Source organism: Oncorhynchus keta, chromosome 4 (genome assembly GCF_023373465.1).
Source record: "Oncorhynchus keta strain PuntledgeMale-10-30-2019 chromosome 4, Oket_V2, whole genome shotgun sequence".
Classification (NCBI taxonomy): Eukaryota; Metazoa; Chordata; class Actinopteri; order Salmoniformes; family Salmonidae; genus Oncorhynchus; species Oncorhynchus keta.
Window position 1 is genome coordinate 40,209,354 of NC_068424.1, and position 253,487 is coordinate 40,462,840.

Genomic DNA, 253,487 nt, shown 5'->3' on the forward strand with positions numbered 1-253,487 from the left:
TCAGTCAGTCAGGACCAATCAGACAAGGGCTGTATGAAGGGCCAGCGGCTTAGCGAGGGACCACTGGGAATCCACTGGATGCACATGATCCCGGACCCCAAGCCAGCTGGAGCTAACCCCTGCCTCTCTCTTTCTCTTTCTGGAGCTTACTGCTCTCTCCCCCCGTCTCCCTTCCCCGTCTCCCTCTCGCTCTCTCTATCCGTCTCTCAGACAGCTATCCCTGAAACTTGCCAAAATAATTATATCAGGTGTTTTGACCCATCTCTCTGTTCTCATCTCTCATTAAGTGACCTGGCAAAACACCCACATCTGAGCAATAGTTTCCATCGAAAATACTAAGCGATATTCCAACATGTTTTCTTTTTTATTTTGTGTCCCAAATGGCACCCTATTCCCTATGTAGTACACTACTTTTGACCAGGGCAAATGGGGCTGTATTCAAAATTAGTGCACTGTGTAGGGAATAGGGTTTCATTTGGGACAAAGGTTTGTGTATGTCTGGTGGGCTTGAAGTTGAAGACACACATTTGCTGAAAGATTTGAAAAGCGGTGCGGAACTAAGAGCTGTTATCTCAGAGCGGGAGATGGACAAGTGGAGATGCTCGCTTGGCGGACGACTTGACAGATTCCAGATCACCTTGTTTTTACCCCGGACAGAACAGGAATTCAACTCAGATACCGTAAGAGGAAAATCACACAGGTTTGAATCCAAGAACCAAATAAATTATTCCTGAAAATCCATGAAATTAAAAAAAGAGTAAAGTATTTCCTATTTTTTTGATGAGGAAATCTAACCTCTTCACCATACTGAAGTAATTAGTTACCTTGCAGAGGAGAGGATGCTCCAACAGTACGTTCATTAAAGTAGTGCAGTAATAATGAATAGGGTGCATTTAGGATACATACCACTCAGTACGCTTGGAGAAAAATATAAACAGAAAAATACATTCAGCTTGTAATTCATAAATACCTCAACTAATTTATTGATTACAAATGTGTCTGGCTTTGCAATCAGTGGTAGTAGGGTAGTCTAGTGGTTAGAGCGTTGGACTAGTAACCGAAAGGTTGCAAGTTCAAATCCCTGAGCTGACAAGGAACAAATCTGTCGTTCTGCCCCTGAACAGGCAGTTAACCCACTGTTCCTAGGCTGTCATTGAAAATAAGAATTTGTTCTTAACTGACTTGCCTAGTTAAATAAAGGTAAAAAATAAATAAAAAATCATCTCAGTAATATGTCTTGCAGTTTTTTTCACGTGTCTTTTTAATACATCATATAATTTGAGGAGGCTTTTACATCATACAAAGGTGGAGGCTTTCAAAGCCACTTGAATAATGCTGTAGGAGTCTCAACTCTCATGATAAGGAGTGTCGACAAGACACACAGGGGTCAAAAAGTGGCAACAGTTCAAATAAAAACATTGGTTTTTATTATTATTTCAACTCATAGGATTCATACAATACATTTATAGATATATATATTTTTTAATCACCCCTTACTGGCAATCTGATGTCATAAGGTGAATGCACCAATTTGTAAGTCGCTCTGGATAAGAGCGTCTGCTAAATGACTTAAATGTAAATGTAAATGTGAGAGCTCCATAAGTACAATTTCTTTAAATTTGAGCAGCCATTGTTGCAATGGTAACTGATGAGGTTGAATCCACCTTTGTACAATCATTATCTTAGCGGTTGTGGTTCCTGCCAACCACACTATCTGTTGGCGTTCTGACGAGTGCAAATCAGAGTCATCAAAAAGCAGCATCCCTATTGGATCTAACAGCAGTATTTTATCTATAAGGACAGAAATTATGTTGTTGGCTTTCCCCCAGAAAAGGCATTTACACAACACATTCTGAAAAGTACCAGTGTGGTGCAGAACTCACATAATGGCGATGTATTTTGAGGTGTTTGATAGGTTCTATGGCAACTGTTTTAATTAATGAATTTGGTGATTGTTTTTACAAAAATTGGTGATTGTTTTTTTAGATGATCGAGATATATTTTTCTATACCATCTCCCAATCCATTTGTCTGTCAGCAAGTGTAAAATCCTTTTCCCCACACAGTGGATAGAGTTCATGTTTTTTGTGCTGCGAGAATTAATTGACGATAGACATCAGAAACAAGTCCTTTTGAGGGGCGTCTTTCCATCAAAAGTTTGACCAATGGGTGTACTGCTAGTTCTGCTCCCCAGGGGACCCCATAGACTCTCATGGATAGGCGGAGTTGAAGGTAAAGACAAAATGATGAACCTGGGACATTAAAACACTGGCGGATTTCCTGGAAACTGAGGAGGAGTCCATTCAAATTGAAAATGTCTTCGAAAATATAAATACACTTCTTAGACCAAGAATCTGATGTGTGTCTTACACACTAAGAATTCTTTATTACATCATATAGGATAGTATGAAAGCCATTTAAGATTAGATCTCATATGCTTCTCTGTAGCTATCCACACATCTACTGAACATGCTATAATGGGTCCAAACAATAACGGCATTTTTTTTAGGAGTCAACCCAGAAAATAATACATCTTGTAATCTAATTGGTGAAACTATTCACTTTTCTACAGCACGCCAAGGAACAGAAGCCTCTGGGTATAACCAGGTCTTCAGGAAATTCATTTGGAATGATATGTGAAACAATTTTAGATTTGGAACTGCAAGGCCACTGAATACTTTTGTTCTCTGTGGTGTTACATATTTAATTAGTGCTCTCCCCCAAAATGAACTTCTTTATGACAGAGTCATAAAGCAATAGTCTATAGGAGGAGTCAGTGGTAACACGGAACCCATAAAATTGATATGAGAGAGGACATTCATTTTAATTATTGCGATTCTAACATGCAAAGAAGTGGACATAGCGGACCATCTTTGTATATCGTCTGAATGGTTTCTAAATAGTTCTTCCTGCAGGAGGATACAGTAATGCATAAGTTGGTGATTTGTTTCTTCACTGGAATCATGGGTGGTAGATGCATGCTTCCCATAGCTGAGTTAAGATGTAGTAGTGCTGATTTAGACCAGTTGATCTTGGTGTGAAAATAGAAGTGGTGGAAAAAGTACCCAATTGTCATACTTGAGTAAAAGTAAAGATACCTCAAATGGAAAATGACTCAAGTAAATGATGTAAAATATATCACTAGCCACTTTAAACAATGCTACCTAATATAATGTTTACATACCCTACATTATTCATCTCATATGCATACGTATATACTGTACTCTATATCATCTACTGCATCCTTATGTAATACATGTATCACTAGCCACTTTAAACTATGCCACTTTGTTTACATACTCATGTCATATGTATATACTGTACTCTATATCATCTACTGCATCTTTATGCAATACATGTATCACTAGCCACTTTAACTATGCCACTTTGTTTACATACTCATCTCATATGTATATACTGTACTCGATACCATCTACTGTAGAGCCTATGCTGCTCTGTACCATCACTCATTCATATATCTTTATGTACATATTCTTTATCCCCTTACACTGTGTATAAGACAGTAGTTTTGGTTTGTTAGTTAGATTACTTGTTGGTTATTACTGCATTGTCGGAACTAGAAGCACAAGCATTTCGCAACACTCGCATTAACATCTGCTAACCATGTGTATGTGACACATAAAATTTGATTTGATTTGAAGTAAAAGTGAGTCACCCAGAATAATTCTACTTGAGTAAAAGTTTACAGGTAATTGGTTTTAAGTATACTTAAGTATCAAAAGTAAAAGTATGATTCATTGAATAAATGTCCTTATATTAAGCAAACCATACGACACCATTTTCTTGTTCTTTTAATTTATGGATAGCCAATGGCACACTACAGCACTCAGACATAATTTACAAACAAAGAATTTGTGTTAAATGAGTCTGCCAGATCAGAGGCAATAGGGATGACCAGAGATGCTCTCTTCGATTGGTATCGCAGAGGTTCAACGCCGTGGCGTGACTGAAATTGAAAGCAATGTTCCCACATACCCCAGTGGACACCTTGAGAAGATCATTATAAAATTGCATCCAAAATGCAAAACAAATCTGTCATGCACAGCCATATGTAGTGGGATTCCTTGAGTGTTTATTTCAGGATAATTCCTGTGAATTTTCTCCCCTGTATCCCAGGTCTTAGTCCAGCCAGGAGTCACACATAGCCTGCAGCTATAGCAGAAGTGTAAAAAACACACACACACACACACACGCACACAGACAGAGCAAGAAAAAGCCAGGTTCAGCTGCGTGTCCCCTCAGCTTTTTCCTAACCTTCATAATCCTCTCTTCATAATTGACCTGTTGTTGTTCTCCTGAGACGGACCTGGTGAAACAGCTGCTACAAACAATGTCAAGCTTTTACGTGCATGCAAGCACGCACACTCACACATACGCACACACACACTTTGCCAAAACGAGGTAAAGAGAACCAGATTACCAGTAGATACAAGTAGCTGATGGCCAAATCCACATTATTGATAGTTTGACTTGAAACAGCCTGTAGATCCCTACTGAGAGAAAATATAAGACTTACCAACATGACTTGGCTGCTCTTACAGTATCTCCTTTCATAAACCATCATCACTTAGACCCAGTTATTGTCTTCACCTCACCATTTATTTCTTATTTAACTAGGCAAGTCCGTTAAGAACAAATTCTTACTTACAATGACAGCCTACCGGGGCCCAGGTTAACTGCCTTGTTCGGGGCAGAACGACAGATTTTTACCTTGTCAGCTCAGGGATTTGATCCAGAAAACCTTTTGGTTACTGGCCCAACACTCTAACTAGGCTACCTGCCACCTCATGCTGGCCCAAGGTCCTAAGAGCATGTTTAAAAACAGCTATAACCAGGTATAACTCAGTTTCTGAATGTCATCATCTAAGGAATAATATAACCTATGTCGTCAGCAAGACCCATGATTTAGTTCAGTGTACTTTCCTCATTCTCCCAATTTCCCTTGGATTAAGTATTCTCTATTCTGTCTATTCTTCAGGATTAAATATTCTCTGTACGTTATTCTGGATTTGGTATTCTCTGTGTAGTCCTCTTAAACAGTTGTGTTACCATGGTAACGAGGAAGTCACTCAAATATTTCTCTACTCAAGTTTAAAAAAATATTTGCCATTCCATGTCCAATGACAGTGAAGGTTGGGTTAAGTCAGAAATGTCCCACATGCACCAGTTTAGCAGAAGAAGTAACATTGGGCATGCCTCAGAACAGGCGCCATAACCACTCATAATATAATGACAGCTGGGGGATCAAGAATAAGGAAGAGAAGAGGAAAAACGTTTGGTTCTATGTTTCTGTTCTGTGTGTAGTATTTGTTAAAGGGATACTTCGGATTTTGGCAATGAGGCCCTTTATCTACTTCCCCAGAGTCAGAAGAACTCAGGGATAACGTCTCTGCATCCAGTATAAAGGAAGTCAGAGTTAGCTTCGCGAGCCAATGCTAACTAGTATTAGCACTGGAAGGAGTCAATAGACTTCCAGCAGTATACCACCCTGCATCACACTGTTGGCTTGCCTCTGAAGCTAAACATGGTTGGTCCTGTTCGGTCCCTGGATGGGAGATGCTGCTGGAAGTTTTGTTGGAGGGCCAGTAAGAGCCACTCTTTCCTATGGTCTAAAAAATGTCCCAATACCCATGGGCAGTGATCACCGGCAAGAAGGAGACAGCCTATAGAGAGGAGGTTAGAGACCTGGCAGTGTGGTGCCCGGAAAACAACCTCTCTCTCAATGTGAGCAAGACAAAGGAGCTGAACGTGGACTGTAGGAAAAGAAGGGCTGTACAGGCCCCCATTAACATCGACGGGTGTGAAGTGGAGCGGGTCGAGAGTTTCAAGTTCCTTGGTGTCCACATCATCAACAAAGTATTATGGTCCAAACACACCAAGACAGTTGTGAAGAGGTCACGACAACACCTTTCCCCCCTCAGGAGACTGAAAAGATTTGGCATGGGTCCCCAGATCCCCAAAAAGTTCTAACGCTGCACCATCGAGAGCATCCTGATCGGTTGCATTAACGCTTGGAATGGCAACTGCTCGGCATCTGACTGGAAGGCGCAACAGAGGGTAGTGCGTACGGCCCAGTACATCACTGGGGCCAAGCTTCCTGACATCCCGGACCTATATACTAGGCGGTGTCAGATGAAGGCCCAAAATATTGTCTAAGACTCCAGTCACCCAAGTCATAGACTGTTCTCTCAGCTACTGCACGGCAAGCAGTACCTGAGCAGCAAGTCTAGGACCAACAGTATCCTTAACAGTATCCTTATCCTTTGACACTCATACCATCATGGTCACCTAAACATCCTCAGCTTTCAATTACCTCAATTAGCTCCTCTCCTCTCCCCTGTACCTATTCCACAGGTAATTTCTGTAAATTCAAATGTGGACTCAGTCAACTTACCTGTTAAAAACTAACGCTAGTTAGAAACTGCGCTTACGCCAGTTAGCAACTTTCTTCAAACTGCACACAGAGATGTAAAAATGGTATCCATGAGTTCATCTGAATCTGTGTAGGTAGATAAAGGGCTTCATTGCTAAAATCCTGAAGTGTCCCTTTAAAAGTTAAGTCAATTCCTACTACAGTCAAGTTAAACCACGTCAATGCAGCAGATGTAAAAAATGGCAGCTGCTGAAGGAATGTGGCTTGGCAGGGACGAGGATGGTTGGGGAGACTGTGGCCCTGTCCCAAATGACAACTTATTCCCTACATAGTGAAATCCTTTCGACAAGAGTCCTGTTGGCCCTGGTCTAAAGTAATGCACTATATAGGGAATAGGGTGCCACTTGTGACAGGCCTGTAAGGCCCCCTCACGTTTACACTGTGTTTAGAAACACAAAGATACATTGTTGATGGACAGAGTTTGCCTCTCCCTGTTTGAATCGCCTGTCTGCATGTACAGGGTATCATATCTCATTGACTGGTGCATGGAACAAATTATACACAAAGGCTTCCATGTGTCCAGATCATACTCCCAGGATAGTTTTCTATAAAATAATATTAGAAATATTGAGAATGAGTAGATCTACTATTATGGCATGCACGCACGCGCACGCACACGCACACACACACACACACACACACACACACACACACACACACACACACACACACACACACACACACACACACACACACACACACACACACACACGTGTTGATTGAATTGCATAGAAACATGCTTAGGACTTATATAGAGAAAGGTACTCTCCTCTGGTGATCTGTCTGGGGAGCTAGAGAGAGAGAGACCGATAAAGGGAAACTAAACCTGGCAGGCAGCATGGCATCAGTGCGCACCCAGTTCTCAGGGCCAGCAAATAAATACGACTCACAACGCTCCAGCTTGGACAAGCCGCCAAAACTGTAATGTTACCATGAATATGGAATCAAATGGCTATATGGAATCATGTAGTAACCAAAAAAAGTGGTAAACAAATCTAAATAGATTTCAGATTTTAGATTCTTCAAAGTAGCCACCCTTTGCCTTGATGACAGCTTTGCACACTCTTGGCATTCTCTCAACCAGCTTCACATGGAATGCTTTTCCAACTGTCTTGAAGGAGTTCCCCACATATGCTGAGCAAACAGCCCTGACACAGCCTGGTTGGTGTGTTGGGTCATTGTCCTGTTGAAATACAAATGATAGTCCCACTAAGCGCAAACCAGATGGGATGGTGTATCGCTGCAGAATGCTATGGTAGCCATGCTGGTAGCCAAGTGTGCTTTCAATTCTAAATAAATCACTGACAGTGTCACCAGCAAGGCGCACCTACACCATCACACCTCCTCATCCATGCTTCACGGTGGAAACCACACATGCGGAGATCATCCATTCTACTACTCTGCATCTCACAAAGACACGACGGTTGGAAAGAAAAATCCCAAATTTGACCAAAGGACAGATTTCAAATAAAATAAAATAAAATGTTATTAGTCACATGCTCCGAATACAACAGGTGTAGACCTGACAGTGAAATACTTACTTACGAGCCCCCAACCAACAATGCCGTTTATAAAATAAAAAATAAATAAAAGTAACAAGTAATTAAAGAGCAGCAGTGAGACTATATACAAGGGGGTACCGGTACAAGGTCAATGTGCGGGAACACCGGTTAGTCGAGGTAATTAAGGTAATATGAATATGTAGGTAAAGTTAAAGAGATAACAACAGAGAGTAGCAGCAGAATAAAAAAAGGGGGGGGCAGCAATTTAGTTTGGGCAGCCATTTTAATTAGATGTTCAGGAGTCTTAGGGCTTGGGGGTAGAAGCTGTTTAGAAGCCTCTTGGATCTAGACATAGCGCTCCGGTACCGCTTGTGTGGTAGCATAGAGAACAGTCTATAACTAGGGTGGCTGAAGTCTTTGACAATTTGTAGGGCCTTCCTCTGACAAAGCCTTGTATGGAGGTCCTGGATGGAAAGGAAGCTTTTCCCCAGTGATGTACTGGGCCATACCCATTACCCTCTGTAGTGCCTTGCGGTCAGAGGCCGAGCAGTTACCATACCAGGCAGTGATGCAACCAGTGCTCTCGATGGTGTAGCTGTCAAACCTTTTGTGGATCTGAGGATCCTTGCCAAATATTTTCAGTCTCCTGAGAAGGAATTGATTTTCTCGTGCCCTCTTCACGAATGTCTCGGTGTGCTTGGACCATGTTAGTTTGTTGGTGATGTGGACACCAAGGAACTTGAAGATCTCAACCTGCTCCACTACAACCCCGCCGATGAGAATGGGGGCGTGCTCGGTCTTCTTTTTTCTGTAGTCCACAATCATCTCCTTTGTCTTGATCATGTTGAGGGAGAGATTGTTTGCCTGCCACCACATGGCCAGGTCTCTGACCTCCTCCCTATAGGCGGTCTCATCGTTGATCAGGCTTACCACTGTTGTGTCATCGGCAAACTTAACGATGGTGTTGGAGTCGTACCTGGCCATGCAGTCATGAGTGAACAGGGAGGCACGCACCCCTCAGGGGCCCACGTGTTGAGGAGCAGCGTGGCGCATGTGTTGTTACCAACCCTTAACACCTGGGGGCGACCATCAGGAAGTCCAGGATCCAGTTGCAGAGGGAGGTGTTTAGTCCCAGAATCCTTAGCTTAGTGATGAGCTTTGAGGGAACTATGGTGTTGAACGCTGAGCCTTAGTCAATGAATAGCATTCTCAGATAGGTGTTCCTTTTGTCCAGGTGGGAAAGGGCAGCGCGGAGTGCAGTAGAGATCGCATCATCTGTGAATCTGTTAGGGCGGTATGCAAATTGGAGTGGGTCTAGGGTTTCTGGGATAATTGTGTTGATGTGAGCCATGACCAGCCTTTCAAAGCACTTCATGGCTACAAGGCGTGAGTGCTACGGGTCGGTAGTCATTTAGGCAGGTTACCTTACTGTTCTTGGGCAAAGGGACTATGGTGGTCTGCTTAAAACATGTTGGTATTACAGACTCGGACATATATATATATACATATATATATATATATTTATTTAATTTACCTTTATTTAACTATTATTATTATTTAACTATTATTATTATTATTTAACTAGGCAAGTCAGTTAAGAACAAATGCTTATTTTTTAGAAATGTCCTTGAAATGTTGTTGAAAGAAAAGCAACATTGTTAATGTTGTAAATGACTATTGTAGCTGGAAACGGCTGATTTATAATGGAATATCTACATAGGCGTACAGAGGCCCATTATCAGCAACCATCACTCCTGTGTTCCAATGGCACAATGCGTTAGCTAATCCAAGTTAATAATTTTAAAAGGCTAATTGATCATTAGAAAACCCTTTTGCAATTATGTTAGCACAGCTGAAAACTGTAGTGCTGATTAAAAAAGCAATAAAACTGGCCTTCTTTAGACTATAGTTGAGTATCTGGAGCATCAGCATTTGTGGGTTCAATTACGGGCTCAAAATGGCCAGAAACAAATAACTTTCATCTGAAACTTGTCCGTCTATTCTTGTTCAGAGAAATGAAGGCTATTCCATGTGAGAAATTGCCAAGAAACTGAAGATCTCGTACAATGCTGTGTACTACTCCCTTCACAGAACAGCTCAAACTGGCTCTAACCAGAATAGAAAGAGGTGTGGGAGGCCCCGGTGCACAACTGAGCAAGAGGACAAGTATATTAGAGTGTCTAGTTTGAGAAACAGACACCTCACAAGCCCTCAACTGGCAGCATCATGAAATAGTACTCACAAAACACCAGTTGAAAGGTCAACAGTGAAGAGGCGACTCCTGGATGCTGGCCTTCTAGGCGGAGTTTCTCTGTCCAGTGTTTGTGTTCTTTTGCCCATCTTAACCTTTTCTTTTTATTGGCCAGTCTGGGATATGTCTTTTTCTTTGCAACTCTGCCTAGAAGGCCAGGGAAATTTCTAAGTGACCCCAAACTTTTGAACGGTAGTGTATGATACATATGAAGAGTGTGTGTATCTTTGTGTGTGTGTGTGTCTGTGTGTATATGATGAGCTGTATAGTCTGTACTGTATGTCTATATGTACAGCGTACAGTATATGTGGAATGTTAGTGTGTATGTTTGTCTATGTGTGTACACAACATATGTAAAATGTCATGGCAGAGATGTCTGGATTTATGGTCTCACTGTTGTAGATTCACAGTTGAATGAAGCTGGAATTATGATGCACTCTGCACAGCCATTCTACTTCATGTATCATCCAGCCAGCGATATATTACATATTACCCAACTGAGGAGTGTGTTCACAGGGAGCTTGCCTATCAAGACGCATAGCTCATCATCCACCTTATATAAAGTGGCTGTTCCACTGGATGTCATAAGGTGAATGCACCAATTTGTAAGTCGCTCTGGATAAGAGCGTCTGCTAAATGACTTAAATGTTAAATGTAATGTAAATATAAGCTCATTCAATAATCGTGGTCAGGTTGGGTACTGTGACTACAGAAGATAAAGAATAGCCGTGCAAACACTGAAGCAAGAATTGCATTGAGTAAGCTAGACATAACTAGAGGGCTTTGATTGTATTATAGAGTGTGAGTGAATATTCCGCTTTTTTGAATCAACATCAAATTTATCTCTATACAGATTTTCCTTGTATTCCAGTGGCTTCTGCCTAACATAATTTGCATCCCAAATGGCAGTCAATTCTTTTTATAGTTGTCACGCCTTGGTCTTAGGATTTTGTGTTTTCTTTATATCAGGCCAGGGTGTGACATGGGTTATTGTGGTGTGATTTTTGTCTTGGGGTTTTGTGGGGCGTCGACGTAGTCTATGGCTGACTGAGGCGGTTCTCGATCAGAGTCAGGTGATTCTCGTTGTCTCTGATTGGGAGCCATATTTAGGCAGCCATATTCTGTGAGTGTTTTCGTGGGTGATTGTTCCTGTCTCTGTGTTAGTGTTCACCAGATAGGCTGTAATAGGTTTCGCGTTTCGTTTGTTGTTTTTTGTATATTATAGTTATTTCATGTATCGTCGATTCTTTATTAAAGAACATGAGTAACCACCACGCTGCCTTTTGGTCCGCTTCTCCTTCAACTGACGAACGCCGTTACAATAGTGCACTACTTTTGACCAGGGCCCATCGTGGTTCACTATATGGAATAGGGTATTTGGGACGCCTCATCCTCATGTATATAATTTTGCGTTGATGCCTCCCATTTAAAGGACTGCTATTGAATCATACACAGAGTCCTCACTTATAGAAAGAAAGAGCTACTGTAGTGTACAAAACATTAGGAACACCTTCCTAATAATATGATTGAGTTGCACCCCCTTTGCCCTCCGGGGCATGAACTACAAGGTGTTGAATGCGTTGAACAGTTGTGTCAATGGATGTCCTTTGGGTGGTGGACCATTCTTCATACACACAGGAAACTGTTGAGTGAGAAAAACCCAGCAGTGTTGCTGTTCTTGACACTTAAACCGGTGCACCTGGCACCTACTACCATACCTTGTTCAAAGGCACATCAATCTTTTGTTTTGCCCATTCACCCTCTGAATGGCACATACACAATCCATGTCTCAATTGTCTCAAAGCTTAAAAATCCTTCTTTAACCTCTTGCTCCTACCTGACACGCAGGCGTCCCATCTAGACATCTGGAAATGCAAATGCGCTACGCTAAATGCTAATAGTACTAGTTAAAACTCAAACGTTCATTAAAATACACATGCAGGGTATTGAATTAAAGCTACACTCGTTGTGAATCCAGGCAACAAGTCCGATTTTTAAAATGCTTATCGGCGAAAGCATGAGAAGCTATTATCTGATAGCATGTAACACCCCAAAAGACCCGCAGGGGACGTCAACAAAATAATTAGCATAGTCGTCGCTACACAAACCGCACAAATAAAATATAAAACATTCATTACCTTTGACCATCTTCTTTGTTGGCACTCCTAGATGTCCCATAATCACTATTGGGTCTTTTTTTTTATTAAATCGGTCCATATATAGCCTAGATATCGATCTATGAAGACTGTGTGATAAACGAAAAAAAAATAGGGTCTTATAACGTAACGTCATTTTTTTAAATTAAAAAAGTCGACGATAAACTTTCACAAAACACTTCGAAATACTTTTGTAATGCAACTTTAGGTATTAGTACACGTTAATAAGCAATCAAATTGATCACGAGGCGATTAATATTCTTTAGCTGTCCGTCTGGAAATAATGTCCAGGTAAATCTCAACCAAAATATCCGGTCGGAGACCTGAAGAAATGGCTTGTCTCTTCTTCGTTTGACCAAGAAACAAAGCCTAGGCAAATGACAAGACTGTTGACATCGTGTGGAAGCTGTAGGTATTGCAACCTCAGCCCCATTTATTGTGGTTCGCCTTTATCAATGGGTTGAAGTGGCGGATGGATATATATTTCCATTTTCAGTGATCAGATTTTCCTGCGCTTTTCGATGAAACGCACGTTCTGTTATAGTCACAGCCGTGATTTAACCAGTTTTATAAACGTCTGAGTGTTTTCTATCCACACATACTAATCATATGCATATACTATATTTCTGGCATGAGCAGCAGGGCGCTGAAATGTTGCGCGATTTTTAACAGAATGTTCGAAAAAGTAGGGGGTAGGAGTAACAAGTTAAACTGTCTCCTCCCCTTCATTCACACTGATTGAAGTGAATCAAGGAGAAAACAGGGGGAGACCACTGAAGTGGTCCAAAACAGAATCTAGATGAAAATAAACCACCTCAAAAGTGCATTTGAAGCTGGGAAAGACAGACAGAGGAGGAAGGGAATGGGGACAACATCCATAACGGTCGACGGTGTGAGTGTGTGTGTGCGCGACTGATTCTTCTGTGTCAGGGAGACTACTATGAGCTACCAGAGGTGTGGACTCGAGTCACATGACTTGGACACGAGTCATGCTCGAGTCACAAATATGATGACTTACAACTCGACTTTAAGTTTAACACCAATGACTCGTGACTTAACTTGGACTTGAGCCTTTTGACTCGACCTGACTTGATACCCTCTCCAAGCCCAGATATTGAAAATGATGCTATTGAAAAAGTGTGCAGCGCATCAACTCTTCATTTAACAGAATACAGTTTGAATCGGACAGCAGCCAATCAAGTTGTGCCAGCCGACAAAAAGGTTGTTCGTGGCAGTGAGGAGGAACGTCAGCGGGTAAATTCAGATGGAGCCCTTGGAAAGATGATACGCTGTATCAACAAAAAACGGATTGCAAAATGCAAATCACGCGGGAAGAAGATTACAGACGGAGGCGCAACAACTTCCAACTTTGTTCAACATTTGAAGCAGCACAAAGAACGGTAAGTCGTGGCTAATATAGCTGACAGCTATATCATTTATATCTTTGCTAGTGTAGCATGTAGGCTAACGGAAGGTTATATCAATGAGCCTCCACACAGTCAGTCAGTGCGGGAACGTGAACATTGCACTCAAGATTGAGCTACAACTGGCTAGGCAGTTGGTAGCCTAAATCCTGTTCCTAAAACCATTGACATACGTTAACCTACTGTAACCACACACAGAGGGTATGTGTGTGTCTGTGTGTGTTAAGGTTGGGCGACTGTGTACAAGCCTACATCGCCCATAGCGATCCTTGATAGTCGATCACTATGGGGGGGGGATCTTTTTCATGGCTACCCATGTATTTCCATAGAAATATAAATATAAAGTTAATTTGGAAATTAATAAATATACACTGCTCAAAAAAATAAAAGGAACGCTTAAACAACACAATGTAACTCCAAGTCAATCACACTTCTGTGAAAACATACTGTCCACTTAGGAAGCAACACTGATTGACAATAAATTTCACATGCTGTTGTGCAAATGGAATAGACAACAGGTGGAAATTATTGGCAATTAGCAAGACACCCCCAATAAAGGAGTGGTTCTGCAGGTGGGGACCACAGACCACTTCTCAGTTCCTATGCTTCCTGGCTGATGTTTTGGTCACTATTGAATGCTGGCGGCGCTTTCACTCTAGTGGTAGCATGAAACGGAGTCTACAACCCACACAAGTGTTTCAGGTAGTGCAGCTCATCCAGGATGGCACATCAATGCGAGCTGTGGCAAGAAGGTTTGCTGTGTCTGTCAGCATAGTGTCCAGACCATGGAGGAGCCACCAGGAGACAGGCCAGTGCATCAGGAGACGTGGAGGAGGCCGTAGGAGGGCAACAACCCAGCAGCAGGACCGCTACCTCCGCCTTTGTGCAAGGAGGAGCAGGAGGCGTACTGCCAGAGCCTTGCAAACAGCAGGCCACAAATGTGCATGTGTCTGCTCAAACGGTCAGAAACAGACTCCATGAGGGTGGTATGAGGGCCCAACTTCCACAGGTGGGGGTTGTGCGTTCAGCCCAACACAGTGCCGGATGTTTGGCAATTGCCAGAGAACACCAAGATTGGCAAATTCGCCACTAGCGCCCTGTGATCTTCACAGATGAAAGCAGGTTCACACTGAGCACGTGACAGATCTGACAGTCTGGAGACGCCGTGGAGAATATTCTGCTGCCTTCAACATCCTCCAGCATGACCGGTTTGGCGGTGGGTCAGTCATGGTGTGGGGTGGCATTTCTTTGGGGGGCCGCACAGCCCTCCATGTACTCGCCAGAGGTAGCCTGACTGCCATTAGGTACCGAGATGAGATTCTCAGACCCCTTGTGAGACCATATGCTGGTGCGGTTGGCCCTGGGTTCCTCCTAATGCAAGACAATGCTAGACCTCATGTGGCTGGAGTGTGTCAGCAGTTCCTGCAAGAGGAAGGCATTGATGCTATGGACTGGCCCGCCCGTTCCCCAGACCTGAATCCAATTGAGCACATCTGGGACATCATGTCTCGCTCCATCCACCAACGCCACATTGCACAACAGACTGTCCAGTAGTTAGCGGATGCTTTAGTCCAGGTCTGGGAGGAGATCCCTCAGGAGACCATTCACCACCTCATCAGGAGCATGCCCAGGCGTTGTAGGGAGGTCATACAGGCATGTGGAGGCCACACACACTACTGAGCCTCATTTTGACTTGTTTTAAGGACATTACATCAAAGTTGGATCAGCCTGTAGTGTAGTTTTCCACTTTAATTTTGAGTGTGACTCCAAATTCAGACCTCCATGGGTTGATAAATTTGATTTCCATAGATCATTTGTGTGATTTTGTTGTCAGCACATTCAACTATGTAAAGAAAAAAGTATTTAATGAGAATATTTCATTCATTCAGATCTAAGATGTGTTATTTTATTGTTCCATTTTTTTTTTGAGCAGTGTATATATTTTTTAAAAGCATTCATGATTTGCGTAAATGTAATATATTAACTATTACTCTTGTTAAAAAATATGAAATCGTATTACATTTGGTGAAGAGCATGTTATGACTTGTTTAGGACTCGAAACTCAAAGTTTAGGACTTGATACTTGTCGGTCTTGACTTGGGACTTGACTTGGGACTTGAGTGCTAAGACTTGAGGACTTACTTGTGACTTGTAAAACAATGACTTGGTCCCACCTCTGTGAGCTACAGTACAGTACTGGATCCCTTAAGCTTTGAGCTGGGAGTGGGACACTGATGACCTAACTGAACTATATGCGCTACTGTCTGCTGCTTGATTGGACAAATGTAAATATTTGAACTCTTGGAAATGTGTCTGCTGTGATCGAGGCCAAAGTATCCAACACCATAAATGAGTTCAGAGCCACACACGCACGCACGCACACACACACACACACACACACACACACACAGCCTGTCTCACAGCTAATGTGAGGTGTCATTTTTCCAGCTTCTACATCTGCCACTAACTAACATAACCTTTTTCCCAAATGGCACTCTATTCCCTTTATAGTGCACTATAAAGGGAAGGATGTGTGTGTCACAGTGCATGGGCACCGAGGAATGTTAGTATGGTGCTATTCTGAACATATTGTTTGTGAAAGCTGATGTAATGTTAGACGTGGAGAGTGTTTTGGAGCCGGTGCCACTCTGTGTTAAGCCAGGCTCAGGCCCAGCAGGTTACTAATGTCCTCCACATTACGGCCAGAGGTGGGTGAGGTGTAGACAAAACAGCTAAGCCCAAACACCCCCGGCAATGAACGCACACAAACAGACTCGCACACACAAATACATGCGCGCACACACACACAAATACATACGTGTACACACACACACACACACACACACACACACACACACACACACACACACACACACACACACACACACACACACACACACACACACACACACACACACACACACACACACACACACACACACACACACACACGCACACAGCTTGTCTGGTTAGCAAGCACCAGCTAATGTGATGTGTCAGCTACATCTGTCACTAACATAATCTGCATCCCATATGGCACTATATTCCCTTTAAAGTGCACTACTTTTGATCCATAGGGCTCTTGTCAAAAGTGCTGCATTATATATGGAATAGGGTGACATTTGGGATGCAAACATATAGTATGCCTTCTCCAGTACTACAGTAAACTTGACATTGTATATTATTCCACTGTATTAATAAAACTACTCAAAATCCCAAATATATTGATTTCAGATATTGTACCAATATATCATATGAGTATAGCAATATCTATCATATGTACTTTTTGGACCTAAACCTGCCACACCCTGATCTGTTTCACCGATCTTTGTGATTGTCTCCACCCCCCTACTACAGGTGTCGCCCATCTTCCCCATTATCACCTGTGTATATATACCTGCGTTCTCTGTTTGTCTGTTGCCAGTTCGTCTTGTTTGTCAAGCCAACCAGCGTTTTTGTGTCAGCGCCTGCTTTTTCCCAGTGTCTGTTTTCTCGTCCTCCTGGTTTTTGACCCTTGCCTGTCCTGACCCTGTACCCACCCGTCTGACCACTCTGCCTGCCCCTGATCCTGAGCTTGCCTGCCGTCCTGTACCTTTGCCCCTGTTGCTGTAAAACACATTGTTACTTCGACACGGTCTGCATCTGGGTCTTACCTTGATACCTGATAAAACCTATAGCATTGTATTCAATATTAGTCAAAAAAAGTAAAAGAAAATTGGAATGAAAACATTTTCCAATCTTAAAAAAAAAAACTATTGTCATAAATCTTTTAGGTCTTCGAGATATAGTGATATTTTTCAAAATATTAAATATGTGATGACATGTAAAATATTATGATTTTAGGAACAAATAAACTAAACAAAATTAAGATTATTGTATTTGAAATGATGCCCAAAGTTGCATACATTTTGGACAATGTCACGAGTTCGACCGAGGGTGGCTCCCCTTCCCGTTCAGGTGGCACTCCGCGGTCGTCGTTGCCGGCCTATTAGCTGCCACTGATTTTCTTTTTCCTCCCACTCCTTGTATGTTTATTGTTAGCACCTGTATGTTAGTAATTAGTTGGGCTTAATTAGACAGCCGGCCCACATGTTTCTTTGTGCGGGAATAATTATTGTAACCTTCGTGTATGAAGTGGACGAACGTGTTTGTTCCTGGTCGTGTATTCTGCAGTACTGTTTTCGTCCCCCGTGTTTGGGGCATTTGTTTTTGAGCACCCAGTGTTTCGTGAGTGCATTAAATAGCACAGTAGTGAACTCTGTTTCCTGCGTCTGACTCCACACCCACGACACCCGGAGCTTTACAGACAATAGCTCCTTATGACAATCTCTGGATTGCAGATTGATTTCAGACGCCCAACAGGGCTCTCATCCCCATCATTCGCAGGAGGTAAAGACGGAGATATCGTGGATGACGGTCCTGGTTTTGTAAGGATCCGTCACGAGAGGGTAATCTACATTTACCATCGGTCCTATTAGCCAACGTACAATCAATCAATAATAAAATAGACAAACTACGAGCACGTATATCCTACCAAAGGGACATTTAAAATTTCTAATATCTTATGTTTCACCGAGTCGTGGCTGAACGTAGATACGATTAACATACAGGGGTTTAAGCTTTTTCGGCAGGATAGAATACCAGCCTCTGGTAAGACAAGGGGCAGCGGCCTATGTGTGTTTGTAAACAACAGCTGGGGCACGAAATCTTAGGAAGTCTCAAGGTTTTGCTCGCTTGAGGTAGAGTATCTCATGATAAGCTGTAGACCACACTATTTACCAAGGGTAAATCAATATTTTTCATAGCTGTCTATACACCACCACAGACCGATGCTGGCACAAAGACCACACTCAATGAGCTGTATTCCACAATAAGCAAACAGGAAAACGCTCCTCCAGAGGTGGCGCTCCTAGTGGCCGGGGACTTTAATACAGGGAAACTTAAGTTAGTTAATTTCTATCAGCATGTTAAATGTGCAAAAAAAAAATAGACCACCTTTACTCCACACACAGAGACACGTACAAATCTCTCCCTCGACCTCCATTTGGCAAATCTGACCATATTTCTATCCTCCTGATTCCTGCTTACAAGCAGAAATTTAAGCAGGAAGCACCAGTGACTCGGTCAACAAAAAAGTGGTAAGATGAAGCAGATGCTAAACTACAGGACTGTTTTGCTAGCACAGACTGGAATATGTTCCGGAATTCTACCGACGGCATTGAGGAGTACACCACATCAGTCACTGGCTTCATCAATAAGTGCATCGATGATGTCGTCCCCACTGTGACTGTACGTACATACCCCAACCAGCAGCCATGGATTACAGGCAGCATCCGCACTGAGCTAAAGGGTAGAACTGCAGCTTTCAAGGAGCAGGACTCTAACCAGGAAGCTTATAAGAAATCCTGATATGCCCTCTGACAAACCATCAAACAGGCAAAGCATCAATACAGGACTAAGATCGAATCGTACTACTCAGGCTCCGACGCTTGTCGGATGTGGCAGGGCTTGCAAACTATTACAGGCTACAAAGGGAAGCACAGCGGAGAGCTGCCCAGTGACACGAACCTACCAGACGAGCAAAATTACTTCTATGCTCGCTTCGAATCAGGTAACACTGAAACATGAATGAGAGCACCAGCTGTTCCGGATGACTGTGTGATCCTGCTCTTCGTAGCCGATGTAAATGAGACCTTTAAACAGGTCAACATTCACAAGGCCACAGGGCCAGATGGATTACCAGGACGTGTACTCTGAGCATGCTCTGACCAACTGGCAAGTGTCTTCACTGACATTTTCAAACTCTCTCTGACAGTCTGTAATACCAACATGTTCAAATCAAATCAAATTTTATTTGTCACATACACATGGTTAGCAGATGTTAATGCGAGTGTAGAGAAATGCTAGTGAAAAACAAAATACTGCATAGTTTCCTAGAAACGCGAAGCGAGGTGGCCAAGCCATAACCCCTAGCCATAAGACTCCCGAATACCTAATCAAAGGGCTATCCAGACACCTCTTTTACGCCGCTGCTACTCTCTGTTTATAATCTACGCATAGTCACTTTAACTCTACCTACATGTACATATTATCTCAATTACCTCGACTAATCGGTGCCCCCGCACATTTACTCTGTACCGGTACCCCCTGTGTATAGCCTTGCTTGTTATTTTACTGCTGCTGTCTAAAGCTAGCTAGCTTACAAAGAATAACAACAAAAAATATCTAGTTAACAGAAGAAAGGAAGACAAAATAAGGACAAAAGAAGGACAGAAGAAAAAGGAAAAGAAAGAGGACAACAAAGTGAAACAGTCAGCACTTCTATTGCAACTTCGTATTTCGTCGTCCTAACATAGTCTACACTGCTATCTGCCCAGCAGCTAGCCAGCTAGCAAACGTCCACCGTCTACCGAATAGCAGCACTGTAGAAACTATTACACTCAACTGAACGACTTGATTAGTGTAGTGTTAGCTAGCTACATAGTTGTCTTTGCTGTCTTCGTATCCAAGATAATTGTGTAGTTTAGAGCGTGTAGTCTTAGAGTGATTATCTTAATTTACCGAGGTTAGCTAGCCAGCTATTTGTCGTCCTTAACATAGGACAGCCAACAGCTAGCCAACGTCTACTGAATAGAACTTCCGCACTCAACAACCCGGTCGCATTCCGCTTCGCTCCACAGGTAGTATCACATTTTCATTTCATTTCATTACAGCACAACGGTTTGATTTGTTTGATCGTAGCTAGCTACATAGCCGTCTGTGTATCAAAGATAATTGTGTAGTCTAGAGCGATTTTCTAGGTTAGCTAGCCAGCTATTGTCGTTCTTTTAACGCAACGTAACGTAATCAACACTGCTAGCTAGCTAGCTAGCCCCCGAATAGCAGCACTGTAGAAACTATTACACTCAACGGAACGACTTGATTAGTGTAGTGTCAACAACGCAGCCACTGCCAGCTAGCCTACTTCAGCAGTACTGTATCATTTTAATCATTTTAGTCAATAAGATTCTTGCTACGTAAGCTTAACTTTCTGAACATTCGAGACGTGTAGTCCACTTGTCATTCCAATCTCCTTGCATTAGCGTAGCCTCTTCTGTAGCCTGTCAACTATGTGTCTGTCTATCCCTGTTATCTCCTCTCTGCACAGACCATACAAACGCTCCACACCGCGTGGCCGCGGCCACCCTAATCTGGTGGTCCCAGCGCGCACGACCCACGTGGAGTTCCAGGTCTCCGGTAGCCTCTGGAACTGCCGATCTGCGGCCAACAAGGCAGAGTTTATCTCAGCCTATGCCTCCCTCCAGTCCCTCGACTTCTTGGCACTGACGGAAACATGGATCACCACAGATAACACTGCTACTCCTACTGCTCTCTCTTCGTCCGCCCACGTGTTCTCGCACACCCCGAGAGCTTCTGGTCAGCGGGGTGGTGGCACCGGGATCCTCATCTCTCCCAAGTGGTCATTCTCTCTTTCTCCCCTTACCCATCTGTCTATCGCCTCCTTTGAATTTCATGCTGTCACAGTTACCAGCCCTTTCAAGCTTAACATCCTTATCATTTATCGCCCTCCAGGTCCCCTCGGAGAGTTCATCAATGAGCTTGATGTCTTGATAAGCTCCTTTCCTGAGGACGGCTCACCTCTCACAGTTCTGGGCGACTTTAACCTCCCCACGTCTACCTTTGACTCATTCCTCTCTGCCTCCTTCTTTCCACTCCTTTCCTCTTTTGACCTCACCCTCTCACCTTCCCCCTACTCACAAGGCAGGCAATACGCTCGACCTCATCTTTACTAGATGCTGTTCTTCCACTAACCTCATTGCAACTCCCCTCCAAGTCTCCGACCACTACCTTGTATCCTTTTCCCTCTCGCTCTCATCTAACACTTCCCACACTGCCCCTACTGGATGGTATCGCGCCGTCCCAACCTTCGCTCTCTCTCCCCCGCTACTCTCTCCTCTTCCATCCTATCATCTCTTCCCTCTGCTCAAACCTTCTCCAACCTATCTCCTGATTCTGCCTCCTCAACCCTCCTCTCCTCCCTTTCTGGATCCTTTGACTCTCTATGTCCCCTATCTTCCAGGCCGGCTCGGTCCTCCCCTCCCGCTCCGTGGCTCGACGACTCATTGCAAGCTCACAGAACAGGGCTCTGGGCAGCCAAGCGGAAATGGAGGAAAACTCGCCTCCCTGCGGACCTGGCATCCTTTCGCTCCCTCCTCTCTACATTTTCCTCCTCTGTCTCTGCTGCTAAAGCCACTTTCTACCACTCTAAATTCCAAGCATCTGCCTCTAACCCTAGGAAGCTCTTTGCCACCTTCTCCTCCCTCCTGAATCCTCCTCCCCCTCCCCCCCTCCTCCCTCTCTGCAGATGACTTCGTCAACCATTTTGAAAAGAAGGTCGACGACATCCGATCCTCAAACGACACCGCTGGTTCTGCTCACACTGCCCTACCCGGTGCTCTGACCTCTTTCTCCCCTCTCTCTCCAGATGAAATCTCGCGTCTTGTGACGGCCGGCCGCCCAACAACCTGCCCGCTCGACCCTATCCCCTCCTCTCTTCTCCAGACCATTTCCGGAGACCTTCTCCCTTACCTCACCTCGCTCATCAACTCATCCCTGACCGCTGGCTACGTCCCTTCCGTCTTCAAGAGAGCGAGAGTTGCACCCCTTCTGAAAAAACCTACACTCGATCCCTCCGATGTCAACAACTACAGACCAGTATCCCTTCTTTCTTTTCTCTCCAAAACTCTTGAACGTGCCGTCCTTGACCAGCTCTCCCGCTATCTCTCTCAGAATGACCTTCTTGATCCAAATCAGTCAGGTTTCAAGACTAGTCATTCAACTGAGACTGCTCTTCTCTGTATCACGGAGGCGCTCCGCACCGCTAAAGCTAACTCTCTCTCCTCTGCTCTCATCCTTCTAGACCTATCGGCTGCCTTCGATACTGTGAACCATCAGATCCTCCTCTCCACCCTCTCCGAGTTGGGCATCTCCGGCGCGGCCCACGCTTGGATTGCGTCCTACCTGACAGGTCGCTCCTACCAGGTGGCGTGGCGAGAATCTGTCTCCTCACCACGCGCTCTCACCACTGGTGTCCCCCAGGGCTCTGTTCTAGGCCCTCTCCTATTCTCGCTATACACCAAGTCACTTGGCTCTGTCATAACCTCACATGGTCTCTCCTATCATTGCTATGCAGACGACACACAATTAATCTTCTCCTTTCCTCCTTCTGATGACCAGGTGGTGAATCGCATCTCTGCATGTCTGGCAGACATATCAGTGTGGATGACGGATCACCACCTCAAGCTGAACCTCGGCAAGACGGAGCTGCTCTTCCTCCCGGGGAAGGACTGCCCGTTCCATGATCTCGCCATCACGGTTGACAACTCCATTGTGTCCTCCTCCCAGAGCGCTAAGAACCTTGGCGTGATCCTGGACAACACCCTGTCGTTCTCAACTAACATCAAGGCGGTAGCCCGTTCCTGTAGGTTCATGCTCTACAACATCCGCAGAGTACGACCCTGCCTCACACAGGAAGCGGCGCAGGTCCTAATCCAGGCACTTGTCATCTCCCGTCTGGATTACTGCAACTCGCTGTTGGCTGGGATCCCTGCCTGTGCCATTAAACCCCTACAACTCATCCAGAACGCCGCAGCCCGTCTGGTGTTCAACCTTCCCAAGTTCTCTCACGTCACCCCGCTCCTCCGCTCTCTCCACTGGCTTCCAGTTGAAGCTCGCATCCGCTACAAGACCATGGTGCTTGCCTACGGAGCTGTGAGGGGAACGGCACCTCAGTACCTCCAGGCTCTGATCAGTCCCTACACCCAAACAAGGGCACTGCGTTCATCCACCTCTGGCCTGCTCGCCTCCCTACCACTGAGGAAGTACAGTTCCCGCTCAGCCCAGTCAAAACTGTTCGCTGCTCTGGCTCCCCAATGGTGGAACACACACCCTCACGACGCCAGGACAGCGGAGTCAATCACCACCTTCCGGAGACACCTGAAACCCCACCTCTTTAAGGAATACCTAGGATAGGATAAAGTAATCCTTCTCACCCCCCTTAAAAGATTTAGATGCACTATTGTAAAGTGGCTGTTCCACTGGATGTCATAAGGTGAATGCACCAATTTGTAAGTCGCTCTGGATAAGAGCGTCTGCTAAATGACTTAAATGTAATGTAATGTAATGTAATTATTTGTTACTTTTTCATTTTTTCCTTATCTATTTTTTACATAACACTTTTTTATTTTCTTAAAACGTCTTAAAGCATTATTGGTTGAGGGCTAGTAAGTAAGCATTTCTCTGTAAGGTCTGTTGTATTTGGCGCATGTGACAAATACAATTTGATTTAATCTGATTTGAATCTTTTCAGCAGCAGAGACTGACTCAGTGGTAGCATGGCCTAAACTAAATTAAACACGCTAACAGTAAACATCCCAAGAATGTCCTAAAATTGTCATTGGAACAAACCGGGAACTAGACAAAGCCTCCAGGGGACCATGATACAATGTCCCAGAACATCCTAAAAATGTCCTCGGGGACGTTCCAGGGACCAACCGGGAACTAGATAAATCATCCAGGGGACCCTGAAACAACGTCCCTAGAACATCCTAAAAACGTCCACAAGACAAACCAGGAACTAGACAAAACCTCCAGGGCACCATGACACAACGTTCCCAAACTGGGAACTATAAAAAAAAAGTCCCCCAAATGACTAGTCAAATGAAAGTTCTGAGAGTGTCCTAAACATGTCCTGACATGGTCCTCAGTGATAACCTGGTAACTCCCAGTGAGCTCGTCAGTGGGATAACGTCATGCTGAAACGCTTAAGGGACATAATGGGAACGTCGCCGAATGTCGTCTGTTTGCTGGGTAGTCTCTCCTAGTCAGACAGACTATAGTTTTCCTTTTGAATCTGTTTGAGATAAATTCCCAAAATGAAGTGGATATGAGATACATTAAAAACTCAAATACAAAACTCAAATACAGTACATTACTTTTGATGTGCCTTTCTATGTGAAACCATCTATAGTTTCTTTATAGAGCAAGAGCTGTATTCTATCTAGGGGGAGAGAGAGAGTGAGGGAGGAAGAGGGGGATAGAGAGAGAGATTGTATTTAGCCAGTGGGAGGGTGGTAGTCTAGAAAGCGATAGAGGTTGAGGTCAGGGCCTGTCTGGGTTTTCAAATTAAATTGTCCATCTTACATCTTAAAGAACCTGAGCTTCCTGTGGTTCAGGATAATAAAAGTAACATCAAGTTACATCCTGAGCACAATAGACCACTTGAAACAGACATGTTGGAAAAACATACCGTGATTAAGAAAGAGGTAAGCTGCAACGCAGGGTACTGTGCTGTGCAAACACCCTGCATAAACCAAAAGTGGAAAATGATCAACAGACAAAAACGGCAAAGCTACCAACTAAAAGTCACTACCATTTCACAACTTAAGTCCAGGGCGGCACGCCTATCCAACATTTGAATGATGGAGATCGTTTCAGTTCTGGAGATTTTCATGAAGTAAGTAACTCTGTATATTTCCCACCCAGACAGACTTACACGCCTCATCAAATCCAGAAAATAAGCAACCGACAAAAATGTCAAAGCAACTGACAAGAGTGGCAGAGCTACCAACTAAAAGTGGCAAAGCTACCAACTAAAAGTCAAGTGGCAAAGGTTTACTACCACTTAACAACTTAAGTCCAGGGCGGCACGCCTATCCAAAGTTTGAATGATGGAGAGCGTTTCAGTTCTTGAGGAGATTTTCATGAAGTAACTAACTCTGTATATTTCCCACCCAGACAGACTTACACGCCTCATCAAATCCAGACAAACTACAGGGACTTCTGGTCTTTGTGGGTTGTGATGAATTCACTGGTATAGCCCCAAAAACCAGATCAGCCTGGCAAAAGAAAATAAACAGGGCAGGATTATTTATCCAAAATAATTAATTTGTTTCTATACATGCCAATCATGTCGCCCAAAGAGGGTTTAATAATATAAAAACAATTTCAAGACAAAGACGGGTGGAGATGGAAGTGTGGCAGTAAAACATGCTGCTTTTCCATTGATGGAAATGTGTTTCAGGCATGTGGAAAGCTTACACCCAACCCATGTTGATACAATGTGATTAGTTTATTATAGAATCCAATAAGCTTGGATATTTGCTTCCATGTTGTAGTAGCACGAGTCCAGATCCGACCAGAGGGCTTTTTGTGAGATGCGGTGTGGGTGAATGACAGCACAGCCAAAGTATTCCAGGGAGAGCCAGAATGGTCAGAAATATGCCACACGGTAGTGGATTGGCGAGCGCAATAAAAAGAGGAATTATGGGTAGATGAATGATGGTACTCATCCTTCCATTTTGTTTCCATAGGATGGTGGTGTGTGTGTGTGCGCGCGTGCCTGTCACAGAATGTGTGTGTGTGTGCCCCTCGTCTGTCTTTCTCTGAGCCCTGTGCTTATTAACACAGTAACCCGAGGCCAGGATGAAAGACTCTCCCGTAGAGAAAGGAGCTTCCGCTGTATGGGTGACTTGTCACTGGACTCCCTCTCCCTTGCTTTCTTTAGAGGCCTTTACATAGAAGTCGATGTTTCCAAAATAACAAGTATAGGTTACAATACAATCATTTAGGTATAAATTAGATTGACATAGTTTCAAATCCTGAGGAAAATCAATTACAACTGAATTACAAGTCAAATGGACATAGGCTAAAGGTTTGCACCAAACATGTGTAGAGGTTTCCTACTCACCCAAGGTCAGGGATAATTAACTAATGGGCTGCACCAGTCTGATTGAAAGGTGATCTTATAGACCTAGTACCGCAGAGGATGTGGCCACATCTCTCAGTTGAGGACAGACTCTAATTTCAGTGGACCCTACTCTACTCTAACCCTGTAAGTCATACCATTGTGCCAACAAAATCTCTATTCATAAAAATACTTCAGTCTTACAGTTAGGGCTGTGACGGTCATGGAATTTTGGATGACGGTTATTAGTCAGCAAAATGACCGCGGTCACTGTAATAACCGTTAAAATAGCAACAATAACAAAAAAAGCACAAAAATGAGGGCCGTACATCTCAGACAGAGGGACCAGTCAAATAGTGAAACAAGAAGCTTCTGATGAAATACCAGGAGACAGAGTGTAAAGCGACTACAAGAATCTAAACAGGAGATTTAACATAATTAGTGTGTTTCCACCTGCATTGACAGTCTCATAAGTTCTGGGGCTGTTGGTTGTATTACCTCAGAGGCTTCTGGTACAGAGTGGTTGCGTCCCAAATGGCACCCTATTTCCTTTATAGTGCACTTATTTTGACCATGACCCACAGGGCTCTGGTCAAAAGAAGTGCACTATATAAGACATAGGTTGCCGTTTGGGACTTAACCAGGGTAACCTAAGAGAGGAGAGTGCCGGGCAACTTTTCTGAAGCTCGAGCTTGAACTTACTGACTTCAGAGGATAGAGGAACCTGGATGGAAGGTCATTTTCCTCTACCTCACTTCAGAATGTAAACACTTGATCAGTCTGCAGACGCACAGGTGCCTTATAGCCTACCCTTTTCACACTACTGAGCTGAGCCCAGCCGAGCCGTACTGCTCTGGCCTGCGTACGCATCCAACATACCTGCTGGAATTGTGCTGAAAAGGACAATGTGAATCAGGGAATCAGATCCAGCACAGTACGGTTTGATTCAAGTCGGCACAATAGTATTAGAAAGCGTAGCTTATTAGTGAAGACCCAATACAGTGCCGATACCCAAGTGCTCCCTTATCACTTTCACACACAACACTCTGTTCCTTCTCTTGGTTAACCCATTAGCCCAAATGATGAGGGAGTGACTCTGAACTTACAATGGCTAGCCCCAAGTCATATTTATTTTATTGTGCTTTATGTAATTTGCCTCATGACTCCTGCATGCTTTGTTGACTATGAACTTGCTTGTTTACCAAACCGTGGGACAGACTGTTTCTTCCCACACTCGGGACTACAGGGCCTCTCATCCAATTCTAACCATCTCTCGCCGGCTTTATATTCATGTTACCTGATGAAATTACTGTACAATATGATCTTGTTGACATCTAATACACATTCAAATGTCATAAATCAACATTGCAGAGCTCTCCCTGTCCTCTGTCGTGGCCTGCTTGTATTACTACTGATGATATCTGGAAATGTGCATGTACATCCTGGCCCATCTACTGTTGCTAGAGCCAATTCTGATGTGCTCTGATATCTGCTCTTGTAAAAGCCTGGGTTTTCTGCATGTTAACACTAGAAGCTTTTTACCTAAAATTGTTCAATTGAAAGTGTGGGTTCACAGCTCCAAGCCAGATCCGTTGGTCATTACTGAGAAGAGGTTAAGAAAGAGTGTTTTGAACACTGATGTTAACCTTTCGGGTTATAATCTTTTTCGGCAAGACAGATCTTCCAAAGGTGGTGGAGGGGAAATCTTTACCAAGGAACACCTTCAATGCTTGGTTGTCTCCACCAAGTCTGTCCCCAAACAATTAGATTTTCTAGTTTTAATCATTAAACTTTCAAATAGTTCTTTGTTGACTGTTACTGGGTGTTATTGTCTACCATCAGCACCGACCTGTACCCTATAAATGCCCTAAGCTCTCTCCTGGCCCCTTACACCAAGTCTGAATTTGTCCTGCTAGGTGACCTAAACTGTGAAATGCTTAAATCACCTGAAAAAGTCCTAAAGCAATGGAACTCCCTAAATCTTTCTCAGATTATTACCAATCCCACAAGGTATGACTCCAAAACACCCCAAAAAGCCAACTCTCCTTGATGTTATCTTCACAAATAATCCCGATAGGTATCAGTCTGATGTTTTAGTTAATGACCTTAGTGATCACTGTTTTACAGCCTGTGTTCATAATGGCTGCTCAGTGAAATGACCTGTCCTGATTTGCCATAGACGCTTGCTAAAACAATTTAATGAGCAAGCCTTCCTTCGTGACCTGGCCTCTGTAAATTGGTATAGAATCAGCTTGATCCCCTCTGTTGAAGATGCTTGAACCTTGTTTTTTGATATTTTCAGAGGTATTGTTAACAAACACAACCCCATAAAGAAAATGAGAATTAAAAACAGGTTCAGCTGCTGGTTCGACTGTGATCTGGCAGAGATACTCCACCTCAACAATTCCATTTGGCGAAAGGCTCGGCACACGCATACTCAGGCTGACTAGCTCTACTTCAGGCAAAAGAGAAATAAGTGCACTCAGGCTATCCGGGAAGGCCAACGTTAGTTACTTTAAGGAGCAGTTCTACCTCTGTGGGTCTAACACCAAGAAGTTCTGGAAAACGGTAAAAGACCTGGAGAATAAACACTCATGTCTCTTAATGTTGATGTAGTTGTTACTAAGAAGTAGCACATGGCTGAGCTTTTTAAATCAGTACTTCATTAGGTCAGGATTCCTATTTGACTCAGCCATGTCTCCTTGCCCATCCAACATCTCAACTCCCACCCCTTCTAATGCGACTAGCCCAGACGCTCCTCCCTCCTTTTCCCCTGCCCGCTACAAAGTTTCTCCCTGCAGGCGGTCACTGAGTCCAAGGTGCTAAAGGAGCTCCTTAAACTTGACCCCCCCAAAATATCTGGGTCAGATGGTTTAGACCCTTTCTTCTTTAATAGTGCTCAAATATGTTTTATTTCGTTTTTTAAATACTTTGCGCAATTGATTGAGTTCTACTATTTGAACTCAGGTCTGGGTTTTGAGGTTGGTGGTGGGTGAGCACCCTCTGGGACAAATGTGCCTTCTATTTGGAAGTTAGCAGTGCCTGCCTTGGCAACCTCTATTCTGTGGAATAAAGCAGATATTTAGGTTGAGAATAAGATGAATGCTACATTATGTACGGGCTAGGTCTCTGTTGATGCTACAGACATTCCGTTATGTCGTAGGTCTGTGTTGGTGTTTGACTGAGACATATTTTGAGACTAACTGCCTTTGCTGAGCGGTGAGGAGAACGGAGGTTAGCGGGTAGCGGTCAGCTCTGCCAGCCCTTTCATAATCACACAGGAATGATGCACATCCCAGTCAAACCCACCGCACCAGGGTAAAAGAGTTATTGCCGTAGTGCCGTTTCTTGAACCTCTGCCCAAAAGATGATTTAGATACATCACAGGCCTGGGAGCCAACGGAAGAGTCATTGGACTGTTTTTAAAACAAACACACGTCTACGTATCTACGTCTCCATTCCGTATCTATAAAACTGAGGAATTCAATTTCTGAAAAAATGAAACGAGTAAAAAAAATAAAAAAAACTTCCTCTCACCAAATTATGACATTTCCAAGTCCAACATGGTAAGTAGTCTAGGTCGTTTTCCACGAAGACTTCTTGGATGAGGTAAAGTACAATTACTGTGTGAAGATTTATATTAAGTTAATAGGATCTGGCGCTTTGTTTTACAATAGGCAAAGGCTTCTTAGCTCGGGCAGGAATAAGCATTAACTTCAGAATCCTTTAAAAAGCATTTTATTCACATAATACAGTGTGGTTTTATAATTGTAATATGGATACATTAAAAATTGTACAATCCATACAGGAATTATTTTTGATAGAATTCCTAAGTACACACATTCATTTACAATGTGTTTATATGCTGTCACATAAGCAAAAAAACAAAACAGAGTTCAAGAGTTAGTCTGATTCAATCATAAAGCAGACATTAGTTCAGGACAAATAGATTATATAATATCCCAATGTAGTATACTCTATAAACCTGTTTGGAAGGTTCTGGATGCAGGTAAATCTAACTAGTGTTGTGTAAGTGTGGTTCATACAGTCCACGATTGTGTCCGAAATAGGAGTGACCAGCTTGGTCAAAAGTAATGCACTATACAGGCAATAGGGAGCCATTTGGGACACAAACCAAATGTCTCTGCAAGTCATTCCCAGACTAAACATGAATAAAACAAGAATTTTCATGCAATTAAGGATGAGAAATAATGATATTCTGATTAGATACACTGTAAAGGCATCTGTGTCACTCCTGCCACAAATATAGGTGATAGGTATGGCCACCCAAAACTACATTTCCCAAACACATTCTGGCCCTCAACCAGGGCTGGGCGGTATACCGTATTTGACTTAATACCGGTATTGATGCACTTACCAGTTTGAGTTACCTTCTATAATGGTATTTCTATGTTTGGTTTGTTAACTCCGGGTCACAATTTTTTATAGTTTACTCTATTTTTTACTTGAGTTGTCTCTCCATCTGCTGCATGCCGCTAACCACACTAAGCCAAGCCCCATCACTTAAGAGAGCAGTTGCTTGACATGCTGCTTTCCACAAGCGTTCTATACAGTATTAGTTTGTGTATCTTACTGTCTGCAAACTACTACCTACTAGTTTGTCTTTTCTTAGCAAGGTGTTGCTAAAATAATTTGTGTAAGTTGCTAACGGTATCTTATCAGAGAAGAATAGGCGAAGCATGAATATGTTGGCTAGCTAGCTATATTAAGTTAGAAAACATGTAATGTAACATTTAATCAGGGTCACCTGGAAACACTGACCAACACTTGGGTTCCTAGCCTGTTAATAATTCCTATGATTTATTCATTCGTCATGTCAAACAATGTATTCAAGGTGCTGCCCACTATATTTCAATTATAGAATTAGAATAATCATTACATTTCCATCACTCCAACAGTTCACCAATTAACTGGGCCTATATCTTCCCCCCATATCATCCTGCGTGGCACAATGGGGAAATTATAATAAAAGTGCAGGAAATATAGAAATGAATCAAAATGCTGAAAAATGTATTTTGTTTGGAGTTGGATTGAACCGTATAAATGGAGAAAGAGAACTCTGCAAAAAAACATTTGTACAGGGTTTAAGCCTCTTTAATTTCAGATTTCAATGGAAACACCCATATGACTCATTGTATTCTTTAATATAAAACACTTTTCCTTTTGTATTTTTTCCCACTCCACATAGGGATGAATTATGAAAAGCTGAAGCTAGGCTATAGCATTGATATTACTAATATCATCTGTGTGAGTGGCAGATGGGCTGTGACCAAATAGGCTATTAGACCAACTAGAAACAAAACAGCAGCGTTCGTTCGTTTAGTTCCTTTTTCATTACACACACAATGGAAAGCCACCCCCTGGTGCCTGCCAATATGTTTGATTTATAAACACGCTGAAAGTTTTATGTCCAAGTCAATAAAAGTAGTAAAACTTCATTCCAGAAACTTCATAACTATTACTTTTGAACAAAATAGGTTTGTGGACAAAAGAGAGACTCATTATGTGAGACTGAGTGGTGAAAGGGAATACAAGACGACTTGGGCTGATAAGACTATAAAACACAGAGCTGTTAGAAGAGTGAGCACTGGAGGATGACAAAGGTTTCATGATCACACAGGGCAGATACACCAGAGAATCAGCTCTGCAGCCAACCCACTCTGGTTGTGCTTGCCTTGCTAAGTGGAACAAAGTGCTAAGGGAGAGAAAATAGGGGGAATCTACAAAGAGGGGAGGGCAAAGAACATTTGTAAAACAAAAACATGAAATAGAACAGGTGATAATTTAAAAAAAATCCTTGCTAAATAAACATAATACCCCCATGTGCTATTGATGGTATTGTGTTTTTTTCCTCACTATTCATTACCAAGTCATACACTCATTAATTTTCTCAATTCCGGTCAGTGGACAAAGACAGACAGAAAGACAGGGAAGACGACTTATAAAAAGCATTATAGCCATGATACCAGGAAGTGTGCAAACAGCAATGTCCCTATGAATGATCACAGCCAGGAAGCTTAGGGTGCTGGTCAGGAGCAGCCCTGCTTCACACCACTCCTCAGGGGCTGATGGGGGAAGTAGTCCGAATACCACAGCCTTCATAGTCCTCTTCAAAGTACATCAGCCATTAGTGTTTGGTAGGGCGTCTTTCAAGTGTGTGTGTATGTGATTTTTGTATATGCATGCGAGTATGTGTTGTCTACACCAAGGAGCAGTAGCCCCCACAGCTACCCCCTGCAGTCTGGTCCTGCCTGCCCAGCTGGACTCCTCGGCCCTGTGTCTCGCTCTCCCACAGTCCCGGCGTCTGGATGATCTTCTCAACCAGCTCCTCAAACGCACACTGCACCCCATCTCGCGTCTTCGCACTGGCCTCTGGCCCACACGAGACAGAGATAGAAAAATAGTAGTGTGAGAGAGGAGGAAGAAAGGACACCGACTGGCTGCAGCCAGGAACTGGCTGCTTCTTCATCTCCTCTAGCTACTGAACTCCACAGCTGCAATGCAAGAAGCTGAAAATATACTGAAACCAGAATGTGTCATTTTCTTGAAGATTCTTTGTGTGCCTCCCCTGTGCATAGGGCCCAACAACTCCATTTACCCGTGACTATATTCATGACAGAGCACAGAGTCTTATTGCTTAATTAGAATGTGCTCCCCTGTGCCATCATTGGATAATTTCAACATTAGGAAGTTATTTTAGCTAAAATAAAATATTTTAACATTGCGGTTACTCAAATAGCCATAAACTCTTGATTGGTAGAAGTTCTCTGTTCTGATTCATTATTTATTCCAATGTTGGTCTCACTGCTCTATAACACATAGCGTGTGTGGTTATCATATGAAAATGATCTAAAATATGTAATACTAAATCTAGGCAAAAGCATGGTAAATGTACACTAATTTCAAAAGTAATTACATTGATTTAGTCTAATAAATCCTGAAAATTTAACGACAAGAGTGGAGGGTTTGGCCATGAATCAATGTGAAAAAATGTTAGACAGAGGACAAAGAAAAACAAAAAAAAAAGAGCTAAAAATAGAACTAGGCAAACATTTCAATCCAAGTATGAGAGATATCCAAAAAGCAGATTCCCCTGCATAACGGTCTACGATAACTCATGCCCCGGGTCAGTTCGAGAGGGGAATCTTCTCAGCTCCTGGCTTACCTATAAACAGCATGGAATGTTTTCTTGCAAACTTCAGGCCTTCGTTCCTGTCTAGTTCGCGGTTTTCCTAAAACAAAGAATAGTCATCTTTTATGAGGTCTGTCTGGCATACCTGTCAGCTATGGGGAATATGACTGGGCTGGAAATACAGGAAACATAGTAGTCCAGTCAGTCCCACAGACAAAGGCTAGTACTACACAGTACTGTAAATTATGTCTACTCAAGTTATTACTACAGGGTCAACAACAACAACAACCAAGGACATATAATGGTGGAAGATGAGCATGACATGAATACAACAGAGGCAGCAGCATACATTTCAATGTAATTATATGTTTAAAAGAACACAAACTTATGGAACTAAACCCAGAGAGAACATGTGAACATTTTTAAAAACACTGCTGTGGGCCACATGGGCTCGGGCTGTGTTAAAATATGATGAGGACATACACACTCTTCTCTCAGTTCAGTTTAATGGGACACAACTGGATGGGGGAGGTAATATTACTAACAATACATTCCAGCTCAAATTGGTAACATACCCATGTAGTATTAGTGATGCACCGATATGACATTTTTGGAGAAAAAAAACCATACCAATATAAATGTTTTTTTTGCGGCCTTCTAAGCATTCTAGCACAGTTAAATAGTTAACACACACGGATGCAGCAGTCTAAGACACTGCATCTCAGTGCAAGAGGCATCACTACAGTCCCTGGTTTGAATCCAGGCTGTATCACATCCGTATCGTGATTGGGAGTCCCATAGGGCGACGCACAATTCGCCCAGTGTCATTTGGGCTGTCATTGTAAATAAGAATTTGTTCTTAACGGACTTACCTAGTTAAATAAAGGTGAAATAAATTCAACAATGGTACATTTGTTTTTCATATGGCACAACGATTCATCGATACATATGCTATAATGCTGGTAAAGTTGCACCAACAGTGCTGGTCATAAAAATATATATATTTTTCAGTAGCATTAGTAAAAATAAAAATAAAAACTCCACTATTGGGCCTAATCCTTGTGGCTAGCTTCACAACACATAAACCAGTCCGGTCAAGCCTCACTAGCCAGATGAAGCTAGCTGGCTGTTTATAACCTTAGCTTTGGGCTAAGTAGCTGGCTAGCTATTTATTTTCATGAACTGAAGTTCAATTTCAATAGAACAACAACAAGTGGCAACCTAGCTAATACTTAGGTCACAAGGATTCCTAAATCATTGCTAAGAATAATGAAAATGACTGCAGTTTCTACTGGTCATTGTTTTCAGGCTGGTTGTATTGGTGCTAGCTACGTACTAAGCTAAAGCTAGCTGCCCAAGAAGTTGCGGTCAAACAAATGATGCTTTATTACCAACGCGGTATTGTAAACACATCGTTTCTGGCCGGTGTTTGCAGACTTTTTTTGTACAGCTTTGACAGTGCTACTGTATCTTTTTTGACACGCAAAGACCCAAACGGTGTTCCATAGTATGTATGTCGTGAAGCTTATAGCAGTGACGCTATTACTCTGTAACTCCGGTAGGGCAACATCTGAAAAATAGCACACATGGTAGTGTACTGGTGCTTGACCAGTCAGCGGAAGCCAACATTACCCACGACAGATAACAGTTGATTGTCAAGGGCAAGGAATTCCATTATCTTGGCTTTAATGGATTTCATCTATGAGTGGTCTCGCTGAAATGTTCTTAATGTGTCAAATGACTGCTCGATCCACACAGCAGACATTCTGGTGCTAGGTTAAGAATATTGTGTTGCACGTGTAGCACAAAATTTTACGTGGCGTCATTACGCCACCAACGTTATATAGGTATGCACGGTAGCATTGACATCGGCTTTTAACATCGGGCTGATACCGATTGACATTTTTAGCTAATATTGGCCGATTCCGATAAGTTCACCGATATATTGTGCATCCCTAGTTGTTATTGTAGTATTTACTGGATTACTACATAGGTATAAAATAAAAACTTAATGTAAAGTGTTACCCTCATACGTAAATAGAAAGCATTCCACAAATTGTATAATGTATGCAATAAAGTATGTGTTGTCATTCTCAGGACGGAATCCCTTGTTACCTGTAAATTCTAAACTAACACATTTCTCCCTGATTCCAGACCACTCTGATCTGACAAACTCTATACTTAACAAAAATATAAAATGCATGTAATGTGTTGTTACTATTTTTCATGAGCTGAAATAAAAGCTTCCAGAAATGTTCCATATGCACAAAAAGCTTATTTCGCTCAAATTCTGTAGACAGATTCATTTACATCCCTGTTAGTGAGCTTTTCTCCTTTGCCAAGATAATCAAAATGGATTAAACAGCATGATCACAACACAGGTGCACCTTGTGCTGGGGACAACAAAAGGCCACTAAAATGTGCAGTTTTGCCACACAACAAAATGGCACAGATGTCTCAAGTTGAGGGAGTGTGCAATTGGCATGCTGACTGCAGTAATGTCCAACAGAGGTACGGCCAGAGAATATAATGTTAATTTCTCTACCATAAACCAAATCCAATGTAGTTTTAGAAAATTGTACGTGTATCCGAGCCCGGGGTGTTGAGGAATATTTCTGTCTGTAATAAAGCCCTTTTGTGTGGAAAACCTCATTTTGATTGGCTCGGCCTGGCTCCCCAGTGAGTGGGCCTATGCCCTCGCAGGCCGACCCACGGCCTGCCCAGTCATGTGAAATCCATAGATGAGGGCCTAATTTATGTATTTAAATTGACTGATTTCCTTCTATGAAGTGTAAATCCACACACACACACGAAAGTATTCACCCCCCTTGGCATTTGTCCTATTTTGTTGCCTTTACAACCTGGAATTAAAATTGGGGTTTGGATTATTTGATTTACACAACATGCCTACCACTTTGAAGATGCTAAATATTTTTTCGTGAAACAAACAAGAAATAAGGAAAACTTGAGCGTGCATAACTATTCACCCCCATAGACAATACTTTGTAGAGCCACTTTTTGCAGCAATTACAGCTGCAAATCTCTTGGGATACGTCTCTATAAACTTGGCACATCTAGCCGCTGGGATTTTTGCCCATTCTTCAAGGCAAAACTGTTCCAGCTCCTTCAAGTTGGATGGTGTACAGCAATCTTTAAGTCATACCACATATTCTCAATTGAGGGCTGGGCTTTGACTAGGCCATTCCAAGACATTTAAATGTTTCCTCTTAAACCACTCGAGTGTTGCTTGAGCTGTATGCTTAGGGTCATTGTCCTGCTGGAAGGTGAACCTCCGTCCCAGTCTCAAATCTCTGGAACACAAACAGTTTTCCCTCAAGAATCTCCCTGTATTTAGCGCCATCCATCATTCCTTCAATTCTGACCAGTTTCCCAGTCCCTGCCAATGAAAAACATCCCCACAGCATGATGCTGCCACCACCATGCTTCACTGTGGTGATGTTGTTCTCGGGGTGATGAGAGGTGTGGGTGTTGGGATTGTGCCAGACAGTGTTTTCCTTGATGGCCAAAAAGCTAAATTTGAGTCTCATCTGACCAGAGTACCTTCTTCCATATGTTTGGGGAGTCTCCCACATGCCTTTTGGTGAACACCGAACATGTTTCCTTATTTTCTTCTTTAAGCAATGGCTTTTTTTCTAGCCACTCTTCCGTAAAGCCCAGCTCTGTGGAGTGTACGGCTTAAAGTGGTCCTATGGGGAGATACTCCGATGTGGAGCTTTGCAGTTCCTTCAGGGTTTTCTTTGGTCTTATTTAATGCCTCTCTGATTAATGCCCTCCTTGCCCAGTCTGTGAGTTTGTGGGCGTCCCTATCTTGGCAGGTTTGTTGTGGTGCTACATTCTTAAATTTTTTAAATAACGGATTTAATGGTGTTCCGTGGGATGTTCAAAGTTTTGGATATTTTTTAAATAATCCAACCCTGATCTGTACTTCTCCACAACTTTGTCCCTGACCTGTTTGGAGAGCTCCTTGATCTTCATGGTGCCGCATGCTTGGTGGTGCCCCTTGCCAAGTGTGGTTGCAGACTCTAGTGCCTTTCAGAACAGGTATATATATATATATATATATATATATATATATACACTGAGATCATGTGACAGATCATGTGACACTTAGATTGCACACAGGTGAACTTTATTTAATACATTATGCGACTTCTGAAGGTAATTGTACCAGATCTTATTTAGGGGCTTCATTGCAAGGGGGTGACTACATATGCAAGAACCATTTAAAAAAAATATATATATATATATTTCACCAATTTGAACTCTTTTTTTATGTCCATTACATGGAATCCAAATTTGTTGTAATGCAACAAAATAGGAAAAACGCCAAGGGGGGTGAATACTTTGGCAAGGCACTGTATTTATATACACACACACACACAAACAGACTCACCTTATCAATTTTGTTCCCGACCAGCATCTTGACGAGGTCATTCCTTGTACAGTACGTCTCCAGCTCATTGAGCCAGTTGTCCAGCTTGGTGAAAGTATCCCGTCGTGTTACGTCATACACTGAGGGAGAGATAAGAGACAAGATGCTCGGTCAGAAACATCACCAGAAGGCTGCAGGACATATGGTCACTGAGGGGGGCCACTTGACCTTTCAAACTGTTCCACAATAACCCGACATAAAAACACCAGAATCTGTATGTTTTACATAATTGAATAGGCCTAAGCTTAGGGCTGGCACCGCCATAACTGTTGGGGAACGAACAGCTGACTGAAGACAGGCTGGCCAATTACTGTCTTCCAATTACCATTCCCCATAATTTCATGACCGTAACAGCCCTACCTGACCTGTGTATCAACATAGTGAGTTACAACACTGGTCCTGGTCTTAATAGGTACTAAAATTATGAGGTAGGGTTGCAAAATCCCAGTAACTTTACCCAAATTCCAGTTTTTCAGAAAGCCTAGTTGGAGGATTCCTAGATTTCCTGCTAACTTGCCCTCCTGATACAGGGAATTTTCAAACATGATTTCTGGAAAACCTGGGAATTGTGCAACTCCAGGATGAGGAAAAAGATACCTACTTTCATTTCGAATGGGAGCTCTACTTCACCCGTGGTGTTAACCACTAAGTCATAGCCTCCACACATTGTGTGCTTCGGAGGATGTCTGCTTTAGCGTTAAGAGTAGTAAAGTCTGTTCCAGAGAGCAAGGAAGAGGACAGGATGAAAATCCATCACTGTCTTTATGGCGGCTGTCCGGACCAACAGTGGCTGACTGCGTCTAAAGCGTCTGAATTATGAAGGTGTTTGCTCACCCAGGATGACTCCCTGAGCGCCCCGGTAGTAACTAGGCGTCAGGGTTCGGAAACGCTCCTGGCCAGCTGTGTCCTGCAAAAGACAACCATTACAGCTATGGAGTCTGGACCATAACAGCTCTGGGCACATCAAAACACAACCCTCTCAGCTATCATGCTCTGGACACATGGGGAGGAAGATATGGTGGTGTGACTAGGACAGAAGCATAACAAGTGATGCAGGACCAGGACTAAAGCATAAAGACACATTTGACTGCCATTTATCATTGATGGTTGGTGCTCAGAATGCTGTACATGATCGCTATCTTGTGGACATTTAGTGAACAACATTTTAAGCGGAAGGAATGGGAATTCAGCAATGTGATAATTTTTTAAACTAAACCTTAAAAAACACACACCAAGGAGGTAGAACTGTCAACAACAATACAATTGAATGTGCATCCCAAAACAGCTCCTTATCAGTCTGAATTTCTAAGTTCAGAAGAATACATACCCATATTGCCAACTTTGCCTTGTTCCCATCCACTGAAATGGTCTTCACTTTGAAATCAACGCCTGCATGAACACACACAACATTTCACAGATGATTCATCACACAAGTCATATACGCCAAGAATGTGAATCAAGAAGAAGTATGATGATATTATGTGATTCATTTAAAATGGTCAAAAACATTCATAGGCCTACATACCACACAATGTGTGAACTCAAACTAACCCTTCCACTAGTCAAGACAGGGTTTCAGCCTTGTGCACTTAAATTATGATGCGAGTCCTGATTTAAAACTACACAGGGAATATGTGGTTTAATATGCAAAGATCAAACAAATACAGCAGCTTTCAATACAACAAAAAAACTCCACGTGACATTGCTCAGAAGTGTAATGATTCATTCTTGAAAATCCCCTCCGTTCGGCACGAGAAATACATTTACATAAAATAACAGCGCTGTGCTCGTCACACTCGATGAGTAAATCTCTTCTATGGCTTCTTTCAGCGCACATGGCATGAAGCGTTTGGCTGGAGGTATTGCCCATAGTTTTAGCACACACTGAAAGATTTATCAAGAAAAACATATCACCGGGATGGAGTTGTTTCTGTCTGGACCAGGCCCCAGACAAGATCCAAAACAGAGGGGGTTAAGGACATCAGCCTCCCATTTTCCTACATCCCACGACCCAGGAGGTTGTCAATCATGGCCATTCGTTCTTCTGAGCCCAGCAGGGTCGCTCCACTTCTGTCGCCAGTCGCGTAGCAATTGACAATTTACACTAAACAGTCCTGCCGGCCTACAGGCCGTGATGTTTAGCACACACTACAACAGTTCACCAAGTGCCATGATGCAGTATTTGATTGATATATCATCAACCCAACAATTGACTCACCATACTATATACATTTTACTCACACAGCATATTGTAAAATATACTGTGTTCGTAAAATGTATGTAGTGTATAAGCTGGAAGTAGATGCCTAAGTGTTGTTGTCCATTAGTTTACTCCAATTAGGGGAGGTTTAAAATAATAAAAGGATATATATATTTTAATACACACACACACACACACACACTTAGAAATGTACTTGTTTTTGAAGAAAAGCACATTTTTGTCCATTAAAATAACATCAAATGTATCAGATATATAGATAGTTTAGACATTGTTAATGTTCTAAATAACCATTTTAGCTGGAAACTGATTTTTTTATGGAAGATCTACATAGGCCCATTATCAAGAAACCATCTCTCCTATGTTCCAATGGCACGTTGTGTTAGCTAATCCAAGTCTATAATTTTAAAAAGGCTAATTGATCATTAGAAAACCCTTTCGCAATTATGTTAGCACAGCTGAAAACTGTTGTTCTGATTAAAGAAGCAATAAAACGGTCCCTCTTTAGACTAGTTGAGTATCTGGAGCATCAGAATTTGTGGGTTCGATTACAGGCTCAAATGGCCAGAAACAGGGAACTTTCTTCTGAAACTCGTCAGTCTATTCTTGTTCTGAGAAATGCGAGAAATTGCCAAGAAACTGAAGATCTCGTACAACGCTGTGTACTACTCCCTTCACAGAACATCGCAAACTGGCTCTAACCAGAACAGAAAGAGGAGTGGGAGGCCCTGGTGCACAACTGAGCAAGAGGACAAGTACTTTAGAATGGCTAGTTTGAGAAACAGAGGCCTCACAAGTCCTCAACTGGCAGCTTCATTATATAGTACCCGCAAAACACCAGTCTCAGCGTCAACAGTAAAGAGGAAACTCCGGGATGCGACAATGTTTCTGTAGCGATCATGTAATTGGTTTGAAAAACAAATGCAAATAATCATATCATCATTCTGACAGGTAGGCATTGGCTACTTTGAAGTTTACATTCCAATTGAGAAGGTTAATGGGAAAGCCTTTCCATCTCTACCAGAAGGATATCATTAGCACCGCACACATACACAGGCATTCCTGTGCAGTTTCACAGGAATTGCCGCAGTCACTGATGTATTTTGTTCTTGTCTAATGATTAACTTGACAAATGAATGCATTTCTAATAATTCTAATATATTTAGTTGATTTAAGTAAGTCCAATACATTTTTTATATGGTTGAATTCCATTTTAATGTCTGGATTGTGTCCGCAATGCAGATTTTAATAGGGCCCTAAACAGTGAACAGCCGCCAAAGGCACCAAGTCAGTAGCAGTGCCAAGTATTTTCCCCAGGTTAATAGATTACAGATAAACAGTGTCTGAGGTTCTGCTTTTAGGCTCTTTATGAGATATTCATCTGAATTTCTCATCACCATAGTAGTTGTTGAATAATAAGGAGGTAGTTGTATTTGGTTGGCTCTATTTAATGTCAAATGGGCAATACAAATCATGTGTTCCAATACAGATTTATTTAACACGCTGCCACAAAATTAGAGCAACTGTCAAATAAGATGTCTACAGAGACCTCGGAATGTTTATGCCAATATGACAAGTTTATAGTGATCTCTGATTGTTCTGAAATTGTTTATTTTGTTAGATAAGATTAGCATTCCTGCAACATTATTTTGATCTGAGAAATTAAGCTAATTAATTGCACTCAAATTGTCCATTTTAATTGATAGAATTCATATATGTTCCGGGGGGCCGGAACATAATTACAAATCCTTTATAGACTGCAATTTCACAGCAAGAATCACAAAGATATAATAATAATTGACAAAAACATGATCATTTCAAACCTTACATTTGTATATGATCACGCGTCTCTCTATTATTCGACAGAATACTTGGGAACAGATTTCCAAAATTAAAATAACTGGTGTTTTTACATAATAATTGGTGTTTTTATTTTATATACACTGCCCAAAAAAATAATGGGAACACTTAAACAACATAATGTAACTCCAAGTCAATCACACTTCTGTGAAATCAAACTGTCCACTTAGGAAGAAACACTGATTGACAATACATTTCACATGCTGTTGTGCAAATGGAATAGACAACAGGTGGAAATTATTGGCAATTAGCAAGACACCCCCAATAGAGTAGCAGTTCGGCAGGTGGTGACCACAGACCACTTCTCAGTTCCTATGCTTCCTGGCTGATGTTTTGGGCACTTTTGAATGCTGGCGGTGCTTTCACTCTAGTGGTAGCATGAGACGGAGTCTACAACCCACACAAGTGGCTCAGGTAGTGGAGCTCATCCAGGATGGCACATCAATGCGAGCTGTGGCAAGAAGGTTTGCGGTGTCTGCCAGCGTAGTGTCCAGAGCATGGAGACGCTACCAGGAGACAGGCCAGTACATAAGGAGACGTGGAGGAGGCCGTAGGAGGGCAACAACCCAGCAGCAGGACCACTACCTCCGCCTTTGTGCAAGGAGGAGCAGGAGGAGCACTGCCAGAGCCCTGCAAAATGACCTCCAGCAGGCCACAAATGTGCATGTGTCTGCTCAAACGGTCAGAAACAGACTCCATGAGGGTGGTATGAGGGCCCGACGTCCACAGGTGGGGGTTGTGCTTACAGCCCAACACCGTGCAAGACGGTTGGCATTTGCCAGAGAACACCAAGATTGGCAAATCCGCCACTGGCGCCCTGTGCTCTTCACAGATGTGCTCAGTGTGAACCTGCTTTCCTGCTTTCATGTGACAGATGTGAGTCTGGAGACGCCGTGGAGAACGTTCTGCTGCCTGCAACATCCTCCAGCATGACCGGTTTGGTGGTGGGTCAGTCAATGTGTGGGGTGGCATTTCTTTGGGGGGGCCGCACAGCACTCCACGTGCTCGCCAGAGGTAGCCTGACTGCCATTAGGTACCGAGATGAGATCCTCAGACCCCTTGTGAGACAATATGCTGGTGCGGTTGGCCCTGGGTTCCTCCTAATGCAAGACAATGCTAGACCTCATGTGGCTGGAGTGTGTCAGCAGTTCCTGCAAGAGGAAGGCATTGATGCTATGGACTGGCCCGCCCGTTCCCCAGACCTGAATCCAATTGAGCCCATCTGGGACATCACGTCTCGCTCCATCCACCAACGCCACGTTGCACCACAGACTGTCCAGGAGTTGGCAGATGCTTTAGTCCAGGTCTGGGAGGAGATTCCGCAGGAGACCATCCGCCACCTCATTAGGAGCATGCCCAGGCATTGTAGGGAGGTCATAGTAGGGAGGCACGTGGAGGCCACACACACTACTCATTTTGACTTGTTTTAAGTACATTACATCAAAGTTGGATCAGCCTGTAGTGTGGTTTTCCACTTTAATTTTGAGTGTGACTCCAAATCCAGACCTCCATGGGTTGATAAATTTGATTTTTCCATTGATCATTTTTGCGTGTGATTTTGTTGTCAGCACATTCAACTATGTAAAGAAAAAAGTATTTAATAAGAATATTTCATTCTAGGATGTGTTATTTTAGTGTTTCCTTCATTTTTTTGAGCAGTGTATTTTTTCTCTCAAAAACTTGGGGGGCAAATTAAACCACCTGATTTTTAATTTTTTTTTTAGATACATTTTTATATAGTTTGGGATGATTTGCATTTGAAACAGCGTAAAACAAAACCAAAGCATGGATTACTGTCATACCTTGCTTACAGAAACCAATGTCCTTTTTTTATTTGGATGAACTATCCCTTTAACGTTGGGAGGGTTGTTAAAAAAAATCATCCCGGAACAGCACCATCTAGTGGTCAGAAACTGGTAATGCCATAGGCTGAGAGAAAAACCTGTCATCTTCAATGACTCATTTCTCTGAACAGGGGAAAAAAACATCACCAAATTCACTGGTTATACATTACATAGGAGGAAGCAACAATACTGTGAGCCGAAGCGCCATACTACTTGTCAGACATAGAGAACTGATACCATATACTTGTTGTTGGGGTGGGATTGGTGTGGGGAGATCATTGGTGGCTTTTGACAATTTATTTGGATTCCTCATGTCTAACTCTTGGTCCAAATCAGATGTTAGGTAGTATATTTATTGGATATTATATGAATCCTCTTTAAAAATTGCCAATTTGGGTGCAATCAATTAGCTACATTTCTCAGAGATCAAATTATAGTTCATCAAAGTAATGTTGCAGGAATGCTAAACTTATCTAAACTACAGAAGTGATTTCAGAACAATCAGATGGTAGGTGTCATGCTTGATGAAATGACATGGAATAACCCCGTTGCTTTATACCACAGCTGTCAAACTCATACTACGGACAGCAGTGTCTCTGCGGGTTTTCACTCCTCCCTTGTACTTGATTGATGAATTAGCAAGGAGCTCCCCATATACCTGGTTGTCTAGGGCTTAATTGAAAGGAAAAAACAAAAACCTACAGACACTAGGCTCTCCATGAAATTAGTTTGACACCCCTGCTTTATAAAAAGAGAGGAAGGAATAAGCAGGAATTGAGTGGTTTTCAGCAACAAATCACAAGGGACTTGTGTCAATGTGGGGAGTTCCGTAGCTAGACTTCTATGGGGACATCTGTTTGGCAAATATATCAAGTTGGCCAAGTAAAATAGGAGTGAGGCATGCTTACCTCTCTGGGAATCCACAGGCATGTATGGTTGTTTCAACAAAGACTACATTGTGCAGTCAGAATAACTTCAGAGAAATCACATTATAGTTAAAAAAAAGCTTAAAAAAACAACGTTGGTTTTCATGTCACCCCATCCCAGTAGTAATCAATAGCGCTATGAATTTTTTGCCTGCCTTGCACTTCTTCCATTAAGTCACTCCTGGCTGTTAACTGTCTCAAGGCTACCTGAAAATAATAATCGGGGTGTCTTTGAAGAGTCTAATTGTTTGCTATTCTGATATCATTTCCAGATACGTGAAGGAAAGAAAGAATTATCCTTTTCCCAAACCATGTATTTCACCATCAGATGAATTACTCATTCACTGTAGACCGGGTCGTATCAAATACATTTTATTGAATTTAGAGATTATTAAATTTCAAATAGTTGTGATATTATCTATGTTTTTGATTCAGAATACTAGTTAGTGAGTACAAGTTATACATTTTTTCTTTAACTTTTAGGCAACCCAACTTATTTTTTCTTCATACAGTAAGAAATGACTTACCTATTGTTGCTGCTAATTCCGGGTCAAATGTGTCATCTGTGAATCTCAAGAGAAGACTGCAAAAAAAGAAACAAAAGACATTAACAGGGAACTTGATGAAACCGTACCATGTCACTTCTATGGCCGATAAGTAGAAAACATTTAATTTAATATGTGAGTCAACCCTTATATAGAGTTTTTAGAGTAGGCCTACATAACACATTTGAAATTAGGGCAAACTCCACAAAGTCAAATAGCCAACAGAACTTTTACTGGTATTGTACAGAGTCTGTGTTTGGTTTCCAATTTGCCTAGATATCGCTAAATGAAAATCAGCCCTGCCCTGGGGAGCTTCTTGGAGTCCCCCCCCCCCAGGTCTATTTATTGCAAAATGATTGGACATGAGAACAAAGGTCTACATATTCAACACAACAATAACCAGACATCAGATGACATCATTACTTGCTGCATGGTCAGAGGGTCAGTGTTCAGTTGTGAGTCACTAATCAAGTGCTAGGAACTGAATCACAGTGCTTATGATGTAGCTAATCCTTCTTATTTCCAGTCAACCCAAACACAGATAATAGCCTAATGCTCAAATATTCTTATTCAACCATACTCTAACTTCCTTCATCCATATTCATAACAAATTGCTTCATCAGGTAGAATGTCAGAGCAATGACTGATCATTGTTTTATGTCTCAGTAGCAATGCGGTTAGCCTAAATAATAGCACAATAGCAGTGCAACATGCCAATTTGTCTGGTAGAATGAAACCTCTTCTCTGCTAGGGATATTTCTAATGATTTGAAGACCTAGGCAGAGTTGGGAAAATATAGAATGAGATTTATTAATTTAATATATATATATATATATATATATACACACACACATAATGGCAGATATGAGCATGGAGTCTATTAAATTCAAACAAGTTAAAAATACAAGTTTGAGGAAGAACAGACAGTTGAAACACTAGCCTTGGCCTACATTGCTCATACCAATAGTTAGACTTACTGTATCCTCAATCAAGAGATGGCATTGATTTTTTAAGAGTCTATACTTAAATAAACATTATTTTACAAAAAAGAAGAGGACTGTTTACTGAAATCATAGAATTTAATTGTCTGATAGGCAGTAAATCCTCCCTCACCAGTCAGGTGGAAGGAATATTTAGTTTCAATCTACCATTAGGTCATTTCTTTAATTAAACTCATTTACTTGATTATTTCAAGAAAATTAAGGCTGTCTGGTCTGGAACAAAGGCATTGAATGAAAATGGCATCTGACTACTGTGTGCAGTAGTCCCCATGCTGTAGTAATAAAGCATAGGACACGTGCCATCTCCGCATTGGTTTTTAGGAGCATATACCCATGTGGGTGATTGAAAAATGAACTGAGGTCCACACCCCAGTCCAGTTGGTAGTGCACCTTAAAATGGGTTGCCAACCTCCATATAAAGTCCAAAGAAGAAGCCTGAAGGAGGAGGGATTACTAGAAACTAACTCAGTTTATCCTTTTATCTGTGGATTAATTGTCGGAGTAGAGGACCTTGTGCATTTCAGGTAAAATAGCAACCCAATGTTTATATCCCTGGACAAAATAGCTAGCAACAACAATATAGCTAGCTAAATTGCCATACATGTTTCATGCTTTTCGACCTGTCCCCAAATAAATATATTTGGTTCAGAGTTTGTTTTGATATTTCAACCTGCGTGTCCTGATCTCATCTGGTGTGGGTGGACAAAATCAACATGCGAGTGCGGTCTGGTGAGCATGTTAGATGTTAGAGTTTTGTTAAGACCCTCATGTTTCATTCTAGCAAGATGAAAAGGGGTTACACACCATTTTGGTCCCACATGGCCATATCTCCATGTTACAGTGCTTGTTTATGGAAAATAGACGAAAGACGAGGAGACCACCTCTGCTAATTAGCTATCTTGCATGCTCTTAACACCTGTGTGTGAAGTGTAGTTTCAGTGGATGGAGGCACCCGGAGATGTATGTATCTGTGCAAAACCGCTACAGTAAGTGTATCTTTTTAATTTTTAAGGATTCTTTCTCGCTGAGCCATATTGCAAGCTATGATTGAGGGTTCTAAACATAAAAAAAACAATATCGGGATTGTAGTTCACACGAGGCAGTCGTGGGCGAGCTGTAGGGAGAGTTTAAGAACTAACAATACTCGGACATAACAATTATTTCTAGCAGTCTAAGAGCCAGAGATATACACAGCTTGGTACATGTTGGCACCAACCATTGCATAATAACAACATTCTACGAAAAAAAATTATTGGAACATATGTTGCCAACATAGCATCCATTAAAATTATATTATCTGTTGAGTATATTATCACTCTCACTCAGGACACATAACTATAGTTAAACTCTGCTGTCATATGAGGCAGGGTTTATCACTTCGGACACTTTTCCTAATAAGTGAAATTACTTACTGATGTATTGATCTACCTTCAGTAGTCACATTTGCTTTGTCAAACTGTGTGAAAATGTAATTACAGCCACCCTAGTTGTTCTCCACTTAAACACAAACGTTCCACGCAGCCATGCTAGCAAACGTTGTTAGCTAACTGATGTGGGATTGCAAACAAGTGTGTTACATTAGCCTGTTCGCTGTGGTCCCCTAATATACATTCGTTTTTGCTTTGTTGATAACCTCTGCTTAACTGACAAAATATTGACGTTTAATTATTGGGCATATTTTTAAACGAGACAACAATAGCTCCTAGCTAATCGTCCCGACTAACAGTTAGCTCTACAACAACTTCACTGAGCTAACGTCAGTTGGTTACTGTAGCCTTCTTACCTGGACTTCCCAACGCCACTTTCTCCAATTATTAATATTTTCAGTGTTGTCAAAACGTCGTCTTCCATCTTCCTATCCTATGTATAGTTTCAATTCAACGGGTAGCTGTAAAATACAACCCAGAAGTGTTGTCAGCCGGGGAGCTGAATGATAAGACAACCAACACTTCTCGTACTTCCGGTTTCCCTTGGTAGATTTCCGGTATAATGTTGAGCGAGTTCTTCTTTTCAAAGTTACACATCTAACTTTGCTTAAGTATCAAACTGATTTTCATAACAATATAGTTGATTAACAGGCAAAATGTGATGTATTTGTTTAAAATAAAACCACAGAGAGGAAGGAGCGAGTCACAAGTATCTTTGATCAAACCATGCCTCCTCTTTCTAGAACCAATGTAGCAAAGCTAAAATAAAATAAGCATTCCATGTAATTTAGGTACTTTTTAATAAATACATTCAGAAACAGCATTGGGAAAAGTGAACATAATATTGAAATAAAAGGCACTTTAAAAACAAGATATGGTATTGAGGAGTTGTTGTATTTTAAAACAATTCCAAGAGGCCTTTCACTTAATACTGATTTTACACAAGCACTGCAGATGAGGGGTTACCCCAGCCCAATGATTTCAAAAGGGGGAAACAACAGATTAAAACAAGCTAACTTGTATCAATCAGTATGTCTTCAGAACAAAGTTTACAATTTGTTTAACATTGATCAACATGAAACACATGGAATAAGGCTTTGCAAAGAAGGCAGATATTTGGCTTTGCTAGTAATGAGGACAGAAAAGGACCTGAGGTTGAATACTGAAATCTTATAGAATAAAACTAAATTATACAAAAAATAAATGAAACTTCTAATTTTGTCACAAATGCATGTCAATTGATTATGTAATTAAGTGATTTACATTTATTTATCGCATTAACACAAGTGGTTTTCAATCCCTTTAAAATAGGTTGTTTATGACAGATTTTTTTCAGTCATTTTGCAAGGCAAAACCTGTTCTCATCAATAGTGCAATAACCTTTGACATCTAAACATTAATGCTTTCCATGTATTAGTTCTTAGCACATATTCACACATTACATGTAATGCGTCCCAAACATAGCACCTTGTTCCCCATGTAGTGCACTACTTTTGACCAGGAAGCCTATAGGGTGTTGGTCAAAAGTAGCACGCTATAAACGGAATTGGGTGCCATTTGGGATGCACATGTTACCTGATGACTATGTTAGAATTTATGTGATCTTTAAAAACTACCCCTAATGATGAATCCAGATTCTTGCAATCATGCTTGATGGATGTCTCTTTTATCCACAAATGAATAAGGATATAGTCCTGTCTGAGCCAGAACGGCCCATATGACAGGAGCCCATCTCCTGTTTCTGTAGTGTGAGGCAGGTTGATATACAAGTACACACCCTGAACAGGATGCTAGTCTATCGCAAGGCAAAATCAATGTTTACTACCCTATGGTTGAAAAAATACTTCACAGCCACAATGCAAAATATTGGTATGCTTTAGTCTCAGGTGCTGTTTGACACTCAATGGCACAATAATAACAAGTCCATGAACAGAAAGAGAGTACTCTCTGTGCCCATATGGGTATGGTCTCTGAAAGGCACAACCCGTGGCCCATACCAGTCCTGTGGCAAAAACCTTATTTCTAACCAATTCTTCAAGAGAAAAAAAGCACCTTAAAGTATATACACTTAACAACTAACTGTACATTTTAAAATACAATGATTGCATAAACTGTTAGTAAGAAGACCAAATGTAGTGGCCAAATGTAACGTTATAATACCGAAGCGACAAGAAGAAGAAATTACCAAAGACGGTATACCGCTCATGCCCTAGGACTATATTTGCATACAGTGTTGTTCTGGGAGACCTGAAACTCCATCATTTGCCTTCATATTTGGGGTTGACCACCGTCGTAACAGCACTCTTGTAGATGGGATTTTCTCCCTGGAAGGCACAAGAGAAACAAGAAGAAAATGTTAGAATTGTAATTTACAGTCATTATATACAGTGGGGCAAAAAAGTATTTAGTCAGCCACCAATTGTGCAAGTTCTCCCATTTAAAAAGATGAGAGAGGCCTGTAATTTTCATCATGGGTACACTTCAACTATGAAGGACAAAATGAGAAAAAAAATCCAGAAAATCACATTGTAGGAATTTTAATGAATTTATTTGCAAATTATGGTGGAAAATAAGTATTTGGTCATTAACAAAAGTTTCTCAATACTTTGTTATATACCATTTGTTGGCAATGACAGAGGTCAAACATTTTCTGTAAGTCTTCACAAGGTTTTCACACACTGTTGCTGGTATTTTGGCCCATTCCTCCATGCAGATCTCCTCTAGAGCAGTGATGTTTTGGGGCTGTTGCTGGGCAACACAGACTTTCAACTCCTTCCAAAGAGTTTCTATGGGGTTGAGTTCTGGAAACTGGCTAGGCCAGTCCAGGACCTTGAAATGCTTCTTACGAAGCCACTCCTTCATTGCCCGGGTGGTGTGTTTGGGATCATTGTCATGCTGAAAGACCCAGCCACATTTCATCTTCAATGCCCTTGCTGATGGAAGGAGGTTTTCACTCAAAATCTCACGGTACATGGCCCCATTCATTATTTCCTTTACACGGAGCAGTCGTCCTGGTCCCTTTGCAGAAAAACAGCCCCAAAGCATGATGTTTCCACCCCCATGCTTCACAGTAGGTATGGTGTTCTTTGGATGCATCTCAGCATTCTTTGTCCTCCAAACACGACGAGTTGAGTTTTTACCAAAAAGTTATATTTTGGTTTCATCTGACCATATGACATTCTCCCAATCTTCTTCTGGATCATCCAAATGCTCTCTAGCAAACCTCAGACGGGCCTGGACATGTACTGGCTTAAGCAGGGGTCACGTCTGGCACTGCAGGATTTGAGTCCCTGGCGAAGTAGTGTGTTACTGATGGTAGGCTTTGTTACTTTGGTCCCAGCTCTCTGCAGGTCATTCACTAGGTCCCCCCGTGTGGTTCTGGGATTTTTGCTCACCGTTCTTGTGATCATTTTGACCCCACGGGGTGAGATCTTGCGTGGAGCCCCAGATCGAGGAAGATTATCAGTGGTGTTGCATGTCTTCCATTTCCTAATAACTGCTCCCACAGTTGATGTCTTCAAACCAAGCTGCTTACCTATTGCAGATTCAGTCTTCCCAGCCTGGTGCAGGTCTACAATTTTGTTTCTGGTGTCGTTTGACAGCTCTTTGGTCTTGACCATAGTGGAGTTTAGAGTGTGACTGTTTGAGGTTGTGGACAGGTGTCTTTTATACTGATAACAAGTTCAAACAGGAGCCAGTAATATAGGTAATGAGTGGAGGACAGAGGATCCTCTTAAAGAAGAAGTTACAGGTCTGTGAGAGCCAGAAATCTTGCTTGTTTGTAGGTGACCAAATACTTATTTTCCACCATAATTTGCAAATAAATTCATAAAAAATCATACAATGTGATTTTCTGGATTTATTTTTCTAATTTTGTCTGTCATAGTTGAAGTGTACCTATGATGAAATTTACAGGCCTCTCTCATCTTTTTAAGTGGGAGAACGTGCACAATTGGTGGCTGACTAAATACTTTTTTGCCCCACTGTATGTAACATGTCAGTCATAACACAAAAGTTGCAATTTATGAGGAAAAAAAACCCACAACAAAATCCGACCCCATTTAGAATATCAAATCATTATCAAGCATTCTTTGGAAAGATCATGCCATCATATGGATGGATATCTTGGTGTCATTTTGAGTGAGGATTCGTGTGTTGTCATCCAGGTAACACTGTTAGAAGAAATATCAACAAACGTCTCAAACACATCATGCCATTTCAATCATAGCTTCAAATATGACACAACGTACATACTGCGGTTAAACTGAAGTGTAATAGGCTTATGTGATGACCTGTTACAGTACTTACCTCTAGTCAAACTGTTAACAGAGGGGACAGTTTACAGTATATGGGTTTATTGTTGGTTTTAATATACCATCATGTGGATCTGTCTGTACAATTTCCTCAACTGACTTACTTGGCCCAAAGAGTGACCAAAGGAAAGCCAGAAATATTGAGATTGATAAAATAGTGACAGTTTACAGTACGTTGACAAACACAAAGAAACACACAAATAAAACAAACAGGAAACCCATGCATGAAAACAGACGAGAGAGAAAGTAAATACAAACTTATAGAACCGCAGCTTTACGTCCATAGATAGGATTCTGGAACTTATTAATAGGGCTCTTGTATATAGGATTGTCTTGCTATGGGTAGAGAGAGTGGGACAGACATTTCAGAACAGGAAAAAAACAACAGAAGAGAAACAGAGACAGAATGAAATGAAATCATGGGTAAAGACAAATTAGAAGGACTTGAAACAATGATATATGGAAAAGAGGTTAAAAAAAAGGAAGTATTTTTACATCGGGATCAGAGGCTCAGAAGTTGAGAATCATCTAAGAGTGCTGGGAAGATTCCCTTTCTACAGTTGAAGTTGGAAGTTTACATACACTTAGCTTGGAGTCATTAAAACTTGTTTTTCAACCACTCTACAAATTCCTTGTTAACAAACTATAGTTTTGGCAAGTAGTTAGGACATCTACTTTGTGCATGACAGAAGTCATTTTTCCAAAAATTGTTTACAGACAGATTATTTCACTGTATCACAATCCCAGTGGGTCAGAAGTTTACATACACTAAGTTGACTGTGCCTTTAAACAGCTTGGAAAATTCCCCAAAATGATGTAATGGCTATAGAAACTTCTGATAGGCTAATTGACATAATTTGAGTCAATTGGAGGTGTACCTGTGGATGTATTTCAAGGACTACCTTCAAACTTAGTGCCTCTTTGCTTCACATCATTGGAAAATCAAAAGAAATCAGCCAAGATGTCAGAAAAAAAATTGTAGACCTCCACAAGTCTGGTTCATCCGTGGGAGCAACATCAAAACACCTGAAGGTACAACGTTCATCTGTACAAACAATAGTACGCAAGTATAAACACCATGGGACAACGCAGCAGTCATACCGCTCAGAAAGGAGACGCGTTCTGTCTCCTAGAGATGAACGTACTTTGGTGCGAAAAGTGCAAATCAATCCCAGAACAACCGCAAAGGACATTGTGAAGATGCTGGAGGAAACCGGTACAAAAGTATCTATATCCACAGTAAAACGAGTCCTAATCTCCAACATAACCTGAAAGGCCGCTCAGCAAGGAAGAAGCCACTGCTCCAAAGCCGCCATAAAAAAGCCAGACTACGGTTTGCAACTGCACACAGGGACAAAGATCAGAGAAACGTCCTCTGGTCTGATGAAACAAAAATAGAACTGTTTGGCCATAATGACCATCAGTTATGTTTGGAGGAAAAAGAGGGAGGCTTGCAAGCCGAAGAACACCATCCCAACCATGAAGCACTAGGGCGGCAGCATCATGTTGTGGGGGTGCTTTGCTGCAGGAGGGACTGGTGCACTTCACAAAATAGATGGCATCATGAGGTGGAAAATTATGTGGATATATTGAAGCAACATCTCAAGACATGAGTCAGGAAGTTAAAGCTTGGTTGCAATTGGGTATTCCAAATGGACAATGACCCCACGCATACTTCCAAAATTGTGGCAAAATGGCTTAAGGACAACAAAGTCAAGGTATTGGAGTGGCCATCACAAAGCCCTGACCTCAATCCTATAGAATATTTGTGGGCAGAACTGAAAAAGCATGTGCGAGCAGGAAGGCCTACAAACCTGACTCAGTTACACCAGCTCTGTCAGGAGGAATGGGCCAAAATTCACCCAACTTATTGTGGGAAGCTCGTGGAAGGCTACGTGAAAAGTTTGACCAAGTTAAACAATTTTAAAGGCAATACTACCAAATACTAATTTAGTGTATGTAAACTTCTGGCCCACTGGGAATGGGATGAAAGAAATAAAAGCTGAAATAAATAATTCTCTACTATTATTCTATTATTTCACATTCTTAAAATAAAGTGGTGTTCTTAACTGACCTAAGACAACAACTTTTTTACAAGGATTAAATGTCAGTAATTGTGAAAAACTGATTTTAAATGTATTTGGCTAAGGTGTATGTAAACTTCCGACTTCAACTGTATTTGTATACAAGTCAGGTCAGACTGCTCTCTCATACAGTCATTGATGTCTGAGGTCTTCTCGATGTACCATAATGAGAGAAGAAGCCTCAGTGCCCTGCCCATTTCACCAGAGAAGCTCTCACATGTGGCTGGTCTGAAAGAGTAATTAGGATGTGCTGAATCATCAAGCATCGTAGCAAAATGCTTTGCAATGGAAAAGTAATATGAATGTTTCTTACACACAATTCCATGTAGTACTCTGTCTGTTTTCTTACATTCGGTGCTATTAGGTTTTAATTCTCAGAGTAAATAACTCAACGGACACTATGAAAGCTTAACCAAATTTAATTATTCCCAGAGGATCAATACAGCTGCATTAGACAAAACATGTTTCCACCACCACAACTATATACAGTGGGGCAAAAAAGTATTTAGTCAGCCACCAATTGTGCAAATTCTCCCACTTAAAAAGATGAGAGGCCTGTAATTTTCATCATAGATACACTTCAACTATGACAGACAAAATTAGATTTTTCCCAGAAAATCACATTGTATGATTTTTAATGAATTTATTTGAAAATTATGGTGGAAAATAAGTATTTGGTCACCTACAAACAAGCAAGATTTCTGGCTCTCACAGACCTGTGACTCCTTCTTTAAGAGTCTCCTCTGTCCTCCACTCGTTACCTGTATTAATGGCACCTGTTTGAACTTGTTATCAGTATAAAAGACACCTGTCCACAACCTCAAACAGTCACACTCCAAACTCCACTATGGCCAAGACCAAAGAGCTGTCAAAGGACACCAGAAACAAAATTGTAGACCTGCACCAGGCTGGGAAGACTGAATCTGCAATAGGTAAGCAGCTTGGTTTGAAGAAATCAACTGTGGGAGCAAATGGAAGACATACAAGACTACTGATAATCTCCCTCGATCTGGGGCTCCACACAAGATCTCACCCCGCGGGGTCAAAATGATCACAAGAACGGTGAGCAAAAATCCCAGAACCACACGGGGGGACCTAGTGAATGACCTGCAGAGAGCTGGGACCAAAGTAACAAAGCCTACCATCAGTAACACACTACACCGCCAGGGACTCAAATCCTGCAGTGCCAGACATGTCCCCCTGCTTAAGCCAGTACATGTCCAGGCCCGTCTGAAGTTTGCTAGAGAGCATTTGGATGATCCAGAAGAAGATTGGGAGAATGTCATGTGGTCTGATGAAACCAAAATATAACTTTTTGGTAAAAACTCAACTCGTCGTGTTTGGAGGACAAAGAATGCTGAATTGTATCCAAAGAACACCATACCTACTGTGAAGCATGGTGGTGGAAACATCATGCTTTGGGGCTGTTTTTCTGCAAAGGGACCAGGACGACTGATCCGTGTAAAGGAAAGAATGAATGGGGCCATGTATCATGAGATTTTGAGTGAAAACCTCCTTCCATCAGCAAGGGCATTGAAGATGAAACGTGGCTGGGTCTTCATGCATGACAATGATCCCAAACACACCGCCCGGGCAACAAATGAGTGGCTTCGTAAGAAGCATTTCAAGGTCCTGGAGTGGCCTAGCCAGTCTCCAGATCTCAACCCATAGAAAATCTTTGGAGGGAGTTGAAAGTCTGTGTTGCCCAGCAACGGCCCCAAAACATCACTGCTCTAGAGGAGATCTGCATGGAGGAATGGGCCAAAATACCAGCAATAGTGTGTGAAAATCTTGTGATGACTTACAGAAAATGTTTGACCTCTGTCATTGCCAACAAATGGTATATAACAAAGTATTGAGATAAACTTTTGTTATTGACCAAATACTTATTTTCCACCACCTTCTGTAGCTCAGTTGGTAGAGCATGGCGCTTGTAACGCCAGGGTAGTGGGTTCGATCCCCGGGACCACCCATACGTAGAATGTATGCACACATGACTGTAAGTCGCTTTGGATAAAAGCGTCTGATAAATGGCATATATTATTATTATTATTATAACTTTCAAATAAATTCATAAAAAAATCCTACAATGTGATTTTCTGGATTTTTGAAGTTGAAGTGTACCTATGATGAAAATTACAGGCCTCTCTCATCTTGAGATACCTTGTACAATTGGTGGCTGACTAAATACTTTTTTGCCCAACTGTATACACTCCAATTTTAGGCACTCCTCCTTTTCTCCAATCCTTACATTTATTATGGTTCGACAGGAAGACGAAGTAATAGGGTAATAAACCATAATTTCTCCCTTAAGGGGATCTGACCTGACCTCAACCCCTCATGTGCCTAATCCACAGATGTCCATCCGTATCCCCTATAGCAATCCTGTGACTTCCTCACGTCCATCGAACACATTCCAAAGCCATCTGGCTCCTACAGATAACCATTAACTTCTGATGTAAAAACCAGTCTCTTTCCCTCGTCAGATACTATATTTTTGAGTACAACAATGTTCCAAGTTTATCCCAGAATCTAACAGTGCCTAATGAATACCACCCTGCTGTCCGGAATTTAACCTCTGCCTGCTGTGTGGTTAACACGACACTAGATGGCAGCAGAACTCCACCAACCAAACTAGGCTTCTGTAGCAACTCCCAGGAAAAGACAGATATACATTACCAGTCAAAAGTTTGAACATACCTACTCATTGAAAGGTTTCTTTATTTTGACTATTTTCTACGTAGTAGAATAATAGTGAAGAACTCATAAATACAATAAAATAACACATATGGAAATGTGTAGTAACCACAAAAGTGTTAAACAAATCAAAACATGAGATTTTTCAAAGTTGCCACCCTTTGCCTTAATGACAGCTCTGCTTACTCTTGGCATTCTCTCAACCAGCTTCATGATGTAGTCACCTGGAATGCATTTAAATTAAAAGTTCATTTGTGGAATTTATTTCCTTCTTAATGCGTTTGGGCCAATCAATTGTGTTGTGACAAGGTAGGGGTGGTATACAGAAGATAGCCCTATTTGGTAAAATACCAAGTCCATATTATGGCAAGAAGAGCTCAAATAAGGAAAGAGAAATGAGTCCATCATTACTGTAAGACATGCAGGGCAGTCATTTTGGACCAATTCAAGAACTTTGAAAGTTTCTTCAAGCGCTATGATGAAACTGGCTCTCATGGAGGACCGCCACAGCAAAGGAAGACCCAGAGTTACCTCTGCTGCAGAGGATAAGTTCATTAGTTAACTGCACCTCAGATTACAGCTTAAATGCTTAATAGAGTTCAAGTAACAGACATCTCAACATCAACTGTTCAGAAGAGACTACGTGAATCGGGCCTACATGGACTATTTGCTGCAAAGAAACCACTACTAAAGGACCCCAATAAGAAGAAGAGATTTGCTTGTGCCAAGAAACATGAGCAATGGACATTAGACCGGTGGAAATGTGTCCTTTGGTCTGACGAGTCCAAATTTGAGATTTTTGGTTCCAACCGCCGTGTCTTTGTGAGATGCAGAGTAGGTAAATGGATGATCTCTGCATGTGTGGATCCCACTGTGAAGCATGGAGGAGGTGGCGTGATGGTGCTTTGCTGGTGACACTGTCAGTGATTTATTTAGAATTCAAGGTACAATTAACCAGCATGGCTACCACAGCATTCTGCAATGATACGCCATCTGGTTTGCACTTACTGGGAATATCATTTGTTTTTCAACAGGTTAATGACCCAAAAACACCTCCAGGCTGTGTAAGGGTTATTTGACCAATAAGGAGAGTGATGAGTACTGCATCATGTGACCTGGCCCCCACAATCATCCGACCTCAACCCAAATTAGATGATTTGGGAGGAGTTGGACCGCAGAGTGAAGGAAAAGCAGCCAATAAGTGCTCTGCATGTATCGGAACTCTTTCAAGACTGTTGGAAAAACATTCCTCATGAAGCTGGGTGAGAGATGCCAACAGTATGCAAAGCTGTCATCAAGGCAAAGGGTGGCTACTTGGAATAATATCATAACTAATATATTTTCATTTTTTAACACTTGTTTACTTACTACATGACTCCATATGTGTTATTTTATTGTATTTATGAGTTCTTCACAATTATTCTACAATGTAGAAAATAGTAAAAAATAAAGAAAAACCCTTGAATGAGTAGGTGTGTCCAAAATTGACTGGTACTGTATGTGTATTCAGGGACCGTCACATTCCAAAAAGGCTTCTGTTTTTTGGATTCTCTATTTTGCACAGAGATGACTAAGATATTTACTTTGAAGTTGAAATTGAGTAGGACTGTCTGTGCGTCTTATAAAATCCTCATCATCAACAGGTCTGTTACAGTCATCAAAGGCTGAGAGAGAGTACAACACTGTTTCCAACTCTATATTCCTCTAAGAGTCCATTCTCTGTTTAAGAGATTCAGATGGTTGTCATATCTATAACACCTGTTTTCCATGTCTCAATCAACCTACTGAAATTAGCCAGGGAGAATATAAACTAAGACCGGCAAAAATACATAATCGCCCTTACAAACTTCTCAAAGATGGCTGCCAGGTACGGTCTATTATCCACTCTTACCGTGTCCCATTTAGCATTCATCTTCTCCTTTTCAAACTTGGCGAACTCCCTCCTGTCGTGGATGATCATGAGCAGCTTCCAAATGAGCAGCAAAGCCAGGCCGATCAGCACAATGCCCGCCACAACGCCAGCCACGATGGGGATGATGTCCGGGCCCGCAGGGCAGTCTGGAACACAGACAGGGAAACACATAGCAAGAAAAGGAAGTTAGCCCAATATTTTTGAGGGTATTTAACCAGGCAAGTGAGCTGATGTAAAATCAAATTCATATACACAATTACATCCTGATTTGCATTACACTGCATCTTGGACAAGGAACTTCTGGTCAGTTCTTCACGGTCAGGCCAAGAACTCCGAGCTCTAATGACAACACTACTCAATGGATAAAACAAATAAACCTATTTTTCACCTTGTTATATCCTCAGTCACAATGCCATGCCAGAGACTACATATTCTCTCACCGAGTGTTTCCACCACATGGACCTCCTTCTCTGTGTTGTTGTTGACAGCGTAGGTGTAGTAGAACCAGCAGTCGTTGGCATCCCTCTCCTTACAGTGCATCAGGGGGAAGGCCTGTCCTGGCTGGGGCAGCTTGTCTCGGTCTTTCACCTTGATCAGGTTGAAGTAGCTACAGTCCCTCTCACACGTCTCCTTCTTCTCCCCCGTCCCAAAGGCCCTGCACTGAACACACTCCCTGTGGAAGACAGGACATTGACATTAAACTCTGTACAGATTTTTTATTTTTTTACCTTTATTTTACTAGGCAAGTCAGTTAAGAACAAATGTTATTCTCAATGACGGCCTAGGAACAGTGGGTTAACTGCCTGTTCAGGGGCAGAACGACAGATTTGTACCTTGTCAACTTGGGGTTACTAGTCCAACGCTCTAACCACTAGGCTACCCCGCCGCCGACTACCTGCATGGAGTAACACATGCAGGTAGTCTCACATTGGGATTCCTACACTTGCAACATATTCACTTGTCTATTGAAATGTAAGAAAGCTAAATATTGAGGTTTATGCAAGCGTCTGTAGTGGGCAATGCTGTACCCTACACTCTTAGCATATTTTTTCGATCTAGAACCTAAAAGGGTTCTTCAGCTGTCCCCATAGGAGGACCCTTTGAAGAACCCTGTTTGATTCCAGGTAGAATCAAAAAGGGTTATTCTACGGGGACAGCTGAAGAACCCTTTTATCTAAGAGTGCAACTAGCACCACTGGTTTTAGATCTCACAGTCTAAACGGTCCATTGTTCCCTTTTTTTGGAATGATTGGAAGAAAGGAAACAAGAGGTCACAAAAATAATGCAGGTTCAGTCGGATAAATGAAGAAGGCTAGATGCCTATTTAAAAAAGGTTGAGGCAAACGTAATGCTGAAGAAAGACTTCTGTAGCTCAGTTGGTAGAGCATGGCGCTTGTAACGCCAGGGTAGTGGGTTCGATCCCCGGGACCACCCATACGTAGAATGTATGCACACATGACTGTAAGTCGCTTTGGATAAAAGCGTCTGCTAAATGGCATATATTATTATTATTATTATAAAGAGAGAAGGGATCGGCCCCTTACAAAAAAAAGAACGGGGGGGGGCTGAATTATTTTCAACCATTACAATAAACCTTTATGTAATCCACATATAACATTCCCACAAGGAAATACAGCAAATATTTGTTTTTTTGCGTTGTTAAAACAATATAATGATCAAATAGAATGAATGAATTCCTTTATTCAACTCACTTGTGTTCTGCGCAGACTCCTGGACAGGTGGGGCAGATCTCACAGGTAGGCCCCTGGAACTTGGGGTCAGTGCACTTACAGGTTCCACACTCACAGGTGCCCCGGCCATTACAGATCTGCTTGTTAGAGGCCAGGCAGGTTGTTGTGTCCAGAGAACAGTCACAGGCACTGCCCGTCCAGTTGGCATCACAGATACACACCCTGCACTCACAACGACCGTGTCCTGCCACAACACAACACACACAGGGTCAGAGATGAGAGATTACCCTGCAAAGATCAAATACAATCACAGATAAAAAAGGCTGACATTAACGAGGGTAAATCTAATTTCATAACGGGCAATGATCTGTAATTTCATTGGAAATGGGCTCATTATAACCACAAACGATCACGAGGTCACTCATTTGTGTGCAGAGCAGGATGTCACACTTGTCTTCAGATGGTAGAGCTTGGCCATCATTTCACAGTAAGCAAAATCTGTAATTATATAATTTAACACATTTATCTGCTTCGACGCATGCCTATTGCACACCACAGCAGCTCAACTGATGACTTACCTCCACAGAGTTTGTTGTTGGAGCGGTCACAGTTAAAGTTGTCACAATCGCAGAACTTTCCACTGTAGCGTTCCTCTGGGTTCTCCCTCTTCTTACACTCACAGGTTCCACACACACAGTCTCCATTGTTGCTGCAGATGTCTGTACCATTGTCTTTACGACAGTTCTTATCCAGGTCTTCGCTGGTCACTTCGTTGGTGCTGCACTCACAATGTCTACCTATACGGCCCTCGTTGCACCTGAGCGACAATAAAGAAAATCAAATGTAATCCTTTTTTACAACAACATGCCAATATTGTAGAATATTCAGAAAAACGAATGCAATACACCGGAAATCAGTTACATATCAATGGACTATAGAAATAGATTTACAATGCATTATACATTCAGTATCAAACATCATACTGTACACTTTCTCTATGCCATGGACAATATTACAATATGAAAGGTAAATAAGGGTTAAGATCTTCTGCCTGTGAAACACAAGTGCCTTACCTGCAGGCTCCACATTCATATGTCCCGTTGCCTTTGTGGCAGATTTCACTCTTCTCAGTGCCGTTTTTGTGACAGTCACATTCACAGATGAAGTTCAGAGTGATCTCCACCTCCTCTGTGAACCCTAGGGGTTTGATCTTGATGGTCTCTGGTTTGCCCATCTTAGGACACTGCTTAGCTGTGATGCTTATGGTGAAAGACACCTACAGATAAGTGATGAAGGAACGCATTCACACTAAGGGCATACTATTTACATTTCATAATAAAAACAACGATGCATTTGACTCGTCGGACATCTAATAACGGACCAATCCAATGCACTTGATCAGAAAACTGAAATAACTGAACCTGAAAGATGAAAAAAAAAAGATCTATATTTAGAATAGAAAACGACGGAGGATGTTTTGGTTACCCACCTCGTCTCCGATGGAGATGTTGGAGCATTTTCTTCCCATCTCTCCCTCACCAGTCACTCCGTTCTTGCAGCGTGACTGGTACGCGATGGTCACTCCCTCTGCTAGCTTACTGTTCTCCAGAATCACCTCTGAGGAAAGAGACTACCACACAAAGAACAAGAGTTAGCCCACTGCAAATTGAAAATATACTCTATTCAGTAATCTACAGTTTTTAAAATGCATATTTGAAAAATGTCCCATGCAAAGAACAGTTCAGACAGGGACGTGATGACTTTAAAATAAGAGCAGCACGGTTTTTGCCAACTATTTTGAGGCTGAAAGTGAGATTGTGTGCAGTGCATATTGTCTAGTAACCAATTTAATTTATACTTACATTGTAGGCATCAATAATGAGGTTGATAACGTTGCTGGAGTTTGCAGAGAGTGTCCCAACTGCAGACTTAGGAATGAGATTCTTCAACTCCTGAGAAGAGAGAGAACACCGTAGAGTAAATTATCTAGTATGTCAATATGAATCATGTACAATCGTGGCCAAAAGTTTTGAGAATGACACAAATATTAACTTCCACAAAGTTTGCTGCTTTAGTGTCTTTAGATATTTTTGTCAGATGTTACTATGGAATACTTAAGTATAATTACACGCATTTCATAAGTGTCAAAGGCTTTTATTGACAATTACATGAAGTTGATGCAAAGAGTCTATATTTGCAGTGTTGACCCTTCTTTTTCAAGAACTCTGCAATCCGCCCCTGGCATGCTGTCAATTAATTTCTGGGCCACATCCTGACTTATGGCAGCCCATTCTTGCATAATCAATGCTTGGAGTTTGTCAGAATTTGTTTTTTGTTTGTTTGTCCACCCGCCTCTTGATCACAAGTTCTCAATGGGATTAAGGTCTGGGGAGTTTCCTGGCCATGGACCCAAAATATCGATATATTGTTCCCCGAGCCACTTAGTTACCACTTTTGCCTTATGGCAAGGTGCTCCATCATGCCGGAAAAGGCATTGTTCGTCACCAAACTGTTCCTGGATGGTTGGGAGAAGTTGCTTAAGGAGGATGTGTTGGTACCATTCTTTATTCATGGCTGTGTTCTTAGGCAAAATTGTGAGTGAGCCCACTCCCTTGGCTGAGAAGCAACCCCACACATGAATGGTCTCAGGATGCTTTACTGTTGGCATGACACAGGACTGATGGTAGCGCTCACCTTGTCTTCTCCAGACAAGCTTTTTTCCAGATGCCCCAAACAATCAGAAAGGGGATTCATCAGAGAAAATGACTTTACCCCAGTCCTCAGCAGTCCAATCCCTGTACCTTTTGCAGAATATCAGTCTGTTCCTGATATTTTCCCTGGAGAGAAGTGGCTTCTTTGCTGCCCTTCTTGACACCAGGCCATCCTCCAAAAGTCTTTGCTTCACTGTGCATGCAGATGCACTCACACCTGCCTGCTGCCATTCCCGAGCAAGCTCTGTACTGGTGGTGCCCCAATCCTGCAGCTGAATCAACATTAGGAGACGTCCTGGCGCTTGCTGGACTTTCTTGGGCACCCTGAAGCCTTCTTCACAACAATTGAACCACTGTCCTTGAAGTTCTTGATGATCCGATAAATTGTTGATTTAGGTGCAATCTTACTGGCAGCAATATCCTTGCCTGTAAAGCCCTTTTTTTGTGCAAAGCAATGGTGAGGGCACGTGTTTCCTTGCAGGTAACTATGGTTGACCGAGGAAGAACAATGATTCCAAGCACCACCCTCCTTTTGAAGCTTCCAGTCTGTTAATGGCAAAGAGGGACTTTGCAATTAATTGCAATTCATCTGATCACTCTTCACAACATTCTGGAGTATTTGCAAATTGTCATCATACAAACTGAGGCAGCAGACTTCGTGAAAATTAATATTTGTGTTATTCTCAAAACTTTTGGCCATGACTGTAGATCTCTAAATAATCAATGCACCAGAAAAGTTGCTCAGAGCAAAGCTGTTATGTTTTGCCTGCCCATTTTAGATTGGAGAGCAGTTTGATTGTGGTCTGCAAACACATAGTTGTAAGGTCTGAATCTAAAGTTATAACTATTTAGTGTTGTGACATTCTACATTTTGACAAAGATCCAAGTCAAAGTCTATATCAAAATGGCACCATATTCCTTAAACAATTTAGTGCACTATATACATTGCCTTCGGAAAGTATTCAGACTCCTTGACTTTTTCCACATTTTGTTACGTTACAGCCTTACTCTAAAATGGATAAAATATATATCCTCAGCAATTAACACAAAATACCCCATAATGACAAAGCCAAAACAGGTTTAGACATTTTTGAAAATGTATTAAAAATAAACAAAAACCTTATTTACATAAGTTCAGACCCTTTGCTATGAGACTCACAATTTAGCTCAGTTGCATCCTGATAATTCTACAACTTGATTGGAGTCCACTTGTGGTAAATTCAATTGATTGGACATAGTTTGGAAAGGCACACACCTGTCTATATACGGTCCTACAGTTGACAGTGCATGTCAAAAAACCAAGACCTGAGGTCAAATGAATTGTCTGTAAAGCTCCGAAACAGGACTGTGTCGAGGCACAGATCTTGGGAAGGGTACCAAAAAATACTCTTCCTAGAGCTGGCCGCACGAGAGAAAGGCCTTAGTCAGGGAGGTGACCAAGAACCCGATGGTCACTCAACCTCAAGATTCTCTGGTCTGATGAAACCAAGATTGAACTCTTTGGCCTGAATGCCAACCGTCACGTCTGGAGGAAATCTGGCACCATCCCTATGGTGAAGCATGGTGGTGGCAGCATCAAGCTGTTGGGTTGTTCTTCAGCCGCAGGGACTGGGAAACTAGTCAGGATTGAGGCAAATATGAGCGGAGCAAAGTACAGAGGGATCTAACAGGACAACGACCCTAAGCACACAACCAAGACAATGCAGGAGTGGCTTTGGGATAAGTCTCTAAATGTCCTTGAGTGGCCGAGCCAGAGTTTGGACTTGAACTCGATCAAACGTCTCTGGAGAGACCTGAAAATAGCAGTGCAGCAATGCTCCGCATCCAACCTGACAGAGCTTGAGAGGATCTGCAGAGAAGAACAGGAGAAACTCCCCAAATACGGGTCCGCCAGGCTTGTAGCGTCATACCCAATAAGACTCAAGGCTGTAATTGCTGCCAAAGGTGCTTCAACATATGTCTAAACCTGTTTTTGCTTTGTCATTATGGGGTATTGCATATAGATTGATGAAGAGAATACGGCTGTAACCTAACAAAATGTGGAAAAAGTCTAAGGGTCTGAATACTTTCCGAAGGCACTGTACATCATAGGGTGCCATTTGGGATGTAACCCAAGTCTAACAGTGGAATCAAATAATCAAAGACTTTCTCCCGAGGTTGACAAACACTGTCCAAGCATTGGAACTGATGTGGATATGATAAAGAAATATTGTCGAACTCCAGGCAGACATCTAAATGGCTTGAAAAGGGCAAAAGGGAACATTCAGAGGCTTGTGTCCCAAATGGCACCCTATTCCTTATAAAGTGCACTACAAAAGTAGTGCAATATATAGGGAAATTGTTGCCAGTTGGGACACAAGCAGATGTCCAAAGATATGTTACCAGTAAAGGTAAAGGTAAATGCTTCACTACTCTTCAAAGGGTTGGGCTTCCTCCAACAGAGAAGCACAGAAACTTGAAAATTCCACACACAGGAACAACTGACTGACCTTGTAAACAGGCTGGAACTCCTCTGTGATGGCAAAGATTGTCTGGATGTTGTTGTCACTTAGTTTCTGAACCAGATGGGCGATGGAGGGGTAGTCCTGTTACAGGGAGACAATTAGTAAGTACAGGTACTAGGTTAGCCCTTTGATAACATCACTAAGGCAAGAAGCCCATAACCTTCAAATCTTGTCATATTCAAAATACAAACCACACAGAAGAGAAAAAAGCCACAATACATACAGTAAATAGCAGTGTATTAATTAATAAATAATGCCTAAGAACCCGGGCATTACAGTGTGACAACTCCCGACAAGGGCTGTTCTAAGGCCCAGGGTGAAGCCATAATTCCTGGGTTCCAGGGCATTATTGTTTTAGTTATTTCCTCATCATTTGACCCAGTCTTAATCCTATTCATTCAACATTGCTATGCTAAACAAATCATTGGCATTTTTGAAGTTGAAGTCAGAAGTTTACATACACCTTAGCCAAATATATTTAAAATCAGTTTTTCACAATTACTGACATTTAATCCTAGTAAAAAAGTCCTTGTCTTAGGATCACCACTATTTTAAGAATGTGAAATGTCAGAATAATAGTACAGAATTATTTCAGCTTTGATTTATTTTGTTCACATTCCCAGTGGGTCAGAAATGTACATACACTCAACTAGTATTTGGTAGCATTGCCTTTCAATTGTTTAACTTGGGTCAAATGTTTCGGGAAACCTTCCACAAGCTTCCCACAATAAGTTGGGTGAATGTTGGCCCATTCCTCCTGACAGAGCTGGTGTAACTGAGTCAGGTTTGTAGACCTCCTTGCTCGCACATGCTTTTTCTGTTCTGCCCACAAATCTTATATTGGATTGAGGTCAGGGCTTTGATGGCCACTCCAATACCTTGACTTTGTTGTCCTTAACCTCTTAAAGATCGGGTGCTTTTTTTCAACTTTTTGTTAAAAATCGTGCAAATGCCAGGAATATACTATATGCATATGATTAGTATGTGTGGATAGGAAACACTCTGAAGTTTATAAAACTGGTTAAATCATGTCTGTGACTATAACAGAACGCGTGTAGCAGGCAAAACCCCAAGGAAAAACTGTTCACAAAAAAAAAAAAAAATCCCTCCGCGAGGTCCCCTTGTATTGTCTATGGCAAGGGAAAATAGATAGCGCCCAGTTTACAGTTCCTACAGCTTCCACACGCCATTTTGCCACAATTTTGGAAGTATGCTTGGGGTCATTGTCCATTTGGAAGACCCAATTGCAACCAAGCATTAACTTCCTGACTTATGTCTTGAGATGTTGCTTCAATATATCCACATCATTTTCCAGCCTCATGATGCCATCTATTTTGTGAAGTACACCAGTCCCTCCTGCAGCAAAGCACCCCTACAACATGATGCTACCACCCCAGTGCTTCATGGTTGGGATGGTGTTCTTCAGCTTGCAAGCCTCCCCCTTTTCCTCCAAACATAGCAATGGTCATTATGGCCAAACAGTTCTATTTTTGTTTCATCAGACCAGAGGACGTTTCTCCAAAAAGTATGATCTTTGTCCACATGTGCAGTTGCACCGTAGTCCGTAGTCTGGCTTTTTTATGGCGGCTTTGGAGCAGTGGCTTCTTCCTTGCTGAGCAGCCTTTCAGGTTATGTTGATATAGGACTTGTTTTACTGTGCATATAGATACTTTTGTACCGGTTTCCTCCAGCATCTTCACAATGTCCTTTGCGGTTGTTCTGGGATTGATTTGCACTTTTTTCGCATCAAAGTACGTTCATCTATAGGAGACCGAAGGAGTCTCTTTCCTGAGCGGTATGACAGCTGCGTGGTTCAATGGTGTTTATACTTGAGTGCTATTTTTTGACGTTGAACATGGTACCTTCCGGCGTTTGGAAATTGATCCCAAGGATGAACCAGACTTGTGGAGGTCTACAATTGTTTTTCTGAAGTCTTGGCTGATTTCTTTTGATTTTCCCATGATGTCAAGCAAAGAGGCACTGAGTTTGAAGGTAGGCCTTGAAATACATGCACAGGTACACAGGATAACTGACATCATTTGAGTTAATCAGAAGCTTCTAAAGCCATGACATTTTCTGGAATTTCCCAAGCTGTTTAAAGGCACAGTCAACTTAGTGTATGTAAACTTCTGACCTACTGGAATTGTGATACAGTGAATTATAAGTGAAATAATCTGTCTGTAACCAATTGTTGGAAGAAAATACTTGTCATGCACAAAGTAGATGTCCTAACCGGCTTGCCAAAACTATAGTTTGTTAACAAGAAATATGTGGAGTGGTTGAAAAACGAGTTTTGATAACTCCAACCAAAGTGCATGTAAACTTCCGACTTCAACTGTAGCTGGGTAGCATAGATTCAATGATGATAAGACAAGTTCAATACTTCAATAAATAATAAATAATGACTTAATACTGTAAACATCCAATAGGCCTACATAGGCAAGCACTATTATGGTTGGCGAGTCCGAGCTAACCAAGCTGGTGATGTTAATAGTGATGTTTCCGTTGATGGCACATGAGTGGAAGAACTGTCCATGCTCCTGGCGCACGTGCGTCATCGTGCATACATTTATTTTTGTCCCCCCACACCAAACGCGATCACGACAAACATTTTAAAATATCAAAACAAACTCTGAACCAATTATATTCATTTGGGGACTGGTCAAAAAGCATTAAACATTTATGGCAATTTAGATAGCTTGCACTTTCTAGCTAATTTGTCCTGGGATATAAAATTGAGTTGTTATTTTACCTGAAATGCACAAGGTCCTCTACTCCGACAATTAATCCACACATAAAATGGTCAACCGAATCATTTCCAGTCATCTCTCCTCCTTCTAGGCCTTTTCTTCTCTTGACTTTATATTGCGATTGTCTACTTTCATTAATTAGGTGCATTACCGCTTCTGACCTCGTTCATCTTTCAATCACCCACGTGGGTATAACCAATGAGGAGATGGCACGTGGGTACCTGCTTCTATAAACCAATGAGGAGATGGGAGAGGCAGGACTTGTAGCGCGATCTGCGTCAAAAATAGAACTGACATCTATTTTAGCCCTTCGCAACGCAGACTCAATAATTGAATAATATAGATATAATATAAAGCAGTTTTAACCCATCAGCATTCAGGATTAGAATCACCCGTTGTATTATTATACATACGTAGTAGTGGCTCATGGTGTACATATTGTTCTCCAGGTGACATTTCCCATCGTTGGGCAGAACAATCCCTCCCAGTTTCCCATCTCCAGCAAAGTGGAAGCCAGCATCAGTGGAAAACACCAGCAGACGTGTGACGTTCCTCCAGCCAATGTGCTCCTGGGAGGAGGGAGAGAGAGAGGCCCATACAAACTCAATGTAAAATAAAACAACATACAGAAAAAGGACACAGCTTACAGAAATACCAGAGAACAAAATTACAAGACCTAGGAAAGATTCAGGAAATATATTTTAAAAACTAGGAACAGCTATGTAAGAAGTTAAAACTTCTTAGGGCTAGGCGTCCCGCTAGTGGGACAAATTCCGGTGAACCTGGAGGGCGCGCAATTCAAATAAATAATCATACAAATTATGGATATTAAACATTTAGCTTAAATTCTTGTTATCTTCCTCTGATTTGTCATCCAAAGGGACCCAGCTATAACAGGTAGTGTCATTTTGTTAGATAAAATCCTTCTTTATATCCCAAAAAGTCTGTTTAGTTGACGCCATCGATTTGAGTAATCCACTCGTTCAACATGCAGAGAAAGGAATCCGAAAATCTACCCCTAAACTTTGTTTCAACAAATCAAAATAGGTTTCTATCTACTCCTCAGATACCCTAAAATGTAATCAAACTCTAATATTTATTACGGAAAAAAGTATGTTCAATAAGAAACCGATTTTAGCAGGTGCGTCTTGTCTTCCCAAACACGAATTTCCAAGACTGTGTCCCTGAACTAAAACGGTTTCTTATTAGTTTTTGAAGTTACAAGCCTGAAACCTTGAACATAGACTGCTGACACCCTGTGAAAGCCACAGGAATTGCATCCTGGGAGCTAGAATTCAGTATGCCCCTATACTTTTCATTGTAAGAGCATGGTCTCTCAAAAACATAATAATTCCGGTTGGTTTTTCTTTGGATTTTCTCCTCCCATATCTCTTGTGTTATAGTCTCTTGCATAATTTTAACCTTTCTACAAACGTCAGTGTTTTATTTCCAATGGTACCAATTATATGCATATCCTGGCTTCAGGACCTGAGCAACCGGCAGTTTACTTTGGGCACGTCAGTCAGGCGGAAATGGAGAAAAAAGGGGCCAAGTTAAGTACTGCAGTGCATGTCCTCCTCATGGACTGCACCAGATTTGCCAGTTCTTGCTGTGAGATGTTACCCCACTCTTCCACCAAGGCACCTGCAAGTTCCCAGACATTTCTTGGAGGAATGGCCCTAGCCCTCAACCTCCGATCCAACAGGTCCCAGATGTGTTCAATGTGATTGAGATCCGGGCTCTTCGCTGGCCATGGCAGAGCACTGACATTCCTGTCTTGCAAGAAATCAGGCAAGGAACGAGCAGTATGGCTGGTGGCATTATTGTCATGCTGGAGGGTCATGTCAGGATGAGCCTGCAGGAAGGGTACCACATGAGGGAGGAGGATGTCTTCCATGTAACGCACAGTGTTGAGATTGCCTGCAATGACAACAAGCTCAGTCCGATGATGCTGTGACACACCGCCCCAGACCATGAGGGACCCCCACCTCCAAATCGATCCCGCTCCAGAGTACAGGCCTCGGTGTAACGCTCATTCCTTCGACGATAAACTCGAATGACCATCACCCCTGGTGAGACAAAACAGCGACTCATCAGTGAAGAGCACTTTTTGCCAGTCCTGTCTGGTCCAGCGACGGTGGGTTTGTGCCCATAGGCGACGTCGTTGCCAGTGATGTCTGGTGAGGACCTGCCTTACAAACAGGCCTACAAGCCCTCAGTCCAGCCTCTCTCAGCCTATTGTGGACAGTCTGAGCACTGATGGAGGGATTGTGCGTTCCTGGTGTAACTCGGGCAGTTGTTGCTATCCTGTACCTGTCCCGCAGGTGTGATGTTCGGATGTATCAATTCTGTGCAGGTGTTGTTACACATGGTCTGCCACTGCAAGGACGATCAGCTGACCGTCATGTCTCCCTGTAGCGCTGTCTTAACCGTCTCGCAGTACGGACATTGTAATTTATTTCCCTGGCCACATCTGCAGTCCTCAAGCCTCCTTGCAGCATGCCTAAGGCACGTTCACACAGATGAGCAGGGACCCTGGGCATCTTTCTTTTGGTGTTTTTTCAGAGTCAGTAGAAAGGCCTCTTTAGTGTCCTAAGTTTTCATAACTGTGACCTTAATTGCCTATCGTCTGTTAGCTGTTAGTGTCTTAACGACCGTTCCACAGGTGCATGTTCATTAATTGTTTATGGTTCATTGAACAAGCATGGGAAACATGTTTAAACCCTTTACAATGAAGATTTTAATTTATTTAGATTTTTAGAATTATCTTTGAAAGACAGGGTCCTGAAAAAGGAAAGTATATTTTTTTTGCTGAGTTTATATTGACTCAAGACAAAGAGGAGTAAGTAAGTATGTTTATACTTATACTAGATCTCGTGGTACCAGACCTTAACACCCTATTCTCATTTGAGAATGGCTGGAGTGGAGGCTAACTGGAAGCTAAGAGAAGGCTGTTTTATAAAACCTTAATGTTTGAGAGTTCATTCACTCTAGGGTCCTAAACGGCTATTTCAAAGGGCTAATGCAGCTGGTGGCCACACCAGATACCGACTGTTACTTTTGATTTTAACCCCCCCCCCTTGTTCAAGGACACATTATTCCATTTCTGTTAGTCACCTGTCTGTGGAACTTGTTCAGTTTATGTCTCAGTTTTTGAATCTTATGTTCATACAAATATTTACACATGTTAAGTTTGCTGAAAATAAACGCAGTTGACAGTGAGAGGGCGTTTCTATATTTGCTGAGTTTAAAACCCTGATAAAATGATTTGAATAATTTACAGTATACCTACTCATTCAAGGGTTTTTCTTTATATGTACTATTTTCTCAATTTAAAAATAATAGTGAAGACATCAAAACTATGAAGTAACACATATGGAATCATGTAGTAACCCAAAAATTGTTTAACAAATATATTTTAGATTCTTCAAAGTAGCCACCCTTTTCCTTGATGACAGCTTTGCACACTCTTGGGATTCTCTCTACCAGCTTCACCTGGAATACTTTTCCAGCCTTGAAGGAGTTTCCACATATGCTGAGCACTTGTTGGCTGCATTTCCTTCACTCCGTGGTCCAATTCATCCCAAAACATCTCAATTGGGTTGAGGTCGGATGATTGTGGGGGCCAGGTCATCTGAAGCAGCACTCATTTTCTCTCCTTCTTGTTCAAATAGCCCTTACACGGCCTGAAGATGTGTTGGGTCATTGTCCTGTTGAAAAACAAATGATAGTCCCACTAAGAGCAAACCAGATGGGATGGCGTAACGGTGCAGAATGCTGTGGTAGCCATGCTAGTTAAGTGTGTCTTGAATTCTAAATAAATCACTGACAGTGTCACCAGCAAAGCACCCCCACACAATCACACCTCTTCCTCTATGCTTCATGGTGGGAACCACACATGCGGAGATCATCCGTTCACCTACTCTGCGTCTCACGAAGACACAGAGTTTGGAGTGGTCGAATGTCCATTGCTCGTGTTTCTTGACCCAGGCAAGTCTCTTCTTCTTATTGGTGTCTTTTAGTAGTGGATTCTTTGCAGCAATTTGACCACGAAGGCCTGATTCACACAGTCTCGTCTGAACAGTTGATGTTGAGATTTGTCGGTTACTTGAAATCTGTGAAGCATTTATTTGGGCTACAATCTGAGGTGCAGCTAACTCTAATGAACTTATCCTCTGCAACAGAGATAACTCCGGGTCTTCCTTTCCTGTGGCGGTCCTCATGAGAGCCAGTTTCATCATAGCGCTTGATGGTTTTTGCGACTGCACTCAAAGTTCTTGAAATTTTCCTGATTGACTGACCTTCATATCTTAAAGTTGTTAGGTTGTAATTATCAGAGTAAGAACTCAACTGACACTATGAAAGCTCAAATCAAGTTTATTCTTCCCAAAGGATCGAACAGCTGAACAGACAACAACATTTCACACAAGCGCTGATATTTAACCCTTTCTCCTATGCTGTCTCCTCCAGATCTGAACAGCCAATGCATCGCTGTTGCTAGACAGAACCGTAGTGATATCTGTTCTTGCTCACTTCATCTGACCTGACCTGTGCCCCAATGTGCTCACTCCTCCCCAACTCACGTCTGTCATGGTGCCTGGTACCAGACTGAGTCTCTTCTCCACCCAGAGGATCCCTGATGGCTAATAACATATCCTAACAAAATGTAAACGTTATACATTACCCTCTCTCCCTTAGTGACACGAATAAGTATATTTCATATTCTCAGAACCCGACAAAGTAATGATGGATTGTCATTTCTCTTTGCTTATTTGAGCTGTTATATACAACCCCTACCTTGTCACAACACAACTGATTGTTTCAATGCCAAGAGTGTCATCAAGGCTACTTTGAAGAATCTCATCTAAAATATATTTTGATTAGTTTGACACTTTTTAAAAATTCAATATGTGGTTATGTCTTAGTTTTGATGTCTTCACTATTATTCTACCATGTAGAAAATAGTGAAAATAAAGAAAACCCCTGAAATTAGTAGGTGTGTCCAAACTTTGACTGGTACTGTATATTATAATAAAAGCATAATACTTACACCACAGACAGCCACTTGCATGATGGCATCAAAGCCTCCCTCTGGTGAGTCCAGGTTTCCAGAGATCTGCTGTCGTCCCACCAGGGTGTTGAACTCCTGTCCATTGCTGGTCAGCTTCAGGACGTTCTTATAGCTGAATGGACTGGTGCAGTTCTGGTCCCCAGTACAGGGGTTCAGCAGCTTGGCTGGGGTGGTGCTTATGTAAGGCATCACAGTCTTCTCAACGAAGGAACCAAAACCTGACAGAAAATAAGAAATCCAGCTCACATATACACTGTATTGGTAAGGAGACAGGACACCAATTTGTTAGCTTCAGAACATCTTTACTAAGATAAAACTGGATATGTTACACATAACATTATGGGTATTGTAGAAAATGTATAATTATGCAATATGCACCCAAACAGCACTGAAAGCAGAAGATATCAAGTTGTTGTGGAGAAAAAGTTAAGAAATATGGACATCCCCATTCCTCATACCGGGGCGGATTCATAATCTTACCGATTCTGAAATCAGATGTGATCTTTGACATCTCCAGCATCAGCTGTGTTCCCAGGTTCTTTACATTTTCCAGATCATCCTTCATTGAGTAGGAGAGGTCCATCAGGTAGTAGAGGTCGATGGGGTAATCCTCAGCTCGTTTGAACTTCAGATTAAAAGACTGGGGTTCACCTACAATATACAAACAGATAGGCAAGGTGAAACCAGGGACTGTGGTTGAAAATTTGCACTTTTGCCAACTCTGGCACATTTACATTGATGTTAACACTGAAATGTTGATTAAGGTGAATTGTCCCTATCAAATAAGCCTCTGGCATGGAAGAGTACAAGGAGCACTCCTTCCTTCCACATAATAACAGCTGTCCAGTTGATAGCTTAAACTCTCAAAGAAAATAGAGGATACTGTAACTAATCAACAGTGAAAGACCACAGAAAATATCAGGAAAATTGCTTCAGCAATGATCAAAACGGGAAGTTATGGCTGAAACAAAGTTAACTAAGACTACATCCCAAATGGCACCCTATCCCCAATATAAGGCACTACTTTTGACCAGAGCGAAAAGTAGTAGAACTAAATAGGGAAAAGGTTGCCATTTGGGATGCACCCTTATCAAAGTTCCCACCAGATCTGAGGCTAAGGGTGAGTTTCTGGGGCTGGATCTGTGTGATATCCTCTGGTCTGAGTTTCTTTGCTCCCTTGTTGCGGGTGGTCACAGTCTTGTTCTTCGGGGCCTGTTGGCTGCCTCGGGGGTTCTCTACCTTGGCGCCACTGCAACCTCTCTTCCGCAGGGACTCTAGCTCGTCACAGCGGGTCGACGTGGCCTCACCCTGCTTAAGAAACTCCTGGGGGAGAGGGAGGAGGTTAATCAGTATCATGACAAATTGCATTATGTAAGGTCCTTATTTTCTGAAAATATATTTCCTACACTCCAAAGCAGGTTATAAACAATATTGCCTGACAGACTAGTGTTGTAATTCCAAGGGACAGTTTAGATGACATACTTCTCTCCTTGATTGCATACAAGTTCTAATGCTAAGTCAGTTATAGTAACAATGCAGTAACAAAGTTATTGACAAATTCAAATCCACATACTGGGTCTGTGCACCATCCACATTTCGCTCCCACTTGAATACACTCCCCACAGGACTTGGCATTGGCCTTGATGCACTCGTTCCCTTCTGAAGGTTGAAGAGAAGCAAACTCATTATATACTCCTAAAGACTAAGCAGGCAAAACGCCCCAGTGTTTACACATTGTTTAATTTAAAATTAGGAAAACTGTGTGGCTCAGAGAGAACAGTAATTGGAGCCAGAACGTAATATTCCGCTGTTCCATAGTTCTATGATGCCCAAACTACTAAGCTCCAAAAAGCCTAGGTGGAGCTGCTTCTTCTTCTGACAAATAACATCATTACATTACAGCAGCATGCTCGCTTTGCTTCGACTCACCCATGGAAAATCAGGCTATTAGTCACCATTCTGTATTGTATGTAGGCCAACATCGTTTATGACATAATATGATTAGATGATGTACTGTGTTGTCAGTGTACAGAAACAGAACACTGATGTTGCTGTTGAGGATTGATTTTGTCTAACAAGGTGGAAGTAAGTAGGACAGAAACTTGAGATATGAGAGAGAATAACTTTACCTTGCTGAGCACTGCTGTAACAAATGACTGCTAACAATGTTGATATCAGAGGTAGTTTCAGGTTCATCTGAAAAATAAAACAGATACAACATCACAAGGTTAGTGTGAGGATACAGTAAAAGCTAGCAGTGGATACTGTGTTTTTGTTTACATTTGTAGTACAAATAGAAGACATTAGGCTGGATACAAGTTAATTGATATAGCCTCAGGGCCCAGAGCTATTGATGGTCAGGTGGTCACATGATCTGGAGCCCTATATGGTGCCTTCAGAAACTATTCAAACCCTTTTCCTTTTTCCACATTTTGTCATGTTACAGACTGGATTTAAAATGGATTAAATTGAGATTTTTAGTCACAGGCCTACACACAATACCCCATAATGTCAAAGTGGAATTATGTTTTTAGAAATGTCTACAAATTAATAAAAAATGAAAAGTTGAAATGTCTTGAGCCAATAATTATTCAACCCCTTTGTTATGGCAAGCCTAAACAAGTTCAAGAGTCAACATTTGCTTAACAAGTCACATAACAATTTGTACGGACTCACTCTGTGTGCAAAAATAGTGTTTAACATGATTTTTGAATGATTACCTCATCTCTGTACCCCCAAACAGACGCCTCACAAGTCCTCAAATGGTAGTTTCATTAAATAGTACCCGCAAAACACCAGTCTCAACGTCAACAGTGAAGAGGCGACTCCGGGATGCTGGCCTTCTAGGCAGAGTTGCAAAGAAAAAGACATATCTCAGACTGGCCAATAAAAGAAAAGATTAAGATGGGCAAAAGAACACAGACAAAGGACAGAGGAACTCTGCCTAGAAGGCCAGCATGCCGGAGTCACGTTGAGACTGGTGTTTTGCGGGTACTATAAAATGAAGCTTCCAGTTGAGGACTTGTGAGGCATCTGTTTCTAAAACTAGGCATTCTAAAGTGCTTGTCCTCTTGCTCAGTTGTGCACCCGGGGCCTCTCACTCCTCTTTCTATTCTGGTTAGAGCCAGTTTGCGCTGTTCTGTGAAGGGAGTAGTACACAGCATAGTGCGAGATATTCAGTTTCTTGGCAATTTCACGCATGGAATAGCCTTCATTTCTCAAAACTAGAATAAACTGATGAGTTTCAGAAGAAGGTTATTTGTTTCTGGCCATTTTGAGCCTGTAATCGAAGCAAGAAACGCTGATGCTCCAGATACTCAACTAGTCTAAAGAAGGACAGTTTTATTGCTTCTTTAATGAGAACGACAGTTTTCAGCTGTGCTAACATAATTGCAGAAGGGTTTTCTAATGATCAATTAGCCTTTTAAAACTATAATCTTCGATTAACTAACACAATGTGCCATTGGAACACAGGAGTGATGGTTGCTGATAATGGGCCTCTGTACGCCTATGTAAATATTCAATTTAAAATGTGCAGTTTCCAGCTACAATAGTCATTTACAACATTAACAATGTCTACACTGTATTTCTGATCAATTTTATGTTATTTTAATGGACAAAATAAATGCTTTTCTTTCAAAAACAAGAACATTTCTAAGTGACCCCAAACCTTTGAAAGGTAGTGTATGTAATTCATTTTCCAAAAATTTGCAACAATTTATAACATTTTGAATTTAGGCTGTAACATCTCAAAGTGGAATAAGTATTCAGACCCCTTGACTTTTTCTTTGTTATGTTACAGCCTTATATTAAAATGGATTCAATATTTTTTCCAGCAATCTACACACAATACCTTACTGTAACAAAGCGAACAGGTTTAGACATTTTTGCAAATGTATTGAAATTTAAAAAACAAACACCTTATTTACATAAGTATTAAGACCCATTCTTATGAGACTCGGAATTGAGCTCAAGTGCATCGAGTTTCCATTAATCATCCTTGAGATGTTTCTACAAATTGATTGGACATGATTTGGAAAGGCACACACCTGTCTATATAAGGTCCCACAGTTGACAGTGCATGTCAGAGCAAAAACCAAGTAATGAGGTTGAAGGAATTGTCTGTAGAGCTCTGAGATAGGATTGTGTCGAGGGGAAGGGTACCAAAACATGTCTGCTGCATAGTAGGTCCACAAGAACACAGTGCCGTCAATCATTCTTAAATGGAAGGAGTTTGGAACCACCAAGAGTCTTCCTAGAGCTGGCCGCCCAGCCAAACTGAGCAATTGGGGGAGAAGGGCCTTGGTCAGGTAGGTGACCAAGAACCAGATGGTCACTCTGACTGAGCTCCAGAGTTCCTCTGTGGAGATGATAAAGCCTTCCAGAAGGACAACCAACTCTGCAGCACTCTACCAAATCAGGCCTTTATGGAATCAGACGGAAGCCACTCCTCAGTAAAAGGCACATGACAGCCCGCTTGGAGTTTGCCAAAAGGCACTTAAAGGATTCTCAGACCATGAGACCAAGATTAAACTCTTTGGCCTGAATGCCAAGTGTCACGTTTGGAAGAAATCTGGCACCGTCCCTCCGGTGAAGCACGGTGGTGGCAGCATTATGCTGTGGGGATGATTTTCAGGGCAGGGACTGGGAGACTAGTCAGGATCGAGGCAAAGATGAACAGAGCAAAGTACAGCGTAATCCTTGATGAAAACCTGCTCCAGAGCGCTCAGGGCCTCAGATTCACCTTCCAACAGAACAACAACCCTAAGCACACAGCTAAAACAACGCAGGAGTGGTTTCGGGACAAGTCTCTGAATGTTCTTGAGTGGCCAGCCAAAGCCCAGACTTGAACCTGATATAACATCTCTGGAGAGACCTGAAAATAGCTGTGCAGCGACGCTCCCCATCAAACCTGACAGAGCTTGAGAGGATCTGCAGAGAAGACTGGGAGAAACTCCCCAAATACAGGTGTGCCAAGCTTGTAGCGCCATACCAATCAAACTCGAGGCTGTGATAGCTGCCAAAGGTGCTTCAACAAAGTACTGAGTAAGTGTCAGAATACTTATGTAAATGTGATATTAGTATTTGATCAAAATTACAAGTTTGCTAAAATGTCTAAACCTGTTTTTGCTTTGTCATTATGGGTTATTGTGTGTTGACTGAGGGGGGGGAAAACGATTTAATCCATTTTAGAATAAGGCTGTAACGTAACAAATTGTGGAAAAAGTCAAGGGGTCTGAATGCCTCCCGAATGCACTGTAGATGTATATGAGATGGGATGTATAGACATTATGGACAGTATGTGGATAGAATATTTAGTATTTCTGTAGGAAATAGGATACGAAGGATATATATATATATATACTATTCTATACACTGCAAAAGGTGAATAGGATGGCATTGACTAGAATACAATACATACATATGAAGTGAGCAAAACAGTATGTACTTGTAAGGGGTGCGTAACTGGTGGCAGGGAAGTCAAACGCAGGAGAGCAAACTTGGTGAATATCCGGAGCAGTTTAATAAATAAACTAACGGCATACAAAACAACAAACCCATGGGTACAACAATTCCCGACAAGGACATGGGGGAAACAGAGGGAAAATATACAACATGTAATTAGGGTTTTGAAACCAGATGTGTGTGAAAACAAGACAAAACAAATGGAACATGAAAAATGGCTCGCCGATGGCTAGAAGACCGGTGACGTCGACCGCTGATAAATTGGTCATAAAATTTGATTTGATCTTCATCAAGGTCACAACAATAGACAACACACAGTCTGCTTAAACTAATAACACATAAACAATTATAAGTTTATGTCTTTATTGAACACACCGTGTTAACATTCACAGTGCAGGGTGGAAAAAGTATGTGAAACCTTGGATTTAATAACTGGTAGACCCTCCTTTGGCAACAATAACCTCAACCAAACATTCTCTGTAGTTGTGAATCAGACCTGCACAACGGTCAGGGTGAATTTTGGACCATTGCTCTACAAAAATGTTTTTCAGTTCAGCAGTATTCTTGGGATGTCTGGTGTGAACTGCTCTCTTGGGGTCATGCCACAGCATCTCAAATCAGGTTGAGGTCAGGTCTCTGACTAGGCCACTCTAGAAGGAGTATTATCCTCTGTTGAAGCCATTCTGTTGTTGATTTACTTCTATGTTTTTGGGTCGTTGTCCTGGATCACCAAACTTCTGTTGAGCTTCAATTGGTGGACAGATAGCCTAACATTCTCTTGCAAAATGTTTTTTTTTGGACAGCAGTGGCTTCCATGAACACCATTCTTCTTTAGTGTTTTACGTATGGTGCTCATCTGGTGCTGTAGGTGTCCTGGAGTGCAGGCAGTGTGCCACCGGTGATACGTTGGGCAGACCACACCACCCTTTGGAGAACTCTGCGGTTGCGGGCGAAGCAGTTCCTGTACCAGACGGTGATACAGCCTTACAGGATGCTCTCAATGGTGCATCTGTAAAGTTTGTGAGGATTTTACGGTCCAAGATAAAAAATGTCATCATCCTGTGGTTAAAGAGGCGCTGTTGCACATTTTTCACCACACTGTCTGTGTTAGTGGACCACTTCAGGCTGTCAGAAGTATACGCAGAGGAACTTGTACATTAAACCTCCACTGTGGCCCCGTCGATGTGAACGTTCTCCCTCTGCTGTCTCCTGAAGTCCACAATCAGCTCCATCATTTTGTTGATGTTGAGGGAGAGGTTATTTTCCCGGCACCACTTCACAAGTGCCTTCACCTCCTCCCTGTAGGCTCTCGTCATTGTTGGTAAGCAGGCCTACTGCTGTTGTGTCATCTGCAAACTTGAGGATTGAGTTGTAGGCGTACGTGGCCACGCAGTCATGGGTGAACATGGAGTACAGAGGGGGCTGAGCCCCTATGTTGAGGATCAGCGAAGTGAAGGTGTTGTTTCCTACCTTCACCACCTTGGGGTGGCCTGTCAGGAAGTCCAGGAACCAGTTGCACAGGGCGGGGTTCAGACCCAGAGCTTAATGATGAGCTTGGAGGGTACTATGGTGTTGAAGGCTGAGCTGAAGTCAATGAACAGCATTCTTATATGTATTCCTCTTGCCCAGATGGGATAAGGCAGTGTGCAGTGTGATGGCGATTGCATAGACTGTGGATCTATTAGGGTGGTATGTCAATTGGAGTGACATTGAAAACGGGCGAAGAAGGATTTTTGCTTGTCCGGGAGCAAGACGTCGGTGTCCGCAACGTGGCTGGTTTTCCCTTTGTAATCTGTGATTATCTGGAGTCCCTGCCACGTACATCTCGTGTCTGAGCCTGTTATGGCTCTCGTTTGTGGAATGACCGGACCAAGGTGCAGCGTGGTAGGCGTACATCGTGCTTTTTATTGATGACATCAAAAGCAAAATAACAACGACAAAACGAAAGCGCACAGTTCTGCAAGGCAAAATCAACTATACAGAAAACCCAAAAGGAAAATGACAACTTATATATGATACCCAGTCAGAGACAACGATAGACAGCTGCCTCTGATTGGGAACCATACTCAGCCAAAAACACAAAGAAATAGAAAACAGATTTTCCCACCCGGGTCACACCCTGACCTAACCAAACATAGAGAATAATAAGGATCTGTAAGGTGACAGAGCCGTGACAGAGCCGTTGAATTGCGACTCCACTTTGTCGCTGTACTGATGTTTTGCCTGTTTGATTGCCTTATAACTGCACTGTTTGTATTCAACCATATTACCAGTCACTTTGCCATGGTTAATGTGGTAGTTGGCGCTTTCAGTTTTGCTCGAATGCCGCCATCTATCCTCGGTTTTTGGTTTGGGTAGGTTTTAATAGTTACAGTGAGAACAACATGCCCTATACATGTCCTGATGAACTCAGTCACTGTGTCAGTGTATACGTCAATGTTATTCTCAGAGGGAACCCAGGAACATATTGCAGTCTGTTTGATCAAAACAATATAGAAACTTGGATTCCGAATGGTCAGACCAGCGTTGAATAGACCTTAGCACAGGTACTTCCTGTTTCAGTTTCTGCCTATAGGAAGGGAGAAGCAGGATGGAGTCGTGATCTGATTTGCAGAAGGGAGGGCGGGGGAGGGCCTTGTAGCAATCTGGGAGGGGAAAGTAACAATGGTCTTGAGTTTTTGAAGTGCAAGTACTACAGGCAAAGTGTTGATAGAACTTCGGTAGTGTTTTCCTCACATTTTCTTTGTTTAAGTCCCCGGCTACAATAAATGCAGCCTCAGGATATATGGTTTCCAGTTTGCACAAAGTCCAGTATAGTTCCTTGAGGGCCGTCGTGGTATCGGCTTGAGGGGGAATATAGGGGGAATATACACGGCTGTGACTATAACCGAAGAGATTTTTCTTGGGAGGTCATATGGTCAACATTTGATAATGACGTATTCTAGGTCAGGTGAACAAAAGGACTTGAGTTCCTGTACGTTATCACAATCACACCATGAGTTAATCATGAAACATACACATCTGCCTTTCTTCTTCCCAGAGAGTTCTTTATTCCTGTCTGCGTGATGTACTGAGAACCCAGCTGGCTGTATGGACGGAGACAGGAATATATGATTCTGTGAAACAGAGTATGTTAAAGTCCCTGATGTGAGAACCTCACCCTGAGTGTGTCTACTTAATTGTAGACGAGCTCGTGTACTTAGGAGCTAGATAAAGAGCTGCCATGTCTATCAACGCCACATTCTGTAATAGTACTAGGCTATGATACTGTGATGTAATATGAGAGGAAGATTTGATTAGCTAACGTTGCCTCTGTACACAGGTTTGATCCCTGCTAGCTAACATTAGCAAGCTAGTTAGCTCATAATCAAGCAAACCTGACAACATGTTTGATGCATGTTGCCAGCTTGCTTTCAATAATGTTTCAACTCGAACTAGATAGCTACTGCCCTTGTTTGTTGTAATTATTGGGCAAAGAAACACCCACATTAAACCACACCTCCAAGACAACTCTTGTTTAACTTCAGTCATGGCCCCTAGCATTTCTTAATGAACATTAAAGAATAACAAGGCCAAATCAGGAAGTGCAGTCGCCCTTTAACAGTTTGAAGAATCTGCTAAGTGGGCAATGCTACGGGAAAACGGATAAGCACAGCATACATCACAGAATCCCCTAGGGTGGAAGAGGGGGTTGAGAGTGGAAGAGGGGGTTGAGAAAGCACTGGGTGGAAGAGGGGGTTGAGAAAGCACTGGGTGGAAGAGGGGGTTGAGAGTGCACCAATATGGAGAATTTAGAAGAATTTATGTCCAACTTCCTGTCTCAGTTCAACACACCAACCCTAGGGATTAGACCTCAGGACAATCCTCTACAAATGCCTATATACTGAGGACATCTGTCCAACATAGAACTGATAATCATCAGCATGCTGAACTTGTGTACAGTAATGCACATGGTTTACAATAACGCTGGTACGACCAGCCGGGCCAGAGATAAAGAAGCTAGTTATGAATTCGGATTCCTCCCCATTTTACACACCATTGAAATGTGTGGTAGGGACCTGTCTTAGGACCAAAATATACAGTTGACCCCTGACTTGTCAATGACACCAATCGCTAGGCAGAGTTACTGCATTAAGAGTGCTGCTGTATTTTCAGTGCTTTACATGGGGAGGGGGAGTTCTGGCAGTCAGTACTGTATGGTGTTGAGTGACGCATTCCTTAGCGCCTCTGTGTGTGTATATGCGTGTGTGTGTACTCCATCATGTTCTATACAGAGCCTAGCTGCACAGACAGCCTGTCTGCGACCCCAAGATTAGACTGAATAGCTGACTTACTGACAGACTGACTGATAGACTGACTGGCTGGCTAACTGGCTGACTGACTGAATTTAGAAGAGCTGAGAGCCACAATTAGTTCTTCTGCCATGGCATTACCCAACTTCTGTGTTGCAGAAATGCAACTGACCAAAGGCCAACAGCCCATGGCTCCAAACTCTAAAGGAATGTATCCTAGACCTAATAAATCTAAGCTAATAATCTATAATGTGATTCAGTTGTTGAGAAGTCTTTATGTTAGAGACTAAATGTTGTAAATGTCTTCAGCAAAAGTTGAAGTTCACACAACACCGATTTGAGCCCAAAATGTCTTGCACCTACTTTGTACCAGCTCAAATAATCAACTGAGATCTCTGGACAGTGTAAATGAAGATAATTTATATGTTTTTGGTCAGAACCAAAACCACAGCCCCTGTTATTTTCTCCAACATTCCTGTTGGTTTGACTTTTAGTCCAGTACAGAGTTCCAAGGAAACGTTCGAATGAGAAAATATGCCTGTAAAATGCCAGCGAGGTGTCAAGTGAGAAAAACAACAAGGCTACTTCTATTCTATGAAGCTTAGCAGCTGGAGGCAGGAATGTTCTTCAAGTCTTCAGAGGGACTAGGGACATGGCAGCAAAACATAAGATAACATTTAGACCAACACAAGGGTTATCGAAGATGATAACCCTACACAATACTGCTTTTGAGAGGTTGCATCTTTTTATTTTTAACTTTTTTATTTATCCGTTATTTTACCAGGTAAGTTGACTGAGAACACGTTCTCATTTACAGAAACAACCTGGGGAATAGTTACAGGTGAGAGGAGGGGTTGAATGAGCCAATTGTAAACCGGGGATTATTAGGTGACTGTGATGGTTTGCGGGCCATATTGGGGATTTAGCCAGGACACCGGGGTTAACACCCATACTCTTACAATAAGTGCCATGGAATCTTTTAATGACCTCAGAGAGTCAGGACACCCGTTTAACGTCCCATCCGAAAGACAGCACCCTACACTAATCACTGCCCTGGGGCATTGGGATATTTTTTAGACCAGAGGAAAGAGTGCCTCCTACTGGCCCTCCAACACCACTTCCAGCAGCATCTGGTCTTCCATCCAGGGACTGACCAGGACCAACCCTGCTTAGCTTCAGAAGCAAGCCAGCAGTGGTATGCAGCTCATGAGGGTAACTTAACTTAAGAATCAGTACCTCCTGGAAAGATCTTTCACTGGGCAGATATACAACACAGGGGCCAACAGCGTGGAGGGGGGGATTGAGACTATTATGGGAACTTGACTTAACAACCAAATTGCTGAAAGTATTTGCCTCCTCTGGGAGTGGAACAAAAACAGACAGATCTCCAGTTAAACTCAACCATGTCCAAAACCAGACATAGATCACTGGTGCTTAGACAGCGTGGTAGTGGGGCAGCTCCCTCAAACACCATCATCCAGGTGGTACACGTACACACACACACACAAACATACACACACACACAATACTTTCAGCAGTCAGACCAGGATAGTAGCTGCCTGCCTGGTGCCTGCACTTCATTGGGGAAACCAGAGCACTCACAGCCATGTTCCTGAGCCGAGTAGAGCTTCCATATTTGGACAGGCACCAGTTGTCATGCCCATCTCTCCTACAACGTTCCAACGTTCCCTCTGCCTGGTATTTTCCCCATGATAACCACCCTTTTCCTTCGAAAAACATACAGCCCACTCGGAGCACTTTCCATGTTTTTTATTTAGCTGGCCTCTCGGCCAGGTCTCTCTTGTAAAAAAGGTTTTCTAGGACCTCAATGGAGCTTCCTGGATAAATAAAGACACATAAAAAAACAAAAAAAAACAAAGCTGACCAATCGTGTATAAAGCTGGATGGGAGAGGGTTAAAACAATCTCTGCATGTCTAGATTGTTGAAAGCTGTGTGACTCTAAGCATCAGATTGAGTCGCTCGCAGGCCTTAGCCACGACAGGCTTTATTTGTCAGCTCCTCTGCTTTAGAAATATCTACACGTCAGCAAATGCTTCCTAGCAGCAGCAGCAATAATAGTAGTCACAAATCCCAAGCTAGCTGCTTTTCTGGGTAAAGCAGAGAGAGAACTTGGCAGTACTCCACTGTGACAATGCTCCAGAGAGAGCTTGCATTGGGATTTCTCCTTCTCTAGCCATGAAAAGAAGGAATGGAAAAACAGGAAAATAAGGTTTTGTAACAGGGAAAGGGCTGCCTTAAACCCAGAGAAAATAACTTTTACAGTGACTGCGCCACTCTGGTCCCTCCCTCCTTCTCCCTCCTCTTTATGCTCCTCCCCCATCTCAACAGACCCTCTTATGACAGACAAAAGCAATTTATTTTAATTTAAATTTAATTTTACTAGGCAAGTCAGTTAAGAACAAAGTCTTATTTTCAATGATGGCCTAGGAACAATGGGTTAACTGCCTGTTCAGGGGCAGAACGACAGATTTGTACCTTGTCAATTCGGTGATTTGAACTTGCAACCTTTCGGTTACTAGTCCAACGCTCTAACCACTACAATGGGAGAATCTCATATGCATTTCCTTGATTTCTCACGTCCTCTGTCCTCGCCTCCTTCTCAACCCATCGGAAGAGAAGGTCAGAGGGGAAGGGACCTATTCCCGGAGTAGGAGAGGCTGAGCCGAGACGATCCTGATAATGTCTTCACTGTCCCAAATTGCCAGCATGCTTTGAGAGCTAGTGTAGATCCTACTAATGAGAGCTCTTCAGTCACAGAATAGAATAAAGAATGGAATAGAAATCCGCCATGTTAAAATATATAGCCTACACGAACACAATTCCACTGGAATATCCCCAGAAAGGTCACTCAATGTTTGAAAGCTGATTCCAGTTGCAATAACAACAGATGTTTTAAAAATAAAACTTTGTGAAGAATATTGACTGGAAGGTACTTCAGCTCCCTGCAGTCCTTCAAAAAAAATCTATAGCACTTTCGCTTTTCTAGTGCGTTTTCAATTAAGCCTATTTTTGTCTCCCCTCCCCTTCAAAAATACATCTGCTTCTAGTCTTGCAAAACTAATAATTCTCCTAATAATACAATTCCCCAGTTGAAATTGTCATTAGGCCTATAACAAGGACTACTAGGCCAAATAAAAAGAAGGACCCAAAATATCTGGAGCATGGCCAAGTTCACACTACTCCCGTCAGTCCTGACTATTTCTGACTCGCCCATATGGTTTTCACCCTCCGATAATAATCAACCATCTCACAGACTAGGCCTATGAGCATGATGCTTAGTGTAAGAAGCATACATCCTCAAAAAGTATCCATTTGCCATACCATCTCAAATGATGAATCCATAAAATCATTCAGGCAAGGGGAAATATACAGACATTTGATTTCATCTGAATCTTAGCTAACGGATAGCAATCACTTCCATACACAATCCATTTCTGTGCTACTCATAGTACTTGAGTTTCTTTCCTGTCGCACATACCCATGGCCCGAACGAACAGCTGAGCTATGATAATGAGTCCACCCGTACAGAGATAAAATAAGGGAGATGAATACTATGAGCCTGGGGGCTTGCTCTCTGGGCTGGAGTTCAGACCAGCAGCAGTTGTAGTCAGACGTGGGTTCAAATACTATTTGAAATCAATTAAATACTTTGAACCTTTGATCTCGAATGCCTGGAGTGTAAGGTGGGTGGTGTTTGCCGTTTACAGTCTATACTATTGGTCCATTAAACCAGGCAAGCTCAATCAAGCATATTTGACATTATTTCAAAATAGTATATGAACCCAGGTCTGACAGGAGTACAGTGAGACATCTCTCTCTTGCATTGGTTTGCTGAATTGGCCCTTCCTTTGCTGGAACACAGGAAGCTCATCTCAATCACACAGGAAGATAGCCGACATGCTGCCTGGCAATAGGCCACATCTTTAAATCTATCCATCCACAATGATTTAAGTTCTGGAAAACACAGCAACACAGCACAGCAACAAGACCATTCACTGCTACCGCAACCACCCAGAGCTTATCTTTAATGGATAATAGTGGCAGAAATTATTGTCAGAGAAGGTCTCGCAAAAATAATAAATTCATTTGACAAATAAGGATGTTTGGGTAGCTATTCGAAGCGTCATGGCAGAAGACAGATGACCATTAAAGAGGTCAATATTTACTGTGAGAAGTGATTGATCAGTTTCTCAAAGCCTTGATGTTGGAGCAGGATCAACACAGATGCTCATATGGGGGATTAGTAAAGTCCCTCAGCCTGCCGTAGAAAATCCTGCTAGCTGCCTGCTACTGTGTTCCCAGTTGAGCTAAGGACTAATTTACTAAAGTTGTTAAAGATGTTAATAATAAGCCACTAATAATAGACGTTGAATAATAAAGAGAAAACAATACCTTAAATAATCCATTAAAAATGGATCATTCTTGTGCAATTTATATTGATAGAAAAACCTCAGTGTAGCCTATCATTATTTTAGGCTATCTGGCATTAGCGCGGAAGCTTTGGGGCCTAACTGTATGCTTGCCAAATAGCCTATACGCCAATCAGAGAATGCTTTTGAGAACGGGCAGAACAAGTTAACTTCGATCCACGGAGGCAAAAAGGACAATGGTGGAGTTCAATAATTCAATAAGAAAAAAAGCTTTGAAATGAAGAGTTCAAAATAAAGAGAAGGAAGGGCAAGAAAAGTCATGTTTGGGAAAGATTTAGTGAAGTGGTAAAAGAGGAGGATGGCAGTGTCTGCCGATACCATAACTCCGCCTCACCTCATGGGGCACACTGTTCACGACGTTAACGTCAGCCAACCGCTCGCCCACATGACCCCATACACGCCTGCCAGGTACTGTTGAAACCAGGATTCATGGGGAGGATGTCAAGCACACAGATGAGCTTCCCCCGAGACGGTTTCTGACAGTTTGTGCAGAAATCCTTCAGTTGTGCAAGCCCACAGTTTCATCAGCTGTTCGGGTGACTGGTCTCAGACTGGTCTGCAGTTAAAGAAGCTGGATGTGGAGGTCCTGGGCTGGAGTGGTTACATGTGGTCTGCGCTTGTGAGTCCCAGTGGGCGTACTGCCAAATTTAAAATTACGTTGGAGGTGGCTTATAGAGAAATGAACATGAACAACAGTCCATGCCAATTGCACGCTCCCTCAAAACTTGAGACATCTGTGGCATTGTGTTGTGTGACAAAACAGTCCAATTTTAGAGTGGCCTTTTATTGTCCCCAGCACAAGGTGCACCTGTGTACTGATCATGTTGTTTAATCAGCTTCTTGATATGCCACACCCGTCAGGATTATCTTGGCAAAGGAGAAACGCTCACTAACAGGGATGTAAACAAATTTGATTGACAGAAGCTTATGAGTATGGGAAAATTCTGGGATCAGCTTATGAAACATGGGTCCAACACTTCAAATGTTGCGTTTATATTTGTTTCAGTGTATTTATGACATTCTGGTGAGCAAGGGTTTATTTAGTCTTATAGGGCAACATGTAATGACAGAAGAGAAGCTGCATGTATCCAATTAGACAATATAGACAACTATAGATTATAGACAACTATAGACAGTGAAAACTCACTGTATTAGACTAGGAATTAAATCTCTGCAGGCCTAGAACAGTAAGCACTCACTACTTCCTCCTGGAATCGTTGGGGGAAAAAAGGTAAACTTTCATTGCAAGGCAATATGTAATTTTTTTCAGAAGCTGCAATTGAATATTGTGTTGGGTTTTGCATTCTTCTACTCACCTGAAATGGCACAAAGCATTGATTATTCATCCATGTTATGTCTTAGTAAAGCAAATTAAAAGCTAGCATTTGTAACAAGGGGAAAAGCCATTTTGAACAGAACTGCATTGAATCCTACAGCCTACAAACCTTTACATTTCTGGGCTATAGGCTAAAAGAAAATATGCAACTAAGTGACCATGCATGACCCTTGAGGTCTCAGAATTCTGTAGGAACAGAAGCTTCTAGGCGAGGACCATGCAGAGTCCCTTCAATGTCCCTTAAAGATCAACATTTAACAAATATCATTCATGTAGCTTGAACACAGGCACTTTGTTCATTCCGGTACGCGAGTGCATAGAGTATAGATTTGAATACCATGGCAATGACGGTCTGGTAAATGTTAGGTAATCCATTATCTTAAACAAAGATATACTGTATGGTGTAACTTTTAATTAAAACAAATTTAAACTCATCCAAAATAGAACGTTCACATTGCAAAGCACTGTAAAAAAATAAAAATAAAAGTGCAAGTCCTCAATTCTACTTAAAGCCCTCCAATGTTCAAACTGTCATAACAATAAACACCATCTGACTATACACCGGCTGAGATAATATGGCTGCACAGAGCCTGAGATCATCCCACTCTATTATTTACTAACAATACAAGGAGTTTGGCCCACTTTCAACACAGACCTCCTGTAGCCTTGCCAGGTTGACTAAACCAAGGCTCTGTCCCAAATGGCATCCCCTATGGAGGCACCCCTGCATTCCACGATGGACCCCGGTCAACAGCAGTGCACTACATAGGGAATAGTGTTCCACTTGCACAACCTTAACCACACCCTTTCTCGGAGTGGTTTTGATGCCGTTTTTAGACCTGGACGTGGAAATCACAAAATGGCTCCGTCAGAGGGGACTGGCAGGGCCTTAGGGCCACACTCTATGTAAACTACCGAGGAGGTCAAACCTAAACTCAAAGCCCTAACCTGCAATTTCCACACACAAAATGACAATTATAACCCAGACAGCACACATACTTTTATAAGAGTGGAAATCAATCCGATATAGGCTTGACCATAGAAATCCTATAACTCACGGTTCTATATGTAATCCAATGGCTAAAACACAGTAAATCATGCCTATTCTTATACCTTTATACACTGCAATAGAGCACAGTTTATTTCTAACATCAGCATGAGATGATTTCATAATTAGACTGAAGTCGGACTAAAAATCAAGTTGAGAACTTATTATGAATTCTAAATTTGCCCACTCTCCCACGGTTAAAGTCCTTAGGTGATTCCAGGATGTGCTATAGTTAGAGCAGACAGTGATTTACTGACAAACAAAACATGATAACCACATTGTTATCATATGTTTGTTGTAGTCAGACGACTCCTTGTTGTGTGTTATGGGTGTAACAGGCAGGCCTTGTACAACTTGTTTTCTAAACAAATCTCCCCTTTCAGCACAAATCATGTGTTGGAGTAGCAGCAGATGTAGTGCACATTCATCACTTCCATCTCAGAGGGACAGGAGGTCTATGTCTCACACACACAAAACATTACATGACTCCCAGAACGGCAGGGCGGGGTCTTCTGTCAGTGAATCTGTAAATCAGATGAAAAGCCAGCCCTCCAGCAGCTGTTATCTGGGGTTGGAGGTCACATCCATTCAGCTGGTAGATCCCCAGCCTAGCATCTCCTACAGTACCTACTGTCTCCACCCTCCATCTCTCCTAACACACACACACACACACACACCACGCACACACAATGTCCCACGTGTAAACACACACACCCATTCTCTCTTCTTCTCCCTCAATTAGCCCTAATCCTTCTCCTCCTCCCTTCCTCTACTTTCCTTCCTCCCTCATTCCACCACTCCATTCCCTTAATTAAAAACTCTAGCCACACTGAGAAGTCAGCTCGCCTCGGCCAGCTGTATTTACAAGGTTAAAGAAAACCACACAAACACAACAGACATCATACCTGAGATTAAATGGGGGCCTTTTTCTGCTTGATCCAATTAATGTGACAGCCTGCACAGTGCACAACATCTCACTCCTCCTTCCAAAAATAAAACAATTTTTGCATACACATATTTAGCAATGTTATTAGGGGTGTAGCAAATGGCTTGTGTTACTAGCTCCAACAGCGGAGTAGTATCTAACAATTCACAACAGTACACACAAATCTAAATGTAAAAAATGGAATTACGAAATATATAAATATTAGGACGATCAATGTCGGAGTGGCATTGACTAGAATACAGTAGATTAAATAATATACATATGATATGAGTAAAACAGTATGTAAACATTATTAAATTGACTAGTGTTCCATTATTAAAGTGTCCAGCGATTCCATGTCTATGTACATAGGGCAGCAGCCTCTAAGGTGCAGGGTTGAGTAACCGTGTGGGAGCTGGCTAGTGACCGTGACTAAGTTCAGGGCAGGATACTGGGTAGAGGCCTGCTAGTGATGGCTATTTAACAGTCCGATGGCCTTGAGATAGAAGCTGTTCTTCAGTCTCTCGGTCCCAGCTTTGATCCACCTGTACTGACCTCGCCTTCTGGATGATAGTGGGGTGAACAGGCTGTGGCTCGGGTGGTTGATGTCCTTGATTATCTTTTTGGCCTTCCTGTGACATCTGGTGCTGTAGGTGTCCTGGAGGGCAGGCAGTTTGCCCCCGGTGATGCATTGGGCAGACCGCACCACCCTCTGGAGAGCCCTGTGTTTGCGGGAGGTCCAGTTGCCATACTAGGCAACTGGACAGTCCGACAGTCCGACAGGATGCATCTGTAAATGTTTGTGAGAGTCTTAGGGGCCAAGACAAATTTCTTCAGACTCCTGAGGTTGAAGAGGCGCTGTTGCACCTTCTTCATTACACTATCTGTGTTGGTGGACTATTTCACCTTATCCACTGTGGTCCTGCCGATGTGGATAGGGGCGAGCTCCCTCTGCTGTCTCCTGAAGTCCACAATCAACTCCTTCCTTTTGTTGACGTTGAGTTATTTTCCTGGAACCCCTCTGCCAGGGCCCTCACCTCCTCCCTGTAGGATGTCTCATCATTGTTGGTACTCACACCTACTACTGTTGTGTCATCTGCATACTTGATGATTGAGTTGGAGGCGTGCATGGCCACGCAGTCATGGGTGAACAGGGAGCACAGGAGGGGGCTGAGCATGCACCCTTGTGGGGCCCCTATGTTAAGGATCAGTGTGGTGGAGTTTTTTTCCCTAACTTCACCACCTGGGGGTGGCCTGTCAGGATGTCCAGGACCCAGTTGCACAGGGCGGGGTTTAAACCCAGGGCCCTAAGCTTAATGATGAGCTTGGAGGGTACTATGGTGTCGAAGGCTGAGCTGTAGTTAATAAACAGCATTCTTACATAGGTATTCCTCTTGTCCAGATGGGATAGGGCAGTGTGTTGGCAATCCCAATAGATCTGTGTATCTATTCGGGCAGTATGCAAATTGAAGTGGGTGTAGGGTAAGGTGGACATGATATGATCCTTACTTATCATCTTACATTATAAAGGGCAACTGAATGTCGGAAGCTGTTGATTTTGTAAGCTGATTGGTGGTGGATCAAAGAAAATGACATTGACTGTATCAGGAGAGAAAGATGTCGCTCTATAAGACTAAAAGGAGGCTGAGTGTGTAGACTTGTTTGTTTTGAAGTCATAACCACTGGCTGTGTTCTTCTTTGGGACACCCCTAGCCCTGATGTTATCTACGTGTCATGACCCGAACACACATCTCAACACACACACACACACGCAGTGGCCTTCTCAGTATACACAAACCGATCTCTCAAGCATCAACACCACAGTTAATGTGATGATGACCATCAACAGAAGCAGCTTTGTGGCCTTAGTCTATAAGATTATTTATTGTTAATTTGACACAGACCTACTTGTATGAGACACGGATCATACTTGTATGAGACACGGATCATATGTGATCACAAGGAGCTAACTTCTTCATCCCTTAACTGTGACAAATTTTTGTGTATAATTAAACAATATTGGCCATTATAAACTGGGTGGGTCGAGCCCTGAATGTTGATTGGCTGACAGCCATGGTAGATCAGGGGTATGACAAAACATGTATTTTTACTGCTCTAATTATTTTGGCAACCAGTTTATAATAGCAATAAGGCACCTAGGGGGTTTGTGATATATGGCCAATATACCACGGCTAAGGGCTGTGTCCAGGCACTCTGCATTGCATCGTTCTTAAGAACAGCCCTTAGCCGTGGTATATTGGCCATATACCACACCTTCTCCGGCCTTATTGCTTAAATATACCACGCCTAAGGGCTTTTCTTAGTAGACACAATGCAGAGATCCTCGAAGCAGCCCTTTGCAGTGGCATATTAGTCATATACTACAAACCTCAGAGGTTCCTTATTGTTATTATAAACCGGTTACCAACATAAATATAACAGTACAAATATACCACAGATTTCAGCCAATCAGCATCCAAGAGCCAAACAACCCGGTTTATTATCTATTATAGACCTGTGGCCCCCAATGTAGGACAGGCATCAAGCACAATAGCCTATCCAACTCGCCTACAAACACGGCAAGATTATCAAGAGTATGACATTCGTTGTTGAATGAAAAAAAAACATGGAAGGCAAAATTGTCAAATGAAATGTTGTTCGAAACACTACTTAAAAACAATATACTGTCCAAAATATATTTCTCTTTACCAGATCATGTGAAGATTTTTACCTCAACTACAAAAAATAAAGACAGATTGAGATCCATCTGGAACAAATATTCTCTCTCCACCCAAAATATTTATTTTGGTCCAAATTGGAAGACTGCCAAGATCCTACTGTCTGCCTGTAAAAAAAACTTGAATTCTAGATAGTATATCCATCATCCAAGTCCTTCATCCATGTGGAAAAAGAATAGACTTTGGTTGGAGAGTAATCAACGAACGGATAAAAACAGGGTTCATACAATTATCAAATTATAACATTTACCTTCTCCTCGTGATTTATTGCCGAGGCAACATACGTAAATGTATCTATCCTTTTCAAAATATCCGTAGTGATCCGCTACCCAGCGTAGACACAGCAACAATTGCCTTGTTGGCAAAGGGAGCTACTTTCTCCTCCTGCAAAAAGTCACGGTCGATTTACTCCCCCACGGGTCATTCCTTAAACAGTTACTCCATTGCGAAAGGGAAAAATATGATCTACTATTTGGTTGTATAAAAGTGTACTTATTAGATATATTTAGTATTTTCCAGTAGCCGCGAACCTCTTTTTCTTCGCAAAATTAGATGAAGAGACAAATCCGCAGTGCACTCATCTGAACGAAGCCCCAATTTCACAGGAAAAACCGGGTGACGTCATGAATTTAAGACACGCCCATATTCTATTACAGGCTATTATCCGTTATTATGGATATGGCTACTGGTGACATGTATGAGCATAATGAAAGTTCTCCCAAAACTAACCCTGGTATAGCCCTCTCTTGACAAATCAATTTCTTGAATGTTGTGTATGGATGGGTTTTTGTTATGTAACCTATTACGTAGCCTGTTCAGTCTCTCTCTTTTATAAGGTACCTACTTTTAATGGATATTGTATGTTTAAAAAAAAATATATATATATATATATATACACACTTTGCAACAGGTTCTTGGGGGAATTGTTGACATCTACGACTACTATAACAGTCATTACTGAGTAGACTGACTGAGGGTGTGACAACAGTTTCCTTGTGTCTGTTAGGGACTGGTCTGGTAAAGGGTGTACACATACAGGCTCCCTTGAAGCTGGGCCTGTCTGAATGGGACACAGCGACACTGTTTGGGCGATACAGAAAACTTCATTTAGTAAAGAATCAAAGGGGCATTCATTCTTTCTCATATTTGGACTTCTCACTTCCACTCAACAACTTAATACACTACCTGTTATTTTATTATTTTATTGTGTGCTTTAGCGACCTCCTGTGTTGGACTAGACCCAGAGTATGACACAAATCTGGCAAATCCTATGACAGGCCAGGGCATTTATCACTGCAGGATGTAATCACAGTTTGTCCTGTATTATGTAAAACGAAACTGCTTTTGTTTGTGAACGATATCTTACAGTTTGATTGGTACTACAAATATAATCACATTAAATGGATATTCCACTTTCCGACAAATGTTTGTCTATATTCTAATAAACGGAGAGTAGCCTACGTCAATCTTCAACCAGATGACAAGTACTGTTTCAAATCATTTTCTCCATTTCTTTTCATGATTGTCGTTATTATCCCATGATTGTTTAGTGTTGACCTGTAACCAGTAGCTATGAATATTTATACTGTGTAATTGAATATGTGTGCATTTTGTTTTGCACTCTGGTTTGTTGTTTTGTAACCTTTATTTTCCAAGGTAGAGTACATGATCCGTGAATATATTAAATGTATAGGCTACAATGTGGGGATCTCATGCATGGTAATAACTACATGTATATACAACTTTCATCCTTGGCACAAAATAATAATAACGTCTTCTCAATCCATAGACTTCATTAATGTCATTCAGACTGTTTTGAAGTTGATAGGTTCTGAACTAATACCAAACGTTTTAGGGTCCATATGTTACAGTATAGCTTCTATCCCTCTCCTCGCCCTGAACCAGGGACCCTCTGCACATATCAACCACAGTCACTCACGAAGCATCGTTACCCTTCGCGCCACAAAAGCCGCGGCCCTTGCAGAGCAAGGTCAACAACTACTTCTAGGTCTCAGAGGGAGTGACGTCATCGACTGAAACACTATTAGCACGCACCACCGCTAACTAGCTAGCCATTTCACATCGGCCACACATACACAAATAGAGTTACAACTTTCCGAGCTGAAGATCACTGATGTCACGATTTGACCTTTTTTTTTTCAGAGTTCCCAGTTGTCTTAAAAGCACAATGAATAGACCCCATTGTCTATTAGGATTAGAACATCAGTTGAAAGGCAGTGTCAGGCCCGGAGAAAATTATACCCTAAATTACAAACCCACTGCATAAGTACCAAACATCCAGACAACTGGCAGAGTAAGTTAAAAGTTCAGACTATGTTCAAAGTTCCTTTACCTTTTGGATGAGTTATATTCATAACAAGTTTGTATTGCTTAATCTTGAATGTGCACATTTATTATTGTTTGCCTAATTGATTGTTGCCATCTGCTCTTTTATCTAAGAAAGTATTTTACATTAGTATGTGCAGTATGTTGTGTATATTAATTCCTTTACATGCTGTTTCATACACTCCCTTACTGTATGTATTTGGACAGTGATGCTACATTTTTTTATTTGACTCTAAACTCCAGCATTTTGGATTTCAGATCAAATGTGTCATATGAGACAGTGACAGTACATACTGTAAGGTTAACCTTTTATTTGAGGGTATTTTCATACACATCTGATTTACCATTTAGAAATGAAAGTGCTTTTGTTTATCCAGGCCCCCCCATTTGAAGATGTCATAAGTATTTGGATTTGGTCAGATTTTAGTATTTGTTCCCATATTCCTTGCACACAATGACAACATTAAGCTTGTGACTCTATAAACTCGCTGGATGCATTTACAGCTTGTTTTGGTTGTGTTTCGGATCATGTTCTAGTCCCATAGGGCGGCGCACAATTGGCCCTGTGTCGTCCAGGTTAGGGGAGGGTTTGGCCGTCATTATAAAATAAGAATTTGTTCATAACTGACTTGCCTAGTTAAATAAAGGTTAAATAAAAACATAGTAAAAAATGTTGGTCCAATAAGAAGTGAATGGTGAACAATGTACTGTTTCATTTTGGAGTCACTTTTATTGTAAGTAAGAATATAAGATGTTTGTGAACACTTCTACGTGATTGTGGCTGCTACCATGATTATGAATAATCATGAATAAATCGTGAATGACGATGATTGAGAAAGTTACACAGGGACAAAAAGCTCATCTCCCCCCATTATTGGTAATGGTGAGACATTAACATGCTTTGTTGTAGCCTCTAACTTCCTCATTCATTAAAATTCATGATTAATTCATGATTATTCTTAATCATGGCATTATCAGGATTGACTTGTTCAGAAACATGTTACCTACTGAATGAAAATTACTCCTGTCATCAATCACCATTCAGTTCCTATTGGGCAAACCACAACCAAAACAAACGGCAAATGCCTCCAACGACTTTGTAGAGTCACAAGCTTGATGTAGTCTTTGTGTGCTAGGAAAATGGGACCAAATACTAGAGTTTTGACTACTTTGGTACACTATAAGTGAAATTTGTCCAATTACTCAACCTGGACTCAGGGACAGACGTAACATAGTAAATGTAAATCGGTAAGCCCTCCATTTAGATATGTTATGTTACGATTTCGTGATATGTGTCACGTTCTGACCTTAGTTCCTTTACATTTACATTTACATTTAAGTCATTTAGCAGACGCTTTTAGTTTGGTCAGGGCGTGAGTTGGGGTGAGTAGTCTATGTTCTTTTTTCTATGTTACGGTTTTGTGTTTGGCCTGGTATGGTATGGTTCTCAATCAGAGGCAGGTGTCGTTCGTTGTCTCTGATTGAGAATCATACTAAGGTAGCCTTTTCCCACCTGTGCTTTGTGGGTGGTTATTTCCTGTTTAGTGTTTTTTCCATTCACCTTACGGGACTGTTTGTTTGTCGTTTATTGTTTTGTTCAGTGTTCAGTTATTTTATAAAAAATGTGAACACTTCTTCCACAACAGACGATCATTACAGAATCACCCACCAACCAAGGACCAAGCAGCGTGGTAAGGAGCAGCGCTATCTGGAGGAGGTGACAACATGGGACGAAATAGAGAGGTGGTCGGTCGACCCAGGGAGAGTGCCGGAGCCCGCCTGGGATTCTCTGGAGCAGTGTGAGGAGAGTTACAGGGATATGGAGTTTGCGACACGTACATGGCAGCGCAACAGGGACGAGAGGCAGCCCCAAAAATGTATTGGGGTGGCACACGGGGAGTGTGGTTAAGGCAGGTAGGAGACCTGAGCCAACTTCCCGTGCTTACCGTGGAGAGAGGTGGACTGGGCAGGCACCGTGTTATGCCGTGAGGCGCACGGTGTCCCCAGTGCGCAGGCATAGCCCAGTGCGCTACATTGTAGCGCCTCGTATCGGCCGTGCTAGAGTGGGCATCGAGCCAGGTGCTATGAAGCCGGCTCAGCGCATCTGGTCTCCAGTGCGTCTCCTCGGCCCGGGGTATATGGCACCAGCCCTACGCACAGTGCCCCTGGTTCGCCAGCACAGCCCAGTGCAGTCTGTTCCACCCCGCCACACTGGCCAGGCTATGGGGAGTATCCAGCCAGGAAAGGTTGTACAGGCTCGGTGCTCGATACCTCCAGTGCACCTCCACAGTCCGGTCCATCCGTTGCCTCCTCGATGCACCAGGCCTCCGGTGGCAGCCCCACGCATCAGGCTGTCTCTACGTCTCCTTCCTCCAGAGTCTCCCTCTTGTCCAGCGCTGCAAGAGTCTCCCTCTTGTCCAGCACTGCCAGAGTCTCCCTCTTGTCCAGCGCTGCCAGAGTCTCCCTCTTGTCCAGCGCTGCCAGAGTCTCCCTCCTGTCCAGAGTCTCTCCCTCCTGTACAGCGCTGCCAGAGTCTCCCTCCTGTCCAGCGCTGCCAGAGTCTCCCTCCTGTCCAGAGTCTCCCTCCTGTCCAGCGCTGCCAGAGTCTCCCTCCTGTCCAGAGTCTCCCTCCTGTCCAGCGCTGCCAGAGTCTCCCTCTTGTCCAGCGCTGCCAGAGTCTCCCTCTTGTCCAGCGCTGCCAGAGTCTCCCTCTTGTCCAGCGCTGCCAGAGTCTCCCTCTTGTCCAGCGCTGCCAGAGTCTCCCTCTTGTCCCTCTTGTCCAGCGCTGCCAGAGTCTCCCTCCTGTCCAGAGTCTCCCTCCTGTCCAGCACTACCAGAATCTCCCTCCTGTCCAGCGCTGCCAGAGTGTCCCTCCTGTCCAGAGTCTTCCTCCTGTCCAGCGCTGCCTGAGTCTCCCTCTTGTCCAGCGCTGCCAGAGTCTCCCTCTTGTCCAGCGCTGCCAGAGTCTCCCTCTTGTCCAGCGCTGCCAGAGTCTCCCTCTTGTCCAGCGCTGCCAGAGTCTCCCTCTTGTCCAGCGCGCTGCCAGAGTCTCCCTCTTGTCCAGCGCTGCCAGAGTCTCACTCCTGTCCAGCGCTGCCAGAGTACCCGTCAGTCCTGAGCTTCCGGAGCCGCCCGTCAGTCAGGAGCTGCCGGATCCGCCCATCAGTCAGGAGCTGCCAGAGTCTCCCTCTTGTCCAGCGCTGCCAGAGTGTCCCTCCTGTCCAGAGTCTCCCTCCTGTCCAGCGCTGCCAGAGTCTCCCTCCTGTCCAGCACTGCCAGAGTCTCCCTCCTGTCCAGAGTCTCCCTCTTGTCCAGCGCTGCCAGAGTCTCCCTCTTGTCCAGCGCTGCTAGAGTGTCCCTCCTGTCCAGAGTCTCCCTCCTGTCCAGCGCTGCCAGAGTCTCCCTCCTGTCCAGCGCTGCCAGAGTCTCCCTCTTGTCCAGCGCTGCCAGAGTCTTAGGTAGCCTTTTCCCACCTGTGTTTTGTGGGTGATTATTTCCTGTTTAGTGTTTTTTCCATTCACCTTACGGGACTGTTCGTTTGTCGTTTATTGTTTTGTTCAGTGTTCAGTTATTTTATAAAAAATATGAACACTTACCATGCTGCGCTTTGGTCCTTACCTTCTTCCACCACAGACGATCGTTACAATATGATGATATGTTACGTTTCGTATGGTATGTATGAACATTTACGGATGCATCATCCATTTCGTATGATGTGTTACGAATTGCAATTTGTATTATATGTTATGAATTTACAATACGCATGAATTCCACCTTGTTGTGGCTAACATTACCTAGTTGGCTAGGTGTTAGGGTTAAGGGTTAAGGTTAAGGATAGGGGAAGGTTTAGCTAACATGCTAAGTAGTTGCAAAGTAGCATAAAAGTAGTAAGTAGCTGCATTGTTGCAAAAAAAATGCTAAAATGCCATAGTTGTTCATTGATATGATTCAAAAACACAACATTTTGATTGTTAGACATTGAATTATACGCCCACCCACCCATCCTGCCCGACCAACCTCCCTCTTTTCGGTTTTTTTGGCTTAAGTAACCTTCTGTCTTATGGAACCATACCAATCGTAAAATATCATACTAATTTTAGTGTCACAGATTTACATTTACTATGCACTAGTGTTTGAGGCCAGGCTGAAATACTTATGATCAAATTATCAAATGTAGATCTATAAATCAGATACAGTGCCTTCAGAAAGTATTCATACCCCTTAACTTATTCCACCTTTTGTTGTGTTACAGCCAATGTTCCCCCACATTTTTTCAGCACTGATCAAATGTAAAGTCTGCTGAGTGCAAACTTGAACATTGTGAAAATGCTGTGCAACTTCCAGCGCGTTTATTGTAAACACAGGCTGTACCCGCTTTAAGTTACAGTTTTAACAGTGGCTAAGTAGGCTGTTGTGGCTATTTGATCATAATGTGGGACTACAAGAGTGGTCTACCATCAAAAACAATGGTGATGTATCCCATAACATTTTAACATAGATATAGCTATCTTTCAGACTACATTAGCAGCCAATGTGTGGTGTTTAACGTAGGCCTACATTGCATGAGGGCTTGACATGAACTTGTGTTACATTTTATTATTTTTTACTTGAGTTTATTTGGTAAATATTTTCTTAACTCTTTCTTGAACTGCATTGTTAGTTAATTAAGGGCTTGTGAGTAAGCATTTCACGGTAAGGTCTACACACCTGTTGTATTCGGCGCAAAACAAGTTTGATTTGATTTATTCACTTGTCCTTCAGACATGGAGGTGACTGAAAATGTTGTTGTGTTGTTTGATGCAAGAAACCACTTTACAAAATAAAAAAACATTATTAGTTCCATACCATTATTACAGAGAATCAGACAAATGAGGCTACCCTCTGACTATTGGCTACTTAGTTTATTCAAGCCAGTCTCAAAATACAATACTCCCCCTTACCTGACTTGCTTTTCAAAGATGTCTAGAAATGTACACGTTTTGTAATCTTGGAAGGAGCAATCCCTTCCCTATTGCTGACTCCAAATTAACTATAATTGGGCTAATAATAACTAACTAGCTAAGGATATAAACAAACGGTGCACATATGGTTACATGAAGCTCTAGTCAAAACAAGTACATCTTCTCACTACCACTCATGCTCTTAACACAGTCCAGTTCAAAGTAAATGGCACAGATCCATATGACAATGTTCTATTTGCATATAAGCCTACTGCAGCTTTCATTTGTTATGCCGCACTATTGTTTCGGTATGATGCATTGAAAGTGGTTAATATTGCTCGATTCAATCGCAATTGCCACAGTAAAGGGAAACGTTGATAGTATTATTAACAGGGAAAACTCTAGAGCAGTGGCCACCAACCTTTGAGTCAAGATGACTTTCTGAGTCAAAACGCAACCCGAGATCTACCACTTAAAAAACGTAAGCCTATGCAACATTGACCAGTACTGTAGCATTAAACAGTACTGTAGCAATGAGATTTGTGCAGTAAGCTATAGGACCAGTACATTATCACCACATATTGGCTTTACTTGAATTGCCCTGCCAGTTTTTGTAATTCTATTTTGAACTTTGAGGTAGACTATAAAGTCTCACCGGTAATAGAGCCCTTGTTGTATTTACTTGTGAGGCACAGCTGAGTGAGCATACATTTAAATGATTAACTTTTTATTTTACTGGGCTTATGGTGCCTGCATCTAATGGTCATTTACAGTGGGAGAGAGCAGCAGATTGAGGGTTCGCCACTCAACATCCCTCTGCTCTCCCTTTCTTCCACTGACCAAAAAGGGACACCGTCTTTCAGCTGATGGTGAAACTAGAGTCGCACAGCATTATTTCTTCCTCATGCACAAATAAATGTTGTTACTCCAGAGAAAGTGAAATATTCCTCTATATAAAAAAATATTCAAGCCGCTAATAATAACAATAACGCAAGCCTATACACTTTCCTACTTATTCATAACTGCTGCAGTGCTTGATATAGGCAGCGCTGAGTGGATATGGGAATAACGCACTTTTTATTCCTTATAAAAGTGTTGAATACAAAGAGTTGACAGTGCTGAGTAAGAACTTAAACATGAAATCTCAGTCAATTTTGCTGCATCCTTCTTATATACCTGCTAAATTACTGCAGACACAGTAATCTGAGCCATCCAACACATGAAATGTTTTAAAATGGCAACAGTTCGCAGTTCATTTTTTGGGTAGACCTGGGTAGACCTTTTTGGGTAGACCTTGGGTAGACGCGGCTGCCCTGCACACCAGGTAGGCCTGGGTAGGTTTGATCTCAGGCATACCCAAAAAATGTCCCAGAAGTTGTGTATTATTGTCACGCCCTGACCTTAGAGCCCTTTTATTTCTCTATTTGGTTAGTTCAGGGCGTGATTTGGGTGGGCATTCTATGTTTTCTGTTTCTTTGTTTTGGTGGAACATTTAATAAGGAAAATGTACGCCTACCACGCTGCACCTTGGTCCGGTCATTCTATCACTAATGACGGATGTAACAATTATTTGATTACATTTTTAAAAGAAACGCATGTGAGATTTATTTTCTATGGGTCATTTTATTAACATGTAACAAAGAAATAGTCCGCAACCATGAAATTGACTTTCGACTATTGATTACATTTTTTTTAAAATTGTCTGGAGGAAAAGGAGTGTGTGCCAGAATTATTTGGATCAATCTACCGATAGCTTCCAGAATGAGACATTAACAGGTGGCGCCAGGATAGAAACAACCGCAATCGCCATCACAACCGCCAAGGTAGCGTTGAGCCAGGCATGCTTGCCTACCCCACCGTCTCCTCTCGTTCTTGATGCTACGGTCGGGGGTGAACCTGCAATAGGTCCACCGACAGATTTGTCTGCCGTTGATGAACCAGCCTGTCAACCAAAGCAAGCACAGATCCCTTCAAGTATGATAAATGGCAAATCATGCTGCTTCCCTTCAAGGTGGTATGACCAGTTCGTGTGGATTGAGTATAGTAAAGCAAAAAGTATAGTAAAGTAAAATATGCAATTTATTGTAAGATTTATACAAGATGGATTAAAAAAATTGGAGACTCACAAGAAATGCTTGCTGCAAACATGAGAATAGCAAATTACATGCTAGTGCCCTTGCAAAATGTTAATCCTACAAGGCGACCCATGGTCCTAGAAGTACTTCTGACTGGGTTGAACCAAATGCATGGTGATGCAAACATGGATTTTATAGAAAGAAACCGTGCACATGTTATAGTGGTCATAGATATTGTTCTCATGTATGCAAAGCAGGATATTCTACTCAGAGGGCATAGAGAAACCGAAGAGGCAATCAACAAAGGTAACTTTTCAGAAATCTTAAAATTTAATGTCAAAGTATGACTCAGAAACACAAAACCTCTTTGGCTAGGGGGCAGTATTATGACGTCTGAATGAAAAGCGTAGTAAACTACCTGATACTCAGGCCCAGAAGCTAGGATATGCATATAATTGGTAGATTTGGATAGAAAACACTAATGTTTCTAAAAATGTTAAAATGATGTCTGTGAGTATAACAGAACTGATATGACAGGCGAAACCCAGAGGACAAACCACCCCAAAAAAACAATGTTTATTATGGGGAGAAGTCCTGCCAGATTGCAGTTCCTAGGGCTTCCACTAGATGTCAACAGTCTTTAGAAAGAGATTCAGGCTTGTTTTTTGGAAAAATTAGCTAGAATTTGTTGTTTTTCTAGGTGGCTCCCATTTTGGCTGTAGTGTTTTCATGTGCGTGGAGGAGAGCTCGTTCTTTGTTTTATATCTCAGGTAAAGACAATATAGATTCTCCGTCTTAAATGTTATCGTTTATTTACGTATTAGGGTAGCTGAGGTTGGATTATAAACATTGTTTGACTTGTTTGGAAAAGTTTATTGGTAACGTTTGGGATTAATTTTGTATGCATTTTTGATGGAGGGAAACCGGTGGATTATTGGCCGAAGCGCGCCAGCTAAACTGAGTTTTTATGGATATAAAGAAGGACTTTATCGAACAAAAGGACAATTTGTGATGTTCCTGGGACCTTTTGGAGTGCCAACAGAAGAAGATCTACAAAGGTAAGGCATTTATTATATCGCTATTTCTGACTTTCGTGGCGCACCTGCCTCGTTGAAATATGTTTTTAATGCTTTCGTATGCGGGGCGCTGTCCTCAGATAATCGCATGGTGTGCTTTTGCTGTAAAGCCTTATTGAAATCTGACACAGTGGCTGAATTAACAAGTTAAGCTTTATTTTGATGTATAACACTTGTATTTTCATGAATGTTAAATATTTATATTTCTGTAATTTTAATTTCGCGCTCTGCAATTTCACCCGATGTGGTCGAGGTGTGTCGCTAGTGGAACGCCTGCGCTAGAAAGGTTAATGAGCTACCATGCAATGCCACGCTTATGAGCCCTGAAATTCTGCTTTCACCGTAAAGCCTTTTTGAAATCTGACACAGCGGCTAGATTAACAAGAAGTTAAGCTTTATTTTGATGTATTACACTTGTGATTTTATGAAAGTGAAAGTTTATGAAAGTTATATATTTATATTGACCAGCACAAAAACATCTTGTGGCGTACTGCATTAGCATTGAATAGCCCCTGTGATATGCAACTTTTCAGGGAAGTACCTTCTCCACTATTCAATCTGGTTTCAGAGCTGGTCATGGGTGCACCTCAGCCACGCTCAAGGTCCTAAACGATATCATAACCGCCATTGATAAGAGACATTACTCTGCAGCCGTATTCATCGACCTTGCCAAGGCTTTCGACTCTTATCAGCAGACTAAACAGCCTTGCTTTCTCAAATGACTGCCTCGCCTGGTTCACCAACTACTTCTCTGATAGAGTTTAGTGTGTCATACTGGAGGGCCTGTTGTCCGGACATCTGGCTGTCTCTATGGGGGGCCGACTCTCTTCTCTGTATACATCAATGATGTCGCTCTTGATGCTGGTGATTCTCTGATCCACCTCGCAGACGACACCATTCTGTATACTTCTGTCCCATCTTTGGACAGTGTTAACTAACCTCCAGACGAGCTTCAATGCCATTCAACTCTCCTTCCGTGGCCTTCAACTTCTCTTAAATGCAAGTAAAACTAAATGCATGTTCTTCAACCGATCACTGCCCACACCTGCCCGCCCGTCCAGCATCACTACTCTGGACGGTTCTGACTTAGAATATGTGGACAACTACAAATACCTAGGTGTCTGGTTAGACTGAAAACTCTCCTTCCAAATTTAAGCATCTCCATTCCTAAATTAAATCCCGAATTGGCTTCCTATTTCGCAAACAAAGCATCCTTCACTCATGCTGCTAAACATACCCTCGTAAAACTGACCATCCTCGCCGTCTGCGCATTGTAATGTAGGTCACGCCGTATGATACGCCTACTAAAGGTAAGGGTAGCCAAGTGGTTAGAGCGTTGGACTAGTAACCGGCAGGTTGCAAGTTCAAACCCCTGAGCTGACAAGGTCTGTCATTCTGCCCCTGGACAGGCAGTTAATCCACTGTTCCTAAGCTGTCATTGAAAATAAGAATTTGTTCTTAACTGACTTGCCTCGTTAAATAAAAGTAAAAAAAATAGTACTACTGCCCGCCGTGGTATAAATTGTAACATCAAATATAGGCTTGTTTGCCCATCGAGGTTAAAGTGTGTCTGAAGATGAGTTTTATGTTGTTGGCAACTGGTCTAACGTTACTGTCTTATTTTAATATGCTGGGATAGGTAATGATTTGTATATGTAACGAGGTCCCTCCAAGTACAATGCACTGGTATAAAATTATTGTAATACCAAATAATATATGGTGCACGTCGCAAAATAAATGAAATAATTAGAAAAAAGCCTACCCAAATGTTTCTATGCCTATCCACCCAAACAATTCTGTCTACACCCCTGGTGCAGGGAAGATAAATCGGGTGCACCTACTGGCAACAGCCCAAAGAAAAAAATTCAAACATGAGCGCAAGGCTTTATCGATGGGTTTTGTATAGAAATGCTTGACGATCGACTAGGAAGGCCTTGACGATCGACTAGGAAGGCCTTGACGATCGACTAGGAAGGCCTTGACGACCGACTAGGAAGGCCTTGACGATCGACTAGGAAGGCCTTGACGATCGACTAGGAAGGCCTTGGACCGACTAGGAAGGCCTTGACGATCGACTAGGAAGGCCTTGACGATCGACTAGGAAGGCCTTTGGATTGACTAGGAAGGCCTTGGATCGACTAGGAAAGCCTTGACGATCGACTAGGAAGGCCTTGGACCGACTAGGAAGACCTTGACAATCGACTAGGAAGGCCTTGGATCGACTAGGAAGGCCTTGGATCGACTAGGGAATGCCTTGGATCGACTAGGAAGGCCTTGGCAATCGACAGGTTGGTGACCACCGCTCTATTGAGTTGAGTGAAATCACATCTTGTGCTTCTCTCTATGGGCTGATATTTCTTTCTTGTCCCGGGGGAGTTGTGTGCCCGTGCACACACGCAGTTTAGAGGTATTGGTTACGGCCTGAATTCAAAATGAATTTAATAGATTTTGTTTTTCTCAACCATCTACACACAATACCCCATAATGACAAAGTGAACACTTGTTTTTAGAAATCTTTCCAAATGTATTAAAAATTAAATACAGAAATATCTCATTTACATACAGTACCAGTCAAATGTTTGGACATACCTACTCATTCCAGAGCTTTTCTTTATTTTTTAAAATGTTCTATATTGTAGAATAATAGTGAAGACATCAAAACTATGAAGTAACACATATGGAATCATGTATTAACCAAAAAAGTGTTATACAAATCAAAATATATTTTAGATTTTAGATTCTTCAAAGTATCCAACCTTTGTTGTTTACTACATGATTCCATATGTGTTATTTCATAGTTCTGATGTCTATTATTCTACAATGTAGAAAATAAAGAAAAACCCTTGAATGAGTAGGTGTGTTCAAACTTTTGACTGGATCAATACTTTGTACAAGCACCTTTGGCAGCAATTACAGTATTTATGGGTCCCTAAGAGCTTTCCACACCTGGGTTGTGCAACAATTTCCCATTCTTTTCAAAATTCTTAAAGCGTTGTCAAATTGGTTGTTGATCATTGCTAGGCAACTATTTTCATGTCTTGCCATAGATTTTCAAATAGATTTATGTCAAAACTGTAAATTGTCCACTCAGGAACATACACTGTGTTCTTGTTAAGCAACACCAAGGTAGATTTGGCCTTGTGTTTTAGGTTATTGTCCTGCTGAAAGGTGAATTCATTTCTCACTGTCTGGTGGAAAGCAGACTGAACAATATTTTCCTACAGGAGTTTGCCTGTGCTTACCTCCATTCTGTTATTTTTTTTTATAGTGAAAAACACCCCAGCCCTTAACAATTACAAGCATACCCATAACATGATGCCGCCACCATTATACTTGAGAATATTTACAGTAGTACTCAGTAATGTGTTGTATCGGATTTGCCCCAAACATAACACTTTTTATTCAGGGCAAAAAGTGAATTGCTTTGCCACATTGTTTGCATTATTACTTTAGTAACTTGTTGCAAATAGGATGTTTTGGAATATTTTTTATTCTGTACGGGCTTCCTTCTTTTCCCTCTGTCAGTTAGGTTAGTATGTGGAGTAACTACAATGTTGTTGATACATCCTCAGTTTTCTCCTTTCACAAAGATTCATCTCTAACTGTTTTAAAATCACTATTGGCCTAATGGTGAAATCCCAGTGTCCTTCCTCTACTGCAACTAAATTAGGAAGGACGCCTGTATCTTTGTAGTGACTGGGTGTATTGATACACCATCCAAAGTGTAATTAATAACTTCACCATGCTCAATGGGATATTCAATGTCTGTTTTTTTTCCTTCCACTCACCTACTGTAATGCGGATATCGGGAGTTGGGAAGTAAGTGCAGATGGTGAGTTTAATAATAAACGGAACAATACAAGATACACGAGTGGCCTACAGATATGAAACACATAGTCAATACTGCCTGGGGAATGGAACTAAGAGATTGACAGATATGTGGGAGGTAAGAAGTGAAGTAATGGAGTCCAGGTGTGCCTATTGATGAAGCGCAGCGGGAATAGACGTGACAGTACCCGACCTCCGACGCGCGGCTCCAGCCGCAGGAAGACGCCGGCCCCCAGGATGAGGAGCGTGACGGTCCGAGCTGCGAAGATGGAAATCATGGGTGATGTTGGGGTCCAGAATGTCCTCCACCGGAACCCAACACCACTCCTTTGGGCCGTACACCTCCCAGTCCACCAGGTACTGGAGCCGACACCCACGATGTCTGGATTCGAGGAGGGATCTGACGACATAAGCAGGACCTCCCTTCATGTCCACGGACGCCTCACTGCGGTGGTGATCCACCTGCTCCTTCTGGCGACAGACGGCACACTGGAGCCTCACATAAGCATCACTCCAAACCTCCTCTGTGAGGAGTCCACTGAGCCAGGGCCGGCCGATAACCCAGGACAACACACTGGAAGGGAGTAAGTCCACCGAGTCAGGGCCGGCCGATAACCCAGGACAACACACTGGAAGGGAGTAAGGCCACCGAGTCAGGGACGGCCGATAACCCAGGACAAGACACTGGAAGGGAGTAAGTCCACCGAGCCAGGGCCGGCCGATAACCCAGGACAACACACTGGAATGGAGTAAGTCCACCGAGCCAGGACCGGCAGATAACCCAGGACAACACACTGGAAGCGAGTAGGTCCGGTGGAGGAGTGACGTAATGAATTCTGGTCGTATTCAGCCCAGGGAAGGAATCGGGCCCACTCCCCCTTCCGGTCCTGGCAGTGACTCCTCATGAACCTCCCCAGCTCCTGGTTCATCCTCTCCACCTGCCCGTTGGACTGAGGCCAGTACCCAGAAGTGAGGCTGACCATTAACCCCAGTTTCTCCATGAAAGCCATACATACCCGCAACGTGAATTGCTGGTACAATAGAGGCAGGATACTTGTCCACATGATTAAGCATGTATTTAATGTTGCAAAAATTACATTAACTAATTTTCGACCAAATGAGCAGTTATTGCCTTTTTGCTTGGTAGGGCAGAGTAGATGTGACACCTACCAATAGTTGCCCTTTGCGAGGCATTGGAGATTCTCCCTAGCCTTTGTGGTTGAATCTGTGTTTGAAATTCGCTGCTCGACTAAGGGACATTACTGATAATTGTATTTGTGGGGTACAAAGTCATTCAAAATCATGTTAAACACCCTATTATTGCACACAGAGTGAGTCAATGCAACTTATGTGAATTGTTAAGCAGCATTTATTTTACTCCTGTATTTATTTAGGCTTGCCATAACAAAGGGATTGAATACTTATATATTACTTATTGACCCACAACATTTCAGCTTTTCATTTTTAATTAATTTGTAAACATTTTCAAAAATATAATTCCACTTTGACATTATGGGTGCTGTGTGTAGGCCAGTGACAAAACAAATCTAAATGTAATACATTTTAAATTCAGCCTGTAACAGAGCAAAATGTGGAAAAAGTCAAGGGGTATTAATTAATACATTCCGAATGCATTGTATGCATGAGCAAAACACTCAAATAAAAGGTGACGTTATGTACTGTCATATGAAACATTTTGATCTCAAATCCAAAATGCTGGAGTATAAAGACACATTCTATTTTATTTTAGACTCACTATCCAAATGCATACGTAGGGGAGTGTACAGTGGCTTGTGAAAGTATTCACCCCCTTGGCATTTTTCCTATTTTGTTGCCTTACAACCTGGAATTCAAATTGATTTTTTGGGGGGTTTGTATCATTTGATTTACACAATCACTTTGAAGATGCAAAATATGTTTTTATTGTGAAACAAACAAGAAATAAGACAAAAAAAACAGAACACTTGAGCGTGCATAACTATTCACCCACCCAAAGTCAATACTTTGTAGAGCCACCTTTTGCAGCAATTACAGTTGCAAGTCTCTTGGGGAATGTCTCCATAAACTTGGCACATCTAGCCACTGGGATTTTTGCCCATTCTTCAAGGCAAAACTGCTACAGCTTGGATTGAGGTCTGGGCTTTGACTAGGCCATTCCAAGAAATATAAATGTTTCCTCTTAAACCACTCGAGTGTTGCTTGAGTTGTATGCTTAGGGTCATTGTCCTGCTGGAAGGTTAACCTCCGTCCCAGTCTCAAATCTCTGGAAGACTGAAACAGGTTTCCCTCAAGAATTTCCCTGTATTTAGCGCCATCCATCATTCCATCCATTCTGAACAGTTTCCCAGTCCCTGCCGATGGAAAAACATCCCCACAGCATGATGCTGCCACCACTGGTGTTCTCGGGGTGATGAGAGGTGTTGGGTTTGCGCCAGACATAGCGCTTTCCTTGATGGCCAAAAAAGCTACATTTTAGTCTCATCTGACCAGAGTACCTTCTTCCATATGTTTGCTTATTTTTTTCTTTAAACAATTGGCTTTTTAATTGCCATTCTTCCGTAAAGCCCAGCTCTGTGAAGTGTACGGCTTAAAGTGGTCCTATGGACAGATACTCCAATCTCCGCTGTGGAGCTTTGCAGCTCATTCAGGGTTATCTTTTGGTCTCTTTGTTGCCTCTCTGATTAATTCCCTCGTTGCCTGGTCTGTGAGTATTGGTGGGCGGCCCTCTCTTGGCAGGTTTGTTGTGATGCCATATTCTTTCAATTTTTTAATAATGGATTTAATGGTGCTCCGTGGGATGTTCAAAGTTTCGGATATTATTTTATAACCCAACCCTGATCTGTACTTCTTCACAACTTTGTCCCTGACCTGTTTGGAGAGCTCCTTGGTCTTCATGATGCTGCTTGTTTGGTGGTGCCCCTTGCTTAGTGGTGTTGCAGACTCTGGGGCCTTTCAGAACAGGTGTGTATATACTGAGATCATGTGACAGATCATGCGACACTTAGAATGCACAAAGGTGGACTTTATTGAACTTATTATGTGACTTCTGAAGGTAATTGGTTGCACCAGATATTATTTAGGGGCTTCATATCAAAGGGGGTGGATACATATGCATGCACCAATTTTCAGTTTTTTATTTTTAAGAATTTTTTGAAACAAGTTATTTTTTTAAATTTCACTTCACCAATTTAAACTATTTTGTGTAATGTCCATTACATGATCTCCAAATAAAAATATATTTATTTACAGGTTGTAATTCAACAAAATAGGAAAAAGCCTAGGAGATGAATACTTTTGCAAGGCACTGTAAATAACGTAGTATACATTTATTTGTATTCTATTAGTTTATGACGACAGTATATGTTTTTTCCCTTGTTTATAGAGCAACCATCCAGAACCTTGTTAAATAAATCACCCCTTCCAATCCTACCAAATAAACCAGGTGAAATCCCTTTGAAATGTACCTCCTCCTCCTGTGTTCTTATCGGCACACCATCACAGTAGCCCACACCCAAACCACCAGCATGTTCAACTCCAATAACAGTAGTTTAAACCACAACCCTACAATACCAAAACAATTGTTCTGTTCAGTTTTTTAAGGCCTTGCTGTTTATTCATCTTTTCCTACAACAGCAAATTACAGAATTAATTATATAGTAGAAGCAGTATTGAAAATACACGTTTTTTTGTAAAAAGAAGTTGCACAAAATGTTAATGACAGTACAAAACGAAGCAATAATAATTCAGGTCAATGGCTACATTACTATAGGAAATTTGTGTACCTTTTTCAATAATGAAAACATCTCAATAATTTGTACATTTCAGAATTATATCACATAATCTGAAACTATAAAAATAAGAAAGAAAACGAACACTGTTTTTTCTGTTTTTGTTTTTGTTTACAAATGACAACCTTATTGAATATATTTATCAGTGCAACATTGTTTATTTTTAGTTTCCACGCTACAGTATCCATTTTCTCTAGTTACCAGACTGAGGCTACTGTCCTCGAAGCTGAATGCACAAAACAGTAAGCATTGCAAAGTGGGAAATCAAACCTGAAATTAACATAACCCAAGCTGAGAATGTGTTCACCACAGCACACGACATAGCACACAGATGTAGCAGATGTCCCCCTGTTCAACATCATTATGTCTCTCTGATGGTTGTGCTGTAGAAAATCCACTGGACATTTCCAAAGGTCAAGTCCTCCTCAGACCTGATACTGTGAGCCTCTTACTAAGTCCTTACTACAGATCCCCTTACTTCTCCAGCCCAAACAAGGATTGATAGCTAGATTGATTGGTAAAGTGAGTCTGAAATCCAAGACTCGAGATTTCAGAGTTCACATTGATGCAACTTCAGCTGAAATAATACGAACCATCGAACAGTATTGTTTCTACAGTCAACCCACCTTCCCCTCTTGACTTTGCCAGTAGTCCAAGTCCATTTACTGTGAACATTTGTTGAAAAGGGGTGGTTGTGGTTGAAATGCTGCAGTCCAGTAGCAGTAGTGTGTTGATAACAAACCCCTCCCCCAGTAGAAGAGGTATCCAATCATCCTTTGGTAATGACAACAGGGCAAGTGGCCTGATTCGCCATGCTTGATGACATCACTCAACCACTTAGCTCTGTACCAGCGTCCCTTCCTAATGAAATCAGCCCTGACATCACAGCGTATAGCTGTTACACATAAACCTTACGGCACGACTAATTTGTAGTAGGGTACAGAATGTGACAATCCAATCCAAACTGTGTTATTGTTATGATTATGAGCATCTAGTCTGCAGTGTGAACGCGATAGCACCATTGATACACCCCAGTATATGTAATCCTCCACCCCTCAGTATATCTCACTAGTGAGGATTAAGATGTTGGATAACGAAGTGCATGGTCGTAAAAGTTAGCACTTTTTTGTATGACAATCCACAGATGTATGTAGCTGGAAATAACAAGCCACTGGTCAACCCCATGAAGCTAAAGCAATAGTTTTTTTGGTATGCTGGCAGACATTATACATATCTTCTTCCACTGCTGCAGTTGATATGAGAGATGATAGACCCTGTGACCACAGAAGGATATGGGGTGTGTGGCTGCCTTATGTTAATTAGTGTGTAGAAGTTAGTAACATGAATACAACTGTTTTTATTTTTTCCTTTTCTGTTTACAGTAACTTCTTCGTCCTCCCCATGGTGCCGTGAAGCGGATTGCATCTAGAAGATGTAGAACAAGAACATGTCTTCTTTGAATGTGCACTGGCCTATCTTTACACAGCACACAGAGCCGGATCGAAATGAAACCATTAAACCAAAATACTTCACTCTTCACAACAACAGGCAGATGATTGTATTTACAACACACAACCCATTGGAAAAAGGGATACTGCAGCTTTTTTTCCATTTTTGTTCTTTAAAATAATCAAAATATATTAAAACGTATATACAATTATATGTGGGTCTGGGACAGAGAGAGAAAAGTACCATGGAGGGATTGGATCCTGTTTTGCAGACTTGATTATTAGCTAATTTAAAGCCCCTGCTTTAGATGTCACAACGTGGTCAGAACGTAAGAGATGTAAAATCTCCAAAATCAACAAGGAAACCAACAAATATGTATTAAAGGCACTGTCAGAACCATCTACTGCCAAGGGGTGCAACCTTTACCTTTAACCTCTGACCCACACATGTAGACAGGGGCAGAGGTCAGGGGGGCAGAGGGCACACCCTGCTGCTACTCCACCATGGTGCAGTATGACCAACAATATTGTCAGTTATGGTTAATTTTGGGTTTTGATACTTCTCCTTCAACACAAACATGACTTTGATTTAAAATAATTATAGTAACAAAAATGTTTCCTCCCAGAATATGATAAATACTTTAAACATTGTGATAATTAAATTGGTCTCAACACCAGCATCCGATTGTAAAAATGAACAATTTAAATAATAATCTAATCATCTGTACATATTTTTTCCTCCTGTATTTAATTTTGTACACAGTGTCTCCTACTGGTAGGTTCCCATTACTGCAGCTCCTGAGAAAAGCAATGGCTCAATCACAACCTCCCATTGGTTCCTAAACCTGGGCCTCCTCCAATGAGAGGCCTCCAGCAGTTCCTTTAGCCCCAGCCACACATTGAGTCTTGGCTATGCCTACAGTCTTGTGCACACGCACAAAATGCTACACTCCCCACACACACACATCTCACTTCCCGCTCACGCCTCTGTGTATGAGTTCTGTGAGTTGAGTTTGTCTTTCTTTAGCTTGACTCCGTCTACCAGCTCAAAGTTGTAGTTCTCCAGAGCGGATAAGTTCCTGTCTGACATGTGGCCATGTGAGCAGGCACAGTAGAGGACGACCCCACAGATGGCCCCCAGGAAGACCCCCAGGGCACTCATAGCGATGATGGTGATGAGGATGGGGTCCAGTGTCTGCAGCATGTTGCCTGCACCGCCACTGACACCGTTGAGGATCTCATTGTTCTCCATCATGTCAGGGAAGTCTGTGATGTCCACAACTACAGGAGAGAAGAAGAAGAGGGTGAGTAGACCCTCATCTCATTTTCAACCATCCCAGTATTCATGGAAATCTACAGCTTTGTAGATAGCTGTTACATATGTTTGGACAATGATTGTTATTATCTTTCCAACACTGAATCCCTAAGCTTTGTGTTACAGAGTAAAGAGAGAGAGGTAGAGGGGGAGCAGACGTATTAGTGAAATCTACTGCATTGCTAACACATGTCATCATAAGTATGTTACTCTGTTTTACAACACTCAACCCCATAGACGTTGTGTATTAATATGTGATATGGTGACATACTCATTTCATTAAATCGGTCTTCAGGCAGCATGGGCTCTGTAGGAACATCAGGATCTGTTGAAAATGATGGGACGAGTCAGTTACAAAAGCACTTCCCTCCAGCACAATAGTAAAAAAAATCACCATCACTCTTTACATTGAACATGCCATAGAGGGACAGTTTCCCAGACACAGATTAAGCCTAGCCATGGACAAAAAAAAGCATGTTCAATAGCGAATCTCCATTGAGTTACATTTTTTTTGTCCAGAACGTCGCTTAATCTGTGTCTGGGAAACTGGCGCTAAAAGTCAGGCCTGTACACACTGGTGTCCTTAGGTCACTGGTTTAAATCCAGCTCAAAAGATCAATGTAGCGAAGTAACAGTCACCCTTGCAGTCAGCCATGTTCAGATTGTCCAGGATCTTGATATCATCCACAGCAATGTCACCCCAACTCTTCCTCTCCACAAACCCTTCAATCACCACCTGGGAGAGAGAGAACAATTGTTATAATTAAAAAAAAAACTGTATTTAACAACCCTTGAGCAACCTCTCAGCAACTAATTTCACAATTCTAACTTTATCACTACGCCAATCACCAAGTAGCACTAATCAAACAGACAAAACTGTCTCTGCAATTCAAACAATGTATTTATACACATCACACATAGTTTTAATGTATATGATGCTACATTGATCTGTCCAAGCTTATAGTTCAGTGTATGGACACTCTCTCTCCATACCATACCTGATAGGGTTTACTGGAGTGTGGTACTAGCACGCGTCCCTCTCTCCAGCGGTTGCCCTGGTGACCGCTGACGGTCCACAGTAGTATGTCAGCAATGCCATCGACCGTCTCCTTCCTCTGTTTGATGTGCAACGTGCCAATGTGCGAGCCAAACATGTGGTACCAGAACGACACGCACAGGTCAGACTGACCAACTGTCACCACCGGACTGACCAGCCTAGCAACCTCCGTTTCCTGGGAGCCCGTCGCTAGGGTGTAGATGAAGTTACCGGATCCGCCTGAAGAGGGAAATGATAAAGTTGGAATAGCCCATGAGAAAAGGGTGTAGATGAAGTTACAGGATCCGCCTGAAGAGGGAAATGATAAAGTTGGAATAGCCCATGAGAAAAGGGGTAGGTGATGACATCTAAAGTAGTGGTGGGGAAACAAATCATCTAATGACAACTCTTGGTTTTGACAGTTTTTCCACTGGACATAAATTACGTATACTGTTATCATTAGCTTCTGTTGTTGTTGTTGTGTCTGTACCTGTGTGGTCCATGTTGGGTCCGGTGTTGAGCGTGGGCGTGCCGCTGGACTGTATCTGCCATCTGAAGTCGCTGTCCACTGAGGTCCAGCCGCAAAACGAGGGGTCGTTGGCCCAGCCAAAGTCACATGCAAACCACAGGAACGCTGCAGACAGGGGGACAGATCACAGGTCAGTTATGTCTCATAGAGATGCATATAAATAGGGGTGGTTTCCTGGACACAGATAAAGCCTTGTCCTGGACAATAAAAAAATAAAAAAGTTATTCTGTGGTGTGACAGGGGTCAGGGTAAGAATACCGACTGGTTGAAATAGACCATTGTTTTAATATGGTACTGAGAGATATACTCCAAGAGTATTTGTGTTGACCTGAGGGTCCACTCGACGAGAGTCTTGTGGAGGTGGAACACTTAGGTAAACCACTAGAGGGCAGCAGAGAACTGTGAAACTCAAATTTCAGAGGAAAGGGTAGATACAAAAAACTATGAGAAAGGGAGAGAGAATTAGAGGATGGTACATTCTTGACAGAATAGGGTGGTGGTGGTAGGAGTGAAGAGACTCCATGCAGACTTTTCAAGGAGGGAGATTGAATAAATCCAGTTAATCATCTATTTTAATTAAAGGGCCTGTGAACGTGATATGGGTTCATAAAAGAAAGTATACAATGACAGTAAAGGGATACATAGCAGGTGAGAGGAGAGAGACAGAGAGAGAGGGAGAGAGTTTGTGTGTGTGTTTTCCTTCACAACAGCCTGCTGAGAGAGAGCCCATTGGGCACAGACGTCAATTCAATGTCTATTCTAGGTTGGTTCAACGTAATTCCATTGAAATGATGTGGAAACGACATTGACTCAACTAGTGTTAGCCCAGTGTGAAGTCTTTATAATGAGCAGAGCAGAGCCCCGTTGGACTCTAAAGGCAGATATGGCTAATAGAAAGGACTTGCATTCCTGACACACAATCCCTCTACAGACACACACACACACACACACACACACACACACACACACACACACACACACACACACACACACACACACACACACACACACACACACACACACACACACACACACACACACACACACACACACACACGTGTGTGAGAGCGGGTCGATGGGGAGCCTCGTTTTTGTTATGAAATTGGATAAAGAAAGAGACATTCGAAAGAAGCAGCACAACAGAGATATGTTTAGAATGTCAGCAATGCTTCAGAAGCCCTGTGTGTCTGTGTACGTTGGGCACTAAGGCCCCAGCTCACCAAAGAATAAAACATTTGAGCCAATATTCCCTTTAATAATCTCTGGGTTTTAACTAGTTTCTGCAGGCACCAGAATATATTTACCCATTAAACACAAAGCATGGAATTCTCATGTGGAACCACATTTCAGGCACAGAGACACATTTTTCCGTTCCCAATTAAGAGGGCTTTTTGTTTTTTTTCCATTCTAGGGAGGACTGAAGCAGGGATTCTGAAAAGTTACCCGTAAAATGAGCAGCCCAACAGTTCTGAGGAACACTAGAGAACACATTTTTCTTAAATAGTCTGCTGGAAAAAACTATATCTACCCACACACGAATTAACCTCACATGCTCACACATGCATTCAAAGCCCCTCAAACACATACAGTCACAAGAGTCTTGTATACAGTACATTGATAATACAATGGATCCTAACCTGGGATGGTGTCCACCTCTGTCTTGCCCTCTGGCGCTGTGGTCCCACCTGTCAGAACAACAACACAGTGGCAGGACAGTTAGTCTAGCCGTACCACATAACAATGATATCTATATATATATATATATATATATGCCATTTAGCAGATGCTTTTATCTAAAGCGACTTACAGTCATGCGTTCATACATTCTACATATGGGTGGTCCCGGGAATCAAACCCACTACCCTGATGTTACAAGCGCCATGCTCAACAAACTGAGTTACAGAGTACAGCATAACAGTGTAGCACAGTTAGCCTAGCTTCCTCTAGCTCAGAACACAATGTAGCTCAGTTAGCCGAGCTAGCTTCCCTCTTTTGCTGACACTCGTCTGTGTTGAGGCTATAGTTAAAGAGGAGCCTTGTTGACAGAAGGATAAGGGTCATACACACTCCTCCTTTATTCTGGTTCAAACAGATGCCCTCTCTCCTATCTCTCTTAACTCATACCCAACATTTCCACACTCCCTCTTTCACGACATATAGGGCCAGGAAGGAGAGAACCAGAGTAACTGAGAGTGCCATGCACATCACTGATGGCTGGAGACTGCTGCTTTAAAATGGGAGGGAGGAATAGCCATAAAGATAACTCTATGCCTGAGTCCAAAATGGCACCCTAGTCCCTATATGTTGACATACTTCTGACCACAGCTCTAGGGGCACTGGCCAAATTAAATGCACTATGAAGGGAACAGGGTGCCATTTGGGAGGTATCCATAAGGAACAGAAAGGTATAGCAAGGTTGAAGGCAGAGGGAGTAAGGCAGGCTATAATTAGGTTAGTGGGGAAAGAGGTCAGCCTAGAAAGAGAACAAGGCTGTCTGTCTGTCTGCCTGTGTGTGTGCGTGTATGTGTGTATGCCAGGTTATTATATAGTGAGAGTAGGGGTAGAGGGGTAGGTCAGATAGCAGTCTCATGAGAGTGATGTTAGCACCTGTCACATCGTAGTCATCACCTGTTCCACTGTGGCAGCTGGCCTGGTCATCATCACATTCATCTGACGGAGTTGTGGATGCCAGTGTGGTGGGGAGGGGAGTGGGAGCTGCGGAACAGATGGAGAGAGAGGGCAAGAGAGTGAGAGAGGACACATGTTAAACTTGCAATCAGCTGCTCCTTTGTATGGTTTGCGGTACCACACGCACATACACACACATAATACAAACATATACAAGGCAGGCCGTGCCAGTGTCACGAAACTGGGATTCAATCACTGAGCTATTAGCAGCCCTCCTTTTATGAGGATGCAGAGGGATGTATAAATATATATTTTGGATGGTGCATGGTGGATGCTTAGGCTTTAGGTTGAGGTGTGTCTCCCAAATGGTACCCTATTCCCCATGTCTTGCAATACTTTTGACCAGAGCCAATAGGCCTCTCATCAAAAGTTGTGAACTTTTAGGGAATAGGGTGCCATTTGGGACGCAGTTTAGGTTTGGGTTTAGGCTGGATAGGAGATGCATAGGGCCTGGGATTGGGCTGAAGACTGGGCCCCACCCTGGTCTATCATTAGGGCCCGCTGGCCTTGTTGGATGTGGGCACGGCCCCAGCTCTGTTCCACGCTCTGCTAACACACAGCCTGGATGTGTTTACCCTGACGGAGTAATGAGGGCTTCCCCTGGAGGGAGGGAGCGAAAGTGAGAGAGCGCGAGAGGCAGAGAGGCCGAAGGGGAGAGAGGGAGAGGAAATGGTGCATGTGTAATCTATAATTTCCCTCGCCCTCTGCTAGATGAAATATGAGTGAGTTCAACCTCTGACAGACTCAGGGTGAAGAGGTCATTGACAGGTTCAGTGTTCTAGTTGGAGACCTCCATAGAAAAATATATATTAGGTTTTACTAACTCGGGTTTAGCTTACATACCAGCACTCATTGTCTCCTAGCTGGTATTAGCACCTGTGTGTGCAAGTGGTGCACAGGTCAGCTAATAACCCATTCGCAACTGCCCAACTATATGAGATAAAGTGAAAATATGAGGCCTGCACCCAACCCTAACCTGCAAATATAGAAAATGCGCTATAGGCTATTCAAAGACGGCAGAAGGATTTTTTTGATGGGGGTGCCTGATTTAGATATGTTTCTGCTTATAATTTCCAACATTTTGGTAGGCTATTTGTTGGTCAACTTGTCTATAATTACATACATGCAGCTTCTCTTCTGTCATCATATGTTGCCATAGAAGACTAAATTGTCACGTTCTGACCTTTATTTCCTGTTTTGTCTGTATTTAGTATGGTCAGGGCGTGAGATGGGGTGGGCAGTCTATGTTTGTTTTTCTATGATTTGGGTATTTCTATGTTTCGGCCTAGTATGGTTCTCAATCAGAGGCAGGTGTCATTAGTTGTCTCTGATTGAGAATCATACTTAGGGAGCCTGGGTTTCACTGTGTGTTTGTGGGTGATTGTTCCTGTCTCTGTGTTTTGCACCAGATAGGGCTGTTTTGGGTTTTCACGGTTCTTGTTCTTGTTCTTGTTTTTGTTAGTTTGTTCATGTGAAGTGATTTAATTAAAACATGAATCAAAATAACCACGCTGCGCTTTGGTCCGCCTCTCCTTCACATAAAGAAAGCTGTTACATAAATAAACCCTTTCTAACCAGAATAATGTAATAGAGCGATTGAATTAATACTTCAATCTAGTTGACATCGTTAAAGTTCTCTGTCATCTGTCACGGAGCCAAGACGTTTTAGGGACTGGGGAGAAAATACAATAGCCAAGAAGAAACGGGAAAGATTTTCTTATGAAAAATGTCCAAATGACGTCAGTTTTACCAGTTGTAAGGGTAAAAAACAAGATTCCAGTTCGGCTTCGATGCATATTTTATGTGGTTGAAACACTATCAGCTTTTATGATGCTTTTATGATGAAGACAGAACCTCTACAGATGGTATCTAACTGAGCATTGCATTCTCTCAAGATGCAGAAATAAATCAATAATACTTCTGTTCCAACGTCCAAATTTTGCTTATCATTTAACTGAAGAAATGCTTAATTCTGCAGGAGTTAATATTAATTAAGGCTATGTGAGAGGTTATAGAACCACAGTCAGTGTCCAGATTTTAGTTCCCATTTAACCCATCTAAACATTACGCTACAGTTCCCTTGACAAGCCATATGTCTACTTGAAGTCCCGTCTTGCAACTGTCAAATTTGTAAAGCGCCTCTCAATCATCAAACATAACATAGCTGGCACTGCTGTTATCCTCTTTACCACTTCGCCAAATCTTTTCCAAACATTACTTTTCTAGCCTTCCCATCTTTTTATTTTTAACTCTCCTTTTGCTGCTTCTTTCGTATTGAATTAAACTTCTACAATATCCTTTTTGTAATACCAGATATATCTGGATAAGGTAAGACCTAGATGCAGACCGTGTGGAAGTAACAATGTTGATTACAGCAACAGAGGCAAAGGTACAGAACGGCAGGCAGGGTCAGGTCAGGCAGAGTTTGGAAATCCAGATTGGGTAAAGGTACAGGACGGCAGTCAGGGTCAGGGGCAGACAGAGTGGACAGGCGGGCGGGTTCTGGGTCAGGAGAGGCAAGGGTCAAAAACCAGGAGGGCGAGAAAAAGAGAGGCTGGGAAAAGATAGGAGTGACAGTACCCCACCACCCCTCCTTTAGGAGCGCCACCTGGCGTCCTACCTGGGCGCATACCTGGTTGACCGGGGTGCTGGCGGTGGAAGTTGGCGATGAGGGCTGGGTCCAGAATGTCTCTAGCAGGGACCCAGCACCTCTCCTCCAGGCCATAACCCTCCCAGTCAACCAGGTATTGGAAACCCCTGCCCCGTGGTTGAACCCTCAGTCTCACTGTGTACGCGGAATGGCCATCGGTGACACGGGGAGGAGGGGTGGGCCTGGAAATGGAAGACAAGGGACTGTGAGACACGATCTTGATACGGGACACATGAAAGGTGGGGTGTACACGAAGGGTACGGGGCAACAGAAGAGGAACAGCAGAGGGGCAGATCCCGGGTGGAGAGCCATACCTTGGAGATGGGGAAAGGGCCGGTAAACCGGGGGGACAGTTTGCGAGACTCCACCCGGATGGGAAGATAGCTGATGAAGAGCCATATCTTCTGCCCGAGATGAAACCGGGAAGCCGGGGTCCGATGGCGATCCGCTTGTCATCGACACCTGGAGGTGGTCTTGAGGAGGGCCGACTGGGCTCTCCTCCAGGTAAGGCGACAGCGGCAGAAGGTATGCCGGCCTCCTCTTCCTTCTCAGGGAAGTGTGGGGGCTGATACCCCAGGGAACACTCAAAGGGAGATAGGCCTGTGGCAGAGCAAGGAAGGGTGTTGCAGGCATATTTGACCCATACAAGCTGCTGGCTCCAGGGGGTGGGGTTGGCAGAGACCAGGCAGTGCAGGGTGGTCTTGTGGTCCTGGTTGGCTTGGTCAGATTGGCTGTTGGACTGGGGTGGAACCCGGAGGACAGGCTGGCCGACGACCCAATGAGGATGCAGAACACTTTCCTGAACTGGGACGAGAAATGAGGACCCCGGTCGGAGACCATGTCCACGGGCAGTCCATGGATCCGGAAGATGTGCTGCACCATGAGCTGGGCCGTTTCTTTGGCAGAGGGTCGTTTGGAAAGAGGAATGAAGTGGGCGGCTTTGGAGAACCGATCCAACATGGTCAGGATGATGGTGTTGCCATCAGATGGGTGAAGACCTGTGACAAAGTCCCGGGAGATGTGAGACCAGGGACGGTGAGGGACAGGCAGAGATTGGAGGAGACCAGCCAGAGCTTGCCAAGGAGTCATGTTCTGTGTACAAACTGTGCAAATGGCAATGAATGAGGACACGTCCAGGACCATGGAAGGCCACCAAAAGCGCTGTCGCACAAAGGCCAGGATCCGACGAGCGCCCGGGTGGCAGGCCAGCCTGGAGGAGTGGGCCCACTCCAGGACCGCAGAGCGGACGGTGTTGGGAATGAACATCCGGTTATCAGTGCCTCCCCCGGGGTTTGGCTGGGAATGCTGTGCCTCACGGACCTGCTTCCCTATTCCCCAGCTGAGTGCCGTCGCCAGGCATGAGGTGGGATGGTGGTCTCGGGTTCCAGGGTAGTAGTCGTGGGGCTATAGCGGTGTGACAGTGCATCCGGCTTGACATTCTTGGATCCCAGCGGGAATGAGAGAGAGAAGTTGAACCGTGTGAACAGCAGGGCCCATATGGCTTGCCTGGAGCCGAGGCACTTGGCGGTGCGGAAATACTCCCGTTTCTTGTGGTCAGTCCTCACGATGAACGGATGTTCCGCCCCTCCAGCCAGTGCCTCCATTCCTCCATCTTCACCGCAAGAAGCGAAGTGGTCCGGGCCTTGCTGAACACCAACCCGGAGGTCCTGGTACTCCGCAGGAATGGCGGAGAGGTCCGGGGCAACTTCTGAGCCCCTAGGAAGACGTGCCGGGGCAGGTTGTGCTGACTTCAGGTAATGTGCGTGGCAGGACTGGCTCCAGCCCATGATGGCACCAGTAAACCAGTTAATGAGGGGATTGATCCAGGAGAATCCCAATACCACAGGAATCAGATGGGTGAGCAGGATCACTTGATGAGTAGGAACTGGAGAGCCTCGCTGTGGTTCCCTGACACCCGTAGGTGGGAGTGGTGTTGTGGGCGACTCAGCCTGTAGAGCACCCGTCCAGCGCTCTAACATCCATGCCAATGGAGAGTGCTGAGTGTAGAAGTTCAGCTCGGACGCCAGGGTAGCGTCCAAAAAACTCTTGTCGGCCCCAGAATCCATGAGAACCCAGGGAGATTTGGACGAGTCTCTCAAAAAGCAGAATGGCATGAAAAGGGGTGCGAGCAGGGGAAAATGGGGCTCCCGAGAAGGTGGAGTGGCCGATGAGATGGCGCTGCTAGCAACTGGGTTACTGAGTTACCAAGAGAGTCTGGGAAAAGACAGGAGCTGACAGGACAAACGCTGGTAATCTTGACAAACAAGACGAACTGGCAACAGACGAACAGAGAACACAGGTATAAATACACAGGGGATAATAGGGAAGATGAGCGACACCTGGAGGGGGTGGAGACAATCACAAAGACAGGTGAATCAAATCAGGGCATGACAAGATAGCCTAAAATAATGAAGGAATATCCTCAATGTAGCCTATATAAATTGCACACATATTTGTTTTAAGGTATTGTTTTCTCTTTATTTTACCCGCCCGCCACCCCCCTGCCCTTCAGCCACACAATATTTGATGACGCTAAACCCGTCCGCCCCGCGGATATAACCTCGGGGACTGAAGGTTATGAGTCAACCCGTGCATCACTAGTGTATGTGTGTGAGTGTATGTGTGTGAGAGAGAGAGCATATGTGTGTGTGTGTTCGAGTGTGTGGTAGCATTAATAGTGAAAACAAGCATTATCCTCCCTCTAAAGCCCCCAGTGGGACTCCATGTCTTACACAGGGCTACGCTCGCTACAGCCTCCCTGAAATCCAATATGTAAATCCACTTAGGCCTGGCAGAACATGTTCTTATAGCTGAGCTGGTTCTAGTCTAAATTAGCTTTCGGTGGGGGGGGGGGTAGAGAAAGGGAAGAGAGATAAAGTAAAGGAGGTGAGAGAAAGAGAGAAAGGGGGGGAGAGAGAAAGAAAGAGGTAGAACGCGAGAGAGAGGGGCAGAGGGGGAGGGAAGGGTGGGAGAGAGGCCCCAGAGATGGAACCGGGACTAGAAGGGGCTTGCAGTAATCCTCAGGCCAGGTGGGGTTTCATTTGATCCCATGTGCAATGTGCCTGAGTGGTCTTTCTTCAGGAATATTCTTCAGGAATATGATGTAGCACGCATGGAGACAAGACAACTGTCCCTCTCAGGGAGATAGTGTTGCCTTTTGGGCCTAGGACAAGCACCATACATTCAAACACCACCTCGAGAAACACCATGCATTCAGCTCTAAAACCGTCATCACACAGATGATAGAAGATGGACTATGTGTGTCTGTGTGTGTGCCTATGTGTCTGTGTGTTGTGTGTGTGTGTCTACAATTAAAATGTGTGTGTGTGGGATTCCATTTGAGGCCTACCTTCAATCTCACAGCCCAGGAGCTCGAGTCGGAGGCCCATTCCAGCAGGGGTGGACCTCTCTGGGTAGACCCTGACGTAGCGTGTCAGCAAGGGCTCCACGGTCCTCAGCTCTGGTGTATCGTAGTTCTGATTCCCCTCGAAAATCTGTGGAGAGAGACAAAGAGAGAGAGAGACAGAGGTAGAGCGAGTTAGAGAGATCTATTGTTATTTTTAGAAATCCTTTATTGGCACCATTTAGCTACTGTGCATACAAAGCAAGAGAGATATAAAACGAGACAGAGACATTCAGAGAGAGATACAACGAGAGAGAGCGCAATATTATTGTCTGATAATGTTATTGCTCTGTCTGATATCTCTCCTATCAGAGGCACGAAAGCAGGCTTATTCCTTCCTTCTGAAAAGGAGCAGGGCTTTAGCAAGGCTGAGAGGGGGGAGAAAACAATGGAACGTTGACCCATTCCTCTGGCTGACATCTAAAGTGCTGTCAGTGGGACTGCAAACAAGAGCCCGGTGGCTACAACTAGCACCAGCCACCCAGCAGGACACAGAGGTCAAAGACAGACTCGGCTCTTTCTGTCTCTGCTCAGGCTCCGAGAAAGAGAGAGGCTAGGGGCCCTTTAGTTGGTAATAACGTAGAGATGAGGTACGATAGAGGAAAGGAGAGGTTTGATTCTGTCTCCGCTCAGCCTCTGAAGTTATCTTCTGAAAGAAAGGGGGATTCACTTTGGGAATAACAGAGGTAGACGTAGAGGACAGGAGTGGAGAGGACAGTATAGGAGAGGAGAGGAGAGTGATGGAGTGCAGTGGATTAATGGCCTTTAACACAGGAACAAGTCTTGTCTGTCTTTGATGCTCAGAGGTTTTTAGCAAAAAAGGGAGAGACGGAAAGAGAGAGGAAGAGAAAGGAGTGATACGTAGGACAGGAGGATATCGAGCCTCTCACTCCTTCATAAATCAACCATCAGGCCATCTGGAACACATTTGTATCCTGTCAAAGGAGGTTGTAATTGGGGATGGGCTGTAGCGGTGCTTCCTGGAGAGGTATGTGTGTGTGTGACACACACAAAGCATATCGAGGCCTGCAGATACATCTGGGGTGGTTTCTGCGTGTCACATGCTCTCTCTCAGCTCTCCTGCCTCTTCTCACCTCTCCTCTCTCTTGAGGAGAGCATAATTCCACTGAAATGCTTGAGCAACACCAGTAGAATATTAAGAGCAAAGACGCTAGGCAGCATAGGACTAGGAGAAGCATTACAGGTGGTTATACAAATGTGCTATAGAGTACTACCCAAATGGATTTGGCCACAGGACAGGGATTATTACCTGTATCAATGTTACTGTATGTCTGTGGATGGTTTTCAGTTGAAAATATTAAGATCATTTTCCATTAGTTAGTCAACCAAACCCTATTTTTTTGTCATCTCCTCAACACGGTAAACACAACAAACAAACAAACAAACAAACAACCAATCAAAACGTCCTCTCTCACCTTTGGCTTGTTGCCATTAGTGTCCTGGACCATCTTCCAATCAGATTCATTGTTACTGTATCCCAGTCTGAACTTCTTCATGAAAACCTTGTTCTCTCTGTATTTCCCTCCCTGGATGATGAGTCCTCTCACCAGCTTCTCCTCCCCCAGATCCACCTGCAGATGAATGGAGATGAAACGCCTTATAAGCAGTTCATAGACATGCATGACAAGTCTTATAACGCATTATGACAGAATCATAATGCATTATACGTGCATGCCTTAAGTAAAGCGTTACCAAACTGTTTATTTGCAATGTCATCATAAATTTTGCCAAATTCTTTGTATGTGAATGCAGAATATATACTGAAAACCAAAATGTATTGTGATATGTTACTGTATATGAACCAATATTTCATAACCATTAAACCTTTCTCTAATTACAAAGCGATTAAAAATATCAGAAAAGTCTATTATTGTAGGTGATCTAACCTGTAGCCACTCTGAGGAGAAGGGCTGGGGCTGGGGAAGCAGGGTCCACCCGGAGCGGCTGGTCAGCAGGCGGGCGTTCTCAGGAACCCAGCTCCGGTCAGTGTGGGACGAAGCTGTGATCTGGGCATCTGTGATCAGACCTGATACCATGCCCAGCATGCCCGAACATGGGTACTCTGAGAGAGGGAGAGAGAGGGGTTAACAGAAGTCTTTCATTGAGCAAGAGGTGATTTGAGAGAGTACCTGCTGGGATATAAATATAGCAATAAATGATTTGTATCAGCAGCCAGAGAAGGTTGTTCTTCATGGTTTACGTTTTTAAGGGGGGAAAGACGGGGATGAAGTGAATGATTGAGACAGTGAGTTATAGCGATGAATAGGGATGGTGTGAGAAACAGTTTCTCTGATGCATCCACCTCTCTAGACATTTCTCTCTCCCCCCCTCTCGCTCTCTCTCTCTCACACACACTCTACCTCTCTCCTGATGTCTTGCATACTAATGTCTCTGCCCACAGCGATTGTCTCCCGGCAGCCAATTAAAATGATCCTCTCCTTCGCCGTTCGTTTCTACCTCTATGCATTCTGGGATTTTCTTTCATCTCTAACCCTCTCCCTCTATGCCCATTTCCCCTCCCCCCTTTCCTTTTGTCTTTCTATACCTCTGCTTTCATTTAGCCCTGTGTTCTCAGAACTTTCATCCTGAATCTGCGTTAGTTCATTTTCAGAACCTTGTGCATTCTGCCTTTCATTCTACGTTTCATATGCCCTAGCTGCATGCTTCCAGTACCGATTTCACTTTGTGCTGCACCGTTTCGTTTGCTGGCAGAAATGTTCTGTCAATGAACCAACACACATACAGGCTGGCTGGCTTGTCTGTCTCCTGGCTGGCCGTCTCTTACATTTCCTTCCACTTCATCAAAAGCGTCTGAGTCTGCAGTGACCTGCAGTAACCAATATCATCCTTACAATCTGCTCCCAGGGAACGGGATAAAAGCAGATACATTTTGGAACGTCTGCATCTGTATTAAACTCAGAATAACTCTGCCAACTCAACAGAAAAAGGCTTCGTTTCAGTCCTCTCTCTCTGTCTTTATAGTTATCTGATGTTGTTCATGTTCGAATCAGAGAATGAACTAGTCTAAATTAAATTAGAGAGAACTCCATGGTTCCTCGGGACAGGTCCAAACGCTCACTGGGAGATTTGTCATCCATTTGAGGGTTCCCTTTCGTCAGCTGCCAAGAGCCCTGTGAGTGTGATCTCTGATAGTGCCTGTGTCAGAGGGAGGCTAAGGCACTCCACTGCAATGGCTCGCACTCTCGCTCTTTGAAGTAGTTGGATAAAACAGAGTTGGGGGGGTCCAGGGGTTGGAAAGTTTGGGTGATCAGAGCCATCCAAACTGTAGGAATGAGCTGTTAATGCACCTCAGCGGTCTGGTTGGAGATTGTTTGGGACGGCACGCATGGCGGACACACCGACCGTGTATATGTGTGTGTGTGTGGTGGAACACCACTGTAAGGGGCAGGGTAACCCAGGGTTTGAGTGGAGAATTCTCTGGCTAAACACACACATGGGCTTATTTACCAACAGAACAGCAGAAACTAAGCAGTCAGCAGGGATGAGGTTAATAAGTAGCTGTGTATCTCTGACCGCAGGGCACATCTCACATGTGCAAATACCAGATGTGATTAGACACAGCCTGAAGGCCCTGGTTTTCTGTGGGCTTAAATTGGGACACATTTTTGTATCTCATGAAAAGTATTTGTATACTGTCAGTAATCTCATTAAATGATGATTCTCTCTGAATCTATGTGATTAGAGGATTGCCAGGTGGACTGGACTGAAAACTGAAAACAGTTAAAAACCCCGTTGACATGTATGAACATGTGGGTGTGATCATTCTACAGTGGTCCCTGCAACATACGCTCTAACCGGTGTGATTAGAAACACTTCATTGGAACGTCTAGTGATGATTGACGCAACAGTCAGCGTTTGAGCAAACCACCGTTTTTTTCACAGAAACATTTTGCACAAACACAGTCTTCACAAGGTTATGTCCTCAATGTGAACCGTTTATTTCTTCCTTGGTTCTGGCCTTTCTAGGGAGCTTGTCCTAGCCTTTCTAGGTTAACTTGTCCTAGTGCTTCTACACCTGCATTGCTTGCTGTTTGGAGTTTTAGGCTGGGTTTCTGTACAGCACTTTGTGACATCAGCTGATGGAAGAAGGGCTTTATAAATACATTTGAGTGATGTCTGTATGCAATGTTCAGACAGTCACAGAAGTAGCAACTGCATAACACTTTTGTCATCCAAATCGGAAAATGTAGGCTACATTACTCTTAGCACTAACTGAGTAAAGGGTGAGCTAACACAAGCGGCTATATATAGCCAACTCTCAGCTCATAGTAATTATACAACGGGTGGGTTTAATCCTGAATGCAGAGTGGTTATAAACCGCATTCCAGCTGGTGTCTATTCCACAAGTTACCATCGGCTAAGTCTATGACATTAAAATGCCTATTTACTCTGTTCTGACTGCGCAATCCACTGTCTCATCAGCCCAGCCAAGCAATTTATAAACTTGATCTCCACTATAAAAAGCATCTAGACATTATCTCACATTTCTTTTAGACTAACATTTCGTTTTCAACAGCGGAGATTTGTATAAATCATGCTGTCTCTCCGACATTTGCAGTATTGTTTCAATGTTCAAATACGATCTCCAGTTGTCCCATATTAATGAACGTGTCGGGATCAGACGGACAGGCAGGCGGTGTTTCTCAATCAGTCGAAGTCATGAATCAGCAGGCATCATTTTTATGGATATGTACAAAGAATTGTCATTTGAAAAAAATATCAAATGAAACGAAGTGCAGCTAGTTTGCCATCTTTCCAGCTTCAGTTTGAAGTGATTGTGCTAGCCAATAACACAGCTATCTCCTCTGAGCAACAGTGTCCTGATGAGTGAGCACATTTTCTATGCCAGGTGAAATCGTGCCTCATTAGCTTATTGTTATGGATGCATCCAAATGAATGTGTCTAGAAACAAATGCAAATGTAACTACTTTAGCCTTATTCTAGCTGCACTTTCAGACGTGACCGTAGTTGGCTAGCTAGCTAGATTGCAAGGGATAAGAGCGTTGCCAGCCAGTATGGCAATGGAACACTCAGAAGGACTGGGTCGCGTCCATAGATACAAAACAAAAAGCTCTAGCAACCGAACCGATAGAACGAACGACCATCCGGGTTGGGTAGCAACCCTAGATTTGTGTCTAGACTATATCTTGTGGAAGGATGAAATAGTATGAGTAAATTAATACAAATAAAATGTTTAATGAAAATATATCTATTATTTGAATATGATGGTAATGCGTTGTATAAAAGTGATAATGCCCTCGAAGCCGTTTTTTGGAGGATTTATCTTCCAAACACCAGCTTCTCCGGCATTATCACTTAATTTTAAGATTGGTTGTTTGGATACTGGATGACGAATGGACGAGCAGCGTTCCATGCCGTGCTGTAATGGCCATTACAGACACACCTACTGTATGCCTGCTAATCTGAAAATTATCACTGCGCCTCAATAAGAATAAATTGTTCATGTTGCTGTCCGAATCATCTGTTTGATTTATCTCAAGTTGAACATTATTTTCCCCTTGCTTCCAGCCTAGCATTTAGTTTGGTACATTGGCGGTTATAAACCTCGCTGTCTGCCTGTACAACCTTTTGAAGTTTGATCTCTGTATTATCAGAGTGAACAGTGCCCAGACAAAAAATTTTTTCTGAGCCAGTCGAAATCATGCAACAAACGTCATTATCATGGACATATCCAAGTAAATGCCAATTGAAATGCAACTAGTGTACTGTTATTCCAGGTTCAATGTTTGACGTGACTGAATTAGCTGCAGTTAGCTAGCTAGCAAGTGACAAGAAGATTTTTCTTTGTCAACCAAAGATAAGAGGTGACAAGTTAAGTTGGGTTTGTTTGCAATATGCATGTTGAAGGCGAAGGGGGTGTGTCATCTACCATCATTCACCTCCCATCACTCATTTCCGGAAAGATGAGTGAACAATCCCTTTACCTCGTTTTGCTATAACATCTTTGGTCTGACAGACGTTTACATGATACCCAAAATGCTTTGAATGATGTCAACAAACATGGATCCACATATAGCTGGAAAATAGCTTAGCTTATCATAATCAGTACAACCTTCAAAAAAGTATTTAACACACGTGTCCATTACAATCTATGCAAGAATTGGAATGCATGATTTGTCACCAGTACTTGAAAACGTGAATAAAACAGTAAATAAAGAAATTATTACCACACAAACCATTTTCTAATAGTGATTTATTGATGATACAAGTGGCCCATGCCATTGTTATGATGCTGATGATTTGTTTATATTTTTACTGTTGTGGCTAGATGTATTTTAATTCACCTAACCTTCTGCATTAGTTCCTAACTTGCCACGTTAATTATCCTAACCTGCAATGTAAACAAACAATCTGTGGAGACATATCATCAGTATCACCACACCGGCAGCCAATCACGTCAACTGACACTCTGATCATTGTTGTTGTTTATGTAGCCAATGTAGCTAGTGGGCTAAGCTGTAGCATAAGATATGTCTTTCAAAAAGAGACAGCTCACAAATGCAGAAATTCTGGAGATTTTTGTACATTTTAACAATGATTATTTTTTGGGTGATGTAGGCAGACCAACATTGGTTGAAGTACAGTAGGTCTGCAGGAGCTGGAAGGCCTCGAGCCATTTCACCCCTCCTGGCCCTGATCTTGGTTTTGATGAGACCCCGTCTTGAGTGCCACGCCCCTTTTTATTTGCAAATGGACATACAGTTCACATACAAATCAAATATAGTTCCATTATGCAATTGTATTGACAATATCTCACCCACCTCCCCACTCTCTCATCATGGTATCCACTCCCTCTTCAAACAGTATGTTGCTAGCATACAACGCTGCCCTCAATCTTCAGCACAAAAGATGTTCAGTTCCAGTTATGATGTTTTATTTGTTTTTGTTTTATTTCACCTTTATTTTACCAGGTAGGCTAGTTGAGAACAAGTTCTCATTTGCAACTGCGACCTGGCCAAGATAAAGCATAGAAGTGTGAACAGGCAACACAGAGTTACACATGGAGTAAACAATTAACAAGTCAATAACACAGTAGAAAAAAAAGAGAGTCTATATACATGGTGTGCAAAAGGCATGAGGAGGTAGGCGAATAATTACAATTTTGCAGATTAACACTGGAGTGATAAATGATCAGATGGTCATGTACAGGTAGAGATATTGGTGTGCAAAAGAGCAGAAAAGTACATAAATAAAAACAGTGGGTGGGCCATTTACCGATAGACTATGTACAGCTGCAGTGATCGGCTAGCTGCTCAGATAGCAGATGTCTGAAGTTGGTGAGGGAGATAAAAGTCTCCAACTTCAGCGATTTTTGCAATTCGTTCCAGTCACAGGCAGCAGAGAACTGGAATGAAAGGCGGCCAAATGAGGTGTTGGCTTTAGGGATGATCAGTGAGATACACCTGCTGGAGCGCGTGCTACGGGTGGGTGTTGCCATCGTGACCAGCGAACTGAGATAAGGCGGAGCTTTACCTAGCATGGACTTGTAGGTGACCTGGAGCCAGTGGGTCTCCCCTCTCTCTCCAGATGAAATCTCGCGTCTTGTGACGGCCGGCCGGCCAACAACCTGCCCGCTCGACCCTATCCCCTCCTCTCTTCTCCAGACCATTTCCGGAGACCTTCTCCCTTACCTCACCTCGCTCATCAACTCATCCCTGACTGCTGGCTACGTCCCTTCCGTCTTCAAGAGAGCGAGAGTTGCACCCCTTCTGAAAAAACCTACACTCGATCCCTCCGATGTCAACAACTACAGACCAGTATCCCTTCTTTCTTTTCTCTCCAAAACTCTTGAACGTGCCGTCCTTGGCCAGCTCTCCCGCTATCTCTCTCAGAATGACCTTCTTGATCCAAATCAGTCAGGTTTCAAGACTAGTCATTCAACTGAGACTGCTCTTCTCTGTATCACAGAGGCTCTCCGCACCGCTAAAGCTAACTCTCTCTCCTCTGCTCTCATCCTTCTAGACCTATCGGCTGCCTTCGATACTGTGAACCATCAGATCCTCCTCTCCACCCTCTCCGAGTTGGGCATCTCCGGCACGGCCCACGCTTGGATTGCGTCCTACCTGACAGGTCGCTCCTACCAGGTGGCGTGGCGAGAATCTGTCTCCTCACCACGCGCTCTCACCACTGGTGTCCCCCAGGGCTCTGTTCTAGGCCCTCCCTATTCTCGCTATACACCAAGTCACTTGGCTCTGTCATAACCTCACATGGTCTCTCCTATCATTGCTATGCAGACGACACACAATTAATCTTCTCCTTTCCCCCTTCTGATGACCAGGTGGCGAATCGCATCTCTGCATGTCTGGCAGACATATCAGTGTGGATGACGGATCACCACCTCAAGCTGAACCTCGGCAAGACGGAGCTGCTCTTCCTCCCGGGGAAGGACTGCCCGTTCCATGATCTCGCCATCACGGTTGACAACTCCATTGTGTCCTCCTCCCAGAGCGCTAAGAACCTTGGCGTGATCCTGGACAACACCCTGTCGTTCTCAACTAACATCAAGGCGGTGGCCCGTTCCTGTAGGTTCATGCTCTACAACATCCGCAGAGTACGACCCTGCCTCACACAGGAAGCGGCGCAGGTCCTAATCCAGGCACTTGTCATCTCCCGTCTGGATTACTGCAACTCGCTGTTGGCTGGGCTCCCTGCCTGTGCCATTAAACCCCTACAACTCATCCAGAACGCCGCAGCCCGTCTGGTGTTCAACCTTCCCAAGTTCTCTCACGTCACCCTGCTCCTCCGCTCTCTCCACTGGCTTCCAGTTGAAGCTCGCATCCGCTACAAGACCATGGTGCTTGCCTACGGAGCTGTGAGGGGAACGGCACCTCAGTACCTCCAGGCTCTGATCAGGCCCTACACCCAAACAAGGGCACTGCGTTCATCCACCTCTGGCCTGCTCGCCTCCCTACCACTGAGGAAGTACAGTTTCCGCTCAGCCCAGTCAAAACTGTTCGCTGCTCTGGCTCCCCAATGGTGGAACACACTCCCTCACGACGCCAGGACAGCGGAGTCAATCACCACCTTCCGGAGACACCTGAAACCCCACCTCTTTAAGGAATACCTAGGATAGGATAAAGTAATCCTTCTCACCCCCCTTAAAAGATTTAGATGCACTATTGTAAAGTGGCTGTTCCACTGGATGTCATAAGGTGAATGCACCAATTTGTAAGTCGCTCTGGATAAGAGCGTCTGCTAAATGACTTAAATAAATGTAAATGTAAATGTCTGGCGACGAATATGTAGCGAGGGCCAGCCGACTAGAGCATACAGGTCGCGGTGGTGGGTGGTATAAGGTGCTTTAGTGACAAAACGGATGGCACTGTGATAAACTGCATCCAGTTTGCTGAGTAGAGTGTTGGAAGCTATTTTGGAGATGACATCGCCGAAGTCGAGGATCGGTAGGATAGTCAGTTTTACTAGGGTAAGTTTGGCGGCGTGAGTGAAGGAGGCTTTGTTGAGGAATAGAAAGCCGACTCTAGATTTGATTTTCGATTGGAGATGTTTGATGTCAACCAAGATGGCATAGCAGTTCAGACGTCTTTTGTCCTCGTCTTGTCGTGTCCTGTATATATATATATATTTACAACTTTTTTCACATACATTTTATTTTTATTTTCCATCAACTCATCTTCAAAACACTCTCCTGCAACCCGCCGCACCAATTTATATTTATAAAAAAGTATTATTTACCTCAAATCTGTAATCCTCCAAGAAGCTAGCCAGAAACTCCAAGAAGCTAGCCAGAAACTAGCCAGAAGCTAGCCAGAAGCTAACCCAGAAGCTAATTCAGAAGCTAGTTCAGAAGCTAATTCAGAAGCTAGTTCAGAAGCTAGTTAGCTTCTTTACTGGCAAATCGTTAGTATTCAGCTAACCACGGTTTGTGGTCATCAGCTATCCTTTAGCTCAAAAATCTATCGCCAGTTTTGTACGGCGCAGCGCGGCTCGGAACGGAACATACCGGACCAATTTTTCTCTCCATGTCCCTGGATTTGAACTGCTCTCTGGACATTCATACCCGAATCTCACAGCTAGCTAGCTGCTATCCGTGTGACTATCGACTTTCGGCGATTCCGGAGCAAACATCAATTATTCCGGAGCTAGCCAGCTCCGTCAATCACTCCTGAGTTCCATCAATCACTCCTGGGCTGCAGTCACCTATCCGGACCTGTTTTACTGCCTACGCGGAGCCCCACCGGGCCTTCACAACTGGACTGCCGACGTTATCTACCCGAAGGAGATCCGGCTGGCTCCTCCGTCGCGACGTTACCTGGACGCCCATCTGCGGCCTGCTAACCGTTAGCTGTCTTACCGGCTGCTATCTGAATAGACATCGGACAATTTATTTATTTTTATTATTATTATGTTTTCTTGGGCCTCTATAACTATATCTATTGTTTTTATTTTTGTTGTTGTTGTGTGATTTGGATTAATCCCCTCTACCACACGGAACCCCACTAATCTACTGACGGAACGCAAGAGGTGGCAACAGACCTCCATCCTATGCTAGCTTGCTACCGATGGCCTGGCTAGCTGTCTAAATCGCCGTGACCCCCAACCAACCTCTCCAAGGAGGAAGGAGAGTTTACAGTCTAACCAGACACCTAAGTATTTGTAGTTGTTCACGTATTCTAAGTCAGAGCCGTCCAGAGTAGTGATGTTGGACAGGCGGGTAGGTGCGGGTAGCGATCGGTGGAAGAGCATGCATTTAGTTTTACTTGTATTTAAGAGCAATGGAAGGCCAAGGAAGGAGAGTTGTATGGCATTGAAGCTTGCCTGGAGGGTTGTTAACACAGTGTCCAAAGAAGGGCCGGAAGTATACAGAATGGTGTCGTCTGCGTAGAGCGACCTCATTGATGTATACAGAGAAAAGAGTTGGCCTGAGAATTGAACCCTGTGGCACCCCCATAGAGACTGCCAAAGGACCGGACAGCATGCCCTCCGATTTGACACACTGAACTCTGTCTGCAAAGTAGTTGGTGAACCAGGCACGGCAGTCATCAGAAAAACCGAGGCTACTGAGTCTGCCGATAAGAATATGGTGATTGAGAGAGTCGAAAGCCTTGGCCAGGTCGATGAAGACGGCTGCACAGTACTGTCTTTTATCAATGGCGGTTATGATATCGTTTAGTACCTTGAGCGTGGCTGAGGTGCACCCGTGACCGGCTCGGAAACCAGATTGCACAGCGGAGAAGGTACCTGTTTGTTGACTTGGCTTTCAAAGACCTTAGATAGGCAGGGCAGGATGGATATAGGTCTGTAACAGTTTGGGTCCAGGGTGTCTCCCCCTTTGCAGAGGGGGATGACTGCGGCAGCTTTCCAATCCTTGGGGATCTCAGACTATATGAAAGAGAGGTTGAACAGGCTGGTAATAGGGGTTGCGACAATGGCGGCGGATAGTTTCAGAAATAGAGGGTCCAGATTGTCAAGCCCAGCTGATTTGTATGGGTCCAGGTTTTGCAGCTCTTTCAGAACATCTGCTATCTGTATTTGGGTAAAGGAGAACCTGGAGAGGCTTGGGCGAGTAGCTGCGGGGGGGGCGGAGCTGTTGGCCGAGGTTGGAGTAGCCAGGCGGAAGGCATGACCAGCCGTTGAGAAATGCTTGTTGAAGTGTTCGATAATCATGGATTTATCGGTGGTGACCGTGTTACCTAGCCTCAGTGCAGTGGGCAGCTGGGAGGAGGTGCTCTTGTTCTCCATGGACTTCACAGTGTCCCAGAACTTTTTGGAGTTGGAGCTACAGGATGCAAATTTCTGCCTGAAGAAGCTGGCCTTAGCTTTCCTGACTGACTGCGTGTATTTGTTCCTGACTTCCCTGAACAGTTGCATATCGCGGGAACTATTTTATGCTATTGCAGTCCGCCACAGGATGTTTTTGTGCTGGTCGAGGGCAGTCAGGTCTGGAGTGAACCAAGGGCTATATCTGTTCTTAGTTCTGCATTTTTTGAACGGAGCATGCTTATCTAAAATGGTGAGGAAGTTACTTTTAAAGAATGACCAGGCATCTTCCACTGGCGGGATGAGGTCAATGTCCTTCCAGGATACCCGGGCCAGGTCGATTAGAAAGGCCTGCTCACAGAAGTGTTTTAGGGAGCGTTTGACAGTGATGAGGGGTGGTCATTTGACTGCGGCTCCGTAGCGGATACAGGCAATGAGGCAGTGATCGCTGAGATCCTGGTTGAAGACAGCGGAGGTGTATTTGGAGGGCCAGTTGGTCAGGATGACGTCTATGAGGGTGCCCTTGTTTACAGATTTAGGGTTGTACCTGGTGGGTTCCTTGATGATTTGTGTGAGATTCAGGGCATCTAGCTTAGATTGTAGGACTGCCGGGGTGTTAAGCATATCACAGTTTAGGTCACCTAACAGAACAAACTCTGAAGCTAGATGGGGGGCGATCAATTCACAAATGGTGTCCAGGGCACAGCTGGGAGCTGAGGGGGGTCGGTAGCAGGCGGCAACATTGAGAGACTTATTTCTGGAGAGAGTCATTTTTAAAATCAGTAGTTCGAACTGTTTGTGTATGGACCTGGAAAGTATGACATTACTTTGCAGGCTCTCTCTGCAGTAGACTGCAACTCCTCCCCCTTTGGCAGTTCTATCTTGACGGAAAATGTTATAGTTGGGTATGGAAATCTCCAAATTTTTGGTGGCCTTCCTGAGCCAGGATTCAGACACTGCAAGGACATCAGGGTTAGCAGAGTGTGCTAAAGCAGTGAGTAAAACAAACTTAGGGAGGAGGCTTCTGATGTTGACATGCATGAAGTCAACAAATGAGGGTGCCTGGGGACATGCAGGGCCTGAGTTTACCTCAACATCACCCACGGAACAGAGGAGGAGTAGTATGAGGGTGCGGCTAAAGGCTATCAAAACTGGTCGCCTAGAGCGTTGGGGACAAAGAATAAAAGGAGCAGATTTCTGGGCATGGTAGAATATATTCAGGGCATAATGCTCAGACAGGGGTATGGTGGGGTGCAGGTACAGTTGAGGTAAGTCCAGGCACTGGGTGATGATGAGAGAGGTTGTATCTCTAGACATGCTGGTTGTAGGGCGAGGTCACAGCATGTGTGGGAGGTGGGACAAAGGAGGTATCCAGGGTATGAAGAGTGGAACTAGGGGCTCCATTGTAAATTAAAACAATGATAACTAACCTGAACAACAGTATACAAGGCATATTGACATTTGATAGAGACATACAGCGAGGTATACAGTAATCACAGGTGTTGAATTGGGAGAGCTAGCTAAACCAGTAGGTGAGACAACAACAGCTAATCAGCTAGCACAACAACAGCAGGTAAAATGGCGTTGACTAGGCAGGGAGGGTCGGATTAACTACACACAGAGCCTGAGTGCGGCTGGGGCCGACAGATAAAACATAAACAAGCAGAATGGAGTACCGTGATTAATGGACAGTCCAGCATACATCAGCTATGTAGCCAAGTGATCAGTGTTCAGGGGGGCAGCGGTGGATGGGGCAGGGAAGCTAGACCGGCGAGTATTATCCAGGTTAAAAAAACTGGCTGGCTGTGCAGAAGGTAAAAGCCGCTAGCAGTGGCTAACAATGACTAAATAGCTTGTAGCTAGTTAGCTGTTTAGCTTCTGGAGGTTCTTGAATGTGTTCTAAAAATATAAAATAATAGCGATTCCGTATCACATTGGGTGAGGCAGGTTACCGGAAGGTATAATCAAATTAAAAATCGAAAAGAGATTGAAAGTAAATATGTTGGCAAGTTATGTTCTATACTGTATGTGTGTAGTTTCTGAAATACAGAATAAAGAGGAATTATTAGTAATTACAATACAATATCAGGATATAACTTCAGAGCTCCATAAGGGGGAAGGGCATAGCTATGCAGGCCAAATACAGGGCAATTCAATGGTTATGATAAGGCCAGCCTGGGTAGCTTCAGGATACAACAGAAGTTTTGCACATGCACACTTCACAGGGTAGGCATTCCCTAACGGAACTATGCAAATGAATGCTAGAACGCACCAATAGGATCTTACTAGCTCATGCTTGGCTCTGCCCACCTCTTGGCTCTGCCTACCTCCTTGCTTATTCTGCCCACTATGATTAATTTGCTCCCATTGGAAATGACAGGCGCTGGTCTATCTTGGGTTTGTTATAAAAATCTTTGCTAATACTTCTTTGATGCCATTAGCATCAGCATTGTTTTACAGAACTAATAGAAACATGTAACTACATAAGCACAATTGAGTATAACACCATAAAGGTTATGAAATCAGTACCTTGCTTGTCCGTGGCTGTAAAGGAATACACACAGAATACAATATGCGCCATACATAAATACGATGTGCTACAGTAGAAATTACACAACCCAATATACAGAAACTGCATTATGATAAAGAAACAAGGCACTTACTTTGATACGAACACACAGAGTAATTATTAGTAAGGAAAACAACAATAAAAAACCCGGGTGAAAAAGTTTGGGCCGGTTCTGTTCTGACTGGAAATGTAGCAAATGTCTGCATACTTGACCTAGGGAAACACTGGTGGAATGCTTGGGCCATTGGGCTCTCATCAAAAAGAGAAGTTTGTCCGCCTCATCTAGCTAATCCTTGCCTTACATCAGCATAGCATGCCTCAAACGTAAGTTGTCTGCCACAGTGAAATGGGCTACTTCTATGTTAATTAATGAGGAGGAACGCACCTCGTTTCAAACTGTTGTGAAATATACAAGTTGAAAGATAGCAGAAAGACAATTAACAGGCAGCGTGCCTTGGTTTTTACTGGCAGTGGGGGATAACTGTCCTGTTGCCTAAGAATCCCATTTTGGAACAATAACCATGTTTCCATCCACAGTTTTTATGCGAGTTTTATTTGATTTCACCTTTATTTTACCAGGTAGGCTAGTTGAGAACAAGTTCTCATTTGCAACTGCGACCTGGCCAAGATAAAGGGAAGCAATTTGACACATACAACAACACAGAGGTACACATGGAATAAACCAACATACAATCAATAATACAGTAAAAAAAAATCTATATACAGCATGTGTAGAGTAAAGTCATACCGTATTAAAAAAAAGTCACGACAGCTGTGTGGAAACAGGAAGTTTCGATACAATTTTATAAATGCCGACAATTTGTTTGTTCTACATTGTGGGATCTTTTTGGGTCTGTAAAATTAATTATGTGAGAAACGCCTTTATGCGCGGTGGAAACACCTTTATGCGCAAATATTGATTTAATAACCATCATATCGAAGTAAACTTGCAGTCAAGCAATGATATGGTGTGTGGTCCTCCCACTATGACTGGGAAACCGAGCAGTATAGTAGGCTACAGATGAAATGATGAATTTCGCAGGGTGGTGAAAGTGCACTGTGACCTTGATTCGCCTTTCCAAGGCACGGTGTGTGTGTGTGTGTGTGTGTGTATGTGTAATAATAATCTCATCATGTAGACTAGCCTACCTGCAGAGCCTACCAACACTGTATCTGCAATCTGTTTGCTGGAGCGCAAATGCCAAGACCAGAGCAGGCACATTTGCTATTTAACACAACCGTTTTTTGTGGCAAAAATATCGATAGAGTTGAAAGTATGATGGAAATATATTGAACTTTACAGTTTTATTCAGTACATGAAAATTTAAGTGAAAAAAATTATTTTGTGTGCACTACATATTCACGCACTGATTTTTACCCACAGAAAGTGCAATTGGTGAAAACACACCACTGGTGGGAAAATTGAGAGTTCTAGAGTTCTAAAATTCTAGAGTATTTGCATGAAAATCTGTTGCCATTTGGAAGGAAATCTAGCTAAGGAACAAATTCAGAAATCACGCGTATAAGAATATATACTTGGAACCTTCTCAAACCTGACTTGAGCATTACAAGATTCCCCTCCCACCCCCATCCGCTCTCTGAGTGCCTGCAGAACATCCCAGCTGGCAGCATGATCAGAGTGGTGTTCTGCCTGCCGCAGGCTGATGACGGCACAGAGGGGCCCTGTGGCACTCCCTGCTCCTGTGATGTGTCTGCAGTGTGGTCTTTGTGTCTGTAGTGCAGTCTGGTCGCAAGCCCAAACCCTCTCCAGCTATGTGCCAGCACCGCACTGTCCTCCTCTCTGCCACAGATACACATATATGTAAATACACACACACACACACACACACACACACACACACACACACACACACACACACACACACACACACACACACACACACACACACACACACACACACACACACACACACACACACACACACACACACACACACACAAACGCAATGAGACGCACACACATAAAAGGAACACACACTAACAAGAACACAAATACTAATAAACATTCAAAAGCAAGAGAACATAGACAGACTTGCAGACAAACAATTTCACACACATGAAAAAGAACCCCACACACACATAACTCCTTTCACATGCCCATAAAAGAAATGGATGACAAAAAGGGAAGTGACGATATGAACCCAGCCACAATCAAAGCCTTGCAGTGGGTGGAAAGGTTCCAACATCACACTGATGAGGATCACTGTAGCGGGAGACTGAGGCTAGGGGGGGTGGGGAGGAGGGAACAGGAAGGTGGACCAGAGCCATGGAGGTGGTGTGTGTGTGTGTGTATGTGTGTGTCTACGCAGTAGAAGCAGCAGCACTCCGCTAGGGGAAGGCGCTCTGCTGGCCCCCGCTCCAAGAGCTCTGCCTGCCTGCTTGCTGTTGAAGTCATCCATATTGAATGAGGTACATTCAAACATCAGGTAACATAAATACGTAATCCCCTTCATGTGCCTCTCCTTCATAATGCAGAAGGCAGCACTTGCCTCAGAGTAAACCTTCTCTCACTGGGCTCTCACTACTGTGAGATAGTAAACCATTTCAGCTAAGACGAGGAGGAAAACATCAACCAGGTAGGTTACACGAGAGACAAAAGGCCTAAACAAAGGAGCCCTGTGCAAAAATATCACTTACTCATTTTACCAAAAAGTAAAATCGGGTAAATAAAATATCATCAACAGTCAGTGACTTGCATGCATTTGAATATTGTTTTGCCATTTGGATGGCAAACTAACATCGCTTAGTAGAGTCTGGTCTGCCAGTGCCAGACAGTGTGAAACACTGAGATTTCTATGGTACTGACCTGATATCTTACAGCCGTACACCTCGAAGCGCAGAGCGATGCCCATTTCCCAGGCAACGGGCCGGACCCGGACGAAGCGGGTGAGAGTGGGTTTGGGAAGCATCGTCCTGGCAACATCAGTAGGGTTGGTGTTCCCTTGGAAAACCTGGGATGGAGACAAGAAGTTGTTAATTATTCACAGTTTGTTTAGTACGTGATGTAGATTCACCAGGAGAGAGGCCCACTTGGCCAACTGAGACCTGGGCCTCGCACCACACAGTTTCCCACACAGCATAGGGACAGTATATTGTAATTTATTTTAATGGCCACATTAACTATTTGACTTGTAACACTGCTGCAAAAAGCAACACAGTAATTCAATCTTTTAGCCTACAGTTTTACCACCAAAATGAGGTACCACCAAACTGAGTGTTAATGACATGTCAACTAAACTAATACATACAGGTAATACATGTCTTCCAGAGAGGACAGACACAGATGAGTGTATAGTACAGCACAGTGCCCTTTCTGCTGCTCCATCAGTGATTCTGAACATCTTTCCGCTACTCCATCAGTTATCTGAACAACTTTTATTACAAGCACGCGCGCATACACGCAGGCACGGACACACACATACATACATACATACATACAGTGGGGCAAAAAAGTATTTAGTCAGCCACCAATTGTGCAAGTTCTCCCACTTAAAAAGATGAGAGAGGCCTGTAATTTTCATCATAGGTACACTTCAACTATGACAGACAAAATTAGAAAAATAATCCAGAAAATCACATTGTAGGATTTTTTCATTAATTAAATTAACCCTAACCCTAATTCTAGTCCTAATCCAAAAATAGTATTCTCTGAATTTTAGTTGGTTTACTATTCTTGTGTGGACTTCTGGTACTCACAAGTATAGTAAAACGTGTACACACACACACACACACACACACACACACACACACACACACACACACACACACACACACACACACACACACACACACACACACACACACACACACACACACACACACACACACACACACACACACACACACACACACACACACTTGGTGGGGCCTCTCTGACCTGTCTGACTGAGTGACTCTGTACTCTGCTGACGTCCAGTGGTACTGTGGTGTTAACCCTGTGGGAGAATAATGCTAGCCAATCAGTATCAGCTTGGCAGTAAACCTAATCTTGGCTGAAGTGCATGAGTCAAATTAGATAAAATGTCAGCAGGCAGGGCCAATGGAACCTTAAGTCCATCTAAGAGCCTTCCTCTCCCCGTCCCTATCTTCACTTCCCCGTCCCCATCTTCACTTCCCCGTCCCTATCTTCACTTCCCCGTCCCTATCTTCACTTCCCCGTCCCTATCTTCACTTCCCCGTCCCTATCTTCACTTCCCCGTCCCTATCTTCACTTCCCCGTCCCTATCTTCACTTCCCCGTCCCTATCTTCACTTCCCTGTCCCTATCCTCACTTCCCCGTCCCTATCCTCACTTCCCCGTCCCTATCTTCACTTCCCCGTCCCTATCCTCACTTCCCCGTCCTTATCTTCACTTCCCCGTCCTTATCTTCACTTCCCCGTCCTTATCTTCACTTCCCCGTCCCTATCTTCACTTCCCTGTCCCTGTCCCCATCCTCACTTCCCTGTCCCCATCCTCACTTCCCTGTCCCCATCCTCACTTCCCTGTCCCCATCCTCACTTCCCTGTCCCCATCCTCACTTCCCTGTCCCCATTCTCACTTCCCTGTCCCTGCTTCCCACTCCTGGTTCCCTATAGATACTGTAATAGTCATCAACTGAGTAACGGAAGTAAGGAATGGGAAAAAAAGATAGTTATCCACTCTCTTAAATGTCAGGCCGGTCAGAGATTCTCTCTCTCTGTCGCAGTACCTGGCTTTTTCCAGCTAGCTAGCGCCATCACCATCATGGTAAAGCGCCAAACTGCGGGCTCAGCACCTAGTAAATGGGACCCACTCCTCACAAAAGCACTTTAGAGTCCGGAACATAGAAACATGGTTTTCCACATCACATTTAAGCACCCGGTGCTTTAAAAAAAGAACTGTATACTTTGGAGAGGTCTTAAAAAAATTGGGCCTGAGAGGGGTGGTGGGTAGGGTACACACACTCACACACAAGCACAAAAAGTGCTACTTTGGTTGCTATTTGGGGAAAATGTTGCTGTCCTTGACATAAACACACACACACATTTTGACACAAACACACACACGCACAATGGTGACTGTTTCCAGGTTCCACAGATCCTTAGGCTGGTCAAACTAACATCTTGTTGGTCCTGTGGACTGTGAACACCCAGAGAGATGTTTACGGATGGAGAGTCTGCTGGTCTGTTTCACAGGCTGATGGAGAGTCTGCTGGTCTGTTTCACAGGCTGATCGGGTCTGATTCTCTCTCTCTCTCTCTCTCTCTCTCTCTCTCTCTCTCTCTCTCTCTCTCTCTCTCTCTCTCTCTCTCTCTCACTCTCTCTTTCACTATTAGCCACCTCTACCAGCTGCTCAAACATGGAACCTCTCCTCTTTCCATCCATTCATCTTTTTCTTTCTCTCTCCCTCCTCCCCATTCCATTCATCCATATCACTCCTGGTTTATTAAAGCCTTTAATAACCCCTTTCCTTCTTCAGAAAAATATCAGAGCCTGACACACAGTAAACAATGACTTCATCCAGCCCCCACTAAATGACTCGGACCTATATACCAGGCGGTGTCAGAGGAAGGCCCAAAAAATTGTCAAAGACTCCAGTCACCCAAGTCATAGACTGTTCTCTATGCTACAGCACGGCAACTGGTACCAGAGCGCCAAGTCTAGGTCCAAAAGGCTCATTAACAGCTTCTATCCCCAAGCTATAAGACTGCGGAACAATTCATCAACTGGCCACCAGGACTATTTACATTGGCCCCCCCACCCCTACTTGCTGTTTATTATCTATGCATAGTCACTTTACCCCTACCTACATGTAGAAATTACCTTGACTAACCTGTTATTATTCATTATTGTTGTTTTGTGTTACTTTGTGTTTTATTTTCTTATTTTATTTTGAAAATATGTTCTTAAAACCTGTCGAAGCGAGGGGTTCCCCTCAGGGAACCCCCCCCGTTCAGTTGAAAAGGTGGCACAGGGAATGCAAAAATATTATTTTGAAATATTTAACCCCCACACATTAACAAGTCCAATAGCTCAAATGAAAGATAAACACCTTGTTCATCTACCCAGCGTGTCAGATTTTTTAAATGTTTTACGGCGAAAACACAACATATATTTATGTTAGACCACCACCAAATCAAAGAAAAAACGTAGCCATTTTTTTCCAGCAAAAAATAAAATCACAAAAGCAGGATTAAAAATAAAATCAATCACTAACCTCTTGAAAATCTTTATCAGATGACAGTCATATGACATGTTACACAGTACTTTTGTTTTGTTCGATAATATGCATTTTATATCCATACATCTTGGTTTACATTGACGCCATACTCATCCTAAACTTTTACTAAATATACATGTTCTACATATAATTAAAGATACACTGGTTCTTAATGCAACCGCTGTGTCACATTTTCTTTAACTTTACGGAAAAAGCCTAACATTGCAATAATCTGAGACGGCGCTCAAGACGTAACAATATTACTCTGCCATGGTGGAGTCAACAGAAATACAAAATTACAACATAAATATTCCCTTACCTTTGATGATCTTTCATCAGAATGTAGTGCAAGGAGTCCTAGTTCAACAATAAATAGTTTTGTTTCATAATGTTCAATTCTAGTGTCCAAGTAGCAGCATTTGCTACCACTTTCAGCTCATATGCCCAAAAAATGACTTCTGGTCCAGGATAAATTGCATGAAAACTTCCAAAAGACATATTACAGGTCGAACAAACTGGTCAAACTAAGTGCAGAATCAATCTTCAGGATGTTATAATCATATATATCCAATAACATTCCAACCGGATCATTCGTTTTCATCTGGGGCTGATTAGAACAGCCGTAGCACTCAAAGAGAAATGCGCCACAACAAAATGGCATTCTCTTGCGACACCGACTATTTTCCCTCCCATTAGGTCAAAGTTCACAGCAAATGCTCCATTACACTTTCTACTGGAAGACGTAGGAAGTGTTTCCAGATCCATAACTTGTTGGGAAGGGAGGGGGCGATGACGTCAAAGTTGCCCCAACTTTCAGGATTTCGAAACTTGTTTGGAAGATTGCCTGCCCTGTGAGTTCTGTTATACTCACAGACATAATTCAAACGGTTTTAGAAACTTCAGAGTGTTTTCTATCCAATATGAATAATAATATGCATATATTAGCAATTTAGGACAGATTTTGATGCAGTTCACTATGAGCACGCAATTCATCCAAAGTGAAAATACTGCCCCCTATCTCTATTTCTTGAACTACATTGTTTGTTAACGGCTTGTAAGTAAGCATTTCATGGTAAGGTTTGTTGTATTTTGCTCTTGTGACAAATCTAATTTGATTTGGCGACTGTAGTCTCTTTAAACGACAGAGTAGTACGGCACTGTAAATACAGTCTCTCTCACACAATGTTGTGTGTATTAGCATTCCACTCTAAGCACATAATATTATAGTGGGAACATTTTTGTTACACAAAGACAGAACACAGACCAGGCCAGGGGCATTCCCCTTTTTTGAGGTATGGTGTGGCTGAGACAGAGATCCAAGCTAATATTAAGGAGGAGACCACAATTCAACTCTGGCTGACTGTTAGTTTACACTTTACTGGCTATTTTAAGTACTGGGTCTGGTTGGCCATGTCTTCTGCTTTTGATATACTATTCTATAAGTACTGCTACTTCTGCAGTAACACACACAGTGCTGAAGTATAAGAAAAGTCTATGCGCTTATGACACCATGCAATCTTAGAGGTGGGCAGTGGGGTACAGAGTGGGTGAGGAGTAATCTCTCTTACCTTCTGTTTTGACCCCTCCTTTAGTGTGATCCAGTCTTCTCCGTTAGAGCTGACATCCACCTTGTAGGACTTGATCCAGTAGGTTTTCCTGGTCTCCTGGGAAACGGCCCCCTGTGTTCCGATGGCCGACACAAACCGAAGGAAACCCAAGTCCACCTGAGGAGAGAGGGAACGGTCAGTAAAGTTCAATTCAAACTTGATCTTTTCTGTGGAATAGTACAGAGCAAACAGAAATAATGTACTTTCATTATAAAGAGAAACTGTAGTGCAAGTACCAAATACTGACGATATAAAACAGTTATTGGAAAGCACCTTTAGCCCACCTCATCAAACTATGATTGAAATGTAATAAACAGCAGGAGTACGGAATGATATTCTATTGATAAAAAAGGACACTGGATGAAATCTTAATTTCCTGTGATGGGAAGAGCTGATTTGATAAAAGTGAATATTGAATGGAATGGAGTCTCCTCATATTCAAAACAGAAAAAAAAGCCGATATTAGATTGAATTTCAAATAGTATAAGGCGGCGTTAAAGCAAATATTGAGTTTCATAAATAATCATGAACTGCTGTAACATTACTGATTTGTTATTATATTTTTACGAGCCGACTGCCAGACTGGGGGAAACCGGGCCAAGAGGTTATTGGAGAGAAGGGAGATAGAACAGAGTCAGTAAGGTTGAAAGGACTGTGATGCTGAACAGACTAAAGTGAAGGAGGTTTCCATGCATCAGGGTTTGAGAACGTTTACACTGTTTTCTATCAGAACTGTGGACAGTCTCTGTCTCGGTCTGTCTCTGTCAGGAAGAAGCAAACCCATACTCCTGGCACTGCCTCTCCATGTGTTGACTCCTACTCCTCTGAACAATCACGACATCTCAACCTCAACCACCCCATCTCCCCATGGATCCCCTTAAATGGACAGATCCATGTCCCATCAAGCTTATCTAACAGGGCTAAAGTTACAGTAGGGGCTTGAGTCTGGATTGATTAAACAGTTCAGACGTGGCCTGTTAGTTACAGTAGCCCCCACTCAGAGAGAGAAGACATTGTTTTGGCTCGCTGGTCCCTCACGTAGAGAAAGAAAAACAACACTTGTCCTTTTGACTTGTCTTCAATCCTCTGGTCTGCCCGTATGGATGCCACTTAAATCCTGCGTCTCATCTCTCTATCCAGAACAGAAGAGAAGGGGAGGAAAGACTGGTGGACGACTGATGAAGGAGAGGAGGGCTCGTGGGAGAAGCCTCCAATAGCGGAGAGTGAGGTTATGCTGCAAGGAGGAGTAAAGGACACATCTCAAATGGCTCCCTATTCCGTATAGTGCACTAATCTGACCAGGGTCCATACAGCTAGTGCACTAAATCGGGAGCCATTTGGTATGCAACCACAGAGAGCCGAGGAGATCAGCCTTTCAATACCAGCTTAAACCAGTTGACTAGAGCACTAGCCGGCTAGCCAGTCAGCACAGGCAGCCCAGGCAGTGCAGGTTAAAGACATCCATACAGCCTTAAACAGTGAAGAGTGCTCCTCTCTCTCTCTCTTGCTCCATTGCACATGCTTAACATATCATAGTTAAGACTCACATCTGCATATCACAGTGAATACATTGTGAATACATTGTCAGCTGATGGATGAATGAAGAAAGAAAAAAAAGAGAGCGAAAGACAGAATACTTTTGTTCTCGCCTTGGAGCTTAACTGGGTTTACAGAATAAGGCCCAGATTTTGTGTTGTTGCCCATAAACAGAGACAGAATCAAATCCCCTGTTTCAGAGCATTCCTTTTAACTTCTTCGAGATAGGGGGCGCTCTTTTAATTTTTGGATAAAAAACGTTCCCGTTTTAAACAAGATATTTTGTCACGAAAAGATGCTCGACTATGCATGTAATTGACAGCTTTGGAAAGAAAAAACTCTGACGTTTCCAAAACTGCAAAGATATTATCTGTGAGTGCCCCTAATGCTACAGGCGAAACCAAGATTAAGTTTCATACAGGAAATGCCCCAGATTCTGAAGGCGCTGTGTTCCAATGTCTCCTTATATGGCTGTGAATGCACCAGGAATGTGCCTGCCCTTTGTGTCGTTTTTCCAAAGTGTCTGCAGCATTCTGACGTATTTGTAGGCATATCATTGGAAGATTGACCATAAGAGACTACATTTACCAGGGGTCCGCCCAGTGTCCTGTGTCGAAATTATTGCGTAATCTTTAGGTCCATGCGCCGTTCCATTTCTTCAGAAGAGAAAGTCAACTGCCACGATGGATTTATTGTCGATAGATATGTGAAAAACACCTTGAGGATTGATTTTAAACATCGGTTTGCCATGTTTCTGTCAATATTATGGAGTTAATTTGGAAAAAAGTTCGCGTTTTAATGACTTAATTTTCGTTTTTTTTCTTACCCAAACGTGATGGAGAAAACGGAGCGATTTGTCAACACAAATAATATTTTTGTAAAAACTGAACATTTGCTATCTAACTGAGAGTCTCCTCATTGAAATCATCGGAAGTTCTTCAAAGGTAAATGATTTTATTTGAATGTTTTTCTGGTTTTTGTGAAAATGTTGCTTGCTGAATGTCAGGCATAATCCTATACTAGGCTATCAATAGTGTTACACAAATGCTTGTTTTGCTATGGTTGAGAAGCATATTTTTGAAAATCTGAGATGACAGTGTTGTTAACAAAAGGCTAAGCTTGAGAGCAAATAGATTTATTTCATTTAATTTGCGATTTTCATGAATAGTTAACGTTGCGTTACGCTAATGAGCTTGCGGATAGATTTACACAATCCTGGATACAGCTTTTTTTCGTAGAACATTCGTAAAACATCTGCAGTTCTTCAAAGGTAAATGATTTTATTTGAATGTTTTTCTGGTTTTTGTGAAAATGTTGCCTGCTGAATGCTAACGCTAAATGCTATGCTAAATGCTACGCTAGCTATCAATACTGTTACACAAATGCTTGTTTTGCTATGGTTGAGAAGCATATTTTGAAAATCTGAGAGGACAGTGTTGTTAACAAAAATCTAATCTTGAGAGCTAGCATATTGATTTAATTTCATTTGCGATTTTCATGAATAGTTAACGTTGCGTTATGGTAATGAGCTTGAGGCTGTATTCACGATCCCGGATCCGGATGAGTCACAATGGGTCACAAAGTCACATGGCTGGAAGGGAGAGGGGAAGAAAGGAAGAATGTGCCAGTACAGATGGAGAGCGGTCTGGATGGGGGGAAAATGAGAGAGGAGAAGAGTGAGGCAAGGCCTCTTCCTCCTCATCCTCCTCCTTCTCATCATCTCCTTTTATAGGGGATGGCATGTCATGAGAGTTGCCTCCTGTGTGCTTCACGGTTGACCTGAACCAATGACAGAGTGGCTTACTGGGAAGACAAGGTCAAATGGGATGACTTGGCCTTGGATCATCCTTCTGCTTGGACCCTCATTAGCCATAACGGAATAATGGAATTAGAACGTTACGAGAGTTAGGAGCTCTCTCAGTCAGTGACCACCCCTAATTGAGACCTCATGAAAACTTATAGTCAGTCAGATAGGCTGTGTCATTCGCTGGCTAAATGGTTTCCTCTGCCTGTGTCTCCTTCACTCTTCTTAGTTATGAGTCAGTGAGCAGTCACCTGATCACAATGTTCTGCTCTGTACCTCCAGACCATGGACTCAGACACACAGAGTTGTGATTCCTCTATCAGGCCCAGTCTGAGCATGTTCAAAAAATGCATCGCTCGAAAGAGCAGTACTCTGAGTGAGGGCCATGAGGAGAGATGAGGCGAAGGAGAGAGGGGGAGCAAAAGAGAAGACAAGACAAGGAGAGAGAGAGAGAGAGGAGAAGAGAGGAGAGAACAGAAGAACAAAAATAAGGAAAATAAAACTGAAGTGAGGAGAAGCTGGGCTGCTTTGCTGAGGACCTGAGGATCTAAAGGACAGGGACTTGTAAGGCTATTCTGGTGTAAGGAGAGCACAGACATACTGGATCAATTTCACAGACATGAGCCTGATAACAGGGCTGTGCTAATGAGAGACATGATTTATTTATGACTCCTTGTTTCAGTCAAAATAGAGCAGAAAAGGGAACCATGGCAATGCTAACAGACCAGTGTTGCAAGGGTTATGGATACTGGACAGACAAGCTAAAATAATAATGGCTGAACATACTTTACACAGTCCAAAACGCATAGGACAAAGAGGGTAATCATATCTGCTGGCACTTCTTTAACTCGGAGTGTGTTTGTATCTGTGAGTGTGTGCACAGTGTGTGTGTGTGTGTGTGTGTGTGTGTGTGTGTGTGTGTGTGTGTGTGTGTGTGTGTGTGTGTCTGAGGCATGGAAGGCATAGCTCACCCAAACCCCTTAACACCCCCCAGGATGCGTGAGAAAGGAGTTGGGTGCAGTTGAATCAGTGAAGGTAACCTGTAGTGGACTATTTATATTTGTTTGTTGTTTGTTTGTTTTTTCTGACCAAAGAGAGCAGACGCTCCGTATCATGCAACTTGGGTCAAGATCTGTTTCTTGCTTTGCTCTTAGGAATAGGGCACCATTGAAAGGAGTGATTTCTGGGGTAGCGTTAAGTGTGGAGTTGAAAATGGAAAATTCCTGGTGTTTGGTGCGACGCAGACCCGGTGGGGAGCGTGGTGAAACATAGGAGTCATTGTCAGTCCTTTTGAGTTCGAGTCTCTACCAGACAAAGTCATGTTAGGAAGTGTCAGTTATCCTTTTTCGGTGGATAAAGTTGTGTGTGTCTACTGTAAAGGGTGCTCATGTGGCTGGGGATCAGAAGTGTCCAGTGCGAGAGAGGCAGGTTGAAGTGGCCAGAGTGGTGCAGAGTCAGAGTAGTTCAGAAGGTGTCGTATGCTGAGGCAGAGAAGAAGCTGGGTGTACTTTTTGTTTATCTTTATGAAAAAGTGGTATATAGGTGTAGGGTTTTTATTTTTATTTTACCTTTACTTATACAGGTTTTTCTCATTGAGATAACATGTTTTTTTCCAAGAGAGACCTGGTCCAATAGCAGCAATTTCTGGTACTGTTAGAAGCAAATGAGAATGGGACCGTAATTGATATTTACTTACCGACCTGACTAAAAAAGAACAGAGATTTTTATTTTGTATTTTATTTCATCTTTATTTAACCAGGTAGGCTAGTTGAGAACAAGTTGTCATTTACAACTGCGACCTGGCCAAGATAAAGCATAGCAGTATGAACAGACAACAACACAGAGTTACACATGGAGTAAACAATAAACAAGTCAATAACACAGTAGAAAGAAAAAAAGAGTCTATATACATGGTGTGCAAAAGGCATGAGGAGGTAGGCGGATAATTACAATTTTGCAGATTAACACTGGAGTGATAAATGATCAGATGGTCGTGTGCAGGTAGAGATACTGGTGTGCAAAAGAGCAGAAAAGTAAATAAATATAAACAGTATGGGGATGAGGTAGGTAAATTGGGTGGGCTATTTATCGATGCACTATGTCCAGCTGCAGCGATTGGTTAGCTGCTCAGATAGCAGATGTTTGAAGTTGGTGAGGGTGATAAATTCGTTCCAGTCACAGGCAGCAGAGAACTGGAAGGAAAGGCGGCCAAATGAGGTGTTAGCTTTAGGGATGATCAGTGAGATACACCTGCTGGAGCGAGTGCTACGGGTGGGTGTTGCCATCGTGACCAGTGAACTGAGATAAGGCGGAGCTTTACCTAGCATGGACTTGTAGATGACCTGGAGGCAGTGGGTCTGGCGACGAATATGTAGCGAGGGCCAGCCGACTAGAGCATACAGGTCGCAGTGGTGGGTGGTATAAGGTGCTTTAGTAACAAAACGGATGGCACTGTGATAAACTGCATCCAGTTTGCTGAGTAGAGTATTGGAAGCTATTTTGTAGATGACATCGCCGAAGTCAAGGATTGGTAGGATAGTCAGTTTTACTAGGGTAAGTTTGGCGGCGTGAGTGAAGGAGGCTTGTGGAATAGAAAGCCGACTCTAGATTTGATTTTAGATTGGAGATGTTTGATATGAGTCTGGAAGGAGAGGAACCAGGGTGGTGATGCTAGTCGGGCGTGCGGGTGCAGGCAGCGAACAGTTGAAAAGCGTGCATTTGGTTTTACTAGCGTTTAAGAGCAGTTGGAGGCCACGGAAGGAGTGTTGTATGGCATTGAAGCTCGTTTGGAGGTTAGATAGCACAGTATCCAAGGAAGGGCCAGAAGTATACAGAATGGTGTCGTCTGCGTAGAGGTGGATCAGGGAATCGCCCGCAGCAAGAGCAACATCATTGATATATATACAGAATAAAGAGTCGGCCCGAGAATTGAACCCTGTGGCACCCCCATAGAGACTGCCAGAGGACCGGACAACATGCCCTCTGATTTGACACACTGAACTCTGTCTGCAAAGTAGTTGGTGAACCAGGCCAGGCAGTCATTAGAAAAACCGAGGCTACTGAGTCTGCCGATAAGAATATGGTGATTGACAGAGTTGAAAGCCTTGGACAGGTCGATGAAGATGGCTGCACAGTACTGTCTTTTATCGATGGCGGTTATGATATCGTTTAGTACCTTGAGCGTGGCTGAGGTACACCAGTGAGCGGCTCGGAAACCAGATTGCACAGCGGAGAAGGTACGAACGATGGGATTCAAGATGGTCAGTGATCTGTTTGTTGACTTGGCTTTCGAAGACCTTAGATAGGCAGGGCAGGATGGATATAGGTCTGTAACAGTTTGAGTCCAGGGTGTCTCCCCCTTTGAAGAGGGGGATGACTGCGGCAGCTTTCCAATCTTTGGGGATCTCAGACGATATGAAAGAGAGGTTGAACTGGCTGGTAATAGGGGTTGCGACAATGGCGGCGGATAGTTTCAGATATAGAGGGTCCAGATTGTCAAGCTTGTATGGGTCCAGGTTTTGCAGCTCTTTCAAAACATCTGCTATCTGGACTTGGGTAAAGGAGAAGCTGGGGAGGCTTGGGCGAGTAGCTGCGGGGGGGAACGGAACTGTTGCCCGAGGTTGGAGTAGCCAGGAGGAAGGCATGGCTCGCCGTTGAGAAATGCCTGTTGAAGTTTTCAATAATCATGGATTTATCGGTGGTGACCGTGTTACCTAGCCTCAGTGCAGTGGGCATGGACTTTACAGTGTCCCAGAACTTTTTGGATGCAAATTTCTGCTTGAAGCAGCTGGCCTTTGCATTCCTGACTGACTGCGTGTATTGGTTCCTGACTCCCCTGAGCAGTTGCATATCGCGGGGACTATTCAATGCTATTGCAGTCCACCACAGGATGTTCTTGTGCTGGTCGAGGGCAGTCAGGTCTGGAGTGAACCAAAGGCTATATATGTTCTTAGTTCTGCATTTCTTTGAATGGAGCATGATTATCTAAGATGGTGAGGAAGTTACTTTTGAAGAATGACCATGCATCCTCAACTGACGGGGTGAGGTCAATATCCTTCCAGGATACCCGGGTTTTAGGGAGCGTTTGACAGTGATGAGGGGTGGTCGTTTGACTGCGGACCCGTAGCGGATACAGGCAATGAGGCAGTGATCGCTGAGATCCTGGTTGAAGACAGCGGAGGTGTATTTGGAGGGCCAGTCGGTCAGGATAATGTCTATGAGGGTGCCCTTGTTTACAGATGTAGGGTTGTACCTGATGGGTTCCTTGATGATTTGTGTGAGAATGAGGGCATCTAGCTTAGATTGTAGGACTGCCGGGGTGTTAAGCATATCACAGTTTAGGTCACCTAACAGAACAAACTCTGAAGCTAGATGGGGGGCGATCAATTCACAAATGGTGTCCAGGGCACAGCTGGGAGCTGAGGGGGGTCGGTAGCAGTCGGCAACAGTGAGAGACTTATTTCTGGAGAGAGTAATTTCTAAAATTAGTAGTTCGAACTGTTTGGGTATGGACCTGGAAAGTATTACATTACTTTGCAGGCTATCTCTGCAGTAGACTGCAAATCCTCCCCCTTTGATAGTTCTATCTTGTCGGAAAATGTTATAGTTGGGTATGGAAATCTCCAAATTTTTGGTGGCCTTCCTAAGCAAGGATTCAGACACGACAAGGACATCAGGGTTGGCAGAGTGTGCTAAAGCAGTGAGTAAAACAAACTTAGGGAGGAGGCTTCTGATGTTGACATGCATGAAACCAAGGCTTTTTCGTTCACAGAAGTCAACAAATGAGGGTGCCTGGGGACATGCAGGGCCTGCGTTTACCTCCACATCACCCGTGGAACAGAGGAGGAGTAGTATGAGGGTGCGGCTAAAGGCTATGAAAACTGGTCGCCTAGAGCGTTGGGGACAAAGAATAAAAGGAGCAGATTTCTGGTCATGGTAGAATATATTCAGGGCATAATGCGCAGACAGGGGTATGGTGGGGTGTATAAAATGGCATTTTACACAATATGGCCTTGTAAATCAGTGTAAACAAGTGTTTAAGCCTACGCAAGGTCAATGACGACCAGCCAACAGCGCTGTAGAGATCACGATGATGTGTTAGACGTTTTAGATTTGTAATGAACCTGAGGGCTGCATGATACACTGAATCAAGTGCTCTCAGGGCAGTGGTTGAAGCCTGCATACATATAACATCACTAAAATCTAAAACCGCCAGTAATGTACATCGTACCAGCTCATTCCTGACCTCAAAACGAAAAACAAGCCTCACGCCGGTAATAAAAACCTATTTTCAGCTTGAGCTTCCTTATCAAGTTCTCTACATGCACAGTGAAGCTCAGCTTATCATCAACCCAAACACCCAAATATTTGTACACTTTAACTTGCTCTATAGTTTGTCATGCCAATGTAGCAATGACATGATCAGGAACATGCCTGGCATTTGAAAATACCATACATTTGGTTTACCTGAATTTAGAACCAGATTTAAATCATACGGATTCTGCTGTATGATGTTATATGCTCTTTGGGCATTTTCAAAAGCCAAAGATAAACTCCTACCACTTGAATAAAGAACAGTGTCATCTGCATAAAAATGAACATCCTCTGTTTCAATTAGATCCTCAATGTTGTTGATATACAAAATGAACAACAGTGAGCCCAAAATAGAACCTCTATGGACACAGATTTACAACCATCCGCCATTACACATTGTGATGTGATTTGATAGGTAATTTATAAACCAATCTAGAGAATGACCAGTAATTCCACAACATTTTAACTTGCACTAACACAGCATGGTCCACGGTGTCAAAATCCTTCAACATATCAATAAAGACAGACACACAATGTAACTTCTTATCAAGAGCACAGTGGATGTCAGTGGATGTTAGTTGGTGGTGCTATTTTTTTCCTTTTAGAAACAGGAATAATGATAATTTAATTTAGGTAGGCCGTGACTGGCCTCACACTTCCGTACAGTAGGTGGACGTGTATGCACCTTTTAAGTTAGATACGATCTGCCAACCAAATCCCAAAGAAGAAGAAGACGTGTTGATAGTCCTTTCTACCGCTGCTTTTTTGAGCCATCGAGAACTAAAAAAAAGTTTTGCTACTTTTCTCAACAACATTGATGCCCTGAATTTAGCAGACACTATCAACAGATCAGTTGGAAAAAGTTAGCTAGCGAACATTAGCTTGCTGGCTCGCTAGCTAACGTTACGTGTATGATCTGTGTAGTAATATTATTCAAATCAAAAATTTGCATTGCTAGTTATTGCCTAATGTTAGCTAGCTAGCTAACATTGAACCTAGTTAGTTAGATTTACCCTTCTTCCAGATTCATACTACAGCTATGACAATCAGTTTCTATTGGTTTCTATTGGTGGTACAGAAGTAGTATGAGTTGGGATTATGCTGGTTCATTATTTAGCTAGTTATTTAGCAAGCTACATGTCTAATTCAAAAGACTCCACTTCGCCAGATGATTACATGACCCATCAAGTTAGCCAGATGTGTCTGGGGATGATATCGGCCATCTATTGTACAAGTATAAACCATTTCAAATTTCTTATATTAAGCAAACCAGATGGAACAGTTTTGTGTTTTTTTTTCTTTTTTCGATTTTATGGATAGCCAGGGGCACACTCCAATACTCAGACACCATTTACAAATGAAGCATTTGTGTTTAGTGAGTCCACCAGACCAGAGGCAGTAGGGAGTGTGTGAATTGGACCATTTTCCTGCCAAAATGTAACGAGTACTTTTGGGTGTCAGGGAAAATGTATGGACTAAAAGGTACATTATTTTCTTTAAGAATGTGGTGAAGTAAAACTACAGGTTATCTTATATTATATGATTTTATAGTAAGAAGAATATAGTTGAATACAATAGAAAGGGCCTTTTTGCACTGTCAACGGTGGGACCGTACATAGACAGGTGTGTGCCTTTCCAAATCATGTCCAATCAATTGAATTCACCACAGGTGGACTCCAATTAAGTTGAAGAAAAATCTCAAGGATGATGAAAGGAAACAGGATACCCCTGAGCTCAAGTTCAAGTCTCATAGCAAAAGGTCTGAATACTTATCTAAATAAGGTATTTGTTTTTTATTTTGAATAAATGGGCAAGATTTTCAAAAACTCTCTTTTCGCTATGTAATTATGGGGTATTGTGTGTATATTGATGAGGGAAAAATATAATATCATCCATTTTAGAATAAGGCACATATCAAAACATATCAAAATGTGGAAAAAATCAAGGGGTCTGAATACTTTCCAAATGCACTGTATATGGGCGGCATGATGCAACTATAGGCTATTGGTCATTTTAAAAAGTTGCAGAAAAAGCTTGTGCTCTTTTCCTTGCCTCAGGCTGCACGCGCTGTTCTCTCACCAAGTGATCATACTTCACCAATCAAACGATTCTCAATGTATTGTCTTCACTAACATGTTAAATTTGTTTCGATTTACAATGGCTCATTATCAAATGGTTAGGGGCAGGTGAAAAATACATGTCGCCTGTATCCGAATGGAGGTTGTTTTCCCAGTTTTATAGTGGCGTAATGCTTTATTTTAGCAACTGAGAAATAAATATAGTAGCACTAAAGGCTGGGATCCTCCTGCTTATTGTGGCAACCATCAAAACATTACTTTGCAAATAGAAATGTCTGGGCTTCTAAGAACACATTTCACTCCATCTATCAACCACTGTTTGAGGAACATGCAGCCTCTCGCTGTGTGACCAATGATATTCAATCCAAACTCTGTATGCCATGGGCTCTCCAACCCTGTTCCTGCAGCTACCCAGTGCTTAATTTGGGAAATCAAGTGAAATCTGTTTGGGAACATCGATAGTAACATGTTTTCACAACTAAATGCATTTCATTAAACTGTTAAAGCCCCTCAATGTCTATAATATAATAAAGAAGAGAGAGGAGGAGATGGAAATGCATGGTGGTGAGATATTCTGTAGCTTAAGGTAATATGTCAGCCTATTAAGAAAATATAAAAAATGAACATCAAATATAAATTCACTATAATTGTAGGCTAACTCTGTAAGCTGGCCTGCACAATCAATCAACCTCCCGCATTGCCTAGGCCAATATGGTCTCTCCCAGATTCATGGATATATAGTTTGGAGCATAGGATAAGGTAAACAGTCCATCCAGTATGTATAATAATACAGGCCACACTCATAGGCAACTACTTCAATGTGTTTAATTTTGGAGTATAAGCTAGACAAATGATGTACCTAAGACATCTTAAATCAATGTATTTTTTATGTTTTTCTGCAGTGCGTAATATTCGGTAGGCTATAAGGCTATGTATATGTTTTTTTCAGGCTTGTGCTCATTTTTAGGCCTATGCATATGCATAAGCTCTAATAGGCGTATGGGTGTTTTGATTTAATCATCACCTTAGGACAATGGTTCCCAAACCATGGGGCGAGGGTAACATTTTCAGTCCGGCTTTTAACGTACTCTTGAAAGTTGTAATAGTACAATGCAATTTCGAAGGTGCAATTTCGGAACTTGGGTAGGGAATCATCAGTTCCTCTTGTCATGTTAGTCATTCCATACGATGTATAACTCCTCAGAAATGTCCAGATCAACAAGCCCATGTCAGCTAACTTTGTTTTATTTCATTTTATTTATTTTTTTTCCAAATGCATAATACACATTAGCCATGGCAAAATTGTATTGATTTGCAAGAAAAGGACCTTTAAACCTACAAAATCCTCTCCACCAACAAGAGGGATGTGAACAGTTTGTGTCATTAACAGTGCTTGTTCCAATAGAAATAGACGTGGCGTGTGCGCAGGGGGTGGGGGTGGGATGTTCCCCAATGATGAAAGGGGGGGACCGAGAGAGAAAGTTTGGGAACCCCTGCCTAAGGAAGCGATGTCCATTCCATTGTGTTTGGCTTTGAAACAACATTCACAATTACCATGTTTTCTACTCACTTTCAACCTGTTGTTGAGCTTCTTTCTTCAAATTGTTCAATCACATTGAGGTGAGTTTTACACAAACAATACACGGGGGTGGGTCTGACCCGAGGTCGACACTCCTACTCTGAGACTCTTTATGAATATGGGCCCTGATATTTTTGTGTTTGATGTGATTTTGATTGCATTTGCTAGAGGGACAATAGAGCTATGAGTACCAGGCTATTAGCGACCTGAAGGTCATTAGTGAGTTGGGTACTATCAACACGTATCCAGAGTGCATAAGAAGAGATTACCATGACTCAAGGGTCACGTGGAATTTGACTGTGGTCATGACCAATGTTCCCTCTAAGCTGCTTAGGAGCTAGAAGCAGAGCTGCCATATCTGTCAGTGTCATCTTACTATCCCGTGCGCAGAGAAGCACAAGATTGAACTTTGCTCAACTTTCTAGAGTTTTCCCCTTTAGTTAACACAATCAAAGTTTTGCTCTACTGTGGGAATTGTGCTCGAATCAGTGCCATATTGGCCACTTTCAATGTAACATACCGAAACAAAGCAAACTATGCAAGACTTAGTATGCAAAACTAACTGTGCGATAGATTTTCTTGTAGGCAGAGCGCTTTGGAGTAGGATTCTATTGCATTGACAGGCATGACTCAGGCCTGTATCCTACACAGACTGGTGTGCCATAACCAATCAGAGCTGCAGTAGGCCTATACGCAAATAGCCATTGCCATATGTGGATCTGTGCCATTCACTTTGAACTGGACTGTGTTTATAGCATGAGTAGTTGCGAGTATATGAGCTTGTTTTGATATTAAAGTGAGAGCTGCATGTAGCCACCTGTGCACATTTGTTCATATTCTTTGCTAGTTAGTAAGTTATAGGGGAGTGGTTGCTCCCTACAAGAGCACAACATGCAAGCATTTCTAACCATCTTTCAAAAGTGAATCAGGTAAAGAGCTTTTTTTATGTCTTAAAGGGGCAGTGAAGTATTTTGAGATGGTCTTGAATGAGCTAAGAAGCCAATAGGCAAAGGGTAGCATAATTTGTCTGTTTCTCTCTAATAATGGCATGCAAATAATAATTCATTTTATTTTATAAAGTGGTTTCTTGCATCAAACAACACAACATTTTCAGTCACCTCCTTGTCTGAAAGAGTCTCATGGAATGTAATGTAAGCCTACATTGAACACATTTGCTGCTATTGACAGAACAGCTATTCCCATGTTCAAATGTTATGGGATGCATTTTTCTACATTGTTTTTGATGGTAGGCCACTCTCGTAGTCCTACATTATGACCAAATAGACACAGCAGCCTGATTGGCCACTGTTAAAACTGTAACTTAAAGTGGGTACAGCCTCAGTTTTCACAGTAAATGCGTGCCGGAAGTTGCACAGAATTTTCAATGTTCAAGTTTGTGCTCAGCAGACCTGAAATATGCTCAATACCCCAAAGAATTGAGGGAACATGTGTTCCTCAAGTTCGATGAGATTACTTCCATGAATCATCTATTATTATCACCACAGACAGTGTTGGACAAGGTCATAATCCTCATCCATTGCTCTATATATATATATATATATATAGTGACTAGGGTGCCTGGAACAGGATCACTGTCTGAGGTTACAGTTACAGTTAACTCATTGTTATGTGTCTGCCAACTGAATAGCTGAGGGGTGGGGTGTGGTTGGTAGAAGCAGAAGGGAATACAGAGTTCAGTTCAGAGAACAATGACTTCCAAAGCCATTATCTTACTGTTTGACTACCTCATAATTGAGCTGGTGGAAGTTAGTACAATCACTTCTCAAGGATAGTTTATAGATAGTTTCGTTTTTTAGAGTTTGGGCTCTATTTTGCCTTGCCTCCCTGACTGTGCATGGGAAAAATAGATTCCCCATCTGTTGGTGTGTGGGCTGTATGAATAATCAGGAAACTCCAGGGAACACAATAAAACATTTTCTCTTCTTATTTTCTCTGTTTCTCTCTTTCTCTCTCTCTAAAAACAACAACAACCGCAGAAAAAGCTGATCACCAAACAGAAAGGGGGAATTATCTTACTGTATTTCAAAGTCAAACACCAGCTGGTAGTTGTAGACCAGACAGAAACACAGACTCCCAGCTACAGTAGATCTCTGGCTGCATGGGGAGATTGTGTGATCCTCTTTGGCAATCCAAAACAAACAAATGGATACCTTGCGTGTTCAGGCACAGTACTTCTAAACTAGCCTGGTCCCAGACCTGTTTGTCTGGGACCAGACTACAATACTTCTGAACAGTGTGATAGATAGTGATTCATCACTATTGCCTCTTCCTCTAATTCCATGTAGAGACTTTGGCTAGATGGTGTTATATTATTATATTGGTTTGGTCTTTTAAAAAATGCCATTAGCCTAAAGTATAATAAATTCCTCTTTCATAAAAATGTTATAACCACAACAACGCTGTAATGCTGTGAAACCTATGAGCTCCCTCGAAGACCTTCCATTCATAACAGGGTTTACCTGACGGAATTACAAGCGTATTTTTAGCTCTTTCTGCCGTTAAATTATGCACGTCTTTACTAAGCAGTTGATCATCTATTTTATCCTGAAAAAAGAGGGATGATGTGTGAGGTGGGTGGGTCTAACGGGTGTAGCAGGTATGCGTATGTGTGTGCGGGTGTGTGTACTTGTGTGTGTGCGTGTGTGCCAGATGTGGCATGATTACAGATTTCAGTCTGAGACAGTAGCCTTGCTTCTGGGCAGGTAGTTTATTACCTGTTGAATCAAAGCTTGATGATGAGTTGGTTATTTGCATCAGCTGTGTAGAGCTAGGGCAAAAAAACAAAATGTGCACCCAGAGTGGGTCCCAAGACTGAGTTTGGGAAACTCTGGTTTTGGGTGATTCAATAGGTAGTACACTTTTGGATTGCATCCTAAATGGCACCTTATTCCCTATATAGTGCACAACTATGGGCCTTGGCTTAGTAGTGCACTAAATATTGAATAGGATGCAACCATGGTTAAAAGTAGTGCACTAAATAGAGAATTTGGGATGGTTGGGTACACTGGCGTTGAGAAAACACAGCAGCTGTCCTGTCCCAATGTTCTGCTCTGGACCTGAAGCTGCATCCCTGTGCCTTCTTCTCCCACCACCTCAATGCCACGGAGAGGAGCTTCTCGCTGTGAAGATGGTGTTGGAGGAATGGAGGCACTGGTTAGAATGGGCGGGACATCCTTTCATTGTGTGGACCAACCACAAAAACCTGGAGTATCTCCGCACCGCCAAGCGCCTCAACTCCAGGCAAGCGAGATGGGCCCTGCTGTTTACCCGGTTCAACTTTTCCCTCTCCTACCAGCCGGGGTCCAAGAACATCAAGCCTGATGCCCTGTCTCGCCGCTATAACCCCATAGTTACCACCTTGGAGCCCGAGACCATCCTTCCCACCTCGTGCCTGGCGAGAGCACTCAGCTGGGGTATAGAGGAACAGGTCCGGGAGGCGCAGCGGTTCCAGCCGAACCCTCTGTCTCGGTCTCCGAGGTGGTATTTGTGCATGACTCTGTCCGCTCTGTGGTTCTGGAGTGGGCCCATTCCTCCAGGCTTGCCTGTTACCTGGGTTCTCGTCGGACCCTGGCCTTTGTGCGACAACACTTTTGGTGGCCTGTGTTTACCAGTGTTAACACTGGTAACACAGGCTTAGGAGATCTTATACATTTTATTCTGTGAGATCATCTTCAGCTAACGTCCCTTTTTGTGAATTTGGAAGCATTTCTGTAATCAAAACAAGCACATAAAGCACATAAAGGCTTCATAATTCATGAAGGTCATGTTAACTGATAGATCTTACAGAACAAACATATAAGAGATCCTAAGTCTGTGTTAACCTCCAACCTTATTTTTTACATTTATCCCTGAACCCCATTCTTTCACTATTAATTTCCCCCATAGGAATGGCTGAACGAACCAGTTTTTTAGGACTACAAGCTCTATTACTAGAATGATAATCTCCAGGATATTGTCCTGTTCCTTATCGCAATAGATTGAGAGAGGCAACATTAAAATGGATGACAAACCAACGTTAGATATCGTAGATATATTTTATCTGGATAATCAATAGGCAGAAATAATATATATAATATAATAATATAATAATAATAATAATATATAAGCAAGGCAGAAATATGCCCGAGATATCAACAAGTCAAACCCCACCCCCATCATGAATAGCTAATATAACGTCTGCTGCAAATTGCAGTCAGATAATGAATTAAATAAATAATGAATTGATTATATACATCTAACAGGCGTGTGAGATGATGATTTGTGCCGTGCTGCTGTGAGCGTGCCTGCCATTAACGATGTGGAGAGATTGTGGTTGCTGCTGCTGCTCCCTCCCTCTGACAGGCTTAATGAAATGAATTCCAGCCTTTTAATGACAATTGTTATAATTAAACCTCTCTCTTCATGAGCACAGGGAGGGCATAAGTGAAGCAGCGACGATTTCATAAAATTATAAATTTGTTATGGGTTTTTTATGAATAATGACTAAATGATGTATACATTTAACGTAGGATTATAACTGATACGATTCTATGCTGTTTGATGAAGAATATGTTTGTACATAGGCCAAGAGGAAGTGTTAACAGACAATTTGTGACCACAGTGAAACTAACAACAGGAAGGATGTCTGGTCCCCAACCAGGGAGGGGAGAAACCGTTGGGCTTGCAGTAGATTGTGTAACATGTGGTAGCATATGATAAGCAATATGTATGTGTTGGAGTGGAATTGAAAAGCAGCTTTGTCATTGTCTGAGAGGAGGAGGGACATTTTATGACGAAATGAGAGGTATATAAACCAATGTACATGAAATGATGGGTAGAGCTCTCGAGAATAAACACTATTGGCTAATTTGGTGGCTGGTCTCTGTCCATTTTATGTAAATAAGACCCTTACAAATTCTCTGAAATGGACAGAGTGTTTTAATTGAATTGGTTAATGAACACATAGTTACTAAATTCATCTAACAAAATTACACACTATACCAACCACGGAATTCACTCTTTGTTACCCTAGAAACAGATGTGCCAGGCTTCGACTTATTTGTCATTTGATTGGCTGAGGAGGGAATTGGAGCACCCAGCAGAGCATATCCCCTTTTTTATCCAGTTTGTATTTTACTGCCAAATAAAATGATAGAAATAAATAAGAAATCCTCAGACTAATCAATACTATATTGACCACTCTGAACTGTTCCAAAATCGTTGTTCTACTGCTCTGGCATCAGCACAGCGCGAGAGTGACCATTTAGAGTTGAATTACAATCTGAAATGACTAGCAGAGTTAGGAGAGAAAGTCTATGAAGTCTACTTGATTATTGGGAGTAGTATATGAAGTGGCAACTGTTAAGCAGTGCAGTGCAGAACAGAACAGAGCAGAACAGAACGGCCCACTTGGTTTTAACGGCTGGTTTTATCCTTCCATTTGCAAGTTATTATTGCTTCTTGATTGTTGGTGAAACTAAGCCATAGGATCTCTATGTTCATAAAGGCTTTTGCATGCTTCAGAACTTGGCTAGGCGAACCGAACGAGTGTGTTTGCATACTTCCTTAAAAGAAGGTTGCTTGAAAAATGAGAAATAGCAGCAATAGCACTGTTTGTCCATCTTGAGACGTCGTAGACAGTATACACTTCCTTAAAAATGGTCAGATAACTTAAGATATCTGTCATTCATTTTGACGTTTTTGCCAAGGAGATCTAACTAAGATGTTTGGTGCAGTATCTTGCAAGTGGAAACATTTGCATGAAAACAAGTCATCTCTCGTTGAATGACAACAAACACTTCATTGAAGAATCCCTACTGTTGACCAATAACCGATGAAGGTGCATAGAGTTTGGCTCTCGAACTTCGGCTTGCCTCAATAATTTTTGTGTGTGCACAAACCTTGCCAAAGAGCAAAACAAACAAAAACATCACAAAATGTTGTCATAATACGTGAACTGTTTCCGATGGGAAGCATTCATACGTTTAACTCTCTGGTCAAACTCACAGCTTATTCCAGATATGATAAGACCTATGACAATATATATATATATATATATATTTTATTTTACCCCCTTTTTTTGCCCCAATTTCGTAGTATCCAATTGTTTTTAGTAGTCTCTATCTTGTCTCATCGCAACAACTCCAGGACGGGCTCGGGAGAGACGAATGTCGAGAGTCATGCGTCCGCCGAAACACAACCCAACCAAGCCCCACTGGTTCTTAACACAGCGCACATCCAACCCGGAAGCCAGCCGCACCAATGTGTCGGAGGAAACACCGTGCCCCTAGTGACCTGGTCAGCGTGCACTGCGCCCGGCCCGCCACAGGAGACGCTAGTGCGCGATGAGACAAGGAAATCCCTACCGGCCAAACCCTCCCTGACCCGGACAACGCTAGGCCAATTGTGCATCGCCCCATGGACCTCCCAGGCGCGGCTGGCTGCGACAGAGCCTGGCCTGTTTACAGTATGAACGTGTGTTCTGTAGATCAGTAACCTCCTCTCTGTCCCATTGACCTACTACTGGTATCTTAGGGCTTAAGTGTGGAATTTCCCCTCTGAGAGACTATCAGTGATACACAACTGTCTGTCTCATCTCCTATACAGGAACTGCTTCAGGAAGTAGTCTGGGACGGGAGGGCATTGTGTGCCTGCCTCCCAAATTGCAACCTATTCCCTATATGATGCACTACTTTAGACTACTTTATAGGGAATATGCTGCTATTTGGGACACACACACATGGGTTCCTCTCCACACCCCTGCCACTGATTCAATTAGTCTGCAAGGAGCAACAGGGGCCCTTAGGACAATATTTTCATAGCAATAAGGAAAACCTTGCTTATGGACCTCCTCATGTAAATATTTGGCTGCAGGTCGAATCTATTATAAGGCCCCCGAGGATTATATACGTATGGTCTGGCCAAACTTTAACTTTTAAGCGACGTGGGGATGGATTGTAGGACCTAATACTATGGAAAAATAAGTCTGAGCATTTACAAGGCCTGGAGGCTTTTAGGTTACTAAATCAAACATTGGGATCAGAGACTCAGAAACTCAGAGCTCCAGTCTTTTCATTCCCTTTCTGTGAATTATAATGCCAGATATTCTAAAATGCATACTCTAGTCTACAGTATAGTAATACCAAATGATAACAAAGTTATGTGTGTGTGACTGGATGTGGTGGATATGTCCCCTGGGGCAGTCACCATAGCGGATGACAGGATGCCAGCGATTATCAGGTAGGAGAGGAGGAGAACCACAGAGAGAGAGAGAGAGAGACAGAGAGCGAGAGCTTTGTGGAGTGTCTAGAATCCACAGCTAGCCTGGAGTTCCATCAGACAGGAAGCAGAAAGTAGTCAGATTTCTGGATCACCTTAAAGGATTCACCCAGCATGCCACAGGGGTGTCCACAGAGGACACAGTCAGCAGACAGACTCCTGGAATTGGACCAGGAACTAGAAAGTAGGAAGGAGTCACCTCTACTGTAGTCACCACTCTGAATCAGACTGTGTCTGAGTCTGAAATGGCACCTATTCCCTATGTAGTGCACTACTTTAGACCCTATTGCCTATGTAGTACACTAACTTTGACCAGGGCCCATGCCACTACCTATTAACCTATTCCCCATGTAATGCACAACTTTTGACAAGAGCTTTACGTAGGAAATGTTCAAAAGTAGGGAGTAAGGTGCCATTTTGGTGATTCAGATTCAATAACACAGTCAAAAAGCCGGTTGTTGTTTTGTGTCCAAACAGCTTTGGGTAAATTGACTTATTGAGTATTGCTCACAGTATTACTCATAAGGTATAAGGTACAGTGCCTTGCGAAAGTATTCGGCCCCCTTGAACTTAGTCTTATAGCTTGGGGATAGAAGCTGTTAAGGAGCTTTTTGGACCTAGACTTGGCGCTCTGGTACCAGTTGCCGTGCGGTAGCATAGAGAACAGTCTATGACTTGGGTGACTGGAGTCTTTGACTATTTTTTGGGCCTTCCTCTGACACCGCCTGGTATATACAGTGCCTTGCGAAAGTATTCGGCCCCCTTGAACTTTGCGACCTTTTGCCACATTTCAGGCTTCAAACATAAAGATATAATCATCATGAAGAACAAGGAACATACCAGGCAGGTCCGAGATACTGTTGTGAAGAAGTTTAAAGCCGGATTTGGATACAAAAAGATTTCCCAAGCTTTAAACATCCCAAGGAGCACTGTGCAAGCGATAATATTGAAATGGAAGGAGTATCAGACCACTGCAAATCTACCAAGACCTGGCCGTCCCTCTAAACTTTCAGCTCATACAAGGAGAAGACTGATCAGAGATGCAGCCAAGAGGCCCATGATCACTCTGGATGAACTTCAGAGATCTACAGCTGAGGTGGGAGACTCTGTCCATAGGACAACAATCAGTCGTATATTGCACAAATCTGGCCTTTATGGAAGAGTGGCAAGAAGAAAGCCATTTCTTAAAGATATCCATAAAAAGTGTTGTTTAAAGTTTGCCACAAGCCACCTGGGAGACACACCAAACATGTGGAAGATGGTGCTCTGGTCAGATGAAACCAAAATTGAACTTCTTGGCAACAATGCAAAACGTTATGTTTGGCGTAAAAGCAACACAGCTCATCACCCTGAACACACCATCCCCACTGTCAAACATGGTGGTGGCAGCATCATGGTTTGGGCCTGCTTTTCTTCAGCAGGGACAGGGAAGATGGTTAAAATTGATGGGAAGATGGATGGAGCCAAATACAGGACCATTCTGGAAGAAAACCTGATGGAGTCTGCAAAAGACCTGAGACTGGGACGGAGATTTGTCTTCCAACAAGACAATGATCCAAAACATAAAGCAAAATCTACAATGGATTGGTTCAAAAATAAACATATCCAGGTGTTAGAATGGCCAAGTCAAAGTCCAGACCTGAATCCAATCGAGAATCTGTGGAAAGAACTGAAAACTGCTGTTCACAAATGCTCTCCATCCAACCTCACTGAGCTCGAGCTGTTTTGCAAGGAGGAATGGGAAAAGATTTCAGTCTCTCGATGTGCAAAACTGATAGAGACAAACCCCAAGCGACTTACAGCTGTAATCGCAGCAAAATGTGGCACTACAAAGTATTAACTTAAGGGGGCTGAATCATTTTGCACGCCCAATTTTTCAGTTTTTGATATGTTAAAAAAGTTTGAAATATCCAATAAATGTCGTTCCACTTCATGATTGTGTACCACTTGTTGTTGATTCTTCACAAACAAATACAGTTTTATATCTTTATGTTTGAAGCCTGAAATGTGACAAAAGGTCGCAAAGTTCAAGGGGGCCGAATACTTTCGCAAGGCACTGTATATGGCCTTTTTTTCTGCCATAAACACACACATTCTTCTCATTTGCCATCTCTGTGACAGTCTGTGACATGTTAGGGATCTATGCCATGTGGCTCAATTGGTAGAGCATGGCGCTAGCAACTTTAAGATTGTGGGTTTGAATCCTGTTGGGGCCATCCATACCAATATGTATGCACTCATTGATGTACAGTATGTATCTTGGGATAAAACCATCTACGAAATGGCATATATTATATATTGTTTGAGGTTACGGCGCAGACCATACCTGTATCCACTCCTTGTTGTTGTCCTCTCCTGGTGTCCATGCGTTCTCGTAGTAGTTGAGTCTGGCTCGCTCCGGGGACCAGCCGGGGTTGTACTGAGAAGAAGCTACGATCTGCTCTGATGCTATCTCCCCTGATTCCATACCTAATGGGTCTGTACAGTCAAAATCTGAGAAAGAGAGAGAGCAAGATTGTTGAGACACTTTAGTCTACATTTTTAGCTGAAAGCACCATCCAGGCCAGAGTACACATCAACTCCCAAAACAGAGCTGGTCCCTGAGGATAGGGACACTCACTGGCAGGGTCTGTGCTGGCACTCTGGTGGCCGGAATAAAGAGCCACATCAGCACCGCCTCAGAAGATCCCCGCATAGGCTTTAATGGACGGGAAGCAAAGTGGAACGGTGGTGCTACATCAAGACATAAAGCTTTATTCATAAAACATTCAGTGTAGGGCTAAGTTCACTATTGTGCATTAAAGTGGAGCCAGTAGTTTTTCATTGGAGCTGGTTCATTCCTCCTTCAAAGCTCCCTGTAGGCAGTTTGTGTTTCGCACATGGTGCAGATATCCTAATATTTTTGTCCTGTGGGATTTTAAGGCAGATGTAGTGTCAGTGTGTGTCAGAGTTCTGGGTCGTAAAATTCTCCCAGAATGCTCTGTATCACCCGGGATAGAGGGTATCTCCTTGTTTGTGTCGACATGGTGTAGTCAGCCAGGGACAGCCTGAGTGAGTGAGTGTGTGTGTGTGGGTGTCTGAGTGAATGTGTGTAAGTATACGACTACCGGTATACTACGTCATTCCCCAGAGCCCTATGTGTATGGATCAGCATCCAGGGGTGTCTGGACGCTGACCCTATGACCCCAGGGGTCAGACCCTGGCACCGGTTGACCCTGCTATCTCTAGTCACCCACCCTGTCACACACACATTCAGGCAGGCACATTGCATATACCAGCGCTGTGCAGTGTCCCAGAGACTCAGGTCTGAAAGGCTTCAAGCAGATGGAGAGACCATCTGTGTTAGCTCATAGACAGTCCCTGACTGCTGCTCACCCTATACTGTACACACAGAGAGAGAGAGAGAGAGAGAGAGAGAGAGAGAGATACTGTAGAGAGAGAGAGAGAGAGAGAGAGAGAGAGAGAGAGAGAGAGAGAGAGAGAGAGAGAGAGAAAACCCTAGCAGGGCTGTCAGGGTGTCACACCCTGATCTGTTTCACCTGTCTTTGTGCTTGTCTCCACCCCCTTCCAGGTGTCGACCATCTTTCCAATTATCCCCAGTGTATTTATACCTGTGTTCTCTGTTTGTCTGTTGCCAGTTCGTCTTGTTTTGTCAGGTCAACCCGAGTGTTTTTTCGTGCTCCTGCTTTTTCCCAATCTCTGTTTTTCTAGTCTTCCTGGTTTTTGCCTGCCCTGACACTGAGCCCGCCTGCCTGACCATTCAGCCTCCCCTGACCTCGAGCCTGCCTGCCACTCTGTACCTCCTAGACTCTGACCTGGTTTATGATCTCTTGCATGCCCGTCGTTTATAATAAATATCAGAGACTCAAACCATCTGCCTCCCGTGTCTGCATCTGGGTCTCGCCCTGTATCATTATACAGGGAGAGAAGAGAGAAGACAAGCCTGCTTTATTCCCATCAAAGCAACACCTGTGCTCAGGCTCTGTGTGAGTCTATCTAGGGGCCTGTGCATACATGCATATCCCTACTCCTCATGGGGGACCTAGAACCATCTGGAATGATCAGTGTTTTATTTAACACCAGCTATCGCTGGTGTAGCGTTGGGGGGAGGGGGGGAGTTGACTGGGTGAGCCTGTGGAAAGATTTACTGGCTTCAAGGTGGTTGTGTTTCGCAAATTAAATGTTTAGTCGGAGCATTTCTAAAATTGTGGTCATGGGGGCCAGGCCCTAGGACGATGATGATGCTGTGTTAGTGGCTGGGACACTGTCTGTCTGGAGAGGCTGTCTGTCCGCCCCACAGTGTCTCTACCACTGCTGTGTTAAAGTCAGTCCTCATAAACTGGGGGAGATTGCGCGTGCCTTGTAACACGTCCACTTAATGAAAAGACCAGGAGCTGTTGATTTAATAACTCCCTTTAGTGCCACATTAACATAAATGTGTTTAGCAGTGCGACAGGGACCACCCCTTGTGTGTGTGAAGGCATTTCACCCTATTGTATTGACCCGAACCAAACTCTACTTGTTTGAATATTTTATTTTCACATTGTCTCTTTCAGTATAGTCCCAGCAAATGTGGTGGATGCATAACCAGGCCAGCTAAATCCAGCTTGGGTTTGGCTACAGATGTAGGATCTTAATTAATTTGATCACTCTTTTGTTGCTGAGAATTTTCCCACACACATGAGCTTCATGATTTACATAAATTCACTGAAAACCTGCACTAACAAATGGTTATATTAACAGTATTGCATTTTTCACGTAGCCTAATTTTGGCGAGCTAATAGTCCAAACACTGATCAAGCAACACTACGGACTAAATGTTAAAATCCTTTTGCTGCAGGATTATTTAGCTGTGACAATTCACGTCAAATTAAGATTCAACACTGCAGGTTCGGCTCAGAATCATGAATTCCCTCTAGATTGTTTCTCTGGTCCAGTTTGCCAATCAATGATAAACAACACTCACCCTCTGGCACAGTCCGCTCCAACACCGTGAAGTTGGCAGAGAAGCCTTCCTTGGCGATGGCACTATCGGTGTTGATTGTCAGTGCCAAGATGCCCGTGTAGGAGGTGATACGACCTGGGGTGTTCTGACCACAGTACCGCCCAATGTACGGACCAACTGCAGAGGGGGGGGAAGATGGAGAGGTAGATAGAGAGAGGAGAGGAAGAGAGAGGGCGGTGGGAAGGAGAGTGAGCGATCGAAAGAGCGAGAGATTGAGGGGTTGGAGAGGGGGGCAAGAGAGAAAGATCATCAGTTACCAAGGTAATAACTAAAGATGGGAGTGTGAGTAGAGTTAAGAGTTAAGTCAGTATTTGCTTGCTGTAGATCTGTCACATGGGCGTTCATACGCAGTACAACAGCTGAAGAACATAAGCACATCCAGGTACTTTCCGCAGGTGCTGGAGTTGTAGGCAAACTCATGGAAAACAGAAAGGAAAACGCTGCACACTGGGAGCATATGAGCTGCCTACGGCATTGCATTGCTAGGGGCGTCACTGCAGACCCTGGTTCGTTCCCAGGCTGTCACAACTGTCCGTGACCGGGAGTACCATTGGGCGGCGCACAATTGGGTTAGAGGAGGGTTTTGCTGGGGGAGGGGGAGGCCGTCATTGTAATTAAGAATTTGTTTTTAACTGATTTGCCTAGTTAAATAATAAAATTAAAGTAGGCAGCGCATTCCTTTCTGTTGTTCATACAGAGTAACTCCCTCATGGGCAACCCTCATGAAGGTAAAACTCCCCCACATGCCCACAAAACATGTAGAGAGAGAGATGAAGAAGAAGAAGAAGGGACTCCTGTTTAAGACAAGGCAAAGTTGAGGCTTCTGTCTGTTTTACAACCGTCATAAATTCCTGGGCCTTCTTTTATGTGATGGTTTAGAGCGGAGCTGGGTATGATCTGGCCACTAAGACCAAACAAACAGAGATAAGGGGAAAACAAGGGAATGTCAAAAGAAAAGAGGGCAATAAAAGTGAACCAAGGAGCTTACGCCATATTGTGTCTATGAGTGTGTGTGTGTGTGTGTGTGTGTGTGTGTGTGTGTGTGTGTGTGTGTGTGTGTGTGTGTGTGTGTGTGTGTGTGTGTGTGTGTGTGTGTGTGTGTGTGTGTGCCTACCTGTGTGTGTGTTCCTCTGTCTAGATGTTAAGCAGGTTTGGAGGCCTGGTGCTTATCTATGATTAGTAAGCCTGTGATCAGTGGCAAGTGACAGCCTGCTGCCCTCTAAACCTTTCACATCCCCTCACTTTGACATGCCACTTACAGGCTGTAAGTGTAAGTTTCTGGCCTTTACAACCAGAAACACAGATGAAAGGGAGAGAGGGGTTAGCTAGGGTGTGGGGCTGATGGCTCAGATTCAGCATCATAACACAGGAGGGTTCGGGTTAGCCATCTCCTAGAGTTTCTGCATGACTCAACGGCTCTGCTGTGAACTCTATGGTCTCTATGGTCCTGGGGGGGCGAGAGGGTAGATGGAGGGAGGGGGAAGAGAGAGGAAGGGGAGGAGAGAAGAGGGGGGGGTTGCCACAGCCACACTCTCTGCCCATCTCAGTCTGCCTGAGACGGGGGAGAAAGGGAGTAGGGAGCGAAGGAGGGAGAATGAGAGAGGGAGGGAAGAAGGCGCGACTCCCCAGGCGCTACATGGGAGTCCTCATCCTCACCTCACCCTCTCATTGCCCCCTGTGGTGAGCGTACCTCCAGCCTTCCGTGCTAATGCACTATTGATCCAAAAGGAACCACAGGTACTGTGCCCAGCACTCATCAGACAGGGCAAGACACACCCCAGCCTCCCCATGTCTTCCCTGTCTCCCCCATGGCCTCCCCATGTTTCAGGCCCGCTCTCTCACACTCTCAATTACTCTGGATGTGAGAAGAGTGTTATTTTGCTATTTTCTAGACCCCCCCAAAGATAATAGAGGAGACATTGCTGTTGGTGGCTATTTCTTTTCTTTGTTTTCAATGGAAACATTATATGCTCTTAGACAGTAATATGAACCCTTAGTCTGAGAGTGTTGTAAAGTAAAAGTTTCAGAATTTCATACACAGAATAAACTTGTGTTCCTAAGAGAGTTAGTCTCATGGTAAAAGTCTCCATTGTTGATCACAGATGTCAGTTTTCTGAATGCATTTCGCAAGTGATGAAAATAAAGGTGATAATAATGTGAAAGACTGAGCCCTCAAGGTCTTCACAGCTTGTTTAATCAACACTGTTCATCTTAGAGAAATGATAAACCTCCCACCTTGCAACACTTTTATATGAAATACCTGAGCCAAGTCTGGCACTGTTACAAGCCAGTTTATTAACCTCTAGAACAGTGTTTCCCAAACTTTTTATAGTCTCATACCTCTTCAAAACAGTCAACCTCCAGCTGCGTACCCCCTCTAAGCAACAGGATCAGCGTACTCTCAAGTTGTTTTTTTGTGGCCATCATTGTAAGCCTGCTACACACACACTATATGATACATTTATTAAACATAAGAATGAGTGAGTTGTCGTCACGACCACGCTCATGGGAAGTGACAAAGAGCTCTTATAGGACCAGGGCACAAATAACAATATAATCATAATCAATAATTTTGCTCTTTATTTAGCCATCTTACATATAAAACCTTATTTGTTCATCAAAAATTGTGAATAACTCACCAAAGGTTAATGCTTGAAAGGACGCACATAACTCTGCAATGTTGGGTTGTATTGGAGGGAGTCTCAATCTTAAATCATGTTCCACACACAGTCTGTGCCTGTATTTTGTTTTCATGCTAGTGAGGGCTGAGAATCCACTCTCACATAGGTACGTGGTTGCAAAGGTCATCAGTGTCTTAACAGCGCGATTTGCCAAGGCAGGATACTACCAATCTAGAAATCTGGCAGTGGCTTCTGATTAAATTCAATTTTCACAGAACTGCTTGTTGCAATATTGATGAGGCTCTCTTGTTCAGATATCGGTAGACTGGAGGCAGGACATGAAAGGGATAACGAATCTGTAACGGCTTTCTTCTTGGGAAGGAGAGGCGGACCAAAACTCAGCGTGGTTATAGTTCATGGTAATTTAATAAGGTAACTCAAACATGAACAGGAATACAAAACAATAAATGTGACAACCAAAACAGCCCTATCTGGTGCAGAAAACACAAAGACAGGAAACAACCACCCAACAAAACCCAACACAAAACAGGCTAACTAAATATGGTTCCCAATCAGAGACAAGGACTCTGATTGAGAACCATATCAGGCCAAACATAGAAATAGACAAACTAGACACACAACATAGAATGCCCACCCAGCTCACGTCCTGACGAACACTAAAACAAGCATATAATTCACTGGCTTGTAATTGCAGTAATCGTTTCAAAACATCTCCTGCCATGTCACTGATACATCGTGCAAAAGTGTTGTTTGATGAAGGAATTGTCCGTCTAGTTTTTTGGCCTTTCCCCCCCAGCATTGTCCCAGCCATATCCATGGCAGAATTGCCTGTCCTAGGCACTCGGTAGCTCACCATATAAGATGTTCTAGCCCCTTCATATTAATGGTATCTGTTGCTTTTATACATGTCATACTACTCGAAAGTTGTCTTTATTCTCTCTCAAAAAACGCCCATGATGTCATGTTCTGACCATAGTTCTGTTATTTTATTCTTTGTTTTAGTATGGTCAGGGCGTGAGTTGGGGTGGGAAGTCTATGTTTGTCTTTCTATGTTGGTTTTTGTGTTCAGCCTAGTATGGTTCTCAATCAGAGGCAGGTGTCGTAAGTTGTCTCTGATTGAGAATCATACTTAGGTAGCCTGGGTGTCACTGTTGGTTTGTGGGTGTTTTGTTTCCATGTGAGTGTTTGTCGCCACACGGTACTGTTTCGGTTTTCATCACATCGTTTATTGTTTTGTATTTCAGTGTTCAGTTCGTTTTTAATAAATCGTCACGAACACTTACCACGCTGCATCTTGGTCCGATCCTTACTCCTCTTCAGACGAAGAGGAAATCTGCCGTTACACATGGCTTATTTTTCAAATTGTCATGTTTTGTCTCAAATGTTTGGCATTGAGTTAGGACAACTAGGCTACGTGTCCTGTCCACATTCATTTCCCTATTAATATATATTACATGTGTTAATATTACCCTACTGTATAATACCGAGAATGCTAACAAAGATACTAGCGATATCTGACTAGATGTATGACTGTGACTCACCTCCAGGGAAGCCGTCCCAGATCTCCAGCCTATCGTATCGACAGAAGACCCCGGTGGGAGGGGTGGTGTCAGGCTCAAGCTCGAAGCTCTCAAACTCCAGGATGATCTCGGACATCTTGGGGGCAAAGATCATGAAGGTGCAGTCCAGGTTGTTAGGATACTTCTCTGGAAAACCAGGTGACTTTATTACCCCATTGTTCGATGTGAAGTTCCTGGAACATTCCGGACCTGAGAGAAGGAGAGGAAAAGAGAGATTTCGAATGTATTTCTTTATTAAACCAGGGAAGTCGCATTGAGACTGACATCTCTTCTGCATGTCAGACAGGAGGAGACCCACAGGGAACACACTGATTGAATCAATGTTGTTTCCACGTCATTTCAATGAAAATACATTTACCACATTTCTATCAGCATGTTTTAATTGTACAACGACTTTGGACCACCTATACTCCACACACAGAGATGCATACAAAGCTCTTCCTCGCCCTCCACTTGGCAAATCTGACCATAATTCCATCCTCCTGATTCATGCTTTTAAATCAGGAAGCACCAGTGAAGATCAATAAAAAAGTGGTCAGGTGAAGCAGATGCTAAGCTACAGGACTGGAATATGTTCTGGGATTCCTCCAATCTGTCATTGGCTTCATCAATAAGTGCATCGATGACGTCATTCCCCACAGTGACCGTACGTACATACCCCAACCAAAGGTTAGAGCTACCGCTTTCAAGGAGCGGGCCTCTACCCCGGAAGCTTATAACAAATCCCACTATGCTCTCTGACGAACCATCAAACAGGCAAAGCGTCAATACAGGACTAAGATCGAGTCATACTACACCGGCTCCGATGCTCGTCGGATGTGGCAGGGCGTGCAAACCCTTACAGACTACAAAGGGAAGCACAGCCGAGAGCTGCCCAGTGACACGAGCCTACCGGACAAGCTAAACTACTTATATGCTCACTTTGAGGCAAATAACACTGAAGCAGGCATGCACCAGCTGTACCGGAAGACTGTGTGATCACACTCTTTGCAGCCTATGTGAGTAAGACCTTTCGACAGGTCAACAAGGCCACAGGGCCAGATGGATTACCAGGACGTGTACTGCGAGCATACGCTGACCAACTAGTGTCTTCACTGACATTTTCAACCTCTCCCTGTCTGAGTCTGTAATACCAACATGTTTTAAGCAGACCACCATAGTGCCTGTGCCCAAGAACACTAAGGGAACCTGCCTAAATGACTACCGACCCGTAGCACTCACGTCTGTAGCCATGAAGTGCTTTGAAAGGCTGGCCATGGCTCACAACACCATCATCCCAGATACCCTAGATCCACTCCAGTTTGCATACCGCCCCAACAGCTCCACAGATGATTCAGTCTCTATTACACTCCACACTGCCCTTTCCCACCTGGACAAAAGAAAAGCCAATGTGAGAATGCTATTCATTGACTACAGCTCAGCGTTCAACACCATATTCCCTAAAAACTCATCACTAAGCTAAGGACCATGGGACTAAACACCTCCCTCTGCAACTGGATCCTGGACTTCCTGATGGGCCGCCCACCAGGTGGTAAGGGTAGGTAACAACACATCCGCCACACTGATCCTCAACACAGGGGCCCCTCAGGGGTGTGTGCTCAGCCCCCTCCTGTACTCCCAGTTCACTCATGACTGTACAGCCAGGTACGACTCCAACACCATCATTAAGTTTGCTGATGACAAAACAGTGGTAGGCCTGATCACCGAAAACAACGAGACAGCCTACAGGGAGGAGGTCAGAGACCTGGCTATGTGGTGCCAGGAAAACAACCTCTCCCTCAACGTGATCAAGACAAAGGAGATAATTGTGGACTACAGCAAAAAGAGGACTGAGCACACCCCGATTCTCATCGACGGGGCTGCAGTGGAGCAGGTTGAGAGCTACAGGTTCCTTGGTGTCCACATCACCAAAAAATGAACATGTTCCAAGACAGTCGTGAAGAGGGCACGACAAAACCCCCCTCGGGAGACTGAAAAGATTTGGCATGGGTCCTCAGATCCTCAAAAGGTTCTACAGCGGCATCATTGAGAGCATCCTGACTGGTTGCATCACTGCTTGGTATGGCAACTGCTAGGCTTCTGACTGCAAGGCACTACAGAGTGTAGTGCGAACTCCCCAGTACATCACTGGGGCCAAGCTTCCTGCCATTCAGGACCTGTATACAGGGCGGTGTCAGAAGAAGGCCCTAAAAATTGTCAGACTCCAGCCACCCTAGCCATAGCCTGTTCTCCTTGCTACCACACGGCAAGTCTAGGTCCAAGAGGCTTCTAAAATAGCTTCTATCCCCAAGCCATAAGACTCCTGAACATCTAGTCAAATGGCTACCCAGACTATTCGCATTGCCCCCCCACTCCACACCACTGCCACTCTCTGTTGTCATCTATGCATAATCGCTTTAATTAACTCTACCTACATGTACATACTACCTCAACTAACCGGTGCCCCCGCACATTTACTCTGTGCCGGCTGTCCCCCTGTATATATTGTTATTTTTTACTGCTGCTCTTTAATTACTTGTTACTTTTATCTCTTATTCTTATCCATATTTTTTTTCAACTGCACTGTCGGTTGGGGGCTCGTAAGAAAGCATTTCACTGTAAGGTCTACACATGTTGTATTCGGGGCATGTGACTAATAAAAGTTGATTTGATTTGAATAGACGTTGAATTGACCTCTGTGCTCAGTTGGGAGAGGAAGAAAGAGTAGAGAAAAATAAAGAGAGAAGAAGAGAAAGAAAGAAGGTGATACTTTTGAGTGTCTTGTTTTATGGTTTGTTTGTCTGTTCCTTTGTGCTTTGTGATGGTTTGTGATGGAGAAGCTCTGCGAGCCAGCTGCCGCTTTGAGACAGAGCTTTATGGCCCTGAGACGGAGACCACCTTGAATCTGTTGTAATTCATTCAATGGGCTGCTGATACACACTACACGCCGTCTTCCTCTCTCTGACTGTCTTATTCTTTGTCCGTCCTTGACTTCACACTTCTTTATGCTTCTGTGTGTGTGTGTGTGTGTGTGTGTGTGTGTGTGTGTGTGTGTGTGTGTGTGTGTGTGTGTGTGTGTGTGTGTGTGTGTGTGTTGAATATGTTGCTGCTGCTGTAACATCTGGCCAGAGTGATTGTAAACATCAGTGAAAGGCCTCAATCACCAGCACGGGACTGAATAAACATGCCCCCCCCAGCCATGTCATTACGCATCTGTGTGACATATGAGAAGTGCTTAGAGAAAATTACATCCTCAAAGTTGAGGCAAGGGGGGCTGCGTACACACACATACACACAAGCATGCACACACTCACACCAGTTTTATGTTTTATACCAGCAAGTCAAAACATTTACCCATGGCTCCCTGGAGAAGAGGCTTTCAGCTGATTAGGGAACTGAGCAGATTTCACACATTCATCACTTTACACTGCATCATCACCAGATGAGTATAATTTAAAAAATATGTGAACCATGGCAAGAAAAATACCCCAAAATGCATAACAAAGATGTACTATACTTCAACTCAAGAGACAGAGAACATAAAACAGTGAGTCTCAGACATTCAATTCAGAGTAAATTGTCCCATTGAATGTATCTTAGTTATTTCTGATGAACTATGACCATTAGTGGGTGGAAATGAGCAGCTGTTAATGTTATGTCCATGTTATTCAGTAAACCATCCTTTCCATGGGCGGAGGCCAATTGAGGCAGAAATTGTGGGAGAGCCATCAACCAGCCATCCATGGCAAGCTTGATGGAGGCATATAGCTTATTATACCAGTGTAACAGCCCATGCAGCTTGAGTGAATGTGGCTAAATGTTTTTCCCCTGTCATTTAGTCATCTGCAGGCATCTCGATGGGCCCCTAATTCAGGACCACTTCAGCCTGTCTGACACACTTTGGAAATGAGAGTGGCTTATTTATTTTCTTTCTTTTTTGAAGGGGAAAGGGGGGGGGGGTGGAAGGAAAGGCAGGAACACCAGTTCAGTTTGACTGTGAGGCAAGTTGCTATTTCGTGCTGCTCTGAAAGCTACCGATTCCAAAACAGCGGGTCTGGGGCGGCAGGGTAGCCTAGTGGTTAGAGCGTTGGACTAGTAACCGGAAGGTTGCAAGTTCAAATCCCCGAGCTGACAAGGTACAAATCTGTCGTTCTGCCCCTGAATAGGCAGTTAACCCACTGTTCCTAGGCTGTCATTGAAAATAAGAATTTGTTCTTAACGGTAAAGGTAAAAAAATATATATTCTGCAGTTTTCCTGTTTGAAAAATTGTAGACCAGAAATACTTTTTTTTAAATATCAGGGCCAGGGATGTGGTCGTCCAGAACTCTGTGGGCCTCCACAGACTAATCCCATGGATGACTGAGTTTGGGAAAAGAGGGAGGTTCAGGGGCAGACAGGTGTGTGTGTGTGTGTCTGTGTGTGTATCTGCGTGTGTGTATGTTTCAAGTTCAAGTTCCAATAAGAAATAATAAAATAAATAAATCATAAAAGATAAGAATGCGAACTTAAAGTAAATGGCTGAGAAATATTTTTGCTTAATATTGTATAGCAAGGCCAATTTATAGTCCAATATTTGCAAGTTTTGGGGAAGGGGCAATTCGGGGGCAAGTGTTTAAATTGTGCAGTATTTAGCAATAATAACAAGAGTCTTGTGTGTGTGTGTGGATGAGAGTATTTCTGTATGGGTGTGTGGTTGAGTGAATGCATGTGTTCTAAGGTGCAGAGAGTGCAGAGAGTCAGCGCAGGTGGTCAGTCCCGTTCAAGTGTTCAGCAGTCTGATGGCTTGTCTGATGGTCACAGACGATGCAATCGCCATCACACTGTACTATCCCATATGGACAAGAGGAATGGCTATGTAAGACTGCTGCTCATTGACTATAGCTCAGCATTGGACACCATAGTACCCTCCAAGCTCATCAATAAGCATGAGGACCTGGGTCTCAAACCCAACCTGTGAAATTGGTCCTGGACTTCCTGACGGGCCGCCCCCAGGTGGGGGGCCCCAAAAGGGTGTATGCTCAGCCCCCTCCTGAACTCCCTATTCACCCATGACTGCGTGGCCATGCACGACTCCATCTCAATCATCAAGTTTGCAGATGACACAACAGTAGTAGGCTTGATTACCAACAATGACGAGACAGCCTACAGGGAGAAGGTGAGGGCACTCGGAGTGTGGTGTCAGGATAACAAGGCCATCAGACTGTTAAACAGCCATCAATAAGACAGAGAGGCTACTCACTACATACAGACTTGAACAGCTCATGGCTGGGGTGTGTGGGGTGTGTGCTGCGGGCCTTCCTCGGGCACCATTTTGACTAGATTTTCTGGATGGGTGGGAGCACAGTCCCAGTGATGTAGTGGGCCGTCTTCACCACCTGCTTGAAGTTAAAAATCAACTCCTTTGTTTTTCTGACGTAGAGGGAGAGGTTGTTGTCCTGGCACCACTATACCAATTAACTTACCTCCTTACCTCCAGGCCAACAACCATGATGGGTTTGGTTTCGTGCAAAGCCACGCAGTCATGGGTGGATAGGGAGTAGAGGAGAGAGCTGATGACAAACCTTTCATCTTTTGAATAGTGCATCTGGCCTTGATGTTGGCCATGACCAGCCTCTCGAAGCACATCATGATAACCGATGAGAGTGCGACGGGGCAATAGTCATTTAGGCATGTCAACTTGTTTTTCTTGGTGCACTGTACAGCCTGGGACAGGGACAAGTTGAAGATGTCTGATAAGACACATGTGTGTGTTTGTGTGTGTGTGTGTGTGTGTGTGTGTGTGTGTGTGTGTGTGTGTGTGTGTGTGTGTGTGTGTGTGTGTGTGTGTGTGTGTGTGTGTGTGTGGTAAAGTAGAGAGGTCTAAACAAGTGGCCATTCCATGGAAAGAAGACTCCCACAGCCCTTCAGTGCACTGGACTACAGTCTGCTGCAGAGTTCATAGTGGGTGTACAAGTCAAAGAAAGACTGTAGCTCTGTCTGACAGCAGCTTTCCATTTGGTCGTCTCTGTCTGACGCTGTTGTCGCACATGGTGTTTGACAAGTGCAGAATTGGGCCAAAAGAAAAATGTAAAATCCTTTCACACTGTAAAACTTTATTCCCAATGCCTAGGTGAGGAGAGGACAGCGCTAGTCGCTCGCTAGGACTGCAGGGCTAGGACTGCATGATCAATATCTAGTCAAAGTGAGTAGGAAAGATAAAGTGCTAGTCTCGTGGGTAACAAGAGAGCATGTCTGTCTCGCCTATGTTCTCTCTGTGTACCATAATGACATGTTATCACCACCAACCTCCATCCCGGCTCCCCCCCTTTTCTAGTTTCATTCAGCCACAGAGAAAAAAGGGACAGGCAAGGGCAAACTGGCGGCCATTGTGTGCCTTTGTGTGGGTGTCTTTAAAAAGATAATGGGCATAGAGAAAAGAGATCAGAACAGAATAAGGAAAAGGTCCAGTCTCTCCCCTGAAGAGATATTTGGCCAATAGATACATTTTTTTATCTTCTATTATCTCCGTCTCCAAAGGGCTTTGGTCCATAGAAGCCACTCAGGCCCTCGTCGCTAGCGCTCTCTACCCAAATCAAATCAAATCAAATCAAATGTTATTTGTCACATACACATGGTTAGCAGATGTTAATGCGAGTGTAGCGAAATGCTTGTGCTTCTAGTTCCGACAATGCAGTAATAACCAACAAGTAATCTAACTAACAATTCCAAAACTACTGTCTTATACACAGTGTAAGGGGATAAGGAATATGTACATAAGGATATATGAATGAGTGATGGTATGCTTTGTGCTGTGTGCATGGTATTTATGCACTTCCAATCTGACTATTTACTGTGGTGTGACCAGCTTCAAGAGGCAAATAATGTGTCATTGCTAACCACACGCTAACTCACAACCCTGTTTGTCTCATTCTAGTTTTACTACTGCTGTTGTTTTTGTTAGGTTTGTGAATCGCATCGCCACTGAAAGCAGACACGTTAGAGGTATTTTCACCAGACAGGAGGGAGAGTATTGAAATGGCAAAGTTGCAAAGGACCTGTAAACACGCCAGAACTTCTCCCCGAGAAACAACTACATATCTCAGAGTGAAGTTCAGTAGAGGGCATCCTATCACCACCCACTCCTCTCACGCCATGGCCCACTGCCACACACACACACACACACACACACACACACACACACACACACACACACACACACACACACACACACACACACACACACACACACACACACACACACACACACACACACACACACACACACACACACACACACACACACACACACACACACACACACACACACACACACACACACACACACACACACACACACACACACACACACACACACACACACACACTTATTTCAGTTTACATTTGAGTTTATGTGACAAAACAAGCAGTCATTGTGTAGAGAACCATTGTACCATTTAAACTGCTGTGAAATATATTTTCCATAGCCAAAAATATTGCATTTTCAGCTGTTTGAAGCCAGTTTACAAAACTGAAAGTAAAAGATGCAAAAAACAAATTTAAGAACGGGCAGGGTAGAAATAGCGCACATAGAATAGATCTACAGCTTGTTAGACTTTTGATCGGGTCGCCCAAAAAGTTCAATTTTGCAGCTTCAAACTATAGAATTTATGACGGGATTGAGACAAACTGCAGCCTTAAAAACACAGGTGTATGCCCCCAATTGGCACCCTACTCCCTATACAGTGCACTACTTTTGACCAGGACCCATAGGGCTCTGGTCAAATGTCGTGCACTGCGTAGGGAATAGGGTGCCATTTGGGACACAGACCTGTCTTTTAAAACAGGCTCTAAGTGCTCTCTTTGACATTTACAAGCCTCCATAATGGCTTCTAGATGGCATCTTTCAAACTTGTGTATATATTGTGTATATCTCCCATGGGTGAGGGGGTAAACAAATATACCTCGTAGAGTTATGAGAGTTTATTTAACAGGACAAAGTCACAGCGTGTTAAATATATATTTTACATAATCTAAACTCGAAATCTCAAAGTGCTAAGGATTTATGCTTGGCATCCAAATCTTAAATAAATATGGTTTTAACAGCCGACTTGGGGCCTCTTTCAACATACCTTTCCCCTGATTACTTTTTCCTTAAGCTAGGTTTTCTATTTAACATTTCAAAACGTTTCTTTAGATGGTGAAAGCAGACTGCTGCTTCAATACTGTGTTGTTAATCATTGAGTGACTCCCCCCCCCCCTCTCTCTCTCTCTCTCTCTATCTCTCTCTCTCACACACACACATCATTCCTCTCCCGCCTTTCCCCCTCCGTGGTCAGTGTTATTAGGGACTGGGGACTTAATGACCTGAGGTGTTGTTCTAAGACTGCTGAGCAAATACCTATAGTTTATACTCCATGTATCACTCTATTTGATAGTTAGCCCAGTTTGTCTAGTAACTAGCTACCTCCTGGATGGACGTTTCCTCCCCTGTAGCTAGGCTGATAGAAGGGTTAATGGGCAATGGAGAATTACCGGTAACTCTCTGGACACATAATCAAATATTAACCTGAAGCCACAGCTGGGGGTGTGTGTCATTCATTTATACACACACACACACACACACACACACACACACACACACACACACACACACACACACACACACACACACACACACACACACACACACACACACACACACACACACACACAATCTGACAAACTGACAAGACATTTAGCATGCCAACATGCAGATGACATCATTTCCTCCCTGTACTGTCAGTGAGCTATGAGAGAGAGCATGAATGAGTGGCCCGTGCCCCCCTGTGGCCTTTAGAGAATTTGGGTCTTAAGTTTCCATGGGGGCAGGCTGTGTGTCTGTTTGTGTGTGTGCGCTTGGGAGACAGACAGTGAGTGCTGTGCCAGATGTGACCTTTGCCCATCAGAGCGCTCATCAGATGAAAGCCCAATGGCCCTGCATCTGTCTCCCCCTTCTCTCCCCTCCATCCTCTCCTCAACACCCCCCCTCCTTCTTCACCTCGTTCCCCCCTCCTGGGTGTTGACACAGGTGTCCTCGTAACAAGTGTCGCATAGCCGCGACATGATGACCGCTCTAGTGGGTGAAATGCCGATGATGGAGCTTTTCACTTATAGGTAAGGCAGGGCAGTGGCACATCCCTGAATCTCTCTCCTCCCTCTCTCTCTCTCTCTCTCTCTCTCTCTCTCTCTCTGCCCCCAGCGCCATGCTTGATGTGGCTCTAAGAGTAACAAATTGCAGAGCTGTTAACCAGAAGCACATTACTTTTTTTCAGAGAGAAAGAGACCCAGTTGTGACAGACTTTAAGTGAGACAAGATTAGAGGATAAATATAGAGGTTTCTGGTCAGAGAGGATGGCCTGTTTTTATTCTGAAATCCGGAGAGGCAGACATTAGGGACTATTTGGGCTAAAGGGGTGGTAGTGACCTTAGTGGACTCCAGCACTAGACAACACCAGCAGTAGCACAGGTACAGTGTGTTCTCTTCCTGTAGCTGACTATCTACCGCTGAGTTCAGTGTATCCATAAAAATAAGCTGTCCTTATCCCCTTTCTCAGCTCTCTTTTATTCCTCTCCTCTGTTTCTGTTTTCATCCCTCCCTCCCTCCCTCCCTCCCTCCCTCCCTCCCTCCCTCCCTCCCTCCCTCCCTCCCTCCCTCCCTCCCTCCCTCCCTCCCTCCTACTGTTCGGTCAGTGGAGCAAGGCAGGCAATTTTGCTGCCCATAAAATAAATAGCCCGGTCTAATCAAGATCCCTGGATTGAAAAAGTAATGTGTGTGTGTGTGTGTGAGTTTTGAAAGGCGATGGACTACCACAAACAATCTGTTTTCTCCCAATTAGACATTATTTTGCGCTACTGATGGCACCGCTGATGAGAACCAGGGCTACTCTCCAGTTTCATTACAGAGAGAGATAGAGTGTGTACCCTGTTTCCCATCTGACCTTGAACCCTCATTTACCTCTAAAAGAACCCAGCTCCATTCCCTGAAGCTGCCCTCGAACCCGAGTCTGTAGTACTGTACACACAGCATTCTTCCATCCAGACTCATTAAGATGCACTGCATTCCTTGCATTACTTCTCCAGCGATACCTCAACATCTGTGTACCATCATTAAGTTTACATGTATTAGCCAACACAAATCTGCTGATTCTGTCCGCTTAATACCCACCCTGGTGTTGATAAGCTTACCTAATCAACAAGCTAGCTGCTCTCTAAACCAAAGGAGGGAGGCTTAGGATATGTTCCAAATGGCACCCTATTCCCGATATAGTGCACTACTTTTAACATTTACATTACATTTAAGTCATTTAGCAGACGCTCTTATCCAGAGCGACTTACAAATTGGTGCATTCACCTTATGACATCCAGTGGAACAGCCACTTTACAATAGTGCATCTAAATCTTTTAAGGGGGCGGGGGTGAGAAGGATTACTTTATCCTATCCTAGGTATTCCTTAAAGAGGTGGGGTTTCAGGTGTCTCCGGAAGGTGGTGATTGACTCCGCTGTCCTGGCGTCGTGAGGGAGTTTGTTCCACCATTGGGGAGCCAGAGCAGCGAACAGTTTTGACTGGGCTGAGCGGGAACTGTACTTCCTCAGTGGTAGGGAGGCGAGCAGGCCAGAGGTGGATGAACGCAGTGCCCTTGTTTGGGTGTAGGGCCTGATCAGAGCCTGGAGGTACTGAGGTGCCGTTCCCTCACAGCCCGTGGCAAGCACCATGGTCTTGTAGCGGATGCCTTCAACTGGAAGCCAGTGGAGAGAGCGGAGGAGCGGGGTGACGTGAGAGAACTTGGGAAGGTTGAACACATTTACATTTACATTTAAGTCATTTAGCAGACGCTCTTATCCAGAGCGACTTACAAATTGGTGCATACACCTTATGACAACCAGTGGAACAGCCACTTGCATCTAAATCTTGTTGGGGGGGAGAAGGGGGGGTGAGAAGGATTACTTTTACTTACCATCCTAGGTATTCCTTAAGAGGTGGGGTTTCAGGTGTCTCCGGAAGGTGGTGATTGACAGGGAGTTTGTTCCACCATTGGGGGCCAGAGCAGCGAACAGTTTTGACTGGGCTGAGCGGGAACTTACTTCCTCAGTGGTAGGGAGGCTGAACGCAGTGCCCTTGTTTGGGTGTAGGGCCTGATCAAAGCCTGGAGGTACTGAGGTGCCGTTCCCCTCACAGCTCCGTGGCGAGCACCATGGTCTTGTAGCGGATGCGAGCTTCAACTGGAAGCCAGTGGAGAGAGCGGAGGAGCGGGGTGACGTGAGAGAACTTGGGAAGGTTGAACACCAGACGGGCTGCGGCGTTCTGGATGAGTTGTAGGGTTTAATGGCACAGGCAGGAGCCCGGCCAACAGCAAGTAATCAAGACGGGAGATGACAAGTGCCTGGATTAGGACCTGCGCCGCTTCCTGTGTGAGGCAGGGTCATACTCTGCGGATGTTGTAGAGCATGAACCTACAGGAACGGGACACCGCCTGATGTTAGTTGAGAACGTCAGGGTGTTGTCCAGGATCACGCCAAGGTTCTTAGCGCTCTGGGAGGAGGACACAATGGAGTTGTCAACCGTGATGGCGAGATCATGGAACGGGCAGTCCTTCCCGGGAGGAAGAGGAGCTCCGTCTTGCTGAGGTTCAGCTTGAGGTGGTGATCCGTCATCCACACTGATATGTCTGCCAGACATGCAGAGATGCGATTCGCCACCTGGTCATCAGAAGGGGAAAGGAGAAGATTAATTGTGTGTCGTCTGCATAGCAATGATAGGAGAGACCATGTGAGGTTATGACAGAGCCAAGTGACTTGGTGTATAGCGAGAATAAGAGAGGGCCTAGAACAGAGCCCTGGGGACACCAGTGGTGAGAGCGCGTGGTGAGGAGACAGATTCTCGCCACGCCACCTGGTAGGAGCGACCTGTCAGGTAGGACGCAATAAGCGTGGGCCGCGCCGGAGATGCCCAACTCGGAGAGGGTGGAGAGGAGGATCTGATGGTTCACAGTATCGAAGGCAGCCGATTCTAGAAGGATGAGAGCAGAGGAGAGAGAGTTGGCTTTAGCAGTGCGGAGCGCCTCCGTGATACAGAGAAGAGCAGTCTCAGTTGAATGACTAGTCTTGAAACCTGACTGATTTGGATCAAGAAGGTCATTCTGAGAGAGATAGCGGTAGAGCTGGCCAAGGACGGCACGCTCAAGAGTTTTGGAGAGAAAAGAGAGAAGGGATACTGGTCTGTAGTTGACATCGGAGGGATCAGTGTAGGTTTTTTTCAGAAGGGGTGCAACTCTCGCTCTCTTGAAGACGGGAGGGACGTAGCCAGCGGTCAGGGATGAGTTGATGAGCGAGGTGAGGTAAGGGAGAAGGTCTCCGGAAATGGTCTGGAGTAGAGAGGATAGGGTCAAGCGGGCAGGTTGTTGGGCGGCCGGCCTGGTTTCATCTGGAGAGAGAGGGGAGAAAGAGGTCAGAGCATAGGGTAGGGAGTGTGAGCAGAACCAGCGGTGTCGTTTGACTTAGCAAACGAGGATCGGATGTCATCGACCTTCTTTTCAAAATGGTGACGAAGTCATCTGCAGAGAGGGAGGAGGGAGGGGGGGGGAGGATTCAGGAGGGAGGAGAAGGTGGCAAAGAGCTTCCTAGGGTTAGAGGCGGATGCTTGGAATTTAGAATGGTAGAAAGTGGCTTTAGCAGCAGAGACAGAGGAGGAAAATGTAGAGAGGAGGGAGTGAAAGGATGCCAGGTCCGCAGGGAGGCGAGTTTTCCTCCATTTCCGCCGGCTGCCCGGAGCCCTGTTCTGTGAGCTCGCAATGAGTCGTCGAGCCACGGAGCGGGAGGGGAGGACCGAGCCGGCCTGGAGGATAGGGGACATAGGGAGTCAAAGGATGCAGTAAGGGAGGAGAGGAGGGTTGAGGAGGCAGAATCAGGAGATAGGTTGGAGAAAGTTTGAGCAGAGGGAAGAGAAGATAGGATGGAAGAGGAGAGAGTAGCGGGGGAGAGAGAGCGAAGGTTGGGACGGCGCGATACCATCCGAGTAGGGGCAGTGTGGGAAGTGTTGGATGAGAGCGAGAGGGAAAAGGATACAAGGTAGTGGTCGGAGACTTGGAGGGGAGTTGCAATGAGGTTAGTGGAAGAACAGCATCTAGTAAAGATGAGGTCAAGCGTATTGCCTGCCTTGTGAGTAGGGGGGAAGGTGAGAGGGTGAGGTCAAAAGAGGAGAGGAGTGGAAAGAAGGAGGCAGAGAGGAATGAGTCAAAGGTAGACGTGGGGAGGTTAAAGTCGCCCAGAACTGTGAGAGGTGAGCCGTCCTCAGGAAAGGAGCTTATCAAGGCATCAAGCTCATTGATGAACTCTCCGAGGGAACCTGGAGGGCGATAAATGATAAGGATGTTAAGCTTGAAAGGGCTGGTAACTGTGACAGCATGGAATTCAAAGGAGGCAATAGACAGATGGGTAAGGGGAGAAAGAGAGAAAGACCACTTGGGAGAGATGAGGATCCCGACACCACCCCGCTGACCAGAAGCTCTCGGGTGTGCGAGAACACGTGGGCGGACGAGGAGAGAGCAGTAGGAGTAGCAGTGTTATCTGTGGTGATCCATGTTTCCGTCAGTGCCAAGAAGTCAAGGGACTGGAGGGAGGCATAGGCTGAGATGAACTCTGCCTTGTTGGCCGCAGATTGGCAGTTCCAGAGGCTACCAGAGACCTGGAACTCCACGTGGTCGTACGCGCTGGGACCACCAGGTTAGGTGGTCGCGGCCACGCGGTGTGGAGCGTTTGTATGATCTGTGCAGAGAGGAGAACAGGGATAGACAGACACATAGTTGACAGGCTACAGAAAAGGCTACGCTAATGCAAGGAAATTGAATGACAAGCGGACTACACGTCTCGAATGTTCAGAAAGTTAAGCTTACGTAGCAAGAATCTTATTGACTAAAATGATTAAAATGATACAGTACTGCTAAAGTAGGCTAGCTGGCAGTAGCTGCGTTGTTGACACTACACTAATCAAGTCGTTCCGTTGAGTGTAATAATTCTACAGTGCTGCTATTCGGGGCTAGCTGGCTAGCTAGCAGTGTTGTTTACGTTACGTGAGTTAAAAGAACGACAATAGCTGGCTAGCTAACCTAGGAAATCGTTCTAGACTACACAATTATCTTTGAAACAAAGACGGCTATGTAGCTAGCTACGATCAAACAAATCAAACCGTTGTACTGTAATGAAATGAAAATGTGATACTGCCTGACCGGTGATTGAATTCGAAACAGTAGACGTTGGCTATGTTAGCTGTTGGCTAGCTAGCAGAGTCTCCTACGTTAAGGACGACAAATAGCTGGCTAGCGAACCTCAGTGAATTAACATAATCACTCCAAGGCTACACACACTAAACTACACAATTATCTTGGAAACAAAGACAGCTATGTAGCTAGCTAACACTGAACTACTCTGTACTCTGCGGATGTTGTAGAGCATGAACCTACAGGAACGGGCCACCGCCTTGATGTTACTTGAGAACGACAGGGTGTTGTCCAGGATCACGCCAAGGTTCTTAGCGCTCTGGGAGGAGGACACAATGGAGTTGTCAACCGTGATGGCGAGATCATGGAACGGGCAGTCCTTCCCCGGGAGGAAGAGCAGCTCCGTCTTGCCGAGGTTCAGCTTGAGGTGGTGATCCGTCATCCACACTGATATGTCTGCCAGACATGCAGAGATGCGATTCGCCACCTGGTCATCAGAAGGGGGAAAGAGCACTATGGGTCCTGGTCAAAAGTACTGCACTAAATAGGTAATAGGGTGCCATTTGGGACACAGACTTAATTGATCTCAAAGCAACCGCCTTGGAGGCGGCCGGCTCTGCTGTAGTCAAAACACAGCACTGGTTTCAAAGCTAAACAAGTTTCTGTTGCCTGCTTCAGAAGAACCGGCCCGGCCCCACGACACACCCATGGTGTGGTGCCAGCTCTACAGGGGATGGTCCTGATCAAAACATCCCACAGAGGGTGCACCATACTCGGCTGTGTCTCCAGCTGGCTCCCCCTTGGTGCATCCCCTCTTACTAACAACACTTCTGGGGAACCAACACCCTGCATTCAGCACTTCTTTCCCCCATCCCTCATAGCCCAGGTGCCCTAACACAACTAATTTATAATCAGTCCTTTTAATGGATGAGACTGGGAAATACCTCATCAGGAGATGAATGTGGGGTGCACAATTTAACCGCATCACCAAGAAGGAATGCTGCACTTCACTGAGGTGTGGGGAGATGTGTGTGTCACGCAAATACATCGGATTAAAGGGACATCCTCTCATACACACACAGACACACATACACCCTCGGCGTTACTCTGGACCATGATGATCTCTCTTTTGAAGAAGATATCCCTCTAGTGGTGTGGGGGCTGTGCTTTGGCAAAATGCGTGGGGTTATATCCTTCCTGTTTGGCCCTGTCCGGGGGTGTCCTCAGATGGGGCCACAGTGTCTCCTGACCCCTCCTGTCTTAGCCTCCAGTATTTATGCTGCAGTAGTTTATGTGTCGGGGGGTTAGGGTCAGTTTGTTATATCTGGAGTACTTCTCCTGTCCTATTCGGTGTCCTGTGTGAATTTAAGTGTGCTCTCTCTAATTCTCTCTTTCTCTCTTTCTTTCTCTCTCTCGGAGGACCTGAGCCCTAGGACCATGCCTCAGGACTACCTGACATGATGACTCCTTGCTGTCCCCAGTCCACCTGGCCGTGCTGTTGCTCCAGTTTCAACTGTTCTGCCTTATTATTATTGGACCACGCTGGTCATTTATGAACATTTGAACATCTTGGCCATGTTCTGTTATAATCTCCACCCAGCACAGCCAGAAGAGGACTGGCCACCCCACATAGCCTGGTTCGTCTCTAGGTTTCTTCCTAGGTTTTGGCCTTTCTAGGGAGTTTTTCCTAGCCACATGCTTCTACACCTGCATTGCTTGCTGTTTGGGGTTTTAGGCTGGGTTTCTGTACAGCACTTTGAGTTATCAGCTGATGTACGAAGGGCTATATAAATACATTTGATTTGATTTGATTTGACCCTACCCCTACAAGCACACACACACACACACACTTCTGAGATTAAAAAGAGGGCATCCGTCTTCGCTGTGGGTCACTCTGGGTCATCCCATAGACTAGCTGAGGGTTAATTAATCGGAGTGAAGTCTGCTGTCCGTTGCACCTGTTTGTGTCCTACTCCCTTCCCCTCTCCCAATCACTCAATGGAAATCTACCCCCGTCCCATGGCAGCCATAAACTCAAAACACAGTCAGGAAGTCAAGCCAACAACAGGAAGCTTTCCCATTTATTGTATTGTCTTCAGATAAGAAATGAGAATGTCCCCTGAGTGTACTTGTGAAATTCAGGCCGCTTGGTGAGTTCCCGTTTCAGCAGGGACACGTCTGTGGTCTTTTTTGTGATATTTTATTGTTGAGGATACTTCTCAGGGTTGGACAACATTATCGGTTCATCTGATCGTCTGCATAAGCAGCAGTATGCTACCGCAACGGAATATATGTATGAATTGAGCTTCTCAGGAGCAGGAAGAGGAGAAAGCACTTCCTTCATTCATGATCTTTAAACTGTTGGGGACTCACTTTCTCCACTTAACCATGATGATGTAGCATCACATAAACAGAGAAAGGGGACATTATTATGTCTGGATGAACAGATATCATCATAACTACAGTAAGTCTTAGAAGTACCATAAATACATTGTTGCTGCTTCACGAGCTGTGTGTGAACTTGTGTGTGTGTGTGTGTGATGATATTTTGTGATTGTTTGCCATTCACTATTTCTCATCTCACCTGTTTTGAAGACCTCGTAGCGGATGGAGAAGCCTGCTCCATGGGTCTCGTAGTCGGACACAAACTTGATGTAGAGCTGGTACCCAGAAGACACCACGGGTGACGGGGCGATCTTCCCACAGTACTTCCCCACCAGCTGCCCACTCTCGTCCACGCCGTCACGTACCTCCACATAGTCATACCTGGACAGAGAGGGGGAGAGGGGGAGTGAGTACCTGTCAGGGACCTGTTGTTGTATTAGGTATTTTATGCACACACACACACACAAGTTCATGTTTGATAGGTGATCCTCCATAATGCAGAAAAAAAACATAATCTAGCGGTAATGAGGTGTACAGGATAAATCTCTCTCTCTGACAACACAATCAATAATTTAAACTCAGTCTCATTTATTTTCAAAGGAAAGTATTAGTGTATACAGTTTAGGAGTAATAAATATCAGAAAGTGCAGGTGTGATTCATGTCAAAATATGATTGTTACAGTGCCTTTTTAGTTTTTTAGATATGTCCATTATTACATGGCCACTATTTGTTTTGACATCTGAATCAAGAGCGATAACAGAGAAACACATGTTACTGCAGCGCACACACACACACACACACACACACACACACACACACACACACACACACACACACACACACACACACACACACACACACACACACACACACACACACACACACACACACATACAATAAGTTGGAAACAACAATCAAGTTCATGTTCTGATAGGTGATCCTCCATAATGCAGAAAAAAACATGCTCTAGTGGTAATGAGGTCTACAGGATAAATCCAAGACCAGGTGGGCAGGTTGGTTAACCTTCTCATATTTCCTCCACGTGGCACAGCTCCATGTTGTTAGCTAGAAAATGCGGACACTGCAGAGATTCTATAACAATGACTCCCAGCTGTACGGACTCTAGGTTTACATAAAACTGGTCTAGTGGAGCTGTGAGTGTGTGGTGGAGCTATGTCGAAACTGTCAGTGCAGCTCAATAGCTGTCTTCTCCCTGTAAAAGAGCCGATGCCTAAAGAGAGAAGTGTGTGTGGGGTTTATATGTGTTTCTGTGTTGTCTGTTGTTCTGTGTGTGTCTGTGTGTATTTGAGTATATTTAATGTCAGTGATCGTATTATACTCCTTGGAGGCAGGTACAGGGAGACCACCAGACGCACGTGTTAACGCAATCAGGCGGCAGCTATGGGATTGCAGCTCATGCACACGCACACACACACGCACGCTCCACATCCTACTCAAATGGAATTTCAGATCCAGGGCTATTGGCACGAGGAGCTGGCTAATTGAGTCAGCACGAAGCTTTAAGACCAAGGGAGGAAATCGCCTTCAGAATGTGCACGAGTAACAACGGGAGCCAATGCACTCACATATCGTGTGTGTAACATAAGATGGAGCGAAGAGGGCAATCTTAATCTGATCTGTTGGCCAACCAGGATGGCCTGAACGAACACAGCCCATGGGGATCTAGGCTGAAAAGCAATGTGTCCCTGTGTGTGTGTTTGCGTATGTGTTTGTGTTTACGTGTGCCTGTGTATCTGTATGTAAGTATGCGGTGTATACCTTTGCATGTACGTGTGTGTGTCTGCAATGCAGGAGAAATTAATCATCCATTCTTTGTTAGGGGTTCAAGCAGCAAAACTGGTAAAAAGGGTCACAGTCGGACATTCAGAGAGAGGGCATATTATTGTGGTCCTGGTGGCACAAAATCATTAAAGGCCTGACTGCACAGAGATGCTTGGGAATATGGTCCAACGGGGGACCGTTTGTGGGTGTTTACAGGGGGGAAGGGGTATATCTGATCTCCATCACCTAGGACTTGACAATGGTTAACCAAATCTCTCCATTTCTGCTCAATTTCACATGCCTTCTCATACAGCTACAGTTGTATATGCATTCGGAAATCAAGGCCTTTCTTGAGTCGGGCTCTGGGATGGCGCAACAGTTAAGCATTTGAATGTATAGTTGTTTGTGGGGGGAAAGGGGATGAGTGTGTATGAGAGTGTGTGTGTGTGTGTCACAGTCTCACAACTGTTGTGAGGGAGTAAAGATGCTAGGGACAATATAGGATTAATAACAATAATTGTTTGCTAAAATAATAATTGCTTGCCAAAACGTATCTTTTGTAATGGCAATACTGGTAGGAGGTAACAATCCTTTGCATAAACTACCAACCTTATTACAAATATTAATTTCTAAATATGGAAATTAGACTAGTAGAATTTTTTAAATAGATATATATACATTTTAATAGCTATATATAATACAAATTGAGGTGAGGGCGATGGAAATTATTTTGGCGATTGATCTGCTTCTGTTCTGTGGTTGGCACTGTGTGCTCTTTTTGAAGGATGGGTCCCGGTCTGTCGGGGGCCATGGGATCTGGGGGGTCGAGGGTGGTCTGCCGGTCAATGGGATGACAGCCCAACTCAGGATGAGGAGGGGTTTTAGGGGGTGGAATAGTGGAGACCAATTGGACGTTTACTTAGCAATGCAAATATCATGGTACAGCTATATGGACACTCATGTTACTTTTTAATGGTACATTTACAAACATATATTATGATAAATATAATTGAAACTTGTGTTTACCCGTATTTACCTGGCTCAAAGAGAAGGAATATAATATATATTGCTTACAGGAAACTCATTCAACAAGTTTTGTGGGAAAAGGATTGGGGGGCGAAGTATATTTCTCCCATGGGCAAAGAAATTCAAAAGGGGTGATGATATTAATTAACAGTAATTTTGACACAAATGTGCAAATTGTCCAAACAGATCCTCAAGGTAGATGGATGATTTAAATATGTTATTGGACCTTAAACAGCTATGGCTTATTAACCTAAGTGGTCCAAATAATGATGATCCATGCTTCTTTGAAAATATATAGAATAATTTATCAACCCGACAAGCAACACAATACTATTATTACAGTGGGAGATTATAATACAGTTTTAAATACCTCAATGGACCATAAAGGAAATCACAATACAAACTATCACACTAATGCACTTAAGGAAATAATGAATGTCATGGATACATTGGAATTTGTGGATATATGAAGGCTTAAATACCCTGACCTAAGTGAGATATACAGTTGAAGTCGGAGGTTTACATACACCTTAGCCAAATACATTTAAACTCAGTTTTAGGATCACCACTTCATTTTAAGAACGTCGCACCCTGACCATAGAGAGCTGTTCATTCTCTATGTTGGTTAAGTCGGGGTGTGGGATCTTGTCTATGTATTGTTGCCTGTGAGCATTATTATAGAGTCACGGTTTGTTTGTTTGCGTTGTTGTTCTTTGACGTTTTCTATTCCAAAATAAAGGATGGAAACATACCACTCTGCATCTTGGTCTACTCCTTATGACGAGTGTGACAAAGAATGTGAAATGTCAGAATAATAGTAGAGAGAATGATTTAAGTCAGCGTTTATTTCTTTCATCACATTCCCAGTGGTTCAGAAGTTTACATACACTCAATTAGTATTCGGTAGCAGCGCCTTTAAATTGTTTAACTTGGGTCAAACGTTTTGGGTAGCCTTCCACAAGCTTCCCACAATAAGTTGGGTGAATTTTGGCCCATTCCTCCTGACAGAGCCGGTGTAACTGAGTCAGGTTTGTAGGCCTCCTTGCTCGCACACGCTTTTTCAGTTCTGCACACACATTTTCTATAGGATTGAGGTCAGGGATTTGTGATGGCCACTCCAATACCTTGACTTTGTTGTCCTTAAGCCATTTGCCACAACTTTGGAAGTATGCTTGGGGGCATTATCCACTTGGAAGACGCATTTGCGACCAAGCTTTAACTTCCTGACTGATGTCTTGAGATGTTGCTTCAATATATCCACGTAATTGTCCTTCCTCATGTACCATGTGCAGTTGCCAACCATAGTCTGAGTTTTTTATGGCGGTTTTGAAGCAGTGGCTTCTTCCTTGCTGTGCAGCCTTTCAGGTTATGTCGATATTGGACTCGTTTTACTGTGGATATAGATACTTTTTAAAAACCTATTTCCTCCAGCATCTTCACAAGGTAATTTACTGTTGTTCTGGGAATGATTTACACTTTTCGCACTAAAGTACGTTAGGAGACAAAACGCGTCTCCTTCCTGAGCGGTATGATGGCTGTGTGATCCATGGTGTTTATACTTGCATGCTACTGTTTGTACAGATGAACATGGTACCTTCAGGTGTTTGGAAATTGCTCCCAGGGATGAACCAGACTTGTGAAGGTCTACATTTTGTTTCTGAGGTCTTGGCTGATTTCTTTTTATTTTCCCATGATGTCAAGCAAAGAGGCACTGAGTTTGAAGGTAGGCCTTGAAATACATCCACAGGTACACCTCCAATTGATTCAAATATGTCAATTAGCCTATCAGAAGCTTCTAAAGCTATGACATACTTTCCTGGAGTTTCCCAAGCTGTTTAAAGGCACAGTCAACTTATTGTATGTAAACTTCTGACGCACTGGAATTGTGATACAGTGAATTATAAGTGAAATAATCTCTCTGCAAACAAATGTTGGAAAAATTACTTGTGTCATGCACAAAGTAGATGTCCTAACCGACTTGCCAGAGCTATAGATTGTTAACAATACATTTGTGGATTGGTTGAAAAATGAGTTTTAATTACTCCAACGTAGGTGTATCTAAACTTCCAACTTGTACATGGCAGAGGCTTAATCAAGCTAGTCATATTGATTACTTTTTTTTATGTCCAGTAAAAAAAAGTGTTGATAGGGGACAGAATGTGGGTGGACTATCACATAATTAGCATAAATTTTACTCTTACAGAATTTCCACGTGGGCAAGGATATTGGAAATGTAATCAAAGCCTACTGGATGATAACAGAATCATTTTTAACTGACTTTTTATGACATAACATAGGCACAGTACAGCACCCTTATTGTATGGGACATTTTAAAATGTACCTTTAGAGGCCATGCAATTCAGTATTTAACTATAAAACAAAAGCAATTTAGGTCAAAGAGAATGGAAGGACTAACAGTACAGACAGATAGCAATACAAACTGTACCATAGAGTCTCAGAGGAAGTTAGAGGAAAAACAAAAAGAAATGGAGTAACTTAATAAAGATCCATATTATAAAAATAATATAATAATAATATTGGGAAAAATGCACCAAATTCTTTTTCAATCTTCAATATAGAAATGCTACCAAAAATGATTTACTGACACTTGTTCCAAATGATGGAGTCACCCATGATTCACCAATCAATATTTAGAAAGAGGAAGTAAAGCATATGTTTTCCTCCTCCAACTCCACTAACAAATGCTAAATGTATGGATTTTTTTCCCCCTATTAATGTAAAAGTAACATGTGTACAGAAAGACCAATGTGAAGGACAAATTACAAAGGAGGAACGTCTTAATGCAATTACAGTGGCTTGCGAAAGTATTCACCCCCTTGGCATTTTTCCTATTTTGTTGCCTTACAACCTGGAATTGACATGGATCTTTGGGGGGTTTGTATCATTTGATTTACACAAGATGCCTACCACTTTGAAGGTGCAAAATATTTTTTATTGTGAAAGAAACAAGAAATAAGCTAGAATAAAGTTTAACTAAGTCATTGGCCCGCCCCCTGAGCTCAGACATTGAACCGTCTTTTCTATTGTAACAAACAAAACCCCCTCCTGAGGTAGTCTTCTTCAGACCACAAAAACCTCAGTGTAAGCTAAGGTTGCAATGGTTGTTGAATTCCTAACCTTACCACATGGAGCATTGGCTACACAATGGGAAATAGTTAAACTCAGACTTGACAGAATAAGAGCAAATCTTAAATACTAATTACTAGTCTGCAGCTAGAGTAATTTGTAGAGACACCTTTTGCAGCAATTACAGCAGCAAGTCTCTTGGGGTATGTCTCTATAAGCTTGGCACTTCTAGCCACTGGGATTTTTGCACCTTCTTCAAGGCAAAACTGCTCCAGCTCCTTCAAGTTGGATGGGTTCCGCTGGTGTAAGCAATCCTTAAGTCATACCACAGGTTCTCAATTGGATTGAGGTCTGGCCTTTGACTAGGCCATTCCAAACCTCCGTTCCAGTCTCAAATCTCTAGATGATTGAAACAGGTTTCCCTCAAGAATTTCCCTGTATTTATCACCATCCACCATTCCTTCAATTCTGACCAGTTTCCCAGTCCCTGCCAATGAAAAACATCCCCACAGCATGATGCTGGATGGTGTTCTCGGGGTGATGTGAGGTGTTGGGTTTGCACCAGACATAGCGTTTTCCTTGATGGCCAAAAAGCTACATTTTAGTCTCATCTGACATATGTTTGGGGAGTCTCCCACAACACCAAACGTTTGCTAATTTTATTCTTTAAGCAATGTATTTTTTCTGGCCACTCTTCCGTAAAGCCCAGCTATGTGAAGTGTATGGCTTAAAGTGGTCCTATGGACAGATACTTCAATCTCCGCTGTGGAGCTTTGCAGCTCATTCAGGGTTATTTTTTGGTCTCTTTGTTGCCTCTCTGATTAATTCCCTCCTTGCCTGGTCTGTGAGTTTTGGTGGGCAGCCCTCTCTTGGCAGGTTTGTTGTGGTGCCATATTCTTTCCATTTTTTAATAATGGATTTAATGGTGCTCTGCGGGATGTTCAAAGTTTCTGATAATTTCTATAACCCAACCCTGATCTGTACTTCTCCACAACTTTGTCTCTGACCTGTTTGGAGAGCTCCTTGGTCTTCATGATGCTGCTTGTTTGGTGGTGCCCCTTGCTTAGTAGTGTTGCAGACTCTGGGGCCTTTCAGAACAAGTGTACAGTCGTGGCCAAAGGTTTTGAGAATGACACAAATATTAATTTCTACAAAGTTTGCTGCTTCAGTGTCTCTAGATATTGATTTCAGAAGTTGCTATGGAATAATGAAGTATAATTACAAGCTTTTCATAAGTGTCAAAGGCTTTTATTGACAATTACATGAAGTTGATACAAAGAGTCAATATTTGCAGTGTTGACCCTTCTTTTCCAAGACCTCTGCAATCCGCCCTGCTGTCAATTAACTTCTGGGCGACATCCTGATTGATGGCAGCCCACTCTTGCATAATCAATGCTTGGAGTTTGTCAGAATTTGTGGGGTTTTGTTTGTCCACCTGCCTCTTGAGGATTGACCACAAATTCTTAATGGGATTAAGGTCTGGGGAGTTTCCTGGCCATGGACCCAAAATATCGAGGTTTTGTTCCCCGAGCCACTTAGTTATCACTTTTGCCTTATGGCAAGGTGCTCCATCATGCCGGAAAAGGCATTGTTCGTCACCAAACTGTTCCTGGACAGTTGGGAGAAGTTGCGCAAGGAGGATGTGTTGGTACCATTCTTTATTCATGGCTGTGTTCTTAGGCAAAATTGTGAGTGAGCCCACTCCCTTGGCTGAGAAGCAACCCCACACATGAATAGTCTCAGGATGCTTTACTGTTGGCATGACAAAGGACTGATGGTAGCGCTCATCTTGTCTTCTCCGGACAAGCTTTTTTCCAGATGTCCCAAACAATCGGAAAGGGGATTCATCAGAGGAAATGACTTTACCCCATTCCTCAGCAGTCCAAGCAGAATATCAGTCTGTCTCTGATGTTTTTCCTGGAGAGAAGTGGCTTCTTTGCTGCCCTTCTTGAAACCAGGCCATCCTCCAAAAATCTTAGCCTCACTGTGCGTGCAGATGCACCACACCTGCCTGCTGCCATTCCTGAGCAAGCTCTGTACTGGTGGTGCCCCGAGCCCACAGCCGAATCAACTTTGGGAGACGGTACTGGTGCTTGCTGGACTTTCTTGGGCGTCTTGAAGCCTTCTTCATAACAATTGAACCGCTCTCCTTGATGTTCTTGATGATCTGATAAATGGTTGATTTAGGTGCAATCTTACTGGCAGCAATATCCTTGCCCGTAAAGCCCTTTTTGTGCAAAGCAATGATGACGGCACGTGTTTCCTTGCAGGTAACTATGGTTGGCCGAGGGAGAACAATGATTCCAAGCACCACCCTCCTTTTGAAGCTTCTAGTCTGTTATTCAAACTCAATCAGCATGACAGAGTGATCTCCAGCCTTGTCCTCGTCAACACCCACACCTGTGTTAACGAAAGGATCACTGACATGATGTCAGCTGGTCCTTTTGTGGCAGGGCTGAAATGCAGTGGAATTTTTGGGGGAAGGATTCAGTTAATTTGCAAGGCAAAGAGGGACTTTGCAATTTATTGCAATTAATATGATCACTCTTAATAACATTCTGGAGTATATGCAAATTGCCATCATACAAACTGAGGCAGCAGACTAATATTTGTGTCATTCTCAAAACTTTTGGCCACGACTCTATATATACCGAGGTCATGTGACACATGATGTGACACTTAAATAAATTCCACCTGTGTGCAATCTAACTAATTATGTCACTTCTGAAGGTAATTGGTTGCACCAGATCTTAATTAGGGGCTTCATAGCAAAGGGTGTGAATACATTTGCATGCACCACTTTTCCGTTTAAAAAAATAATAAGTTAAACATGACATTTTTCAATTTCACTTCACCAATTTGGACTGTTTTGTGTATGTCCATTACATGAAATCCCCCCCCCCCCAAAAAAAATGTATAGCTAAATGCTTAGCGCATAGAAGGAGAAGGAGAGTTTATAATGGATTGCATAGGAGATGTTGTACCTACTGTGACTATGCAATCCTACCTTAACCAGTAACCGGGGATAGTTAGCGACATTCGCGCAAAACTGAAAGAGCGAACCACCGCATTTAACCTTGGGAAGGTGAGGTGACTGGGAATATGGCTGAATATAAACAGTGTAGTTATTCCCTCCGCAAGGCAAGCGAAATATCAGTATAGAGACTAAGTGGAGTCGCAGTTCAACAGCTCAGACACGAGACACGTGGCAGGGTCTATAGACATTCACGGACTCCAAGGAAAACCAGCCACATTATGGACACCGACGTCTTGCTTCCAGATAAACAAAACACCTTCTTTTCTCGCTTTGAGGATAATACAGTACCACCGACGTAGCCCGCTGCCAAGGACTGTGGGTTCTCCTTCTCTGTGGCCAACGTGAGTAAGACATTTAAACGTGTTAACCCTATCCGCGTCCTCAGAGCATGCGCAGACCAGCTGGCTGGTGTGTTTACGGACATATTCAATCTCACACTCTCCCAGTCTGCTGTCACCACATGCTTCAAGATGGCCACCATTGTTCCTGTACCCAAGAAGGCAAAGTGAGTAGCACTCACTTCTGTCATCACGAAGTGCGTTGAAAGGCAAGTCAAGTATCATGTCACCTCCACCTTACCTGTCACCCTAGACCCACTTAAATTTGCTTACCGCTCCACAAGATCCACAGGCGATGCAATCGCCAACACACTGCACACTGCCCTATTCCATCTGGACAAGTGCAAAACCTATGTAAGAATGCTGTTCATTAACACCATAGTAGCTCATCATTAAGCTTGAGGCCCTGGGTCTCAACCCCACCTACATCCTGGACTTCCTGTTGGGCCGCCCCCAGGTGGTGAAGGTAGGAAATAAAATCTCCATTTCACTGGTCCTCAAAACCGGGGTCCCACAAGGGTGCATGCTCAGCCCCCCCCGTACTCCCTGTTCACTCAAGACTGCGTGACCATGCACGCCTCCAACTCAATCATCAAGTTTGCAGATGACACAACAGCAGTAGGCTTGATTATCAACAACGATGAGACAGCCTTCAGGGAAGAGGCGAGGGCATCTCTCACTCAACATCAACAAAACAAAGGAGAAGATTGTGGACTTTAGGAAACAGCATATATCCACATTGATGGGACAGCAGTGGAGAAGGTGGAAAGTACACATCACGGATGAACTGAAATGGTCCACCCACACAGACAGTGTGGTGAATGAAGAAATGTGGCTTGTCACCTAAAACCCTCACAAGCTTTTACAGATGCACAATTGAGAGTCTCCGGTCAAGCTGTACGGCAACTGCACTGCCCACAACCGTAAGGCTCTCCAGAGGGTGGTGCAGTCTGCATAACGTACCAACGGGGGCAAAATACCTGCCCACCAGGACACCTACAGCACCCGATGTCACAGGAAGGCCAAAAAGATCATCAAGAACAACAACCACCCGAGCCACTGCCTGTTCACTCCACAACCATCCAGAAGGTGAGGTGTGATCTCCAGTGAACCAGTGGACAATAACAGGTGCATCAAAGCTGGGACTGAGAGACTGAAAAACAACTATCTCAAGGCCACCCCTAATACAGAGAGGCTGCTGCCTACATACAGGCTTGAAATGATTGTCCACTTTAATAAATGGATCACTAGTCACTTTAATAATGCCACTTTCATAATGTTTACATATCTTGCATTACTCATCAGTATGTATTTTTTTATACATTCTATTGTATCTTGCCTATGCCGCTCTGTCGTTGCTCATTCTTATATTTATATGCATATATTCATATTCCTTTACTTAGATTTGTGTACATTAGGTAGTTGTTTTGGAATTGTTAGATTACATTTTAGATATTGCAGTACTTTCGGAACTAGAAGCACAAGCATTTCGCTACACAAGTTGGTTGTAATTTCAGTTTAATCCACCTGAAAAGACAGAACAAATAACACAACAAATATTGTGGTTAAACTCAAATATACTAATTGATAAAAGAACAACATTTTTCAATAAATTGTTGAAAAATGTATAATCTATATAAATAAATGATATCATACATAGGACTGGTGGAGTTACGTCACACATGACATTGACATCTACCCAAAATTACAACCAACAAATTGCAGCTTTACTGCAAAAATGAAAGAGGCAAGTGAAAGGGAAACAAGTAAAGAACTTGTATGTTGGCCCTGCATTAAAGGCCAAAATTGGTTATAAATAAAAATATATTCCAGTTTCATTTAAGGAACAAACAGCTGTTCCATATAAATAGCTAAATAGTTGGGAAGAGATTTTCGATGTACCGATTCCATGGCACATGGTTTATGAATTGACACACAAAACCACACCGGATTCAAAACTTCAAATGTTTCTATTTAAATGATTATACAAAATTCTTGCAGCCAATAGAATGATATATATATATATATGGAGTATACAATCTTTCCAGCTCTGCAGATTTTGCTTTTGTTTGTTAGGCTACTGTGCAGTCTGACAAGTAAACATAGCCTACAATACATATTGTAGTAAACGTGGGAAAGTGCCTAATTCCTTACCTAAGGGAGAGAAGGCCATGTCTGTACTACAAAATGCAGGCACGCGGGAGACCGGGGCTCGATTCCCCGATGGGGCAGAAGGAGTAGGCTGAACTTGTAAATAGGAATTGGTTCCATATGTAAAATAAAAAAATAAAAAAATCCTACAATGTGATTTTCTGGATTTTCTTTTCTCCTTATTTCAGTCATAGTTGAAGTGTATCTATGATGAAAATTACAGGCCTCTCTCATCTTTTTAAGTGGGGGAACTTGCACAATTGGTGGCTGACTAAATACTTTTATGTCATGCAATAAAAGGACCAACATTATCGCGGTGGTAAGTGTCCATGGTTCTTTTAATACGAAATAGTACACACAAACAATTGAATACAAAAACAATAAACTTGGAATGAACGAAACCCAAAACAGTACCGTGTGGTAAAAAATACCGAAACAAACACACAGTGAAACCCAGGCTACCTAAGTATGATTCTCAATCAGAGACAACTAATGACACCTGCCTCTGATTGAGAACCATACTAGGCCGAAACATAGAAATACCCAAATCATAGAAAAACAAACATAGACTGCCCACCCCAACTCACGCCCTGACCAATACTAAATAATGACAAAACAAAGGAAATAAAGGTCAGAACGTGACAATGGTCCAATAACATATTTAAAATCGTACATATACCTTGCGGACACAGTTGGACAATTTGCACATTCAGATCAAAATTACTGTTAATTAATATCATCACCCTTTTTGAGTTTCTTTGCCCATTGGAAATGTATATTTCGCCCCCCAATCCTTTTTCCACACAACTTCATCTAAAATTGTTGAATGACTTTCCTGTAAACAATAGATATTACATTTCTTCTCATTAAGCCAGGTAAATATTGTTAGTGTTTTCATATTATCTGCTAAGCCATTACAATTAAAACCTGTTGCAGGAGAACTTTCCTGCAATCCAGTGTATTTGAAGTTTAAATTAGCATATGAAGTTCTTAATTTCCACTTCGGAATTTCCATTAATTAGAATAATTCACATTTCCTGTTGCTGTAGGATTATTTTGTGTTGTAGCAAACAGACTCAAATTAAGATCCGACAGCTGTAGAGACCAGTCTGACCAATAGGTCTTTACTTTAGGCCCTTGGTGTGGTATGGCTACAATACGTTCACCTGGCTGTGATAATGGTGTGGTCTGACTGCGATGTTTCAGTCGTAATGAGTACTCTGTGTTTGCATGAGCCTGTTTGGCTTCTTTTCCCTCTGTTTGCATTTTAAGAGCTGACCCTTCCTTTCAGCTTTTAGGACCAGCTGTGGCAACAGCCCATGTACTGGTTGGCTTGGACAAATAAGACCCTGTTTCACAAGTCTACTTCATCAGTGTGCTTGAGACATGTAAAAAACAAGGTACCGTGTGCCTGTGCGGCGTGTCAACATAAGGAGTTTATCATGGTACATTCTCCCAGGAATCCATTGGTTTACAGTGTTTTTCCTATGCTTTACAACACAATGACCACGGAGGCTCCCATTATCCAGTTTAAGACAGATTGGGTTTCTTTCCTTTCTTATGTCCCTGTATGCATCCCAAATGGCACCATATTCCCGACATAGTCCACTACTTTTGACCAGAGCCCCATGGGCCATTACAAAACGAGCATTTAGACACAGCAGGTTAGTGTCCAAGAGAGAACATTGTGTGGCATAGCACAGCTTAAATTGGCATGTTGTAACTTCCAAGAAGTATTATATGCAGCTTGTCATGTGTTAAAGCAGAAGATAATATCAGAAAGAGATCGTATCTACTGTGAGTCATATGTTTTTGTGGTGTATTGCTCTACAGTTTTTCTCAGTATCCCCTACTGTAACAGATCTTCAGTGAGGTAATATTGGGCAGGCTGCATTGGCCCTGTCTGTTCCACAGCTCACACTAGAGAGGGCATCAATCTTTTGCAAGCACTGTTCTGTTCTCCTAACTTCTATATGTTTCAACTCAGTGCCTCTACCTCGGTCTCTGCAGCCCACCTCCCTCCTCCTCCCTCACTGACCAAAACCTGAGACTTGCCAGGTGTTTAAAAAATGTATGCGGGAATGCATCAACGTCGAAGGAGGGAGGAAAGCTGCAGGACTATTACGGATGTGTGTGTGTGTGTACAGATATGGATCATATCAAATCAAATTTTATTTGTCACATGCGCCGAATACAACAAGTGTAGCCCTTACAGTGAAATGCTTACTTACAGGCCCTTAACAAACTATGCAGTTTTAAGAAAAATAGGTTTTAAGTAAAAAATGGAATAGTAAAAAATAAAAATAACAAATAATTAAAGAGCAGCAGGAAAATAACAGTAGCGAGGCTACTTACAGGGTGTACTGGTACAGAATCAATGTGCAGGTAGAGTTATTAAAGTGACTATGCATAGATAATAAGAGAGTAGCAGCAGCTTAAAATAGAGGGTATGCAAATAGTCAGTCTGGGTAGCCATTGATTAGATGTTCAGGAGTCTTATGGCATGGGGGTAGAAACTGTTTAGAAGCCTCTTGGACCTAGACTTGGCGCTCCAGTACTGCTTGCCGTGAGGTAGCAGAGAGAACAGTCAATGACTATGGTGGCTGGAGTCTTCAACAGCTTTTAGGGCCTTCCTCTGACACCGCCTGTTATAGAGGTCCTGGATGGCAGGAAACTTGGCCCCAGTGATGTACACACTACCCTCTGTAGTGGCTTTGGTTTGGAGGCAGAGCAGTCGCCATACCAGGCAGTGAAGGAGCCAGTTATGATTCTCTCAATGGTGCAGCTGTAGAACGTTTTGAGGATCTGAAGACCCATGCCAAAGCTTTTCAGTCTCCTGAGGGGGAATAGGCTTTGTCATGCTTCCTCGTGACTATCTGGGACCATTCTAGTTTGTTGTTGATGTGGACACCAAGGAACTTGAAGCTCTCAACCTACTCCACTACAGCCCTGTCGATGAGAACGGGGACGTACTCGGTCCTCCTTTTCCTGTAGTCCACAATCATCTCTTTTGTCTTGATCATTTTGAGGGAGAAGTTGTTGTCCTGGCATCACACTGCCAGGTCTCTGACCTCCTTCCTATAGGCTCATCGTTGGCGGTGACACTGTTGTGTCATTGGCAAACTTAACCTGTTGCGACGAGCCATCCCGGATCCGGGATCGTGAATACAGCCTCAAGCTCATTACCATAACGCAACGTTAACTATTCATGAAAATCGCAAATTAAATTAAATCAATATGCTAGCTCTCAAGCTTAGATTTTTGTTAGCAACACTGTCATCTCAGATTTTCAAAATATGCTTCTCAACCATAACAAAACAAGCATTTGTGTAACACTATTGATAGCCTAGCGTAGCATTTAGCATAGCATTTAGCATTAGCATTCAGCAGGCAACATTTTCACAAAAACCAGAAAAACATTCAAATAAAATCATTTACCTTTGAAGAACTTCAGATGTTTTCAATAAGGAGACTCTCAATTAGATAGCTAATGTTCAGTTTTTACAAAAAGATTATTTGTTTAGGACAAATCGCTCCATTTCTGCGTCACGTTTAGCTACGAAAGAAACCTGTATCCAGGATTGTGTAAATCTATCCGCAAGCTCATTAGCATAACGCAACGTTAACTATTCATGAAAATCGCAAATTAAATGAAATAAATCTATTTGCTCTCAAGCTTAGCCTTTTGTTAACAACACTGTCATCTCAGATTTTCAAAAATATGCTTCTCAACCATAGCAAAACAAGCATTTGTGTAACACTATTGATAGCCTAGCATAGGATTATGCCTGACATTCAGCAAGCAACATTTTCACAAAAAACAGAAAAACATTCAAATAAAATCATTTACCTTTGAAGAACTTCAGATGTTTTCAATAAGGAGACTCTCAATTAGATAGCAAATGTTCAGTTTTTACAAAAAGATTATTTGTGTTGACAAATCGCTCCGTTTTCTCCATAACGTTTGGGTAAGAAAAAAAACGAAAATTAAGTAATTAAAACGCAAACTTTTTTCAAAATTAACTCCATAATATCGACAGAAACATGGCAAACCGATGTTTAGAATCAATCCTCAAGGTGTTTTTCACATATCTATCGACGATAAATCCATTGTGGCAGTTGACTTTCTCTTCTGAAGAAATGGAACGGCGCATGGACCTAAAGATTACACAATAATTTCGACACAGGACACCGGGCAGATCCCTGGTAAATGTAGTCTCTTATGGTCAATCTTCCAATGATATGCCTACAAATACGTCACAATGCTGCAGACACCTTGGAGAAACGACACAAAGGGCAGGCTCATTCCTGGTACATTCAGAGCCATATAAGGAGACATTGGAACACAGCGCCTTCAGAATCTGGGGCATTTCCTGTATGAAACTTCATCTTGGTTTCGCCTGTAGCATTAGTTCTGGGGCACTCACAGATAGTATCTTTGCAGTTTTGGAAACGTCAGAGTTTTTTCTTTCCAAAGCTGTCAATTACATGCATAGTCGAGCATCTTTTTGTGACAAAATATCTTGCTTAAAACGGGAACGTTTTTTATCCAAAATTTAAAAGAGCGCCCCCTATCTCGAAGAAGTTAATGATGGTGTTGGAGTGGTGCCTGGCCGTGCAGTCATGAGTGAACAGGGAGTACAGGAGAGGACTGAGTACGCATCCCTGAGGGGCCCCCGTGTTGAGGATCAGCATGGCGGATGTGTTGTTACCTACCCTTACCACCTGGGGGTGGCAAGTCAGGAAGTCCACGATCCAGTTGCAGAGGGAGGTGTTTAGTCCCAGGGTCCTTAGCTTAGTGATGAGTTTTTAGGGAATATGGTGTTGAACGCTGAGCTGTAGTCAATGAATAGCATTCTCACACAAGTGTTTATTTTGTCCAGGTGGGAAAGGGCAGTGTGGAGTGAAATAGAGATTGCGTAATCTGTGGATCTGCTGGGGCGGTATGTAAATTGGAGTAGGTCTAGGGTATCTGGGATAATGGTGTTGATGTGAGCCATGACCAGCTTTACAAAGCACTTCATGGCTATAGACGTGACTGCTATGGGTTGGTAGTCATTTAGGCAGGTTGCCTTAGTGTTTTGGGGCACAGGTACTATGGTGTCTGCTTGAAACATGTTGGTATTACAGACTCAGTTAGGGACAGGTTGAAAATGTCAGTGAAGATACTTGCCAGTTGGTCAGCACATGCTCACAGTACATGTCCTGGTAATCTGTCTGGCCCTGTGGCCTTGTGAATGTTGACCTGTATAAAGGTCTTACTCACATCGGCTACGGAGAGTGTGATCCGAAACAGTTGATGCTGTCATGCATGCTTCAGTGTTGCTTGCCTCGAAGGGAGCATAGAAGTAATTTAGCTCGTCTTGTAGGCTCTTGTCACTGGGCAGCTCTCGGCTGTGCTTCCCTTTGTAGTCTGCAATGGTTTGCCACATCCGACAAGTGTCGGAACCAGTGTAGTCCTTAGTCCTGTATTGACTCTTTGCCTGTTTGTTGGTTAATCGGAGGGCATAGCAGGATTTCTTAACAGCTTCCGGGTTAAAGTCCCGCTCCTTGAAAGCAGCAGCTCTACTCTTTAGCTCAGTGAGGAAGTTGCCTGTAATCCATGGCTTCTGGTTGGGGTATGTACGTACAGTCACTGTGAGGACGACGTCATCAATGTACTTATTGATGAAGCCAGTGACTGATGTGGTGGACTCAATGCCATTGGAAGAATCCCGGAACATATTCCAGTCTGTGCTATCAAAACAGTCCTGTAGTTTAGCATCTGCGTCATCTGACCATTTCTTTATTGGCAGAGTCACTAAAGGATGAGTGGCTCATTGTGTGTGTGTGCGTCTGGGCGTGTGCATGCATGTGTGTGTGTGCCCTAGGCTTCCTCTCTAATGTCTAGTCCTGTTATGATCTGATCCGAGTACAGTGGTGCAGTTGTCCAGACCAGGCTGTTTTCATCTGGAAGACATTATGGGATCATTTGCTAGACTGTCCAACACAACGCCTCAGAAAAACTTTCTCTTGCCAGCTGTATTATATGCCCTATGGACTAAACCGTGTCTGTATGCACCTGCGGCTTACATACTGTATGTTGACCTCTGTGTGTGTGTGTGTGTGTGTGTCTGTGTGTGTCCTTGTTTGGGAGCCCTATGAGATGAGGACCTAAAGGCCCAGGACAGACAGACAGACACCATTAGGGAGTATAGAGGGGGATACCGTTCTTATCAAAACACAGCCTGGACAATCCTCCTGCTGCCCTCCACTCATAATTTCTTTCCTCAGGCTCTACCAAGTTACATTTGGACCCCCCCACACACACACACAATATCATAATTTGTTATGTTTTGTGTTGTTGTTGTTTCCCCTCATAGACAATAGGATCCAGCGGAGGCATGCCCAGACTATAACAGTCATTAATCTGTCTGCTCCACTCCAGCCCGGGTAGACCAGTGCCGTGCCAATGGAGCACACACACTCCCTCCCGCAGCGCTAATGGTGAAAATGGTCTGCCAATCCAGAGGGCAAATTAAAAGCAAAAAGGGATGAATCTAATTCTCCCCAACTTTCGCTTCAGTGCCTCCAAATGTATTGCCCTGCCTTCGTACTGCGGGGAGAGAGAGAAAGCAATCCTACAGTGACAAATAGGAACATTAGCCCACCTCACACAGCCCAGGAGGAGGCGATGAACCACACTCTAACAATATAACAGGTTTTTAAATGCCTTGAGCTTTTCCTTAGAAATGATTGTCTCTCTATAGCTCTATCTAAAAACATAGAACGATATGTTGTGATATATGGAATATGATCCAGGTAAAGGAATAATGTTATGAAGTGCCGTTAAGCTTGATACAAGACGTTACAGTTTCTTTATCAGGTCCATTTATAAACATAAGCCCATAGCCTAGTGGAAAGCAATGAAACCAATGTTGTTTTATATTCCCTCCTTTGGCAGAACTGTGTCAAAAGATGTGGCCTGGTCAATAGTAGTACACTATAGGGAAAAGGGTGCCATTTGGGACAGAGACCATGTCTGTTCTCTAGTGTTTCTCTTTCGAGACCTGTCGCAAGGGCTAACGATCACACCAAAAACATGTCACCTCCAAACATTTAAAAACAACTCTCGGGGTTAAACTAACTAAATTGGTAAAGCCCAAACAACAAAAGAGATCTGTGACAGCTCAGCTCAGTGAGGCCTAGCCTGCATCTGCATCCCAAATGGCACCCTATTCCCTATATGTGGTGAGCTACTTTTGACCAGAGCCCTGTGGGCCCTGATCAAAAGTAGTGCACTACATAGTAAATAGGATGCTATTTTAGACGCACCTCCAGAGAGGCCTAAATGGGGTTTACAGAAAAAGCCTGTTGTCGGCTGTCAAGAAATCCGTCTCGGAGATCTGAAATCCTGCTCAAGTGCTAGCTAGACATCAGGGCTAACAAACTGTCACTTAGGACTGGAGCATAACATCATTACCGTTTGTACAATGAGGCCGCCGGCTGAGACAAAGTTTTGTTTTTTTGAGCCTGGCAGGGACTTACCTCACCGATTCAGATGGACTGCGCTTACCGTCTTTCTCCAGCATGTGATATTCATTAATCAAAACTATAATAATAGTCTCACCCTCCTCACTCTACTCCCTCCTCCCCCGTCCTCAGTGCCATCCAGGTTTGTAATGAACTGTCAGTTGCTGAGTCTGACGACGGGGAGGGAACGGTGTGGGCAGCAACAGACTCTACATTTAAACGTCCGACTCCGACCGGAAATAAAAACACACCCTAGGGGATTTATTATGATCGGTGACTGCAGAGCGGCACGGAACGGGTAGAGTAGTAAAGACCCGCAGTTCCCTGAACTGAAATGGAAACCAGCCCAGCCTAGCTCAGATTAGCCCATTGCAAAACCCAGCCGCTCATATTAGATTAGATGCAACTGGTTGGTGTCTGCTCTTATACACAAGTCATTATCATTAACATTGATGGATCTAGTGTGCCTCCATCCATTAGGTTCCCCCTAATGACGCGCTTGAAAGATCCTGCATATGTGCTCTACCCAACAATCAGATAAATGAATTGGAGCATTTAGACCTAATTATTGCATCTCACACAACACAATAATCCTTTATTTAAGAAATATGAGAGAGTGAGCAGACAGATTGGAGAGAAGTTGGCGAGCCTGAATGGGGGTCTTGCTTTGCTTTAAGTTGGTTCACGCTGCAGTGGAAGGGTAGCGTAAGGGAGAGATAGCAAAAGAGAGAAATTGAGAGAGATATAGAGAGAAAGAGGGAGAGAGAGAGAGAGAGAGAGGAAGGGGGAGAGATGGAAAGGGAGAGCGAGCATGAGAGAGATGGGAGGGGATATAAATCAACCACAAAAACTCCTACTGTTAGCAAGGCCCTTTAAACTCTATGTCCTTGTTGCACATGTGTGGGTTTGTGCTGTCTGCTGCTGTTATGTCACGAAAACATGATTACAGAAACTTGGAACGTTGTGTAATATAATGGTTTGCTGTAAAATGGTTGTCAATGATTAGCTAGCAATGGCCTAGTTGAAACTGTTGGAGAATTGCATGTGAGATAGCTGTGACTCAAGTTTGTTGCCTCAAGTGCTGAATGACATTCTGATACACAGTGGTACATTCACTGTCAAATAAATAGTTAATGTCACGACGACACACACACTTTAAGAATATATAAGATACATTATGACCAGTTGTTCCATAAGCCATAAATCAATTCACTCTGGATAAACACCCTTAGACTTGATCTAATCACTAAATGTATAGAGCACATGCTTTGTAAAGGACAGGCTCAAAGTGCAAACAAACACCTTAATTCCTTCCCACCCTTAATCATCACCTTTCAATGTTTATTCTATTCATGGGTTCAACATTTAATGGAAGCAGTGTTTATAGTACAGATTGATGAGAAAGCGGTGAAGTGCTTGTATTTTGCCCATATTTACAATCCATTCATTTTCCATAGTACATCTTGTTATCATGAATAAAGCAGGAATGAATAACTACAAATAATTAGCGAATCGCCCAGGGCAGAATGGAAATATGCATTTAGCACTTGCTCCTTTTCAAGTCAGCGCCTGAAATTAAATCACTTAGCTCGGCTACAATACGGCAGTGTTTCTGTGCATATTTGTAGAAGAATGTTGTTATGAATATTCAGGTACTCACGGAGCTGTCACTGAATACCCCAGCAGCTGGTTTTCTAGGAAATGCATGATAACATTACCTGGGGGTCGGGTGACATTGAATAACCTAAATGATTAGTAACTGACTAAATTACTCAAGAATTCCCACATACTGAAGTCCAGCCTCATGTCTTGCAACACAGCCTTTACTGTACAAAACCACACCTTGGTTCAATTTCACAATTTAACACAACAGAGTAACTAGCAACCTTATCAGAAAGAGAAAGAGAGAAAAGCGCTCATTGGAAAAGAGATACAGAAGAGTGGAAGACAATAAGGTAGACACAGACAGTGGCAGAGTAGCAGGTACTCGTGTGGTCTGTGTCAGTGAGCCATTACTGAGAGAACAGCACCCATTTGTCGCACCATGACATCTGAGAGCTCTGTGGTGACAGAGGAGAGAAGGAGAGGCGAGGAGTGGAAGAGAGTAGAAGAGAGAAGAGAGGAGTCTCCATATAATCCTACTCATCCATGTGATTAAGATAAAATCAAATAAATGTAAATGTTATTTGTCACATGCACCGAATACAACAGTGAAATGCTTACTTACAAGCCCTTAACCAACAATACAGTTTTATGAAAAATACCCCCCAAAAATACTATAAGAAATAAAAGTAACAAATGATTCAAGAGCAGCAGTAAAATAACAATAGCGAGGCTATAGACAGGGGGTACCGGTACAGAGTCAATGTGCTGATATGAAACTGATATGATGAATACTATGACGAATACATACAAAACGAGGAGAAAAAAATAAAAGACAAGGTGGAAGAGGACAAAAAAGTGGTCAGCTGTAAAATATGGGCTCGTGACCAGACAAGATACTGTATGATTTCTGATTTATGTGACAGCCAGCACTGCAAGCAAAACATATGTAAAAAAAACTTTATGGCCCATTTATTGACTACTGTGAGATGCATTCTCCCTCCCTCCCTCGTGGGTAATGAGCTGTGTGTATTCTGCACAGTGGATTCTAAGGGTGGGGGGAGGAAAGGGGGAGGAACGGGGTCAAACAGAGGTAAAGCCTGTTTCAAACTGTTTCAAGGCTGGGTGCCGTTTCAAGACTCTTTCCTCTCCACAATGAGGAGAGAGAAAGAAGAGGATAGGAAAAGAGAAAGGGAGTGGAGTAGAGAGATTAAGGAGAGCGAGAGACATAGAGGAGAGGTAGCCCAAGAGACAGAGAGAGCAAGAGAGAGAGGTAGTAGTAGTAGGCTAATTGGTGACAACATGAAAAATGCTGGCGGCCTGGAGGAGCAGTGTCATGTGAAGGATTCCTGCCGGGCAGAGCAGACAGGATGGACCAAGCCAGGCCTCTCTCCTCTCTCTCCCAGCTGTCCTCTGATTATTTTATCTGGCTCCGCACTGACTATAGAGCTGGTGGGCAATAGCAATAAATGCTTATTTAATTAAAAGGTCCATCCGTCTCTCTCTTCCTCCCCATCCACCCTCTACTCTCCGCCTAGAAGACCGCAACAGAGAAACAGCAGGGGTTTAGGGGAGGCCAGGCCCTGCTGCCCCTCAACCAGGTCAGAGAGATATACAGCCAGCTGGGAGAGGCTACAGAGCCTGTGATAAGACAGTGGCTGGCTGGAGAAAGGAGCAGGGAGGACAGGAGGACAAATGATTTTGGGCAGGGCGCCCTTTCTACTCTAACACACACACATACAGAGACACAAGCACACACACACATTTAAGACCGGCAGGCAGCTATTTCTACTCTTGACAGGAAGCGGAAGAGGATGACGATAACAAGCAGCAGTGATTTAGAATGTGTGTGCCAAATGTATTTTGGCGTGACCAGTTATTTGACTTATTGTCAAATAGCCAAGGACACTCACATCCTCTATCTGGTACGCTGATCCTCCCTCGTGATCATTCACCTCTCTTAGCTCCCTCCTCCCATCCGCATTTCCACACTAGCGATAGTATACTTTATTTTTTTCATGACAAGTTTGTTTGGAAGCCAAATAGGCCATGCTGCGAAGGCTGTGAGGGATGCCATCTCTTCAATAACAACAACAACCTGTGTGGGCCGTGGGCTGTAGGCCGATCAGAGCTGAGTATAGGGGGTATGGAGGGGTTGGCATTGCCCATTCTTTACCCTCTGCCCAGGCTGATCAAAGTGCCGTTCTGATGGGCCAGCCTAGCAAATCCTGCCAAGTTTTTGGAGGGTGAATTAACTTACCTCTCCATTTACTGGCCCTTCCATGCAAACCCTGGTCTGTCAGCCAACATGGAGCCCATCCACCTAGTAATTAGCTGCCTCTGCATTCTGACCATGGTTGCATGCTTAACTGCACCCTATTCCCTATATAGTGCACTACTTTTGACCAGGGGCCCTGGTTAAAAGTAGTGCACTATATAGCAGAGGTGTGGACTCAAGTCACAAATATCATGACTTGCAACTCGACTTTGACTTTAACACCATTGACTCGTGACTCGACCTGACTTGATAAAGGTGTGCAGCGCATCAACTCTTCATTTAACGGATTACAATTTGAATCGGACAGCAGCCAATCAAATTGTGCCAGCTGAGAAAAAGTTGTGTGTGGCAGTGCAGAGGAATGTTGGCGGGTGAATTCAGATGGAGCCCTTGGAAAGATGATACCCCAAATTATTATTTTCGGATATAAAGACGACGCTGTATCAACAAATAATGGATTGCAACTTGCAAAACATGCAACTTTGTTTGACATTTGAAGCTACACATCGCTAATATAGCCGACAGATGTATATTTTATTACTTTACTAGTGTATCATGTAGGCTAGCGTAACGTTAAATCTATGAGGCTCCACACAGTCAGTCATTGCGGGAACGTGATCATTGCATCCAAGATTGAGCTACAACTGGCTAGGCAGTTGGTAGGCTAAATCCTGCCTGTTGTTCCTAAAACAAGGTTGGGTGATTGTGGTTGGGCGGTTGTGTACAAGCCTACATCGCCCGATTTAGCCCCATAACGATCCAAGATAGTCGATCACTATTTGGGGGGTCTTTCTCATGGCTACCCATGTATTTCCATGGAAATAGAACGTTTTTTAGAAAGTAATAAATATATAGATATTTTAAATTGTAAATGTAATGTAATATACTCACTATTACACTTGTTAAAAATATGAAATAGTATTACATTCAGTGTAGAGCACATTATGACTTGCTTAGGACTCGAAACCCAAAGTTAAAGACTTGAGACTTGACTTGATACTTGACAGTCTTGACTTGAGACTTGACTTGGGACTTGACTTGGAACTTGAGTGCTAAGACTTGAGACTTACTTGTGACTTGTAAAACAATAACTTGGTCCCACCTCTGCTATATACTGTAAAGGGTGCCATTATGGAAGCAGTTTGTGTCCTCCTCTGGCCTCTGGAGGATCCATGGATGGTGGTGCGATGGGAGGGGGTGGCACCTGGGGTACAGGGGTAAAGTATGGCAATGGGAGACCACCATCACCCCATTGCAAAACAAAAAGCGTAGTATATTGAGGTGTAGAGTGGCCAAATGCACCATATATGTGCCTATTGAGGCTATTTAGGAAATATAATTATGCAGTGAGAAAAAGGCGGTAGCTTTTCTGGTTTACAGAGAAGAGATCAAGTGGGAAAGCCAACAAAGCAAGTATTTGAGGGGTTTGCTCTAAGTCAATCAGAGAGCAGTGGGGTCCAGAGGCATCCATCAAAGTCTTCTTTGCTGCTGCTGCTGCATGCAGCCAACCCACACACACACACACAAACATGCAGGTACACACACGCACCCTTGTCAACCTACAGAGAGCTGTGGAGGTCGGGCCGGGGAAAGACCACACAAGCTATCGATGGACGGGCTGGCAAAGCACCCCACGGGGTGCACAAACACACACACACACACACACACACACACACACACACACACACACACACACACACACACACACACACACACACACACACACACACACACACACACACACACACACACACACACACACACACACACACACACACACACACACACACACACACACACACAGACAGGCAGAGAACGATGGACCACGGACGGTTGGAATGTGCTGGCCTGAAATAGGACGACTGTCCTACCTACTGCAAAACAAACCCACTTGGATGCAGAGCCTCTCCTGGTTGATGCTGGAAGCTGGAAGAACAGCCCCCAGTCTCTGAAGGTGCATTTATATTTGGTCCGACAACTCGGCTGTTTATAATTATACCTAGAGTCCTCCATTCCTCTCGCCCCCCTGCAGCTCATAAAGCACTGAGGCTTTAGGGCAACCAGGCATGGAAGGAGCTGAAGACCAGGGCCACATCAATCAAACCTTGAGGGCCATTCAGGGCTACGCCACTAAACTAAACACGGCTGACGTGCCTGGACACGGTGTATTAAAGACTTCACAGACTCTACAGCTCCATCTGGCCTCATCAACGGGCCGCAACAACCTCCAACTGGTCTCATCAATTGAAAAAGGATCCCATGGACTCCACTCATTCCTCTAGGGACTGGGAGGGTGGATGGAGGGAGGAGAAGAAAGACATTGTGAGGTGCTGTTTTCTACTACTACTCCCACCAACATCCCATAATTACCACTCGTTTATTTCCCCTTTCATTGTTTTGGAAACAGAGAGAAAGAGAGAGAGAGGAGGGGAAAACCTGTTGCTAATCACATCTATATCCAAAAAGAGCTTGAGTTGAGACTGAGTGCTCGTATGTCTTTGGAAACAGAACACTTAATTAAATTATGGACTGAGAGTATAATGCTTTTTACGCTGGAAGGAAAACATTTTATGATTTTCTTACAGTCCAAAGATCTGTGTCCATGTTACTATGCTGTCCTCTAATCAAGGTCTGCATCCCAAATTGCTCCCTATTCGCTACAAAGTGCACTACTTTCGACCAGGCCCCTATCTTTTGACCAGGGCCCACAGTGCACTAGGGAATAGGGTGCCATTTGGGATGCAACCATGGACTTGACCATAAAGCTCTTTTCCTGGGAGTCGGTTTCAGATAAAAGCAAAAGCATACGACAAGAAATCCCTCAGCTTTGCGGGCTGCGACTTCATCCACCAAAAATGTCCATATAGGGATGCTTGTATGGCTCTGGAGGGAAAAACAAAAAAGGCTGCTGCCAAAAAAAATTCAAGATACTCAATACTCCATCCTCAGTGAACATGGGCGGATTACTCCTCACATTCAAAATGAAATAAAAACGTAAAACTTGATATCTTTATATCTTTGTGTAGCAGAGTTATAGGTCTCCAGTTCAGTTTTTTTTTACGACTGTGGCCCCTTACTCCTCTTATCCTTCCATTCCACTTCATCCCACTGTTTCATCTCCCCCTTCTTCTCCTCCTCTGAAGTGGAGTTCTCTCCTGCGGGGTAGAGGAGTGGCTCGCCTCCCAATCGCGGTGTGCGTGAGCTGGGTGCGCATGAATCAAAGTGGTGACAGAGCAGCAGGGAAGATGGCAGATGTCACAGTGAGAAAGCTTTTCAATCAAGCTGTCCTTCCAACACTGGCCAAGGTGAAAACTTCACCCCAGTAAACCCTTCTCCTCAGGATAGACACACACACACACACACACACACACACACACACACACACACACACACACACACACACACACACACACACACACACACACACACACACACTAGGACTTTACAACCATTAACGCTTTGAGTAACATGGAAGATTGATGACAGAGAGAGAGAGAGAGAGAGAGAGAAAGAGAGAGAGAGAGAGAGAGAGAGAGAGAGAGAGAGAGAGAGAGAGAGAGAGAGAGAGAGAGAGAGAGAGAGAGAGAGAGAGAGAGAGAGAGAGAGGATTCCTACCCAACTCTCATTTTCAGCCTTTTGTCCTCTAACTCATGACAGAGGTGAACCTCTCTTTTAATCATGACCCCAGAGAGATAGTTTAGACAGGGCTTTCATCTGCTCGGAAATGCTAATTACACTAGTTATAATGGATCACCGGATGTGTCAGAGGTACTTCTGTATTCTGTGAATGTAGCAGAAGAAAAGGGATTTCTGACGACATGTTTTCTATCATGGCAAGTTATGATTTGGGATAATTCATAGCAACTGCGAACAACTTCACTTGACGGAAATTGCTATCTGTCACGCCCTGACCTTAGAGATCTTTTTATTCTCTATGTTTGGTTGGTCAGCGTGTGACTCGGGTGGGAAATGTTTTGGTCGGGTTTGGTACTCAATCAGGGACAGCTGTCTATCGTTGTCTCTGATTGGGAATCATACTTAGGCATCCTTTTTTCCTTTTGTATTTTGTGGGTAGTTGTCTTTGTTAGCAACCTAGTAAGCTTCATGTTCGTTTTTGTTGTTTATTGTTTTGTTGGCGACATTTAAAAGAAAGAGAACGGCGATCGTGACACTATCAGTGGTGCTGTCACAATGTAGTTTGAGATACAATGTACTTCCTACTGTACAACACTGGAGACTGATGTTACGCAGAATAACCAGGTACATCATTTCAACCGCCATTGTCCTATAAGAAACAGTGCTGCTGCTCTCTTCATTTTGTCTCATTGTGCGGATCTGCCTCTGTTATTTGAACTCTGCTTTGATCTTGAAAAGCATAAATGCCTCACTGGTACATTCTTACATAAAAGACAACCATAAACAGCTATAAGTGTCTCAAACAATTCATATCAGCCCAAGCCTCTTCCCCTGGCCCTGAGAGGTCACAGCCTGCCAGTCCATTTTAAAAGACATGGCCTTGCTGATGGAGGATAAAAAAAAGGCCTTGTTACATTCCTGCCTTTTGTCCATGACAACGGCTGATGGACGATCACGCAACCCACTCACAAGTTTTCCTCATTTGCTTGTGCGGTGGTGGAGCGTGAGAGGGGCTTTAATCCCAAATGGCACTTTATTCCCTTAATAGTGCACTACTTTTGACCAGGGCACATAGGAGTCTATTCAAAAGTAGTGCACTGTATAGGGAATAGGGTGCTATTTGGGACACATCCAGGGTGAGATAAGGGAAGTGAAGCGCACTTTATTCAGGGAATTTTTTGGGAGAGTTATAGAGCACTTCCCCAAAGAAATAGAGCCTCTCCAGATAGGAGAGAGAACTCCCACTGATCCCAAACCCCATCAGGAAGCCTCAGATCCAGCCAGGCTGTATAGACGTTGTGTGGCAGTACCAGGGAAAGCAATCACAGCATTGAGTCCCATGCAAACACCCTCTTCTTCCCCACAGTACCCCTCCTCTACTCTGAATAACTCAGTGGAGTGAGTGGACTTCATTGTTAAACATGAGTGTTGTGTTATGAAGCTATGAGTCAGTCAGGGTGTCAGGATCCCTGCTTAACAAAATAACCTGTATGAAAAGAGAACTCTCCAGAACCAACAGGGGGCTGAGTACTACTTTCCCCTTTCCCTGCTTTCCCTGCTGTAACTCATGTCTGCAGTGTAGGTCTGTGTAGGTTGCTTCCCAAATGGCACCCTATTCCTTACATAGTGCACTACTTTTGACCAGAGCCCTATTGCGCCTGGTCAAAAGTAGTGCACTATATAGGGAATAGGATCCCATTTGGACGCAAGCCTGTAGTCCAGCAGGCCTGACTTAGACGAATGCCTGGCAGGGAGGGCGGAGAGTGGAGGGCAGCGGGGCAGGCAGGATGTACATTGTCTCAGGCCACAGAGGAGAGTGTTTGTCTTCCCAGCGGGGTATGTTGCTCTCCGAGGGGGCTACTAGACAGGAGACGGGAGTGGGGTCATAATTAGAGAGGGGGAAAGGCTGCTTTTTCAAGCCTAGAATTATGGGCAGTCACAGTCAGGAGCGGGAAAGAGAGGAGAACAAGTGGGGAGCTCACTTCAGAGCCATTGTGTGTGAGGCAAGCTGAAGCTTTCACTCACTCATTGACTGACTTTCTCACTCTCCTCTCCACTCCTTTCTCACCACAAAGGGCAGACCTTCTTCAGAAGGCATTCCCCATTTATTTTCCCCCACCCTCCCCAGCTAGTATATTTGGTTCCTTGGAAGTTGTGTGAATGTACGTTTCTGGTTTCTCATTGGTTCTGGGAATGAAGCTACACGTTTTCTGACTGATAAAAGTGAAAAAAAATGTAACGTTCTGAGAACAGAAGTGAAAATGTTGCCTGTTCTGGGACCGCACATTTTTTTCAGGTTGCAGGGAGGTTATGAGAACGTTTTACTATGGTCCCCTGAAAGTTTTTCTGGGAGGTTAAATTAACATTCTGGTAATTAAAAGTATAGCTTATTTGAAGGTAATTAAATTATGTTCTAAGAACATGTTCCAATAATAATTTTAATAACACTGCTAGCATAATAACACTAATTGTATTGAACTCCAAGCACAGAAAGGACACATGGAAATGTGATTATTTTAGTCTATTCAAACAGATCCCAATTCAAAGGAAAAAAAGCACTCAAGAAGATCAGGTGTGGCCAATTAGTGGGCGTGGCCAACACACCTGAACACACTTAACAAGATAGTGGAAAGAGAAAGTTTAGTTGGCGTTATGCTGAAGTACTGAAATTCCCACAGAAGAACATGGTTTCTTAACATTCCCCGAACTATTTGAGAACATTCCCAATGTCAAACCAGTTTCAGAACATTCCTAGAACCTTACCAAAATGTAAATGAAATTGTTAATAAACATTCTGGTAAAGTAATGAAATATCAAGATAATGTTTGTTTTTTGTCAAATTCCTTAAATGTGTTAAGAATGTTCCAAAGCCAAGCAACTATCCTACACCATTCTCAGAAGGTTGTGGGAAGGTTGTATGAAAATAACCATAGGACAACCACACTCTCACCAAGCTCTAAGAAACATATGGTTCTCAGAACATTATGTGCTAGCTGGGATACCTCCTCGCTATCTCAGGACTGCACAGGCTGTCGCATAGGAATTCACTGTTCTCTGAGCTCCAGCAATCACAGGCCAGGCAGAAAGTGAAAAGAGGGACAAGGGAATAGGGAGACTCACTCTCATATAAAAGGTATCCTATTCTCATCTCTCCATTTTAACCCATCTTTCTCTCAAAAACGTAGGAGAGGAAAGAGAGAAATTCTCATATAGAAAGCATTCTCTCCTCTTCTACTTCATCAATCAATTTGAACCCCTCTTTCCCTCAAAAGGTAGCTCTACTCTACTGCACCATAGCTTCAAGGGGATTTCACAATGTGTAGGCCTAGAAAAAAATCTGTCTTTTTGTTTGGTCAGTGGATCCAAGCAGATCAATGATTCATTGTGCTGTCAAAAGCATATAATATCGGTGGCATGTTGATTCCAGCCAACGCAGCTTTCACAGAAAGCAACAACAACACAGTCAACAAGGTTTTTTAGCAAAGGTTTTCTAAGTCTCCCATTGAATGGGGTATGTTTGAATTTTACAGAATACGACCTCAATCTCCGAGAAAATCTCCTAATAAAAATGTTTATTAAAACAGAAAAAGACTGTTCAAATTATCATTCCACTTCCTATATGTGAAATACACTATATATACAATATGTGTATGTGGACACCCCTTCAAATGAGTGGATTTGGCTATTTCAGCCACACCTGTTGCTGACAGGTGTATAAAGTTGAGCACACAGCCATGCAATCTTCATAGACAAACATTGGCAGTAGAATGGCCTTACTGAAGAGCTCAGTGACTTTCAATGTGGCACAGTCATAGAATGCTATCTTTCCAACAAGTCAGTTCCTTGGATTTCTGTTCTGCTAGAGCTGCCCCGGTCAGCTGTAAGTGCTGTTATTGTGAAGTAGAACATTTTAGGAGCAACAATGGCTCAGCCGCAAAGTGGGAGGCCACACTAGCTCACAGAAAGGGACCGCCTAGTGTTGAAGTGCGTAGAACGTAAAAATGGTCTGTCCTCGGTTGCAACACTCACTACTGAGTTCCAAACTGCCTCTGGAAGCAACGTCAGCACAACAACTGTTCATCGGGAGCTTCACAAGCCTAAGATCACCATGCACAGTGCCAAGCATAGGTTGGAGGGGTGTATAGCTCACCGTCATTGGACTCTGGTGCAGTGGAAATGCATTCTCTGGAGTGGGGAATCACAATTTTGGAAAGAGATGTTCGACGAGCAGCTGTCCACATACTTTTGGTCATGTAGTTAATGTATGTCACTTGTTTATGACTTCATATCCAGCCAAGCATCCATTTCTCCATGACACGGCATAACTGCTACAACCACATGTCTGTCTAACACTTTATCAGATTGTAGTGAACTTAAATAAGTACCCAGAAGGCAAGCTCATAGAATATACATTTACTAAATTTTGCCTTCTCGCCAAGAAAGCTGTTAATTCCACTGAAGATCAGAACGAATTGACTTAAAATATTTGTCTTGACGGACCGGGCTTTTACCTCAAACTTCTTAAGGTTTCTGTGAGAATACACATTAGTGCCATGAGAGTCTATATTACAGTGTGTGGAAAGGTCAAATTAATTTGTGGAATTTAATTCCTTCTTAATGGTTTTGAGCCAATCAGTTGTGTTGAGACAAGGTAGGGGGTATACAGAAGATAGCCAGATTTGGTAAAAGAACAGGTCAAATAAGCAAAAATACATGAATGTCAGTCAATTCGGAACATTTTAAGAACTTTGAAAGTTTCTTCAAGTGCAGTCACAAAAATCATCAAGCGCTATGATGAAACTGGCTCTCATGAAGAACGCACAGGAATGGAAGACCCAAAGTTACCTCTGCTGCAGAAGATAAGTTCATTAGAGTAACTAACCTCAGAAATTGCAGCCCAAATAAATGCTTCACAGAGTTCAAGTAAGAGACACATCTCAACATCAACTGTTCAGAGGAGACTGTGTGAATCAGGCTTTCATGATCGAATTCCTGCAAAGAAACCATTACTGAAGGACACCAATAAGAAGAAGAGATTTGCTTGAGTGAAGAAACACGAGCAATGGACTTTCGGTTCCAAACTGCCATGTCTTTGTGAGAAGCGGTGTGTGTGAATGGATGATCTCTGCATGTGTATTTCCCACCGTAAAGCATGGAGGAGGAGGAGGTGTGATGGTGTGGGGGTGCTTTGCCGGTGACACTGTCTGTGATTTATTTAGAATTTAAGGCACACTTAACCAGCATGGCTACCACAGCATTCTGCAGCAATACGCCATCCAATCTGGTTTCGGCTTAGAGGGACTATCATTTATTTTTCAACAGGACAATGACCCAACACATCTCCAGGCTGTGTAAGGGATATTTGACCAAGAAGGAGAGTGATGGAGTGCTGCATCAGTTGACCTGACCTCCATAATCCCCCGACCTCAACCAAATTGAGATGGTTTGGGAAGAGTTTGACTGCAGGGTGAAGGAAAAGCGGCCAACAAGTGCTCAGCATATGTGGGAACTCCTTCAAGACTGTTGGAAAAGCATTCCAGGTGAAGCTGGTTGAGAGAATTCCAAGAGTGTGCAAAGCTGTAATCAAGGCAAAGGATGGCTATTTGAAGAATCTCAAATATAAAATATATTTTGATTTGTTTAACACATTTTTGTTTACTACATGATTCCATATGTGTTATCTCATAGTTTTGATGTCTTCACTACATTGTAGAAAATAATATAAATATAAAAAAACCCTTGAATGAGTAGGTGTTCTATAACTTTTGACTGGTAGTGTACATAGGGAATTGGGCGCTATTTGAGACCCTAATCTTCCAAACAAACCTGTTAGGGAGGGAGTGCCAGCAGTCACACATGTTACATCAGAGGTAGGTTCAGCCACTGATGGTTTTTACAAGCACTTTCAGCTTGATTCTTGTTTGGTTTGTTGATAACGGTCATGTAGGAGCACATGTGTGTTCCATTTGGACCACTAATTAGATTGCAGGGGAGTGCTGGGGAGTCCTGTAGCTCAGTTGGTAGAGCATGGCGCTTGTAACGCCAGGGTAGTGGGTTCGATCCCCGGGACCACCCATACGTAGAATGTATGCACACATGACTGTAAGTCGCTTTGGATAAAAGCGTCTGCTAAATGGCATATATATAGTGCACTGAGGCATGCATTGTAGCTGCCTGCTTCTCCCCTACCCGCTTGTCAATCAGATAAGGAAGGCAATGTCGCCATTCTGGTGCTGGCCATTATCAGTTTCCAGTATGTAAGGGGTGTTTGTGTGAGTCAAGCTGCGACTAGACAGCCCATGGTAGTCTGATTACTGCTGTTGTACAAATCACATCAACCAACCGAACCGCTATCTACCAACAAAGACAGCACGGCCATGATGCACATGCCTCTCCCTCTCAAGCCTTAATCGATTTAGATATGACATGTCCCCCTTGCTAATAACACAATAGCGGCATTCAATTTACAAAGCACCACTGGGCTACTTGAGTTGAAACTTTTGGAATGAGAGTAATTGAATGACTGCATCTTAATAAACTGCACCCTATGGGCTCTGGTCAAAAGTAATGCACTATGTAGGGAATAGGGTTCCATTTGGCATCCAGACAATGTCACTGACCATCTTCCTCAGCCAGTCTGAAGTGAACACATAACAAGGTGAAATAGTGAAGTGGAACTAGTGGAACTAAAGTCCCATGAAAACCGCTCCATTAAAACATTACATATGAAACAGTAGCAGACCAAGTAGAGCAGAGGAGAGGTGGTTAAAATAGAAGAGCCTTGAGATCAATCGGGCCCTTTCTCCACTGTATGTAACTGTATCCCGGATGGCACCCTATTCCCTATGTGGTACACTACTTTTCAATAGAACCCTATGGAAAACCCTATGGGCTCTGGTCAAAAGTAGTGCATTATGTAGGGAATAGGGTGCCATTTAGTATGCATACAACTGTGTGAACCACATGAGTCACTAGTGACTTGATTAAGTTTTACAGACATCTCTGCAGATCAGTTGTTAGTGTGTTTCTCTCTAGCACTGAGGTTTATATTCCGTGACCACTCTATGGGCAGCATTACACAGTATTATACACATTACACCCTGGCTCCGCTCCAAACATAACAAGCACATTTGGCAACGGGAGGGACAAGCAAAATAACATGTTCTTTATCTACAACTAACAAATGTACAGGCAGACAAGCAATTGACGGCATGGCAGTTCAGTCCCCACTTGGAAAACAGAAAACTTTAATCGACCTTGGATTGAAACGAACGGCAGAAGTCATTTGAAAAACGACACGACAATGGATCAAACTTGAAGTTCACCGAGTACATTTATTTTAACTGAAAAAGGGAAGCCGTTTGATCCGTTACATTCCTTGACTTTTAGAGTGTGCTTTTAAACAACACCGGAAACTCATTCCTGGTTCATTTCATTGACAAACAGACATGCACTTGCACGCACGCACACACACGTGCACACACAGCCGTCCTGCTGCGCAACCTTGGGTTTTGGGAAACTTTAACAGATGCTGGGTAGTGACACCTGAGCCAGAAGAAGTCAGGACCATCAGGATCCTTCTCTAGAAGACAGGAGTGGTCAACCAGGCAGTAAATCGCAGACTGCCCCTTTAAAGAGCAAATAAAGCGGTATATACCTACAGTTTCTTTTTTCACCACACTTTTTTTGTTGATTTCACTTTGAATTCAAATTTGTTGACAACTCAATCAAAATGTAAATCAAAACTATAGATGTTGAACTGACGTCTGTGCACAGTGGATGGAGATCATGATAAAACAGCACAATCTTTAGACCTACACTGTATTCAGTGACAACACAAAGGGCGTAGCAGCGAGAGAAAGAGCTGAGCTTGGGCGTAGTGCGTAGTGGGGATACAGTAACAGTATCCAGCCGTATTCACTCTGCGTGTTCTCTAGCTGCCCCTCCAGCATAAACAACGGCTCAGAAGGAACACACACGCACGTACACACACACACACACACACACACACACACACACACACACACACACACACACACACACACACACACACACACACACACACACACACACACACACACACACACACACACACACACACACACACACACACACACAGGGAGCAGGGTGGAGGGTAAGGGCGCAGTTAAGGACAGAGGCAGCGCAAGAGCCAGTCAGCCCAGGCTAAGGCATTGCATGTCTTGCTTCACCTCAGGGCACCACTGACACAGGGAGGCAGCAGGTTCATCACATTACTGTGGAGCTCTGGTTTCATAGGCAGCTGCCAGGTTAACCGTTTAGCCCTAGTCTGGTTTAATACCTTACATCTTAAAAGTTAAACAGGGATTTGTAACTAACCCAGCAAGAAGGGTAATGAGTTAAGACATCCACTAAAGTTTAGACAGCCACTAAATGGGATTACTTCCTCAATGATGTGAAACCATGATAACAGGAAAAATATTACATAGTAATACAATTACTCTCAAACAATGACCAGCAAAGAAACTCCAATCCAATGATTTTTTTTAATACTCATGTTGCCCAGTACTGCGCGCTCAAGAATTCCACGACCACTAGATGGCGGGCTTTCATGTACAATATGCAGGAGTGGAGTAGAGGGCAGCCAACTTACTTGCACTCTCTGTCCTCGAGATCAAAATGCGGGTTAAAGTTGATTAGAATTCTCTGGTGAGGTCCAGGCGCTGTAATCACCCAAACGCATTTCTGAGATGGCAAATATGATGCCGGATAGCCAGGTGAAGTGAGGTAATTCGCATTTGTTATTCTGATGTTGTCCCCACACTTGTCTGGAAGAAAGAACGTGGAAAAAAAAGTTAGCGCAACACCCCAAAGCAACGCAGATAGCCTACAGAGTCAATAATGTTGGCAAGAGTATGTGTTATAAGCAATTATAGCCTAGGTGTTCTAAACTATAGACTATATTATTGTAGAGATGGAGATGAGGGGGATCTGTTCAAAATCAAACTGGATTTGAGTTGATCTGAATGTCAAAACAATCATTATAAAAGTACATTCAGGATCATCATTTATAGGCCCACCCACGTCATACAAATATTTTCCTACATTGTCTAAAGATGTCTTAACTAGACCAATCGAATATGTTTTTGGCTAAGTTAGATAAGCTACATGCGTAAAGACGCACGGGTAAGGTACTTCCTTTCTGACCATCAAAATGCTAACAATTAGGGAGCCTATTTCCCCCAAATCTGAGAAATTGAGAGTTTGGGACTGTGGTTCTATCTGCATTTTTGTAAAAATGTTGTTATTAACACAGCCTTGTTCTGTTCAATGTTCTCTACCTATGTAGTGTACCCAAATTTGGATTGTTAAGTTACAAATAATACAATATAAACATGTCTCATTTAATTCAAGCTAATTCTCTCAGAATCACATTGTTTCTGATAGAACCTTTATAGTCCCAAACTCTCTAAATCTATTTTAAATGTATTAATTTGCTCAGATGAGATAATACACTTTTTACAGGCTTGACGTTAAACTATACAGTTGTTCACAAACATTACCAAAAGTGTAATTAGTGTTATTATTCTTATTTAGTGTTATTATCGATCACTATTGGTGTTTTGTGTTGGGGCATAACGGTTAGGATAAATATGTTAGTCACTTATAGCCCAAGTTAAAATTATAAATGTTCTTACTTTTACGCTTGAAAAATGTTTAAATCTGTGAAATGTCACTGACAGTAATTAGCTAGAACAACTCGTAATGACTAAGGGCCATATACCCTGGCAAGGAGTAATTGATTAATGTAGAGGACTGAGAGTGGACGGGGAACGGATACTACACTGTGGCTATGCGGGGTTTGGCTGACCTTCGATAGGAATGGCCGATGTGGTGCCATGTGACTTGTAGACAATATATCATATGGCAATAACGCCAAATAATTCAAAAGTATTATAAATCCGAGTACTTCTCAGATTATATGTGGCGAGCTACATTTATTTGTGGATGGGGGTATGAAAACACAGGCTAAACATAGACACAGACTAAACTTTATTAACAAATGATTATCGCCTTATAAAACGTATTTTTATTTTCATACAGACCACTTCTCCAAGCGCCGGAGAATAACGCGCTTTTCTTGTGTCTAGAGGCAAGCCACTTCAACTAGCCCAAATTACCCTATCAGTTTATCTCAATTTATGTGTGCGCAGTCATGCGTTTGGATTATAACTACAATCTGCCGTGTAAAGTAGGCTACTTGAAATTAGTTTTGAATAGGATAGATGACAATGCGATGTTCAAGAGAATGGGAAATATAGCTAGTTCTTTCTTTGTCTTTCTTTAGTTTTTCTCGTAAATAAGTTTACTCATAGAAACGAAACAATTAGTGTCGCCTATATGCTACAGCAAGAAACAGCCTACTACTGTACCCAAACTTTGACAGACTCTTTTCATAATATTCTACAAAAATAGAAGAACCTGCACACTCAAATAATAAACCGGTGGCAATGACAGCACTGACCCGCGGGGAAGACTTGACAGGTGAATGCATGGAGGTTTTGAGACTCATGTGTCCTTAAAGGTCAAATGCAGCAGTTTTTGTCTCAATGCCAAATAACAATTAAGTACCTTACAGTGATTGTTTTCAATTAAAAATAAGTCAAATTTTGCAAGGACTGTCTGGGAGTGGTCTGAATGAGGAGGGGAAAACTGAAAACTGGATGTAATTGGCAGAGAGGTTTGGAACTCTCTTTTTTATTTGTCTAATAAATAATTTACCGCCTGATGATGTCACCAGGCATGCCAAAACTCCATCCCACCAAAACAGGCTGAAATTTCAGGCTGTCTTTTCAAACAGCTGTTAGACTACACTAAAATGGTAATTTTCACAATTTCAGAGAATTATTCCAACCTCATTGTGTGGATATATAAAACACAGCTAAATCATGTTTGTGGCTGCACTGGGCCTTTAACAACATCAGGATAAGTATCCCAGCATATAATAGTTGTCACTTACCATTTTTGAAAGCTTTAGCAACGAAGAAGATTTCCATTAAGAGGAACAGCACTAATCCACAATGCATCCTTGTTTTGTTATAAAAATATTAATAGGAAAAACAAAAAACGAACCTAAATAAAACTCCTCCTGAGGTTTTCAGGCCGTGTTAGTCTTCCTTATTTTCAAGCTTGGGGCTGAAGGAAAACCAGCAGAAGTGTCTTGACTGAGGCAGTTGAAATGTGTCTGGATATGTCTCAGGTTGTCTGCTGCATCCTGTCATTCAGCTCCGGTTTCCTCTCTCCTCTTCCAGTTGAGTTCCTCTCTCAAACGCTGGCGTTGCCATTTCCTCCACACAAGTCATCGGAGCTAGCAAAGGAAGAAGTAAAAAGCCCAGGCACCAGCACCAACAACTCCCGTTTCAACTCCTTGGAAACGATGACAAGGCAAAAGGTAAACCGTTGGTGCTAAATGGAAATAAATATTGAAAGTAAGCAGCAGCAGTGGTGATGATATTCGTTTCAAATGTGGGCAGATCATCAAATCAAGCTCGTGTTGTGGCCCTTCGCGCCCTGCTCATTCTCAAATCTGACAGGACACGAACTAGTAATACTAACATCTGGCGAAAGACATTGCCATAAAAGGGGCTTAAAGCGATGGATACACCCCCTAATTTGAGAACGCTTTTCCTCTTTTCAAATAGTGTGCTGCCTGCCTCAGCCTGACTGCTCGAGCCGAAATCTCAGAGGGGTCTCTGATTGGTTTGATTACAAATGTGCAAAGCCCAACCTTTGGAAGCCACCTCTCTCTTTATTCGCAGAGGAGGTCTCCGCTCCTGCTCCGAGACTCACTAGACTCGCTCTCACTCGCAGATCACCAGCCAGACCTGAAAGTGTCAGCGTATAGGCGCGAGCGCTCTCTCTCTTTCACCATCCCTCCCCTAGGAGATGGACTGTCACAATGTGTAAGATGCCACTAAACTCCCTAATCAACTATGCTAACAAACATCACGACTGGAGAACAATAACATAGACCACTGTCTGCCCCCGAAACTTGAATGTTTGTGTGCCAAACGACTTCTCTCAGAGCTACTATAGTAATTCGGAATAAATTGAGCTCCCTGTGAGAGAATAGCCTCAATTCTATTTTTGTATTCAATATCGAATTATCATGCTAAAGAAGAGATATTTATTTGAAATATTCATATATTTTAACATTGATCTATGTTTTACCCATTAGTGGGCTACTTAGATATACTACTTGTAAAAACATGTTGTATTTTATTTTGTGTTTTATTTGACCTTTATTTATCTAGGCAAGTCAGTTAAAGAACACATTCTTATTTACAATGACAACCTACAGTTAAAGCATGGATCGTGATAGAGCAATCATTAAAACGTCACGTTGAAACTTTAGGGAAACCCAATAGAAGTGCAGAGGATCAAGCAATTTGGCATTTCAAACTGTCTCTTCTTATGGCATTGCACAAAATAATTAATTATATTCAACATGGAATGCTGCGGACAAGCTGCTATGCTCACATCTGGGATACAATGGTATGCAACTTCTCTGACACGAATCCAAAAGCGTCTAACATTCCTTACATGTGGAAATCTGATTTACAGAGTAATTCAACATTTAAAGCAATATTCTTATGGACACCACACAACTTGCATTCCGTCCGTGCTATGCTGTTCAGAGAGATAATACTTAAAGTTGGTGTATTTTCAAAGCCATGTGAATGAAAGCTAAGCTCAGTGCTCTCCATATAGCAAAATTGTTCTGCCTCTCCTGATTTAACCCAGCCACGTAATGCAAGCAAACGGCATTCACCTGTGTCACGTAGACTCACTCACAACCCCATATGTATCCGATATCGAAGCGAAGCTGCTGTCGGCAGGCTGGCAGTAACCCCTCTCTCTTTCTCACTATCAAATGCTGCGGACTTCTTTCCCAAATCGGTAAACATCAAAATCACCACAGGAAAGGACAGGTCTCACACAGGTGATGAGAGAGATAGTCAATTTCCAATTATTTTACTCGTCAATCAATAGCTTTTAAGTTTGCAACCTTACGCTGGGGCCGGTCCGGGGCAGCCCTGTAGTGCAACTCCTCCGCTCCGCTCAAAGGCACGCAGCCGCTGCTGATATCTCCGAGACTCAACTCAGTGCATAGACAGCCACCTTTCCGCCGTCACAAGTGAGGGAAACGGGATTTGCGCTGACAATGAATAGCTCTGCGCCGGTAATAGACAGCCAGTCAAAAAAAATCACAGCATTGGAGAAGATATCTCCTGTATAGATCCTTGATTGATTTTATGCATTGAATTGAATGTAGACCGATTCCTTATTGCTGTATCTGTACTGCGCGTCACGCACCACTCTTGTTTCTGACTGCTGTTTTCCGCTGCTGTAGCGCTGCTGAGAACACAGGACTGGTTTGGAGTCTCCGGCGTCTCGAGACCCAGCTAGCCAGTCACACGCGCCTTTACCAGGAGGTTGCATCGGCAATCGAGTTGCAGATTAAACTGCCGTCGCAGTCTCCAGACTAGACTCTGTACATAGATCTGTGTCACAAAGTGGATTAGAGTAGGACACATCTGAACACACCCGCATCATTAGCACTGACATTACAACTGCCAATCATTTTACTCATTCTCTACATTACAGGATATTAGTCTTCTGAAGCGCTCACGTTGAATGTGTTGAAATTCAAATGTAATTTTGATCGGCATCTTGAAGTGTCTAGTACTGTTGAGACCTGGGCTGGGGAGCGCGCGTAGGGCGCACTCAATCCTGTGTGTTTGGAACTTCCTATTGACCAAGAAGTAGGATAAACAAACCCTGTGTCGTGATTTGAATAATGTCTTGTGAAAATGAAACAAATGTCAGTTATTGATTGACATGACAATTTAAACGAGCTGAACACACGACGTTCCAAAGTACTTTGGAGATTGTTATTCATTAACATAAAGATTTAACTCCCATTGCTGTCATATTGAAATGAATCTCATCCAATGCATGAAAAAGAATTGCTGAAATATTGACTCAAATATTGCATTCTCAACACACTAGGGTGGCACCGAGGTTGCAGGGTCTGGGAGACAGAAAATGTGTCTTGGAGATGGCCTCCAACTGAGAGCTCACACGATAAGGTTAAAGCAGGTGGTATGGAGGCATCTTTGGGAATTCCCTAATGTCTATAAGACTTCTATATTTGCAAACAAGTGTATACTTAAGCAATGGGGGGGTTCTTTTGCAAATGGGAGAAACTCCCCGAATGCAGGTGTGCCAAGCTTGTCGTGTCATACCCAAGAAGACTCAAGGCTGTAATCGCTGCCAAAGGTGCTTCAACAATGTACCGAGTAAGGGGTCTGAATATTTATGTAAATAATATATTTCAGTTTTTTATTTTTAATAAATTTGCAAAAATTTTGAAAAAATAGTGTTTGCTTTGTCATTATTGGGTATTGTGTCACATTCTGACCTTAGTTCTTTTGTAACGTCTTTGTTTTAGTATGGTCAGGGCGTGATTTGGGTGGGTTGTCTATGTTAGATTTTCTATGATTTGCTATTTCTGTGTTTGGCCTGGTATGGTTCTCAATCAGAGGCAGCTGTCAATCATTGTCCCTGATTGAGAACCATATTTAGGGAGCCTGTTTTCTATTGTGTTTCATGGGAGAATATTTTCTGTTCTGTGTTTTATTTCACCGTTCAGGACTGTTCGTTTTTCGTTTTATTTTTTTTGTTTAAGTGTTCACTATTCGTTTTAAAAATCAAGATGAACATTTACCACGCTGCGCTTTGGTCCTCGCCTTCATATGACGACCTTTGCAGAATCACCCACCACCAAAGGACCAAGCAGCGTGGTAACGGGCAGCAGCAACGATCTCCAGTCTCCTGGACATAGGACATAGGAGGAGATCCTGGATGGCAACGGACCCTGGGTACAGCCGGGAGAGTATCGCCGCCGGAAGGCAGAGCTGGAGGCAGGGAAAGCCAAGAGGCGGTGATATGAGGAGGCAGCACGGCAGCACGGTTGGAAGCCCGAGAGGCAGCCCCAAACATTTATTGGGGGGGGGGGGGTGGCACACGGGGAGTGTGGCTAAGTCAGGTAGGAGACCTGAGCCAACATCCCGTGCTGACCGTGGAGAGAGAGGGACCGGGCAGGCACCGTGTTATGCCGTGAGGCGCACGGTGTCCCCGGTGTGCAGGCATAGCCCGGTGCGATACATAGCAGCGCCTCGAATCGGCCGGGCTAGAGTGGGCATCGAGCCAGGTGCCATGAAGCCGGCTCAGCACATCTGGTCTCCAGTGCGTCTCCTCGGGCCGGGGTACATGGCACCAGCCTTACGCATGGTGTCCCGGGTTCGCCAGCACAGCCCAGTGTGGGCTATTCCACCTCGCCGCACTGGCCTGGCTACGGGCAGCATTCAACCAGGTAAGGTTGGGCAAGCTCGGTGCTCGAGAGCTCCAGTGCGCCCTTACGGTCCGGTCTATCCGGTGCCACCTCCACGCACCAGCCCTTCGGTGGCAGCCCCCGCACTAGGCCGTCTCTCCGTCTCCTCCCTACAGGTGCTCCCATCTGTCCTGAGCTGCCAGAGTCTCCCGTCTGTCTTGAGCTGCCAGAGCCGCCCGCCAGTCAGGAGCTGCCAGAGCCGCCTGTCAGTCAGGAGCTGCCAGAGCTGTCTGTTACTCCGGTGCTGCCGGAATCGCGCTTCACTCCGGAGCTGCCGAAATCGCCCTTCACTCCGGAGCTGCCAGAGTCTCCCGCCTGTCCGGTGCTGCCGGAACCTCCCGTCCATTCAGGATCCGTGGCTAGGGTCCCCAGTCCGAGGTCGGCAGCGAGGGTCGCCGCTCTAAAGAGGCCACGGAGGCGGGCTAAGAGGCGGACAAGGACTATGGTGGAGTAGGGTCCACGTCCCGAATGGACGGGACACCCACCCAGACCCTCCCCTATAGGTTCAGGGTTTGCGGCCGGAGTCTGCACCTTTTTTTGGGGGGGGTACTGTCACGTTCTGGCCTTAGTTCTTTTGTTATGTCTTTGTTTTAGCATGGTCAGGGCGTGAGTTGGGTGGGTTGTCTATGTTAGTTTTTCTATGATTTGCTATTTCTGTGTTTGGCTTGGTATGGTTCTCAATCAGAGGCAGCTGTCAATCGTTGTCCCTGATTGAGAACCATATTTAGGGAGCCTGTTTTCTATTGTGTTTCGTGGGTGAATATTTTCTGTTCTGTATTTTATTTCACCGTTCAGGACTGTTCGTTTGTCGCTTTATTGTTTTTGCTTCAGTGTTCACTATTCGTATTAAAAATCAAGATGAACACTTACCACGCTGCGCTTTGGTCCTCGCCTTCATATGACGACCTTTACATATTGTGTGTAGATTGATGGGGGGGGTTGAATCCATTTTTGAATAAGGCTGTAATGTAACAAAATGTGGGAAAAGTAAAGGGGTCTGAATACTTTCCGAATGCATTGTATTTGGCCAATATATCACGGCTAAGAGCTGTTCTTATGTACGACTGCTGGCATGTATTCATTGATGCAAACATAAACCAGGCGTCCCCCCCAAAAATGGACCAATATTATTTTTTTTACATCACATAATGTATCTTTCATCTTTCTGTGTTTCATCATTTTCCTTCAATTAGCAAGTGGCTCAATCTACTGTGTCTCACAGGAGAAAGTATCCGAGTGAGCGAAACAGAGCCCTCTGTATCTCTACGTGTAGGCCATCTATCAGATGCTGTCTGGTCCAAATGAGTATGACATTGTTGCAGCCCGTAGCATTGAATGCGAGGGAAGCCAGCGAGCATTTGGCCTCCCTTGATAAAAAAAGTATAAAAAAATGTGTCAATCAGCGTCTAGCTAAAAAATAGTGTCAAAGGAAGCCAGCTTGGATTTGGCGTCACTCCTATCAAATTCCTTTGAGAGCATACCTCTCGTTGTGTTTTTGTCCTCTGGTGGCTAGCTAGCCAGCTAGCTAAAACTGCCCCTTTCCTAAATTAACCATGGATGGAGATAGGTATTTGGACTTGTGGTTTTACTTAATTCTCCGTACTGTCCAATGATTATAACGGCAATTCTGATCCAACCATTAAGTCATACATGGTTGTGTTCTTGGCCTGAGAGGATGGAAGTTCAAGATGTAGAAGGCTAATATTAACTAGCTAACGTTGCCCATGAATGGACGTTATTCTAACCATCAAGCATTTTAGCCAGGTAGCCTAGGACAACAAAAAATAAAAGTGCGTACTGAGTGATAGACCGTTTTGTCAACATGAAAGAGAGAAGGATGGCACGCACACACGCACACACACACACACACAGGCACGCACGCACACACACACACACACACACACACACACACACACACACACACACACACACACACACACACACACACACACACACACACACACACACACACACACACACACACACACACACACACACACACACACACACACACATATCAATGAACAGGTTACAGAGCGAACAGTGAAATTGTCACAATGCATAGCTTGGAATATGGGGCTTCCGCAGTGATTTTACCCACACATCACTACTGTGTACTACGCAATGCAGAATGCCTGGATACAGCCCTTTGCCATGGTATATTGGCCATAATGTTAAAAAAACAAGGTTGCCTTTACTGCTATTACCAATGTAATTAGAACAGTAAAAATACATGTTTTGTCATACCCTTGGTACCACGGCTTTCAGCCAATCAGCATCCAGGGCTGTAACCACCCAGTTTATAATTATGAATGGAGTCTTGGGTCCTCATTCAATCAAACTCACAATGCAGAAAAAAATGTATCTGATACAGTGAAGGTTATCAAAATCAAAAAGGATTTCATTTTTATTCTGCATATGATCAATTCATTGCATAAAACATTACAACTTGAATTTCTGGTCTTCACATCAGCCTGCTTAAGAATGTAGAATAATAGGCCTATGAGAGGACTGTATGGGCCTAAAAATGATGAACACCAATACAAATAAAAAATACTGAAGTTTATAGATACCACTCTTCTTCAAATAAATTGCTAATATTAAATGGAGTGTTTAAAAAAATATATGCCATAGCCCTATAAAGAAATGGAGCAAGATGAGACAATCACGGCACGAGCCAGGCTAATGGTAACTGTCTGTAGTCTTCCTAGAGAGAAAGGAATGGGCTGCTTTATTCCACTCACCACTGGTAATTCCCCCTTTTGCAGATAACACTCTATGTTAGAGAGGTATTGAGCCCCTCTATCAAAGCGCCACTAACTACACTTGTGGGTCTTGTGGATAACAAGGCTTTGGAATAATGGGACGGGGTAATTTCACAAGGGCGGCTGCCTACTGCCATATCTGAAATGAGGGGGATTGTGGGGGAACAATGAGAGAGCCATTTAAAGGATTTGCTCCTTCATATCCCACAGTAATCTTTAATACATTCCTGGAATAATTAGCCAAAGCACAAAGACAGACATTATATTTTTTTGCTCAATCGTGAGCTGAGTTGACGGTCTGATTTCATTAGGGGAGCCTTGCCTTCTTCTTGCTTATTCTTCTTCCCCTGAAACAGAAGAGTCCTGCCCCATTGACCAAAACACATGTTCATTTATTCAATACAAACTCAGGGTGAAAGATTTCATTATTTATTTTCTAATCAATGGAAAATAGACTATACTCAGTCAAGGCTAATGTAGGCTAACGTCCCAAAATGGCACCATATTCCCTATTTAGTGCACTACTTTTTTTTCAAAAGTAGTGGACTTTATAAGGAATAGGGTGCCATTTGAAATTCAAACAAAACATGGCCACCCTTTCGAGGGCCCGCCATTTCAGTTCTCCAGTTACAGCTGCACACTAAAGGCAACATTTTCAGCTATGCCTCAAATTACTGGGTGTGTGGTGCCAGTCCTGATGTCATATCAAGTCTATGGTATGGCACACTGAGCCCATAAAATCAAACTGGTTAATCCTGCTATATGAACAGTAATGTTACATCTGCGTCTACCATGCCCTCTTCTGCTTATCCTTTGTCTCCTTGACCTGCCGTCCCTCTCCCTCTCCCTCTCTCTCTCTCTCTCTCTCTCTCTCTCTCTCTCTCTCTCTCTCTCTCTCTCTCTCTCTCTCTCTCTCTCTCTCTCTCTCTCTCTCCGATTGTGTGGGCGGAGACAGGTGTGCTGGAGACAGAGCAGCTGCAACCTATTCCATAATCAAGACGTCTACAAATACTCAGCTCTGCCACTTCCACTCTGCCAGATGGTAATCTCTGCTCAGTCAGTCTATGCTTCTAGCTGTTTGTTACTGTTAGATCCTGTTGTGTCTGACTCTGTTTTTCTCTCTGCTTACAGTTCCGCTGACTCTGGTCCCTGTCTCCAGATCTACGTCTCGTCATCCTGCTACTCTGTCCTGGATTCCCCACTCTACTACTCCCTTGGATTCCTCTGGACCTGCTTACCCTGTCCCAACCCCTCTCGCCTCAGCCTCCACACCTGGTTCCCTGCAACCCACCCGAGCTTCCCCTGTCCTGCACTCCATCTTCCCCATGTGTTTCAATAAATACCTTGGTTACTTCATCCCAGTTTCCTTGTCTGAGTCTGCACTTGGGTTCCCCTGTTCCACTCCGCGTAACCAGTAAGTGCCGGAACCATGGCTTATGATAATATAGACAATGCCATAGATAACCTTTATGAATTTGTATGGTAATATTGATATGAGATCTATTTCCTTTGTGAAAACAGGTGATATTTTCGAATGTATCGTTATCAGACAGTCCCCTTTGTACTGTAGCTTTACCTCTTCTTTCAGCATTATTGTGAAGTAGTTCAATGCTGAACTTCTAGAAAATGTTCTGACTTTATATTTTCCGTCTGGGTCGGACAAAGCTTTCTCAGATGGCGTTGGCTCTTTCATAGTCTGTGACCTCAACTTTGGTTGCATCATGGGAACAAGGGAACATGGGAACTACCCTTGTATACTGAGTCCCATAGTGCCTCCATAAGATCCAGATTGGGAGTAATTGTAAGCAAAGACCTTTTCTGCCTCCAGGCAGTGTCAGAGAAAAGGCCTACATTGTCCAAGACTCCAGCCACCCAAGACACCCAAGACTTCTCTCTCTGCTACCTCACTGCAAGCCGTACCAATGCACCAGGTCTATAACCAAGAGCACCCTGAACAGCTTCTACCCCCAAGCCATAAGACTGCTAAATAGCTAGCCATCTGACTAACTGTATTGACCCCATTTTGTACTTACTGTACTGAACAAAAAAAGTTAGTTACAGTTGATAAGGAAATCAGTCAATTCAATTAAATTAATTACGCCCTAATCCTTTTCACATGACTGGGCAGGGGCACAGTCAATCAGTTTTTACACACAAGAGCTTAATCACAGACAGAAATACTCTGTTTCATTAGCTGTCTGAGTGGCTTGTCTCAAACGATCCTGCAGGTGAAGAATCCAGATGTGGAGGTCCTAGGCTGGTGTGGTTACACTTGGTCTGGGGTTGTCAGACCGGTTGAATGTACTGCCAAAGTTTCTAAAATGATGTTGAAGGCAGCTTATGGAAAGAATGAATGTTGAATTCTATGGCAACAGCTCTGGTGGACATTCCTGCAGTCAGCATGCCAATTGATGTCTCAAAACTTGAGACATCTGTAGCATTATGTTTGACACAACTGCACATTTTAGAGAGGCATTTTATTGTCCCCAGCACAAGGTGCACCTTTGTAATGATCATGCTGCTTAATCAGCTTCTTGATAGCTTCTTGATCTGTCAGGTGGATGGATTATCTTGGCAAAGGAGAAATGTTCACTAACAGGAATGTAAACAGATTTGTGCACACAATTTGAGAGAAATATGCTTTTGTGCATATGGAACATTTCTGGGATCTTTTATTTCAGCTCATGAAACATGGGACCAACACTTGACATGTTACATTTATATATTTGTTCAGTTTGACTCATCACATACTGCTACTGCTACTATTTTTCTCTCTGTGTGGTTGGAAAGGGCCCTTTAAGTAAGCATTTCACTGTTAGTGTACACCTGTTATTTGTGAAGCATGTGACAAATAACATTTGATTGGATTCTCCTCAGAGGCTCATTGCGCTGGGTGAAACTAAGTGTGAATGGAATTAGCAGAGGACTAAAACTCATAGGCAGGAACTTGGAGGAGGAGCATTAGGAATAGGAAGAGATGGAGAAAATAAGAGTAAAAGACTAGAATGCCTTCATTAGAAGACGAAACATTTACAATGACATTTAGTGAAGTTGAAAGGATGTAGGTATAAATATGCATAATGTTGCCAGAAGAATATTGAAGAGTTTCTCAGGGGTAGAAAGATAAGAGAATGATGGATTCTTAATGATGAGGTAAGTCTCCCTGTGTGTGCGTGTTTGTTCGTGCGTGTGTGGATGTACGTGTGCATGTGTGTGTGAGTGATAGCATGTGTATGTGTGTGGGTGTGTGTGTGACAGCATCACACTGTAATTGGGTACGTGCCTTAACTTCCTTCACATTTAACTCACTCTAGTAGCACCCCAAATTCATATCATCACAGACAGAAATGTCCCAATGCTAGATGCCTAATCAAGCAAACCTTTCTTTGGAGACACGGAAGACTGAAAGACATCTTCATTGCTTAATTACATTTCCGAAGACATAATGAGACAACAGTCTGGTGAATTCAGATTTCGGTGCATTTCTGGAGTTGTTTTTACTGAATCTTCCCTGACAGTTCAGATTCTAGGTTGAGAAGATAAAGTATTGTAATCAATGCTCCCTCTAAGCTGCGCGGGCACGCAGCTCCCCTCGACTGCCTGGCAGTAGAAATATCAGCCCACATTGAGAATCAAGAGATTGAAGTTAACTCAACTTTAGTTAGTTAATACTAACTTTTCGCTCTACTGTGGGAATTGTGCTTGAATCAACGCAATATTAGCCACTTTCAATGTAACATACCGAAATAAAACTAATTATGCAAGATTTAGTATGCGAAACAAACTGTGCAACAGATTTTCTTGTAGGCAGAGCGCATTGGAGTAGGATTCAATTGCATCGACACGACTCTACAAGACTGGTGCACCATAACCAGAGCTGCAGTAGGCCAATATGCAAATAGCAATTGCCATATGTGCGATTCACTTTGAACTGGACTGTGTTTACGGTATCGAGTGGATGCGCTTGTTTTGAGATCAAGGCAAGAGCTGCATGTCGCCACCTGTGCACATTTGTTCATATCTTTGCCAGTTAGTGAGTTATTAGCCCAGTTATAGGTAATTTCTAGTCAACAATGGCAAAGTGGTGGTTGCTTCCGACAAGAGCAAAAAAGCTGTACATTTTTAGCCATCTTTGACAAGCGAATCAGGTAAAGAGCTTTTTCACGTCTTAAAGGGGTAGTGTTGTATTTTGAGATGGTCTTGAATAAACTAAGTAGCCATTAGGCAGAGGGTAGCAAAGTGGGTTCTTGCATCAAACAACACAAGAAAATGTTCAACCACCTTGTCTGAAAGACAAGTGGATAAACAGGTTAATGTCAAGCACTGCATGTTTAAAAAAAAAGTGTAATGGAAGTTAGATCACCATTGAACACATTTGCTGCTGTAACGGATGTGAAACGGCTAGCTTAGTTAGCGGTGCGCGCTAAATAGCGTTTCAATCGGTTACGTCACTTGCTCTGAGACCTTGAAGTAGTAGTTCCCCTTGCTCTGCAAGGGCCGCGGCTTTTGTGGAGCGATTGTAACAGAATAACTTTACGTCCGTCCCCTCGCCCATACCCGGGCGCGAACCAGGGACCCTCTGCACACATCGACAACAGTCACCCTCAAAGCATCGTTACCCATCGCTCCACAAAAGCCACGGCCCTTGCAGAGCAAGGGGAACTACTACTTCAAGGTCTCAGAGCAAGTGACGTAACCGATTGAAACGCTATTTAGCGCGCACCGCTAACTAAGCTAGCCGTTTCACATCCGTTACACGATGGGTAAACGATGCTTCGTGGGTGACTGTTGTCGATGTGTGCAGAAGGTCCCTGGTTCGCGCCCGGGTATGGGCGAGGGGACGGTTTAAAATTATACTGTTACATTGATGCTGTTGACCCGGATTACTGGTTGCTGCGGAAAAAGGAGGAAGGTCAAAAGGGGGGTGAGTGTAACGGATGTGAAACGGCTAGCTTAGTTAGCGGTGCGCGCTAAATAGCGTTTCAATCGGTTACGTCACTTGCTCTGAGACCTTGAAGTAGTAGTTCCCCTTGCTCTGCAAGGGCCGCAGCATTTGTGGAGCGATGGGTAACGATGCTTCGAGGGTGACTGTTGTCGATGTGTGCAGAGGGTCCCTGGTTCGCGCCCGGGTATGGGCGAGGGGACGGATGTAAAGTTATTCTGTTACACTGCTACTGTAGGCTGAATGATATTTCCATGTTAAAATGTGATGGGATGCCTTTTTCTCCATTGTTGTTGATGGCAGGCCACTCTGGTAGGCCTACATTATGACCAAATAGCCACAGTCGTCTACTTTGCCTCTGTTAAAACTGTAATTTAAAGTGGGTACAGCCTCATTGTTCAATGTAAACTTGCACTGGAAGTTGCAGAGAATTTTCACAATGTTCAAGTTTGTGCTCAGCAGACCTGGTATTTGCTCAGTGCCTCATTTTCTTTAAAGGAACATTGATTTTGATCCCTGACTGCAGAGAGAGAAAGACAGAGAGAAAGACAGAGAGAGAGAGAGAGAGAGGTAGAAACCCCCAGAGAACAACCCAAAAGAGAGAGAAAAAGAGAGACAGACATAGAGAGGGAGGGAGAGAGATTGAAACATAAGAGCACAGAGAAAAAAAGAAAGAAAGAAAGAAAGAAAGAAAGAAAGAAAGAAAAAAGAAAGAAAGAAAGAAAGAAAGAAAGAAGAGAAACCCCAGAGAACAACCCAAAAGAGAGCGGTGTAAATGGGAGGGGAACTGTCAGAAAGGAGAAATGTTATATAGGTCAATGAAGAAGTGTGCTGCATGGTGGAGATAATATTGCTGCTTCAGCTCAGCTTTCACTCTGTCTGGGAGGCTGATTTGATTTCCCCATGAATCCGTCTGACTTGAATTATGAGCGATCATCCCATTTAAAATCACCCCAGTGACCACCCTGGAAATCTGTCTTGAAAACTCACTGTCTCAGAACAGGAATCAATATACTGAGTGTACAGAATATTCAAACATCTGCTCTTTCCATGACCTGGTGATTGCAAGTGAAAGCTATAATCCCTTATTGATGTAATTTGTTAAATCCACTTCAATCAGTATAGATGGAGGGGAGGAGACAGATTAAAGAAGGATTTTTAAACCTTGAGACAATTGAAACATGGATTGTGTATGTGACCAATTCAGTGGGTGAATGGGCAAGACAACATATTTAAGTGCCTTTGAACAAGGTATGGTAGTATTTACAATTTGTACTTACTGAACCTTTATTTAACTAGGCAAGTCAGTTAATCGTATTTACAATGACGGCCTACCCCGACCAAACCCTAACCCGGACGACACAGGTCCAATTGTGCGCCTCCCTATGGTACTCCCAATCACGACCGGTTGTGATACAGCCTGGAATCGAACCAGGGGCTGTAGTGACGCATCTAGCACTGAAATGCAGTGCCTTAGACCGCTGCGCCACTCGGTAGAAGTTGCCAGGCGCACAAGTTTGTGTCAAGAACTGCAACGCTGCTGGGTTGTGCATGTGTGTATCAAGAATGGTCCACCACCCAAAGGACATACAGCCAACTTGACACAACTGTAGGAAGTATTGAAGTCAACATGGGCCAGCATCCCTGTGGAATGCTTTCGACACCTTGAAGATTCCATTCCCCGGGGGGACACTCTATTAGTGCACTATATAAGGAATAGGGTGCCATTTGGGCCTAGCCCATATCTTGCAGGAGGTTAAAGTCCTATACAAGAGACCGGGGCAGAAATGGTGCCTGAAATGTGTGTGTGTGTGTGTGTGTGTGTGTGTGTGTGTGTGTGTGTGTGTGTGTGTGTGTGTGTGTGTGTGTGTGTGTGTGTGTGTGTGTGTGTGTGTGTGTGTGGACGTAGTATGCGTCTGGACGTAGTATGCGTGTATGCTTATGTGCATTTCCGTGTGTGTGTGTGTGTTGTCTTCCTCTCACGGTTTCTGGAGGGAAATGCTGTAGGAATGCTCAACCGGTGTCGCTCATTCAGCTGACAGAAACTTCCAATCCGTTTTCCCCATTAAGCAACGAGTCGGAGTCAGAGGCCGAGCCTTCTCTTGTCTCTACTCCTCCCACTACGGGGTCTGAGACGCCAAAGCTTCCCACCATTAGCTCTGACAAATTGAAAACTCTAGTCATTGACGAATCCATTACCCGCAGTATTAGACTTAAAATGAATCATCCAGCGATCATACACTGTTTACCAGGGGGCAGGGCTACCGACGTTAAGGCTAATCTGAAGATGGTGCTGGCTAAAGCTAAAACTGGCGAGTGTAGAGAGTATAGAGATATTGTTATCCATGTCGGCACCAACGATGTTAGGATGAAACAGTCAGAGATCACCAAGCGCAACATAGCTTCAGCGTGTAAATCAGCTAGAAAGATGTGTCGGCATCGAGTAATTGTCTCTGGCCCCCTCCCAGTTAGGAGGAGTGATGAGCTCTACAGCAGTCTCACAACTCAATCGCAGGTTGAAAACAGTTTTCTGCCCCTCCCAAAAGATAGAATTTGTAGATAATTGGCCCTCTTTCTGGGACTCACCCACAAACAGGACCAAGCCTGACCTGCTGAGGAGTGACGGAGTCCATCCTAGCTGGAGGGGTGCTCTCATCTTATCTACCAACATAGACAGGGCTCTAACTCCTCTAGGGTGCAGGCCAGGTAGCAGGCTGTTAGCCAGCCTGCCAGCATAGTGGAGTCTGCCACCAGCACAGTCAGCGTAGTCAGCTCAGCTATCCCCATTGAGACCGTGTCTGTGCCTCGACCTAGGTTGGGCAAAACTAAACATGGCGGTGTTCGCCTTAGCAATCTCACTAGGATAAAGACCTCCTCCATTCCTGTCACTCCCTCACGACGCCAGGACAGCGGAGTCAATCACCACCTTCCGGAGACACCTGAAACCCCACCTCTTTAAGGAATACCTAGGATAGGATAAGTAATCCTTCTCACCCCCCTAAAAGATTTAGATGCACTATTGTAAAGTGGCTGTTCCACTGGATGTCATAAGGTGAATGCACCAATTTGTAAGTCGCTCTGGATAAGAGCGTCTGCTAAATGACTTAAATGTAATGTAAATGTAATTATTGAAAGAGATCATGATACCTCACATCTCAAAATAGGGATACTTAATGTTAGATCCCTTACTTCAAAGGCAATTATAGTCAATGAACTAATCACTGATCATAATATTGATGTGATTGGCCTGACTGAAACATGGTTTAAGCCTGATGAATTTACTGTGTTAAATGAGGCCTCACCTCCTTGCTACACTAGTGACCATATCCCCTGTGCATCCCGCAAAGGCGGAGGTGTTGCTAACATTTACGATAGCAAATTTCAATTTACAAAAAAAAAAGACGTTTTCGTCTTTTGAGCTTCTAGTCATGAAATCTATGAAGCCTACTCAATCACTTTTTATAGCTACTGTTTACAGGCCTCCTGGGCCATATACAGCGTTCCTCATTGAGTTCCCTGAATTACTATCGGACCTTGTAGTCATAGCAGATAATATTCACATTTTTGGTGACTAATATTCACATGGAAAAGTCCACAGACACACTCCAAAAGGATTTCGGAGCCATCATCGACTCAGTGGGTTTTGTCCAACATGTCTCTGGACCCACTCACTGTCACAGTCATACTCTGGACCTAGTTTTGTCCCATGGAATAAATGTTGTGGATCTTAATGTTTTTCCTCATAATCCTGGTCTATCGGACCACCATTTTATTATGTTTGCAATTGCAACAAATAATCTGCTCAGACCCCAACCAAGGAACATCAAAAGTCGTGCTATAAATTCACAGACAACACAAAGATTCCTTGATGTACTTCGACTCCCTCTGTCTACCCAAGGACGCAAGAGGACAAAAATCAGTTAACCACCTAACTGAGGAACTCAATTTAACCTTGAGCAATACCCTAGATGCAGTTGCACCCCTAAAAACTAAAAACATTTCTCATAAGAAACTAGCTCCCTGGTATACAGAAAATACCCAAGCTCTGAAGCAAGCTTCCAGAAAATTGGAACGGAAATGGCGCCACACCAAACTGGAAGTCTTCCGACTAGCTTGGAAAGACAGTACCGTGCAGTATCGAAGAGCCCTTACTGCTGCTCGATCATCCTATTTTTCCAACAAATATTGAGGAAAATAAGAACAATCCGAAATTCCTTTTTGATGCTGTCGCAAAGCTAACTAAAATGCAGCATTCCCCAAGGGAGGATGGCTTTCACCTCAGCAGTAATAAATTCATGAACTTCTTTGAGGAAAAGCTCATGATTATTAGAAAGCAAATTACGGACTCTTCTTTAAATCTGCATATTCCTTCAAAGCTCAGTTGTCCTGAGTCTGCACAACTCTGCCAGGACCTAGGATCAAGAGTGACACTCAAGTGTTTTAGTACTATATCTTTTGACACAATGATGAAAATAATCATGGTCTCTAAACCTTCAAGCTGCATACTGGACCCTATTCCAACTGAACTACTGAAAGAGCTCCTTCCTGTGTTTGGCCCTCCTATGTTGAACATAATAAACGGCTCTCTATCCACCGGATGTACACCAAACTCACTAAAAGTGGCAGTAATAAAGCCTCTCTTGAAAAAGCCAAACCTTGACCCAGAAAATATAAAAAACTATCGGCCTATATCGAATCTTCCATTCCCCTCAATTTTCTTTGAAAAGGCTGTTGGGCAGCAACTCACTGCCTTCCCGAAGACAAACAATGTATATGAAATGCTTCAGTCTGGTTTTAGACCCCATCATAGCACTGAGACTGCACTTGTGAAGGTGGTAAATGACCTTTTAATGGCATCAGACCGAGGCTCTGCATCTGTCCTCGTGCTCCTAGACCTTAGTGCTGCTTTTGATACCATCGATCACCACATTCTTTTGGAGAGATTGGAAACCCAAATTGGTCTACACGGACAAGTTCTGGCCTGGTTTAGATCTTATCTGTCGGAAAGATATCAGTTTGTCTCTGTGAATGGCTTGTCCTCTGACAAATCAACTGTAAATGTCGGTGTTCCTCAAGGTTCTGTTTTAGGACCACTATTGTTTTCACTATATATTTTACCTCTTGGGGATGTCATTCGAAAACATAATGTTAACTTTCACTGCTATGCGGATGACACACAGCTGTACATTTCAGTGAAACATGGTGAAGCCCCAAAATTACCCTCGCTAGAAGCATGTGTTTCAGACATAAGGAAGTGGATGGCTGCAAACATTCTACTTTTAAACTCGGACAAAACAGAGATGCTTGTTCTAGGTCCCAAGAAACAAAGAGATCTTCTGTTGAATCTGACAATTAATCTTAATGGTTGTACAGTCGACTCAAATAAAACTGTGAAGGACCTCGGCGTTACTCTGGACCCTGATCTCTCTTTTGAAGAACATCTCAAGACTGTTTCAAGGACAGCTTTTTTCCATCTACGTAACATTGCAAAAATCAGAAACCTTCTGTCCAAAAATGCTAAAGAAAAATTAAAACATGCTTTTGTCACTTCTAGGTTAGACTACTGCAATGCTCTACTTTCCAGCTACCCGGATAAACCACTAAATAAACTTCAGTTAATGCTAAATACGGCTGCTAGAATCCTGACTAGAACCCAAAAATGTGATCATATTACTCCAGTGCTAGCCTCCCTACACTGGCTTCCTGTCAAGGCAAGGGCTGATTTCAAGGTTTTACTGCTAACCTACAAAGCATTACATGGGTTTGCTCCTACCTATCTCGCTGATTTGGTCCTGCCGTACATACCTACACGTACGCTACGGTCACAAGGCGCAGGCCTCCTAATTGTCCCTAGAATTTCTAAGCAAACAGCTGGAGGCAGGGCTTTCTCCTATAGAGCTCCATTTTTATGGAATGGTCTGCCTACCCATGTGAGAGACGCAAACTCAGTCTCAACCTTTAAGTCTTTACTGAAAACTCATCTCTTCAGTGGGTCATATGATTTAGTGTTGTCTGTCCCAGGAGTGTGAAGGTGCTGTCTCTGCCTGGCCGGTTCCCCTCTTTCCACTGGTATTCTCTGCCTCTAACCCTATTACAGGGGCTGAGTCACTGGTTTACTTTCATACCATTTGGGTTGTGCCGTGGCGGAGATCTTTGTGGGCTATACTCGGATTTGTCTCAGGATGGTAAGTTGGTGGTTGAAGATATCCCTCTAGTGGTGTGAGGGCTGTGCTTTGGCAAAGTGGGTGGGGTTATATCCTTCCTGTTTGGCCCTGTCCGGGGGTGTCATCGGATGGGGCCACATTGTCTCCTGACCCATCCTGTCTCAGCCTCTAGTATTTATGCTGCAGTAGTTTATGTGTCGGGGGGGCTAGGGTCAGTTTGCTATATCTTGAGTACTTCTCCTGTCCTATCCGGTGTCCTGTGTGAATTTAAGTATGCTCTCTCTAATTCTCACTTTCTCTCTGTCTTTCTCTCTCTCGGAGGACCTGAGACCGAGGACCATGCCTTACGACTACCGGGCATGATGACTCCTTGCTGTCCCCAGTCTACCTGGCCATGCTGCTGCTCCAATTTCAACTGTTCTGTCTGTGATTATTATTATTTGACCATCCTGGTCATTTATGAACATTTGAACATCTTGGTCATGTTCTGTTATAATCTCCACCCGGCACAGCCAGAAGAGGTCTGGCCACCCCACATAACCTGGTTCCTCTCTAGGTTTCTTCCTAGGTTTTGGCCTTTCTAGGGAGTTTTTCCTAGCCACCGTGCTTCTACACCTGCATTGCTTGCTGTTTGGGGTTTTAGGCTGGGTTTCTGTACAGCACTTTGAGATATCAGCTGATGTACGAAGGGCTATATAAATGCATTTGATTTGATTTGATTCCTTTTGGCATTAAGTGCTGACTTGGGGTAATATGATGTCTGTAATGATTTAGTGTAGGGTCCTTTACAGACAGGAGACTGACAGGACATGGGGTAGAAGATGAGTCTCCATTCACACAGATAAGAACTCTTCTGATTCGTCTAAGATCATCAGGGAGGTGGGACAGTTGGTCACTATCAGCACAGTAACAACAACACTGCATTTCTTACTATTCAGAGGAGTTGTACACAAGCATATTAGTCACAAACAGACAAGGGGGACTTTTGGTTTGCCTCACATTATAACATATAAGTGTGTACATTTAAGTATGATGTTGGTTACGAAAGGAAAGCGAGAGAGGGAGACAGAGGGGGAGGGGGGGGAGAGTGAAAGAAAGAGACAGCGGTGTTCCAACGGTAGAGATGCAATGAGGTCAAAGGTCAAACCATGAAGTGTCCTTCATGAGGTCAGAGGATGAAATAAAATACAATGAAACAATGACATAAAAAATGTCACATTGTGTAAATCCCATCTGTCATTAAGTGATTGTGTTTTCTCTCTCTTGTTATAAAAGATAACCGCTCCTGCAATCATGAGCTAAAGCCAGAGACATTGCCTGACATTGTGATGTTGCTGACCTCTGGTGACCCTATTTGTCTGAGCCAGAAGTGATCACACACACACACACACACACACACACACACACACACACACACACACACACACACACACACACACACACACACACACACACACACACACACACACACACACACACACACACACACACACACACACACACACACAAACCAGGCCCGTTCATTACTACAGGATCCTACTCTCAACCTTCACACCCCGGCACACCAGTCATAATCAATGTCATATCACAGTCAATGTCAGGAGTGGCAAACACACTCTCAAAATGATCCCTGTAAAAGGAAGTGTTCAGGCCTTATGGGTTCTTGTCTTAGTCTGTTTTCCCATTATACATGGCCATCATGCTGTCAGGCAAAAAGCAGATCGGGGCTGAGGCAGGCAAGGCAGTTCAGGAGCACAGCTGAGCCGACACTTAATTTGTCTTTTTTTGTCATTAGTTCAGTGGCCACCGTCTGACCCATGCAAACATTTATTTTATTGATTTAGCATCACATCACTCCACGGCAGTGATACACAACTCGCAGCTAGCTGAGCTGCTCTCATTTTGGTAAAAACTAATGGACATTACATTGTAGTGTACTGTATGAAGCACATATCCAACTGGCAGATTGTTGACAATGAGAATTAAAGGTAGTGGGCCTTTCTTGGGCTGAAAGCCTTTTATATGTTGTCTGTGGCTTCAGTGCTTTGAGCTTGGACAAAAAATGTCCAACAACCTGAAGATGTGAAATAGTAGCGCAGATTGGATAATACATCATGGCAAACCACAGTCATGAGCTAGATACATCAAGGTCATCCTGCTTTTCTACCATGTTTTGACAATGTAATTTCAGTAAAAAATGGTTCATAAGGTGGTCATGAGATTATTCTTGCAAAAGTCCGTACTTCAGAAGAAGCACGAGTCCTTAGGAATCCCCCCCCCCCCTCTCTGTTCTTTACTTTTCTGTATAAAGGACGCTCTCTCCTTGAAGACGGTGTGTTCTCTCATCATTTTGTTATGAGGCTGCTGATGGGCATCTACTGTAGAGGAATACTTAGCAGCTGTGAAATGAACAGTAGTAATACTGCTTGGATTTACACGTTTAATGAAGATTGCACAAGAGCTGCAAACACATTTCATTAAGAAATGCAGGGGAGGGCATAGAAGATCTCGAAGACTCAGTGAAATGAAACACAAAGAGAGACAACAAAATTCAACAACAGATGACTGCAAAAAGGTCAAACTGGCATTCGTATCAGTGTTAATTCAGACTGCCAAAACAAATACCAATGATTAAGATGCTTTATGGAACATTTAATACTTCCGAGAATATTCAGACCCCTTGACCTTTTCCACATTGTGTTACGTTACGGCCTTAATCTAAAATATGTTAAATAATCCCCCCCCCCCATCAATCTACACACAATAGCCCATAATGACAAAGCAAAAACAGGGTTTCAGATTTTTTTAATACAAAATGTAAAACAGAAATACCTTAAGTATTCAGACCTTTTTCTATGAGACTCGAAATTGAGCTCAGGTGTATCCTGTTTCCATTGATCACCATTGAGATGTTTCTACAACGTGATTGGAGTCAACCTGTGGTAAATTCTATTGATTGGACATGATTTGGAAAAGCACACACCTGTCTATTCAAGGTCCCACAGTTGACAGTGCATGTCAGAGCAAAAACACTTTTATGGAGGAGTGGCCAGACGGAAGCCACTCCCCAGTAAAAGACACATGAGAGCTCGCTTGGAGTTTGCCAAAAGGCACCTAACGGACTCTCAGACCATGAGAATCAAATCAAATCAAATTTTATTGGCCACATACATGTGTTTAGCAGAAGTTATTGCGGGTGTAGCGAAATGCAAGTTTCTCTGGTTTGATGAAACCAAGATTGAACTCCTTGGCCTGAATGCCAAGCATCACATCTGGAGGAAACCTGGCACCATCTCTACGGTGAAGCGAGGGAAAAATGAACATAGCAAAGTACAGACAGATTCTTGCTCAAGAGCGCTTAGCCAAGACAAACCAGGAGTGGCTTTGGGACATGTTTCTGAATATCCTTGAGTGGCCCAGCCAGAGCCTGGACTTGAACCTGATCCAACATCTCTGGTGAGACCTGAAAATAGCTGTGCAGTGTTCCTCCCCATCCAACCCGACAGAGCTTGAGAGGATCTGCAGAGAAGAATCAGAGAAACTCCCCAAATATAGGTGTGCCAAGCTTGTTTGCGTTATACCCAAGCAAACTTGAGGCTTTAATTGTTGCCAAAGGTGCTTCAACAAAGTAAAGGGTCTGAATACTTAATACTGAATACTTTTTTATGCATTTGCAAAAATGTCTTAAAACCTGTTTTTGCTTTGTGGGCTATTGTGTGTAGATTCATGAAGGGGGAAAAATTATTTAATCCATTTTCGAATAAGGCTGTAACGTGTTATTACAACGTTTTTAACAACCTAGCAGATCATTCAGCAGTCGTGCATAGGGGCATTTAGAAATGTAACTAATATCTGGGTATGAGTCCCAACTGGCACCCTATTCCTTCCTTATATAAATACTGTATATTGCTTATACCCTATGGGCTCTGGTCAAAAGTAGTACACTATAGTACACTATAAAAATAATTGGGTGCCATTTGGGACGCAAACTTTGACTCTGTCTGATTTGTGGCTGTGGGTGTCCGTTCCAGTACAGTTACGCTTATCGGTAGAGATAGAGGTGGAATATGAGTCAATGCTTGTACATGTGTCATGACTAGTGTGTGAGTCAGAATGTTGAATTCTCCTATGGGTTAATGACCCAAACAGCATCAAGCACATAACAAAACATGGTGTAGTGTCTGTAGCTGGCTGCCTGAACACTTGCTTCACACTTGCAACACTTGCTTTATGTCCGTAATGTGGTAAGGTGTGTGTGTGTTTGTGTGTTATTTTACAATCACACTTGGTGTCCCACAACAACGCTGACAGGAAGCAGATAAATAACAGAGAAACACAATGCTTGTTGGTAGACCTGTGGTAGACTGAGGACCACTGTGCACGGAACTGTCTTGGAGATGTTTGGTGCACATTCCACTGGTTCTATTGAAAGCAGTGTTCTCAAAGATAAAAACCAAGATGGTTCTTTGTGTCTTTCACAGTGTCTTTATTTCACTTTAGCTCTATGACAACTTCCCTCAAAGTCTCGCAATGTCTGACCTTTTATGACCTTAAAGACACTCTCTTCTTCAAAAAGGCCTGAATCATTTTCAAAAGTTAGCAAGAGTTTAGTCAAGTCTTTTTTAGTTTTTACATAAAGAAAGCAATGCACTGGGGGATCTTTGTTGGCAGTCAAATAAAGAACAATGGGTTTGGAAACTACTATTCCCTACACATCTACTGTTGTGCTTTTTATGCGCACTGAGTCATGTTATCACCTTGCTTTATTAAAGCCTCCATTTCACGACCCTGTTTTCTTATTGGATTCTCGTCCAGGCTCAGAAAATGCCATAATAACCTGATATCTTATTCAATTTAAATGCCAGCAAGCAATAATGATGTGGTACTACAAACAGATTTGAAATAAGCCTTTTATCTGAGCTATAATAAAAAGCCTCATGTGGTATGCGTTATATTAGAACATACGGCACAAAATCAAATAGATGTTATCTATATTGCTTTATTATTTCTCTGGAATTCAGAGAGGATTTTAGGTACTTCGGGGAGGTAGTGCAAACCTGACAGAAATATCCACATGGCGTACGGCTAACACA

The 253,487-nt window shown here is 43.3% G+C and overlaps 3 protein-coding genes and 1 long non-coding RNA gene across 8 annotated transcripts; 1 reads left to right on the plus strand and 3 right to left on the minus strand.

The window, feature by feature from the left end:
• Positions 1-30,253: 30,253 nt before the first annotated feature.
• Positions 30,254-48,512, minus strand: LOC118374906 (ras-related protein Rab-18). Its single transcript, XM_035761395.2, has 7 exons — positions 48,315-48,512; positions 45,513-45,568; positions 39,465-39,526; positions 38,972-39,044; positions 38,099-38,217; positions 33,718-33,784; positions 30,254-32,924 (listed from the first exon to the last, which is right to left on the minus strand). Exons 1-7 carry the CDS (start codon positions 48,380-48,382, stop codon positions 32,752-32,754), a joined length of 618 nt encoding a protein of 205 aa, XP_035617288.1. The 5' UTR covers positions 48,383-48,512; the 3' UTR covers positions 30,254-32,751.
• Positions 48,513-48,739: 227 nt separating this feature from the next.
• LOC118374915 (integrin beta-1-like) lies at positions 48,740-94,556 on the minus strand. 2 transcript variants are annotated; one of them, XM_035761404.2, is made up of 17 exons: positions 94,199-94,556; positions 75,821-75,887; positions 75,265-75,350; positions 74,795-75,014; positions 74,172-74,342; positions 73,671-73,909; positions 69,034-69,189; positions 65,856-65,951; positions 62,518-62,607; positions 62,145-62,285; positions 61,729-61,931; positions 61,234-61,472; positions 60,677-60,899; positions 59,405-59,637; positions 58,944-59,110; positions 52,530-52,607; positions 48,740-50,282 (listed from the first exon to the last, which is right to left on the minus strand). In XM_035761404.2, the coding sequence occupies exons 2-16, from the start codon at positions 75,885-75,887 to the stop codon at positions 52,530-52,532; spliced, it is 2,409 nt and encodes an 802-aa protein (XP_035617297.1). In that variant the 5' UTR covers positions 94,199-94,556; the 3' UTR covers positions 48,740-50,282. The 2 variants fall into 2 exon arrangements, with proteins under 2 accessions (XP_035617297.1, XP_035617304.1); XM_035761411.2 differs by lacking the exon at positions 52,530-52,607.
• Positions 94,557-109,661: 15,105 nt separating this feature from the next.
• nrp1a (neuropilin 1a) lies at positions 109,662-232,905 on the minus strand. Of its 3 annotated transcripts, none has more exons than XM_052506845.1 (19): positions 232,136-232,905; positions 230,087-230,493; positions 227,720-227,894; positions 192,837-193,018; positions 176,002-176,229; positions 171,780-171,935; positions 169,140-169,306; positions 147,187-147,342; positions 142,248-142,392; positions 126,978-127,153; positions 126,507-126,662; positions 125,017-125,161; positions 118,937-119,044; positions 117,967-118,014; positions 116,291-116,434; positions 115,763-116,040; positions 115,404-115,500; positions 115,036-115,089; positions 109,662-114,730 (listed from the first exon to the last, which is right to left on the minus strand). In XM_052506845.1, the coding sequence occupies exons 2-19, from the start codon at positions 230,151-230,153 to the stop codon at positions 114,429-114,431; spliced, it is 2,784 nt and encodes a 927-aa protein (XP_052362805.1). In that variant the 5' UTR covers positions 230,154-230,493; positions 232,136-232,905; the 3' UTR covers positions 109,662-114,428. The 3 variants fall into 3 exon arrangements, with proteins under 3 accessions (XP_052362805.1, XP_052362809.1, XP_052362803.1); XM_052506849.1 differs by having other exon boundaries at positions 118,958-119,044; positions 231,899-232,905; XM_052506843.1 differs by having other exon boundaries at positions 231,899-232,905.
• Positions 226,241-238,641, plus strand: LOC127922981 (uncharacterized). Of its 2 annotated transcripts, none has more exons than XR_008112905.1 (4): positions 226,241-226,736; positions 230,379-230,518; positions 238,244-238,330; positions 238,420-238,641. It is a non-coding gene; the product is annotated as an uncharacterized LOC127922981 (long non-coding RNA). The 2 variants fall into 2 exon arrangements; XR_008112904.1 differs by lacking the exon at positions 226,241-226,736 and adding an exon at positions 227,719-227,853.
• The last annotated feature ends 14,846 nt before the right edge of the window (positions 238,642-253,487 follow it).

Bases quoted from the DNA above. Each gene is read 5' to 3' on its own strand.
- LOC118374906 (XM_035761395.2), bottom strand. From the start codon at position 48,382: ATGGAAGACGACGTTTTGACAACACTGAAAATATTAATAATTGGAGAA. The intron at 45,569-48,314 runs GTAAGAAGGCTA...CTTTTTTTGCAG, and splicing joins AGTGGCGTTGGGAAGTCCAG to TCTTCTCTTGAGATTCACAG. The intron at 39,045-39,464 runs GTATGTATTCTT...TGTCTTTTGCAG, and splicing joins AGGCAAAGTTGGCAATATGG to GACACAGCTGGCCAGGAGCG.
- LOC118374915 (XM_035761404.2), bottom strand. From the start codon at position 75,887: ATGAACCTGAAACTACCTCTGATATCAACATTGTTAGCAGTCATTTGT. The intron at 61,932-62,144 runs GTGGGTAACCAA...ACTTATCTGTAG, and splicing joins ACATCTCCATCGGAGACGAG to GTGTCTTTCACCATAAGCAT. The intron at 61,473-61,728 runs GTAAGGCACTTG...ATTGTCGCTCAG, and splicing joins TATGAATGTGGAGCCTGCAG to GTGCAACGAGGGCCGTATAG.
- nrp1a (XM_052506845.1), bottom strand. From the start codon at position 230,153: ATGCATTGTGGATTAGTGCTGTTCCTCTTAATGGAAATCTTCTTCGTT. The intron at 125,162-126,506 runs GTGAGAGAGGAC...CTCTCTCCACAG, and splicing joins CTAATGGCAACAAGCCAAAG to ATTTTCGAGGGGAATCAGAA. The intron at 119,045-125,016 runs GTAGGCCTCAAA...TCTGTTCCGCAG, and splicing joins CCTGGGCTGTGAGATTGAAG to CTCCCACTCCCCTCCCCACC.